We start from the raw sequence: 277,293 nt of genomic DNA on the forward strand, positions 1-277,293 counted from the left end.
CTAGATTGAGGGCAAAAGGCTGACGGTGCAAGCTCTGGAGGAGGATGCAGTCGCAAGATTTTAGAGCTCGGGTCCGACTGCAAGAGGACGTAGGGGAAGACCGCAGGTCCCTCCCTACAGGTCCCTTTTTCTCTGACACCTCCAGGCAAAGGAAAGCCCTAACCTCCGGAGACTATTCCACAGAAGGCCAACTCACACACTAAACCAGCCTACAAAATCGGACCTCAGTCCCCACGGCCACTAGAAGAACCACCCCGCGTGCGTGCGTGCGTGAGCGTGCGTTCGCACAGGCTGCTGGGATACCACCCCGCCCCTCTCGGTCTTCCAGTTTCCCGGCGTGCTTAGGGCCCGCCAAATGGGAGGGGGAGACGCAAGATGGCGGCAGCCGCGAACTCCGGCTCCAGCCTCCCGCTGTTCGACTGCCCGACTTGGTGAGTGGTGGGGCGGCCAGGGCTGAAGTGGCCTGGCCGAAGCTAGCCTGCACTGGAAGGGTGGCTCTTTTTTTTGCGGCGAGCCGAACGGCTCAGAAACCCTGGAGTGGTTGAGGGAAAACTCCGCCGCGCCGGGCCGGGCGACGTTTGGAGGAACCGGGAGCCTGGATCTCGGGCCCAGAAACTGAGGAAACCCGGGGTTGGGGACTCAGAGGCGCTCACTTAGGCAGCCCCTTGGACGATCAGTTGGTCGCTGGGGCGCTTCGCGGCCTTGGCCCCGAACTTACCGCCAACTCTTGAGTGTCTGGTGCTCTTGTGTACTGCTCTTGCTGTACGTCCCGAGCGCGCAAGAGCCAGCATCCTTCTGTCGTTGCTGCATCCGCCGTGCGGTGCTTGTCTGTCTCCCGCAGACTGGGAGCTCCCTGAAGCCAGGGGCGGTGCTGACCTATCCGCGTGTTCTCGGAGACCAGCGCGAAGCCCGGCACAAGTGGCATCAGTAGTTGTTGGAGTGAACCCTTTTCATCCCTTCGAAAGTTCTTGGGAATAAAAGAATAATTTAATTTAGTCTTTGGGTAGGGTACAAGATGAATTTCCTTGCAAGGAGACACATCGTGGTTAGAGCTTTTTTGCTGTAGTGCATCACGGTATATTGTATTACTCGTCTCTGTCTCCCGTTATGTTGGGATTCTCAAGGGCAAAGACTGATGCATCTTTGTATTCTCAGCTCCGAGGCCTGAAACAGGCACATAGTAGGAGTTCAGAAAGTATGTTTGGGATGTAACATTCCTTTCCTTGTTTCCCGGACAAATGGGCTTTTTTCCAGTTTACTGTCTTTTTTAGCAACTACCATAGAGGGGTTGGGGCAGGATTGTGAGATTACAGTGTTGCATCTTCAGTTAGATAGACAAGGATACATTTTTCATGTGCAAATGTAGGGACTCTGGCAACGTTGTACTTTCTTCAAACATCAAGTGAGCAAATCCGGGAAGCAAGTGAATGTGTGGCTGTTTTCTGGATCCTTCCGCACTTTTGTAACACTCAGTTGCTTCGGTTTACAAATTCTTTGTCTGTTTTGGTCCCGCACTGCACTGATTTCAAAATTTGGACCAGGATAGCAAACAGTTAGAAGAGAGTGTTTGAAATCACTCACCATTTCCTCAGGGCCTGGTATGTACCAGGTACAGTGTTGGATGCTTTGACATATGTGTATCCTCCTTGAGTGGTATGGCTGTAGGAGTATACAGAAAAGTTCCCTTAATCATGCTGTTGTAGAAAGACCTGTTCAAGGATAACTCTTGTATTCATTTGGTACCTGGTTTCATGGGCATGATTTTGAATTGTCCTAGTTCCCTAATTATGCACCTCTGATTTGGTCTCAGAGCTCAGGACAGTACCTTCTGTTTATCCTGTAGTGAGACTAATCTTGTTCAGCCCAAAACAACTGATTTATTCTACCTTTGTATGATATTAGGGTAGTGGCAAATCTTAAGTTCAAACTCCAGATGACCAGACTAGCACAGCTATAGTACTTGCACTCTCTATGCTGCTTTCTCTCCGAAATGAATATCCAGTATTAAAATATAGGTTTCTTTGGTGCTGCTCTAAATACAGATCCACCAAAATCTGTTTTAGAGCAGTTGAATCACTGGGGAAGTAAGTGTCAAACGTAGAAAGGAGCTGTAATAACAGTGAAACAGATGACATTTTTGCTTGAACATGAACTAAGTATAGGCTGGTAAGAGAGCTGCAATGTTGAATGGGACAATTATTGTAAGTAGCATTTATGAACTCATCCTGAAAATGCTTTTTTCACTCTTATTTTTCAGGGCAGGTAAGCCCCCACCTGGCTTACATCTGGATGTAGTCAAAGGAGACAAACTAATTGAGGTATGGAAATACATGTCTTCCCTTTTTTTCCCACCATGATAAAGATTTTTGCCAGTGACTCACTTTTCCACCCCCTCTCCTGTGCTTTGTTTTCCAGCAATGCTACTTTCGTTCATCCTGAATTTCTATTAAAAGCACATGGTGATGTAACACATTCAAAGCTCATATCACCCGCAGACATTCAGTTTTTTGTGACTTCTCTCACCTGCCAAATGAAGGGTTTTTTGTTTTTGTTTTTTTGGCGACTGGCTGGCATGGGGAACTGAACCCTTGACCTTGGTGTTATGACACCAGGCTCTAACCAACTGAGCTATCTAGCCAGCCGTAAATGAAGGGTTTTAATAGGTCGTGAAAGTATTGTCACCAGTCAGACTGGAAGCCCTCTAACTTGGTAATTTTCTGAGTACATGGAATTGTGTGGAACTCACAAGGTATGCAATAACTGAAGAAGAAAGTGAATGATACAGATTAAGTTTAACTTTTTAGTTGCTTTTATGAGATTCAGGCCCAACCCCTTTCAAAGAAGTATGGTAAACTGACACACTTGCTCAAAAAGAGAGTGGAATGCTGGCAACATTTAGTCATTCATTCAAAACATTTAGTAAGGGTCTGTGTGTGTGTGTGTGGCTGGCTGGTACAGGGATCAAACCTGGGCTTTGGTGTCATCAGCACCACACTCTGATCAACTGAGCTAACTGGCCAGCCCCATTCATCCAAAACATTTATTGAGTATTTACTATGTGTCAGTTACCGTGCTGAGCATAGGGAGTACAACAGTGAGCAAAACAAACACGGTTTCTGTCCTCAAGTCATCCAGTGGGAGAGACAGAATCACGCAAAAATTACAAAATTATAATAGAAATAAGTACTGTAAAGGAAAAGTTTAGCAGAATTCCAGATTTCATACAAGTCTGTAGAGTGAAAACCACATAGAACTTCAAGGGAACATAAGTTTTGATTAGCTATTAGATTGTATAAGTTTTTAAAACTCCTTACAGTATTATTTATTTACTAAGAATGGAGATTGAGTACAGTTTTTTTGGGTTTTTTGTGGGTTTTTTTGGTGGCTGACCCATATAGGGATCCAAACCCTTGAACACCATGCTCTAACCAACTAAGCTAACTGGCCAACCCCAAGTACAGTTGTTTTTCTTTGGTATATATAAGAAAAATATTGCAATTCCACAGTTGCCAGCTTAAAAAGCTATCTGAGATCTTCTGAAGGATGATCTGTAAATATGTTGTGACTTGAAGGATATCGTAGAGATAACCAGATATTTTGCAAAGAATTAAGGCACGAATGAGTCATAATGAATTCTGTTATTAATTCATCATGTCGTCTACCAGTCACCTAGAGCCCCTTTGTCCTGTGTTCTTCTATTGTAAATATCAAAACATTAAGATTATTCAATTAAATAATTTAGCTGAAATATCTGTAAGACCTTTTTTCACTATAGATTGTTCCACAGATACAAAATATTTGTTGCTAAATAACATGAAGCTTGAAGACATAGGAATCTACTTTGTTACTAGAGTTTAGTAAGTCTTTTGTTTGCAGCAGGAAGAAATAGACAAGGAGGCCTAGCCTTGATGGTAACACATTTCTTTGTGAAATAGTTTATATTTTCAAAGCACTCTAATTTGTCAAATACCCCTCTGATTACTGATTTCCATTAGCCAATAATGATCTCTGTCTTTCAGTGCTGTTAGGTGTGCCAAGTTGCCTGCCACACAGTTGTCAGGTTACAAAATCCTTAGATATCACCGTAAGAAATAGCCCTGAAATGTGCTTATTTTTCATGACTTAAACTTGATCAGCACTTGATACTAACCGAGCTATCTATATCCTAGCCTTGTGTCAGAGGCTTGTGATGTGTTGTGATAGCTGGGTTTAAGAAGTGCAATATTAAAACAAAAGCCATGAGTCTTTTAAGCCCAGCGTGTAAAGACACACTCTGAGTTATAACTCAAAGGCACACTGGATAGTGGTACTGGCCATAACTAGTCAAGAAGTTAGGGCTTTAGTGACAATTAAAAGACCAGTCCATTATTTCATATACTTGGACAGAAGAAATACATTATCTAAGAATTAACACATTTCCTTGATTCTAAGACATACTATTTTCTGTTAAAATTCCTTACATTTTAACATTTCTGTAATTGGTATGCCTTTAAAGGTGAATGTGTACATTTAACTTGGGGGCCCTTTCTCGTTTTTTCCCTTCAAACAAATTCCTAAATGTCTGGTACATCTTTGGCACCCAAGAATCATAGAAATTTGGCCATTGTTATATTGCAACCCAAGAACTCGTGGTCTTATATGTTCCTTGAAGCCAATCTGTGAACACCATGGCTTACAAATTTAAATTTGTGAGAACATAATCTGTGTGCATATAAACATGAATGACAGATGCAGTGAGATTTAGCCCGAATAGATATTACCTGAAGAGAACAGGATGTTGAAATTTCAGAGCTCTCTTTTAATTCTAAAGCAATGTCTTATTTTTAATCCAAGTCTTAAAATTTGGGTCAAGGCAGACATAGGAGTGACAGTTGTTAAGTCTTTGTGCTCCATAATGGTATGGGCCTGGAACGAGCTCTGCCAGCAGCAGATGGGCACTGCTGGACAGGGTTTCCCAGAGGTGACCCATATATCCAAGTTCACTTGAACCTTAAGGCTAAGCTTGAAAGAAAAAATAAGAGTGTAACCCACAGTACTTATTCATTCCTTAAAACATTCCTTGCCACATGGTGTGTCTTTTGATGTAAGTAGAAAGAAGAAAATATTTAGTATAGTGGCTAAAAAAGCTTAGACTCCAAAGTCAGACAAATCTTAATTTCTAACCCAACCCATATACTTGAGTATGCTAATTAATTTCTCTATGCCTTAGTTTTGTCTTCTTTTAAAATAGGAAGACTAGTACCTGCCCACCTCATACGGTGGTTGTGGGAATGAAATGATATAACATAAAATTCATAGCACAGTGTGTGGCACATATGTGCTCAGCAGGTGTTACTCTCATCAGTGCTAAAGGTCTGTTTGCATGAGGTGTGTTTGCAGGAGATATATTTTTTGGTTTTGAAAGGGGAACACTAAAGCATAGAGGAGAATAGTAGCTCACTGTGAGTTCAAGGACTTAGCCAGGAATGAAATACAAGCCTCTTGATCCCCAGACTGGTACTAACTCGACTGTACTTCTCTACTCAGCTTTGTAAGAAACTGAGTAAGCAATTGTTTAAGGAAAAAATAAGTGCTGTCTTTTCTTAGGAATTTTAGGAGTATAGTGTGAAATGTGAACAAGAGCTTAATAAGACCTTGTTTTTAAAGGAAAAACACAACATATCTAAATGATGGTTACTCTTCAAGTAGATTACTAGACCACTAGCAGTGGCCTAGACTGCTAAAATTGGAAGCAGTGTTAGCAATAAGTCATCTACTGTGTTTCATCTATGACAGTCCAGTTTATAACCAATCTGTGGCAAAGGCTTTATTGATCCAGGATTAAAAGAAATATAGGGACGGTGTAGTGAGTTTTTCTTAAAGCTAAATTCAGCTCAAAGAATGGTCCTTGTGGTGGATTGAATTATGTATCCCCAAAACTCACTGAAGCTTGAATTGTGTCCCCCAAGTTTTATGTATTAGAAACTTAGCCCCTCTTGTGACTGTTAACAGGGTGGGAACTCCTATTATGGTAATTGTAAGGTGGAGCCTTGAAGAGAATTGGGTTTTAGGACCGTGCAGTAATGAATGGATTAAAAATAGTGGTCAGGGATGTGGTTGTGAGAGCTATAAAAGAAGAGGAGAGTCTGTCTCTCTGCTATCTCTGCTTCCACCATCTTTTAATTTGAGATCCTTGGGTCATTGTCGCCACCACCAGATGGACTTTGGACTTCCCAGCCTCAGAAACTGTATGCAAATAAATTTCATTTTCTTATAAATTATCCAGTTCCGTGAATTTTGTTATAAGCAACAAAAATGGACTAATACAGTCCTTTATCCTTGCTGTTCCACTCATTTGCTGATAAAATGACCTTTCTTTTATAAAATAATGACAATGATGATGATGATACTAATCCATGACAATTTTTTTTTAATGTCCTTATTTGGCAAAATAAAAAGTTAAGACTTATGTCATCCCCTTCTCCCCCCACAATTTTTTTTTCTGGCAACTGTCCAGTATGGGGGTCCAGACCTGTGACCTTGTTGTTATCAGCACCACACTGTAACCAAGTGAGCTAACCAGCCAACCCTAAATTTTTTTTTTTTGTTAAATAAACTATGCTTTATTTTGTTCCTTCTTTTTTTTTTTTTTTTGGCAGCTGGCTGGTAAGGGGATTCGAGCCCCTCACCTTGGTGTTATAAGGCGGTGCTCTAACCAACCAAGTTAAGCAGCCAGCCCCTTAATAACAGTTTGCTGGTTCATGAAATCCCCTCTTCTGCTATTATACTGGGGCATTATATAGTTTTTTTCTAGCACCACAGCAGCAGCTGAAAATATTTTGGAGCTCTTCTCTTAGAATTGTTCAAGACCCATACATAGCACATTGTTTAGAATGTTAGCATTGCAAGTCAGTCACATCTAAGTTTAAATCATAGCTCTGCCACTTAATTAGCCAGGCCACCTTAGATGACTGACTTCATCTCTCTGATGCTATTCTTTTATCCTTAACAATAGAGATGATACTTGCTTCAGAGTTGTTTTGAGGATTAGATGAAACAGTGTTTTAAATGCCTAGCAATAACAGTCCTTCAATAAATGTTAATCCACAGCTCCCTCCCCCAAACCTGACAGATCTTTCCTATTTGGACATAATAAATACCCATTTAGCATTAACTGTGGATAATATGTTTTGTGGCCTAGGTGAAATGAGACAATGAAGTTGGGTTTAGAGGCTCATACAACATTGTCTATTGTAATTCCAGTTAAAGTTCCAAAATTACTTTGGAGCTATGGTAGCATGATTAGAATATAGATAGGTATTTGTACCTTATTCCTTTTCCAAACAAGTGATAATCTTTATTTGAAGGTATATTTGCTGAAAAACAGTCTTATTACTTTATAGACAAGCTTTGTGCTTCTTCTTTCCTGAATGACCTAAAATTAAGAACCAACAAAACATTAAATTTCCAGAAGACAGGTTACTGCCGCTCTTGATAGATTGTTCATCTCCTGGGGGTGGGCAGCTTACAGCTAATAGAATTAAGAATAGTTATTTTCATACTAACACTAGACAATTGAGCACTATGTTTGGGGAGGTTAATTGCCTTCCACCCCATCTTAGTAAATTATTCTGAGCTCCTTATATTGAAGAATAATGGAAACTTTTTTTCTCCTTGGCAAGGAATTTTATCTACTCAAGATCCTCTACTTATTAGATTGGAAGAGTTTTTAGTAAATCCTGTTGAAACAAGATTTAAGTAATATTTAATTTAATATTTATTTAGAAACTGATTATTGATGAGAAGAAGTATTACTTATTTGGGAGAAACCCTGACTTGTGTGACTTTACCATTGACCACCAATCTTGCTCTCGGGTCCACGCTGCACTGGTCTACCACAAACATCTGAAGAGAGTTTTCCTGATAGATCTCAACAGTAGTAAGTAACTCCCTCCATTTCACATATTCCCTTTGGGCAATGCAAAAATGTTCTTTGGGTTCTTTAGTTTGGAAAAGGTGTTTTATTGCTCATCAAGGAAAAAGTTTATGTTTGGTTTTTAAATCAACCCTTCTGTATTGCTGTGATTGTCCTATTTTCCTGCAATATCTGATGACTGACTGGAGAGAAGAGGGGTTTGGGGACCACTGTTTTGGAGGAGGCATTAAGTATATAGAGATGGTCCCTGACTTACAATGGTTCTACTTTATGATGGTGCAAAAGTGATACGCATTCAGTAGAAACCATACTTTGAATTTTGGATTTTGATCTTTCCCTGGGCTAGCAATATGCCGTAAGATACTCTTGCATGCTGGGCAGTGACAGCGAGCTGCAACCCCCAGTCAGCCGAGGATCACTCGGGTAAGCAACCAATGCTCTACAGTGTACTGTGTTGCCAGCATTTTTTGGATATTGTGTTTTTGCATCCCATCATGTCTACAAAACAACTGTCTGTCTCTTGCTTCTTGTGAGAAGAGGAACACAATTACTCTTGAGATGAAACTCAAGATAATTGCCCAGCACAAAGGCGACAAGCCAGTAATGGCCACTGTGTGTGAGTTACAACTTTTGCAGTCCACCACTTTGACCATCTTGTCCTTTAAATACATTTTCGACTTACGATATTTTCAACTTACAGTGGGATTATCAGGATATAACCCCATTGTAAGTCAAGGGACATCTGTATAGAAAACAAAAAAGTACCCAGGAACTAGGGACTGTGAGTATTCAAGTATTTATAGGACCATGATAAATCGTGGTCCAGTTTAAGCAGAAGCCATGATTAGCCCCATTAATGTAGCAGAGCAGCAACACAGGACATTTAAAAAATGTTTGTTTTGCTTAATTTAGACCACAATCCTGAGTGGCATTTTTAATAAGTTAAGAACAAATAAAAAAGCAAAACTGATGTGCTGAGAGGAGCTGACATGATAAGAGAATTGAAGATAATGTTCTTCCTTCTGAAATTCATGCTGTTCTTGGTTTCTCCACTTACATTTCTGATTTGGTTATTCCCAGCTCACGGCACTTTCCTGGGTCACATTCGGTTGGAACCTCACAAGCCTCAGCAAATTCCCATCGATTCCACGGTCTCATTTGGTGCATCTACAAGGGCATACACTCTGCGTGAGAAGCCTCAGACATTGCCATCGGCTGTGAAAGGAGATGAGAAGATGGGTGGAGAGGATGATGAACTCAAGGGTTTATTGGGCCTTCCAGAGGAGGAAACTGAGCTTGATGTAATTCCATGTCTATGTCAGTGTTTTAACTTTTGGGACCCTGGGTTTTGCAATATGTGGCTGTTCTGTTTTCATTGAAATGCTAGTGACTTAGCAGCAGGAGGTTCTCTTGAGCTCAGTAATGGGTCTTTGGCAATGTAGTGTGGCCAGCTGTGACACACCTTGGAGAGTCACATTGTGTGAATTTGGTTATATACAACCAGGGCTAATGAGGAGATTGGGTCTCCCAGCCACTAGACGCCCCTTGTTTTTTTGTGGACCTTCATTGGCCACCCATTGGCCACCCAATGGCTTAGAAGCTAAGACTGGGAGTTACATTTTTCTGTCCCTCTGACTGCTTAGAGCTATGTTGTCCAATATGGTAGCCACTAACCACATTTCAATATTTAATAGTCACATACCGTTAGTGGCTATAATATTGGATAGCACAGATAGAGAACATTTCCAACATTACAGAAAGTTCTATTGGACAGCATTGGCTTAGAGAGACTGACAGTTTCATTCATTTATGTAGCTTTTTTGGGTACTGTGTCAGCAGCCCAGAAATCTTCATAATAGAACCAGACTGCTATTGTTCTTATGAGCCTGGGTTGCCCCAAAGGCCATGAATTTTACAGAATTTAATTTTGTGGTGTAGTCCTTCATATGTCTCACCGCACTGGTGTGACTGGTCCGTTCAGATAGACCAAATGCAAACATGTCCTTAACCACCCGCATGCATTTACTATTCCTGTACACCAAGGCAGTTTCCCAGCCCTTAGGAAAAAAAGCATAATAGAAATCTTACAATTCACAAGTCATTCTGTTCTGAAGAAGTGGCCCCATAGCTAGGGATCTTGCCAGCAGTCACTCTTGCCCATTTCCCCTCCAGGCTACTTCCATGCCTCCTTGTCTTTAGTTCAGTAAGTTAAGTTTTCTCTGGGCTTTCATTCTTAAGACAGTTGAAATATCTAAAAACTGGTGGTTTCAACTGGGTAGGAATAAGTCCAATGGATTGGGAAGAGGCAGGTAGCAGTGCTAAGACCCAGTTAATCATTGAGATGGTTGATGGTGAATAGAATCAGGGCCAGATGCAGGATGGGAGGGTGACAAACATTAATGCCAAAAACTAAGTGCAGTGGCAGTATCCTTAAGAATTTTAAAAGAGGATTTCCTTCCAATTACATTTTTAATTCTCAGCATAAAGACACGATAGCCTTTCTTCAAAAAACAAAGGCTCAAATCAAGGGTGTTTGTACAGATGACCTGTTCTCTACTCAAGCCCTTCTCCTCCTTTTGAATCACTGCCCCACTAGTCAATGAGGATGTTCCACATTCTTTCAAATGAGACTTGTTAGTATTAGCAGTCTAAGGGCAATATGAATCTTCTCTAAATGCAGAAGAGAGTCTCATTTTCTGCCTTGGGAGTTCAAGGTTAGCCCCTAATACCTTCCTGCCTTTTATTTAGTAGTGTCTTCTCCATCAAATTCCCTTTGTACTGACTCTTGTTTTTCCTATGTGAACCCTGGCCTAGAACCTGACAGAGTTCAACACTGCCCACAACAAGAGGATTTCTACCCTCACCATTGAGGAGGGAAATCTGGACATTCAGAGACCAAAGAGGAAGAGGAAGAACTCACGGGTGACTTTCAGTGAGGATGATGAGATCATCAACCCAGGTGAGGAATCTTCCTGGTTTCTTCTGAGGAAGAAGCTGTGGTCTCAGAGAGTAGTGTGCACAACTGACAGGTCGGTTGTGAGGTTGCTCAACAAGGTTTAGGATAAGAGGTGCTATATTGAGGGAGATTTTTTTTTTTGTCTTTTTCATGACCGGCACTCAGCCAGTGAGTGCACTAGGTCATTTCTATATAGGATCCGAACCCGGGGCAGGAGCGTCGCCACGCTCCCAGCGCAGCACTCTACCGAGTGCACCACGGCTCGGCCCAAGGGGGAGATATTTTTGTACAATTTATTAACAGAATATTGTCAACACTCAAACATTATTCAGTTACGATGTGAAAGAAATGGCTAAAGGAAGGGCTCTGTGTAATACAGCATACAGAGCAAGGTTGTAATTCTCTTCTGATTGAAGTATGTCTTATGTCATATAAGTGTTTGTTGTCTTTACCTCAAAATGGGACATTGTCCTTTTGGGGTTCTGAGTAGGACTGATAACTCCAAGGTTGGAGAAACTTCTGCCACCATTAATAGCATTGAAGACTTGCCTCTGTAAGGAACTTATAGTTAGTTGGTTTGGAAATTTCAGCAAGATGTTTATATGGAAGTTTTTAGGGAAGGCCACTAAATTTTGGTAAATTTGTTCCATCATTTAATATTTATTTATTGGGCTCCTGTTATATCTGTGTGACCTTGGCCAAGTGACTTAGCAGACTACTCACCTCACAGGATTGATGGGAAGATTAAATGAGTTAATACATGTAAAAATACTTAAAATCAGTGCTCATTGCTCAGTAAGCCCTCCATAAATGTTAGCCATTATCACCATCCTCGCCTACCTTTCACCCATGCAACCTTTCCTATACCAGTAGAGTTAGCAAGGAGTTTGTTGGTAGGTTTTCCAGGAGCACAGACCTCCTGGAACGAGTGTATCCTTTCCTTGTAGGGCGAGAATGGGGAGAGGGTGAGTGCACCGAGCACCGCTGAGCCAGCATAGGAGAGTCCCCCAAGCAGCTTGGCCCCGTTCGTTCGTCTGCAGGCCTGAGCGCACATCAACCATTCACATCAGTGGGGCGCATCAGCCACTCACCACTCCTCTTGGGCTGCAGTCACTCTTGTGCTTCATTTAGCTCTCCTTGCAGAAAGTATGGTTAAAACCAGCTTCCATGGCAGTGAGAGACAAGGTTGAGCCACCTTTTTAGTGACCTTGTCTCCTTCCTGATGAGCCTGGATGTCTTTTCCTCTCTCTTCTGCCTTATAGAAGCCATGCATTCATTCACTGAACAAAGATTGGTAGTGAACCTAATACTGGAGTATATTCTTTAGAGGCATCCTAATATGTGAAAAGCCAGATTTAAAACAAATAAATTAGGGGCCTAATTATTCAAATTAAGCAGGGATTGTTTGTTTTCCAGAGGGATTCACAGGAGTGTTTCTTTTTAATAGTAAGCAATCTCAATGCATTTAAAATAAGATATACAACATCTATTAGGGAAACAATTCCTTCTCTATCACTATATTAAGCTAAAGGGGACATGAAGTAGTTTACTGTAGTAGTGATATACATCTGTGTCTGCCTGTTCCACATATTCAACCTTCAGCAAGAAAACTCCTGCATCGTAGGTGAGCCAGCCCAGCCAGCCCTCTGTGCCCCAGGAACACCATTTTGCACTTCTCTTAAAACTTCTGTTGTGTTGTAGCCTGTCTGCCTCTGTAACTGGGAACACCTCAAAGGTGGGACAGTATCTTGCTCTTTATTTCCATGCCTGACAATCCAGTAAATGAGGCATGAGAGAGTGACTGAAAAGCAAGTCCCTTACATGGGCTTAGTACTTTCTCCCTGCAGAGTAAATGAAGCTAGAAGCTTTATAGGGCACAATAATGCATGTGTAAGTTGTGAAAAGGGAGCTGCTGTCCCTCCCTCCCTAAACAGGGGACTACAGATCCTTTCGTAAAAGACTTGATTATATATAGTTCAAGTTATCTAAGTCAAAAGGCCAGATTAAGTTTGAAGCACGAGGTCTGAGTCCTTAAATCTGTTATTTGCTAATGAACAGGCATTAGCAATGAATGTGGTATGTGACCTCTTGACATATCATTGTGTTACCACTAAGATGAGATTGACAATGTCTACTCTTTTTCTCTCCCCTCAAAAGAGGGAAGTGTATGGAATGGGAAAGAACTTGGGGAAGCAGCACATAGTGGTTCAGAGCACAGGACTGTTTCTGGCTACTTGGACACAAGTCATAGCTCCTCCCCTCTCCGGCAGGGTCTCTTTACTCCTCCATGCCTCAATTTGTTAATGTTTATTATGGGAGTACCTACCTCAGAGTGTTGTGAGGATTTAGCACATTGCCTAGCACATAGTAAACACTTGAAGTGTTAGCTGTATTTTACGATTTTAATGTGAGTGATGATTGTTTTGTTTGCAGTGAGCCCTGTACCCTTATTCCTCCCAAACCAACTCTGCCCTCATGTCTTTTTGCAGAGGATGTGGATCCCTCAGTTGGCCGCTTCCGGAACATGGTGCAGACTGCAGTCGTCCCAGTCAAGGTAGGAAGCACACTGTGACAGTGTTTGAAATGCCATACAGTCTGGGTTTGAAAACACTGTTTTATGTGTGGGTGGGTGTTAAGTGAGTGCTTAATTTTAAACACTTCCATTTTTCATTCTGTGGAAATACTTTTACCCGATCTATGTCTAGGAAGTCCTGGAGTACCACAGAAAGGTTGCAGGTGACCAGCCAGCTTGATGTTACATGTAAATTATGTGCGATGTGAGTCTGTAAATTTTCCTTCCAGAAGGGTGCAGAGAGAGGTCCACCTTTCTTTTTCTTTGTCCTTTCCCTTCTGACTCAAAGTAAGCTGTTAGGTGAGGGAGACACATTACTGCAGTACTGCATGGCACCTGTGGCTTTTGTCATACCTTGATTTTGTGAACAGGAATGGCACAGATAGGAAGGTCAGCACAGATCTGAGTTAGGTTTAAGATCAGGTAAGTTGAGGGACCAAGAGGGAGGAAGTTATAGAGATGCTCTCTGATTGCTCAGCATGTGTTGGAGCTAACTGATAGCTAGATACTGTCCGAAAGGAAACAAACTGCCCTTGAAGTATTGAGGTTCCTGTTAACAGGGGTATTCAAAAAGTGATTGGAAGATGCTGGATAGAGATGCCAGTTTTAATTTTTTAAAAATCTTAAGAATATATAAGACTAAATTGATAAGATATGTCACAGTTCCTGCTTAGTGTTTGTTTAATCCAGAAGGGGTATAGGGGTGAGGAGGATCTTTTATGGGCTTTAGTCCGGTGTGGAAAAGGTAGAAGGTGAAATTTTTTCTGTGGGACTCCATAGTATTCATGTCATATTTCCCCTGAGCTCTTTTCTCTCCTTTTTTTGTAGTTTTGTTTTGTTCTTCCTTTGGAATATCCTGTTGTCATTAAAGTACAAAATACATTTGTGTGACCACCACCGTAAGCAAGATACAGAAGATTTCCATCACCCAAAAAGTCCCTTTGTCCCTTTGCAGCCAGTCACCTCCCACTCCAGACCCAGACAATTAGTAACTATTCTCTTTACTATACAGCTGTTTTGCTCTCAGATTAATGTTTAAAAGTTGAGCTCCTATCATGGAGATACCAACTTTTTATTTTCCCCCAAAAAGAAAAATTTGAATACCAATTACCATCTATTATCACTTCCATTTTTTCCTATAAAGGCATTTTAACATCAAAATAAGAGAGGAAGCAGTGTGCCTTAAAGAATAGTCATTTAAATTGGATAAGTTTACTTTACGTGTCAAACTACACTATGGATGCAACTCAGATTCTGTTTTGGTGAAACCTTTATTGTCGAGCAGTGTTTGGGAGCCATCATGTTGGGTAACCAATAAGGTCCCTTCAAACCCTGAGATTTCAGGACCATGAAATAGGTTGTCTGGGAAATTGAACAGGCTAGAATTTGGGGGTCTTTCACAAAGGCTCTTCTTCTAAGACTGGAATAGAAAAAGCTAACTAACCACTCTTGTGCCTCACCTCTTGTTTCCTCTCTCCATTCTCTCTCCTCTCCTCATTGCAAACCACAGAAGAAGCGGGTGGAGGGCCCTGGTTCCCTGGGCCTGGAGGAGTCAGGCAGCAGGCGCATGCAGAACTTTGCCTTCAGCGGAGGACTCTATGGGGGCCTGCCCCCCACACACAGTGAAGCAGGCTCCCAGCCGCATGGCATCCATGGGACAGCACTCATTGGTGGCTTGCCCATGCCATACCCGAACCTTGCCCCTGATGTGGACTTGACTCCTGTTGTTCCATCAGCAGTGAACATGAACCCTACACCAAACCCTGTGGTCTATAACCCTGAAGCTGTAAATGAACCGAAGAAGAAGAAATATGCAAAAGAGGCTTGGCCGGGCAAGAAGCCCACACCTTCCTTACTGATTTGATATTTTTGGTCATGGAGAAGGGTGGGATTGGGTGGGAATGGGGTGGAAGGGTAATGGGGGAGCTAATGAATTAGGGAGAAAAACTTTCCATATGTGCAGTATCGTCTTTCAGAATGTCTCCAGGGGTCCTAACCATGTGTTATTAAAACTGGGGTGGGGTTGAAATATCCTATAAAGACCTGTCTTCAGAGCAATTTCAATGTAGAGAAAGGTTTCATATATCCTTTTAAATAGACTGCCCTGGCTCTTTCCCAGGCTTTCCATTACCTCCTCCTTCCTTTCTCCTTTCTAGGGTCATTTTTATGTAAAGTCATGTATCCCAGACCCTCAGGTTGAATCCAGAGCTGCTGAGGTTACAGAAGCATCACCAGCCTGGGGGGTCTGGCAGCCTAATTTATATTTACTACCCTTGAAGTCGCAGGTAGCAAAAGGGTTGCCATGGATTGCAGATTGATCTAAAATGTTTAGAATTCTGCAGTTAAGCCAAGGTTTAAACTCAAAAATGTTTTCTTGGGTCAGTGGTTTTGAGGTCCAGTAGTTAGGCTTTTCTCTTTTGTCCTTTCTGTTGTAATGAGAACATTTTGATTTTCCTTCATCTGAGACCAGTGCCATAAACACAGGTTTATAGTTTTTAACTTACAGTGTTATTTGAACACTTCCTGTTTTTCTTGTCAAACCTGAGCACTCCACTTGCTGAAGTTTCTCATTTAATTCCAGAGTGCTGTCCTCTACTCTCTGAGGCATTAATTCTCAAGTGTATTATGGAGGCAATTTTTTAAGGATATGACCAGTTAGAGCAATTTAAGTTAAAAAGGAAATGATTTTACTTTGCAAGTAACTGATGTCTCTAAAAGGACATTTTTAGATGTTGATTTGGAAGCTCTTTACCCCCCTCGATTGAAAGCTCTTGTTCAGAGCTCCACGACTGCCCCGGCTAACAAACACAGGAGACGAAGGTAGGAAACATTGATATGAGCTTTGTACAGAGATTTGTACATTTGTGTAATAGGCCTTTTCACGCTTTATGTGTAGCTTTTTACCTGTAACCTTTATTACATTGTAAATTAAACGTAACTTTTGTCATTTGGGTGCAGTCTGTGACTCCATCCCTGGCACTGATTCGCACTGTCATCAGGGAATGTTTGTTAAAGGCATGGTTTTCAGGCTTGGGAGGCGATGCTCTGTCCCCATTTTATTACCACAAATAAAGATGCCCCCTGATGAATATGGAAATTCTAATTAGAGATTCTAGTCCCCAGACTAAAGCCTCACAAAGCTAAGTGGGTTAAGATGTGCTTGCCCTTCATCAGGAAACAACAGAAGACCTCATAAGGGGAGGCTAAGGCATTTGTACTGGGGTGGGCATGGTGTAAGCCTGGTCACCCACTCTGTTGTGAGCTACATGTACTTGAGCAATAGCTCAGTGGCACAGGAGCAAAAGGAAGCTAAAGTTGAGTAAGTTTAGGAGGGATTTAAGCAAGAGTTTGGATTGAAAGCTTGTGTTTTACTACTGGTATCTTATTCGCAGTAAATGCACGATGTGTGTGGTGAGACTTCTATATGTGGCTTTGTGGTGAAGATGCCAACCAGGTTCCAAATCCCTTGGATCGAGAGTGTGGACTTGCAGCAGGAGCAGCCTTCTAAAGAACAGAGATCTGTAATATCCCAGCTATACAGAAAGTTGACTTTTCCATAGGTTCTGCAAAAGGAAAACTGAGGCTCAGAGGCAAAGTAAACTTCCCTATGAGCCACTGTAGTGAAGACAGGATTGAAACTCTAGTCTGAATCCAGACCCTGAGCACAGGTTTATGGCTTCATGAGTTAAGGTGAAAGATAGGTTTGGCCCATGGGTGGCACGCAGAAGTGTTAAAAAAAAAAATGCCCAAACTGGACAACTTATTGGAAGTATATTAAAGGTTTGAGACCTAGTTTAGATAAAATAAATACTGGTGAGATGGATTATGCCATACATTTTTGGTTTCAGAATTTGAGCTGCAGGTGAAAGTTGCACTGGCATCTCAAAGAAGGCTCAACAAAATATCCAAACCTGCAAGAATATTTTTTTCCCTTCAAGGGCCCAGTCAACTTAGGCAGAAGCATCACTGGCTGAATTTGGTAGTTACGTGACATGAAAGAGGCGTGTATGTGGAAACCTGGCTAATTGGCACCATATTTCTGATTTATTCCAACCACGTTTTAAGTTGACTCTCTCCTGTGATCCAGCTGTAGACAATGACTGTACATAGATATGCCCCTCCTGTTCACCATCAGGATTGGCAGATGATCTGTATTGCTCACATGAGCACAATGCTGCTGAGGGACACGGCCTGTCACCATCCTGGGACACAGGCCCACTCTGGATGAGAAGCAACTGTTGGTTTCCCCAGAGTCCTGTGCGCACTAATGGGCCACCTGCTAAGGAGGGATGGTGTTATCCTCATTTCCCTCCCCAAGACAGGAGAGGGACGTGAACCCTGGAGGACACTTACAGAGTTCCCCAACTCATGATCAACAGTTTGAAAACTACTTGCCTAAAATATGCTTACTATTATGTGCAAGTCATAGAACTGCAGAGTCAAAAGAGACTCAGGAGAGCCTGTCCAGACCCCTCATTTTGCTGGTGATCAAACCATGACAGTGGAGAGTTGCTTCATTCTACTCCCATAGATTAAACATCTGTGAGGGGCATGTGGAAGTGCACTCCCCTGCTTACAAGAGGCTCACTTTCTAGAGGGAAACAGCCACACACACTAATAATGCTGTCCAGATGTTTTAATAGAGGGAAGGATAGGGTGAGGACAGCAAGCCCCTGACCAAGACCTGGGGGGGTCCAGCAGTCTCCTAGGGAGATGTCATCTGAGCAGGACAAGTAGAAATTTGCTACCTGAGGAGAGTGGACCAAGGTTATCTAGGCAGAGGGACCACTATTAGAGAGTCATGGGAGGAGAACCCACACTGTAATCCTCACTGGGGAATTTGAAAGTTCCAGCAAGGCACCAAGGGCTTTTTTTCTTTCTTTTTTTCTTTAACTTAAGAATTCAGAAAAAGATGATAAAAGACATACACATATATTTTGGAAAATCCAGAAAAACACATCACACAATCACACATAATCTCGCCCAGAGTGAGGGGAGACTTCTTGAGGAGGTTTCAGGCAGCAGTAGTGACTGGCCAGAGGCCGAAAAGACAGGCAGGTGTTCTAGTGTTCTCTCTCACAGTTAGGCAATCTAGAAATAGATTGAAATGTTGAGATAATATGGGAGAGAAAGTTCCCCATTAGCTCTGCCTGTGGGAGGGGAGGGGGACTATAAGGAGAGGATCATGGAAAGCTTCAAAGAGGGGCAACGTCTCCAAGTGGTGGAGGGGAGGGCACTCCAATCAGAGGCAACGGCAGGACAAAGATGAGGTGGAGTGGATTAGAGCTCCTGGCATGTTATTAAAGGTCATGGCAAGGCCCTTGAGTGCCTTTGGAGTTTGGATTTTCTCTGTGGCAAGCAAATGAAAAAATCTATTCCACGGAGGATCTGGATTCTGAGGCTTCCACCTCTGAACAGGGGCAGGGGTGCAGTTCCAGAATCTACCAGCAGGCGGGGCCCTGTGCCCACCCTTGGAGCTGCTATGGTAACCAGTGAGGACCCCCAGGGCTGCCAGGCAGGAGATGGGGAGAGAGGGAAAGAAAAGGATCTGTCACCCTGCCAGGCATTTTACATGTGTTGTCCCCTTCAGCTCTGAGAGGAAGTAGGTAGTGTCCCCATTTTACAGATGGGGAACACCAGGCTCAGAAAGAGTATACAGATCAAGGTCACACAAATGGCAAGTGATAAAGCAAGCATTCTGACCCAGCCCTAATGTTTTAGACCATGAACAGTGCAGGGGTCTCCTGACTCGGGCTGCTGCCCCTGCCTGTTCCTAGGGTCTGTGAGAGACTGGATTTTGGTCCCTTTCTGGTTTTTCTCCCTCTTGATTTCCTGACCCTTTTGTCCCCATCTCTGGTCCCCTCTGGGGTATGTGGGATTTCAAGTAGAATCATCCCCCAGTATCAGCAGGGGATTGGTTCCAGGGCACCCTCAGATACAAAAATCTGTGGATGCTCAAGTCCCTGTTATAAAATGGCATAGTATTTGCACCTACACACATCCTCCTGTATACTTTGAATCATCTCTAGATTACTGATGATACCTAATACAATGTAAATGCTGCGTAAATAGCTGTTGTATTTTTATCTGTATTATTTTTTATTATCGTATCATTACTTTTTGTTATTATTATTCTCAATATTTTCCATCTGCAGTTGGTTGAATCTGGGGATGAGGAACCCCTGGATACAGAGAGCTGACTGCACTGAGTCTCCACACCTAGGACAGGTTGGGCCCAGGAAGCTCTCCTCAGACACTGGCACTCATGGCCCCGGACAAGGTTACTCATGGAGTTCAGGTGAGATAGGAAAGTTGGCGCTTCCAAGAGAACCTGTGATACTCCCTCAGTCACGCTGCCCACGCCTGCCTAGGCCTCCCTGTTACTGCAGTCTGTGGACCCTGTCTCCCCTCACCTACTGCAGTTATTCTCTCTCATACTGACACTGGATCAGCTGCAGCAGCATTCAAGCTTGCCATTATTGCTCTCATCTTAAGAACAAAGCAAAAACCTCTTGATTCCTCTTGTCCACCAGCTACCTCACCTCTTTCCCATTTCTCTGCTCCACCTGCTGTCTCCAGTTCCTCTCCTCCATTCACTGCTAAATCCACGCCAGTCAGGCTTTTGCCCCAAAACTCCATCATTCTGCACTTGATCATGTTCCCTTCTCTGCTCAGAATACTCCAGAGGACCCTCATTGCCCTTCTACTGGGAGCCAGCTTCACCATGACCTGCAACTCTTGCCAAGCTCTGCACGCCCTCACCCTCCCATCGCCTCTCTGCCTCCCCTTGCTCAGTCCCCTGTAGCCACATGGGGTTTTGGCTGGTTCTTCAACCCTCAAGGCACACGCCCGCTCTGCCCCTGTGACTGGAACTCTCCTCCCCCAGACGTCAGCATGGCTCCCTCACTCCCTGCCACCAACTGGAGAAAGAAAAAAGCAAACCCTGACCTCTGGAGTTGGCCTGGCATTCAGATGGGCTGTGGCATTCTCCAGCTGAACATAAACAATTTCACAGAATATCAATAGCAGACAAAGGAACTCTGTGACCATGATAGATCATGACACAAACTGGACCACTCCATGATCATATCTGAACACTGACAAAATATGAACAGAAAGGGCCAACCATTCCTGTAGTGGGTTGACTTGAGGCCCCAAAAGATAATTCCACGCAGAACCTAGGAATGTGGTATTATTCGGAAGAAGGTTCTTTGTAGATGTCATTAAGGTATGGATCTCAAGATAAGATTGTCCTGCATTAGGGTGGGCCCTAAATCCAATGATGTGTGTGCTTATAAGAGACTAAAAAAGGAGAGGATAGAGACACAGACAGGAAAGCCATGCGAAGACAGAGGCAGAGATTGGAATGATGTCTATACAGCCAAGGAACGCCAAGGATTGCCAGCAACTAAGAGAGAGGCATGGAACAGATTTTCCCTCAGAGCTCCCAGAAGGAACCAACCCTTCCAACACCTTGATTTCAGACTTTTGGCCTCCAGAATTGTGAGAGGATAAATTTCTGTTGTTTTAAGCCGCCAAGTGCATAGTCATTTGTTATAGCAGACCTAGGAAACTAATACAATCCCCCTATCTTGGCTAATATGAGAGACTGCTGTTTCTTACTAATGCCAGCTTTATCCTTGGTCTAACTGTCCCTCCTTCTAGATAAAATTTATTAAGATACTCAGTTATAGAATTACTCCTGCTTCCTGACAGCATCCAGTCCAGAGTGCTCTTAAGCCCTCCAGATCATCTAACCCAAGCCCAAATCCTGTAAGTCCTTTCCAACACTTTCTTACTGAGTTAACCCATGGTTCCCGGTGGTGGGTGCTATCCCTATGACAACAAGTCATAAACCCAGCTTGTTCAACTGCCCCTGTGTTCCCATTGGTCTTTGCAAAGTCTTTGCCCAAAGGCCACCATCTCAATGAGGCCAACCCTCACTGCTCCACCTAAAATTGTAGTTTCCCCATCTCCCTTACCCTTGAGATGATGCAGCCTGGACTGCAGTGGTGGGACGCAGCTGTAGAGTCTAGGTGGGGAGGAAGAACACCCAGGTAGATACCGGGTCTCTGGCCTGGGTGTCCAGGTGTTCAGAGGTGTCATTCACTGAGAGGGGAACACGGGAGAGGAGCAGGTTATGGGAAAGGTGGTTTGAGGAAATTCATGCCGTAGAACATCAGGGTAGATGCGTGTACACCTGGAGCTCAAGCTCAGGCTGGAAACACAGGCTTGGAAGATAGCCACAGTGAGACTGAAGCCCTGGGGGAGGAGATCCTGAGGACTTGTACCTGGGAAACCATACAAATAGCGGGTTTCAGAGAAGGGCAGAGGGTGCCCACTTCCCCCATCCCTGCTCCTCTTTCTGCTTTCTGTGCTATCTCTAAGCCTCTGCTTGCCTCTGCAGCCCCCAGTGGCTGAGATCACGCCCTCAGATAGCAATCTCTTGTCTATCCTAAGAGCTCACTGTTGCACGCTTCCTTAGACAGCAGACAGGAGGCCTGAGCACAGATGGCTGCAATTGTAGCCACTCTGGAACCAGATCCCTACCTGGAGAGCCCTGGGCACTCAGGCCCTGTTATTCTGGGAAAGCTCAGGACTAGGGCTGAGGTGGGCATTGCTGGTGGCATATGCACAGCAGGGCTGCAGGGCAAGCCTGGCACAGGCTGACACACTCCCTTCTTGTCACAATGGCCCTAAACCCCGCCCCATTCCAATCAATAGGGGGCTCATCCCCAAAACCTTCGGGACAAGGCCAGACTCCTTACTGAAGCTTCAAAGGCCCTGCAGGACTGGCCACTCCCTGCCTCCCAGCTGAGATTTCTTTCAGTCCTTCAATGGGCTCTTCTTCATTTCCCACTCACCCTCAGCTCACTCAGCACTTCCTCTGGGCAGCCTTCCCTGGTTCCCAGGTTGTGGAAGGAAGGTCCACTTGAGTAATCCTCACGCACTGGGTCCTCCCCATGTGGGTGCTGGGAAGGCAGAGACTGTGTCTGTTATGTTTACCCCATTTCCCAGCAACCACACTGTATGCTCTAAACAGGCAGGCCAGAGATATGGACAGCATTGAACTGAGATGCATTAGGAAACTCCTCTCTTTCCTCTCCTCCCAGATGCTTTGATCCTGCCCCATTGGTATTATTCTCTGCTAGGGTTTGAATGTGTCCCCCCCAATTTCATGTGTTGGAGACTTAATCCCCATTGTAACATCATTAAGAGGTAGGGCCTTTAGGAGGTGATTAGGATTAGATAAAGTCATTGGCATGAGGCCCCCAGAATGGGGCTGGTGGCTTTATGGGAAGAGGAAGAGATACCTGAGCTGGCATGGTCTTGCCCTCTCACCATGTGGTGTCTTCTTCCATGTGTCATAACACAGTGAGAAGGCCCTTGCCAGATGTGCCTCCTCAACCTTGGACTTCCCAGCCTCCAGAACTGTAAGCAGTAAATTTCTTTTCTTTATAAATTACCCGACCTGTGGTAAGACACCCTCCCTCCCAGCTAGAAGGAGCAGCTAGAGGGTGAAGGCTGTGCCATCCACATGGTCTCAGCCCCGAACCCACTGACACAGTGGTGCCAGGAGAAGACACCACCAAACTGAAGTCCTGTTTCAATGAAACTCCCAAGCCCTTAGGGGAAGTAAGAGCAACGAAGAAATAGAGCAAAGAGTTCCTGTGGGGAGAACTCGAGAAAAGTGAGAAAGGGAACTTGACCCTTCTGCTCTGAGCAGCGTGGTGGGGCAGGGAGGAAAGTACCCAGGGTTCCCACCCTCATCAAATCCTGGTGCAGTCTCTCCCTAGTTGTAGGACTTTGGCCACAAAGCTTAACCTCTCTAGGTAGCAGTTTTCCTATCTATAAAATGAAAAGAACAAGATAACCTACATCTCAGGGTTGTTGTGAGCTTAATAAGCCAGCAAAGTACAGATCCCCTTCTCAGGGCCCCAGGCCTTCCCATTGCCTCCATGTACATGAAGATTCAAAGGCTAGAGACGGACGGGACAGAGGACATCTTATAGTGCCTTTGGGTGGTGGGACAGGGCCCTGGGGCTGGGGAAGGCTACAAAGTCCTAATGAGCAGAGGAGGAGGAACCTTTGACCTTCTACTTCAGTCCCTTTCCTTTGCAACTAGAAAAACAGACTGAGAAGTGGAAGCAGCTATTGCCCAAGTGTTATGTGGAGCCAGGTTTGGTACCACAGCTTTTGTGAACTTACCACATTTGTATTAGTCCATTTCTGTTGCTCATAACTGAATACCCAAAACTGGATACCTTATAAAGGAATGAAATTTATTTCTTACAGTTTTGGAGGCTGGGAAGCCCAAAGTCCAGGGAACACATCTGGTGAGGGCCTTCTTCTGGGTGGGGACTCTCTACAGAAACTGAGAGTGTCACTGATGAGAATGGGCTGAGCAGGAGAGAGCTAACCTCCTCACTTGCTCTCCTGTTAAAGCCACCAGAACCATGTCCATTACTCCATGAGTGGATCAAACCATTCATGAGGGCACAGTCCTCACAATCTAATCACCTCTTAAAGGCCTCACCTTTCAAATACCATAATTGGATTTCCACCCTCTTAATACTATTACAGCGGGGGGGCAAGTTTCCAATACATGAACCTTTGCGGACTTATTTTACCTACAGCAGCACTGAATGTAAGTCTTGCAGCACCCCTGGAAGCCAGGCTAAGGGAATCGTGGTGGTTTTAGACTCATGCTACACTTCTCTCTGTGTAACAGAGAAGCAAAAGGATTACTACTCAAAGCAACATCAGTGCGTTGAGAAGCCCAGAGAGTCTGTATCCCACAGAAAATGGGAACAGACTCCATTCAAAGTTAGCTTCTTTGGGGCCGGCCCGTGGCTCGCTCGGGAGAGTGCGGTGCTGATAATACCAAGGCCACGGGTCGGATCCTATATAGGGATGGCCGGTTAGCTCACTGGGTGAGTGTGGTGCTGACAACACCAAGCCCAGGGTTGAGATCCCCTTACCGGTCATCTTTAAAAAAAATTTTTAAAAAAAGCTTTTTTTTATTGTAAAGACAAGGAAATTTCACAAGAAAATTCAGTTGATTAAATCATTAGAAAAGGACACAAGGACATGGGCAGTGTTAACAAAAGTTACCTAAAATCTAGCTTAAGCAATGGAAACTAGTGACATCAGTAAAATTAACAATGTGACATTCCAAAATACAATTAGTGAAAAGCTAAGTTGGTCAAACTGGCTCATTATCCAAAGTATAACCTCTCCTTAAGCAAAAGTTACATTCTTATGATAAAATCTAAGTATAATTATCTCTAAAGTTTCTCCCAACAGACAGCTTGCCCCTAGCAAATATATTTTTTCACATCTTTTCCTTCAGCAATTCTTAAAATCTCTTAACAGTATCAGTATGACAACCACCTGTTAGCTCTAAAATCATTAAAGTATATAATCCCATACCTAAACGGTGGTTAGAGTTGATTAAACGGGCTTTTGCTCTCTGGCTCTAGGCCATTACCTCCTACTCCGAGGGCTTTTGCCCCAATATGTATTTACCTAAAAACCCTATTCTAAAAATCAAATGAGAATCAACATTATTTGATTAGAATTGATTAAATGGGCTTTTGCCCTCTATCTGTAGACTTTGGTCTCTTATCTGAGGGCTTTTGCGCTCTATGTATTTACCTAAAAACCCTATTCTAAAATCAAATGAGAATCAAGATTTCTAACCCACTACAGACTCAGTCAGTTTTTTGGTACAAGATCACAAGGAAGAGGATGTAGCTGAGACAAGCAAGAAACCCAGGGCTCCACACTCTCCAGAAAACATTCCCCTACTCCAGGGGGGTCGTCCTCACAGAATATGGAGGAGAGTGTGGGGGTGGAGGGGTGAGGACAGAACTCACATTTCAGAATCTTCCCATTGTTGTGAGGCCCCCTCCCACAAGAAATGCACCTACACGCCACTCGTGCAGAAAAGGGCAGTTTATTCACTCCAGCTGGCCAGCGTCCATCTCCCAAGGTGCAACCAAGGAGGAGCAGCCTCAGGCCTTGGTCTTGTGGGGTTTTTAAAGGCAAAAACGACATCCCACTGGCACATGGGTTTGTCCAGGTGCACAAAGCAAGCTAGGGAGCTAGGTCACAGAGGCTGAGAATGAGCCGTTCAAGCAGTCAAGCATACAAGTTTTCACTGTGTATGGTTCCTGTTCCCATGTAATAATTCACTGTTTATGGCTCCTGTTTTTATGCAATTGTTTTTTGTTTCTATGAAAAGGTCAATAATGGTTTCTCATGTAGAAGGGGGGGATAGTCTGCAGGTCAGACAGGGGGCAAAATGGAGTTACCTAGGTTAAGCAAGCAATTTTACAGAAGCAGATAGCACACGTTATGAGGGTGTAGGGAGCTCTACCATCTATTCAACAAATGCCAGGCTCTGTGGATATAAGTGAAAAGAGATCTTCTTGAGGTTGTGACACTTAAATTGAAACTAAGGATGAAAAAGGTCACTCAGGCAAGGGGACTGTGTGCATTTCAGGTAGAGGGAATGGCATATGTAAATGTCCTGTGGTGGGAAGAAGCACAATGTTGTCTAGAAGGCCCCAAATTTGTCTTTTCACAAGGTAGGAGTAGAGGCAATCTTCTTTCCCTTTTCTTCTACAAAATCACCCACACACAATGAGGAGAACAGAAACAGAAACTCCATCTTCTAGGAAGATATTTCTGACCTTACATTATAATACTGTAGAAAACATCAAATGCCCCTGATTCCAGTATCATTTTTTTTTTTTTAAGTTTTATTTTGTCGATATACATTGTGGCTGATTATTGCTCCCCATCACCAAAACCTCCCTTCCTTCTCCCTCCCCCCCTCCCCCCCAACAATGTCCTTTCTGTTTGCTTGTCGTATCAACTTCAAGTAGTTGTGGTTGTTATATCTTCTCCCCCTCCCGTTTGTGTGTGTGTGTGTGTGTGTGTGTGTGTGTGTGTGTGAATTTATATATTAATTTTTAGCTCCCACCAATAAGTGAGAACATGTGGTATTTCTCTTTCTGTGCCTGACTTGTTTCACTTAATATAATTCTCTCAAGGTCCATCCATGTTGTTGCAAATGGCAGTATTTCATTCGTTTTTATAGCTGAGTAGTATTCCATTGTGTAGATGTACCACATTTTCCATATCCACTCATCTGATGATGGACATTTGGGCTGGTTCCAACTCTTGGCTATTGTAAAGAGTGCTGTGATGAACACTGGGGAACAGGTATACCTTCAACTTGATGATTTCCATTCCTCTGGGTATATTCCCAGCAGTGGGATAGCTGGGTCGTATGGTAGATCTATCTGCAATTGTTTGAGGAACCTCCATACCATTTTCCATAGAGGCTGCACCATTTTGCAGTCCCACCAACAATGTATGAGAGTTCCTTTTTCTCCGCAACCTCGCCAGCATTTATCGTTCAGAGTCTTTTGGATTTTAGCCATCCTAACTGGGGTTAGATGGTATCTCAGTGTGGTTTTGATTTGCATTTCCCGGATGCTGAGTGATGTTGAGCATTTTTTCATATGTCTGTTGGCCATTTGTATATCTTCCTTAGAGAAATGCCTACTTAGCTCTTTTGCCCATTTTTTAATTGGGTTGCTTGTTTTCTTCTTGTAAAGTTGTTTGAGTTCCTTATATATTCTGGATATTAATCCTTTGTCAGATGTATATTTTGCAAATATTTTCTCCCACTCTGTTGGTTGTCTTTTAACTCTGTTAATTGTTTCTTTTGCTGTGCAGAAGCTTTTTATTTTGATATAATCCCATTTGTTTATTTTTCCTTTGGTTGCCCGTGCTTTTGGGGTCGTATTCATGAAGTCTGTGCCCAGTCCTATTTCCTGAAGTGTTTCTCCTATGTTTTCTTTAAGAAGTTTTATTGTTTCAGGGTGTATATTTAAATCCTTAATCCATTTTGAGTTGATTTTAGTATACGGTGAGAGGTATGGATCTAGTTTCATTCTCCAGTATCATTTATATAGTGGAATTATTAAATAATTTTATCTTTTCTATAGTTCCAGAACTTGGCTTCCTCAGGCCTGCTCTTTCTTATAGTGCTAACTGATGAAATGCCAGTGCCTGGCCCTAAAAATGAAAATCTTCCTGATTAACAATCGCTATGAAACAAGCCTCGGAAAGACTAGAAGGAGGTGTCCTTTCTTCCCTGAAGCTACAGAAACAGACTTGCTATTCTCCATCATAAAAATTAGTTGAAGAATCAGATACGATAGGAATTGCTATGGTTTGAATATTTGTCCCCTCCAAAGCTCATATGGGAGCTTAATCCTCAATGTGGCAGTGTTGAAGGGTAGGGCCTTTAAGAGGTGATTGGATAGTAAGGACTATGCTCTCATGAATGGATTAATCTATTCATGGAATAATGGATTAATGGTTTGAAGGGTTATCATGGATGTGGACTTGTGGCTTTAAAAGGATTAGTGAGTGAGCATGTTCAAATCGCTCTTGCCATTCTCATTATGTGATAACCTGTGTTGCCTCAGGACTTTGCCTAGAGTTTCCCCCACATTCACCTGAGGTGCCCCCTGGACCTTGGACTTTCTAGCATCCAAAACTGTAAGAAATAAATTTCATCTTCTTATACATTACCAAATATCAGGTATTCTGTTAAGCAACAGAAAACAGACTAATGCAGGGGTCAAAATAAGAACCTTTTTTTTTTTAATGCTGGCCTGTACAGGGATCCAAACCCTTTCCATTGGTGTTATTGACACTGCACTCTAACTAAGCTAACCAGCCAGCCCCAAAACAAGAACTTCCATAAGAGCATCAATCTTGTTTTTCTGTCCAACGTGGGAATTTGTGGGACTATTCATAAAACAGGTGATCTCTGTTAATATAAATCTGTCCTGGGAAGAATTGTTTGCATAAGAGAGTCTTGAAAGACAACTGTACTTCAGATTGTACAATGCCCTATGAAAGTAAGTTTTAAATTGCAAAAATAAGTCTGGGATGGCAATTAGTTATGTTAATCAACAATCTGAGCCATGATAATATGTTAAATTAATATTTCTTAATTGCTTCCAAGCTTTTTTCTATAGGGGGTGGGTCAACACAGATGACAATCTTTGGCAACTCTCTTCTCTCCCACATGATATATGATATCCATGAAATTAAAATAGGATGCAATAAAAAGAAGAATTTTAAAGAAGTTCTTGGAAATTAAAATTATAAAAGCAGAAAATCTTAAGTAGTAGTAGAATGATTAGAAGATGAAGCCTATGAAATCTCCTAGAAAGCAGAACAAAAGGACAAAGAGATGAAGAATTGGTCCAGAAGATCCAACATCTGACTAACAGGAGCACCCAACGGAAGAAGCAAAACAAAACAAAAAACAACCAAGGAAGTTTCAAGAAGTGAGAGGCATGAGTCCCAGATTTAAAAGATCCATAAAAGCCCAGAAGCAAGAATAAAAGACCTGCAGATGGATGAGCATGTGAAATATCAAAGCACCAGGGACACGAGCAAAGGCTCTCAACCTTCATAGACAAAGGATCTAGAATAAGAAAGGATATCTTCCCAATAGCAAAAATGTTACTTAAGACCAAAGAACTATGCTTCCAAGTTTTGGGTGAACATTGTTTCAACCTGGAACTTAATACATGCCAGACCATTGTTGAAGAATAAACAATGCTGCACATTGGGTTTAGGTTAGAAGCAGTCCAAGATAACTTTTTAATTGTGGTAAAATACACATAACATAAAATTTATCATCTTAACCATTTTAAAGTGTACAGCTCAGTAGTGTTAAGTACATTCACACTATTGCACAACCAATCTCCAGAAAATTTGCATCTCGAAAAACTGAACCTCTGTATGCATTAAACAACAACTCCCAATTTCTCCCTCCCCCCAGGCCCTGTAACCATCATTTGACTTTCTGTCTCTATGAATTTGACTGCTCCAGGTTCTTCATGTGAATGGAGTCATACATTATTTGCCTTTTTGTGACCAGCTTATTTCACTGAGCATAATGTCCTCAAGTTCCATCCATGTTGTAGCATGTGTCAGAATTTCCTTCCTTTTTAAGGCTGTATAATATTTCCTTGCATGTATAGACCACATTTTGTTTATCAGCCATCTGTCAATGGATAGTTGGGTTCTTCCACCTTTTGGCTATTGTGAACATAGGTGTACAAATTTCTCTTTGAGAGCCTACTTTCAATTCATTGGGGTATCTGCCCAGAAATGGAATTGCTGGATCATAAGGTAAGTCTATTTTTAATATTTTGAGAAAGAGAAAACTTTTTATTTAACCTCTGCTGAAGGAAACAGCTGCCCCAACTGCTGCCCTATAACCCAGAAATTACACAGGTTTCTATAATGTTTGGAGAATAAATTCTGACCCTTGTTCCCAGAACTGGGTCCACTTCCTTCCCTCTGCAGGGCTGTGGTCCCTTTCCTGAAAGAAACATCTGATAGAGTGAGCACTGAGTACAGTTTTCACCCAGTCCCAGTTAGGAAGGATAGGGGCAAAAATCTCCCTGCACGCAAACCCACTTCCCCAGGCCCAAAGCCAATGGTTTCACTTTGTGTTCTGGCTCTGCTCCTCCCCCAGGTCCCCACCTTGAGACCCGGCCTATCCCCAGGCTTAGGCAGCTCCTGCCCAACTTGCCTCAGTTGCCACCCCTACTGATCCTGGCCCCTGCAAGATATGGCTTGGGACCTCCATTCCTGGAGTGCTAGAATCCCTACATCTTCCCTACAACCCTGGGGCTGGGCTGTGGGAGCTTTTCAGTCCCTCCTCTTCTCTCCTCTCTCTTCCCTCTTCTCTGTTCCTCATCCACCCCACCCCCATCTTCCTTTTCACCTTCCTCCCACCTCAAGAGGTTGTGAAAGGTCCTTTATCTGCTTCCTGGTTCACAGGGTCAAGAAACTGGGAGGAGTTGAAGCTCACTTTTCTACCACATGGGAGCATGAGCCAGTCCTTCAAAGCTTTACACCCAGACATGACCACCTGTTTGAGGATATACATATTTGGGGTATCTTTTTCCAAAAGTGACCAGCTTTTCCCCCAGTGAAAATCTGTGAAGTGAGGGAGCATCCTTCCCAGATGATCTCCACAATTGTGTCAGGATTCTGTAGAGGATATTGACTAAGAAGTTATTAATGAGACAGAAATAAAACGCATGTATTTCACAGGACCAAAGTCCTTAGTTTAGAAGGCCAAAGCCTGTAGTTTAGAGGACCAAAGTCCTTAGTTAGGGGGCCAATGCCCAACTCTTTAGGAAAACACATAGGAATGCTAAGATTGAGAAAGACCAGAAAACTTTCAAAGGACTAAAGCCTTTGATGTAGATAAGAGAATTGAAGCAGAATAGGGATTGTTCTGGGGGTAGTAGCCCCTAGTTCACCTAAACCTAAATGACTGGAAAGTATGTAAGCTAAAATCTTCAAGGATATTCTGCTAGATTAGTCAGTGCTTGGGGGAAATTCCACATCTCACCCTAAGCTGTTTCTTTAAAATTCTTAGGAAGTTAAACACTTTGGTAATTATCTCATTGTTTTTCTTTTCTTTCATTTACATGCTGTGCAACCGCAAGGAAGTCACATAGCTTAGTTTTATGACTCCTTTTGATGGTAAATTGCTTGAACTATTTTAGGCTACACATGCTTAAATGAAGTTTGTCACATAGCCAGTTTATGTTTTCACTATGATTGATTAACCCTCTGTTTTTCTTTTGTAACTTTCTTTTCTTTATAATAAAAACTGAAGCAAAAACTGACTTGGGGCTGTGCCTGGGCTCTCCTCTCAAAGTTTTTCTTGGTGCAGTCCCTTTGGGCTTCTCATTGCTCTTAACATTTGGGCTCTGAGTAATCTTTTGTATCTCTGTCACTCTGCAAGAGGTGACAGGATTCTTGGCGGAGAGCTGTTCATATTGTCTTTGTTAATATTAAATACTCAAACCATGTTATGGAAAATCTAGGAAGCAGATGAAAGACAACAGATGGCCTTTTACACCATCATTCCCAGGAGCTGTGAGCATTTCTGTTGTCAAGATGTGAGTTTTCCTTGGCATTTGCTTTGCACTGTGGTCATTACACTGTTCAGGGTGCCACAAAGCCACTGGGCACAGGATGGATCTCACCCTCCCAGGGAGAAAGCAGCTCAGAGACAACCTCAGGGACCCATAGGGTGGGGATGTATCTGCTCTGGTGGGACATCCTGGATGCCCAGAGGTACCATCACATGAAAAACTGCATGGGAATTATGAAAGGGCACATTTCTCAATGCTACTTCATAGCAGCCATCAGGGCCCATGCCAATGAGAAAGAAGACGTCCATCCATGAGAGCCTGGGAAGCATCAGGCTGTGGGCTCACAGATGACTTCTAACCAGTATGCAAGGGCTTCCAGCCCTTCCACGGGTTCACCTATGTGTTGCAATGTCCTCACTCTCCCCCTGAGCACAGGTATCCTCTGTTTCTCCCTCACTGGTCTTGACCTTTCTGACTGCTGGAGTGTTTTCCACCACTGGGCAAAGGTGCCACGCTGGGGGACATTTAAGTAAGTAGCAGGACACTGTAACAACCACTATCCAGTGCTGCATCAATGTTAGGCCCTTTGCCCTCCTCTAAAGGAGGAAGTAACACAAGACGGAGAGGAAAGACCAGCCCCTGCCTTATAAGTTGCTGGAAAACACGAAGTCACATGGTACATATGACTTGTGAATAGTGCCAATGCAGCAGGAAAGGGTCCAGTCCCCATCCTGTCACCCTGCTCCTGGGACCCACTGCTACCTACAGCCACCCTTGGGAGGTCCTGAGTCATCCACCTTCAGACTCTGAAAACTCTGACAGAGATGGCTGAGGAAATGAGAAACTCCAGTTCTCCGTAGTCTTAGGCATCCTCCTCTCTGCTCTGGGCCTTCCTTTCCACCTTACTTTCCCCACCTCTGTGTGAACCTGGGCTTCCCTTTCTGCATCCCACTCAGTTCTTGAGGAGCCAGGGGTAAAGCCCAAGCCAGTGCTCCCAGCCTGGGGAACTGAAAAGGGCTTGGGCTGTGATGATTGCAGGCCTGGGCTGGAATTTGAGTTCCTCCATTTACATGCTGTGCAACCGCAAGGAAGACAGTTTCCCACTCAGTCTTGTTTCCTAAAACAGAAAGCAGGCTGTGGAGAGATGCAAATGAGATGCCATCTTCTCCAAGATGTGTCGGAGGCACACAAGGCCTGTGGGAAATATTAATATAATGATAGTAGATATTGAGCACTTGGTATGTGCCCATGTGCCTGTGTGACACTATCATTTTCACCAACACCCCCAGCTCCTGTCAGGCCCCATTGTCCAGAGGGGATTGAGGCTCAGGGAGGTTAAGGAACTTGCCTGAGGTCACACAGCTAAGTGACAGAGCCAGGATATGAGCCCATCTTTTTATTCTTCATCCTCTACTGCAGTTCTAGGCAAAAACTGGGCTGAGCACAAATTCGTCAGGCTTACATGGTCTGCTCAAACACATGGAAAGGGATGAAGAACTGCCATTTTCTCTGTCCTGCAGGCAAAGTCCAGCCAAGCTGGGTTAAACTCATAGCATCTTTACCTTGCATGGCCCTTCACTTTTCTGAACCTCAGTTTCCTCATCTGTGAATTGGGGATAATAACGTTTGCCTTGCTTGTTTGTAGGGAGGGTTAAGTGAGTGAATGGCTGTACAGGGCCTGCTCAGAGTAGGTGCTCAGTGAATCACACCTGCTGGTGATGCTGGAAACATAGAAATGCCCCCTCTGACCCATCACTTCTGTTTAGCAACATTCCTTCTGGGCCCAGGGCCTCTTGAATTCCTCTGTGTCCCTCCTCTCAGCTCTTGCAAATGTCCTTCTCCTTCCTTATTTTGTTGGGTCCAGGAGAGGCTCAGCAGCCTTTCATCATGACTGAAATATACCCGTAGGGGCTATAATAAGCATCCCCTTTGACCCAGAAATTCCATTTCAAGAATCTATCCCAAGTAAGTATTCATTCAGTCAGTCATCAACAGCACCAGTTTTATTGTGTGCCCTACTATGTGCAAGCCCCTGTGCAATATGCTGGAGACACACTGAGGGGCAAGGAACGAGTGTACCTTGATCTCTGCCCAGAGAGCCAACTGTCTAATTGATGAGGAGACATTACACAAATAATCACACAAATAAATATATAAATACAAATTATAATGACAAGAAAATGGTTATAATGACAAGAAAATGGTTATAATGACAAGAAAATGGTTTTAATGTACCAGGCTGTTGTCTGGTAATTTTGGTAAGCCCACTTCTGTGCCAGGAAAAATTACACTTTCTAGAAGTTGGGAAAATGCTCACAAGATAAAGGCAAGATGAAAGGGAATGTATTAGTATGTTTCTGTTGCTTATAACAGAATTCCTGAAACTTGGTAATTTACAAAGAAATGAAATTTATTTCTTACAGTTTTGGAGGTTGGGAAGTTGAAGGTCCATGGAACACATCTGGTGAGGGCCTTTCTCTTGGTGGTGACTCTCTACAGCAACACAGGGTGTCATATCACTAGAATATGGCAAAAGCAAAAGAACTAACCTTCTTACTCACTCTCCTTATAAAGCCATAAAAACCATGCCCATTACTCCATGAATGGATCCATCCATTCACAAGGGCACAGTCCTTGCAATCTAATTACCTCTTAAAGGCCCCACCTTTCAAACACCATAATCAGATTTCCCATGCTCCTCACACTGTTGTAATGGGGATCAAGCTTCAATGAGGTTTGGGGGGACATTCAATCCACAGTGGGGGGGTTTGAAATTTTCTGTTGAACATTATCACCAAGGAACTTCTCCTTGAAGGGCAGGAGTGGGCCTGATTTCAGCTGAGTCATGGGATTGGTGAATGTGTCTGTAAATGTTTATGCAAGGAAAGAAAAAACAAACAAAAATAATAGGCAACCCCCTGGCAAGGAGCACTCCCAGTACCCAGATCTTGGTTTCTAAACACCATTTTCCAATAAAAGGCATGAGGGCTCCTGGGAGAAATGGTGGCGTCTAGGGCTGGGGCAGGGAAAATACAAGACGAACCTGGAGCATCTTGTAGGGCCAGATAATAAGGAAGTGCTCAGGAAACAAAATATGGGGGCATGTCACAGGGACTCAGGACCCAATCTGAAGAAACTCCCAAAGCTGGAACAATCTGAGCAACAAAATAGTAGTAGATTATATTAGAAGATAAGTCAAAGTATAAAATAAATATACATGAGTCCATTCTGATATAAATAAATAACTGAATGAATGGATAAACAAACAAACAAACAAACAAATGAGGGAGAGGAGACAAATCTTCCCTGCAGAAGAATTCCAAATAATTGATTTAGATGCTCCCCCCTTCAGGAAGTTGAGCTTAGTTCCCCCTGAAGGTGAGCTGGACTTAGTGACTTGTTTCCAAAGAATAGAATATAAAAGGGGAAAGTAGTAACTTTACTGTGAAGAAACCTGGGAGTACCAGCTTAACCAAGCAATCAAGGTTAACACCATCAGTGATGTCATGCGGCTATGTCATGTGCTACCTGCTATGATGTCATGAGAAGGTCACTTCTGCTTTGTAGTATTATCCCCTAAGATCCCATAATCCTAGTCTGGACATCAGACAACCCCAACTGAGGGACATGCTACAAAATACCTGTCCAATACTCCTGAAGACTGTCAAGGTCATAAATGTTCACAGATAGATGGGATGACTAAATGCAGTATGGTCTCCTGGATGGGATTCTGGAACAGAAGAAAGACATTAATGGAAAAACAGATAAAATCTAAATAAAGTCTGCAGTTTAGTTATAGTAATGTACCAATGTTGTTTTCTTAGTTTGGACAAATGCACCATGGTAATATGAGGTGGTAACAAAAGAGAATCTGAAACTAGGTGACACATGGGAGATCTACTATTTTTGCAACTTTACTGTAAATAACAAATTGAAAGAAATACACAGACAGAATAAAGAAACACAGCAGGGGCTGCCCCATCAGCTAAATTGGTTAGAGCACAGCCTTCTAACCCCAAGGCCAGAGGGGAAAAAAAAAAAAAAAGGAAGAAACACAGCAAAATGTTAGTAGTAAGTATATTTGGGTGGTGGGAAAAAAATAATGCCCTCTTTTTAATTGTCAAATATTCTTTAATTAGGATTTTCCCTTTTACTTTAAACTTTTATTACCTCTGATTAGAAGTCTTCTGTTACTTTTATAGTGACAAACTAAATAAAGCATTTTGCACAATACCTATATCATCTCATTTAATCCTCACAACCAGCTAAGAAAATACTTTTCCCTCTATTTTACAGATGAGGAAACTGAGGCTCAGAAAATCAAAATGAAAGGAGCTGGAATTTGAACCTATGTTAGTCTGACTCCCGAGAGACAGAAAAATGGAAACGCCTTGTCCCCCCACCCTCTGCAGAAGTGATTGGTCTGTCTCCGAAGCAGATTTCTCTTTTAGCCTGAAGAAAACGTAAAAAAAAATTTTTTTTTATTTATTTTTTGTTTTTGAGGAAGAATTTTTAACTAGAATTGTCCAAAAGGTAAGGGCGTCCTGGAAAGGTAATCGAGTTCCCCGTCTATAGAGGTGTCCAAGTAGAGGACCATGGAGTGTCCTGAAAAGGGATTTAGGAGACCTGAAACATCTTCCTCCTCAGACCCAAAGGGCAGTGGTCTTTCTCTCCTGCGTGACCCAGAACCCCACAGAACGGGCCGTGTCTCTTCGTTGTAACTGGGAGCACCGCTGAGGGGGGCGTCTTCATCTTTAGGCCAGGCCATGAGTACATCACTGCTGGCCTAGGGAAGTGGGGACAGCTTTCATTTACTCAGAATCTTCCTCGTGTCAAATCCTGTCCGACCAACGTGAGAAAGTAGGTACTGCAACCCCATTTTAGAGATGAGGAAGCTGAGGCAAGGAACGGGAAGAGACTTACCCAAGAGCGCGGAGTGGGGCCCCGCTAGCGCCTCCACGGCGGGCCCCTCCCACCCCGTCCGGATGGGCGGGCCTTCGGCTGGGCGAGGCTTCGACTGGATGGAGCGAGACTGCCGGGTCCCGCCGGGGGGTGGGCGTGGCTGCGGCGGGGCGTGGTGGGGCGTGGCTGCGGTGGGGCGTGGCGGGGCGTGGCTTCGGCGTGGCGTGGCGGGGCTGCGCGGCTCTGCAGGCTGGCGGTCCGCAGGCCGTTCAGTCTGCGCCCGGCAAGCCGCGGGGACCATGGAGGCGGTGCCGCTTGAAGATTTCGTGCGTGCCCTGGACCCCGCTTCCCTCCCGCGCGTGCTGCGGGTCTGCTCTGGGGTTTACTTCGAGGGTGAGTGGGGGCCGGGACCCCTCCGATCCCCGGCCCCGCTGCGGCTAGACTCCGCAGCAGTGGGACCCGGGCAGAGGCCCTGCGAAGGCGTTAGAAACCCAGGGATGAACCCGTGGTAAAAATGAAAAAATAGAAGAAACCTGGGGAAACTGTCCCCGGGTTCGATCCCTGACGCGCCATTGAGCAGGTTGTGTGATTGGGGACCACTCTCAACCTCTCTGGACCTCGGCTTTGGCTTCCGTGGAGCGGGGATGTCAGACACCGCAAGGCGGTGGTGAGAAATCCGCGAGTTCAGGCAGGAAAGGCGGCTGGAACCGAGCCGAGCCGCGGTGGAACCACGGGGCTCACTGGCGGAACTCCGGTGTGCGGGCGCAGCATCAGAGCTCTCGTGATTCTTGCTGTTGCTTGATTTGTTGTTGTTGTTTGTTTGTTCGGGCGGCTGCCCGGTATGGAAACCCTTGAACTTGGTGTTATAACTCCGCCTTCTAACCAACGGAGTAACCGGCCAGTCCGCTTGATTTCTTAAGTGCCAGGTCAGTCCTCCCATCTCGGTGCCTTCCCACTCCTCCCCCCACCCACATGCCCATCTACACGGTTTTCCTTCAGTCCCTCCATTCCACCTGGGCCCTCTGCTTGAGGATGGGCAGTACTTGATCTGAACAGGCTCTTCAGTTCTCAGCTCAAATGTTCCTTCCTCCGGGAAGCCTTCTGGGCTCTTTACTACTTTAACGGCCGCTCATCTGGCCTCTGCCCACAGCCCACCTGGCTCACAGGGATGGGTACACAGCAGGGGCACAGTCACTGGTTAGTCATTGCCTGAAAGAGCAAGAGGCGAGGGGTTGACAGGCAGTGGAAGGGGTGTTGAAGTGCAGTGGGTGGGGAGGAGGAACCCTCCAAGTGGGAAGGAAGAGGTAGAGGAAAGAGAGAACTGAGAGATGTCCTGTCGGTGTGCAGTCTCCTTCCTTAGAGAGCAAAATGCATGAGTGCACTGCCCTATCCTGTTCTCTTGCTGGAGGAAAACTTGCTCTGCCACCGCAGCTTCCAGCACAGTGTTTCTGAGGTCCCACGTGGGGTCCTCGGCCAAGGCTGAGACACCTCACAGTGAGTCTTTCCGGGTCCATCTGGGAATCTGATGGATCTGGGTTCAAACTCTGACTCTACATCTGGGGGCTTCCTACAGGTACATGCCTGTGATCTGTTTGCTCTTCCTCCAGCCCAGGATCAAGCCCCTCTGTCCTCCCAGCATCCCTTGCCTGCCAGTGTCACAATACTTTAGTTTCCTCATTCTGCCTGACCCCGGATGGTGGGAAGTGGCGGAAGTTAGGGTGAGGTTGATCAGAGAACCTGACAGGGTGTGGTGTGCAGATGGGGGTGAGTGTGCCTCGAGGAGGCAGATGGCCATACCAATACGGGCAGGTGGCAGGGTAGGACACTCAGAAGTGGTTGGAGTGTGGTTAGGAGCACCAGCACTGGAGGCAAACATCCTGGGTTCCGTTCCCACTTCTGCCTCTTATTACCTAATTATCTTGGGTGACCCACACAACTTCTCCGAGGTTCAGTTTCATTGTTTAGGAAAGAGAAACTGCCCATCCTCTCAAGAGCAGTCATGGGTCTTAAATGCAATGATGCAGCCCTTCGTTCAGTGCCCAGTATGAATAGCACTGCAGCAGAAGGCCCACACCCTGTCCGACATTGTAGACGGGATTGTGTTTTATGAGCCTATGGGCATTTTCCTGGTTTTTATCAGTTTCTCAGGGCTGATGAGAAGGGCCCTGCTGGGGGTGCCCTAGGGGGTGAGGGTGGGGTCAGGTGGCCTCAAGGCCCTGCCATCTGCGTTTCCTGTCCTCTGTCAGTTGGATGGAGGGCCTGTGCACTCTTGTGTGAATGTGAGAGACCTTTATTGAGTACCTGCTATGTTCTCGACACTGCTTCAGTACTTAAAACCGGGAAACCAGCTAAGTGTATAGGTGGGTGCCCAGAACCTTGCCCACTGAGCCTTATCCTGTCAGTGTCCCTCCATCCTGTCAGTGTCCCTCCATTCTCTCCTGTGCTTCCTTTAAAAACAACTTGTCTGTGGCTGGCCCGTGGCTCACTCAGGAGAGTGTGGTGCTGATAACACCAAGGCCACGGGTTCGGATCCCTATATAGGGATGGCCGGTTAGCTCACTTGGGAGAGCGTGGTGCTGACAACACCAAGTCAAGGGTTAAGATCCCCTTACCGGTCATCTTTAAAAAACAAACAAACAAACAAAACAACTTGTCTGAAGAAGAAAGCAAGGTGTTGGTAGGGCTGGGTACCCACCCTGGCTTTGGGTGACCTTGGGAGAGCCACTGACCCTCTCTGAGCCTGATTTCATGGCTGTACAATAAAGGAGTTGGGACTCACTGGGTTATTTACTCATTCATGGATTTAACACATACTCAGAGGCCAGGCCCTGGCTTCAGTGATGCTGAGATGAGGCAGCCCTACCTGTAAGCTCAGTGTAGGAGGCATGGGGATGTGAAAAAGGTCAGAGGGGTGCACCACAGAGGGGTGTATCCAACACTGCAAGAAGGCAAAGATGGATTTATGCTGCCTGAGGACAGCTGAGTCTGTGGGCATGGGATAGGGGAAGAGAGGGAAGGACGTTTCAGGCAGCAGGAACAACGTGGGCAAAGGGGTGGCAGAGCAGAGCTTGTTGGGGAATAGGGCACAGGATGCCCAGCACTTGGTCCTCACTCAATGTGGAAACTGACTCCATGTCTCTGCAGGCTCCATCTATGAGATCTCTGGGAGTGAGTGCTGCCTCTCCACAGGGGACCTGATCAAGGTTACCCAGGTTCACCTCCAGAAGGTGATCTGCGAGGATCCCACGACGGGCCAGACCATGGAGCTCGCCCCCAACTTCCAGGGTAAGGTGGGCACCTCTGCTTCCCCACATGCCCTGGCATCCTCCGGGCATACCTGCAGGCCTTGTGAGCTTGCCGACCCCAGCACCCACTCCCACCCCTCTGGTTTGCATATGAGTTTCTCCTGTCCACCACTACCCAGCCTCAAAGCTGGGGATGTCCTCAGAGTGATCGGACAATACCCTGAGCCTGGTGTGGCCATGCCCTCTCCCTATCGGTCTCTCTGATCACATCTGCCTCTATTCTGGATCTTTGTCTCTGTGTTTGCCCACACATTCATTCACTGAACATCTGCTGACACCATGTGTGCCAATCCCTGTGTGGGGGGATGGGGCTCAGGATGGATGAGGTGAGGCATGTCCCTCTCCAGCAGGGAGCTTCTGGGATGGCAGTGAGAGGAAGACAACAGTAGAAGTAGGCACAAGCTTTAGAAAGAGCTCTAGGCTAGAGTCACCTGCCTTAGGGGTGTATAAAGTCTTCCTGGAGGAGGTCTCAGCTGAGCTAGAGGAAGGATCCCAGCTAGAGGGAGTAGCATATGCACATTTGGTGCTGAAAAAGCCCCAAGGAGCTCAATTATTGCAGGAGGTGGGTAGTGTGGTGGACCATGGGCCTCGACCCTGAAGCCTGTGGCTTGGTTACAAATCCCAGCTCTGCCAGCTGCTAGCTGTGGCCTTGGGCAAGTTCTAGGGACCACTCTGGGCCTCAGCTTCCTCCTCTGTAATGGGGGTAATTAGGCTTGATGCAAAGATTGAATGACTTGGAATGTATAAAGTAATTAGAATGGGGCCTGGGACAAAGCAGGCCCACTTTGAGGGCTCGCTCTCAAGTTCTTACTGTGATTGCCAGACGGATGGATGGACGTGTGAGGGTGTGGGTTCCAGGTAAGGGCAAGTGATGGGGGAGGTGAGCAGGAGTCCAACCACCCAAAGGTTTGTGTAGCAAACTGACACAGTTTGGTCTATATTTTGAGGACATTGAGAAGCCAGTGAGGGTTTTTTTGTTCTATTTTATATGGGGATCCGAACCCTCGACCTTGGTGTTATAACACTGTGCTCTAACCAACTGAGCTAACCAGTCATCCCCCAGTGAGGGTTTTTAATATGGAAGTGATGTGGGGTTTTTTTGTATTTTGAGGTTTTTGTTTTTCTTTTTATTTTGAAATAATTTCAAGTTTACAGAAGACTTGCTAGAACTCCTGTACATACACCCTTTATCCAGATTCACCAATTGTTAAACATTTGTTATATTTGTACTCTCTCTATATATATATATCCACACACACACACATACATATGAACGTATGTATGTGTATATGTGGATATATATACGTATTTTTTTCTAAACCATTTGAGAGCAAATTGCAGATATGATACCTCTTTGCATCTAAATATTACCCCTAAATACTGTAGTGTGTGTCTCCTAAAAACAAGGACATTCACCCACAAGACGATACTTCAGTGATCAAATTCAGGAAATTTAATTTTCATGCAATACTATTGTCTAATCCACAGTCTATATTCAAATTGAACAAAGGTTAATAATGTTCTTTGCAGCAGTTTTTCCCCTCAATCCTAGTTCACACATTATATTCAATTGTCCTATTTCTTTAGTCTCCTTCAGGATGAAACAGTTCCTCAGCCTTTCTTTGTCTCAACATTGACATTTTTGAAGAGTCCAGACCAGTACTTTTGTAGAATGTCCCTCAGTCTGTGTTTGTGCAATGTTTCCTTGATTAGATTCAGGCTGTAGGTTTTGGGCAGGAAAACCCTGCTCTCAGAGTGATGTTATGTCTGGAAGTGGGGTATTTAGACCAGTCTAGTGGCAGGAAGAGAATGGATGGGGCTGGGGTGGGTAGTTGTGGGGAGAGCAGTCAGGCAGCCAGTATTGGCAGACAGGATGTAGGGTTTGCGGTGTGGCCAGAGGTCAAATTGGCCAGTAGCTCCTGGGGCTCTTGTTTAGGAGAGAGGAACAGTGGGGTTGCCCCAGGATGGGGGCGATAGGTTTTGTTTTTTGGGGTTTTTGTGGTGGCTGGTTGGTATGGGGATCCGAACTCCTGACCTTGGTGTTACAACACTGAGCTCTAAGCAGCTGAGCTAACTGGCCAGCCTACAGTAGGTTTTGGATGTGTGGGATTGGAGCTGTGGTGAGGCATCTGGAGGAAATTGTAAGTCGGCAAAATCAGAGGCAGATAGGGGTCAGGAGGCAGGAAAATGTGCAAGTTGTTTATGTGTGTGTTGGCAATTGTGTCCCTGTTCTGTCCTCTGTGTCTCTGGGGACAGTCCCTCTGTGTCCCCACCTCTGCCTCTCATTGTCCATTCATGCACTGTCATATCCTCAGCCCTGCAGCCAAGATGTCCAGATGAAGGACCCTCCAGGACACCTGTCCTCGAGGGATGCTGGCTGGATTATATGCAGGGCCCGACCAGGGCCTGGACCCAGCAAAGGCCTGCCTTACCCTGATGCCGCACAGTGACTCTCCTGCCCTTACTGTACCCCACAGGCTACTTCTGCCGCCTCACCAGCCCTCAGAGCTATAGAACCCTGGAGGAGCTGGTTTCTGCTGCAGCTCGCAGCTCCAAGAAGCTACCCATTTGCTTCTCGTCGACCCACAGCATCACTACAGAGGCCAAGGTGGTGCCTGAGGACCAGCCCCTCATTCTTGAGGATGTGGAAATGCACCTCGGGATCCGCTGTGCCCGCTGCATACTGGACATGGAGGACCAGCAGGTCATCCTTTACCTGCCCCTGTCCCAGAAAGGGCCCTTCCGGAAATGTGAGCCCAGTACCCCTCTAACACTGCTCCAGGCCCTGCAGGACCCAGCCCTGAGGGGCCTTGCTTTCACCTGCCCCACCCTACCCTGGTGCTCGCTGATCCTGAGGCCCCAGTATGAGATCCAAGCCATCATGCACAGTGAGTTGCCTGGGCAGGTGGGTGGGAGGGAAAGAGGGGGACCCATGGGAGCTGCTCTGATGGAAGACATTCCCTCCCCCCAACCCCATCCCTGTGGATAGCCCAGGAATTCCAGATGGCTTACACAGTGTATACAATGTTGCAGAATAAAGATGGCCAAATAAGTGGGAAATTTGGTGTACCCATAAATATGTACACTCTAAGTAAAAATAATAAAATGTCCTGTAGAATCAAAAAAAAAAAAAAAAAGGAATTTGGTCTAAAAGGAGATAGGAAAATGGGATAAACCTGAGTGAGGGGCTGGCCAGTTAGCTCAGCTGGTTAGAGCATGGTGCTGAAAATAACACCAAGGTCCAGGCTTCAATCTCTGTACCAGTCAGCCACCAAAAAAATTTTTTAAAAGAGCAAGGTCCCATGTGCTTTCTAGAATTGGATGAAAGTTGGGTTCTGAACTTGCTATCACAAAGAGACATGATATTACAAAACAAAAACCTAATCATTTGCTTGCGAAAAGTATACTTTTCCTGACTTTAGGGAGAACAGGATCATTCCTAAAGGTCCTGTAGAATCAAAAAAAAAAAAAAAAAAAGGAATTTGGTCTAAAAGGAGATAGGAAAATGGGATAAACCTGAGTGAGGGGCTGGCCAGTTAGCTCAGCTGGTTAGAGCATGGTGCTGAAAATAACACCATCTGATCTGAGTCACAGAACACTGTCTAAGCTATTTCTTGGGTTTGTTTTTTTTTTTTTTTGGTTTTTTATTTGTTTGTTTGTTTTGGCTGGTGGCCGTTACAGGGATCAAACCTTGGAACTTGGTGTTATCAGCACCACACTCTAACCAACTGAGCTAACCAGCCAGCCCTCATAGGTTATTTTTTAGGACATTCATTGGTGCAGGCTGGTGGCAGCATAGAGAGCAGGGTTGGGGAAACAGAGGCAGAACCCAGCCATGTCTGGCTGGTTGGAGGCCAAGCCTGAGGAGAGGTGGAAGAATGGGTGCCCGAGGACCTTGTATAGAGCGAGTATATAGAGAGTTTGAGGCTCAGCTCCCTAGCAGTTGTCTACAGAAAAGTTAGTCAGAGTTGCTGGCAGACTACAGAGCCAAGTGGGGATTCTTTGCCCCCCCTTCTTTTTTTTTTTTAAAGATGACCGGTAAAGGGATCTCAACCCTTGACTTGGTGTTGTCAGCACCAGGTTCACCCAATGAGCTAACTGACCATCCCTATATAGGATCCGAACCCATGGCCTTGGTGTTATCAGCACCACACTCTCCCGAGTGAGCCACGGGCTGGCCCTTCTTTACCCTTTTAAAAAATGTATTTTAAAGCGTTTTTATTTTGGGAAAATTCAAATGTACATAAAATCAGGGAGTAGTGTGACAAGCCACCATGACCCAGCATCACAATGACCAACTCATGACCCATCTTGTTTCTTCTCTACCTATCCCCACTCTCCCCACCTTACCCTATTTCAAAGCAAGCCCCAGACGTCATATAATTTTTTTGGTAAAGTACAGGGATCTGAACCAGTGACCTTGGTGTTATAAGACTGCACTCTAACCAACTGAGCTAACCAGTCAACTGCCTCTCTTTTTAAAAGGACTTTTTAAATAGATCACAATACCATGATCCAAATACCAAAAAAATTAATAATAACTCCTTAATTCACCAGTGGTAGTTTCCACTTGGTATTTGAATTTCCTCTACTGTCTCATAAATTTTTTTTACAGTTTATTCAAATCAGGATCCACATAAGGTCCACAACCCTGCCACTGATTGTTTGGTTATGTCTTTTAAGTCTCTTTTAAGGGGCCGGCCCGTGGCTCACTTGGGAGAGTGCGGTGCTGAGAACACCAAGGCCCCGGGTTCGGATCCCATATACGGATGGCCGGTTCGCTCACTGGCTGAGCGTGGTGCTGACAACACCAAGTCAAGGGTTAAGATCCCCTTACTGGTCATCTTTTGAAAAAAAAAAAAAGTCTCTTTTAATCTGTAGGTTCCTCTTCCTTCTCTATTTTTCTTGTAATTTAGGTGTTGAAGAGACTAGGGTTTCTGACATTTCAGGTTTTGCTGACTGCATCCTTGCAGTGGTGTGCAACATGGTCCCCTGCCCTGTATTTACTGTTGTGTTGGGGGATGAAGACCACCTCCGGGTTCCATGACTTACTAGGAGGACTCACAGGACTCAGCATATAGTTGTATTCACGACTATGATTTAATACAGCAAAAGGATACCGAGCAAAGTCTACAAAGGGAAAAAGTGCATGGGCAGAAGGCCAGAGAAATTCAGGCACAAGCTTGCAAGAGTCCTCTCCCAGTAGAGTCACACAGGACACACTTAATTTCTTCAGCAACAAGTTGTGACAATGTGTGTGAAGTGCCATCTAACAGGGAAGCTTTTCAGAGACTCAGTACCCAGGGTTTTATTGGGGCCTGGTCATGTAGGCATGGACCAAAATTCCAGACTCCTGGAAGGAAAGCAGGAGTTTAAGCATAAACTTTATTGTTTATACGAAGAGTTTAGGCACAGCTCCCCGGCAGTTCGAGCCTGTTTTCAGGGAATGGTCGGGACCCTCCTGAAATTTGAGCTCCCAGATGCCAGCTCAGGGCTAACCTGGCCTGCAAGCCTTTCCAGGGAGAGCAGTCTCAGGCCTGCTGTGTTAACTCTTTTCTGCACATCTGTAAACTGGCACTTAGATCTAGAGGCTTGATCAGATGCAAGAGGCGTACAATTTCTCGCTGCTGTATGAGGTGTGGGGCAGAGAATTCCTCTTGGCTCTGGAGTCTGCCACCAATCCTGACTGACTAGCAACGCCAGCCTTGCCATGTGGTGTACATCCAGTCACACAACGGATGGGCCAGTTCCTGTGGTGGGGGCAGCTATTGATGATGACTGTCTAGATCCATCACTCCATTAGGAATTGCAATAGTGATATTTTAATCCAATCATTCATACTTCCTTTGTTAGCTGGGACACTACGTTAAGAGAAACTTCCCCTCATGTACACTTTGGTTACAGATAGTACAGGATATTTTGTCTGTACGTCTAGAGGTCACTAATGCTTCTATCTCTACTCAGGCTTGGCCTCTGACCAGCCAGACCTGGCCAGGTTCTGCCTGTTTCCCCAACCCTGCTCTGCATGCTGCCTCCAGCCTGCACTGAGGAACATCCTGAGAAATAACCTATACTTTGTTTACCAGTTTTTAAAATAATGAGTTGGCTCCCTAGCATCCTTCAGGGGTGACAAATGAGGGGTTTTTTGTGGGGGTTTTTTGTTCGTTTATCATTATGAACTCACATATGAAATGTTTTCGGTGTGTTTCAGTCCCCTGAAATTATTATTCTCATTGATGCTCTAATTATCTCAGCTTTGGCCAGTGGGAAACTGTTCAAGTTGGTTCCTGAATCCTTTTGACATACCTAGGTGGTTTGGATAGATGTACTTGCTTTCTGGTATAAAATGTTCCAGGCTCATCTTGAACATTTCCTCCCCAGGAACTGAAGTTACTCTTTACCAGGAAGCTCTGGACCCTTTTAGGGGAGAATGGTAGTAAGAGATTGTAGTCTGGAGAGCCAGAGGTTTTAATGGTGGGAGGGGCTTGGGAGGCTGCCCTGGATAAAGAGGCAGCTCAGGTAATCCATAAATTATTTTGAAGGAAAAACCAGAGCAGTAGAATGAAGCCCCGTGTGCCCATCTCTCAGCTTCCACCAATTATCAGCTCATCTGGCACAGAGCAAAGTTCCTGAAAATGTGACCCAGGGGAAGTCACCACCCCTCTAAGCCTCAGTGTTCTCATCTGTAAAATAGGGAGCCTTCTCTGCCATGCCTTCCAAGTGGTGGGGATCAAACACACAGTGGATGGGTTAGTTTTACTCACAGTCTTACAGAGCCATGTCTTGAGTTTATATATCAGAATGCTAATCAATGCCCAGAGAAGAAATAAGTTGTCCGAGGTCATTTGGTCAGCATTTTTCTTGATTTGGTTTTATCTGTTTAGGTAGAGAAAGGATTTGGAAAGGCAGCTGATACAATTACATGCAAAATTAAATTTCAATTTAAAAAGTGGTTGAACTGACATTAAGGACTTCCAATAATTAGATGCATTAATGACATTGTGGTTATTCTATTTTAAAATTTTTCAGTTATCCCCTATTTTAGAGGTACACACTGAAATAGACATACATGGCATGATGGGATTATTCTAATTCAGAATAATCCAGTGGAGGGGGAGTAGATAGGGGTACAGATGAGAGCAGATGGGCCACCAGTTAAATGCTGAAGCTGGGTACATGGGAATGCACAAAACTATTCTATTTTATAAATGTTTGAAAATAATGATTTTTTTAAAAAGCTTGAAGGAAAAGTGGGGGTGAGGAATTTGATTACAATAGGAAAATGCTGGTAGGAAGGAAAACAGGAAAGAGGTCAGCAAGCCTAGACCAATGCTCTTTGCCTAGGGTGGGGGGTCCACCACTGGGGTGCACCCCTGAGGTGACCTCCCCCCTCCACAGTGCGCAGGACCATTGTCAAGATCCCCTCCACCCTGGAGGTCGATGTAGAGGACGTCACCGCCTCCTCCCAGCACGTCTCCTTCATCAAACCGCTACTGCTGAGTGATGTCCTGGCCCGGGAAGGCCCCTTCCCCCTGCCTGTGGAGATCCTGGAAGTTCCGGAGGGGCCCCCCATCTTCCTCAGCCCGTGGGTGGGCTCCTTACGGAAAGGCCAGAGGCTGTGCATCCATGGCCTGGCCTCGGCACCCTGGCGGGTCCTGGCCTCGAGCAAAGGCCGGAAGATGCCCAGACACTTCCTGGTCTCCAGGGCCTACCAGGGCAAGCTGCGGCGGCGGCCGAGGGAGTTCCCCACGGCCTATGACCTCCTGGGTGCTCTCCAACCAGGCCGGCCCGTCCGGGTGGTGGTCACAAAGGACTGTGAGGGTGAGGTGGAGGAGCACCCTGAGTTTGCCTCCCTGGCTGTGGGCGACCGGTTGGAGGCATTGGGGTTTGGCCAGGCCTATGGGGCCCAAGGCAAAGACATAGATGTTTTGATATGTCAGCGGCTGAGGGAACAGGCTGAGGAGGACGAGGAGGACAGGTGTGAAGAGGAGGCAGAGGACCAAGAACAAATTCTGCTGCCCCTCTATTTCCCCGGCGGCTTCGTGGAGGAGATGAACGATGGCCGGCGCTACAGCCTGGCGGATCTCACTGCCCAGTTCTCACTGCCCTGTGAGGTCAAGGTGGTGGCCAAGGACACCAGCTACCCCGCTGACCCTCTGGCCTCCTTCCCAGGCCTGCGGCTGGAGGAGAAGATCACAGACCCCTTCTTGGTGGTGAGCCTGGATTCTGAGCCTGGGATGTGCTTCGAGATCCCTCCCCAGTGGCTAGACCTGACTGTTGTGGAGGCTGAGGGGCAGCCAGGCTGCCCAGCTGGGTCTCCCCCTGTAGCCACAGTGGAGGAGCTGACAGATGCCTTCTACTATCGCCTTCGGAAGTTATCAGCCTGTGAGATCCAAGCTCCCCCACCAAGGCCCCCAAAAAGTCAGGGCCTCAGCGAGCAGAAGAGACAGAGCAAGGAGGGAGGTGTCCAGGTACCAGTATAACCAAAGCGGCAGGGAGGGGTCACCTGCAGGGATCATTGCAGGTCCTACCACTGCTGTGTACACCGTTCAGTTCATCAGCCCACACACTTTGCACCTATTATTCAGTCCTCATGATCCTGAGGTTGGTGTGATCATCCATATCTTACGATTGAGACAATGACTCAGAGACCCTGAGACTTGCCCAGGGTCCAAGTCAGTAAGTGGGAGGCCTAAACGTGAGCAGAAACATTCTGATTCCAAGTTCGTTGTGCTTTTCCTCTCTTGGCTACCCCTGCTTGTCACTTTTCACCTAAACTGTTCCAGCAGCCTCTTCAATCCCTCCCTCACAGCTGTCAGAATGGCCTCCCAAGTCCTTCCCAGGTCACCGATGGGCCTTGGCTCCATCTTCTAAAACCTTCAACAGCTTCCCACTGCCAGGAGCATAATGCGAATCCCTTAACATGGCACAGGGGTCCTTTATAGTTGATTCCAGTCTCGCCTTCTCAGGCCCCCCTTCCACCACTCACTCTGCAGTCCATGCTTCAGCCACAGAGAAGCCCCCAAAGCTCTCTGTGTGCCAGGACTCCCGCTCAGCACCTAACATGCTGGGCCTTCTGCAAGCAGTGTTCCTCCTTTAGGCTCAGGGGCTTGGCTCGGCTCACATTTCCGCCCTGGCAGTGACAGTCCGGCTCCCTCTTCTGTACTCCCACTGCACGTTGTATGTAGCTCAGGACACGTAATTTTTAGTCCGTCATACTTGAGTCTCTTTCTCTGGCTAGAAAGAGAGTTCTGGGGGGGGCAGAGGCCTCCCCCACCCCCAGGCTGGTGAGCACCTGTGGAACTGAGCCAAATGGAATCGCAGGTGGAGGGGAAAGAGCCAGGCACGGAGTCAGAAAGACTAAGCGTACGTTCCAGTTTACTTACTCTGTAGCCGGAACAGGCCACGCCTTCTCTGAGCATCCGTTTTCTCACCCGTAAACCTGACATAATATCACTGAAAGTGCTGTTTTGTTAGCTGCTTCCTACTGGGTGCTTACTCGGTGGCATTGTAAGCATTGTCCCACCTAGCTCTCTCAACACCCCCCTGAGGTAGGCACCGATATTATCTTTTTACAGTTGAGAAAACAAGAGCCGCAGAGAGGTAAAGTGGTTTACCTGAGGTCACACAGCTAGCAAGTGGCGGGGCTGGGGTTTAAAATCGGGTCTGACTGGGCAGCCTGAGCACCTAACTACTGTGCTCTGCTGAGGATGGGAGGGGATGAGCTGTATAAAAAGTACTCTGTAAACTGTAACAAGCACATTGTTTTGGAATCTTGAGAAACTCATATTCATACCCTGTGGGTAGGTTGTAGGATGGCAGTGGAAGTTAAAAAAAAAAAAAAAGATGAATCCTGAGCGGTCTCAGGTCCGGAAGGGGCTCATATCTGTGAGCTAGGGCAGTCATTTTCTGACAGAGGCCAGACTGGGACATCTGAAATACAGACTTGTGACAATGCAGGAGAGAACACAGCACAAAGAATTGAGAGACCTCAGCCTGAGTGCTGGCTCTGATAGAGTGACTTTAGGCCCAGTCACTGCTGTTGCCCTTGAACCAGTAACTTTTCCTCTCCGGGCATCAGTATTCTCCACTGCTCATCAGAGTTGTACCGTTTGCCTTCTAAAGCATGGTGTGGTGGAACGACTTAGAGCTTAGAGGCCACAGACATGGTTCTGGGTCCAAACCTTGGCCTGGCTATAGATCTCCTGTGTGAGGTTTGATGAGGCACACTCTCTCTCCATACATAAATTGGGAAATGAAACTACTCAGAGAATCACTCGAAGATTAAATGAGCAGACATGCATATAGCACCTGGTATGTGGTAAGAGTTTAATAAAAGTCCTTCTGGGGCCCCTCTCAGCTCTGGCAGTCTGTTATAAGGCTTTCTTGAGTTGTCTCCAGTTTGCTTATTTTCCCTTCAGTAATAGATTTTTTTTTTTTTGGTAGCTGGTGGGTACTGGGATCCAAACCCTTGACTTTCCTTCAGCAACAGATTTAAAGGACATTGAGTGTACTCCTGCGTGGAGAATCCCAGGGAAACCTTGTCTCCAGGCCCCAACCATATCCTCATCTTACATCCTGACCCTTTTCTCCCTTGCCAAAGGGTATTTCATGTGCTTGTATCAAGAACACCTGGGGTTCTGGGAAGCCCTACCCTGAATAGTAGAGGGAAGCAGAGGAAGTGACATTTTTTTTTTTTTTTTGTCATTTTTGTGACCAGCCGCACCGTGCTCAGCCAGTGAGCGCACCGGCCATCCTTATATAGGATCCGAACCCGCGGCAGGAGCACTGCTGCGCTCCCAGTGCCGCACTCTCCCGAGTGTGCCACGGGGTCGGCCCGAGGAAGTGACATTTTAACTAAATTACCTTTCATGGACTCTGCTGTGCATTTCTTGGGATCTTGCTGATTTCTGTTCTTTTTCTCCCACTCAAAGTCTTCTCAAGTCTTAGAACTGCCGCATCTCCCTCAGCTGCCCAAATCCAAGGCGGAGACCTTGCCAAACGTTATCAAGGACAGCTTAAGTGTATACAGCAAGATTCCTGCCCACAAGAAGGACCTCAGGCCCACTAAGCCCAAAACATGGTATCGAGGTGAGTCCCTGTCAGCCCCTCCCTCTTGTCCTTGCGTCTCCCTTCTGCACCTCCACTCCTCTGCTGCTTCCTTCACCTCTGATGGCCCTGTCCACTGCAGATCCTTCTGTGGTCCCAGTTTGATGGACAGGCCTATGTGGGGTTGGCTCAGGTGGAAAGGTCCGCCACTTCTCTCTCCCATGGGCACCAAAACTCTGACAAAGAAAATGAATTCAATCCCCAACATGCAACCTTCCTCACAGCACACAGGACGGTGAAATGGTTGCAAACCATTCAGACAGAGCAAGTTGTAGTTTCTGGTCTAGGAAAGACCTTAGAATGTTCAGGACAACCCCTTCCCTGTATAGGTGAGGACACTGTGTCTTAAAGAGAGGAAGGAAGTTGCCTACCATCAAAGATTCTCATTGATTCAGACTGTTTTTGCAGATGAGGATGAACATGATTATGAAGAAATACTTGAAAACTTTCGGAAAACCATCTAAGTGCTGGAGGAACCACACTTCCTAACTGCTGCTTCTCAGGGAACCTGTGACACGAACCAACTCTTACAACCCTCTAAGAGACCTTGGACAAGGTCTTGCAGAAATCAAACTGCAGACAGGGAATGGCTTTGTGGGGACTGCTTTGAAATGAAATGGAATGTCCCTGCAGCAGCTTCCTTTGGGTTCTCGGTTCCCGCCACTGAGGGTTGGCTTGTTTGGGCTCAGTACCTCACACATGTCTCCTTCAGCCTCAGAGCTTTGGTATCCAGAGGAGCCAGCTGGGTTCTACTCAATCCTGCATCCCTTCCAGTTATTCTACTGTTTGGTGCAGAGGAATCAAAGAGGCCACCAACCTTAGTAATGACAGCATAGGGCTGACTGCCCCTTGGTAAAGGGGACTGTCATGCTCACATTGCACTGAGAGCCCTTTTTAATATTTGCTAACCCCCTTTGCCCTAAGCCCCTGAGAGACCAGGACTGTGTCATCTTCATCTCTGTAGCAACCAGACATAATAGATAGCATCTTCATCTCTGTAGCAACCAGACATAATAGATAGCATATGGTAAATGGGGGTTGTATGAGTGAATGTGGGATCATCACCTTCATGAGCAGAATCTTAGGGCCTTTGCCCCTGCCTTGGGTTGAATGTCCCTCCAAAACTTAATCCCCACTGTTACTGTTGAGGGTGGGAAATCCGATTATGTTAATTGAAAGGAGGGGTCTTGAAGAGGTGATTAAGTTGATGGTTGATTGGTGGTCGTGGGAATGTTTGTGAGGGCTTTAAAAGGAGAGCACATGAGCTCTCCCTCTTCTGCTCCTACATTTTCTGCCATGAGACCCCTGGGTCACTGTTTCCACCACCAAGGCCTTCACCAAATGTGTTTTCTAGACTTTGGACTTCCCAGCCTCTGAAACTGTAAGCAATAAATTTCATTTTGTTCATAAATTACTCAGTTCCAAGTATTTTGTCATAAGCAACAGAAGGAGACTAATACAAACTGCAAAAACTTGTGGTAAAACTATGGGAGCCAATTTTAAAAGAACCTTATGGAGAACTGAGGCTGTGGAAGAAAAACTGGCAGGTTTGATCTGTTCTGGAGTTTGGCTGTACTGTCCCCTCCAAAACTCATGTGGAAATTTGATCCCCATTGTGGCAGTGTTGGAAACTGATTGAGTCATGGGGGCAGATCCCTCATGAATGGATTGATGCTCTCCCTGGGGGAGGGAGGATTAATGAGTGAGTTCTTGCTCGATTAGTTCCCACAAGAGCTTGTTGTTTAATAGATCCTGGCACTTCCCCTCTCCCTTGCTTCCTCTAACCATGTGATCTACTCGTACCCACCAGCTGCCTGCCACTTTCCACCATGAGTAGAAGCAGCCTGAGGCCCGTGCCAGATGCAGCTATCCTGGAATCGTAAGCCAAATAAACCTCTTTCCTTTATAAATTACCCAGTCTCAGGTGTTTCTGTTATAGCAACACAAAACGGACTAATACAATCAGGTAGTGCTAAAATACTGTCAAAGTTGTGACTATCCAAGATTATTTCATTCTAAAACCATAGAATAAAACTGACATCTGAGTTTTTGTACAAACAATAACATATTAAGTTTTGCCTTGTGCCAGACCGTTTACAAACTATATCCAAAGCCTCAACTCTCTGAGGTAGACAATGGCCTGGTTTTACAAATTAGGAAACAGGCTGAGTGATCAAGTGCCTCAGGAGGCAGACTTATGCAGCAGTTAAGGGTGAAGCCTCGGAAAGTATGAGCCTGGGTTAGGATCCCAGCTCACCACCTAGCAGCTGTGACTCTGAGCAGGTTATTATTTTGTCTTTTTCGTGACCAGTAAGGGGATCGCAACCCTTGGCTCGTGCTCAGCCAGTGTGCGAACCGGCCATCCCTATGTAGGATCTGAACCCGCAGTGGGAGTGCCGCTGCGCTCCCAGCGCCGCACTCTCCTGAGTGCACCACGGGGTCGGCCCGAGCAGGTTATTTTAAATTAAGCTTCGGCCGAGCCCGTGGCGCACTCGGGAGAGTGCAGCGCTGGGAGCGCGGTGATGCTCCCGCTGCGGGTTCGGATCCTATATAGGAATGGCCGGTGCACTCACTGGCTGAGTGCCGGTCACGAAAAAGACAAAATAAATAAATAAATAAAAAATAAATTAAGCTTCAGTTTCTTGACATGTAAAATGAAACTAATGTTTATTTACCTCACGACTATTTTAAGGATCAAATGAGATAATCCTTGTAAAGCATTTAGCAGTGTCTGGCACATATTAAATACTCAATGATCACATAGTTGTGTCTGTCTCCAAAGCCTATACTCTTTCTACACCTCCACACTATCTCCTAGTCATGGAATTCATCCCATTGTTTAAAATATACCATGTTCGTAGACTGTGGAGACAATATACTGACTGGCTGGAAAGCCTCACTGTCCAGTGTAGTAGAGATAAGAGAACAGATACAAGCCTTTGTCCATGTAGAGACTAACTCAGCTTCTGGGGTCAGTCTAGGCATGATCAGCGAAGGCAAGACCATGGGCTGCATTTCCTGGAAATAGTGGGACTTCGGTTTGTGGGCGGATGCAGTCATGAAACTAAGCACCTTGGTCACCAGAGAGGATAGGAGACAGACAAAAAGATGATCTGAGTCTCCAGCTGAGGTGGAAGCTGAAAGAGGGTGAGATTTCCAGCTGCTGGATTCTAGGTCCTTGCACCTGGGAGCGTCCTTCCTTTGCCTGTTTACATCTTTCTGGGCTGCCTGGACCCACTGCACTTCTCAAGCATGGAGATCTCTAGGTGACTGCTGAGTGGCACCGCATCCTCATCTGTGCACCAGATCCCATGCCCTCCTCCAGAGGTCAATTTACACTGCACAAGAGGACTCTGAGGAAGACTACTGTGGAAAGAAGCAGTAAGCAAGACAAAGTTCCTCCTTGGCACAGAACCCCAAGGGGCCAGGTCTACAGACAAAATGCCAAGTTTTCATTTCCACATTTGCACTTCAATTTGGCACAAAATTGAGCAAGATGAGTAACAAGGCTACAAAGGGGAGCAGAAGAGAGGGCCATCAGTTCCCACAAAATGGGCTAAATAGGCAAATGATGCAGTGAAGAAAAAAGCAATTTCACAGCAGCAAAAGCAGGGCTTAAGAGGAAAACCTGTTTGAAAACCACAGCTGTGAATGTTTTCTTATCAGAGCAATGGGGTTTGGCAGGGAATGAATCAGAGGTAGATAAACCCTCAGGTGCTTTTGTTTTCTTTGCCCCTAGAATGAGCCACTGGACAGTGGGGAGGGTGTTGTAATAGGGCTAAGGATTCCCCCTAAGCAGTGGTCTCCCAAGAGAGCAACCACCGAGAGTAAAGAATGATCCACTGGGAAACAGAAAATAATTACATCCCTTCATATTTATTTTTAATCCTTTCCATTCCTATTTTTAATGTTTTATAATGTATGTAACATAATAATAGAGTAATATATGTAAATAATTCTAAATAAATGAATATAAACTGGGGGTACATGCTCAAAAACTTTTTTTCCCCCCGGCTGGCCAGTATGGGGATCCGAATCACAAATTTTCTATGTTTTGAAATTCTCTCAATTGTATTTTCAAAAACAAATTTATTAATCCATGTCAGCCACTAATTCTTACTGGCCTTTCCCTAGTTAAACCCAATAAAGTACTATTTCTGTCTCATTTCCCACCTGTACCTAGAGAAAGATTCTCCAAGGCTGGCTGGTTGGCTCAGTTCGTTAGAGTGCAGCCTTATAACACCAAGGTCATGGGTGATCCCAGTACTGGCCAGCCGCAAAAAAATAAATAAATAAAACAAAAGATTCTCCTGAGGGTGGGCTGAACCCATTGCTAGGCTGTGACACCAGGTGGTTTCTAAGAACTTGGGTTGTACTGCTCTTCCTGCGGTTTCAAAATGTGGCACAAGAACGCTGTACATCTGACATAGCTGGTGACCATAAATGTCCAAGATGCAAGTTCTTCACACCTGAGCAAAGCAGAAGCTGTATAAAGGCTGGAGTTTCATTCTACTCAGGAGTGGCCTGGGTGGCTCTCCTGCATGTGCTCGGCCCCCCAGGCCCCTGCAGTGCTTGGAAATGACACAACTGTGGAAATACCAAGGGGGCAGGGAATTCAGTATTACTGAACAGCTGCTCCGTGCTACTGAGAATTCTGAACCAGCAAGTCCTATGATGCCAATCTCCTATTGTGCTTTATATTTCTAGTACCCAACCAATGGGATGGAGGAAAATGTACACATATTAAAGAAGGAGGCACTCTTGCTCTCCAGGACTTAGACTGTGTCAGCAGAAATGCAAAAAGACTGGGTCAGCAAGAATTGGCAAGGCTTAACTGCAAACCACAGACTTCCTATTGAGTTGCCTAGGAGATGGGGAGGTATGAGAGGGGCTCACAGCTGGCTAAAACATATATAATACGTGCCTGTAGACAATAAAGTTGCTTTGTGTGTGGTAAGTCCCAGAACTTTGTGTCTGGTTTCTGGTTGTCCACCTCCTGAGGCGGCAGCCCCTAGTTCAAGGCGTGCCCTGAGCAACTCACAGTGCTGCACTCTCTTGGCAGGGCTACGTGTGGCCCTGCTCCCTGGGGGACTCCTGGCAGAGGCTACATGTAGTCCTGCCTCCTGAGACCCCCAGGACCAAGAGAAACATGCAGGTTTACATAGTAGGCATCCAATAAGCACACTTAATGAGTAAGTCGTTTTTAATTGTTAGGTCATCATCTGATTCTATCACAAGAAAAAAAAACCCTCCACCCAGAACCACTGCTATTGCTTTGCCCACTTAAGGGCACTAGCCCAATATCTAGAAAGAGAAGCCCACCACCCATGAAAATATCCTATCATACATTACAAATTCAAATATAAATGATTTTTTAAAACCTGTTTTTACCTACTGTTCTTGATGAAGAATGGAGATACTTGCAAATAAACACACTGGTTGACTGAGTTGCAAGCATCTGTATGATAGCTCCCCAGATGGGAACTACTCTACACGTACAGAAAATAACAGCCAGATGTTGTTCTCTGTTAGAAACTAGGGGGATGGAGCCTTCACACAGCTGCTAGATCTCATTTAGAAACACAGTTAAAGCAGATATAGAATTCTTATTTTCATGTTACATGACACTAATTTTATCTCAAAACTGGTTCTGTCACTCAAGATGTAGCTTACTTCTGGAGTTGTCAAAAACATTCAAGTTGATCAAGATACAGCCGTATGCCTTTGGAAAGTCTCATCTTGAGGTCAAATGGTAGATATTCGATTTGGTTACATGACCACACACTGCTAAAGATTCAACATTAAGGTCCATGTTATAATCCTATTAATTGCAATGCTAAATGCTTTATAGACTTTATTCAATCTTCAGAACAAACCTATGAGGAAATAATACTGTTTTCTCTTCATAAATGAGGAAACAGAGAGGCTCAGAGCTGATGTAGCATTCCCAAAATCCTAACTAAAAAGTAGGAGAGCCAGGATTCAAATCCAAGTTTCACATTATGCTGCCTCAGGTGATATGGTAAACACATCAGCTTAGAAAGAAAAATGAGAGCTTCCTTTCAAGATGGCGGTGGCTGCGGCGGTTGGCGCGGAGTAGCTGAGGTGGAAAAGGCAGCCACTGGGCCTCAGGCAGCCGGGAAACTTGTGGACCTTCCTCTTGCCATCTCTTAAGGGAGGACCGCTGCTGGTGGCCGGTCGTGGGGGGTGACCGCCACTTTGCCCTCGGCAGGAGAGGCTGCCTCAATTACAGGCAACAGCTTTGAAGTGTGAAGCAGGAAAAGAACTGTTTCTTAGCTGCAAAAGCGAGTCTCGAAACAGGGAACACGGCACCAGGGCTGCTGTGGATGCAGCCAGGATCCCGGAGGCCGGGGCTGCGCTGAAGGCAGCCAGCTGCCCTATTCAGGATTCGAGGTTTCAGGCCGGCATTAAAGAAGATTCCTGGGAGCACCCGAGCCGCGCCGCGACTGAACAGCCCGAGGCAACAGCGGCCGAGAACAGGGAAGGCGACAAACCAGAGACAGAGAGTGAGCGCCCGACCTGGCACAACCCTGTGAGTGATGCCTGGACCAGTCCTGTGGGCGGCAGACGCCCACCCGGCTCCCGCCTGCATCACCAGGCCACTCACCGCCCCGGGGCTGCCTCCATTTTCCCAGGTCCGGGCAGCTCCACCCGGCTCGGCCACCACTGAGCCCTCCCACTTGCTCGGCCTGGCGCGGGGCTTTCCAGAGCCTGCAGACCGGCCTCCCCTCCCACTCCCTCCGCGGTTCTCTGGCGGGTTGGTGGCATGGGGCGTCCCCGGCCAGTGTTGGGAGGGCAAGGAAGTATGGGCGGGCCGACTGTCACTCCACCGCACCCTGGACTCCGGCCCCCGGTAAACTTCCTGTTACTGGGAGGCAGATACCATCTCTGCGGCCACCAGTTTGGGAAAAAAAGCCTAACCAATTTCTGGTTGGGAATAGTGTGGTAGGAGAGTTCCCAGGTCCGCTTGAACCTGCCGGAGAGTTGGCTGCAGGCGGGTGCTAGACTCGGTTTATACCGGGGGGATACGAAGGTGAACAAGTCCCGAGAAAGATCTACACAGTGCTACAAAGGCACCCAGAGCGACCGGTCGTCTGTGCCTAGCAGAAACCTGGTAGACTTCCTGGGCGAGGCAGTGCCGAGCAGGGTCTTGAAGGCCCAGCTGATAGACGAGGGTTGCAGAAGACACGCCCCAGCCCAGCACAGTGCGCACAGAGTGGGGAGATGTGTGGCCAGGGAGGCGGAGACTCGACAGAAACCACACACCCTGTGGGGTCGCCACTGCACGATCCAACAGCCTGGGCCAGAGCACACGGAACAGGGAGAAGTCCTGCACAGGAAGTGAAAGCTCAGCAGCGATCACACACCCTGTGGTACGTGATCCACCAGCCCAGCAGAGTCCAAGCTGACCAGAAAGGTGGCTCCCTGGAGAAGCCCAAGACCCGAGGCAACCACACACACAAGGCACTAGAGGCCAACTGAGCAGCCACGGAGGTAGCCATACGAAATTGGCAACCACAGCAACATCCTAGTTAGTCATTAGTCTCAAACCGGTGGACTGTGAAACCCCCTGCCACAATGAATAAACATCAAAAAAAAGATACCAGAAATACAAAAAATCAAGAAAGTACACCACCAAAAGTTAATAAATCTCAAACTCTAGACCCTATAGAACAAGAAGCCCTTGAAATGACTGACAAGGAATTTCGAGTGATAATTCTAAGGAAACTGAATGAGATACAAGAAAACACAGCTAGACATCATGATGAAATGAGGAAAAGTATACAGGATCTGAAAGAGGAAATGTACAAAGAAATCAATGTCCTGAAAAAAAATGTAGCAGAACTTGCTGAACTGAAGAAGTTATTCAGCGAAATAAAAAACACAACGGAGAGTTTAACCAGCAGGCTTGTCGAAGTTGAAGAGAGAACCTCTGAACTTGAAGATGGGCTGTTTGAAATAACACAAGCAGACAAAAAGAAAGAAAAAAGAATCAAGGACATGGAAGAAAATCTGAGAGAGATATCAGACAACCTTAAGCGCTCAAATATCCGAGTCATGGGTATTCCAGAAGGGGAGGAAAATGGAGATTCCATTGAAAACATATTCAAAAAAATGGTGGCAGAAAACTTCCCAGGTATAGGAAAAGTCACAGATCTTCAGATCCAGGAAGCTCAACGATCTCCAAACGTATTCAACCCAAAAAGGCCTTCTCCAAGACATGTCATAGTCAAATTGGCAAAACTCAGAGACAAAGAGAGAATCATAAAAGCTGCAAGAGAGAAGCGTCAAATCACCTATAAGGGAGCCCCAATCAGGCTAACATCAGACTTTTCATCACAAACCCTAAAAGCTAGAAAGGAATGGGATGATATTTTCAAAATACTAAAAGACAAAGATTGCCAGCCAAGAATACTTTACCCTGCAAGGCTATCCTTCCGAAATGAAGGGCAAATAGTATATTTCTCAGACAAACAAAAACTGCAGGAGTTCACTACCACACGACCACCCTTACAAGAAATCCTCAAGGGAGTACTGGGTTTGGTTCCTGAAAAATAACTACCAATGCCATAAAAACCCAAGAAAAATCAATACCCACTAGTATAATAAAAATGGCATTCATGAAGAGAAAACAAGCAAACAAAAACGCTATCTACAACCTAAGGAACCAACAAACAAAGAAACCAAACAGTAAATCAGAAAGCAAGGAACAAAAGACACCTAAGACAACCAAACAACCAATAAAATGCTAGGAATAAATCAAAACCTTTCAATAACAACTCTTAATGTAAAAGGCTTAAATTCCCCAATCAAAAGACACAGACTGGCTGACTGGATCAAAAAGGAGGACCCAACTATATGCTGCCTACAAGAGACCCACCTCACCCATAAAGATTCACACAGACTAAGAGTGAAAGGATGGAAAAAGATTTACCATGCAAACAAAAAAGAAAAACGAGCTGGAGTAGCTATTCTTATATCTGACAACATAGACTTTAAACTAAAAACCATAAAAAGAGACAATGAGGGACACTACTTAATGATAAAAGGACTGATCCATCAAGAAGACATAACAATCATAAATATGTACGCACCCAATGTTGGAGCAGCCAGATTCATAAAACAAACTCTATTAGACCTAAAGAAGGAAATAGACACTAATACCATAATAGCAGGGGACCTGAACACCCCACTGTCAATATTAGACAGATCATCTAGGCAAAGAATCAGTAGAGAAACACAAGATCTAAACAAGACTCTAGACCAATTGGAATTGGCAGATATCTACAGAACATTCCACCCAACAACCTCAGAATATTCATTCTTCTCATCAGCACATGGATCATTCTCCAGGATAGATCACATATTAGGTCACAAATCAAATCTCAATAAATTCAAAAAAATTGGAATTATCCCATGTATCTTCTCAGACCACAATGGATTAAAACTAGAAATTAATAACAAACGAAACTCTGGAAACTATACAAACACATGGAAATTAAACAGCATTCTACTTAATGACATATGGGTCCAAGAAGAAATCAAGCGGGAAATCAAAAAATTTATTGAAACTAATGAAAACAATGATACATCATACCAAAACCTGTGGGATACTGCAAAAGCAGTATTGAGGGGGAAATTTATTGCATTAAACGCTCACTTCAGAAGAATGGAAAGATGGCAAGTGAACAACCTAACACTTCACCTTAAAGAACTAGAAAAACAAGAACAATCCAAACCTAAAGTTAGCAGACGGAAAGAAATCATTAAGATCAGAGCAGAACTAAATGAAATTGAAAACCAAAGAACAATTCAAAAGATCAACGAATCAAAAAGTTGGTTTTTTGAAAAGATAAATAAAATCGACAAACCATTAGCATGGCTAACAAAAAAAAGAAGAGAGAAGACTCAAATAACAAAAATTAGAAATGAAAAAGGCGATATTACAACTGATTCATCTGAAATACAAGGAATCATTCGAGACTACTATAAACAACTATATGCCAACAAATTTGAAAATCTGGAGGAAATGGATAAATTTCTGGACACACACAAGCTCCCAAAATTGAACCATGAAGACGTAGAAAATTTGAACAGACCAATAACAATAAAGGAGATTGAAGCTGTTATCAGAAGGCTCCCAACAAAGAAAAGCCCAGGATGATGGATTCACAGCAGAATTTTACCAAACATTCAAAGAAGAATTGACACCAACTCTTCACAAACTATTCCAAAAGATTGAAACGGACGCAAATCTCCCAAACTCATTCTATGAAGCAAACATCATCCTGATACCAAAACCAGGTAAAGATATAACCAAAAAAGAAAACTACAGAATAAAGATGCAAAAATCCTCACTAAAATACTAGCAAACAGAATACAGCAACACATACAAAAAATTATTCATCACGATCAAGTGGGATTCACCCCAGGGATGCAAGGTTGGTTCAACATACGCAAATCAATAAATGTGATACACCATATTAATAAACTCAAACACAAGGCCCATATGATCATCTCTATAGATGCTGAAAAAGCATTCGATAAAGTTCAGCACTCATTCTTGACAAAGACCCTCTATAAGTTAGGTATAGAGGGAAAGTATCTCAACATAATTAAAGCCATATATGCCAAACCCACTGCCAATATCATCCTGAATGGGGAAAAGCTGAAAGCTTTTCCTTTAAGAACAGGAACTAGACAAGGATGCCCTCTCTCAACACTCCTATTCAACATAATGTTGGAAGTACTAGCCAGAGCAATCAGAGAAGAGAAGGAAATAAAGGGCATCCAGATTGGAAAAGATGAAGTCAAACTGTCCCTGTTTGCAGATGACATGATCCTATATATCGAACAGCCTAAAACCTCTACAAAAAAACTGCTGGAATTGATAAATGATTTCAGCACAGTAGCAGGATACAAAATCAACACGCAAAAATCAGTAGCATTTCTTTTCTCCAATAGTGAACATGCAGAAGGAGAAATCAAGAAAGCCTACCCATTTACAATAGCCACCAAAAAAATAAAATACTTAGGAATTGAGTTAACCAAGGAGGTGAAAAATCTCTATAATAAGAACTACAAACCACTGCTGCGAGAAATTAGAGAGGATACAAGAAGATGGAAAGATATCCCATGCTCTTGGATTGGAAGAATCAACATAGTGAAAATGTCCATACTACCCAAAGTGATATACAAATTCAATGCAATCCCCATCAAAATTCCAAAGACATTTTTCTCAGAAATGGAAAAAACTATCCAGTCATTTATATGGAACAATAAAAGACCACACATAGCCAAAGCAATGCTGAGCAAAAAAAATAAAGCTGGAGGCATAACACTACCTGACTTTAAGCTATACTACAAAGCTATAATAACCAAAACAGTATGGTACTGGCATAAAAACAGACACACTGACCAATGGAATAGAATAGAGAATCCAGAAATCAACCCACACACTTACTGCCATCTGATCTTTGATAAAGGCACCAAGCCTATTCACTGGGGAAGGGACTGCCTCTTCAGCAAATGGTGCTGGGATAACTGGATATCCATATGCAGGAGAATGAAATTAGATCCATACCTCTCACCATATACTAAAATCAACTCAAAATAGATTAAAGAATTAAATATACACCCTGAAACAATAAAACTTCTTAAAGAAAACATAGGAGAAACACTTCAGGAAATAGGACTGGACACAGACTTCATGAACACGACCCCAAAAGCACATGCAACCAAAGGAAAAATAAACAAATGGGATCATATCAAACTAAAAAGCTTCTGCACAGCAAAAGAAACAATTAACAGAGTTAAAAGACAACCAACAGAGTGGGAGAAAATATTTGCAAAATATACATCTGACAAAGGATTAATATCCAGAATATATAAGGAACTCAAACAACTTTACAAGAAGAAAACAAGCAACCCAATTAAAAAATGGGCAAAAGAGCTAAGTAGGCATTTCTCTAAGGAAGATATACAAATGGCCAACAGACATATGAAAAAATGCTCAACATCACTCAGCATCCGGGAAATGCAAATCAAAACCACAGAGATACCACCTAACCCCAGTTAGGATGGCTAAAATCCAAAAGACTCTGAACGATAAATGCTGGCGAGGTTGCGGAGAAAAAGGAACTCTCATACATTGTTGGTGGGACTGCAAAATGGTGCAGCCTCTATGGAAAATGGTATGGAGGTTCCTCATACAACTGCAGATAGATCTACCATACGACCCAGCTATCCCACTGTTGGGAATATACCCAGAGGAATGGAAATCATCAAGTAGAAGGTATACCTGTTCCCCAATGTTCATCGCAGCACTCTTTACAATAGCCAAGAGTTGGAACCAGCCCAAATGTCCATCATCAGATGAGTGGATATGGAAAATGTGGTATATCTACACAATGGAATACTACTCAGCTATAAAAAGTAATGAAATACTGCCATTTGCAACAACATGGATGGACCTCGAGAGAATTATATTAAGTGAAACAAGGCAGGCACAGAAAGAGAAATACCACATGTTCTCACTGATTGGTGGGAGCTAAAAATTAATATATAAATTCACACACACACACACACACACACACACACACACACACACACACACACACACACGAAAACCGGGGGGGGGGGGGGAAGATATAACAACCACAACTACTTGAAGTTGATACGACAAGCAAACAGAAAGGACATTGTTGGGGGGGAGGGGGGGAGGGAGAAGGGAGGGAGGTTTTGGTGATGGGGAGCAATAATCAGCCACAATGTATATCGACAAAATAAAACTTAAAAATAAAATAAAATAAAATAAAATAAAAATAAAATAAAATAAATAAAATAAAAATTAAATAAAATAAAAATTTTTAAAAAAGAAAGAAAAATGAGAAAAGTTTCACAAGGTACTGCAATAACAGAACTGTTTTATTAAACATATGGATGAACATATTTTGTACAAAATGCAGTAACATTTCTTCTACTTTACCCCTTGAGGCCATCACTTCAGAACCTCATTTTCATATGAACATGCTTTCAGCAACAATCACGACAAGGTGAAGGAAAGTGCAATTTTGAAAGTAACACCACATAACCAAAGTGGGTTACAAAAAAAGGCAGAGGAGAGCTGGTTTCTCGGCTGTGCTCTGCCCACAGGCCCTAGTCCTGCTCACCATCTCTCAAGAGGAAACACTGTAGGAACTGAAACTTCTGAGCATTATTTAATACTGCCCAACTCTCTTGGTAGCAGCCCTGTTCCAATTCCATCTAACCTGATGTTTTAACTAACTTATTTGTAACTTCTTCAAGAAATTCCATCCTGGTTTACATCCCTGTAAATTGCCCATCTCCCTTTGAGCTTCAAAAACAAAAAAAAGGGCCGACCCCGTGGCGCACTCGGGAGAGTGCGGCGCTGGGAGGGCAGCGACGCTCCCGCCGCGGGTTCGGATCCTATATAGGAATGGCCAGTGCACTCACTGGCTGAGTGCCGGTCACAAAAAAGACAAAAAAACCCCAAAAAAACAAAAAAAAAAAACAAAAACAAAACAAAAAAAAAAGAAGAGCAGTAAGTTTCAAAACGATGTCAGTTGATACCTTTTTGAGATGAAACCTACTTCCTAGAAGTCACCTGGCCAAACATATGCACAGCTGGAGAAAACAAATTGTGAAAATAGGTCCAGCTAGAAAATATCTCAGACACCCAATTAGATCCAGTTATTCTGCATCTGTGGATTTAAAATGATCATCATCCACAGTAGAATAGATGTGTCCCTCGTTGCTAAGGAAATCCACAGCTTGCCTAGAAAGCAAAAACAAAAAACAAAAACCAACCAAACGAAACAAACAACAAACAAAACAAACAGAAAGAAAACAAAGGGGTCATTTTTTTTTTCTAGGACTGTACACTGGAGGACCAGGAGCTAAGGACCTCTCTCCTCCAGACTAAATCCCACAAGGCATGAGGTATCAGGTCAATTTTTGCTCAGAATATCCCCCACACATTATGATAGTACCATCTTTGTGAGTCCTTTTTCTATTTTTTCCACAGCTGAACAAATTCCCCTCTATTAATAAGGTTGCAGTTAGCAGCTATACTTTTTTAACCCACTTCTCATTACCAGGAAACCCTGGAGAGGTGAAATGGTACAATTCAGGAGCCCTAGCTTATGGAAACCAAATACTCACTTGATTGAGGCTACAGTCATATGTTGGAGCTGGTTCTTGAGATCCTGAAAGTTCAATCCTTCAGGTCTTGGGCAAACCTTAATCAAATTCAGCACCTGAAGATTCAAATCAGAAAGATTTTAGCAACTACTGTGAATCAGCTCCCCTTTGCAAACCTGAGTCCCTTTATAAGAAAGAAATGAGCCAAGTGCTTAGCCTTAGATAACTGTGAGGAGGTAATACAATTTAGAATTGCCTGTTTCAGATTTCTGGAGTCACTTAGGCAGAATTTACCTGGTTTTGGGCCACAGTGAGGCCATTTGCTGACATGAAGCTATTCCCACCAAAGTTCCCTGCTTCAGCCATTCCTGGATTGCTGATAGGTACTCTCCCTGCTGAGGGCTGAATTAAGAAATAAGTTCACAACATTAGAAAGTTCACCAAGTTAAACGTAGTCTTTTTTATTTCAAATAGTTTGTTAATAAGCAGCTTATAGGAAACAATTTAAGCGAAGTGTTTTTCCAATAACAACTGCTTACATTGGGAAGGACAGCTATAATCTAATGAGTATTCCACTGGAAGGTAAAATAACCTTCTGAAGCACATAATATCAAAACGATACTCCTGGCTCCTCTTCTTGTTTGTGACATGAGAAGAACCAGAGGAAAAGTAGCACTGAGAAGAAAATTACCCGGAGATCTGCTATAATGCTGTCCTTGGGGATCAATCATGCAAGCATTTATTGATTGTCAACTAGGCATGAATCACCACAGGGAGAGGAAAGGAGACATAGTCCTCATCATCCTCTCTTTCCTCATTTTTTACCACTACATTTCTTAAACTAATAGTCTACTCACTGTTCTCATTTCCTTTCTCCTTAGTCACTCCTCAGCCCACCATTTGACTCTCCCCAAGTACATATCCAACACCGTTCTCACCAAAGTCACCAATGACTTTCAACCAACTATCCAAAAGTCTCTTTCAGTCCTCATAGAACTTGACCTCTCAGAAGCAGACACTGCTGTCCACATTCCTCTTGAAATGTGTTCCTTCCTAGGCTTCTTGACACCATATTTTTCTGTTCTCCACTTACCTCCCAAACTACAGTTTCTCATATCCCTTATCAGCCTCTTCTACCTATCTCCCCAAAGGCTGGCAGTTCCCCCAGGATTTCCTCCCAGGCCTCCTCCTAGGCCACAAATCCTCATTGCCAGCCTCTACTGGTTGTCTCCACCCAGATATCTCAGGCACTTCAAAATAAAATATACTTTCCTCTCCAAACCTGCTTGCCACGCTATTGTTCCATCTCAATTACTAAACCCAAACCCAATCCTCAGTCATCTGTGAGTCTCCATTCACTCACCTTCCACTATCGGTCACCAAAGACTATTAATTTCTTCAGTGTAGCTCAAGTTGATCCTCATCACCCCTGGTCTCCTGATTGGTATTTCAGCCTCTAGTCTCTCTTCGTCCAAACAACCCTCCCCATTGCTACAAGTCACAGCCTCTTATGATCATGTCACTCCTCTGCTTAAAAGCTTTTAAATGGCTCCCTCTGCCTGTGATAATAGTATGAAACTCCTAGACATTCAAGACCCACCACAACTAGCAGTGAAAATTTGTATTTTATTCTTGACCACTCCTTCTCAACACACTTTACTCACCAGCTGCACTTCAACTTCTTGCCATCCACAAACATGCCTCTGATCTGAACATGTTGTTCCCTGTCTGGAATGCTCTTCCCCTCACCTTTATGATGAATACTCTTCTCATCCTTCAAAGTCCAACTTCAATGCCTCTGCCTTTGTAAAGCCTTCCCTGACATTCCCCAAGCCAAGTTGTCACTTCTTTCCTTCTCGGCTCTCACAGTACTTGGCCCATTCCCTATCACAGCACTCACCACACCGTTTGCGTGTCACTTTCCCATACAAGTCCCTTTATCTTTGCACAGTGCCTGGTGAAAAATACACACTGTCAATGTTTAATTTATTGAACTGAATAAATAAGAATGACAGAAGACCAAATATATTAAGCACCCACAGCAGATATAAGAGCACTGTGAAAGCTCTTTAGGAGAAATCCTGTCCAGTCAGGAGATTCTCTCATTTAGCAAATGTTCATTAAATACCTACTGTTTCGAGATAGTAAAAAACCCCAAATCAATCATGGTCCCTTGTTCTCAAGCTAGATGCCTTCACATTGCCTGCTGGTGAAACAGAAATCTTACATTTTATGATCCAGTAATGCTGAGCTGAATGCTGTTTCTTACCCAAATACCTTTGCTGAAATGACCTCACCTCCTGCTTCAGGTGGCCCCAGTTCACACATCTTTTAAGATTTGATATAGGAATCACCTCCTCCAGTGTGCCTTTTTTGTTGTCCAGGCCAGGATAAGAAATCCTTCTTTGTGGTTCCCTGGTACCCTGCACCTGCCACTTATCAACACTTTCACTGCTTAAGTGAGCTGAACTCCCACTGTGTAACACAATCTTCTTTGAGGGAAAGAATTACCTTACTTATTCTTCAATGTAATTGTCTATACTCCTGGTTTCCACTCCCTAACCACCCATTCTCACTTTAAAACCATTTTATCACATAATATTTGACACATACATACACGTGTTATGAAGTACAGTAATAAACACTTTAAACTTTCTACCTATTCCCATTCTCTTTAACCCACTTTTCCCCCTTATCCTCTACCAAAGGCTTTTGAAGATCCACCTTTCCAAATTCAACAGCAGACTTCTTTCATCATCCTACTTGACCTCAGGCAGCATTCTGCAATCTATCTCCACTCTCCTTCTTGAAATATTCTTTTCAGAATATTCTACAGAATCACATTTCCTGGCTTTCCTCCTGCCTAACTGGCAACTTCTTTGATATTCTGTGGCTATTCTGCTTCCAGACTTCTAAAGGTTAGTATGTCCCAGAGCTCATGTCTCTGACCTCTTAACTCCCTAGCTATCTCATCATCCAAGGTTTTAAATAGTTTATAAAATCACCTATATAGAGAGTTTCAAGATGGCGGCGGCTGCGGCGGCTGGCGCGGAGTAGTTGAGGTGGAAAAGGTGGCCACTGGGCCTCAGGCAGCCGGGAAACTTGTGGACCTTCCTCTCGCCATCTCTTAAGGGAGGACTGCTGCTGCTGGCCGGTCGTGGGGACTCAACGCCACTTTGCCCCCGGCAGGAGAGGCTGCCTCATTTACAGGCAACAGCTTTGAAGTGTGGAGCAGGAAAAGAACTGATTCTTAGCTGCAAAAGCGAGTCTTGAAACAGGGAACACGGCGCCAGGGCTGCTGTGGATGCAGCCAGGATCCCGGAGGCTGGGGCCACACTGAAGGCGGCCAGCTGCCCTATTCAGGATTCGAGGTTTCAGACCGGCATTAAAGAAGATTCCTGGGAGCACCCGAGCCGCGCCGCGACTGAACAGCCCGAGGCGGCAGAGCCGAGAACACGGAAGGCGACAAACCAGAGACAGAGCGAGCGCCCGACCTGGCACAGCACTGTGAGTGATCCCTGGCACAGCTCTGTTCGGGGGGTGGATGCCCACGCGGCTCCCGCCTGCACCACCAGGCCACTCACCGCCCCGGGGCTGCCTCCATTTTCCCAGGTGCGGGCAGCTCCGCCCTGCTTGGCCATCACTGAGCCCATTTGCTTGGCCTGGCGCGGGGCTTTCCGGAGCCTGTGGGCCGGCCTCCTCTCCCACTCCCTCCGCGGTTCTCTGGCGGGGCTGGGGGCGTGGGGCGTCCCGACCAGTGTTGGGAGGGCAAGGAAGTACGGGCGGCCGACTGTCACTCCACCACACCCTGGACTCCGCCCTGGTAAACTTCCTGTTACTGGGAGGCAGATACCATCTCTGCGACCACCAGTTTGGAAAAAAGCCTAACGAATTTCTGGTTGGGAATAGTGTGGGAGGAGAGTTCCCAGGTCTGCTTGAACCTGCCGGAGAGCAGGCTGCAGGCGGGCACTAGACTCGGTTTATACCGGGGGGATACGAAGGTGAACAAGTCCCGAGAAAGATCTACACAGTGCTACAAAGGCACCCAGAGCGACCGGTCGTCTGTGCCTAGCAGAAACCTGGTAGACTTCCTGGGCGAGGCGGTGCTGAGCAGGGTCTTGAAGGCCCAGCTGATAGACGAGGGGTGCAGAAGACACACCCCAGCCCAGCACAGTGTGCACAGAGGGGGGAGACGTGCGGCCAGGGAGGCGGAGACTCGACAGAAACCACACACCCGGTAGGGTTGCCACTGCACGATCTAACAGCCTGGGCCAGAGCACACGGAACGGGGAGAAGTCCTGTACAGGAAGTGAAAGCTCAACAGAGATCACACACCCTGTGGTACGTGATCCACCAGCCCAGCAGAGTCCAAGCTGACCAGAAAGGTGGATCCCCGGAGAAGCCCAAGACCCGAGGCAACCACACACACAAGACACTAGAGCCCAACTGAGCAGTCACGGCGGGAGCCATACCAAATTGGCAACCACAGCAACATCCTAGTTAGTCATTAGTCTCAAACCGGTGGACTGTGAAACCCCCTGCCACAATGAATAAACACCAAAAAAATAGACACCAGAAATACAAAAAATCAAGAAAGTACACCACCAAAAGTTAATAAATCTCATACTCTAGATCCTATAGAACAAGAAGCCCTTGAAATAACTGACAAGGAATTTCGAGTGATAATTCTAAGGAAACTGAATGAGATACAAGAAAACTCAGCTAGACATCATGATGAAATGAGGAAAAGTATACAGGATCTGAAAGAGGAAATATACAAGGAAATCAATGTCCTGAAAAAAAATGTACCAGAACTTGCTGAACTGAAGAAGTTATTCAGCGAAATAAAAAACACAACGCAGAGTTTAACCAGCAGGCTTGTCGAAGTTGAAGAGAGAACCTCTGAACTTGAAGATGGGCTGTTGGAAATAACACAAGCAGACAAAAAGAAAGAAAAAAGAATCAAGGACATGGAAGAAAATCTGAGAGAGATATCAGACAACCTCAAGCGATCAAATATCCGAGTCATGGGTATTCCAGAAGGGGAGGAAAATGGAGATTCCATTGAAAACATATTCAAAAAAATGGTGGCAGAAAACTTCCCAGGTATAGGAAAAGTCACAGATCTTCAGATCCAGGAAGCTCAACGATCTCCAAACGTATTCAACCCAGAAAGGCCTTCTCCAAGACATGTCATAATCAAATTGGCAAAACTCAGAGACAAAGAGAGAATCTTAAAAGCTGCAAGAGAGAAGCGTCAAATCACCTATAAGGGAGCCCCAATCAGGTTAACATCAGACTTTTCATCACAAACCCGAAAAGCTAGAAAGGAATGGGATGATATTTTCAAAATACTAAAAGACAAAGATTGCCAGCCAAGAATACTCTACCCTGCAAGGCTATCCTTCCGAAATGAGGGGCAAATTGTATATTTCTCAGACAAACAAAAACTGCGGGAGTTCACTACCACACGACCACCCTTACAAGAAATCCTCAAGGGAGTACTGGGTTTGGTTCCTGAAAAATAACTACCACTGCCATAAAAACCTAAGAAAAATCTAAACCCGCTAGTGCAATAAAAATGGCATTCATGAAGAGAAAACAAGCTAACATAAACACTATCTACAACCTAAGGAACCAACAAACAAAGAAACCAAACAGTAAATCAGAAAGCAAGGAACAAAAGACACCTAAGACAACCAAACAACCAATAAAATGCTAGGAATAAATCAACACCTTTCAATAACAACTCTTAATGTTAAAGGCTTAAATTCCCCAATTAAAAGACACAGACTGGCTGACTGGATCAAAAAGCAGGACCCAACTATATGCTGCCTAAAAGAGACCCACCTCACCCATAAAGATTCACACAGACTAAGAGTGAAAGGATGGAAAAAGATTTACCATGCAAACAAAAAAGAAAAACGAGCTGGAGTGGCTATTCTTATATCTGACAAAATAGACTTTAAACTAAAAACCATAAAAAGAGACAATGAGGGACACTACTTAATGATAAAAGGACTGATCCATCAAGAAGACATAACAATCATAAATATGTACGCACCCAATGATGGAGCAGCCAGATTTATAAAACAAACTCTATTAGACCTAAAGAAGGAAATAGACACTAATACCATAATAGCAGGGGACCTGAACACTCCACTGTCAATATTAGACAGATCATCTAGGCAAAGAATCAGTAGAGAAACACAAGATCTAAACAAGACTCTAGACCAATTGGAATTGGCAGATATCTACAGAACATTCCACCCAACAACCTCAGAATATTCATTCTTCTCATCAGCACATGGATCATTCTCCAGGATAGATCACATATTAGGTCACAAATCAAGTCTCAATAAATTCAAAAAAATTGGAATTATCCCATGTATCTTCTCAGACCACAATGGATTAAAACTAGAAATTAATAACAAACGAAACTCTGGAAACTATACAAACACATGGAAATTAAACAGCATTCTACTTAATGACATATGGGTCCAAGAAGAAATCAAGCGGGAAATCAAAAAGTTTATTGAAACTAATGAAAACAATGATACATCATACCAAAACCTGTGGGATACTGCAAAAGCAGTATTGAGGGGAAAATTTATTGCATTAAATGCTCACTTCAGAAGAATGGAAAGATGGCAAGTGAACAACCTAACACTCCACTTTAAAGAACTAGAAAAACAAGAACAATCCAAACCTAAAGTTAGCAGACGGAAAGAAATCATTAAGATCAGAGCAGAACTGAATGAAATTGAAAACCAAAAAACAATTCAAAAGATCAACGAATCAAAAAGTTGGTTTTTTGAAAAGATAAATAAAATAGACAAACCATTAGCATGGCTAACAAAAAAAAGAAGAGAGAAGACTCAAATAACAAAAATTAGAAATGAAAAAGGCGATATTACAACTGATTCATCTGAAATACAAGGAATCATTCGAGACTACTATAAACAACTATACGCCAACAAATTTGAAAATCTGGAGGAAATGGATAAATTTCTGGACACACACAAGCTCCAAAAACTGAACCATGAAGACGTAGAAAATTTGAACAGACCAATAACAATAAAGGAGATTGAAGCTGTTATCAGAAGGCTCCCAACAAAGAAAAGCCCAGGACCAGATGGATTCACAGCAGAATTTTACCAAACATTCAAAGAGGAATTGACACCGATTCTTTACAAACTATTCCAAAAGATTGAAACAGACGCAAATCTCCCAAACTCATTCTATGAAGCAAACATCATCCTGATACCAAAACCAGGTAAAGATATAACCAAAAAAGAAAACTACAGGCCGATATCCTTGAAGAATATAGATGGAAAAATCCTCACTAAAATACTAGCAAACAGAATACAGCAACACATACGAAAAATTATTCATCACGATCAAGTGGGATTCATCCCAGGGATGCAAGGTTGGTTCAACACACGCAAATCAATAAATGTGATACACCATATTAATAAACTCAAACACAAGGACCATATGATCATCTCTATAGATGCTGAAAAAGCATTCGATAAAGTTCAGCACTCATTCATGACAAAGACCCTCTATAAGTTAGGTATAGAGGGAAAGTATCTCAACATAATTAAAGCCATATATGCCAAACCCACTGCCAATATCATCCTGAATGGGGAAAAGCTGAAAGCTTTTCCTTTAAGAACAGGAACTAGACAAGGATGCCCACTCTCACCACTCCTATTCAACATAGTGTTGGAAGTACTAGCCAGAGCAATCAGAGAAGAGAAGGAAATAAAGGGCATCCAGATTGGAAAAGATGAAGTCAAACTGTCCCTGTTTGCAGATGACATGATCCTATATATCGAACAGCCAAAACCTCTACAAAAAAACTGTTGGAATTGATAAATGATTTCAGCACAGTAGCAGGATACAAAATCAACACACAAAAATCAGTAGCATTTCTTTTCTCCAATAGTGAACATGCAGAAGGAGAAATCAAGAAAGCCTGCCCATTTACAATAGCCACCAAAAAAATAAAATACTTAGGAATTGAGTTAACCAAGGAGGTGAAAAATCTCTATAATGAGAACTACAAACCACTGCTGAGAGAAATTAGAGAGGATACAAGAAGATGGAAAGATATTCCATGCTCTTGGATTGGAAGAATCAACATAGTGAAAATGTCCATACTACCCAAAGTGATATACAAATTCAATGCAATCCCCATCAAAATTCCAAAGACATTTTTCTCAGAAATGGAAAAAACTATTCAGACATTTATATGGAACAATAAAAGACCACGAATAGCCAAAGCAATGCTCAGCAAAAAAAATAAAGCTGGAGGCATAACACTACCTGACTTTAAGCTATACTACAAAGCTATAATAACCAAAACAGTATGGTACTGGCATAAAAACAGACACACTGACCAATGGAATAGAATAGAGAATCCAGAAATCAACCCACACACTTACTGCCATCTGATCTTTGACAAAGGCACCAAGCCTATTCACTGGGGAAGGGACTGCCTCTTCAGCAAATGGTGCTGGGATAACTGGATATCCATATGCAGGAGAATGAAACTAGACCCATACCTCTCACCGTATACTAAAATCAACTCAAAATGGATTAAGGATTTAAATATACACCCTGAGACAATAAAACTTCTTAAAGAAAACATAGGAGAAACACTTCAGGAAATAGGACTGGGCACAGACTTCATGAATATGACCCCAATAGCACAGGCAACCAAAGGAAAAATACACAAATGGGATTATATCAAACTAAAAAGCTTCTGCACAGCAAAAGAAACAATTAAAAGAGTTAAAAGACAACCAACAGAGTGGGAGAAAATATTTGCAAAATATACATCTGACAAAGGATTAATATCCAGAATATATAAGGAACTCAAACAACTTTACAAGAAGAAAACAAGCAACCCAATTAAAAAATGGGCAAAAGAGCTAAGTAGGCATTTCTCTAAGGAAGATATACAAATGGCCAACAGACATATGAAAAAATGCTCAACATCACTCAGCATCCGGGAAATGCAAATCAAAACCACACTGAGATACCATCTAACCCCAGTTAGGATGGCTAAAATCCAAAAGACTATGAACGATAAATGCTGGCGAGGCTGCGGAGAAAAAGGAACTCTCATACATTGTTGGTGGGACTGCAAAATGGTGCAGCCTCTATGGAAAATGGTATGGAGGTTCCTTAAACAATTGCAAATAGATCTACCATACGACCCAGCCATCCCACTGTTGGGAATATACCCAGAGGAATGGAAATCATCAAGTCGAAGGTATACCTGTTCCCCAATGTTCATCGCAGCACTCTTTACAATAGCCAAGAGTTGGAACCAGCCCAAATGCCCATCATCAGATGAGTGGATACGGAAAATGTGGTACATCTACACAATGGAATACTACTCAGCTATAAAAACGAATGAAATACTGCCATTTGCAACAACATGGATGGACCTTGAGAGAATTATATTAAGTGAAACAAGTCAGGCACAGAAAGAGAAATACCACATGTTCTCACTTATTGGAGGGAGCTAAAAATTAATATATAAATTCACATACACACACACACACACACACACACACACACACACAAACGGGGGGGGGGAAGAAGATATAACAACCACAATTATTTGAAGTTGATACAACAAGCAAACAGAAAGGACATTGTTGGGGGGAGGGGGAGGGAGAAGGGAGGGAGGTTTTGGTGATGGGGAGCAATAATCAGCTACAATGTATATCGACAAAATAAAATTTAAAATAAATAAATAAATAAATAAATAAAATAAATAAACAAAAAAATAAAAAAATAAAATAAAATAAAATAAAATAAAATCACCTATATAACAATGACTCCCCAAATTCTATCTCTAGTCCTGACCTCTCTCGAGTCTAGCCTTATATATCCCACTGTCCACTCCGTAGTCCACTTGGATATCTAATAGCATTTCATACTTGGTCAGTCCAAAACAGAACTCTGGATTTTACCCTCCAAAACTGTCAGCTTCATCTAGTTGCTCAAGCTCCAAACCTAGGAGTCATTTTTGAACCTACCTTTTTCTTCATATCCTGTATCTAATCACCAATAACTCCTATCAGCTCTACCTTTAAAGTATATTGGAATCCAACCACTTCTTATCCCATGTACTCCAACCATTCCCCTGAATTACTTCTGTTGCCACTCTTGGTGCCTCATAGTCTATTCTCAAAACAGCAGCCTAAGTGAGCTTTTTAAAAGGTAAATCACCCATGTCACTCCCTACTCAAAACTTTCCAAAGGTTTTGCATCAATGAGAATAAAATTGATCCTTACCATGGTCTACAATGTCCCACGTGATCTGGGCCCTTCCTCCTCACCTACAGTCCTCTACCACTCTCCTTGTCATTTGCTTCACTCCACTCTGGCCTTCTTGCTAGTCTCAGAGATCCAAGCTTGCTCCATCCTCCTGGCTTTTGTGCTTCCTATTTCCTCTGCTTGGAATGTTCTTCCCCTTATCTAAAATTGTACCATTCTTCTTTCTTCCATCATTCTTTTCTCCTATTCTGCTTTATTGCAGAGTACCTATAACTACCTAAAATTATTTATTTGTTTTCTTGTTTATTGCCTGTTCCTCCCGAGAATGTAAGTTTGAAGGCAGACACTCTATCCATCTTGCTCACTGCTGTGTTCCAAGCGCCTGGAATGACTGGCACATAGTAGGCTCAATAAATATTTTTCAAATAAAGGAATGAATGAGTTTATTTCTGTATCCCCAGGGCTTAACAAAGTGCTTGGCACTGAATAAGATGCAGTAGCATTCTTAATGGCTTATCAGTTCTCTAGTCTCTCCTTCTGTCACCAGTCCTCCACCTTGCCACCCAAATTATGTGAGGACTTGTACCCTTTGTGTGGATTCACCCCTGGGGCCCTGAAGACACGGTGGGAGCTGCTGGCCGCAAAAGCCAAATCAAAAGCCCCCGAGACCCTGATATGGGGGGCTGAGGGCCTTAGCCCCACTCCCCCCACCAAACATCTTAGAGTGTACTTATTAGACACTAGTGTTTCTATGGGGTATGTAACTTATCTGCTCAAGTCCTTCACCAAGTTTCTGCTTAGATTTTTCTAATTCATTTTTAAGAGTTCTTTTTATTAAGGATGTTAATCTTTGTGTTAAATTTGTTCCTTATGAATTGACATTCAAATTAATAAAAAACAAAATAAAACAAAAAAAACCCACAAACCTTTCGTATGGTCTTTGATGGACTTGCCAAAGTGAATTCACACAACAGAAAATATGGAAAAATTTCAATACAAACCAAGAAATACAATTTCAGGGAAAAAAATCATAGTGCATAATTTTTTATACTCAGCCAATAGGTTGGAAGGAAGGCAGCAAAGTGCTGTCTTATTTGGGTTTTTTTCTCCGAACATGGACCGACAATACTGGAGCAAAGAGCTCAGCCTATAATTACATTTATACACCTCGATATTATCTTAGGTCTCAGCCATCCAGGCCAGTGGGGTCAGAGGAGCTCATAATTCTGTGAGAAACGTGAGTTCTTTGCCTAGAACAAAATACAATGCCAAAGCTCATGGAGAAAATGTGGTGCCTTTTCTGAGGACTGAGAGATGCCTTTCTCCTGGGTCAACCTTCAAAATGTCGAGGAAATCAAAGCCATAGCACAAAAGCACTCTATGTTCTTCCCGGGAAGAGAAAAAGCTAGGAGAGTGAAGCCACTCACCTGGTTGTTAGATTTGTTCAGCATCATGTGTGCATTGACCACTTCCAGAATATGTGTGGTGAACTCATTCATATCCTCCAGTGGCATGATCTTAAAGGCTACCAGGCTCTTTTTGTTCTATTAAAGAGAAAAATGCGAATAAAGGATTAGCTTTTCAAGTCAATTTCAGATCAAAACACTGTGGCTCTTTTCTTGGTTATTTTGCCAATATTAGAAAAATGTCTACTATAAAATTTTTCAGAGGTAATCCAAATATAGTCAATAATGAGGGAAAAGAACAAAACTAGCTCAAAGATGTTCATGACTTTCCCAAGGTTATACAACCAAGCAGAGTCTAGTCTCCTGATTCTGAATCCAGTGTTCTCCCTTCTATACCTAATGGAGGCCGCAGCTGGCAACTGTAGGCAGAGTCTGTTCTTTCTGTACTATTCTGTTAGCTTTACATTAACGTAAAAATCAGTTATTTCCTTTTGAAGAAGAGAATAACAACTCCCCATTGAACATGGAGACTTAACTAAGTATTAAGTAGGCTAAACCCAGACATGAATCCCAAAATTGCTTAATGCAAATACATTTTTTTCCCCTTTTTGGCTTTTTTTTTTTTTTATTCTGCAAATACATTTTAACTGCCATTTGATTCTGATTTTACCTGAAAAGATCTCAGGTGGCCAGCCACTTTCACATATGTCTCTGGAGGAACCACAGTGTTTTCACCACTGGCATCCTAACAGATAAAATACAAACATATCACTAAGATTTTAGTGATGCTAATGAAACCCTCTTTATTTATTTATTTTATTTTATTTATTTATTTGTCTTTTTCGTGACCGGCACTCAGCCAGTGAGCGCACCGGCCATTCCTATATAGGATCCGAACCCGTGGCGGGAGCGTCGCTGCGCTCCCAGCGCCGCACTCTCACGAGTGCGCCACGGGCTTGGCCCATGAAACCCTCTTTAAAATTTCCAAATTATGTACAGAAAAAGAAGTTATAAAGTAGAAGAGCTAAGGGATACTAATATGGCATTAACTAGTTTGCCCTGACTTTTAGGACATACTTTTTTGTAAATTCAGGAATTAGAATAAAAATACTTCTAAAGGTAATTCCCAGTTCAAAAGTTGTATGTTATGCACATCATTAAAAAAAAAAACAGTTATGACACCCTCATTTACTGCTCTTAGGCACACAATATTCTGGTGGATATGCTTATTGACAAAGCAATTTTACTTTTAGGAATTTAAGGAAATAATTAAGAACATGCATTAAGATATAGATTCATCATAGCATAGTCTAGGATACTAAAAATTTTATTTTATTTTTTATTTTTTTTAAATTTTATTTTGTCGATATACATTGTGGCTGATTATTGTTGCCCATCACCAAAACCTCCCCCCCTCCTCCCTCCCCCCACCGATGTCCTCTCTGTTTGCTTGTCGTATCAACTTCAAGTAATTGTGGTTGTTATATCTTCTCCCCCCACCCGGTTGTGTGTGTGTGTGTGTGTGTGTGTGTGTGAATTTATATATTAATTTTTAGCTCCCACCAATAAGTGAGAACATGTGGTATTTCTCCTTCTGTGCCTGACTCGTTTCACTTAATATAATTCTCTCAAGGTCCATCCATGTTGTTGCAAATGGCAGTATTTCATTCGTTTTTATAGTTGAGTAGTATTCCATTGTGTAGATGTACCACATTTTCCGTATCCACTCATCTGATGATGGACATTTGGGCTGGTTCCAACTCTTGGCTATTGTAAAAAGTAGGATACTAAAAATTTTAAAACAACCCAAATAATCAACATAAAGTATGCATTTGTATAATGGGATACCCCACACTGTTGCAAAAGATAATGGTGAATTCTAGATATAGTTTTGGAAGACCAGTTGTGACACATGGAGAAAAGCTGTTTCCCCTGTGGGGGAAAATACATGCCAAAATATTAACAATGGTTAACTGGGATAATTACAAATGATTTTATATATTTCTTTTTGAGTTTCTAGAATACACACATATGATTTATAAGAAATATATATTAGCTGATTTTTAAAGTTCTTTTCTGATTATATAAAATACATGTCTTTAAAAAACTTACTACAAAATACATATTTAAAAATAAAGTATGTATTTAAAAAAAAAAACATGGGCCAGCCTATGGCTAACTTGGGAGAGAGTGGTGCTGATAACACCAACGTCATGGGTTCGGATCGCTATATAAGGATGGCCAGTTAGTTCACTTGGGAGAGCGTGGTGCTTGACAACACCAAGTCAAGGGTTAAGATCCCCTTACCAGTCACCTTTTAAAAAAAATAAAAAGTAAAAAATTAAATAAATAAATACAAATAAAAAACACTGCAAATCCCATCACATGGAGATCAACTTTTTTTGGCATTTCACTCCACCTACATATTTTACATATATTATAAATAATGTTATGATCAATATTCTTATAACTGAATCTTTGTACATGTCTTTAATTATTTCCTTAATGTATATATATTTTTTGGCAGCTGGCCGGCAAGGGGATCCAATTTCCTTAATGTAAATCCCTAGCAGTGGAGTTGCTAAGGTCCACATTTTTATGATTGATGATTTTGATACAAGCTGATTTTTGAGGAAAGTTGTATCAATTAATACTATCAGGGTAGGATGACATCCACTTCTTAGACAAACAATGACAAATTATTCAACAAATAATTATTAAGTGTCCACTAAGTGCTAGAGACATTAATCTAGCTGTTGCTCTCACCAGAACTGGATATTGTCATACTTTTTTTTTTCCTTGCCAACTTAATAAGTTAAAAATAGTATCCCAATGTTTATTAAACCTGCTTTTGTGACTGCTGCTGTCATTTGTATTTAGTCTTTTATTCATTATCTGAATAAAAGTGGGTATCTTTGTCCATTTTTTTTTAGGTGCAGTGTTCTTTTGCCTTGTAAGAGCTTTTTATTAATTAAAATTTTAAATGCTTGTAATACGTTTCAAATATTTTTTCCATTAATTTAAACAGTATTTACTCAGGGATCATTAGGTGCTGGGGATATGATGTGACCAAGACAAAAATCCTTGTTTTCACAGAATTTATGTCCTACTGTCTTCTGTCACTTGCCTCTTAACTTTGTTTATGGTATTTTGGGAAGTTTAGGTTTTAAACTTTTATGTAATCAAATCTATTAACCTTTCATTTAAGTGTTTCTGCCTTTGATGTCTTGCTTATGTATTATTATTATAATAACAGAAAACTTTAAGAAGACTAAAATAATTCAACATCTCTAAAGTCCCAAAGTAACCCCATCCTGATTCAAAAACAGCCACTTACATCTGTGTCAACCCATTGGCGGACATCCATGGGTGCAGCTGTCATGTCATCTATTTTGTAAACAATGTTAGTTGGAGCCTTCTCTGCATGTCTGATTATCCCCACAATGGTGACCTAGGTTGGGGAAAAAAAAAGTTTGGTTTTCCTAGAAACCAAAGCAACACTTACATATTTTTAAACAAAGTAAGTCTTATTTCATTTTTCATATGATTAAGTGACTCCTCCACAAATTCTTTTACATACCTGTGAAATCTCGACATTCCCAATTTTGAAAACTTCATCAACTAGAGTGGCAGAGAGCAGCTGAGATATGGTACAGGGTACAATGTGCTGGGCTCGGGCTCTCTGAAAAAGTATGAGAAAATCCAATTAAGAAAATTACCACTTATTTAATAACTACCATGTGCCAAGCACTTTAAATATACTAGAACACTGAATTTTCTTTTCTTTCTTCCTTCCTTTCTTTCTATAAAAAGATATGGATATGCCCCCAGTATGAATCTGGCCCCCACATCATGGGCAGGAGGGGGGACAATCAGCTTTGTACCTCATGAATATTCATGATAAACAAACAAACAAACAAACAAACAAAAAGATGACCAGTAAGGGGATCTTAGCCCTTGACTTGGTGTTGTCAGCACAACGCTCTCCCAAGTGAGCTACAGCCATCCCTATACAGAGATCTGAACTCTTGGCCTTGGTGTTATCAGCACCACACTCTCCCAAGTGAGCCATGGGCCGGCCCTAGAACACTGAATTTTCAAAACAAACCTCGTTATTCTTGCTTCACAGAGTTGGAAATCAAGGTCATATCTAACAAATGCCACACTTTAGAATTCAAACCAAGGTTTGTCTGACTCCAAAGCTCCTGCTGAATGGGTATGTTGTGTTGCTAAGAATTCACCAAGATGAGTAGGCCAGAATGGGGACAGGATAAGGAAGGACCTGCTGTGAGAACAGGCCTTTAGGAGGAAACCCCAGCTTTAGGGTGAAGGCAGGCTGGAGCTGGCTGTTTGGGTCACTGACAAAATGAGATGGTACTAGGAAAGGGTTTGAGAAATGGAGAGCAGAGACAGGACTGTGGAGCTGCTCTAGGTCTCACAATGAAATATAACAAAAAGTTAGAAGTGTAGCTTCCCTTAAGACAGATGTTTTGGCAATCAGATGGAGCTCCTGGGGAGCTTGGCCACCCTTAACATCTTAAAGGGAAGATATAGAATGGGGTAGACAGAAGAGTGTCTAGTGAGGACACTCAAATCATATCCTGAAGCAACCTGAGAACAGTGTAAACTCATTTGTGCCTACCACTGGCAAGGGGTGTTCTGGGTAACATAAAGATGAGTAAGATGGGATAGGATCTGCCTCTAACATACTCATAACCTATGAGAGGTACAAATGTAAACAACAAACTTGACTGTGATACACTATAGAATGAAATGTGCTATGTGGGATCTCAGAAAAAAAATTATTGGCAATTTAGAGAAGAGAGAGCATTTGGGCTGGACTTTGAAGCACAAGAATTTTGATACTGAAAAAATAGTGGGTATGGGATGGGCATTATAGGCTGAAGGCAAATATAGACTCCCAGTCTTACAGAGGAAATATGAATAAGGCAGAATAAGCACAGCAAATTAAAGATTAGAGTTCTTCCTGTCAGAAATCAGTAGGAAGTAACCCAACGCCTGTTCTACATATAAGACAGGACACACGCCACAAAAAGCAGCAGCCGAGCTTGAGGGTTAAGATTGTGGCTCTACGCTCAGGAGCAGAGTGCTTTTGATCACATTTCTCAACTCATCTGTACTTGTTTCCTCCTATGTAAAACTAGGAATGATAAAATCATTATGAAAATTAACTATGTAGTAAAGTACTTAGAATACAATCTGGCACACTGTAAGTACTCAATAAATGTTAGCAATTATTATGTTAGCTATGTTCCTCATTCTTTATATCTGCAATAGCTTTTAATAAGGATCAACCATGTTTTTCAATTTTACTTTATAGTGTTTTATAGGTGAAGTTATATATTATATTAATATTTAGAGATTTAATTTTGCAGAGGTCCCACGATCTATCTCTCACAATCTACTTATATTTTCTGTTTTACCTATCACAGCTGAGATTTTATCTTCGGCATAAGAAAACTAAGAACCAGTGTGATAAAGTGGCAAGAACATGGGATTTGAAGCCAAACAGTCCTATGCTCAAATCCCAGTTCCACAGCCCTGGATGTGCCACCATCTTTTCTGAAAGATGATGATATCTATCTGTCAAGTTGTAAACAAAACATATAATGTATACAAAGTGCTAAAACCAACCTCCACATGTCATAGTTATTCAATAAATATTATTACTCCTTTGGCAAAAAAGTTACATATGGGTAATGGTTGAGGTGTTAATAATGCCTCCAAATTCATCTCAAATCTGATATTTCTTGTTTTTCATTGAGCACATATTATATGCTAGGAACTGATCACAAGGAGTTCCTGGTTTTTTCCAGAGGTTCACAGGAAGTGTGCCAGCACAAGAATGTTTAATTTTTGAAAAACAATTATTTTCACAGCTGACTATGAACCATAGGTTACTCTGACAATACTTTATACAATCACTATTTTTATAGATAAAAAATGGTCAGTACTGGAAATTTCACACGGTTCAACCACATATAACAAATATGTACTCAACAGGAAACATTTTAGATATGGTGTTTATCTAATTTACTGAGGAAAAGACTAGATTTAAAAACAAGAAGAGCTGGGTTTAAGTCTTTAGCTTATAATCACCATCCTTCTCTGAAAAGCTGTCTTAATACACAACCCAGACTAGATATTCTGAGATTCAAATTCTAACAAGAAGAATGAAGAAAAATTGCTAAGGTTGGGGCTGGCTAGTTAGCTCAGTTGGTTAGAATGCAGCCTTATAACACTAAAGTCACGGGATCGGATCCCCCCACAGGTCAGCTGCCAAAAAAGAAAAGAAAAAAAAATTAAGCTTGGGGAGAAAAGATGAGAACCATTAATCTATCTTTTGTTTTTTCCTTCACAGCCTCAAGAAAGATGACGTTAGAGAACTGAAGTCCCCTTTGGTCTTTCCGGAAAAAGAAAACTACATTAGGGAGAAGCTGCTGCTCACCAGATTTTGCATTTGTTCAGCATCACGTGCTCACTGTCTGGTTCCAGATACTTACTAGTTATGCAAGCTTAGGCAGTCCCTTAATATACCTGAACCTCTGCTGTATGTTGGAGTAGACAATAAATACCTCACAGGATTATAAGCAATAATTCATATGAAGAACGTAAAGCAATACCGAAACGTACAGGGATTACCACTGAATATTTTCCCATCAATATACACCCGTGAATCAACAGTTTTAGGTAAAAGCTTATTCACCTGTATACCAATACAACCTGTTCCTACTGAATCTCAATACATCTGAGTGATACCTAAAAAGAAGCCAAATTAACCCTGTATTCATAAGATGAAATCAACAGCAGTTATTAAATGCAAACTCATTTCTGAAAGAGTGAATAATAAACACTTCAACAGCTTTGTGCAGATCACTTTCCTACACATTACCTTATTTATCAATTCTCAGCACCACCCCGTGATATGAGTAGCACCCATACCATTATCAGATGAGAAAAACGGAGGGCCATAGGCTTTAAGTTGCTTCACTAAAGTCACAGTGCCAGTTAAAAGGCAAAGTTGATTCTGGAGCCTACATATTCTGGCTCCAAAGCCCATGTTCTTTTCAGTAATAATATCCGGGACCATTTATTGAAAACGACTATGGGACAGGCACTTCGTAGATACTATTAAAGTCTCACAACCACCTCGTAAAGTACGTATTATTAACCGTATTTATTAGGCGCAAAGCTGACTCCCAAAAAGGATAAGTCATTTATCCAGTGACACCCTGTAAGTAAAGTGTCAAAGCAATGGCAGAGCATAGATCTACTAGACTTCAAAGACCATGCTTTTTTCACCGCGCTGCGTCGCTTCGCTATATTTAATTAAAAGACGACTTTGAATACATGAAGAATGTAAAACAGGCTGTTAATACATGTCCAGAGTGTTCCCACAAGACTGATTAGCTATACTGATAAATTTCAAAATAAAGCCAAAGAAACAGTGGGCGCAAAATTAGGGAAGATTTCATTTTAAAGACCGACAGCACTTAATTATGAGAGACACAGATACTAATCGACCATTATCGCATCAGTTCGTGTTCAACACCCTTCCTTCGCCGCATAAGTTTTTTTTCCCACAGATGAGTTAGGGGCTTCAGGACGGGATAAAACAAAACGAAATACTCTCAACCTACTGATTTCTTTTCAACCTGAGACGGTGTCGGCGATCCAAAGCCCCCCGGGGGCTGTGTGTAGCCGCCGGCGCCTCCATAAGCGGAGCTGCCATAGTTTTCGTATCCACCTGGTTTCGAACAACAACAGTATTAGTACATGAGCTGCTTTACTTTTCTTTTTTTTTTTTTAAAGATGACAGGTAAGGGGACATTAACCCTTGACTTGGTGTTGTCAGCACCATGCTCTCCCAAGTGAGCTAACCGGCCATTCCTGTATAGGGATCCGAACCCGTGGCCTTGGTGTTATCAGCACCACACTCTCCCAACTGAGCCACGGGCCGGCCCTTGAGCTGCTTTTCGAGCCTCTTAAAAGTCCGCCGGTTTCCTGGGGCTTCAGCCCTCCCAAACACTCCCCGTCTGCCTAATTCCCCACGGCGTTTCCCCGGCCCCCCAACGCCGCCACCTCCGCCTCCCGCCCCTCGCCCTCCCGCCACCGCAAGCCTCTCCGACCCGAGGCTTGCCCTTTTGCTAAGCCCTCCTGCGATTCTCCTTTTCCTCCACACCCCCGACCCCATTATTACTATTCCACATCATGGCGGCGATTCCCTCAAGAATGAGGCCCAGGATGTTCCGGTCCGGTGGGCTCGCAGACCACCTCAGAACAGTGTTGCTGCGGCAGCGCTCTATCTACTTTAATCGGGCGCCACAAACTCCTTCGCGCGAATGACGGAGCCAGTCAGCGTCCAGGACGCTTCTCGCTTCAGCCAATCAGTGCTCACGGATCATACGCTTTTTCCTGTCTTCCCTGGCCATGTTCCTGAAAACGCGCACTGCGCTCCAAGTGGGGCCGGAAGCCTCTGCGGCCATCTTTACTAAGGGCGAAATCCGCCGTTCAAGCGGAAGCAACGAGTTACAAGATGCTGATAGGGCGGTATCTCAAGAAAACAACCAATCAAAACAATACTTCAGCATTTCCACACGTGTAATCCCACCCCCATCAGGTGAGCGACGCTTACGTCACTTCCTTTTCCGGCGTCCTCCTGTTCCCGCCAAACTATGACCAATCAAGACGACGCTTTAATCTAAACCGTAGTATAAAATTCCTGCCTCGGCGCCCCGCACCGCGGTCGCAAGGCATTTGCGCACCCTGGAGACTCACAGTACTAGCCTCATAGCGCCTGGTGGGGTTGCTTGTTCTTTTCCATAAGGAGCCAAATTCTATTCGTGAATGCCATTCCCTGGTCCTGATTCTTCCCAGTGAGGCTTAAGAAACCCGCACCCTTTTACCGATGATGGCCTTTTAAAAGATCTGAGGATGGCGATCACCCTACCCCCACCTCCTCTCCGCGTCCCTCACTGTCCCCACCCCAGTCCAATACAGGCTAATACATCCACAGTGCTTCAACTATTTATAAAACGTGGCGCTCCTATAGAGAGTGGAACACGTCTGTCAGTTCCTTGCTCTAAGTAGTAGTAGACTGTTAGGTTTCTTTTATTCATTTATTTATTTAAAAGTATTTACTGATGCTCTTTTGTTACAGGCCCTGTGCTGGTCACTGGGATACAAAGGTAAATAAGATAGACATGGTCCTTGAGCTCCTGGATTGTTTTATTTTCTTTTTCTAAGACTGCAGGCATCGTCTTAAGTATTTTACATTTGCATTTAAGTGTTTTACATAACTCAGTCTTGAGGTTTGTAGGTACTATTATTGTCCCCATTTTGGAAATTGCCTTTTTTTTTTTTTTTGGCGGCTGGCTGGTAGGGGGATCCGAAACCTTGACCTTGGTGTTAAAACACCACACTCTAACCAACTGAGCTAACCGGCCAGCCCTTAATACTTTTTTGGTTTTTTGGTGGCTGGCTGGTACGGGGATTTATTGTCTCCATTTTATAGATGAGGCAATTGAGTCACATAGAGGCTAAGTGTTGGAGTCTGCATTCAAACCCAGGAAGTCTGATTCCACCAACCAGTCTAATTACTATACCTTCTAGAACATTCTAGAACTGGGTCACCAACTCAAATGACAACTGGGGTCAGGCAAGAAAACTGTAAATGTAGTGAGATGGATAACAGAGGGGAATTTTTTTAAAAAGTTTCTTCTGCGGGCCGGCCCGTGGCTCACTCGGGAGAGTGCAGTGCTGATAACACCAAGGCCCCTGGTTCGGATCCCATATAGGGATGGCCGGTTAGCTCACTGGCTGAGCGTGGTGCTGACAACACCAAGCCAAGGGTTAAGATCCCCTTACTGGTCATCTTTAAAAAAAAAAAAAATTAAAAATAAATAAATAAATAAATAAAATAAAAAAGTTTCTTCTGCAAAGTAAGAAAAACAACCACATAAACGTAATGATGAATAGCAGCTGACATAGGGAATGTGGGCCCAGTGTTACCAGGTCATCTAAGTTTTTTTTTTTTTAGCAAATGCCAGAAATGTGGGTGTTTATGTGAAATTTTCTGAATTTTAAGTGTTTATAAGAAAATTAAAAAATTTAAAAGCACTATGTAGGATAAACAAATGATACCTATGGGGCACATGTTGCTTGCGTGCCATCTCTCTTCTTTAAGAATATAAATTTTGTAATTCTGTAAGCCCCCAAATCACTGAGAAATAAACAAGATACAGCCAAAGACAAAAGCATGAGGCATACCAAGATGACATTATTATGTTAAGCCTCAGGTGATTGAAACACACATGGTCTATAACAAGTAAGAGCATATTTATGATATGTAAGATAAAATGTTTGAAATTCTACTCTGGGGAATTTAAGATGCAGGTTACTTGGGTTGATCTACCTCATTTAGGGTTCAAACAGTTATAAATTCAGCTGAGAAGATTATAACATTTAAAAAAAATTAGAAACCAAAGTGTCTTAGCTTAAAATATAAAATAATGCAAAGCATCAAAATAAGACTTTTGCACATCTTTTCAAGAGCTTGATGGTCTGATAAATTGAGTAGATGGCTAAATTCTCAAACAGTACTAAAATAATTGTCATTTACTTTGTGCATGTGTGTAGTAAATTCATTTCTCAAATTTTAGTTTTGTCAGATTGAAGTCTTCCTGTCACATGGAAAGGATTTCTGAGAAGTCTTCCATTTCCCTTTGCAGGTGGGCTGCACACATTATTCCCAGACGGAGCTGTCAGGGAAATCCACAGTGAGAGTGAGAAGAGAAATTGTCCTTTAAAGTCAATCTGGTTACACACCCTTTAGGATGGTTACTATCAAAAAAACAAAACAATGAGTGTTAGCAAGGATGTGGAGAAATTGGAACCCTTGTGCACTCCTAGTGAGAATGTAAAATGGTGCAGCCACTATAGACAACAGTAGGCTTTTATTCAAAATATTAAAAATAGAATTACCATATGATTCAGCAATTCCACTTCTGGGTATATAACCAAAAGAATTGAAAGCGGGGACTCAAACATAATTGTGCACCCATGTTCATATCAGCATTATTCACAATAGCCAAAAGATGGAAGCAACCCAAGTGTCCATCGACAGAGGAATGGATAAACAAAATGTGGTATAGACGTACAATGGAATAATATTCAGCTTTAAAAAGGATGGAAATTCTGATACATGCCACAACATGGATGAATAACATTGTGCTAAGTGAAATAAACCAGTCACAAAAGGACAAATATTGTATGACAGTACTTATATGAGGTATCTACAGTAGTCAAATTCACAGAAAGTCCAATTGTGGTTCCCAGAGGTTGGGGCAAGGGGAAAATAGGAATTAGTGTTAATGAGTATGGAGATTGAGTTTGGGAAGATGGAAAATTTCTGGAGGTGGACTGTGGTGATGGTTGCACAACAGTGTGAACATATTCAATGCTACTGAACTGTACAATTAAAATGGTTAAAGTGGTAAATTTTATGTTATGTATATTTTACCACAATTTTAAAAAAAAGTTTTCTTTTTGACAGCTGGCTGGTATGGAGAACTGAACCCTTGACTTTGGTGTTAATAGGCTGCACTCTAACCAACTAAGCTAAAAAAAAATTTTTTTCAGAGCGGGAAAAAAACCCCAACTTGGTGTTATTTTAATATGTGCCATGTGCCAGGAACGTACTTTAATTCTGCTAAGTGCTTAAAATTCATTATCCTGAGGTTTTTTGACATGCCATTTTAACCTCCAAGGTCATTTTGCCTCTACTTTGTAAATACACACATTTTAATCAGAACTGTCCCAACATTGATGAATTATCATTTAGACTTAATTCCCTGTTGAGTATTTAGTATAGTGTTACTCTAGTAGCCATGTCCAGGTTTTTTTCCCCCCATTCTTAATTTTGCTGAAATCATTTTTATGTGGATTAATTATTTCCTGTGCAAACTTTACAATGAGGATTTAACTCATCATCCAAATTTGATCCATTCCATATTTTAATTATTTTTCACATCTGCCACAGTAGTTTCATGGCTGCTAGTTATTTCTATCAAGTATAATTTTATTTAGGGTGAGTTTTTTTTTTTTTTTTTTTTTTTTAAAAGATGACCGGTAAGGGGATCTTAACCCTTGACTTGGTGTTGTCAGCACCACGCTCAGCCAGTGAGCAACCGGCCATCCGTATATGGGATCCGAACCCGGGGCCTTGGTGTTATCAGCACCGCACTCTCCCGAGTGAGCCACGGGCCGGCCCTAGGGTGAGTTTTTATAGTTTTCAATGTTATACACAGATGTGATTTTCCAATTTTTTTTTTTTTTTTTTTTTGGACCTAAGACCATTTTACTGGGTGGAGTTTTAGCCATTTTCAGTTTTATGTTGTACTGATTATTTCTACCACTAATAATCATTATGAAATGGACAATACTGATAGAATTCTTTTAATATCAGAGAAGCTTTTTATAAGTAGAGCAGAACATTCACAAGTATGTGTTTAATGCTCAATTTATTAAACTCTTACAGCTAATAAAACTTGAAATCAAATTTTTGAGTATTTAAACATTGTTTACAAGCTTAATTAAATATTATTTAAATTTTAAACTGCAATTAAAGTTTTAGTTTGGCTGATTCTTATGAATACTTAAAAATATCTTTTTTTTTTTTTTTTTGGTGGCTGGCCAGTAAGTGGATCTGAAATCTTTGACTCAAATATCTTAAAGAGCAGACAAAACCTACAAAAAACAAAGGTTTATTGTGAAGCTAATGAAGTTTAAGCTTCAGGGCCCCTCACTTGCACAGCTTCTTCCAAGGCCCTATCTTTTCCATATTTACTTCTATACCTGCTATGTGTCAAATATGTCCCCCAAAAGTTCATGTATTAGAAACTTGATCTCTTTAGCTCAGCCACACAGTTCAAGTACTGGTTCCCACAGGAAGATCCCCCATTTGGGAAGTAAGCAAAGGACAAAAAATTAGCTCCGGCCCAGGCACACCACCAGCACCTTGGGGCCTGCCAGAGGACATGAGGCATGGAGCCGGTGACTGGACCCCCTCCCACACCAGGCACACAACACCAATGCCTCTGGGCCTGCCCAGTGACCCGAGGCATTGAGCTGGGGACCAGACCCTCCTCCCACAACCAGGCACACTGTGCCAGTGCCTCGGGGCCCACCTGGGGACCCAAGGTATGGAGCCGGGGACCAGACACTCCCCACAAACAGGCACAACGCCAGCACCAAGGAGTATGCCAAAAACATCACCTCCATGTGGGTGGCCCACTACAGCCACCACAATAACCACGGCTGCCACAAAAGCAGCTAGACACCACAACCACCATGCAGATGGCCCACCAGCCACTGGAGTGCATTGACACAAGGAGAGTCACCAGCAGAGATAAAGAAAAGAAGAGGATGTCTCTCTCCACAAAGCCCATTTCAGAGTGATAGAAGAAGCATCTGCTCTATGATGATATTGGGCGACCTGATCACACCTCTCAGCATTGGACAGATCATCTAGGCAACAAATCAACAGAGTAACCATTATTCTTTCAGAAGAAGAGAAGAAGGGCCAGCCTGTGGCTCACTTGGGAGAGCGTGGTGCTGACAACACCAAGTCAAGGGTTAAGATCCCCTTACTGGTCATCTTTTAAAATAAAAAAGAAGGAGAGAAGAAATCTAGGGTAATTAGAGGGAGGAGGGGGAGGAAGGGGGAAGGGGAGATATTGAACAAGGGGCATAAAGAATAATTATGATTTGTAACAATATATAAGCTGTTAATATTGATTTGATCAACATATCTCAATGTTGAACCCCAAAAGTATGTATAGTCAATTTTGATTCAATAAAAATTTTAAAAAAGAAAAAAAAAGAAACTTGATCTCCATTGTAACAGTGTTAATAGGGGAGGAAATCCCGTTATGGTATTTGAAAGGTGGGACTTTCGAGAGATGATTGGATTGTGAGGATTGTGCCCTCATAAATGGATTAATCCCTTCAGGAACTATAAGTTATCATGAGCGTGATTCTAATGGCTTTATCAGGAGAGCAAGTGAGAAGGTTAGCTCTCTTGCTCAGCCCATTCTCGCCATGTGACACCCAGCTTTGCTATACAGAATCACCACCCAGAAGAAGGCCGTCAACAGATGTGTTCCCTGGAAGAATCACCACCCAGAAGAAGGCCGTCAACAAATGTGTTCCCTGGACCTTGGACTTTCCAGTCTCCAAACCGTAAGAAGTAAATTTAATTTCTTTATAAATTATCCAGTTTCAGGTATTCTGTTATAAACAACAGAAATGGACTAATGCAATACCTTATTATGCTTTCTTTCTTAAAGAGGGCCATGCAAATTGTTTAAGCTTCAGGCCTCATAGAATCTGGATCCTCATGCCCCATGCTTCCTTCAATCATCGCTTTCTTTATTTTGTTATCCTCTGAGGGTCTCTGTAAAATTGTTTTAATTCTTTTCTGGCTTTCAGAATTCCTATCAGATGGAAAAGAAAATGAAATGTCATCTTAGTCTGGTTGAGGTTATGGGATATGGGTCTTCAGTCATTAGTTCTTGGTCAGGATTCCAGACCAACACAGGTGGTCTAAGGGGATTGTCAGGCCACTAGGCTGAGCTTCCTTTTTGTTATGTCTGTAAGCCTTTGAAGTTCACAACTTTCTCATACGTTTTCATTTTTTGCAACCTGATGTTTCTCCTCAAGATGATTAGTCAGTGTTTTAGCCCATTTTGTGTTGCTATAACAGAATACCTGAGACTGGATAATTTATAAAGAAAAACAACATCTATTGCTTACAGTTTCTGAGGCTGGGAAGTCCAAAGTCCATCTGGTGGTGGCAACAGTGACCCAGGGGTCTCAGATTGCAAGATGGTGGAAGCAGAGAGAACAAGAGAGTGAGAGAGAGACAGACTCTCCTCTTCTTTCAAAGCCCTCAGAACCACACCCCCAACCACCATTATTAATCCATTCACTACTGCACAGTCCTACAATCTAATCACCTCTTCAAGGCTCCACCTTTCAATTACCATAATAAGGTTTCCCACCCTCTTTACAGTCACAGTAAGGGCTATGTTTCCAATACATAAAACTTGGGGGACACAATTCAAGTTTCAGTGAGTTTTGGGGGGACATAATTCAATCCACTACAGCCAGCACTCTATAAACTATTGTCCTGTTTGATATGTTGTTGAAGACTTCTGCAATTTTGAAAATGCATGTCTTCCTGTTAATACATTTTTGGTTATATTTATAGGGCTACCTGAAGGTTTCACTTCCTAGAAGAGGAGGAGTTGAGTCTGTGGAGTTAGCAGGATTCTTTAGGATGGTTGGCTAATTAGTTCTTGGAACATGCTGTTGTCCTTACCCTCTACTGGGTTATTATGTGTGAGCAACGCAGCCTGTCAGCCCTTCTTGTTCTGCCCACAGTTCTCACTTTGTCTGGGAATATTTGACCTCCCACATATCTGCTTTCCTTCCCCAGGTGGGAACAAGTACGTACATGTACTTTATAAACAGACATCTAATTAATGAAAGATGAAAAATACCCATATGTGTTAACATGACTTATTAAAGTAAAAAAGTTAAACATTTTATTAGAGTTACCATTCTTGTATATTTCAATTAACCTTTTTGTCCTCTTTTTCTATTTGGAATTTTCTGTTTGGAGTGACATCATGAATTCATGGCCTTTCATAGATTCAACTTGTGCAAATAACTATGACAATAACAATACTAAGGTAATCATCATGTTATTATTGATGCTGCAGTTGTCCCATCTTGGCCAGTGAGAGGTTGGTTCCTTTGTCCTCTCAGTGCTGCTGATGTCTTTAAAGTCTTCTGGCTTGCAGGCAACAAGAGGATGTTCCAGTCTCATCAAGCTTGATTTTTCCCATGTCTTTTTCTCCAAGACTTGGACTCAGCACCCCTCCTTTGAGTGGACACAGGAGAATTGTCAGTAAGGTAAGGTGGGGGGCTGCTGCTCTTAGGTCCCTCTTAGTAGTGACTTAGCAAGGAAAATTTATTTTTAAGGTTAGGAGTTCACATTTCTTCTTCCAATTTAACATTGCATGTTGCTATACCTTATATTTGTTACACTGACAGATAAATCATGGATGGTTTTTTTTGTATATATATCATGGAGCAAAGAATATTAGATTGGTAAATACATAGAGTCTGGGCGTGCTTCTGGATCCAAAAGGCAGTGTCAAAAAGTCCTGCTTGAGGCTGGTTGGTTAGCTCAGTTGGTTAGAGCGTGGTGTTCATAACACTAAGTCAAGGGTTCAGATCCTTGTACTGGCCAGCTGCCAGAAAAAAAAAAATGATAGTAAAAAATGTCCTGCTTTATTCACTTAATTTTCATGACAACCAAATGAGGTAAGCACTATTGTCATCCCCATTTTACAGATAGGGAAACTGAACTCCCAAGCTTTCCCACATCACAAACACATGTAGGAAATAGAAAATAATGTTTGTATGGCACACTGGATTAAACACATGAGGCTGGCGGGGACCAAAGGTGCACAGTGACCAGTAGTCCTGATTTGCCCGGGACTTTCCCAGTTTTCAAACTGAAAGTCCCATGTCCCAGGAACCTCCACCCCCAACTCCCCACCCCAATCCTTAAACCCATTCAAACTAAGATGGCTAGTTACCCTACAGAGGTGTCTGGTCAGGGGTTTCTGGCTGACCTGTGGATGAAGGTCTCATTGCTCCTGTAACCTCTGAGTGCTTCATTGGTGGGGCTGGCGACTCCATAGAGGCCGAGTCATCAGCATGAGGGCAGAGAATTAGTAGAGCAGCTGGGCTTGAACCCAGCTCTACATGACTCCTGAGTGCAATTCTTCACCATGATGCTTTGCCCTCCCTGTGGGTCCTTTATGCCCACCCCATCACCCATGTCAGCATTTTTAGACCCTCAAATACTCAGTACTTTGGTGCCATTGTCCCAAGAAACAGAGTTCCATGGAAGGGGTTTATACTCACTTTTATTAAAAAAATTTGCAATTTAAAGAGTACCCCAGAAAGAAGAAATATGCCCAGGAGGACAGATGGTAAGAGAGACACCTACAAAGGAGTGATGGTGCCCAATCTGGATGTCTTGCTAAGAATTTTGGACTTTTTCCCACAGCCATGGAGAGCCACTGAAAGTTTTGGAACAGGGGGTTACAAGATCACTTCCAGGTTTTGAGATGATATAACTGGCCGAGTAAGGGAGTATGGAGAGGCCAGGGATGCCTGAGACTAGAGGAAGGGATACCTGTTAGGAGACTGATTAATAGACCAAGGTAGCAATGATGTGAGTCTGGGGCAGTGGAAAAGAAAGGGACAGATAAGGCAGAAGTCATAGGAAAGGGGAAAGTTTCAGATGTCATTATTTTTTTTAATTCATCCAGTCAGTCTTATTTACTCCACCATACATTTATTCAATAAATATATATTTAGTTCCAAGGGTGGTGCTAACCCTGAACTGAATCTAGTTTTGAATCTGGATAACAAGGAGAAATATACAAGGAACCCAGGGGCAAAAGCAAGTTTTTTCAGTAAATATTTGGCCATGCCCAGCTTGTCAATTGTGGCCAACTTAAGAATTTCTTTCTGAGATCTTTAAGGATCAACCATCAGTAAAAGTCCAGCTTATAGAAGATGTAAATATATAAGTTGAGGCCTCCAAGGTTTCATCATTTTTCACCATATTTATTCTTTTGGATTAGTTACTGCTGCTGCAAAGGGGAAAATTCAAGTAATTATTTATGATATTTTCACTCCCCTGCTTCAGTATCTTCAGTGGCTCCTTGTGATATACAGGAAAGATCCTAAGAAAGGCATCCAAACTGGGTATCACCACAATTATAATTTTACATTTATGTGTATGAATCTGTCTAAAGCCTATTTCACTAAACTATAAACTATTTTGTTCAACATTGTATCACCAGCACCTAGTATAGTGCTTGGCATGTAGAGGCTTCTTAGTCAATAATTGTTAAATGAGCAAATAAATGAATGAATGAATGAATGCAAAGAGCAATGTGTCTTTGCTTCAGAGTGGCTGGGCTAGGTGTCAGCATTCATAGATTCTGTCCTAGCCCCATTCTTGACCTTTGTGGACTAAGCCCTCTGTGGACTTGAACCCCAGGTCAACCACAGCTGCAGCCTGGCTTCCCAGAGGCTCTGAGGTCAGGAATGGGCAAAGGTCATTAGCATCTGAGGGCCGCCCCCCAAAGGCTTTGCTACCAGGTTGTTGGTTTTATATGCACTGCTGAGGTTATAGGACTGAAAGGGCTACAACAAAAATGTGAAGAATGGTTGCCTCTTATCAGCTTTATAAAACAGGCTTTTCTCTTAAGAGTGATGGGGATTTTCTGGGAATTACAGTTGCCAAGAGTCAAATAAATGCTTTGGGCAATTTGAAGAAGAGGGGCTGTACGTAAGAAGGCAAAGTCTAAAGGATTCATATTTCTCTATCCACTTACCTCTTCCAGCAAACCAGCCCAGACAGGTCCAGCTGGTCAGGCCAAGCCCAGGAAGAAGCCACTACCATTGAGGTAACAGGCTCCTGGCAGAGTTGAATCTGAAATCCCCCATGGCTCCACTCTGAGCCCTGGCTCTGTCTTAGATGGGAGCTTCTTTTTCTAATTCACACAAAGGCCTAGAGGGGTGCCTTTTTCTACTTGCACAAAGATATCTTATGGGTTAACTGTAGTGATGCTGATGGGGCCTTCAGGGGACACTGATCAAAAAGCAGAGGTATTTAAAAGAAGCCCCACATCCAACCAAAAGCTATGGGGGAACTAGCATCCCCTCAATGGGTTTATGAGGAACCCTTCTGACCCCAAGAATGCCTTCCACTCCTCCAATTTCAAGCCAGTTGTTGCCCATTCCCTGTTCAGCCCTGGGGGAGCTGGCTGCCCTAGACTGCTCGGCTGGCCTCCTTCCCCACCAGTCTCGTGGGTTACTTTCCAAGTGTACCTCGACTAGACATGTCCTAGATACTGTCCAGCAGTTATGAATCAGGCCACAGTCTCGGGTGCAAGAAAAGTCAAACTGCTTTATTTTTGTTACATCAACAGCAATCAGTGTCTGAGGCCTCTTCCCTCTGGACTGGCAGAAAATTCAGTCTGGTGGTTATTTTGATGCCCCTTTCTCCTTAGGGTGACCCAGGGCCCTGAACAGAGATGGGGCTTTAGTCTTTAGTTATTTGTGGGCCCTGCTGATATAGGTATCGGCTAAGCCTGTATAGTTCTTGCTGCAATCTGGACCCCAGGGTCTTGGCCGGGCTGGAGCCTTGTTGGTTCCTTTGTGTAATGCTCATCTCTTCTGCTGAATGTAAGCTCCATGGGGGCAGAGGACCCCAGGACCTAGAATCCAATAGACTTCAAATATTTATTGAACCCAAGTAAATGTCCAAAGACTTCCTGATACCTCCTAGAGATAATCTGAACTCTTTTGGAACCCAGCAACTTCTGCTGCCCTGGCCGGGCCAGTATGCCCTCTTATGGATGCTTCCCTCTCCTTCTTTCACTAATCCCTCAAAGGGCTCAGAGGACAAAAGCCTAGAGATGGCTGTCTTCAAAAAGCAGTGCTTTCCACCTTTCCACATCCTACCCCAAAGGAAGGGTTCTTTGCTATTTACTTAGAACAGGGTTTAAAAATAAATAAAACAATAGATACAGGAAGCACACAAACTACCCAACCGATTATCCAGCCACAGTCTATTCAATTCTTCCTTAATACTAGTTACTAGTTCCCTAGTGTAGACCTTCACCACTTTTCATTAGGACTTCTGCTATGGTTTGAATGTTTGTCCTCTGCAAAACTCAGGTGGAAATTTGGTTGTACCTGCCAGCTGCAAAAAAAAAAAAAAAGAAAAGAAAAGAAATTTGGTTGTCATTGTGGTGGTATTGGGAGGTCGGACCTTTGGCAAGGAACTGTGGTAGGGCAATGTAAAAACTCAGAAAGTAGATATTTGCCTCTTGATGACTGAGGTTGGGTGAGTTTCCCTGAGATTACAGTTGCTGGCTGGGATCAAAATGCTCCAGGGAACTGGCAAGACAAGTGCTGCTTCTTTGAACCAGAGTTCAAAGGCTGCCTTTAGCCCTGATGGTGCATTTCCTTGCTCACACCCTGCTGGGCAAAGGAGGAAAAGCCAGAGCATGACTTGGAAGACCTGTAACAGGACTGGAAGTTCTGCTTAGGCACATGGCCACAAACTAGTTAGTTGGGAGGCCTGCAGCGTGTACAAGGTTCCTGAAGAACCCTACAGCTCCCATGAGGTGAACCCCAAGGATGAGGCTGCTCAAGTGGCTGATTTTCCTGGCCCACTGGGGAGTCGCCAGGGCGGAACCAGGTACTGCACTGGGAATGCCAGCAATGTCTGTTCTGTACTATGAACTCAGGATCGGGGCTGCTGGAAGCTGCTCACAGAAAGCTGAAAGTGCTTGTAAAAATAGCAAGGCAGGGAGCTAGGGCAGGGAGGGAGGGTGGAGAGAGTTAGTAGGCATTGGGGGTGCTTATTGAGCCTGAAGATTTTAAGTGGGGATGTCAGCTAGCCAGGGAAAGGACACTGACTTTGCTAAGAGGTCTGGGTACATTAGAGCCAGCCAAGTGGTAGAGGCAGAAGGTGGCTGGAAAGATTTATGAAATCATTCAACCAATACTGGTTAAGGGCCTTCTCTGTACCATGTATTATTCTAGAAACCAGGGATATGTCAGAGAAGAAAACAAAGTCCTAGTCCTCATGAAGCAGTCCTTCACCTGGGAAGAAACAAACCAAAACAAAAATCAAAAACACCTAAAAAAGTAAAATACATAGTATTCCAGGAGATAAGTGTTATGGAGAATAATAAAATAGAATAGGGAATGTGGGGAGGTGGGTACTTACAGAGTGTCCAGAGAAGAGCTATCTAATCTGATGATATTTGAGTGGAGCCCAACGGCAGTACGGGAGAGAGCCACTTGGAGTTCCAGGAGAACATTCCAGTAAGAGAGTACAGAAAGTACACCAGCCCTGAGGGGGACACGGGGGATGTGTGTGAGGAACAGCAGGGAAGCCGGTGTGGCTGGAGCAGAGTGGGCGAGGGGAGTGGTAGAGAGGAGGTCAGCAGGAGAGTGGAGTGGGCACTAGCGCCAGCTCACGCATAACCTTACAGTCAATTGTAAGGACTCAGGCTTTTACTCAGAGTGAAATAAGATGTCAGTGGAGGATTTTAGGCAAAGGTGTAATGCAATCTGACGTATGCATGTTTAAAAGGACCCGGGCTACTGTATTGAGAGGAGACTGTAATGGGGTAAAGTTAGGGTGTCCAACTGATCCCAGTTTGCTTGAGACTTTCCTAGTTTTAGCACTTCAAGTCTGGCACCCTGGGAATTCCCTCAGTCCTGGGCAGACTGGGATGGCTGGTCATGCTAATAAACGAGCAGCAGCAAAACCAGTGAGAAGGCTATTGGCGTCCTCTGGGGAGAGAGGACGGAGGCTGGGACCAGGGTGGTAGGCACCGGGGGGGTGTGGGGGGCGTGAGAAATGGTCTGATTCTGGAAAAGATTTGCTGACAGACGAGGAGAAACCAAGGATGATTCCAAGGTTTCAGCCTCAGGAACTAGAAGCCTGGAGCTATCATTTGCTGAGATGGGGATGACTGAGATGGGGGGAGGAAGAGCTCAGTCCTCCTAGGCTGCGGTCTGAAGCATCAATGAAGCTCCTCTGGTCAGTCCACTTTCTCCAATACACTAAGATATTCATTGCAGCATTGTTATAAGAATGAAAAATTGCTAACAACAAGAGTGGAATAGCCAAAAAATTATAGTATAACCATCTGATGGAAAAGTTTCAAGAAAATAAAACGAAATTGAAAATAAATAACATTTATTATTTATTATGTGCCAGATACTGCTAAAATTTCTGAATACGTTATTTTTATATAATACCCTTATAACAGCCTTGTGAAGTAGGGATTATCATTCCATTTTACAGACAAGGAAACCGAGCCTTAGAGGTTAAGTAACTAACCCAAGGTTACACATCTAGTAAGTGTCTGAGTCTGGACATGAACCCAGGCTGTACAACTACACTCTGTTTATAACATAATGCCATGTAAAAACAAACAAACAAACCACGAAGGAAATAGCCAAGAAGAGCAAACATTTATTTCTTGAGTACTTATGGTGTGCCAGACTTGGTACTCATTTGAAAAATGAAAGGAAAAAAATCATTTGATTTTTATAGCCCTTGTAAAGTTGGTGCTATTACCATTATATCCGTTTTGCAGATGAGGAAAACGAGACTTGGAGGGCACACAATACTTGCCCAAGGTCCCACAGCTAGGATGTGTTGGGACAGAGTCTGTGCTCATTTGCCTTATACGTCATGCCCTTCGATGAGTCCTTTAGAGACAGTGGGTTTTATAGGTACGTTTTTTCTCTTTTTTCCAAACCTGCTAGTACACATCTAGAATTTAAACTCAAAATAAATTTTAAAAGAATTCCACAGCACCTGTGATTTTTTTCAGACTGAGTATCTTCCTGACGTGCAGTGGGACTTTGAGACAGCCAATCAGACAGTAGTCATCCCTGCTTTGCACTAAACTGTGGGATTTCTACCTCCACCTTCCTTAGCCAAGCGCTTGGGTGGGGCACCAACTCACTGGCTCCTTCTCTTCCCACACACACCCTATGCCACACTCCACTTATCCCTCAGCTTCTAACTGCCCAGAAACAGACAAGTTCTTCCAGTGTGGTTTAGCATAGTAGGAAAACATTCCCCTCAAGGCCAGGCCAGAGCTAAGGGAGCAGGAGCAGCCAGGAAAGGGGAATACCAGTCCCTACATTGTGTGGCCCGAGCCTCAGATTCCTCACCTGTAAAGTGGGAATGATAATACCTACCTCCTGGAGCTGTTGTGAAGAGAGGGTAACCCAACACAAGGAGTCAGTAAATGTTGGTTTTAACAAATGAACCCATGTGTTTTGGAGGGCTTTAGTTTACAGAGGAGGAATTGCTATTGGAGTGCTTTAGGGCTCCTGCTGGGCATCAGTAGCAAAGGACTGAAACCGGGATTGAGATCACTTTGTGGTGTGGGTTATACACCGTAACAGACAAAAGTCATGGAACCGCAGGGATATAGAACTGGGAGGACCCTCAGAGAATCTTTATTCAATGCTCTCATCTTACACTTGAGGAAACAGAGGCCCAAGAGGCCGTGTGGCCCTGGGAATGGCCCTACAGCTGGCTTGTTCACCCCTGGCCAGGTGCTCCATATGTGATCACTCCTTTCATCCACACAACCATGCCTTTGCTGTGGGCATTCTTATCATTTTACAAATGAGGAAACTGAAGCTCAGCTTGGGAAATCCCTTGCTCAAGTTGCCACTGCTTGTGTGGAGGAGCCAGGATTCAAAATAAGATTTCCCAGATTCCAATTTCATGCATGTCCTTTCAAAACAACCTGCTGCCTCAAGCCAGAAAACCTAGCTCCTACCTCCGGTCCTGCCTTTGAATATCTATGTGACCTTTAGCCTCTCTTTCATTATCTATAACATAGGAATAAGAGCAGAGGAGAGATTGAATGTGATAGTTAAGTGAGATCACGCATGTACATTGTAAAGTTCTGTAAAATTTAAGGGACCATTATTTTTTTTATATCCAAGGTCACACTGCTAGCTAGTGGCAGAGTAAAGTGCCCTGTGATCATTTCCATTCTAACAGGAATCCCAGGCCTGCCACTCACTAGCTCAGTTTCCTCATCTGTAAAATGACTACAATAGTAGGACTATATTTCATGTTGTCATGAGGCTACGTGGATAAGAGTGCTTGGTACAGCATCTGGTATTCAGTAGGTGCTAAATAAATAGCAGGTGTCTTCCTGCCTGCCTCTTGTCTCCAACCATAAGCAAACTCACCTTCTGGCCATTTTAAGACCTCCTTCCATAGAAGCCTGTGGCTCCCATTTTCTTATGGATAACATGTATCATAACAGCCACCTTCTGGGGGCTCCAAGTCAACAGGCATGACAACATTGTGTCTCAGCTTTGGAGTTAGGAAGTTCTGGATTTAAGCCTCAGTTTTCCTCATCTATGAAATGGGCATGAGAATTCCCGTCTCACAGAATGGCTGTAAGGATGAAATGAGATAAAATGTAAAGGGTGGGCATCTGGCTAACATGCTTTGAGTGCTTGCTATTCTTTTTTTAAAATTATTTTTTGTTTTATTTTTATTTACTTTTCATTTTTAATTTTTTTTCCTGTAGAGTGCTCACTATTTTTTTTTTTTTTTTTTTGACCTGTACGGGGATCGCAACCCTTGACTCGGTGTCGTCCGCACCACGCTCAGCCAGTGAGCGCACCGGCCATCCCTATATAGGATCCAAACCTGCGGCCTCGGTGCTGCACTCTCCCGAATGAGCCACGGGGCCAGACCCCAGTGCTTACTATTCTAATCATCATCCGCACAGTCTTATTCCTTCACTGAATACATGTTTGCACACCTTCCACATCCCAGGCACCATGCTAGGTGCTGAGGACATGGAGATGAACAGGACAGGCTTCGTGCTCTCATGAACTGACATTGTAGACAGGGAAGATGGATAACAAGCAAGCCAACAAGACAATGTCATATGTGAGAGTGCTCTGAAGAAAATAAAACTGGCGGAGGTGACAGCTAGCAACTGGATGGGTTGGGGGAAGTGCTACTTGAGATGAGGTGGTCAGGGACGGCTTCTCTGAGGAGGTAACCTTTGGGCCAAGGCCTGAATGAGGAGGAGGAAGCAGCCATGTAATGATCTAGGGAAGACTGGACAAGGCCGTGGGGGTAGCCAGGGAAGTGGTTCTGTGAGGAGAATGAGCTATGGCTGAGGGTCGTGAGTCAGACCGAGTGGCACACGAGGCCACTGGGATCTGCATGTCCACAGTGAGGAGTCTGGGTCCCAAGTAGGTGAAGCCACCTGCCTGGAACTCTGGCTCTCTCTGCCAGACAGTGGAGAGTGGAGTGTTCCACTATCCTAGCTTTTCCTGGAAACAGGTCTTCAGAGACACATACTGGAAACACACATGTGCACACATGTCACCAGGAAGTGCCAGGGAGGTGGGAAGTAGTTTCACATCTACATGCTGACTAGAAACTGACAGCTCATACTCGAGCCTCCATCACTAGACAAGGAGTTTCTGAAGTGGAGAAATGTTCACTGAGTACTTTGAGGGCTGACATCAAAGAGGACAAATTGCTCCACATTTGTGGTTAATTGAGAAAGAGTCTACTTGAGTCTGCATGGCCTGTGGAGGAAGCAAGGGGACCACACGCCAGTGAGCAGGACAAAAGGCCTCCCACTGCATCCAACCCGGCCAGTCAGGCTCCGGCTTGGAAGCAGGTGTGACCACTCACAGTATCAGTGCAGGGGCTTGGAGAGCCCACCAATGCTGCCCACTTATGAGTTGGAAGGGGGCAGTTAGTTCCTTTACTCTAGCTTAGGGTTTTGTCCCTGTAGGAATAATTTCAAATATATTAATGATCATAACAGGTGTGAAAGGTTAAATTCCCCCCATTATAAACAAAGACTCAGTTTGGGTAAAAAATTAAAATGCAGGCATACATTGTCAACAAAAAGACACATCTAGAATAAGATGGCACTGGTTTTACCCCCTTAACAATCACATCTCTCTGGGAAAGGATCTGGAGTCAGAGGACCTCCACCATTTACTATGTGATCTCAGGAATGTTGACCTCTGAACCCTAGTTTCCTTATCTCTCAAATGGAGATAATGATCCCAATATCTCCCAGGGCTGTGGTGAAGATGTCTGTAGAGTGCATGTGGGAGGAATAGTGATTTGCTTATTCAGTCATTTACACCTTAGTGTGAACAAGTTTCAGATCTTTTCCTGAGACCAGGTTTGGATCAGGACAAGGGCAAAAGCTCAAGAGCATCTGGGAGGAAAAACCAAGGAGCGAGGGCAAAGGGCCAGTCTTTACCTGTGTGCCTGTTCTGGAGCCACACTGAATGTCCTGTCGCTTGGGTGGGGCCTTGGCTATCCAACTCTAAAATCAACAGAAGTCCAGTCTCCCAGGCCCAGGCTCCATTTCCTGGCTCTGAGTGACACAGAAAGTGGAGGAGGAAGTGACAGCAATGATGAAGGGTGAGGAAATCCGAGGCCTCACCCCTGTCTTAGAAACACAGGAGTTAGGGCAGAGGCGAAACTTTTCAGTAAGCAGTCACTGAAACTGGTCATTGCCAGGCTCTGTGCTGGGCACACGTGATAAATCCACCCCATCTCACCTTTTTCTTTGGATCTTGGCATTTCAGTCTCCCTTGGTTCGGAGATGAGTCCAGGTTTCAGTCAATCACTTCAGCAGACAGGACCACTCCCAGCTGCTTGAGCTGCCACCCTGAATCCAGAATCCCTAACAAGTGTACCCACCCAAGAAACTCAGCCCAATCTGAAATTATGTTCCTTCTCTGGTCTAGTACTCTTAGGCTCATTTCTACATGTATTCTCCACGATTTTGTTGGTATTAATTAACAATCCAACTCATTTGGTGTGTAAGCCTTCTCCCCCAAGGTCAGATAGTTGTACGTATCATATTTCCCTGGAGCATGATAGGAGCTGGTTCTAGTTATGGCTCAGAGAAGTAACTTCACTTGCCCAAGGTCATGCAGCTCATAAGTGGCTCCAGAGCTCAAGCACTTAACCTTTACACTATTCTGCCTTGAGAATCACAGCCAGGTCCCTCATGCTGCTGCCTTGGATGCTGAGGTGGGAAGATGGAAAGGGTCTTGCCAGAGGTCACAGGTCAGGATGGAGCTGAACCTATCCTCTGCTCTGCCCAGAGCCTCCCTGGGCAAACCCAGCCTGCAGGTGCCCAGGGGAGACTTCCTTCCACCTGTGCAACACCCCCTCCCCCAGGCCGGGGTTCTCCAGGACTCTTCCCCATCCGGGCTCAGGAAGGGACCAGCACTGAGGGAGGGTCTCTTTTCCCCTGCAGGGAAGTTCTGGCACATCTCTGACCTGCACCTTGACCCCGACTACAAGGTATCCAAAGACCCCCTCCAGGTGTGCCCATCAGCTGGCTCCCAGCCAGTACCCAGTGCAGGCCCCTGGGGGGACTACCTCTGCGACTCTCCCTGGGTCCTCATCAACTCCTCCATCTATGCCATGAAGGAGATCGAGCCGGAGCCAGACTTCATTCTCTGGACAGGGTGAGAGCAGTCACTACAGCAGCTACCCTGGGCCTGGCATTTGCTGTGCACCACACACCAGCTGGCAATTTACCGACACTGTCTCCTTTAATCTTCACATCAGCCCCATTTTAGAGATGAGGAACCTGAAGCTCAACGGAGTTATACAACTTACCCAAGGGTCCCTGGGTCTGGCTGATCCCAAGGTCTCTGCTCTCAACCTCTGGGTCTCCAGGCCTCAGCAGAACACAGCTCTCTCTGAGGCTGGGGACATTGTTGTGGCATATCTGGGTACCTGGAGCATCCCTGGGTTTTAAGCTAGGGGATGGACACTGGAGCCACTCCCTTGGGGTTTAGGGACTCCAAGCCCAAGAGATCCAAATGCAAGGCGGGAAGAAGGTTCCAGGGCCGAAAGTGGTCCACCATTGGGGCCAAGTGTCCTGGTCAGCTGCTGGCCACCCCAGGTTGCCCAGTGGCCCTAGGGAGTTCTCACTGATCTGAGCACTGCTCTGCAGGAGGATAGCTTGAGGGGTGACTCTGCTCAGTCACAGAGACTCAATTTCTGCTTCTCATCCAAGGATGCTTCTCTAAGTCCTTCCTCTTTCCTGGGAACTTGCCTTCCTCATCCCTCAAGGTTCCCCCATTCCCTCACTCAGTAGGTCAACCTGTCATGTGCTCAGCTCTAGGGTAGACACTGGGGAGCAGAGATGATGGAGACTCAGACCTGTCTTCCAGGAGGTCACAGTCCTGTGGGCAATGCAGACAAGCCCCTTGACTGTTATCTCCCAATGAGGAGAGAGGGTCACCTGGGAGCATATGGGAGCTTCACAGAGCACCTGACCCATCTGGCAGGATGGGGGAGGACCTCCTGCAGGAAGTGGTGAGCCAGGGGAGCTGGTGAGGAAGCTGGCAGGAGCTCTGACTTCATGCTTCCTCTGCCAGCCTCAATGGACACTTTTATAAGGCAGGATGAACCCCACAAGGTCCCCAGCTATCCCTCACTGTGACATGGGAGTGACCAGGAATAACCCTCAAATGGACCCTATAGTTGGCAAGGGAGGGGCAACGCTGCACACTCAAGAAATGTGACAGTGTCCGGGAGGGGCCTGGACAGCCCTGGCTTCCTTGGGCTCAGGAATCTATCTAAGAAGGTGAACTTTAGTCCATTGCCTTGGAAACTTGCTCCCTCAAGGGACTTGCTTGAGAAGCCTCTGATTTCTGTGAGGAGGGGACCACTGGAGAAATGTGTAACATTCTGAGAAAGACATGATATCTCTGGGAAAGATGACCTTTGGGAAATTCATGATCTTTTAACAGATGCATGGTTTTCCTGGGAGATCCCTGAGACCTTGCAGAGGTGTATGGCATTGGACAAGACGACCTCTACAACCCTTTATAATTCTTCAATTATGAAGAAACTTGACTTCTCTGAGACAGCTGCAGTCTCTTGGAGGATGACCTATAAAAATTGGATGTGTTTTCTATCAGACAGAATTAGATCATCCAAACTAGAAACAAAATGGTATTTTGTTCCAATGTCTTTGGGTTCCTGGTCTGTCCCCAAGGAGTTTTCAAGGCTAAACAGCACCTCTTGCTGCCCTGATGGGAGTATCAGAGACAGAACAGGATGTAATGGGTGTGAGCACAGACTCCGGGGCCAGGCTGACTGGGTTCAACTCTTGGCCTCACCACTTTCTAGTCCAATATACTTAGGAACAATACCCAATCTTTCTGTGTCTTGGCTTCTTTATCTGTCAAGTTGGCCTAATAATAGAACCTATGTTGCAGGATTATTAAGAGAAACAAATTACTTGATGTGGCTACAACACACAGAAAGTACCTGGCACGAAGTAAATTGGTTGTGAGCTTCTAGTAGCGGTACCATATCAATGCTATTAAGCTGATTAACATCCCAGGGTGAGGACCCAGCAGCAGCTGCCTGGCTCAGTCTGGTCCAGCAGAGGCCTCAGGATTTATATCACCTGGACTTCTACCCCCTGCCCCCCTAAACCACACCAGCCACCACTCTCCCGCCCCTGCTCCCTCACTTTGCTGAGCATTTCTAAGGTAGATCCAGGAATTTAGGTCAGTTGAGTGGGGGACAAAGTGGCCCTGGGGCAGGTCCTGAACCTGAACTCTACACTCTAAAGCCAGCTCCAAACTCCTCAGAACTCCTGGGGAAAGGAGAATTCAGAGATGGCTTCTCGACCCTGAGCTCTCTGGGGGCTCACAGATGGGACTGGAACTCCAGAGCTTCTGTCTCTAAATAATAATATTAATTACAACCTAGCTATTACATTATGTATAAATATAAATATACACACACATGCACATAATTTCCCCCCTTGATTGAAGGCTCTTCAATATGCTATGAGTAGGTAACTTATTATCCCTATTTTACAAATGAGCTTATAGAGGCTCAGAGAAGTTAAACAACCAGCCCAGGGACCCACAGCAGGTAAATGGCAGAGCTCAGGTGTGAACTCTGTCCTGTCTGACCTCTTCAGCTTGGCCATTCCCCTTCAAGTGGACATCTGAGGCCAGTTCTACAGCTTGCTTCTCACTGCAGCGCCGTCCTTTCCTTTTCTTGTGCCCTTCCTGAGTTGTCCATCTGACTGACTCAGTGGTGTTTTGCAGTGATGACACGCCTCATGTGCCCGATGAGAGGCTGGGAGAGGCAGCTGTGCTGGAAATAGTGGAACGCCTGACGAAGCTCATCAGAGAGGTCTTTCCAGGTAAGACTGTGCCATCGGTCCCCCCCACAGTGTCCCCTGAACCCTAGGCAGTGCCTGGCACAGTGAGCTAACAACAGTAGCAAGATCTACAGTCAGACCTTCATCCAGGAACAAGGATGGCTGTTGGCCAGGTCCCATGCCAGGTGCTTCACAATAATCATTTCTTACCTTCCCAACCACCCCACAAGGAACATGCAGGCTCCCTGGCCTGTGGATACACACAGAATCCTATTAAAGGAAATTCCTGATGTTTCACTGCCTTCTGTTCCCACTTGTTTAACACCAGACTCACACAAACCCTTCTCAAGTGTTGTCCTTGGCTAAGTCTCACCACAACCCTGAGTACTGCTCTGGCCCTGGAGTTGGCATCACTGCTCTCAAACGGTCATGGCTGCCAGCCTCTGGGAGATGCTGATTTCCAGCCAAGGTGCCATTTCTTGGTGCTTCCAAGGCCTTCAGAGCTTGAAAGAGCAGGCAGGGGCTGGGAGAGAGTGAAGCAGCTGTCCTGTGGGACACAACAGGGAGAATAGGGTCTGTGTGCCCCATCTAATGGCCCTTGAAAATGTTTTTATTTTAGGGCCGCCCCGTGGCTCACTCAGGAGAGTGTGGTGCTGATAACACTAAGGCCGCGGGTTCGGATCCTACATAGGGATGGCCGGTTAGCTCACTGGCTGAGCGTGGTGCTGACAACACCAAGTCAAGGGTTAAGATCCCCTTACCAGTCATCTTTAAAAAAAAAATGTATTTATTTTATTTTATTTTTTTATTTTGTCAATATACAATGTGGTTGATTATTGTGGCCCATTACCAAAACCTCCCTCCATCCTCCCCCCTCCGCCAACAACCTCATATTTGTTTGCTTGTCATATTAACTTAAAGGAATTGTAATTGTTGTGTCTTCTTCCCTCCCCCCCACCCAGTTTATTTGTGTATTTATTTATTTATTTTTAGCTCCCACAAATAAGTGAGAACATGTGATCGCTCTCTTTCTGTGCCCGACTTGTTCCACTTAATATAATTCTCTCTAGGTCCATCCATCTAGGATGAGGACCATCTAGGTACTCAATAAAATACTAGCTAACAGAATACAGCAACACATACAGAAAATTATACACCATGATCAAGTGGGATTCATGTTGGTTCAACATACACAAATCAATAAATGTGATACACCATATTAATAAAATCAAACACAAGGACCACATGATCATCTCTATAGATGCTGAAAATGCATTTGATAAAATTCAACACTCATTCATGATAAAGATTCTACAAGTTAGGTATAGATGGAAAGTATCTCAACATAATTAAAGCCATATATGATAAACCCACTGCCAATATCATCCTGAATGGGGAAAAGCTGAAAGCTTTTCCTTTAAGAACAGGAACTAGACAAGGATGCCCACTCTCACCACTCCTATTCAACATAGTGTTGGAAGTACTAGCCAGAGCAATCAAAGAAGAGAAGGAAAAAAGAGCATCCAGATTGGAAAAGATGAAGTCAAACTGTCCCTGTTTGCAGATGACATGATCTTATATATCAAACAGCCTAAAGCCTCTACAAAAAAACTCTTGGAGTTGATAAATGATTTCAGCAAAGTAGCAGGATACAAAATGAACACACAAAAATCAGTAGCATTTCTATTCTCCAATAGTGAACATGCAGAAAGAGAAATCAAGAAAGCTTGCCCATTTACAATAGCCACCAAAGAAATAAAATACTTAGGAATTGAGTTAACCAAGGATGTAAAAAATCACTATAATGAGAACTACAAACTGCTGCTGAGAGAAATTAAATAGGACACAAGAAGATGGAAAGATATCCCGTGCTCTTGGATTGGAAGAACCAACATTGTGCAAATGTCCATACTACCCAACGTGATATACAAATTCAATGCAATCCCATCCAAATTCCAATGACATTTTTCTCAGAAATGGAAAAAACTATCCAGACATTTACATGGAATAACAAAAGACCATGCATAGCCAGAGCAATTCTGAGCAAAAAAAATAAAGTTGGAAGCATAACACTACCTCACTTTAAACTATACTACAAAGCTATAATAACCAAAACAGCATGGTACTGGCATAAAAACAGACACACTGATCAATGGAATAGAGAATCCAGAAATCAACCCACACACCTACAGCCATCAGATCTTTGACAAAGGCACCAAGCCTATACAATAGGGAAGAGACTGCCTCTTCAGCAAATGGTGCTGGGATAACTGGATATCCACATGCAGGAGAATGAAACTAGACCCATACCTCTCACCATATACTAAAATCAACTCAAAATAGATTAAAGAATTAAATATACACCCTGAAACAATAAAAGTTCTTAAAGAAAACATAGGAGAAACACTTCAGGAAGTAGGAGTGGGCACAGACTTCATGAATATGACCCCCAAAGCATGGGCAACCAAAGGAAAAATACATAAATGGGATTATATCAAACTAAAAAGCTTCTGTACAGCAAAGGAAACAATTGGCAGAGTTAAAAGATAACCAACAGAGTGGGAGAAAATATTTGCAAAATATACATCTGACAAAGGATTAATATCCAGAATATACAAGGAACTCAAACAACTTTACAACAAAAAAACAAGTAACCCAATTAAAAAATGGGCAAAAGAGCTAAATAGGCATTTCTCAAAGGAAGATATTAAATGGCCAACAGACACATGAAAAAATGCTCAACATCACTCGGCATTCAGGAAATGCAAATCAAAACTACACTGAGATACCATCTCACCCCAGTTAGAATGGCTAATATCCAAAGACTGTGAATGATAAATGCTGGCAAGGTTGTGCAGAAAAAGGAACTCTTATACATTGTTGGTGGACTGCAAAATTGTGCAGCCTGTATGGAAAATGGTATGGTGGTTCCTCAAACAATTGAAGATAGATCTACCATATGACCCACCTATCCCACTGCTGGAAATATACCCAGAGGAATGCAAATCATCACATTGAAGGGATACTTGTACTCCAATGTTTATTGCAGCACTATGTACAATAGCTAAGAGTTGAAACCAGCCCAAATGTCCATCATCAGATGAGTGGATATGGAAAATGTGGTGTATTTACACAATGGAATACTACTCTGCTATAAAAAAGAATGAAATACTGCCATTTGCAAAATGTTTTTAAGTGGGCTGTGCCAAACATAAGGTCCTGGGGGCTGAACTGGCCTGGCAGGCTGCCAGCTGGGGACCTGTGACAGCAGCCCACTAGCCCCCACCCCTGCAACTCCTTTGGATTCTGGTACAGCTGCTCCCTCTAATGGTCTTAGTGATGGGTCTCCAGGACCCAGATATGAAATAATGAAAATAAAAATAAGTAATAGCAGCAGCAACAAATACATATATCAAGTGCTAAGTGTCAGGCACTGCTCTAAGAATTTTACATGCCTTAGCTCATTCATGGTCACCATAACCTAGAGAGGTCATATTATCATCTTAATTTTACTGATAAGGAATGTGAGCCTTAGGATCAAGTAAACTGGTTAAGGTCAGGTTGCAAGGGTAGGGACCCAAATCCTAGTTTGAGCACTGCTCTTACCCACCATTCCCACTGCCTTCTTCCCTCACTGTAAATCAATTTATGCAAAGAGATGCCTGGATGCTTCCAGCTTATCTAACTCAACCCAGTCCAACCAGACACGCTTGGGCTCCTTCATCTTCCAGGAGGCCACTACTTAGGGTCAAACCAGGACATTCCCCCCACACCAACAACAGGTATTATGACTCCCAATGGATAGATAAGGAACCTATGGCTCAGAGCTAGCCTATTCCTAGGGAGGGATTCAAACTCAGATCCAACTTTGAGACTCTTTCCTGGGCTCCACAAGGGGCTTCTGGAATAAAAGTGAAATAATGGATAAGAGAATGTTTTATTGACTATGACTTAACATACAAATGTAAATTATAAGATTTTGCAGTTTATACTACACTTGCACATTTATTGAATTTCCTAAAGATGCTATTAACTATAAGAAAAACCATTATTTTATGTACCACTAAGCAAAAAATGCTACCAATTAAAAATGAAAAAAAGAACAAAAGAAGAAAATAACAAAAAAGAAAAAAAATGCTGCCAATTAAAGTGAGACACAGCGTGCTTTCTCATGGCCACAACAGTAAGACGCACCTCAATTTTAGAGAAGTTAAAATGAGCACAAACTGGAAGAGATGAAATGAGGTATTAACTTATGTGAGAATTATAACAACACAGGTCAAACCGAACACTTCCCTTTTTATAGATAATTAAGCTGAAGTACAGAGAGGTCAAGAGGAGAAAGGGACTGAAACTCAAGATTTGGGGTTCCACCTGTGATACCCACCAGAGTTGCCGTGAACACTGGTCCCTGCCTCTCTAGCACAGCCCAAGTAGTTGAGAATGGAGGCATACGAGGCATACGAATCCAGGTTCCACCTGTAGTTCTAGCTGGGCAATCTCATTGAGACTGTTTTCTCTCTGTGAAAAAAAAAGGAAAATAATGGTATCTGCCCATAGGGTTGTTATGAAGATTAAACAAGGTAATAATCCATGCAACTCACTTAGTCAATCAGCAGATAGTTATTGAGCATCTACTATGGGTGATACACCATTCTAGGGGTTGGGAACATGGCAGTGAACAAGATACCAGGTGTACCTCATGAAGCTTATGCTTGTTAAGGAGCCTGGCACACAGAAGAAGTAAAAGAATGGGAGCGATTCCCTCCCTTCTCATCTGCCCTTGGAATTCCAGGGATTTGTGTTTTTTTCTTAAATGGATTCTGAATGGCTGTTGGCATTTACTTTAGAGAGGTGAGGGTTTTTTCCAGGCAGTTATAGTGATGCATTCAACCACCTCCTTCTTTGGTAGAGTTCTCGGCATTTACAGATCTTGTAGGCTATATAGGACAAAGGCTTTGATAGAGTTATTTCCCATCCAGGAACTGGAGGCTCCAGCCTCTCTCACTGGCTCAAGGTCACTCCCTGAGATGGGCCAAGTTCATATAAGGACAAATGAGAGGAATTTTTGTTCATTGTCAAATAGGTATTGAGCAACTTACTATGTGCCAAACACAGAGAATATAACAACAGCAGGAATTGAGGCTGTTCATGAGGAGGAAATGAACCTGATGGGCTCCCCTGCACTTCCTGGTCTCATTCACAGGCCAGTTCCTCAGGGAGGCCTCCCCTGATTCCCACTCCCACCCTCTGTCATTACTCCCAAAGCAAGTGGCCCTTCCCTTTTTGTTTCAGCTCACACCTCTGACTACCTGTCAGCTCTACTGTACTGCAAGGCCTCTGGGACTGGCTGCCTGGTTACCAGCTCTCTGCATTGATTGGCACATAGTAGGTGCTCAACAAAATATTTGTTGGCTGCATAAATGAGTGAAGCTCCTAAGGCCTCCTGGAGTGAACCAGATCCCTTCTCTGACAATAGGATGGATTTAGAGTTGACAAGAACAGGAAACATTAACTTACTAAGTGGCTGATAATGATCTGAATTATTTAGATCTAGCTTTCCCCTTCTCAGCATCTGATGCTTCCTTTCTGACCAGGAAACTTTCTGCTGGGAATGGAGTTAGGGTCTGGGACCACAGAACTCACTGTTCTTCCTTCCCAAGTCTGAGCAAAGTTCAGCCAGATTTGATCAAATGTGGTTTTCCGCATATCTTTGTATTTCCTTCATCTGTGCTATCGCTCTTCCTCCTTATCTTGGCCAACTGAAAATGACTAACTCCACCCACTGCTTTTGCATATATATTTTTATATTTCTCCTTTTCCTCCCAGATACTAAAGTCTATGCTGCTTTGGGAAATCATGACTTTCACCCCAAAAACCAGCTTCCAGCAGGGAGCAACAATATCTACAATCAGGTGGCAGAACTGTGGAGACCCTGGCTTAGTAACGAATCCATCGCTCTCTTCAAAGAAGGTACTAGCACCATTTGCTACTATAGGGAGCACATACTGCATGTCAGGGTCTGATCTCATTTTGTCTTCACAACAACTCCTTGAAATAGGTACTGATTGTATCCCCATTTTAGATTACGAGACTGAGGCTTGAAGATACCAAGTCACTTGGCCAAGGTGACACAGCTTAGAAAAGGCAGACTTGGGAGCAGAATCCAGGACTGACTCAAAAGCCCATGCTCTTAACCCCACAGCACTAACGAGAATCAAAAGTCAGTATCTGCTCAGTTGGTTAGAGTACAGTGTTATAACACCAAGGTCAAGGGTTTGGATTTCCTTACCCACTGGCTGCAAAAAAAGAAAAAAGAGTCAATATCTATTTAGCATTTACTGTGTGGCAGGCACTATCTCAGCACAGTGCTAGACTCTTCACAACAACCCTAGGAAGGAGCAGTTCAAGCAGAGTGTGAACGTTGCTTCTACTGACATTGTGGGCTGGATAATTTGTTGTGGAGGACTGTCCTGTGCATTGCAGGATGTTTAGCAGCATCCCTGGCCTCTACACACCAGATGCCAGTAACACCCACAGTTGTGACAACCAAAAATGCCTCCAAACATTGCCATATGTTCCCTGGGGGGCAAAATTACCTGGTTGAGAACCACTGGTCCCGAGACACAGGCAGCCCAAGGTGACCCTGACCTTACTTTCTTCCTTTTCCTGGTCTCTTGCTGCTGGAACTACCCACTGGTCAAACCCAACCATAAGCCTGCGGCATAGAAGCCTGCTGACTTAATCCTCATAGGTCAGCTCCTGAGTGGAGAAGGGTTGAGAGCGGATCTGGATGGGCAAACACATATCACTGTTACTCCCATTATACAGATGAGGAAACTGAGGCATAAAGAGGTGAAGTGACTTCCCCAAGTTGCACAGCTCATGAGTGAGAAAGCCAGGATTTGAACCCAGGCAGCCTGGCTCCAGAGCCTTTGGCCTGACCTATAGATGCCCTTGTATGGGAAAGATGGGAAGTGAGGCTGCAAGGGGGGAAGAGAGGCAGAGTGAGGTGCGGGGTGCAGAAGCATGTCTGGCCAGAGGCGGGGACCCCTTCAGATTCTCCCTGGCTATGATATCCTAGGTGCCTTCTATTCTGAGCCTCTGCCAGGCCCCGGCAGGACTGGGCGAATTGTGGTCCTCAACACCAATCTATACTACAGCAACAATGAGCAGACAGCCTGTATGGCTGACCCCGGCCAGCAGTTCCAGTGGCTGGAAGATGTGCTGACCAATGCGTCCCGAGCTGGGGAAATGGTAAGGGCTCCTGCTTCCTCCTCTTCTCCCCTGGGTTACTTCCTGAGCAAGTCTCCCACTTGGTACAGGCTCACCCACCCACCCCGAGATGCCCACATTGCAGTGTCCTTCATCAGCCTGGCACCAGATGGGGGCTTCTTCCATCCTCACAGCAGCCCTGTGAGCTGGGATTCTGGGGCCCATTGCAGATGAGAACCCTGGGGCTCACAAGGAGCAATGTTGGTCCCAAGTCACACAATAAGTGATGGACCCGAGACTAAACTCCGGTCATCAGATTCTAAGTCCAGTGCTCTTCCATAGCTGCCACACACCACAGCTGCAGCCCCTCCTGTGCACTAGATCTCCAGGCTATGCCCTATCCTTGGGCTGTGTCCATCTAGTCTGCTGGGATTGCAGCTTCTCAAGGAGTGGCCCATTGTCCCATCAGTGTCCCCTGAGTCCCTGCACAGGCCAGACATCCGAGGAAGATCTTATGACTGGTGCTGTGAGTACTCACTATGCCAATATCAGGCCCATTGCTTTGTGCCTTATGTAGATTACCTCATTTAACTCTCAAAACTCTATCAGTTAGGTGCTATTCCAGATGAGAAAACAAGCTCAGAGACGTGACATGTAGCTGGTATCCAAGCTGCAGTTTGACTTCAAAGCTCATGCTCTTAACCCTGCTCCCTTTCTACCTCCTGCAGTGGTGGCCAAGTGCCCAGGTATTGTTAGCTGAATGACTCAAGGAATATAATACATGAGCTCACATTACCACATAGCACATGCTACACAACCATGCAAAAATGGTTTTGCTACAGTGCCCAAGCTCTCCAAGAGAAGACTAGTTTTTGAAGGATCAGGAAGGCTTCATGGAGGAGGTGCTCTTTGAGCTAGGTTTTGAAGTATGGGTAGGATTTATAGAAAACAAGAAGGGTACTGCAAGTGGCAGGCATAGGATGGGCAAAGGCGCAGAGGTGGGAAGGCATGTGGTACCCTCACTGCTGGGTATGGAGGTGCAGGCAGGCCTGCCCCTGCCTGACGGAGTGGGGGAGAACTTCAGGGAGGAGACACATTTGAGCCTGTCTACCTGCCGCTGGGGAGACGGGCAGGTTTTGAGAGGTAGAGTGAGGGGCTGGAGCAGGCACCTCTGAGCCCCTCCTGGGCACCCCTTCCTTGTAGGTGTACATTATTGGCCATCTGCCCCCGGGGTTCTTTGAGAAGACACGGAACAAGGCATGGTTCCGGGAGAGCTTCAACGAGGAGTACCTGAGGGTGGTCCGGCAGCACCATGGAGTCCTAGCAGGGCAGTTCTTTGGGCACCACCACACTGACAGCTTTCGGATGTTCTATGATGATGCAGGTACTCAACCTGGGTGCAACTGCCTGCCTGCTGCCCTCCTGCTCTCACCAGCCTCTCTCAGATCCTGCTGTCTCTCTCCTGACAGGTGTCCCCATAAGTGTCATGTTCCTCACACCTGGGGTCACCCCATGGAAAACCACGTTACCTGGAGTGATCAATGGGGCCAACAATCCAGGCATCCGGGTGTTCGAATACGACCGAGCCACACTGAGCCTGCAGGTCAGGAGCCCTGGGTCTGCTGGGGCCACAGGAGGAGGGTGGGAGGGACCTAACCCTATCACTGCCTTCCCTAACTCTCAGCTAATCCACCCAATACTAACCACTGAGCCTCAGGAAGAGCAAGCTACTTCCACCCTTCTCAAGTTCAGGTTCAGAACCCTAGAGCCACCTGCCACCAAGTCAGGTCAATTCTTCTTTCCCAAATCCCCCTTTTCCCTGGATCATTGTCACAGATTCCTACCTGGTCTCCTTGCCTCCCACCCTGCCCTGGTATGGCCCATCTGCTACATGCTACAGAAAGGATTAACCTTCCTAAAGCACTGCTTTCATTTTGTCTCTCTCCTGCTCAAAAACCTTCAATGGCTCCCCAGTGCCCTCTAGATAAAGTTGTATCTCCTTGGTCTGCTATTTGAGGCTTCTCATAGTCTGATCTCAAGCCTATTGCCCACCTCTTCCCATACACCAAGCAGGCTCCAGCCACTAACTCACTGAGCAATCCCTCATCTCCTAGGATGTGCCTGTGATTGTTGAAATGACAGAGAAATATTATTCTTTCATTTATTTAACAAAATGTATTAAGCATCTGCCACGTGTCAGGCCCTGTTCTAAGCTCAGGAGATACATAAGTGAACAAAACAAAGTCACTGCTCTCCTGGACGTGACATTTTTATAGGAGAGAGACAATAAGCAAATAAGTAAAATTAAGTATGGCACAGAGAGAAGAGCTCAGGAGAAAAACAAAACAGTGAGGATGCAGGGTAATGATGGTTATGGGATGTGTGTATGTGCTGTGTTAGGTGGGACAGGGAAAGTGTCACAGTAAGGTGACATTTGAGTTCTGAGTAATTGAGGGAGTGAGCCGTGTGGGTATCAGGGGAAGGCAGGGGGAACAGAAAGTCAAAGGCTCTGGGGTGGGAATGTACTTGGGGAGAGAGTGGGAGAGCAAGGGGGCCAGGGTGGCCACGGTGGAAGGCACAGGGAAGAGTGGGAGGGAAGAGGTCATATCATGTAGGCCATGACAAAGACTCTGGATTTGGAGGGTTTGGGGCAGAAGCAGGAAATATTGTGACTCATAAGTTTACAAAATCACCATGTCTCCTGTACAGAGAACAGGCTGGAGGGGCAAGCGAAAAACGGGGGAGCAGTCGGGAGGTGACTACAGGAACCAGCTGAGAGATGACGGTTGCTTGGGCCAGGGTAGGAGTGGTGGGGTGGTGAGAAATGTCTGAGCTTGGATGTATTTTTGTTGTTGTTAATTTGTTTTTGGCTGGCCGGTATGAGTGCCAGATCCGAACCCCTGACCTTGGTGTTATCAGTACCATGCTCTCCCAAGTGAGCTAACCAGCAGCCTGCTTGGATGTATTTTGAAGGCAGAGCAGCCAGGATTTGCTGGAGGACTGTATGTGGGGTGTGAGACAAAGAGAGGAGTCAAGGAGGAGTTCAAGGCTTTTGGCTTGAGCAACTGAAAGGATGACTGCAGGATGATCATGTTTTGGAGGGACAATCAGAGGTCTGGTTTTGGACCTGTTAACTTTGGAATGGCTAAATTGCATACAAGTGAAATTGGTGAGGCAGGAAGTGAGAGCTCCAGGAAGATATGGGTATAGAGATTTAATCTAGAACTTGAGAGGGACATTTAAAGCCAGGGACTGGATGAGATAACGTAGGTCCTTGATTTTAGGGAGTAAATGTAGATCCAGAAGAGTTCTGAGAATTTTTTTTTTGTTTTGGTGGCTGGCCAGTATGGGAATCTGAACCCTTGACCTTGGTGTTATAATACCAAGATCTAACCCACTGAGCTAACTTGCCAGTCCTGGACGATTTTTAAGCATGTGGCCCATTGTCCACATGAGCACTCAGAGGGTCTTAGGAAGAACTGCATGCTGAGGAAACCCCGTCCCATAACATGCGCTACATCCTTCTCAGGGAGAGAGTCAGACCTGGGTTTGAATCCTGGCTCCACCACTCATAAGCTTTTTGAGCTTTCTGACCTCTCTGTGCCTCAGCTGCATCATCTGTAAAAGGGTAGTAATGGTACCTCACAGGGTTTGAGGGGGTACTAAATGGAATAATGTAATGGTCTGGCACATGATTGTCATCCATACATGACAGCTCTTCTCTCCCTATCTCTAATGACCTGAAGCAAGTCCATAAATTCAACTGTAAAGTGTTGGACCAATAAACCCCTTAGATTGTAGTCATGAAAATGCACCTGGCTCCTGGGGGTGCTGCAGTTCTATAACCTCTTTCAGTCAGGCACTCCGCTCATGGTTAATCCCACTCCTTTAAATTTGCTTTTTATCCATTCTGGAAATATTTCCTGAGCATCTTCTATGTGCCCAGGAGCTTTGTGGGACAGAAAACGCACAGGCCTTGGGTTAACAAGCTGGGTTCCTGCCTCTGCCACTGAACACCTATATGACCCTGGCCAAGTGAATTAGCCTCTTTAGGCCTCAGTTTCCTCATCTGTAAAATAGGGATAATATGCGCAGTTACCTCATCAGATTCAATAAGAGGATATCTGCCAAGGATACCTGGTAGGTGGTTCAATGCTCAATAACTAACAGCAGTAAGGATCTGGGGGCAAATGCAAGGAGCAGAATTGGGGGTGGAACCGAACAGCTGCTCACGGACGCCCGCCCCGCGCCCCCTCTCCAGGATGTGGTGACCTACTTCACGAACCTGAGCCAAGCAAACGAGCAGGGGGCGCCGCGCTGGGAGCTGGAGTACCGGCTGACCGAGGCCTACGGGGTGCCAGACGCGGGCGTCCTCTCCATGCACGAGGCGCTGGGCCGCATCGCTGGGGACCAGGGCGCACTGCAGCGCTACTACGCCTACAACTCGGTCAGCTACGAGGCAGCGGCCTGCGGCGAGGCCTGCCGAGCCGAGCACGTGTGCGCCATGCGCCAGGTGGCCTTCCCCGCCTACGCCGCCTGCCTGCGCGCCCCCGGCGCCGCGCCCGCGCCCCGCCGCGCGCTCCTGTTGCAGGCGCTGCTGGGCCTGTGCGCGCTGCTCGCGCTCTGACCCCGGGCGCAGCCCGCCGCCCGCCTGCTGGGAAAATGAAGCAGCGTCACGCCCTGGAAAGCGGGACTTTTCCTCCCCCACTCCCGTGTCCACGGAGAGGGAGCTAGGATGGGACAGCGGGATCAGGATATGCAGCCCCAAAGATCTCTCCAGAAGCACATTTCTTTCAAGTTTCATGTTTTATCCACAAAAACAAAGTTCACGACGCATCTTATTCTGTGCGTTATTCCTTTTAATCTGTAAATGATGTTTAAAGTTACGCACGTGCCGTTATTGAATGCCCTTCCTTCCCCCCACTCGGATCGTCGGAGTGAAATTAGCCCCCAGGAATAGGCGCCTTGTTGATCCCGTGCTCTTGGTGTTGCAAAGTCCCGCACTTAAGGATCAGAATGTGCCTCTGTCGTTTCGTTGTTTCGTTTTGCAATCATGTACATGTGAGGGCCGTGCAGTAGTACCTGGGCTCTGTCTTCGGGCCATTATCGCCTTCTTGGGCCTCCAGGCGCCTCAAATGTAAAACTAGGCAATTAGAAGCCTGCTTCGGCCCTACCGGTGCACGGGGCCCTGGGGGCTCTGCTGCGCTGCGACGGGGGAATCCCTAGGTTGGCGGCAGGCCAAAGCCGGGGTCGGCGTTGGGGCCGCGGAAGGGCGGGGGTTGGGGAACCCGGGCGTCCGCGGGCCTCGCCCCTCCCCGGACAGGGCGGGACGGGGAAGTCCCGCCCAGCAGGCCGGGGCCGCCCCGAGGGCGGCGCTCTTCTCTTCCTGCGGCTGCGGCCCCGGGCCCCGAGGACGGGCCCGAGCCGCGAGAAGGAGGGGGTAGAGGCAGGCGGGACATGCCCTGGTCGCCCCGCGCCACCCTCCTTCGGGACCTGGTCCTGGGCGTCTTGGGCACCGCCGCCTTCCTGCTCGACCTGGGCACCGACCTGTGGGCCGCCGGCCAGTATGTGCTCAGCGGCCGCTACCTGTGGGCCGTGCTGGTGCTGGCGCTGTTGGGCCTCGCCTCGGTCGCGCTGCAGCTCTTCAGCTGGGTCTGGCTGAGCGCCGACCCCGCCGACCTGCACGCGCCCCAGCCCTCCGGCCGCTGCCTGGCGCTGCTGCATCTTCTGCAGCTGGGCTACCTGTACAGGTGAGCGCCCCGCCCTCGGGGAGAGGGAGGGGGAGAGGAGGCTGGCGGCCGCGCCAGACGCCTGACAGGGGAAATGGATCGGAGGAGAGGACCGGGACCCAAAGCCTCTTGGGCAACTCACCTACAGGCGAGCGTCCAGCCTTTTAAGGAAAGAGAACTGCCACCGACAGCCCTCAGAGCCTCTCCACCCCTACTCTTCCTGGCACAGGTGAAGAAACTGAGGCCCAGGGAAGAAAGAGAGGCGCTTGGGATTTGGAGCCAGACTTCTCTGGGATCCATTTCTGTCTTTGCCACTTGTGACCTCATTTCTGCGTTTCTCTGAACTTCAATTTCCCCCTCTATAAAAAAAGAGGTGAGATAGCGCCTAGAGATCATCTAGAGACGGGTCTGGCAGGCAGGCCTGTTGTGAGGAGTGAGAAACTGCCTAGCACAGTGCTTGAACTCTCTTGTTAATGACAGGGACGGGAGGAGTCAGTTCAACATCACCTGTTCCTTTTAGCCATAAGCAGGGTCTTGGGCAAGTCACTGAACTCTCCAGGTCTCAGTTTACTCATGGTTCCTGTAGGGATGGTAGTAATGCCTACTTCTCTTTTGCAAAGATTAAATGAAATGACACCTGTAAGTTGCCCTGGCACAGACTAAGCATTCAACAAATGTCAGCTAGCTTCATGGATTGCCTGGGCCACCCTGGGAGTTTCAGCAGCCCCGACCCCAGAGCAGTGCTTGTTCCCTCACAACGGGCACCTCTCACCCTTTCCTAGGTGTATTCTACTCCCTGAAGTTTTGTTTCCCACCCCCAGACTGAGCAAGAGGGTGGAGATGGGGTTTGACTATTCATGTCCCTGGAGCCAGCCAGGGCTGGGCACAGGATGGATCTCGGAAAATATGTGTGGATTCATAGTGCTCCTCTTCAGAACTGGCAGAGTCCTGTATAGATGCGGAAATTGAAACCCACGGGTCAGTCATGGGATCAAGTCAGAACATGGTGTGGTCTGGGTTGGGATGGGGTGGCTGGAACCAGGATCTGCTCTTGAATCCATTTTTACAAATTCTCTCCAGATCTTGCCTTGACCAAGCTGTGTGGAGTCTCCAGGAGTGGAGCAGAGGAGCTTTGAATGTTGCAGTTTTGCCCAAGGGACTGTACAAACAGCACTAAATCCCTGGGTGGACATGAAGGGGCGTGGTGATAACAGTGCTGGCAGGCCCTGATGAGCCCTGCTTCCATGACTGCCTCACACATCTTCCTGTCTCCTATCTGTGCTGAGCTTGAGTCAGACAAACTGTACTGAGCTTCAGTTTTTAAAACAGTGTCTCTGTTCTTGTGACTGCCTGTACCAGGGCATTGGGGGACCAGAGGCAGAGGGAGAGCCCAGCCTGGCCCTGCCTGCTCCTTAGTGTATTATCCACTCTGTCCAGGAGAAGTGTATTAGTCCATTTTCTTACAGTCTTGGAGGCTAGGAAGTCCAAAGTCCAGGGAACACATCTGGTGAGGGTCTTCTGGGTGGTGACTCTCTACAGCAACTCAGGATATCACATGGTGAGAGAATAGCCTGAGCAAGAGAGCTGACCGCCTCACTCTCCTTCCTTATAAAGCCATCAGGACCACACCCATGATAACTCATTACTTCTTGAATGGATTAATCCATTCACGAGGGCACAGTCCTCACAATCCAATCACCCCTGAAAGGCTCCACCTTTCAAATACCATAATGGGATTTCCCACCCTCTTAACACTGTTACAATGGAGTTCAAGTTTCAGATACATGAACTATTGGGGGACACATCTGACCCATAGCAGGAAGTGACAGTAGACCTCTAATTAATTAATTTGCAAAGAGAAAATGGGCTCACCTCCCAATAGCCAACTGTGATCAGTTCTAGGTGGGGGACCTTGGCGCATCCTCCACTCCTGACTCACGCCAATGGATCGCCCTGGCCTGTCTGTCCAATGTCTGGATTCTCACTCTGCCCCAATCTCTATCCCACCACTCATGCCAGGCTCTTGCCTTTCTCCCTGGACCATAACAGCAGCCTCCAAAATGGGCTCCCTGCTTCCGGTCTAACCCTTCCAAGCCTTCCTCCTCTCCATGGCCAGGGTGCTCTTTCTAAAGCAGAATCTGACCCCATCTTGCCTGTGCTTAGAAGCTTTCAATGGCTCTCCTTGCCCACAGGATCCTAAGAGATTCTTAGGCCTACTAACAATGGAGAACTACTGCTTTAGGCAACTTTATAGCATGCCTTTCGAATTTGAAGTTTTGGGACCAAAACTGATTCCACAGCTTATTCACTTTTTGATCCTGTTTCCCCCTTTGTAAAATGGGGCTCTTGTGAGGAATAAACAGGACAAGGTTTGTGATGAGCCTGGGAGAGTGCCTGGCCAGTAGGTGTAGAAGTTATATTTATCCATTATAAAGATGAGGAAACAAGTTCAATGAGGCTGAGTCACTTGCCCAAGGCCCCGTAGTGTGTAGTGACAAGCTAGGATTGAACCTGTCAGCATCCACACTAACCCAGCCCTTTGGGCACCTGTATGTGCTGCCTAGGTGTGTGCAGGGGCTGCAGCAGGGGCTGCTGGTGTGGCAGCAGGAGGCGCCCTCCGAGTTTGACTTGGCCTACGCTGACTTCCTCTCGCTAGACATCAGCATGCTGCGGCTCTTTGAGACCTTCTTGGAGACAACACCGCAGCTCACACTGCTGCTGGCCATCATTCTCCAGAGCGGCCGGGCTGAATACTTCCAGTGTGAGTGACGGGCCAGTGGCTGGTCCCCCTCCGATGGCTTGGGAAAGTGTCCCTCCGATGTCAGATGCTTTCACTCTTTTATAAAGGCTGCTTCGAAAATAGAACATGCTTTAGTCAGGCAGATCTGGGTTCAAATCTGGAGTCACTCTCTAGCTGTATGAGTTTGGACAAATGACTCAACCTGAGTATCAATATGTTCTCAGCTGAAAAACGGACGTCATAAATGCTCCTACCTCTTAGGATTGATTAAAGGATTAAGTGAGGTGGTGCATAGAAAGTCCAGTGCCCGGTGCATAATAAAACTTAATTGTAATTTGTACTATTTTGAAGATAGGAGAGTTAAAGTGTGTAGGATGCCTGATACATGATAAGCAACTTGTTAGTCAATAAACAATTTATCAGGCACTTTTACATACCCAGATTTTTATTGAGCATCTCTTCTGTGCCTGTCACTATGCTGGGGACACAGCAGTGAACAAGATGAACACAGCCCCTGTCCTGCCAGGATGACAGACTGTAAAACAAGTACAGTACAGTGTGTTGAGTGATCAGAAAAGGGCAGAGGCTGGCAGGTCCCCATAAACCACAGGAGTTTGTACAATGAGGAGCTTCAGAAGGGTTTTGCCCGTAAAAGGGAAGTGACTTGCCCAAGGTCACAGGCCCAGCCAGTGGCCCCTTTTTGCCTCTGATTTAGGGTGGAGGGCATCCCCTTTGCCTGCATAACTCAAGGCCCCCCGCTATAAATGCCATGGCCTCCTGAAGAACCTAGTCACTCCCTGTATGACCTGAGGGAGTCTCCTCTCTGGTTTCAATTTCCATGACTGCGTAAGGTGGGAGTTGGACTCAATCTCCAAGGGCCCTTTCAGCTTGCTAGTTTGAATGCAATATTAATTGAAAACATGGTAATAGCGGCCGTCACGATTGAGTGCCTATTAGCCAAGCACTGTGGAAAATGCTTTATAGTCTTCATTGCTCATGTCCACAGCAGCCCTATAGGTTAGTGCTATATTTATCTCCATTTTAAACAAGAGAAAAGTGGTACAGAAAGGTGAACGGACTTGCCTTGGGCCGCTCAGCCGTGGAACTAGGAGATAAAACTGCAAGGCAGAAGTGAGTGGGGTGTTACAGGGACATCTCACACAGTAGAGTGGGTAGGGGATATTCAGGCTGGGACTTGGATGATGAGGAGGACTAGATCCTGGGAAATGAGGCATGTTCTCCTGGCTGACCTAACAGCCTGGGCAAAACTTGTCAAGGCTGGAGAATTCAGCATGCTGGGAAAACTGGGAGAACGTCAGCCCTGCTGAGGCCTAGAGAGTGGGGCAGTTAGAAAGGGTGATGGCCTCAGATCTGATTCCAGATTGGGGGTGTGTTCTGGGAGCATGATAGATTCATCTGTTGAATGAATGTGGTGGTAGGGGTGGGGGAGGAGGCATTCTAGAGACATTCCAGTGCTGCTTCCATCCCGCCTTGGAGGGCCTGGTGCTTCTAATCCAGGGTGGGCAACCAAAAGATTGGATACAACCCCCACTGTAAACCTTCAGATCTTGGAAAATCCTGGTCTGAGCATGGAGGGGGAGAGTGGAGTGAAGAGACATTCTGTCCAATGCAGCAGGGACATACATCCCTCTTGGCCCTGAGGGCAGCTTCAGCCAGAGGCCTGTTGCCATCCCGTGGGATTTCCTGCCTCCCTTTCTGAGACTGAGAAAGGGGCAACTGGGAGTGCTGATTTTCAGACCCAGGAAAGGCTTGGCTGTTGCAGGAAAGGAAGGGTTATGGGGTCCTAGAAGGTGCGCAGGGTACAGCCAAGGCCCAGGGGTGCCAAATGCTGGGTCCTTGAAAAATATCACCACAATAGCACCTGAACAGTAAACCATAGTGGTGAAGGGCAGACTCCATATTGAATGCCAGCTCTGCTTTTGGTTGTGTGAACTCACCAGCTACAACAAGTGGGATGAAGGGTCAACACCAAATGGGGGTTTCTAATACCTACATCAATGTTGCTGTGAGGGCCCCCATGGTACCTGTGATCCCTGGGGGGTGCCAGGCAGGCTACCCACAGGGCTTACCTGTTTCCTCTCATTCATTGTAGGGGTTGGTGTCTGCACGTCCTTTGTGGGCATCTCATGGGCACTTCTGGACTACCACCGGGCCCTACGCACCTGCCTCCCCTCTAAGCCCCTCCCGGGCCTGGCCTCCTCTGCAGTCTACTTCCTGTGGAACCTGCTGCTGCTGTGGCCCCGTGTCCTGGCTGTGGCCCTGTTCTCAGCCCTCTTCCCCTACTACGTGGCCCTACACTTCCTGGGCCTGTGGCTGGTGTTGCTGCTCTGGGTCTGGCTTCAGGGCACAGACTTTATGCCAGACCCCAGCTCTGAGTGGCTGTATCGTGCGACGGTGGCTACCATCCTCTATTTCTCCTGGTTCAATGTGGCTGAGGGCCACACCCGAGGCCGGGCCACCATCCACCTAGCATTCCTCCTGAGTGACAGTGTTCTCCTAGTGGCCACCGGGGTGACACATAGCACTTGGCTGCCCAATGGGATCCCATTACAGATATGGCTGTCGGTGGGAGGCATCTGCTTCCTTTTGGGTCTGGCTTTGCGGCTTGTCTACTACCGCTGGCTACACCCTAGCCGCCACAGGGAGCCTGACCAGGTGGACGGGGCCCGGAGTTTCCTTTCCCCGGAGGGGTGTCAGCTGCCGCAGAACAGGCGTGTGGTCCAGTTGGCTCAGAACTTTTACCCCAAGGCTAGGGATGAGGCTGTTTTGCCAGGGAAGGGAAAGGTGAATGGGATCCTTTGAGGCAGGGTCAGACTTAGCCAGGGGACAGATGGACCTTTAGTCAATTGTCCCTCAAAGGCAGAAGATAAGCTAATTATGCTGCTATGGGCCTTGATTCACTCAACAAGAGATGGAAGCCTGACCTGGGCCAGGCACTGGAGACCAGAGTTGAGTAAAACAGAGGTGTGCCTTCAAGGAGTTCACAGTGTGAACAAGATGAGAAAGGCTGGGCCCTGGAGGGTCAAGGGCCCCAATTAGGTACAAGACATTTTGGGAGGAAAGAAGAAACCCTCCTTTTTTCTTTCCTCCCAACCAGTATAGCTGGTGCCCCAAAGTTTCCTATTGCTGGTATTTTTACCTCCCTGGCCACCTCTAAAACAATTGGTGGAGGTGCTGTCCCACCCCTTGGCTCCCCTATATCTTGGGCTAGAAGGACCCCAGGACCTCCAGGGGGTGTTCTCTAGAATTCTTCCTCCCCTGCCCCACCCCATTCATTCAACAAATGTTTACTGAGAGCATTTTATGTGCCAGGAACATCATTCTATCCTTGGAACCTGGAACAAGGTCAGCTGCCACCTAGCTTCATCCCCTACCTGCTCCAACCAATCCTGGGTAGGATTTCAAATGCTGGAAGCCAGGGGTGCCTAATTTTGGTGACCCCTGTCAGCCCTTCCAGGGATTTAGTGCAGCTGGCCTAGCCTCTGCTCCTGCTCCCCAGCGGCTGTCTTTCAACTAAGTGCCTTGTGAACATGTGGTCTGGGCCATGTGCAGCCTGTTGAGTATTTTTTTTATTCTTTAGTCAGTATACCTCCTACCTCAGAGTCAATGTAAGAGGAAGTGAATATGGGTGCATATTTGTCTCTGCAAGTGAGGGATATGGTTGTTGTGTTTGTTTAACAGTATTATTAGGTTAATAAAACCTCATGAAATCCTCCAACCTAGTCTGTGTCATTAAATGAAATCTACAGAGTTCAAAGCCTCCTTTGTCAGGGACACAAAATCCACCTCTCAAAATTCACAAAGGCGCCTAGAACAGAGAAAAAGAGGGTTGGCTTACATGGGATTACTCAACCTTCTTTTCCAAGTTTCAGAAGCTGTTCGGCCAGCGTGGGGTTGATCGTTCAGCTGGACATCAGAACCCGGATCTGGGCTGACTCTTGTGCATTCTCTTAAACACCAGCTCTGTTGCTGGGCCTGGTGGGAACAGCCACAAACAACTTTACTCCTAGGAAGTGAACAAGAGCCCAGGTGAAGAGAGGTCTTTTTACTGGGAGCTCAGAGAGGTTGAGTGGTAAGGTGGCTTATGGGATGCAGACATGGGTGATAGTGCTGCAGAGGTGGAAACTTGCTGCTCTGGAAGTTCTGTTTGAAATAGAGCTCCCTACATCCTCATAATGTATGCTATCTGCTTCTGTACAATTGCTTTCTTATCCTAAGTAACTCCATTTTACCCCTTGTCGGACCTGCAGAGTACACCCCCCCTTCTGCATGAGAAACCATTGACCTCATAGAAACAAAAGCCGTTGCATAGAAACAGGAGCCATACACAGTAAACTATTACATGGGAACAGGAATCATACATAGTGAACTATTACATGGGAACATACACAATGAGAAGTTGTGTGCTTGATTGCTCTAACGGCTCATTCTTGGCTCCTGTGACCTAGCTCCCTAGCTTGCTTTGTGCACCTGGACAAACCCATGTGCCAATAGGATGTAGTTTTTTGCAGAAGTCCAGCTTCAGCGAGGGGTGGGTACCCGAAAAGGGATGGAGAAGGTCAGCAAAAATAACAAACACAGACAGAGACCTCAATGCATCAATATGCACGTTCTCTCTCTGCGGGCTGTCAGCGTGTTGCAGCTGGAGCCCAGTAGATCATGAGACAATGTCTTTTATTTGGATTTTTCTCTGCAGGGGGGTTTTGGGTACTATTTTTATTGTATCAGCAAGCTTAAATCAATAGTCCAAAAAGCAGGGAGGAAACTTTTTTAGAGGTCAGCCAGTCCTTTCCTTTTGTCAGCATGTCTCAGGTGATCAACTCGTGCTTCTTTTTCCTGGAATCAGGTTATCAGATCAGAACCATCCCTTCATTGTCTTGAAGTTATCTTGTGACCTTTCTCTGTTAGCAAGCTGTGGCTAATATCCACCCTATTAACAGGGTGGCAGCTATTTTGGTTACAAAGTGTTAGATAACCTATATCTATTCTTAAATGTAAATACAACTTTGCTAAAAGGAAAAATGTTAACATTTAAATTCTAATGGGGGTCTAATGATTTTATGTTCTAATGGAATGAACCTACTGTTCATATGGAAAAAGAACAGTGGATATTTGAGCAGCATTATCATGCACATTTTAAGGATATGCATTGGCTGTGGCCCTGTAATCTTGATCTAAATGTCAAAGTGTCATTGTGCACAGCACCATCCCTCACAAAACCAGTTGCACTCTCTTATTTTTCTAAGATCTAATTTTGCAGGTTTAATAATTTTACAGCATATATTTTAATCCCAACACCTGATTCTTAATGATTTATTTAAAACTGGACACCACCAAGTAAAGGGAATTCTACGGTTTCATTCCCATATACTTAATTTATCCCAATCATATAATTTCCCATTAATACCAACCATTCTCTTGCCATTAATATAATCTCAAGTAAATGATGTTTGCCAACTTACATCATATTTTGGACGTCCCCTAGGGGGATACCAAATTTTTCCTTTCCCCATTTTGTATCCCATATGTCCATTTACCCAGATGGTCGGGAGAGGATGAAAATTTCCTTTTTGAAATAACTTTGCGTGTTTAGGCTGCAGCTCATATTTAGTCATGAGCAGTGCTTTTGGAACATATGTTGGTGTGGTCAATTTATCATAAGGGGATAATTTTAAATTGTCCAATTTACTAGGATCCTCTGTGGGAATGTTTAGTTCAATGACCACAAAATCATTTGTGTTATTTTTATAATCATTTGGGAATTCAGAGAACTGCCACGCTAACCAAAATATCAAAAGAGAAAGCAAAAGCAGTACCATGAAGCCGAGGCAGTAGCCCTTACGGTTGTAGCAAGTGCTTGTAGCTGTGGCCTTGCCAACAGCTCTCCCTCCAGCGGCCTTGCCAACTCGGAGAGGGCAGCCCAAGCTGATTCTTTTAGGATCCTGCCATGGCGTGGACCGCACTATCTCTCCCTTTTTTATTTTGTAATTTGAGAGCGAGGAGTTCTCATTGTGTTGTCTTTATTGCAGATCCGAGGTATCTGATGAGGACTGGAAAACAAACAACAACAATAATAATAACTATAATTATGAACACACCAGCTGAATGTATCAAAGACCAAAAGGAAGTACTCATAAAAGCAGAATGAAGGGACTGGAATATCCCATTGGCACATCTTCAGGGACTATAGATTGTAAATGGGCATGAGAAAAGTCGGATATCTTTTGATATAAATTTGTTAAATCTACTCCTAGAGTAGAATGATTCCAAATTCCTTTTATATGCATCTGAATCTGTTGCCATGAAGCATGAGAATCATTATAAGGAAGGGGGGTAACACAAATCCATTTATAATTATGGTGACAAGCAGTTGTAAGTTGAACCTTAATGTTTTGTATCTCTTGTCCTAAAAAGAAAACTGCTTCTTCTAATACATTAATCCTATCTACTAATTGTCTATCTATCTTTTCTTGTTGAAAAAGAGCTGTGGAGACATTTAAAGAGAAATTATTAATATGTTCAGCTGTATGAACTTGTTGTACCAAAGCAGCAGTAGAAGCGGCGATAGACCCTATAAAAGTGATTAAAGCAAAATTCCTAAAATTAAAGCTGCAATAAAACGTTTAGGAAGAGACAAAGCATATTCTAACTTTTGCAAAGCGGCAAATCCTGGAGTTTTTGCCTTTAAAAACCCCACAAGACCAAGGCCCAAGACCACTCTTCCTTGGTTGCTCCTCAGAAGACGGTTGCTGGCCAGCTGGAGTGAATAAACTGCCCTTGTCTGCACGAGTGGCATGTAAGTGCATTTCTTGCAGGAGGGTGCCTCACAACATTTTGGAGGCCCCAGTGAGATTGTTTCTCCTTGAGTATATCCCTCCCTGCACTTATCTCCTAGAAGATAGAGAAGCTGTTCCTCTTCTTCTCCCTGGAGGTAGATGGGGCACTTTTCTCTCTCCCCAGGTAGGTGAGATCTCAGTAAGGGATGGTGCACCAATGGTTGGACTTAGTGGGATGCAGGACACAGCATTAACTCCCCTAGTCCTTGGGCTCCTGAGACGTCGCTGGGCCCATTGGTAATTTGGATTTGGATTTGGGACTTGCAAGTTAATAGGAACTGTGTTTCCACGTTTCTTGTTCATCTTTGTTGTTGTGATTGTTGTGTCTGTGGATATCTTAGAGTAATTTTGGACGTGGCCACTTGTCTGTCTTTTGTGTGTTGCCAGTTGTGTGTTTTTGTGTGTCATTAACTGTGGTCTTATATAACAAATGGGACAAAATTCCTCCAAACTGGTCTGTGGGACAACCCCCTTACATACAGTTTTCTTTTCTTTTCTTTTTTTTTTAAAGATGACCGGTAAGGGGATCTTAACCCTTGACTTGGTGTTGTCAGCACCGCGCTCACCCAGTGAGCCAACCGGCCATCCCTATATAGGATCTGAACCCGTGGCCCTGGTGTTATCAGCACCGCACTCTCCTGAGTGAGCCACAGGCCGGCCCTTACATACAGTTTTCGATTGATATAATCTCTGACAAGCCGTCATGACTAAAAAGTTGCCATAAAAAAATGTCCCAAGGTGAATGGAAATAGAACACCATCTGTGCTTTTAACTAAGCCTTCTCTTCCAGCTTCTCCAAAGAAGAGTGCCTCCCCCACAGTGCCTCCCATACTCTCTGATGCCTCTGAAGACACAAGGTAGCTTCAAAAATTGAAAATAAGCTAAGAGTATTTCCTTTAATAATTTATTCTGCCTTCACTGGAGAAGATTTAAAAATCTAGGTAAGGTTGATGATAAGTTAAACAGCAGTAGTTCATAACAGCCATGATTTAATCTCTGAATATAGGGTAACCAAGGAAAAGAATTTGAAAAACTGTTGTAGGACTGCTAGATGAGTCCCAGAATGTCAACCTCACTTTTTATTTATTGGCTTTTGTTACTTTATGTCATGCTGACCTTATTGTTAAACACAGGTTTGTTTGCATTCTTTGCACTCATGGAGAAAATGGGGAAAACATTACTTTTAAGTTGGTTGAAAGCATTAACTGACAAAACACCTCAGAAAAAATGTGAATTAGGCAGCTAAGAAAGCATACTCTGTTTATTACTTTAAAAAAATAATATACAGCCTTATTAACTCCACAGTGTAACAGTTGTCAGAGTCAACATTTAGGTAGATATAAAATATTTAAATGGTAGTGTAAATAGTTTTAAGGGCATACACATAGCTCTTTCCTAAAGAACTGCTCTGGCAACTTTATTAACCAATTGACCAGAACTATGGGTTTATTTCTGGACTTTCTTTGCCTGTTTCCCATACTCGGAGCAGCACTGCATATCAGTCCTCTCCCTGTCGTTCCTCCAACACCCCCCCTCACTCCAACAGGCTCCCTTGCCTCCTGGAGCTCCTCAAGACCAGGCTCCCTTCATGGTTTACAACTGGAAAAATCAAAATCCTTCTTTCTCAGAAAAACCTCAGGGCCTCATCTCCCTCCTGGAGACTATTTTCTTTACCCACCAGCCTACATGGGATGATTGTCAGCAGCTCCTGCAGACTCTCTTCACGTCAGAAGAATGCAAGTGGATCCAGAAGGAGGCCCTGAAAACTGTTACCGGTTATGATGGCTGACCCTCTGATGACCCTGTTCACCTCAAATGCATGTTCCCCTCTAACAGACCCAGCTGGGACCCAAACATGGACCAAGGTAAGGGGGCTCTCAACCTGTATCACTACTTTCCTTAGGGGACTCCGCACAGCAGCCTGGAAGCCCACTAACCTATCAAAAGTAAGTGAAACTATTCAGGGACCAAACGAAACCCCCACTGCTTTCCTGGAATGCCTTATGGAGGCTTACAGGACCTACACTCCTGTGGACCCTGAGACCCCAGAAAACTGGCGGGCAATAAATATTGCCCTTGTCACCCTGTCAGCCCCAGACATTAGGAGAAAGCTTCGAAGACAGGAAGGATTTAAAGGAAAATTGTTATCTGAGCTGGTTGAAATTGCCCAGAGGGTCTTTAATGACAGAGACAGTCCAAAAGAGAAACAAACCAAAAAGCCAGATGTTAAAGATGCCTTCTTTAGCCTCCTGCTGGCCGAAGTAAGCCAACCTCTCTTTGCCTTTGAATGGACTGACCCTGGGGGAGGATACTCTGGACAATTAACTTGAACTCACCTCCCCCATGGATTTAAAAATTCCCCACCTTATTTGATGAAGCCCTTCAGCCCGTTTGTTGCCAAGATGTGAGGCATTGCCAAGGGGCTGCTCACCCGAGCCCTGGGACCATGGAAGAGGCCTATCACTTACCTCTCTCTCCAAGAGGTTGAACAGTGTAGCCACAGGATGGTCAACCTGTCTCCAAGCCATAACAGCAACTGCTTTACTGGTAAAAGAGACCAACAAGACATATGCTTAGTGGCCCCCCACTCTGTACAGACTCTCTTACAAAGTGTACCTGAACATTGGCTCACCAACTCCTGCTTCACCCAGTATCAGACTTTACTTCTAGATCAGCCCCTAAAAACCACAGCTCTAAATCTGGCTACCCTCCTCCTGGATGACAACCCAACTGAGCCTGTCCATGACTGCCTCGAAACAATCGAGACTCTCCAAGGCCTCCGGCCAGACCTGACTGATATGCCCTGGTAGGAGCCTAATGAAATGCTGTTCACTGATGGAAGCAGTTTCATCTCCAATGGAATCAGGTATGCTGGGACAGCCATAGTAACTTTAGATTGGGTCATTTGGGCTCAAGCCTTAAGCCAAAGGACATCTGCTCAAAAGGCTGAACTCATAGCCCTAACACAGGCATTAAACCATGGAAAAGATAAAACTGTTAACATACACACTGACAACAGCTATGTTTTTGCCACTGCCCATGTTCATGGGGACTTATACAAATAGAGAGGACTATTAACATCAGAAAATAAATAAATAAATAATAAAGCAAAAATACTAGCCCTCCTTAAGGCCATATAGTATCCATAAAGAGTGGCCATCATACATAGTCCGGGGCACCAAAAAGACACCTTGTTTGAGACCCAAGGCAATGCTGCTACAGATTTGACTGCCAAAGAGGCCACATTAAAACCAATGAGGCCATTTGACTTTTTAATAGTCGTTCCAGCACCTCAATTGCTGCTGACTCCCCATTATACTAAAAAAATAGTACAAAATTCTAAGATCTTAAAAGCCTCCAACAATGTCATGAATTTGAAAATTCTGCCAGATCACAGGATTTATTTGCCAAAGGCTCTAGGCAGATTGCTGATTAAACAGATACATCAAGGAACACACCTTGGATCCACAAAATTAACTGAACTTTTAAAAATATTATTACATCCAAGATCTTAGCAAAATAACAAAAGTCATTGTTACCAGATATGAAATTTGTTCACAAGTAAATCCAGGGCTAAAATCAAGGCTGCCCATTGGAACCAGAATGCAAGGAACTAACCCTGGCAAACACTGGGAAATTGACTTCACTGAGGTAAAACCTGGTCAATATGAGTACTGCTACCTTTTGGTGTTCATAGACACTTTTTCCAGATGGGTAGAAGCCCTTCCTACCAAAACTGAAACCGCACAAATAACACTAAAAAAATTGTTACAAGAAATTGTCCCCAGATTTGGCCTACCTGTAATCTTGGGGTCTGACAATGGCCAGCTTTCACAGTCCAAATTTCCCAATTATTAGCTAAAACATTAAAAATAAATTGGAATTTATATTATATTTATAGGCCACAAAGTTCAGGACAGGTAGAACGAATGAATCGGACTTTAAAAGAAACACTTACCAAATTAAAACTAGAGACTGGCGAGAACTGGGTGAGCCTCTTTCCCTTTGCCCTCATAGGGCTAAATGCACCCCCTACATACAAGGAATCACACCCTCTCTGTTGCCCCACCTCAGAGATGATAAACTTGCTGAAATGTCTAACCATAACCTTCTTCAGTCTCTTCAGGCCCTCCAACAGGTACTACGCCAGATTCACCCCTTGGTCAGAGAGGCCTACCCACCAACAAGAGCAATTGGTCAATTCTGCAAAAAGGCCTCCTGGAATTTAAGAGGGGTTACATTGAATCTATTGATCAATTTGGGAAAAATTAACATCTTAACAATATTGTCTTCTAGTCCATGAACATGAAATGTCTATGCATTTATTTAGATTGTCCTTAATTTCTATTAGCAGTATTTTGTAGTTTTCAACATAGTCTTGCATGCTTTTGTTAAATTGTTCCTAAACATTTTATTCTCTTCAATGCTATTGTAAATGAAATTGTTAAATTCATTTTCAGACTGTTCATTGCTAGTGTATAGAAGTACAATTGCTTTTTTCATTTTAATCTCAGGTCCTCAAACTTGTCAAACATGTTTAGTTCTAGTAGCTTTTTTATGGATTCCTCAGTATTTTCTACACACGGGGCCATACCATCTATGGATAAAGACAGTTTTTCTTGTTCCTTTCCAATCCGGACCTCCTTCTTTGTCATGAGGAGACTGGCTAGCATACAATGCTGGCCCCATACAATGCTGCATAAAAATGGCAAGAATGGGCATGCTTGCCTTTTTCCTCAGTTTATGGGAAAAGCACCTAGTTTTTCACCATTAAATATGACATTAGCTGTGGGCTTTTTGTAAATGCACTTTATTAGATTAAGAAAGGTGCTTTCTATTTCTAGTTTATTAAAAGTTTTTCCAATTAAATAACAATTTAAAAATGTAAAATGCTTTGATAAAAAAATTTACACCAAGTGGTCAATCTGACAATGTTGTAAAAAGTTAATTTTTTCCTCTTTGCTGTGGTCATTGTGTCCTACACAGAGGCTGGACCTATCTGAATGTGCAGCAGTAGCTGCACCCATATATAATACACACAATCAGACTAACATGGTGGATTATATATGGCTCTAGGGAAACCTTGCTGTTTCTATACCAACCATTTGGGTATTATTAGAGAAAGCCTTGCATTAGTCAAAAAACACATTTAAAAAAAAAGTAATATAGTAATAATAAAAATTGGCTTAAAAATCTTTTTCCTGGTCACCTTGGTTAACAAACAATCAGTCAAACTCTTTGTTTTACATACTAAATACAACAAATTAAGTACCGATGAATCAATGGTTTGATTCCTTCCTAAAGAAGAGTTAAAAATGAAATAGAGCTCCCTACACCCTCATAATGTATGCTATCTGCTTCTGTACAATTGCTTGCTTAACCTAAAAACTCCATCTTACCCCGTCTGACCTGCAGACTACCCCCTGCTTCTGCATAAGAAACCGCTGACCTTCTGGTAGAAACAAAAGCCGTTGCATAGAAACAGGAGCCATACACCATAAACTATTACATGGGAACAGGAACCATACACAGTGACCTATTACATGGGAACATACACAATGAAAAGTTGTATGCATGTTTGCTCTAATGGCTCATTCTCGGCCTCTGTGACCTAGCTCCCTAGCTTGTTTTGTGCACCCACCCGGACAAACCCATGTGCCAACAGGATGTAGTTTTTGCCTTTAAAAACCCCACAAGACCAAGGCCCAAGTCCACTCTTCCTTGGTTGCTCTCGGGAGATGGTCGCTTGCCAGCTGGAGTGAATAAACTGCCCTTTTCTGCATGAGTGGCGTGTAAGCGCATTTCTTGTGGGAGGGGGTCTCACAACAGTTGTTTGGAGAAACAGCAGGAACAGGGTGCTGGAGACAGAGAAGAAAAGGTTCTAGTCACCACTGTGATGAGATCCAGGATAGTCCCAGTTTTGTTACTCATTCATTCTCACGGAGGAAAAAAACCAGGTTATGTAAAGCATTTAGTATATCAGTGTTAAGTGCTCAAAGAAAAATAAAGCAGGGAAGGAGATAGGGAGGGTGTGTGTGTTTGTGTTGGGGGTGGGAGTTACAACTCTATATAGAATGGCCAGGGAAGTCCTCCCTGAGAAACTGATAAGCCCTAAAAAAAGGTGAGGGAGAGAGCTGGACAGATGAGGGGAGGAATGTGGCAAACCTGGTAGTTCCACTGGATGAAGGACAGCTTGTAGCATCTCTATTGGCCTGGAGCTACGGATGACCCAGAGATAAGGCTGAGGGCAGGGAGAGGCTCTGGGAAGATGATGCTGGTGATTTTTACACACGTGGAGTATTACAGACAGAAAGGATCTTGCAGATCATCCAGTCTAGTGATTTCCAGACTTTTGAATTTCCTGGACTGGTATATTGGCCAACATGGTTACCCACTTAATTTTTACAAAAAAGGGCATTAAAAACTACCACCATCTATTATCTTCATCATCTCATAAAGAATATAATAATCTCAGAATAAAGGACCATTCTTTTAATACATTTAAACAGACACAAAACTGAAATCATCATTTTTTCTCAATTCATAGGGTATATCAAGGGTTGAGACCTAGAGAGGGTAGGCTCGGCTCTTATAAATCCCTGAGTTTAGTGCCCAACTGCCTTGGGTTGAATGTCTCCCCAAAACTTAATCTCCACTGGAACTGGTGAGGGTGGGAAACCCTATTATGGTAATTGAAAGGTGGGGCCTTGAAGAGGTGATTAGATTGTAGGACCATGCAGTAGTGAGTGGATTAATAATAGTGGTCATGGGCATGGTTAGGAGGGCTTTAAAAAGAGTGAATAAGGAGGTTAATCTGTCTGCTACGCCATTTTCTCAAGGTGATACTGTGCCATCACTGAAGTTGCCACCAAAGAAAGCCTTCCCCAGATGTGTTCCCTGGACTTTGGACTTCCTAGCCTCTGAAACCATAAGCAATATTTTTTTTCTTTATAAAACACCCAGTTTTAGGTATTTTATTATAAGCAACAGAAACAGACTAAAACACCAACCTAGCCTTGACATAGGTCTTAAGGGTTTCACCAAAACAAATATTTCCAAGTTTTCCACCACACTTCTTCCTGTCATGTGTAAAGAAGACTAGGCTCAGGGGAGATGCCATATGCCCAAATAGAAGTCCCAGTGTTTTAGGCAACTGTCCATTTTTCTCCTGAGAAAACCCAAAAAGATGTTTCTATTTTTGGCTAAGCTTTCATCTATACTCTAGGAATAAAATTGTCAAATGATGGTTATATGTATGCAATTAAATTCAAACAGTGTGTATAGTGTATAACCTAAAAAGCTGTGGAATTAGCAGTGGATTCATTTGTGTGTACTTTTAAAGTTTACAGAATAAAGAATTTTAAAAAGATTACAATGACATTACTTGCAATTAGAAATTTCCTTTGAAGATTCCCATCAAGAATTTTTTTAAACACCAAGAAACTTGTTTTTGAAAAACAGAAAAAGTCCTGAATTGCTAATTTTTTACCAGCTGCCAAAAGATTTTTAAGAGAAATGTGCACGTTATATTAATGTATATATATGTTGGGGTAGATACATGTTTATCTACTCCTTGGTCTTGGAAATCAATAAAATACCTTAACATTTGTACTTATAATTAAGGATACAGCAACTAATAGGTTTGCTTCAACTACAGCATCCAAAATCTGCTCCTAATGATGAAAAGGTTTAATAACAAGAATACAAGGCAAACTTCTTTTCTGGGGGAATTTGGGAAAAAACAGATTTTATAGTCTGACACGTATGGTACTTGTGAGAGGCGAACGTGATAACCACTACACTACGGAAACTGCCTGACACGTATGGTACTTGGAAGCTAGAACTGAATCCTAATTTCCCTCATTGGAATAAAAGACAAAAAGGTTTCTTGATTGTTTCTAGACCAGTGGGGAACAGTTAGGCCCAAATCTGCAGAAATGAAGTGAGAAAAAGTAGTTGATGTGACATGAAATCAGGCCAAATCAAGCAAGATTTGATATCAGCTTGTCAGTTTTATTGCAGTTTGTGGTTTAAGCCCAGCACAGCAAGGTATTCATTTCTCTCTTCAATAATTAAATTTCAAAACATTTGACAGCAAATGAAATTTTTTATCATTCCAGTTCTAAACTTTAAATATATTTTAGAAACAATTAAGAAATAAATGCTCCCTTGCAAATTATCTAAAAATATTTCTTTTATTTTCCAATGTATATTTATTTATACCAAATGGTTAGATTTTTGTTTTTACTCTTTTGATGAAATGAATGACTCAAGTTATTGAAAACATAGAATCATTCTAATGAACTCTTCAGAATCTTATGAGGTCCTAATTAGGACCCTACATAGCTGGGCAACTGGGCTGGTACTATTCAGAAAAGACACAGGAGCAAACCATATAGAAAATAAAACCTTTATTTTTTTTCAAGTTTATAAGATAGTTCCCATTACATATAACATTATGGTCAAGGATTCTACAGCCACGAATGCCCGCAGTCATATAAATATATCCAATCCAAGCAATGACTTTTCCTACTAAAAGAGGCATCTGAAGTCCAGAGGGAGAGTCGTGCTTTGAAGTAGAAGTCGTCCTTAATGGGATGGCTCCCGTCAGTGCATTAGGAGCTAGCCAAGGAGATTTGCTTGCTAGAGCTGTCCAACTCAGAGGAGAGGAAGGGACAGATGGCTTGCTGATCGAGGCTGGGACAGAACTAGATGCTCTTCTGTAGTTTAAGATATTTTAGAATCTCAAAAAATTCATATTTGGCTTCTATAGTGTGAATATCTGCGGAGTTCTAACTTTTGGATGAAAAAGGAAACCAACTGAGTGGTAGGAAATAGAAGCATGCTTAAGAGGGGGCCTAACTGCCCCCTTGTGGAGGGGTGAGGAGTGAGTGAGAGGAAGCCCCCAAGCTCACCACTCCTTGGCCCAGAGTATAACTCTCCCAGGTAGAGGGAGACATGGCTCTGCCCCTGTTCTCCTCTCTCCTGTGGTTCAGTGGCACTGACACCCATTCAAGGTAGTGAACATCTAGAAGCTCCATATGCTGCAGCTGGAGTGTGCCAATCAGATTCTACATGGAGCTTTAAAGCTGAGTTTGTATAAACTGTGAACAAGCTGTGGCACAAGTCTCTTTGGACACTAAATATGCCCTCCCCCCCCCAAACTTGTAGAGCAGAAAACAAGAACACCCCAAATCAAATAAAAGCCTAAATAGGCATCTAAATCTGGAGGAGGCATCTATTCTCCTGGACACCACAGCTGCCCAAGGCACACTGGACAGGGTGATGCTAAGGCACAGTCAGTTTTACATTCGAAAGTCAAGCCACCTCCAAAACTCAGGACACACCTGACAACTCCAGATCCACTACTAGAGATAGTCTTCACCACGAAATGTACAGACCCATCTTATGAAATCCACAGTGCCCACCTGGGGAAGGACTCATCATTTGGCTTATTTCAGGGGGACTTTTTCTATTAAATAGGGCTTACAACTTGATGAATGAACCCACAGTATCCTTTGACCCTCAGCTTCCAGCAGCTCTTAATGCTGCCCACTTATTTTTCTTTCCAGATGTTTGTGCCAGGGATAAGAATTCTTTGTTCCCTGGTCAATTCATTTCAGAAAGATGGGCCAAGAAGCTCCTGTTTTCTGTCTGCCCTCTAAATAAGGGTGGCAGTGACCAGAAAAGAGCAGAAGATGCTCTGCTCAGAGAGCCTCCTCAACTCTCTTGGCCAAGTTCAAGTTCCTTTTGGAAAGAGCTAAGATAGGCAGTCAGGGCAAGAGGAAAAAGGCAATTGAAAGGAATCCAAGTCATATTTTAAGGATAAAGAGCTCCCAAAGGGTGGGGAGAGAGAAGTGTTTGTGCTGTGTGCATGATATAGCCATACAAGCCTGAGCACAGCACCAACAGGGTGGCCTTTGTCCAGAGCAAGAAACCAATAGGGTTTGAGGCCTCAAAGTACAACCATCCTAGAGCTTTCTAAGATCAACCATCAAGCAAGGCAGAGCAGCATCTGGGCTACTATGCTGAATACAGACCAAGAGAAGGTCTGCCGACTACATTTCACTCCTCCCATCCCACAAGGAAACAAGACAAAAGAGGCAGTTAAGTAATGGAGCACTGACTTCAGCCCCTCTCCAAAAGCGTATTCCCTAATTGTGAGTCATGCAGCACTTTTGCAATCAGTTCTGAAGGAATGTGTATATCAGCCTTTCTCTGTTGCTATCTGGCATTGGAAGGATTCTTGCCTCTTTGTGCTGCAACAGCTCTGGAAATGGGTATGCAGAATCTCTGGGGACAAGAAATTATAGCTGGAGTAGGTCCTACTGAGGACCAAGACTGAGGTGCTTATATAATCATCTTTCTCTGTGCAGCCTGGGAGAGGATAAACTTCCTCAGCTCTAGGGAAGTTTATCCTGCCTCAGCAGATGCCCAAGTTGGTCTTGGAGGGATAAGGCAGTCAACAAACACAGCTGGGCTGAAAGGTTGGGGCCAGTGCATGGGGACCCACCAATCTTCCCAGAGGTCAAGCTGAGAGATGTTCCTGCATTTGGCCCAAGATTAAATTTTCAGGAACGAACTGGAGGATCCAGCATCCTCATTTAAATCAGCAAAGTCTTTCTGGCCTTCTGGTTTCCCATTTTAGAATGGGATATGAGAAGAGGGGTGTTCCAAGGGAAACTGGGTTTTGATTACAGCAATCTTCTTTTCAGTTTCAGGCAGAGATCTAAGTAACTATATGCCCAGGATACCCTTTCATATGGCTTAAGAGCTTCCACAAAGGAAGTCCAATACATTGGTAGTTTTGGCCAAAATGTAGTTATAAGCCTGTTCTTAGACTTGATTTGACTTCTTAGGTCCAATATCCAGGGACTGGCCAGAGCTGCATGGAGGTGGATGGGAGGTGCAGAGGGCAGGAAAAAGGCAAGAGTCTAGTACTTGATGACTAAGAAGGGAGAGACTGCAGGGGTGAGCATCTAATGGGGAAAGGGTGCATCTTTGCAGGAAGAATAGGTAGATTCTTCCTGTCTCAAGAGCCAAAGAAGATGAAATTCCTAAGAAGCCTTCGTCCCTTCTCTCCAGTTTGGAGGCTAAGCCTCCTGGGACACAGTCCTTGAATATGAGTCAAACTGAAGGGTTAGAATTTATAGTATAAGAGAAAGAGTTTCTAGGGTTGTGCCATTTGGTTAAAGAGGAAGCGTGACTGGAAAGGGGACTAAGGCGTCTATGATGGAAAATGCCAAAGACAAAAGTTAATCAGTGTCCAGTGCCCCACAGCTCAGCAAACTAGGAGATGGAAGAACGGGAAAGGAACCATCCTAGAGAGCAGACCACTGGAGCAGCTAAAGAGGTGCTACTGTCTCAAAGAGGTATTTTAGATATTTCAATTATTATTTTCAAGGAAACTTTATACGCCCTTTTCTTGCTAGAAAAAGAAAGGGGGGAAAACCTGCTTCAAAGACCAGACCCTTACCTATAAAAATAATATACATATTCACTGGAAATGAGTTCTACAGCTAACGAGATTCTAAAGACTGCAAGAAATGTTATTATAAAGTCTGCGCATTTTTCCTATCACCTCAAGTTAATAGCAGTTCTCGATCTGGTCATGGACTAAGCGTGTAACTCTGCTCGAGGAATTTCCTTTTCTTTTTCTTCATTTTTTGAAACAAAACACAGAAGAATTAAAAGTACTGTAGCTGCAGTAAGTCTACTGTTCTCTCTATCCAACTGTCTCCTTCTTCTGTACGAGGATGAACATGAGGCTATGGCTCACTCTTAGCAAAAACCGCAGCTGTTGGTTCTGATTGTGTTCTTGCCAGTATTCCATGGAGAAAACGAAAGAGAGAGAGACCCACAGAGACAGAGAGTCCCCAGCTGGTTCCGGTCTCTAGCTCCCTTCTGGAGGGAAAAGGAGCAAACGGGGAAGCTCCTCATTCCAGTTCTTAGAGAAAATCAAGCTCCAAAGCTTGGTGGAGGGATACTAGGTCTCCATGGTTTGTGATCCTCCAGAAGGGCATGTTGTGCTGGAAGAGAAGGGGTATAGCTGGTTAATCTAACTTCTTTTGGGAACTTATATGTACCCATACCCCTTCTTCCACAGATCTTTCCCCAAGGTACTTGGTGACCCTATCCACCCCTGCCCACATCATAGGGCTGTCATAAGGATCAAATAAGTTGCACGTATAAGGACTTTGTGCATTATAGGGCACTTTACAAATGTGAGGGATTTTTATTAGGTTTCAGTGGTAACTGTGCTTTTATGGGAGATATACCTGTTCTAGCTATTATACAGGGTCTTCAGGGGCAAATAAAATGGCCCAGGTAAAAAGATCAGTATTACTAAAAGATTACATTGTCTTACAGATGGTCAACTTCCTTAAATTTCAGAGATACAAGACCCAGATCTTGGTTTTTTGACAGATTTTTATTTTTCATGGCTGGCTGGTATGGGGATCCGAACCCTTGACTCTGGTGTTACACCACCACACTCTAACCAACTGAGCTAACCAGCCAGCTCACAAGACCCAGATCTTGACCATGTCTAAGATGCAGAATATATAGATCTGCAAAATAATAATAAAGCCATTATATTATGTGGTCAGAATCATTTCCAGAATACTGTATGGTGTTCTGGAAGCCACATTTTAAAGGAGCGCTTTGATAAACCCAAGTGTTGGAAACCATGTTCTATGAAGCTGAAGATTAGCTCTACTGATAATCTTGTTCAAACTTGTTCCAAGTTACTCAGAATACTGAGGTCCTAGGATACAGTTCTTTTGCCATGTGGCCTAGTTTTTTCCCAAGCCAGCTGCTCACACATACTATTTACAGGGCTATTAATATACAGAAGAGGAAGTGGACTTGTTATATTATGCTCAGGAGCACTACACTAGGACTAGTATGTAAAAGTTAGAGAAATTTTTATTCAGTGCAAGGAGGAACACCCTAACGATCTGGATGACCCCGCAGTGGAACAGGCTACCTGGGAATCAGTGTCTATTCAAGCAAGGACTAGAGTCTTCTGTCAGAGAGGCTCAGAAAGATCCCTCATAGGGTGGAGGTTGAACTGGATAAAGCATTTTCCAATGAGCATATTCTATGGTAGATGATTATAGACATCAGCTGAGAGACACCAACTCTGTTAATGACTTGAGTTGTTCTTTCTCTCCCCCACTCTCTTCTTGACATTGAGAAGCACTGATGCCTACACCCAATAATGTCTTCCCCAAAGAGGGCAACAAGAAGCACTTTAGAATCAAAGCTTGAATGATAACGAACGTGAAAAAACAAAGGTCTTTGAATTGCTACATAAAGTGGCAAATGAAAACATAATGAGGTAATAATGCTAACTCATTACCAACCTCATAGTCCATTAATAGTTGCTAAGGTTTCTATGTTAACTGGGTGAAGAAAATCAGGGCAGTTAGTCTTAGTTGGCAACCCATTGCCCCCAAGTGTAAGAAATACTGTTGCTGGAAGAAAATAAACTGGGGCAGGAAGGGAAAGAACTTTATTCTTTAGATCCATTTAGCAGATAAGGAAACTCAAAGAGGATAAGTAAACTGTCCAAAATCACACAGCTAATAAACAGATGGGATATGAACCTGTTTGATTTTAGATTCCATAGCCAAGACTCATCTACTATTTCTTATATTAAGGGATGACCTGAAGTTGGGACCTGTATAATGATGAGGTTAACATCAAAACAATCTTTTCAGGGTTCAAAAGCAGGAAGAACTTTCCCTACAGAAACAACTCCAATTGACTGTACTGTTGTTTTTTGAGAGTCTGAAGCCTGAACAAAGTAAGAATGTCGCCTTTTTGCAGTCAGGTCTGATGCTCTTGAGAAGGCACTGCCTTCTAAGATGAAGATGGAAGATGGGGGGTCCAGCTCGGGTTTAATAATGGGGGTCCCTGTAGCAGGGTTCAAAGATTTTAAGATTTTTGAGTGGCAGGGAAGAGGGGAAGGGAGGGCTTAACAACTTATAGGGGAAAACTCCATTTGGGGAAAAAAATGACCCTCTTTTTCTTTAAAGAAAAATGGGAGAGGAAGAGAAGGAAGGGAAAACACTGTAAGTGCACAATAGAATGCTAAGATTTCATAATTTTACCATTTTTCTAATTGCTCAATGCACAACTACATAGACTATTTTCTTCACCATGGTTACCTGTTTGGCTGCAATTTCTTCATCTCGTCCATCTCCAATCACTACATATGTGACTTTCTTTCCAAACCTTGACACAATTCTCTCAAAGCAGCTCTCCTTACCTGATGAGAAAAAGAAATTTCCTATTAGGATATTCTTCTCTATCTTTTTTTCAATATTAAAGAAAAGGGTGCTAGAGACCCAGTAGGTCCACTGCCCAAAGAATGTGAAATTGTACCATTAAAACAATGATGGTGACGACAACAACAACTTACTATAATCTTCACATTGGCAGTGAAGTCCCAAAGATCTTAGTGTGAGGGGATTTGTGTAAACGGAAGGCTAAGGGGCCCCGGCGGTGTGAGAGCTGTGACCACTGCCTTCCTCTTCCCCATCTCTTGTACTTTACAGCTTACAAAGCACTTTTCAATTTATTCCTTCATTTAATTCTCAAAATAATCCAGCCAGATGGATACCATTCCCTATTTTACAGATGACAATGGAACTCACAGGTTTATCGGCTTGCAGCAGACCACAGACAAGCTAGTAGTAAGAATTTGGACTTTGGGCCTGGACTCCAAATCCAGGCTCTGGCTATTGTGTCATAATGAATGAACGATTTCTGAGGGGAAAAGTTTTAGGGTAGGATAGAGAAGTGAAAACATAAGGCCCTGTTTTCTTGTTAGAAATAAGTTAACAGACAAAAAGCTGTCTCCCTCCAATTCCTTATTTTCCAGAAACAGACACCTGCTCTAAAGTATATATATCTAAAAGTGGAATTGCTTGATCACAGGGTCATGCACATCTCCAACTTTATTAGACATAAACAAAAACAGACTGTTCTCCAAGAAAGGTTATAGCCATTTTCAGTCCCATCTGCAGAGTAAGAGTCTCCATTACCTTAACAAAGCTTGGCACTGTCAGATTAAAATTTCTATCTGATGAGTGGGAAATACATCACATTTTAATTTTTATTTCCTTAATTGGTGAAGTTAAGGAATTTTTCCTATGTTTACTGACAGTTTGGTTTTCTTTTTCTGCAAACTGGCTGTTTCAAGGTTTTTGCCTATTTTTTCTATAGGCAAAATTGTTTGTTGCTTATTTTCACAGTTCTTTATAGATTCTGTAAATTAATTGTCAATTAAATGTGTTGCAAATATTTTCTCCTAGTCTGTGGCTTGTCTTATCAATTTATGTTATCTTTCATTGTAGGTAAAATTAAAAACTTAATGCAATCAAAATTATCTTTTTATTCTTTAAAATAACTTTTGGCTCTTTTAAAAAAGAGATCCTTCCCTACCTTAAGGTCATACAGATACTCTTCTATATTTTCTCCCAAAAATTAAAAATTTGCTTTTCATGTTAAGTTTTTAATATACCTGGAATGTTTTATTTTTTCTTTTGGCAGCTGGCTGGTATGGGGATCTAAACCCTTGACTTTGGTGTTATCAACACTGCACTCTAACCAACTGAGCCACACCTGGAATTTATTTTTGCATGTTGGATAAAGAAGGAAAACAATTATTTTTTCCCCCACATGGATAACCCGATTATCATAAGGACAGAAGATTCTGTCACTGTTGTATTCCTAGTGCCTTGGCAGTGCCTGGCACACAGCAGGCGCCATTATCACCTTTCCTCATCTAGTGGATCATTAACATCTGCATACACGTTTAATATAATTTCTCTTATGTTCAAAAATCCTCTTGAGCTCACATACTCCTTCAGCTAATACCTCATTTCTTGTTATTTAAACAAACCTCTCTAAAGAGTTGTCATGTAGTTGCCTTCTCCAACTCCTTTCTTCCCATTCTCTCTTAAACCCATTCTAATTAGTGTTTCATCACCATCACTCCACTCAAACTGCATGTCAAAGTCCTTAATGACCTTCATGTTGCTAAAAACAACCTTCAATTCTCAGGTCTCATCTGACCCATCAACAACATCTGATAAGAGCTGATCACCCTTCCCTCCTTTGTCTTCAAGACACCATTCTCCTTTTCCCCCTCCCTCAGAGGCTAATCCTTCTGATGCTTTTGCTGATTCTTCCTCATGATCCAAACATTTAAATATTAAAGGGCCCCAGGACTTGGTTCTTAGACTTCTATTCTCTATCTGCACTCACTTCTATGATCTCATCTAGTCTTAAATAAACATACGTACATGAAAACTCTCAATTTTGTATAATTAGTCAGTATTCCTCCCTTGATTTCCAGAATGCGACTGCCTACTTGATGTCTTCACTTGGATGTCTAATAATTATTTCAAATTCAACATGCCAAACTAAACACCTAATCTTTCTTCCACAGTCTTCATCTTAGTGAATGGCATCTTCATACTTTCAGTTGCTTAGGCTCAAATCCTTGTAATCACCTTTAACTTCATTTTCTTTCAAACCCTGTATCCAAACTATCAGCAAATTCTGTCAGCTCTGCCTTCCTACTATAATCCTGTACTGCAGCTGGTTACTTCTCAACCTCCACCACTACCACCCGGTCCAGGCCACCCATGATCTCAGGCTGGATTATTACAATAATCTCCTAACTTGTCTCCCAGCTATCCTTCTCAAGACCTACACAGCAGTAAGACTGACGCTTTTAAAGTGTAAGTCAGATCATGTTACTCTTCTCACAACTTTATAACATTTCATTCTATAAGGCCCTAAAACATCTCCCTACCTTCTCCTTTGATCTCTCTCTCTGACCTTATTTCCTACTATTCTTTCTCCCTTGCTCTTCCTTGACCATACCACCAACCTTTTCCACTTTCTGTTTCTTCTTCTTGCCAGTTTCTTCCACAGATATATAATGGCTCACTCCCTCACCTCCTTTAGGTCTTTGCTCAAAAGATACCTGTTCATTGAGGTCTTACCTAACTGCTATTAAAACGTAATCCTACCTTCTCTACCTGATTTTTATCCACAGCACTCATTACCATTAAACATACTTTGTTTCACTTACTTATTTGTTTATTGATTGTCTCCTCCCACTAGGGACAGGGATTTTTGTATGTTTTGTTCACTGCTGTATCCCTAGTACCTAGAATAATGCCTAGCACATAAAAGTGAATCATCAAATATTTGTTGAATAAACGAAAAAAGAAAGAAAGAAAGTATCACTAGAACTTGGTGGGCTTATTTATAACCTCCATAGATCCTGGGATATAAAAAAAAAAAAAATTAAATCTGTTTTTTACAAAGAAAGTTAATTGACAGGCATGTAGTAGATTAAAAAATAAATAACCACACTTATCTTTAAACAAGCTGGTTTTGTGTAAACCTAATGCCAATTATTAATTCATTCATTTAGCAAATATTTATTGAGCACCTACTATTTCATATACTCAGTATTAAATACATTTAAAAAAAAAAAAAAAAAGATGACCGGTAAGAGGATCTCAACCCTTGACTTGGTATTGTTAGCATGACACTCTTCCAAGTGAGCCACAAACCAGCCCTTAAATACATTTTCAGGGGTTAAAAAGTACCTTTGTACACACAGTCTCATTTGATTTTCCCAAGTTCCCTGGTAGATTCTCATTTTACACAAGAAAACTGAGGCTCAAGAGATAAGATAATTTGCCTACAGTAAGGGTTAGTAAATGCCGGAGCAAGCACTTTGAATCCTAGTCCTTGGTTTTTCTTTTCTTTTTTCTTTTTTAAAAATTGTGGTAAAATATGAATAACATAAAATTTACTAATTTAACCTTTAAGACACTTTTTTTTTTTTTTTTTCTAAAAATGACTGGTAAGAGGATCTTAACCCTTGACTTGGTGTTGTCAGCACCACACTCTCCCGAGTGAGCCACAGGCCAGCCCCTAAGACACTTTTAATTGTGGTAAAAAAAAACACATAACAAAATTTACCATGTTAATCATGTTTTAAATGCACAATTCAGTAGTGGTTAAGTATCACACTGTTGTGCAACAGCTCTCCAGAACTTTATGATCTTGCAAAACTGAAATTCTATCCCTGTTGAACAACTCCCTATTTCCTCCCTCCCCTGGTTCCTGGAAACCACCATTCTACTTTCTGTTTCTATGAATTTGATTACTCTAAGTATCTCATGTAAGTGGAATTAGACAGTATTTGTCTTTTTCTGACCATCTTATTTCACTTGGTATAATGTCTTCATCATTTGTTCATGTTGTAGCATGTGACAGGATTTCCTTCCCTTTTAAGGCTAATATTTTATTGTGTGTATATATATATATATATCACGTTTTGTTTATCCAGTCATCCACTGATGGGAATCTGGGTTGCTTCTACCTCTTGGCTACTGTGAATAATGCTATGAGCATGGGTGTGCAAATATCTCTCTGAAACCGTGCTTTTGGATATTTGCATGTATCTCAAGAATCTGAGACTCAATTCTTTTTGATATTTACCCAAAAGTTGGATTACTATATCATATGGTAGGTCTACTTTATTTTTTTGAGGAACCATCATACTGTTTTCCATAGCAGTTCCACAGTGCACAAAGGTTCCAATTTCTCCACATCTTCACTAACAATTGCTATTTTGTTTTTGATAGTAGCCATTCTAATTGGTCTAAAATATTTTAACCATTTTTAAGTATGTAGTTGTCCTTGATTTTTAATCTACTGCTTTTCTATCATCCTCCATACTCTCTGTAAAAAAAGAAAAAGAGAAACCTGAAATGAGGCAAAAATAGATTTCTAACCTAGAATAATGTTCTTCCAAATATTATGAAAGAAAAGAGCATGATTATGTAACTTACTAGCTATAAGGCCTTGAGTAAGCTGTATAACTGCTAAGCCTCAACTGCCTCATCAGAAATATCAGAGGGCTATTGTTAGGATTATAGATCTTACTCAGATACATAAAGTGTTAACAGAGGGGCTGGCAAATAACAGGTGCATCATGAGTAGGAAGTCTTACTGTAAGGCCAGTGATAAGAAACAGAATAGAAACCATACCAATTTTGGTAGCACTATAGATGTTTTCAATAGGAAATATTTCTCCTAGTCCATATAGGAGAACCTTGGCCAGGGCTGGAACGAGCTGGGTGGTAGTGATCAGAACATTCACACAATTCTTTCTAGAAGAGAATAAGAATTAAAAAAAAAAAAAAAAAAAAAAAGTGAAACTAAACCAACCTTAGAGTAAGAATTCAAATGGGCTAACTCTTTAGGATCTAACTATTAAAGATTAAACTCAAAGGGTCTGGTATGATATTGTTCAGTGCCAATGTTCAGTTATTACTCTTATTACTTCAGATTTATTTATTTTCTATATTAAAATACAGAGATCCTACTCTTTTTGTCTCTCAGTGGACACAGAGCAGCAACTTATTCTTGCCTTTTCCCCCTTCTGACCATTCTAGCTCACTGCAACACCTTAGCAAATACCCGCAATCCATGTCATTAATATCATACTTTAGAAAACAAATAAACAAACAACAAAGAGCTCTCAGTTACTGTACTATTTTGTCTGAATGCAATTCAGGCCATAAATGAGATATGATTTAAGTCCTCTGTGCTATTCATACAATAGCAACAAAGATTATAGAATACACATTAATTTCACATGCCCTTTACTTTCACCAGATATCCACCCCTTGGTGTCAGTTTTACTGTTTATTCTACTAGATTATGGATCTGGAATTCCAGCTTTGAGGGAGAGAGCAATAGGGTATTGGTACAGATATGGCTGCACTTATTCCTAGTCTAAGCTTCAGGATGAAATCTCCTTAATCTTCTTACTGCACCCATTTTCTTTTGAATCTTGCCTTCTTCAGTGGGTTTGGGTACATTCTTGGAGCTTCATGTATTTAAGAATATTTGTGATATGGTACTACATGGATTCTTTGATGTCACCGAGCCCAACTTCTGGGCTGGAGATTATTGTTTACTAGGTTTTAATTTTGTGAGCAAAAAGTAAGGAAAAAGAAAAAAGGTTTCATAAATAAATATTCTCTTAGAACTCTAAGATGTGCTGCTAATATAAATAGAACTTGCCTCCCACCTAACCTAAATACTTCCCTGTATCATTTAAATTCTTTTCACCCCTATCCCAAACCCTGTTTTAGGGAATGACCTATCCTGAACCGGGGTAGGAAAGAGTGTATCTCTGAGAAGATAAGACCTAAAAGAATCATTTCCATACCTGGACTGGATGAGAAGTAAGGACTTTAATGCAGTTCCTAACCAGGAATCTGTTAAAACTTCTATTTCTGCTCTTAATCTCTGCAGTGCTTCCTTTCTCTGAGGACTGAGGAGGCCTTTGGAAATAAAAGCAGACACATTTATCATTTGATGACATATACTTGCTGATACTGAGAAAGCAATATCTAAACTCAATTTAGAATAGTGAGTCACTGAAATAGTTTACTGAGCTGATACATTTCTCTTCTTTGAATAGTGCTACTCAAAATGCCATTTTGACATTTTTCATCAGAATGTTTTGCTACAGGGGCAAAAAAAATCAGCTGATAGAAACACTACGATTAGATTCTGGTGCAAGCTCCTTCTTTCATCATGATCCAGTAACGTAACTGGCAGACTGGCAGACTTTGAGTAGCACTGCTTTAGAACATGGACATCAAGAACCAAAGAGCAAAAAAATGAATGTTATAGCTGGAAGAGTCCTCAGCATTTCTAATCTCTTCCTAAAGAAACCAAAGTCCAAGGAGAAAAGAGCCTGCTAAGATTACATAGCAAGTTTCTGGTCTCAGGAAGACTTTCCACTACCATACACAAGTCCCATGGTGACTGCACTTCTACTTGTGCCAGAACACATCAACCTGAGATTCCAGGTTGAACCGACCAACTCTCTGTAGTGTACTTACTTCTGAAACAACTGCAGCTGATAAGGGACTAAAACACTGCCTAAAACTAGACAATTAAGCACAAAACAAAACAGAACTCATACAATGGGAGCATGTTGTCGGACACTTGAGATACAGTATTCAGACAATAAATTTTGCTCTGAATTTTCTGTAGTGAAGGTTAAAAAAAAATCCTGTATTCTATTAGCAATATTCTATAAAAGCAGAAGGCATTTCTGTGAGGAGGAGAACTGTGAGTATAATTTGTTTTCTGACTGGTGGTTTCACAATGCAAGCCTAGAATCAGATGACTCTTTTAACATTTTGGATAAAATAAAACAACAAAACCAATACCTATATGTCATATACTTAACTAATATATGATGTGGAATTTTTGTTAATTCATATTATACAAACAGGTGGATATTACTTTTAATCTGTACCCCAAACTAGGTTGATGGGATTCTCACAGAGGGTTGCATTACTAGCAGGAAACCAGGTCCAGGCACTGGGCAGGGAAAGGATCAGAGACTTAAGTTGTATATTAAAACTATCCAAAGAAAGGCTAATTGTTTGTGAGAGAGGAAAAGTAAAAAGACTTGGGAGCTGATAAAATAAAAAGTACTGAGACTGAATCATGAGAAATAATAAAAAATGGGAAACTGAAAAAAGTAAATTCAACTTCCAAAATCTAGAAGCCCATAAATTTTATCTGGTATTAGAGGGCTATAAAGGAATGAACCAAATTAATCTTTAAAGCCCTGTTTCTACTTTCTGCACCATATTGTAAGGCAGCATGGTATAATACAAGGGTTCTTGACCTGGAATAATATACCTGTAAGGCAGTCTATGTAATCCTTAAAACTTTTTACAACATTTTGAGTGTACGTACATCTTTAAGGGTTATGGTTCACAGTTTTAAATATTTTCTCATAAGGGCAATTCACTAAAAAAGAACTGCATGAATGTAAAGTGCACTTGGATCCCAACCACAGTACGATCACCAACTTGCTACGTGACTGTGGGTAACCTTCCCCAGCTACCCTTACCATGGACATAAATTTTCTCAACTGCAAAATGAGGGATTTAGATTAGATCTCTAATGTGTCTTCTAATTTGAACAATCTATGATTAATTCTAAGCAACAGAATATTAAGCATAGTGGCATCTGATACTTGAAATATTTTGGGGCAGAAAGAATTTCTAAAGTCCTTCAAATCGCAACACACCGATACTGCCAACCTATAATCCTGGACCTAGTTTTTTATCAACTACAAACTTAGTAACCAATTCCACTTGACTAGTCCTGATGGTTATATAAACCACCCCCCCAAAATGTGGCACCCTATTAACTAGTATTAACAGTAGATGTGACAAGAATAAAACACATGTCATTAAACATAATCTATGGAACACAGTTCCTTTTAAAAGGCATTTGTCTAAAGAGAAGAGAACATTCCAAAGTTATACTAAGAAAAGTCCATTAGAAATGCAGAGATTCTTCCCCAAAGAGTTTCAATCAAACCTCCATGTTTTTAAATTATGAGTTAACATGTTACTATGGCATAAATTCATGAGCAGTACCAGGAGGATCTAAGGAATTCCTGGAAAGGAAAGCAGGAAATCGGAAAGAAACAGAGAATTAGACTGGTTGTAGGCCACACTTACCACCCACATTGCTTTTATGCTTATCATAGATTTCTCTCACTTTTCGGTAGCGAAAAGCCAGTTTCCTCATCCAGTCCACACCTCCTTGCACACCTACAGAGGAACCATGGCTGCCACTGCCTCCTGAGCCACTGAAACCATCTGTTGAGAAACTGTAGTTGCTGCAAAGAGAAATAATAATGAAAATTAAAATCTATACAGCATGGGGTTTTTGGTTGAGTGCCCCCTGGGATTCTCTGTCCTGTTCCTGGTACTTGATAAACAAAGCTAATGGCTTTAAGAATTTTCTCCCTTAATTGCTATGTCAGAGTCTATCTTTCACTTGTCCTCTATCTCACCCCATCACTTCTATCAAAGAAAGGACTGAGAGGGAAGGAGAGGTAATTCAAGCACCAGCATCTCCCAGACGCTGGATTGGGATAGAGCATCTTTTTCATTAATGACAGAGAATAGCATGCAGTGAAAAAAAGTGAAATATAAAATTTAGTGTGCATACACACATACACACATTGATTGCAAGCATGTAAAAAGGAGGAACTTGTGAAAAAATAATGGAAGGAAATAATCCAAAATGCTAATAAGGGTAAAATAATGGCAGATGTTTTTCTTCAGTGATCTGTTGGCTAGTTTATTAAGTTCATGGGTCAATGTAGTGGCTTCACAATATGTCCATGAATTCTTTGAGACTCCTCTCTTCTAATTCTGCTCCCCCTGGCTATGGGATAAACTTAGAATAAGCTTCCCCATGGAAAGGCACGTGTAATAAGAAATAAGACCTCCTATCATCAGCCACATGTGAGAGATTGGAAGCAGGTCTTCTAGCTCCAGGCAAGCCTTCAGGTTATTATAGCTCCAGCCAACACTTTGATTTCAATCCCAGAGACTGTGATTAAGAACTATCTAGTGAAGCCACTTTCAAGTTCCTGACCTACAGAAACTGTGAGATGATAAATGTTTAATAATTTTAAGCTACTGTTTTGGGGTAATTTGTTATACAGCAATAGATACCTAATACAGTTATACAAACTAGGAAGGATTAATACTTGATAAGTAAAAATTTTAAAATAACAGAGAATTAAAGACAATCTGATTCAATCAAAAGTCAAAATAGAGTTCAATATGTTAAGTGTGAGATTCTATATTTAAGAAAATAAAGCTGCCAAGACATAGATGGGTAATTACTGGTTAGCCACATGTATAAAAGAAACAAAACAAAACAAAACAAAACAAAACAAAAGAAAACACTGGCATTCAGAATCATAAACTGCTGCAGACCATGCTTTTTCCTAAAAAGATCAATAAAGTCTCAAAAGAATGGTGTGCTCCATGCCTACTCAATGCACAATATGCAAAACTGAATGCTGCTCCTAAAAGTGAAACCTTTCAATCTTCTCTGCACTATATGATTAGGTCCTTACTAGGGTGATATGTACAGTTCTGCTCTGTATTTGAGAATTCACAAATGTAACACTTAATTTTAGGGTAGTCACAGGGAAGAATATTTTACCTATGAAAAGCGATAAACATTAAAACAAACTAACATGAAAAGATGTGACAGTCTTTTTTCCTTTAAGTCTTTAAATATAAACTAGATAAATTTTTGGATCATTCTTAGCTAAAGCTACTGGGCCAAAAGACAGTAACCAAGAGATGAATGAAGAGACTGAGCAAGCATTTTGCCACTGAGACTTCTTTGGTTTAGTTTAAGTACAGTACAACTTTTTTTTTTTTTTGGTCTTTTTCGTGACCACTACTCAGCCAGTGAGTGCACTGGCCATTCCTATATAGGATCCGAACCTGCGGCGGGAGTGTCGCCGCGCTCCCAGCGCCGCACTCTCCTGAGTGCGCCACGGGCTCGGCCCTACAGTACAACTTTTAAGACTGTCTTCCCTAAGATTATTCCTGACACCATCAGACCCCCATGGTTAGTTTCCCTGGTGAAACTCCTGATGCTTATTTCCATCTAAAACTACCCAGTCTGGAAGCACATTTTCTCCCGACTGACAATCTGGCCAAAGAGAAACTAGTATGTCCTTTACTTTGAATGCTTCTTCCTTATTCCATCATTGCTACCCATTCTTTAAGGTCCTGCTCAAATGCTACTCCACTGAGAAGGCCTCTCCATTGATGGGACCACCTACTCCCTACTCCCATCAAAATTACTTTCTTTTCTGTGTTCCATCACATTTTCTATTGTCACCTTATCACTCTTTTTTTTTTGGAGGCTGGCCAGTACAGAGAACCTTCTTACTCTGTATGTCATGGTTAACTATGATTTTTCCTGTCTCCTCTAATAGATTATGAGCTCTTTTAGAGCTATATAAGGGTACTTCAAAAAGCTCATGGAAAGATTTATATTATATTTCAATTCTATTTTTCCATGAATTTTCTGAAGTACCCTCACGTTTTTTTTTTCAAAAGATAACCCATAGGGGGATCTTAACCCTTGACTTGGTGTTGTCAGCACCACACTCTCCCAAGTGAGCCATGGGCCGGCCCCCCCTCACATGTTATTTATCTTTGTTTTCCTCTGAAACTAGACAGTATCTTGCACATAATAGGTGTTTGGATAGTCAAGACATCCTTTATCACCTCAAGTCTTGGCCATTGTCATCAGAAGCCACATCTTCCACATGTACCTGGTCACACTCCTGTTAAAAGACAAAACACATGATTTTAGTCCAGTGAGTAGAAGTATTATTACCACCATGACATACTGTGAAAAGACCACATACAATGGCAGGATGATGAAATAACTTATGGCCTCTCTTATGTGTGAAAGATCACTCTCACTCCACTTGCTTCCAACTTCTTTTAAGGCCCAAATCACATCCCCCAGACTTCATGCACTCTTCCTTATAACTATCCCATTGCTCAGTCTGCTCTTATCTCAATGGTTCATTTCTCCAACAGCTCATGGGGATAACACAAACTCCCTTACACTGTCAGGTGTGTCTATGCCCTACACTAGACTGTAAGTCCTATTACACCGTAGCCTTTTTGGGCAGGATCCACATCTTATATCTCCTTTGTATCCATCTAGTCTAGTCAAGTGCCCTTATGTAGCATATTCCCCCAAAATTTTTATAGACAAAACAGATGATGATAGAGTGTGGTATCAAAACTGAGCATAAATAAAATAGAAATTTATAAATTCAAATTCAGGAGTTAGAAGAGGTCATCCAAGTCAATCTCCTCATGTTCTAAAAGTGAGGTGAAATGAGTTTCTCAAGGTCATACAACTAGTGAGTGGCATCCAAGGTTCTTTCCATCAAGCCCATGCGACTACTGACACAAAATGCATCCCACTGCCTAACTCTGACAGATGCACTCCTCTGACACCACCTTGGCACCTGCACTGGAATCCTCTGGGGAAGTTTTTAAAAATGCATATTCTTGGGTTCATCTCAGTCCTACTTCAATCAGAATTTCTGGAAGTAAAGTCCTAGGATCTCCATTTTTAAAGAAGATCCCCAGTTGATTCTTATGCCCCTGAAGTTGAGAACCACTGACCTGAGGGCAGGAACACATTCAGGTCAAATTCTTCACAGAACTTTCAGTCCTGAGTGGGGACTATGTCTAGAAAATCATTACAAATAACAATTTGGCAATAATTATTGGCATAAAGTAGGTTTTCAATAAATGTTTGCTGAATAAAAACTATGATATCCTAATTTATCAACATGAAAAGTTGAGGGAAGATTAAGGCATTATGGAGTTTAGACAAAATTACTGGAGTTTACAGCCCTGTTAATTTGTTGGAGAATTGTCTCTTGAGTAGAACTAGATTGTATTTAAAAAGAAACAAGATTATATTGTGTTTGTAAAGTGCTATCTTATTTTACTTTAAAATTTTCACCATTTTTAAAAACTAGGTAATACAAATACTACAAAGTTCAAAATTCAAAAAGACTTCAAGTGAAAAATCTGCTCTCCCCCACCTATGTGTTCCAGCAACCCATTCCCCTCCCCAGATATAACAACTGTTAATAGATTCTTATGTAGGAGGTCCAGAATAGGAACATAACTTTCCCAATTTGAGACTCACACTCTGGTCTTCTGACTCCCGGTCCTGTGCTCTTTCCAATATACCATGTTTACCTCAAAGGTTAACTCAAATGTCAAAGCCAAAAAGTTTCACTATGAAGTTCTTAGTGTTTCCTGGTTTTCCCGGCACCTAACTATAAAATGATTCTGTACATCAATGTTAACCTATACCTGGACAATAAACATGTATAAAATATAATGGGTTAGAGCAACCATTATAAACTTAACAGATCAAGAGACTATCTTTTAAGAAGGTAAAATTGAAGAACAATCAAAATATAGCTGAGAGTACAAATAACCATACCCACTTTAAAACAAAAATAAAATCTTTGACCTAATAAAACTGAGGGCGAGAACCAAGACTGGAGTGACCTAATCATGGCACTATTTCTCCAAGACTATGTATGCCTAAGTGACCAGTTGACCTCTTCACACCCACTCTGTCTAACTGCATATTTTCTAAATCCAATAAGCACAGGCTCTAACTAGGTAATGAACAAAACATCTCACTGAAGCACAGAAGCGATTTAAAATGCTTACCTCTAAGTCATTGAAAAACAGATGTGTATCAGCCACTTCAAAAATCATTTCTTCCATTGTTAAACCTGAGCCAATCACTACTGTTGGGTCCTGAAAGACAAGAAGAGGAAAATTTGCTTGACGTGGTACTCACAGGACTGGTTCTGATCTTCAAATACTTCAAAATTATTTCGGGTCAAGACTAAAACAACAGTTTTTCAAACTGTTATTGATGCAATTTCATATACAAGAATCTGGGATTGTGCAATAGAGTGGATATAAACAGTTAGAAATGTCAGGACTTTAGTTTCTAGAAACTAGTAGTTTAGTATTTATGTTAAAAATCAACTCATTGCTCTAGAGTCAAAAATCATATTCATTATACCCCTTTGGTGCTCTCTTCTCACTTAAAAAGCATCTACACAACTTTTGGAAATTCCCTGACACACACACACCCCGCCACACACACACCCCGCCACCCCCCGCCACCCACCCACCCACCCACCCACCCGAAGTCACTATCTCAACAACTAGGAAGTGAGTAAAGAAAGGCTGAATGAAGGGTTGTCTGGCGGGTGTGTGTGTGTGTGTGTGTGTGTGTGTGTGTGTGTGTGTGTGTGTGTGTGTGTGTGTGTGTGTGTGTGTGTGTGTGTGTGTGTGTGTGTGTGTGTGTGTGTGTGTGTGTGTGTGTGTGTGTGTGTGTGTGTGTGTGTGTGTGTCAGGGAATTACTGAAGCATCTACGCAACTTTTGGAAATTCCCTGACACACACACACACACACACGGAATTACTGAAGCATCTACACAACTTTTGGAAATTCACACACACACACACACACACGGAATTACTGAAGCATCTACGCAACTTTTGGAAATTCCCTGACACACACACACACACACGGAATTACTGAAGCATCTACGCAACTTTTGGAAATTCCCTGACACACACACACACACACGGAATTACTGAAGCATCTACGCAACTTTTGGAAATTCCCTGACACACACACACACACACGGAATTACTGAAGCATCTACACAACTTTTGGAAATTCACACACACACACACACACACGGAATTACTGAAGCATCTACGCAACTTTTGGAAATTCCCTGACACACACACACACACACGGAATTACTGAAGCATCTACACAACTTTTGGAAATTCACACACACACACACACACAGGGAATTACTGAAGCATCTACACAACTTTTGGAAATTCACACACACACACACACACACACACACACACACACACACACACCTGCCAGAAGTCACTATCTCAACAACTAGGAAGTGAGTAAAGAAAGGCTGAATGAAAGGTTGTAATCTATTTTAGAAAGATAGTTACCGATATATGAGGGTACTTCAAAGTTCATGGAAAGATCTGTATTATCTTTTAATTCTGTTTTTCCACGATCTTTCTAAAGTACCCTCATACTTTATTTGTATATACATGGCATACATTTCATTTAGCTAAATGAAATGCTCAGTTGGGGCTGTTAAACATGATTCAAGGGATAAGAGATCAGTTTTGGGGATATATAATCCTGAGACTCTGCTCCGTTTTGAGCCTTATTCCTACATTTTAATCTTTACAAAATGCCAATCTCAAATGACTCAGCTTTCAGGACTGGTCCTAGGTCTAGTTTCTAGCTCCACCATCAACTCTGCCTGACCACATATCCTGCCTGGTGCAAGCCATCCAAGTTTTGTATAGAACGTGAAAAGCCAACAGGGTAAGATGGAGGTAGCAGAGAAAATGATTTCAGTTACTTGCCTATACAGTCAGAAAAGCAACAGTTACAACAAAGAAAGACTCAAATTACCTTTCCATACTTCTGGGCATAGGATCCAGTAAGAAGGGAGTGGAAGATGATGATGGTTTCATCCAAGTCCCACAGAAATACCCGCTGAGGAAAGAAAATTAAAAAATAGTAAGTATCTTTTCCAATTACAATGGAATGAAACTAGAAATCAATAACAGAAGGAAAAGTGAAAAACTCACAAATATGTGAAAATTAAATAACATGTTGGTTTTTTTTTGGCAGCTGGCTGGTACAGGGATCTTGGTGTTATCAACACAATGAAATATCACAATCTTGAACAACCAATGGGTCAAAGAAGAAATCACAAGTGAAATTAGAAAATACCTTGAGATGAATGAAAACAAAAACACAACAAAGTAAAAACTTATGGGATAAAGTAAAAGCAGAACTAAGAGGGAAATTTATAGCTATATATGCACACATTAAAAAAGAGGAAAGATCTCAAATCTATAATTTAATTCTATACCTTAAGGAACTAGAAAAATAAGAGCAAACTAAACCTAAAGCCAGCAGAAGGAAGGACATAATAAAGGTTAGAGCAGAGATAAATAAAATAGAGAATTAAAAAAAAAAAAAAAGAAAGAAAAATCAATGAAACCAAGAGTTGATTCTTTGAAAATATCTACAAAATTGACAACTTTTAGCTAGACTTACTATGAAAGAAAAAAAGAGAAGACTCAAATTACTAAAATCAGAAATAAAAATGGAGACATTACTACCTATTTTAACAGAAATAAAAAGGATTATAAGAGAATACTATAAATGGTTCTGTGTCATCAAATTAGATAACCCAGATGAAATGGTCAAATTCTGAGAAATACACAACAGAAAGTACCAAAACTGGCTCAAGAAGCAATAAAAAATCTGATGAGACCTATAAATAGTAAGATTGAATCAGTAATTTAAAACATCCCAACAAAGAAAAGCCCGAGACCAGATGGATTCACTGGTGAATTCTACCAAATATTTATAGAAGAATTAACACCAATCCTTCTTAAACTCTTTCAAAAAACTGAAGAGGGGGGAACTTTGTAACTCATGCAATGGGACCAGCGTTAACGTGATACCAAAGTCAGACTAAGACACTACAAGAAAACTATAGACCAATGGCCCTTATGAAAAGTGATCAAAAATCACCAACAAAATAGGAGCAAACCAAATTCAGCACCATTTTAAAAGAATTATACATCATGACCAAGTGGGTTAGTTCCTGGAATGTAAGAACGGTTCATTCAACATACAAAAATAAATGTATTACATCACATTAATAGAACAGAAGAGAAAAAAAAAACACATGATAATCTCAATTGATGCAGAAAATGAATTTGATAAAATTCAACACCCTTTCATGATAAAAACACTCAATAAACTAGGAACAGAAAGGAATATCCTCAACATGATAAAGGCCATAGATGAAAAACACTTAGCTAATACCACACTTAGTGGTAAAAGTCTGAAAGTATTACCCCTGAGATCAGGAATAAGATAAGGATGTCTGTTTTTGCTACTTCTATTCAACATAGTACTTGAAGGTCTAGCCAGAGCAATTTGGCATGAGAGAGAAAAAAGGCATCCAAATTAGAAAGGCAGAAGTAAAATTATCTCCATTTGCAGATGACATGATCTTATATGTAAAAAACCCTGAAGAACCCATAAAAAATTGTCAGAGCTAATAAATAAATTCAGAAATCAGCTTTGTTTCTTGCACACTTGTAATGAACAGCCTGAAAAAGAAATTAAATAATAATACCATTTATAATGGCATCAAAAAGAATAAAATACTTAGGAATGAATTTAACCAAGGAGGCAAAAGACTTGCATGCTGAAAACTATAAAATATTGCTGACAGAAATTTAAAAAGACATACCTGAGCAAATGGAAAGACATCCATGTTCATGGACTGGAAGACTTAATACTGTTAAAATGACAATACTACCCAAATCTATCTACAGATTAATGAAATCCCTATCAAAATCCCAAAAAGTAATTTTTTAAGAAATAGAAAAACTCATCCTAAAATTCATATGGAATCTCAAGGAACGACCAAATAGCCAAAACAATCTTGAAAAAAAGGAAAGTTGGTGGATTCACACTTCCTGATTTCAAAACTTACTACAAAGCTACAGCAAATCAAAACAGTGTGGTACTAGCATAAGGACAGACATATAGACCAATGAAATAGAATCGAGTCTAAAAATAAACCCTCACAAATATGATTGATTAATTTTCAATAAGGATGCCAAAACTTGAATGGGGAAAGGAAAGTCCTTCAACAAATGGTGCTGGGAAAGTTGGATATCTATATGCAAAAGAATGAAGTTATACCGTTACTTTACACTGTATACAAAATTAACTCAAAATGGATCAAAGACCTAAATTTATGAGCTAAACAATAAAAATCTCAGAAGAAAATAAAAATTTTCATAATCTTGTATTCTTAAGTGTTACACAAAAAGCACAGCAATAAAAGAAAAAAAATCAAACTTCATAAAAATTAAAATCTTTTGTGCTTCACAGGACACTATGAAGAGAGTGAAAAAGACAACCCTCAGAATGGGAGAAAAATATTTGCAAATCATGTATCTGATAAGGGATTAATAATCTAGAATATATAAAGAACTCCTACAAACTCAACAGCAAAACCAAACAATTGAATTCAAAAATGGGCAAAGAATTTGAAGAGCATTTCTCCGAGGAAAATATACAAATGACCATTAAGCACAATGGAAAGATGCTCAACATCATTAGTCATTAGGGAAATGCAAATCAAAACCATGATGACGATGAGATATCACTTCACATCCACTGGGATGGCTACTATAAAAAAAGTGGGAAGTGTTGGTGAGGATGTGAACAAATCAGAACCTTTGTGCATTGCTGATGGGACTGTAAAATAGTACAGCCACCATGGCAAACAGTTTGGTGTTTACTCAAAAAGTTGAACACAGAATTACCATATAATCCAGCAATTCCTCTCCTATGTATATACCCAAAAAAACTGAAAAGAGGGATTCAAACACATAGTTGTACACTAGTGTTCACAGTAGCATTAATCACAACTGCCAAAAGCTGAAAACCCCAAGTGTCCACCAACAGATGAATGGATAAACAAAAAATGTAGTTTATACATATAATGGAATATTATTCAGTCATAAGAAGAAATAAAACTCTGATACATGCTACAACATGGACGAACCTTGCAAACATTATGCTGAGTGAAATAAGTCTGACACAAAAGGACAAATATTGTATGATTCCACTTATATGAGGTATCTAGAAGAGGCAAATTCACAGGCAGAAAGTAGAACAGAGGTTACCACAGGATAGAAAGAGGGGAAAATGGGGAATTATTGTGTTATTTTGTTTGGGATCATGAAAAAGCTCCAGAAATATATACTGCTGATGGTTACACAACATCATGAATGTATTTAATGACACTAAATTATATACTTAAAAGTGATTAAAACGGTAAATTTTTGTTATGTATATTTTACCACAATTAAGAAAAATGAGTGAGTTCTCAATTTTTCCCAAGAAATATATCAGAAGGGTAGTTTATCTTTCTTTCTTCTTCCCCCTCACCCCAAACCCCTGGAACAAAGAGGAAGAGAAGCTCTGAATGCAGCCTCAATCTACCTATGTATTTTAAAATCACCTATCAATGGACTCGTTTTTAAATATATCTTTTCCCCTTATTAAATAATGACATTATAGAAAAACTGAAAACAGAAACCAAAAGGATAATATCAAAACTCCACTATTATTAGCATTTTGCATGTCTTTCTAGTCTTTTTAATAATGAAGTCAAATGTATATCCATAATAAATTCCTAACAGTACTTACGACACAGAATAAAACAGTGCCAATCTCAGTAACAGGTTACCAGATCTGTTTGTGTGTCTCACAGAAACCTTAAAGCACTCTAGTCCTCTCATTTTCCTTTTAGATTTCTAAATGGGGATGAGTATGACATCACTTGTGATTCCCTTGCTTTCTGAATATGATGCAGTTCTTTCAGTTCTCCTCTAGAATATAGAGGATAATTTGTTCTTTCCATTAAAAAATTACCTGGCTACTGGGGGGAGGGGAGAGAGGGAGGGGAGAAAGGGGAACAGGCAAAGGGACATGAAAATCAACTACAATGTATATTGAGAAGTTAAAATAAAAAATTTTTTAAAAAATCTTTTGTTTCTTGATAGAGGTTGGAATTATACAGGTGTATGCATTCATCAAATGTATATTTTTAATTTGTGCGTTTTCTTGTCTGTAAATTTTAATCTCAAAATTAAAAAAAACTGTAAACAAATAATAAACTTGATGTTTATGCTGAAAAAAAGAAAAAAAAGAAAAAATTACCTGGCTACCTAAATTCAGCCCAGCTTTTTCCATGTTTTTGGTGAAAAGCATCTCAAAGAGATATGATAAGTTATGGACATGCAGAAATGTGTATTTACATTTTTCTTTTCACTTAACCAATTCAGTTTCCTTTGCTCAGGAATTAAAAGGCACACAACACAGAACCAAATTATCTTTGTGAGTTTCAGACATATGTTTGATAAACTTAAGAAATGAGAAAAAACAAAGTAGGCAACTCAAGTGAGTTTCTTCCCATACTTCCAATTCACTGTCCTGGGAAGAACTGCTATCAGCTTTCCTCTTGCCCCGGTTCTTGCCAGTCATGTTTTTCCTGGACTGATCATCAGCATCTTTACTTGGTGTAGTCTGGGACAAAGACGGGCTTGTAGAAGGGTCTCCTGGAAAAGACACACATTGTCAGTAGTCACAGGATGTAAGAACCAGGGCAGGAAGAAGGTCAGCAGATTCTCTGCCCTTGCAAATCATAATGCAGGGACAAAGGTTGGAAAACTAAACTTTATATAAGCAATTTTGGATTAGTTTCAGGCATTGAGCATCAACAGCAGTTAAAATCACAAAAATTGTTATAACCAGACTTTATATGCTTGCCTCCTGATGGAAGAACACATCTATGAAGTTGTTTTGCCAAAAAAAATTGAACCTGAATCTGGTCAAGCTTCTAGATTGGAGTTTCTCAACTTGGCACAACTGATATCTTGGGCCAGATGATTTTTGCTGTGGGGGAATGTCTTGCTCATTGTAGGATGTTTAGTTACACAGCATCTGTAGTCTCTATTCAGTAGATGCCAGTAGCACCCCCCACCCAGTGTGACAACAAAAATGTTTCCACACATTGCCAAAGGTCCCTGGGGGACAAAATCACCTCTGGCTGAAACCACTGCTCTAGATCCATTTGCTAATTTACAATAAAATACAGAAGGCAGCAAGATATGTTAAACTACTCTGTAATGATGTAATTGGCAAAATTCAGACTGGAAAACAATATGGGATAATTTCCTCAAGAAATAAATTACAAAGGGGAAGAGATGGGGGCATTTATAGGTTAAAAGAGACATAAAACACAAAATACATACCACCAATCACAGTATACGGACCTTATTTGGATCCTAGTCATCTTCCCCCCGCTCCCATTTTTCTATTTACAGTCATATGCTACTTAATGTTTGGTCAATGACGAACCACGTATATAATAGTGGTCCCATAAGCAGGTGTGTAACAGGCTATACCATCTGGGTTTATTTAAATACACTCTATGATGTTCACACAACAACAAAATCATCTAATGACACATTTCTCAGAACATATCTCTGTTGTTAAGTGACACATGACTATATTTATTTATTTTTAATTGACAAATAAAAATTGTTTTGAAATATGTATACACTGTGAAATGGCCTGGATCCTAATATAAACAAAATGTAAAGAGCAAAACAAAACACATAACATTTATGAGAAAACTGGAAATATGAATACCTTGTGATATTAAGGAATTATTGGTGAATTTTTTTAGATGGAATAATGGCACTGTGGTTATGTCAGCGAGTACTTATCTTTTAGAGAACAATGCCTGGAATTTGGGGAGAGAACTGGAAGAAGTACAGGTTGAGCATCCCTAATCTGAAAATCCAAATCCCAAATGCTCCAAATTCTGAAGCTTTTTGAGTGTCAACATAACAACACTCAAAATAAATGTTCACTGTAGCATTTCGGATTCCAGATTTTTGGATTAGGGACGCTCATGCTCATGCAGTAGGTATTCTGCAAATTTTGCAAACTCTAAAAAAATGTGAAATGCTTCTGGTCCCAAGCATTTCAGTGAAGGGATACTCAACCTGAACAGCTACAACAGGATTCCGTACGAGTTGTTAATTGTTTACGATGGATGATGGATGTGTTAGTGTTCATTAATCTATTCTGACAACTTTTGTCTATGTTTGAAATTCTCCATTATTCAAAAATTAAAATTATTATGAACAAAGATATTTACAGAAATGAATTAAAAACTAAGGCACCAATGCTTGTAATTATTTCAAAGTTACATAAGTTTGAAGCAGCGACCATCTGCATGCCCATCTACTGACTAGATTGATAAGCTCAAGATGAGCAGAAAATTGTTTAGTTGATGTAGAACACTGTTTTTAAACATGCATCAATGCTAATGACAAACAGTGCTTTAATTAAGTTACATGATGTGACAGCCAACCACCAAATTTTCATTAAATGTAGAGATAAATAAAAAGTATATGTATATGTTTATTGAATGTGTGTATAAAGTTTTTATGTCAAAGGTTTTTAACCTGGACATCATGGATCAATTCTTTTCAGAGCTGTAAACCTCTTAAGTATTATGTATTTCTTTGGGGGATGGGGGGAGAAGGACCACAGCTTTCATCAGAATCTCAAAGGGATCCAAGACACAGAAAAAACTATGTTCTGAGGCCCCAGCAGCAGTATAAAATATGCACAGACTAAAACTGGGGTACTCCAACTTTTCAAAATATGCTGGAATTCTGACAAGCATGTTAAAGCTACAGGGAGGGCAGGGTAGGAGTCAGGCATACAGTCTTTTCATTCTTGGTACTTTTCTGTTTCCAGCATAAGGTATACATTCAGCGCATCAGTGACTCACCATAGCCAACTTCCAATATTAAATATTCTTCACCAGAGAGAGAAAGCCAACTGTATGGTAACGGTGACTTAGACCAGAACAAAATTATCTTTATCATCACCTAAAAACACCTGTTGGATAAAGTGCCCTTAAGTCGAAGTTTTTAGAGCTATAGTACTTACCAGAGGAAAGTCTCTGTGCTGCAGGCGCAGGTACCATGACACTAGGCTTATCTGTCTGGTATGTGGTTGCTGCTAATGTGGTACTCTCGGCATCACTGTTAGTCTGACCTGTGACTCCAAAGCTAGAGCTGGGGTAGCAGGCCTGGTACTGGTTCTGTCCAAGAATAGTATAGGTGGGATAGTCCTACAGGCCAAAGGGAATAAGGGAGGAAAACAAGACTCTTAAAAAGAGCATACATTAATTTCAACACGTTTGACTTCTCATTTATCTATTTAGCAGTCGCCCAACTAAATCAATGATTTTCAAAGTGCATTGTGTGGAAACCTATGAGTCAAGAGGAAATGGTTCAGGAGCTACTATTGGGATGAGTACTCTCATACACATAAACACAATGTCCTTTTATACTCTAACAGCTTTCTCTCCAACCCCAATTTTATGTGCTGAATTTCTGCATAAATTTCTGCATAGAATTTTTGAAGAGAAGATTCTACTCTTTAAGAAGTTTACAAACCACTGCACTATATGGTAGTTCTCCTAAGGACAGATGAACTTTAAAAATGTATATATCCTGTATTAAAGTTTCCCACTTTAAAAATTACTTATCTTTTTTAAAAAATCAAGTCTTTTTAAAAAATGAAGTGTTCTTAAAATATTGTGAGTAAACTTTTGGTGGTTTCACAGGCACATATATAGTAAAATGTATCCAATTGTATAACTTAAATCTGTGCAGTTTATTGTGTGTCAATTACAGCTAAATAAAGCTGTAAAAGAAAAACTGGGTATGACACACAGCTTGAATACACACCTTTAAAAAATTCCATTGACACTAACGTTAGTGACAAATAGGAAGAAGTTAAATGACCAGACCAATTATTTATGAACACTCACTGAGCATCTACCATAAGCCAAATATAATTCATAGAGTGTGTGTGTTTGTGTGTATTTGTACATAGGCAGAAGGGAGTATTAAAGAAAAAGTCACATTAGCAGAACTCGAGGGAATTAAAAATCTAGCAATAAAGAAGACAGACAAAAAATTCCCAACAAATTGGTATAAATTATATGTCAAATGAGTGAAGTATAGAGAAGACAATTATCACTTGTAGACTGTGGTGATGAGAGAGCTTTCTGAGATTAACAGGTAGAGTAGGAGAACATGAACAGGTCCATTAAGGGGCCCCAGATGTTGAGTCTGGTTGAAAAAAGGGATGTCTGTAGGCTTGAATTACTGGTTAAGCAATATGACTTGGATTCTTTAGGCAATGGTGTATAGTATGGGGGGCAGAAAACGGGTACTCTCAAATTCAAACGAACAAACAAAAACATGAAAAGATTCTGAGCAGGTGACTGACATGATAAAAAATGGTATTTAGACTGGTTACAGCATGATGTTATAACATCAAGGTCAAGGGTTTGGATCCCTGAACAGATAGATGCTCCCCACCCCCCCAAAAATTGGCATTTAGAGAACATTAATCAGATGGTATTTTAGAGAATGGAGAAGCACAGGGGAAAAAACTGGGGATGAAATGAGCAATTAACCATGACAATCAGGATTAAAGGCAGGAAAACTAAAACATGTGAAATGACAGCAACAATGAAAACGAAGGAAAGAATTTGAAAAATGGTAGGACTAGGGAAGAATGTGGGAAAAAAACGGAAGATGACTGGTCTGGTTTTAGGCCTAGTTTTATTAAGAAACAATGGTGTCACTTACAAGAATTGAGAAGTCATAGGGAAAACTGGTTTTACTTTTGGAGGACAAAGAGAGAAGGAAAGCGGAAATGAAAGTCTGGTTTTAGATATGCTGAATTTAGGGAAATAGCAGGACATTAAAGAAAAAATATCTGTCAATCAGCTAGAAGCTTGAAAATATCATGAGGTCAGGATTTAAATCTTCCTTTTAGAGGTAATAAATGGACATCACAAGTGTGGTTTTCTGTGGATGAAGTAATTAATGTGAAAAAACTAAATAGAGACTGTCCATGTTAGAAGACAGGATAAAAAAGAAGAGCTACGAAAGAGAAAGAGACAGTCCATAGAGGAGTGCCAGGTACATAGGTAGAATTCAATAAATATTTGTGGACTAAAATGACAAAAACAAAGAGCAAGAAAAAACACACAAATACAAGAACAGTGAAACATAAAAAACGAACCAGAATAGTAACGCTAACTGCAGCCAGAGAAAAAGATACATAGGGACAGTAGTGATAATATTAACTGTTGCAGAGAAAACAATGAATAAAAACAAACAATAAAAACAAAAAACTCAAACACTAAAGATGTTACCTTCTAAACATAAACAGTTAATACAACAGTGATCAAGACCAAACCACAAATAATACACAAAGGAATGAGTGCTTTAAAGTGGAGGTAATATTTATTCATTCCACAAATATTTATCAAGTGCCTTTGATGCGAGTGCCAGATATTTTTCTAGGCTCTGGGAATATATAAGTGAACAAGACAGAAAAATAAATCCCTACCTTTGTGGAGCTTACATTCTTGTGGGGGCAGGGTAGGAGACAGAAATAAATATGGAGCAGATATAACCATGTTCTAGAGAGGCTTAGTAGAAGAACAAGAGAAACTGGATGGCAACCTGAGAAGCCATCCAGGGTCCTATATCTGAGGGCATCCAGAAAAAGGAATCCACAGCCCCTACTATTCCTGGATGCTTCTTAGATGGGCAAACTGACCATGGAAAGAAGAGAGGAAGAGCAAGCTAGATGAACCATATCAAACAGGATGAACAAAAGCAGTACCACACCTGGTTTGAGATGCTGGCAACTGCTGCTGTTGGAATATTGGCAATTGTAGATGAAGTGGATATCAGGCTGGCATTTGTGCTTGAAGCTATAGAATTAAGAACATTAAAATATATTAAAGATATTATATAAAAGACTGGAAGAAATTGAAAATATATTGTCTTAAGTGAACAGATTATACAAGCAGATAAAGAACATTGGTAAAAGAAACAAATACTCATTTTGCTTTATTGCACACCATACCTCAATTTAGACTTGATTAGAAAGAAAACAGTTCAAATATCTTTCTGTTTCAACTTGAGTCTTCATCTCTTCCTACTAAAGTCCTAGAAGGATACATATACAATTCATGGCTCATACTAATGAAAACAGAACTAAACCAAATCACTAACGTCTATCTTCTCCAGAAGCTGAAAAATAACTCACAATGTGACCCACTGTAAATCAGTAGAGCTTTGGTAAATCCTACACCGTGATATTGTTTAATGTCACTTACCCTAAATTATGTCTTTCCCGATACAACATAATTACTTTAAGAAACAGAGCTCATCCTCCAAATTCTAAAGTGCTTGGAAATGCTTCATTGGCTCTTCTCAAATAATGGATTACTAATGTAGATCAAAAAACACCATGATCTGGCATTTACAGACTTTATCAATGAGCCTGGAAAAACTCAGAAAATATTAAATATTATTCTGGTCAGGTAAAAATATACCTTGTAAGCTACATGGGCTGCCTGAATTAAGACAAGGAATTTAGATTAAGTTTTACATCCTTTTATCACAGATTCCAACCAGGGTTTTAATCAAAACCTCAGTGACTAGTATTTAACATAGTGACTAGTATTTACCACAGTGACTTTTTTCAGGTGGACAATGTAACTGATATTATGAGGTACTGGTCTTGAACTCCTCTCCCTCACTTAGCATAAACACACTTAGACCTGGTTCCTACTGCAGTCACATACACCATAAGGGTTCTCCATTAGGTAGACATGACTGACTGACTGACTACCTATCCCACTAGCAATGAAGTCCTCCAGAGGGAGAGTTAAGAAAGCCTCCATTAAAACAGGGCAAAACAAATGAAGCAGAAACTTAAGTGCACTGGTCAAAATCAGAGAGAGTTTTCATCCCTTTCCCCAAGGGTACACTGCTTAGAAGACAGTCTAGAAGAGATTAAGGTCAGTTACAGCTACTGCTGCAACTCCAGCTTTCTGATGAAGAACCTGAGACAAAGAAGATTTAAAGTAACTTGGCCACAGTCGTGGAGCTAGTAGTAGATAACTGGATCTCCCAATTCGTGATCCAGTGCTTGGATTTCCTGACTATCCAGGGTGATTTTCTTTTCTATAATACACTTTGCTTGTACCAGGGGAACTAGAAGACTCTTAAGGGGGTTCTTTCTTAAACACAACAACTAAATTTAATAGATTTTATAACCTCACAGATAATATTTTCCTCCCATTAACAGTCACCTTCTTTTCTACTGCAGCTTAACCCATTCTTTTTCCTCAGAGGAAGTACCAAAAAATGACAATACATGGGGTAGAGATGACTTTTATAAGTAGTTTTAATCATTACTGTGAGAAAATAATTTTGACTAGTTTCCACATTCTATTACCAATACAATATCCCAGGCAGGCCTGTAATAAAACAGACAATATAGGTGATTTAAGGTGGGAAAGAAAATGAAGAATTTATTTAATGTGTTAAATTTATCTCCCCTTGCAAAGTCCATTTCTAGTTCAATTTTCCTTTGGTCCTGGTTCTGATATATACTCCTCCTTTTCTCCTATTGATCTTTAATTCTGTTCGACTTTCTCAATAACTTATTAATGGTTGAAGGTATAACTCATTCATATCTGATCTCTATACACATGGCGGAAAATGTACTCTGGCTTGATAAGGTGGTTTTGGAAATTTAACAGTTTTCAGACCATTTACTGAATTGGGCTGGAGGTAAACAGGTAAATCTTATAATCAATTGGTCATGTACTCTATTATCCCTGCTAGGAAATCTAATGACTTGATTAGCTAATTGATAACTGAGTTTTTAACATGTACCATACTAAAAATCACAAATTTTTCTCAGCAATAGTGGCTTCTAAATATAGGCGATCTTGGCCTGATGACCTAGAAAGTTCATAGGGCTCATTAACACTTTCTCCAATTCAACCAAATCTTTTTATTTTATTTTTTTTAAAGATGACTGTAAGGGGATCTTAACCCCTGACTTGGTGTTGTCAGCACCACGCTCTCCCAAGTGAGCTAACCGGCCATCCGTGGCCTTGGTGTTATCAGCACCACACTCTCCCAAGTGAGCCACAGGCCGGCCCCTAACCAAATCATTTTTAACATGTCATTTATTCATTCAGCAAACCAGTAAGTATATCAGGGTCTGCTGTGTGCATAGAAACTGTTCCAGCCACTGAGGGACAGAACAGTAAACAAGACAAAGTTCCTGTCTCCATGGAGTTTAAATTCTATTGTGGGAAGTAGTCAATAATTAAATAATTTTTTTAGGCTCTTGTAAGCATCACTAAACCCAAGCTAAGCTCACCTAAAAATGTATATAAGCACTACATGCATTATCCCACATACAACTATGAAAAGCCAGGCATTTCAAAAAAAAATGTACGGATCATCCTGCATACATATATATGTTATATGTATATGTGTTATATGTTGTTATATGTACATATATGTATATATGTTATATGTTGGTCTCAACAAAAATAATATTCAACTGCAGGTTTAAAAAACAAAAGCAGCGGGCCGAGCCCGTGGCGCACTCGGTAGAGTGCTGCGCTGGGAGCGCAGCAACGCTCCCGCCGCGGGTTCAGATCCTATATAAGAATGACCAGTGCACTCACTGGCTGAGTGCTGGTCACGAAAAAACGACAAAAAAAAAAAGCAGCAGCAGCAGTGAAATATGCAACAAAAAGTATAAATTTAGAGAATCAAATAAAACTCAAGTGGTAGCTCCTATTCTTATATATCTAAAGGCTGTTAGTTGTCTAAATGCCAATGGACAACTGTTTTGGGACAGTCCTCACTCCTGTTTTGACAATGGAGCTGTGAAATCATTGAAAAGACAAAGCCTCTGAGAACCGTGCTCCACTAGAGGTCCACCTAATACAGTCAACACACAGATGTAGCTTTGATCAGAAGACCATGGCTACAGAATGCTGAGTAGCACAGTTGAACTAAGAGACATTGCCCCAACTTAGAAGGTTCAAAGGGTTAATGGCACATAGAAGTTTGTACAAGATTTAGTTTCTAACCACCTCTCTAATTTTGTATCATGTCACTCCACCCCCCTTACTCACACTGGCTTTCTTTGAGTTGCTCAAAACAAGACAAGCTCTTTATAATTCAAAGACTTTTGCAACATTGTTCTCTCAGGCTGAATTGCTCTCCCTGCCCCTCTTGTCCTCACAACATAATGGCTCCTCCTTAGCATATCTCACTTTCTCAGAAAGGCTCTCTTTGACCTTTCTATCAAAACTAAGTGCTTTCCTGTTTTCCCAGTCATAGCAATACATTTTTTTTTCTTCCACAGCTCTTTTTAAAATCTGTTATTTATTTACTTGCTTGTTTTCTGTCTCCCCAACTAGTCTGTAAGCTCCAGGAAGGCAGAATATTGCTATCTTATCATGTCCGGCATCTAGCAAAGGACATGACATACAGTAGGTGATGCTCAATAAATACTTGTGGGATTCATGTATATTAGTCTTCGCATGCACTAGGTGTGAAGGCAAAATCATTCTTTTCTGCGAGAGGCTGAGTTTGGTGGGTTCCTCAAACTTACTCTCAGTATGTGACCAAAGTACCTGAAAAACTCATCAAATTCCTGATAAGTTCTAGATCCTGGGATCTAGTAGAAACTGCATATTTTCTTTAAAACTGATTGGCTAATTGGGTCATTCATTCATTCAATCATTTATTTGCCAAATAATTGAGTGCCTATGATGTGCACATACTGTTACATGTGCTTGGATTATTACATCAATGCACAAAACAAAGAAACCTCCCCTCAAGGAGCTTAGTAAATCAAAGTAATATAAATCTGATCAGAAGCTTCCAGTCAAGATGGGAGAATAGACGGTCCCCAGCATTACTGTCTCCCACAAATCAACCAATTTACAACTATAAAAAAGCAATGACAGCCAAGCTAGGGCTGCTAGAGCTCAGGGGAAGAGGAGGGGAGACCTATGGAGTGCATGAAGGCAGGAGAAGCCATGATGAGAGAAAGAAAAAACTGTTCCGACCCTTTTTGCCCCAGCTGCTTCCAGGCTGGAACTGCTAAGCACATGGAGCAGGAGCTGGCAAAAGCCGCAGCTGTGCCCTTCAGATGAAGTTGCTTGGAGGCGGCAGGGGAGAAGAGGGCCTTGGTGGTCCCCAAGACAGCAAGACCACTAAAAGGGTTCCCGTGGACCCACATAGGAGCGAGGAGCCACAACGACTGAAAAAAAGCAGCCACTCAGAGGCCAGTGAGTCATCGTGAGGGACCAGAGAATGGCCCATCCCTTGAGAAGTGTTTGGAGCACAGGAGGTGGGGGAGACGGGCCCACCAGGGGAAAACTGGGGCACAGCAAGGTCAGCTGATCTGCCCCCCAATGAGCATAGGAGCATTCAGAGGAGACTGGTCAGGAATACAGAATTCCATGGGGTGCAGTTTGATGAAAAGACTCAGGCCCAGACCAGAATTTCTATACAACTCAAGTGTACTGGATCTCACGAGAGCTGGAAGTACCTATAAAGTCAACCATTAAAACCTGAGCTGCACAAAAAGCCTTCCCTAAGGAACCAGCAGTAAATCAGCAACTTAACTCAACCACAGAGCTCAAGTACTGATCCCCACAGGAAGTTCCCCCGTTTTAGAAAAAAGCAAAGGACAACAAATTAGTTCCAGCACAGAGTTTAAGTGGTGGGAACAGCAAATAATCCAACACAGAACTGAAAGAAAAAACAAAGTATCCACAACCAGAGACAAAGTTTGATAGTAACTAGTAAAGGTCTCATTTCACCAAAGAACACCTAAAACACCCAGAAGGACTGGAAGTCCTCTGGGCGACCAAGCCAGAAAGCGGGGAGAGCCAGGGGCCTCAGCCATGCCCTCCGACATCCACAACCAGTACTGAGGGTGGGTGCCCCAGGGCCTTGGCAACACCCCCCCCAACATGCACAGGCAGCCCAGCGACAACCACTGAACCACTGCAGGAAGTGCCCCAGGTTCCCAAGCTGGGGTGGTGGGGGACGAGGGCTTTTACCACACCCCTGTGACATCTGCACCCAGCCTGGTAATGACCAAGCCACCGCTGGAAGCCCTCTGGTCTCCTCATGTGGGAATGAGGAGGGTTCCACAGGCCTCAATGCCATCCCTTCTCCTTCGTCCCTTTTCCATCCCATTTCCTTCCCCTCTCCCCTCACCCCTCCCTCTCAACTGCTCCGCAACAACATCCTAGAATGTAAAAAAATAATATTAATTAAAAAAATTTTAAATTTAAAAATAAAAAAAGAAATCTCCTCATCAAAGGTTTTCATTATTGGAATGGAGATTTACAGATGAGCAAGGGATGAAGTCTAGAATGATCTATGTGGTAATGGATTAGAGCTGGAGAAATCACTAAGAGCTCATGTTTTACTTAACATAGATACAGACTGTTACATATAGAAATATTAATAGATATGTGCATTTATATGGATTAGTATACACATGTTTCTTTGCTCTGTCAGCTGAGAGAACTTAAAAGAAGTGACATCTGACACCCCACTAGCAATGAGTATCCCTTGCACCCAGATCTTTTTTCTAACACCATTCTCTCCAATGCAAAGAACCAGGACTCCATGGAAAAATGGCTGATTATAGGACTTGGACAGGTAACATACATGACGAGCCTGGAGCATTTTGTAGTGCCAGGAAGTAAGGAAGTGCTGAAAAAAACAAAAACAAAAAATGGGAGTATGTCAAAAGGCACAGGAGCCAACTGAAAGAGTTCCCAGTAGCCACAGTGGAAGAAATGAAACAAAATAATTAAAATAGTACTGGATTATAACCCAAAGTATAAAATAAATACCTTTGAGTCCATAAACAAATGACTGAATAAATTAATAAATGGAGAAGAGACACATCTCCTGTGCAGAATTCTAAATAAAGTATGTAGACATTCCACCCGAAACGAGGGGCAACATAAGTACTTTTTTTTTTTTTAATTATCAATGTACAATGTAGTTGATTTTCGTGTTCCTTTACCAATTCCTCTTCCTCCCCACCATCAACATCATAAGAGCCGGCCTAACTTCTTAAGCGTGGGTGCACACAATGACTTCTATCTAAAGAACAGATTATGGAAAGGGAGGAAAAAGAGTAACTTTACAGTGGAGAAACCTGACAAATACTACTTCAGCCAGGTGATCAAGGTCAACATCAACAGTCATAAATCATGTTGACAGTATGTACACTTGACATGATGTGATGGAAAAGGCACCTTACCTCTATGACTTTCCTCCTAAAAACCCATAACCCTAGTCTAATCATGAGAAAAACATCAGATGAATTCCAGTAGAAGGGCATCTTACAATATACCTGACCAGTACTCCTCAAAATTGTCAAGGTCACCAAAAAACTGCAGAGTCTAGAGGAGCATAAGGAGACATGACAACTAAATGTAATGTGGTATTCTGGATAGTATCCTGAAACAAAAAGGACATCAGGTAAAAACTAAGAAAATCTAAATAAACTATGAACTTAGTTAATAATGATGTACTAATATTGGTTCATTAACTGCAACAAAGGTAGCACACTAACATAAAACGTTAATAACAGGGGAAACTGTGCAGGGTGGGGGAGATATATGGGAACTCTGTACTATCTGCTCAATTTTTCTGTAAATCTAATCTAAAACTATTCTGAAAAATAATAAAAACAAAAATCTCCTGGTCAACGATTATTGTGTTACCAACGATATTAGAGCCCCCAAATAACTTATTAAAAGTTAAGATTGAGTTAAAATTAATTTTGAAATTTCCGAAATTCATTTTGCCACTTGAATACTATTTAATCAATTAAACCATCTCAACTGAAGAAAATGACCAAAGATAGGGCCATAGTCACCAAACACTCAAGGAAAAGACTGATACAAAGAAGTCAAATATACTTATTCAAAGGATTTTCGTGAGTACACAAGGGTAGTCCTTTCTGGTACCATCGAGATGTAAACTAAAGAAAAGATTTTGATTAGAGTTAATCAAGCCAGAGCAGAACTTGTTTTTTGAGATAATTTCTCTTACTTCCCAAGGGAAGATGGCTGTTGTCAATTGCAGAATGGGGGTAGGATAAGTGGATACTGCTGTTTTGAGTGCTTAAAAAAAAAAAAAATCAATACATTGCACCTTGTTTTTATTCTGTGGAATGACTGGGTAGTTATCTGGGGGAAAGAAGCAGCCTCAGTTAGCTAACATTCATTATCTATGCTAAAGGAAAAGGAAAGTGAGAGTGATATTTGATGGTGAAGAATCCAGGTAATTCAAATCCACCAATAATACCCATATTTCATTTTAGACAATTGTTTTTCCTCTAATTTTTTCTTCAGAATAGCAAAAATTGATAACTTGATAGTTAACTTTTGCCTTAATTTCTACCCCGTGACAAAATGATAATGAACAATAAAATGGGCCAATAGGCTAATTGGAAAAAAGGGAAGAAAAATGAATTTGGATATTTGTTAGTATAGGTCCTTAAACATGGAAGAGTTGATATTAATACCATGACTTTAATACTGAGAATCATAAATACTGCACTCATGCTCTGGGGTCAGAATGTCAGCTTATATACTGACTTAATCATTTACTAACTTTATAACTCTGGATGTTACTTAGCTTTTCTGTGCCTCAGGTTCCCCATCTGTAAAATGGGGTTATTAGTACTTCTCTCATTGGATAGTTGTGAAAACACGAGTAACACCTATTCATTGCTTATAACAATGCCAAGAGCGTAATTACTGTCAGCAATTATCCTTATTAGCAAAATGGAGGAAACAAATATCATGTTAACTGATCCAAAGAAAAAAATGTTCTAATAGATAACAAGTAAGGACAGTGGTTTAGTGAACTTTAAGGGATATTTTTAAGACCCTTTTAAAGTGATGGGTCCTAACAGACCCCAACGAGGTGCTTCCTCTTGATTTTTACATGGAGAGAGAAGTAAACACAGCTATCAGTTCCTCAAATTCAAGATACAACTACAGAGGAGTACTCGTTCTATACCTTGGTAGAGGATTATTAATATAAAAGAAGAGAACCCTTACTCTTCTTTCACAACCGAGATGTAGTCATCAGGGATATACCTGTTTAGGAGAGACTTAACTACTAGACTTGCATGTGGCTGGACCCAAAAGGCCTATCAACTTAGAGAAACATTTTATAAAAATGAAAGGGGGTGGTGGAGAAGATGGGCTAAGTCACACATTCAAGCTTTTCCCTTCTGGTTTGTTTCCATTTTAGAAAAAAAGAAAGAGGAGGGGACAAAGAGAGAAGGGAAAATAAGTTTAAAAAGGGGAGACTTAGTAAATAATAGGAGACAAAGTAGCTTACAGCTCTTAGGAACACAGTGACCAGTTCTGTTCCCACTGGACCAAGCAGAAGTTCTCAATCACTTAAATGAAAAGTTAAAACTGAAAATCAAAATCTTTTGTTTAATCTAATCTACATCAAAAACTTTTTTCATCACCAAAGTTCATATCTTAATACTTCAGACAGATTTTTGCTGTCTTATACTCATCCCTCTAGTACCCATTTTATAAGGAATAAATTAAAAAGCTGGGAGAAATCAGAAGAAGGCAGATGAGAAGCCAGGTACATGGGCACTAATTCCCAGTCTGAAGCAATGACAAACTACCTGCACTGGGTTTGAAAGGATAAGCAATTAGGGGCTGGCCCGTGGCTCACTCAGGAGAGTGTGGTGCTGATAACACCAAGGCCACAGGTTCGGATCCCATATAGGGATGGCTGGTTGGCTCACTGATTGAGCATGGTGCTGACAACACCAGCCAAGAGTTAAGATCCCCTTACTAGTCATCTTAAAAAAAAAAAAAAAAGAAAGAAAGAAAAGAAAGGATAAGCAATTAATTCCATAGTGCCTTTTGAGTTTTTTGTCTTCTTTCCTAATAGTACTGTCACAATTTTAACCTTTTAGAGGAAGAACTTGGGAAGGCAAAGATGTTTAGAGTTTAAGCATTAATGCTATACTTTTCATGTCAAAAAATAGAAACAAGAATAAACTTTTTGAGCAAGAGAAATGCTCTCACCAAGAAGTAAACTGGGGATCAGGCAGAACTACAGACACAGGCTATCTTAAACTTCCAGGGTCAGAGATTTCATGGACTCCCCTTCCTTAAACCCCAACGTGGAGTTCAGATTAAGAGCCTCTGCCTTTTAGGCTTAGGTCTCCTGTTTTCGGATTTCATTCAGTTCAGCAAACTGAATGTTGAGTGCCTACTGGGCACCAGGAACACAGAATTTATGACGGGGGTCTGCCCCAAGGAATTCAAAGCTTAGTTTGTTTTAAAACTTGGACAAGAACTTCCGGTCAAGATTGTGGAATAGACGGTCCCTAATGTGACTCTCTCCCACAAATCAACCGATTTACAACTATAAAAATATAACATCAAGTGCATACGGAACAGGGAGACGTCCAGCGGGGGAGGCAGAAGCTCCGCGGAGACCACATGCTCTGAGGAGCTGCCGTCGCACAATCCAGCAGATAGGCTTCTCTGCCGCCGCCCGGCTCCATTACCAGCCCGGCCCAGTGCGCACGGAGTGGGAAGACGTCCAGCAGAGGAGGTGGAGGCTCCACAGAAAACACACACCCTGTGGGGCTGCCACTGCATGATCCAACAGGTAGGCTTTACCACAGGCACCCAGCTCCATTCCCAGCCCGGCCTAGTGCGCACAGAGCAGGGTGACGTCTGGCAGGGGAGGCAGGAACTCCATGGGGACCACACCGCCGACGCGGGATCCAGCAGCCCAGCCCAATGCACACGGAGCGGGGAGACGTCCAGCGGGGGAGGCAGAAGCTCCGCAGAGACCACACCACCACCACGCAACCCAGCAGCCTGGCCCAGGGCAGACGGAGCAGAGAGACGTCCAGCAGGGGAGGCGGAAACTCCATAGTGACCACATACCCTGTGGGGGGGCTGCCGCCGTGTGATCCAGCAGCAGATAGGCTTCACCGCTGCCACCCGACTCCATCCCAAGCACGGCCCAGCGTGCACGGAGCAGGGAGACATCCAGCAGGGGAAGGGGAAGCTCTGCAGAGACCACACGCTCTGCGGTGCCTCTGTGTATCCCAGCAGCCCAACCAGGTCCAAGCTGACCGGAGGGGTGGCTCCCTGGAGAGGCCCAAGACCCGAGGCAACCACACACGCAAGGCACTAGTGACCAACTGAGCAGTCACTGAGGTAGCCATACCAAATTGGCAACCCCAGCAACATCTTAGTCAGACAACAGTGTCAAACCTGTGGACTATGAAACCCCCTGCCACAATGAATAAACATCAAAGAAGAGATACCAGAAATACGAAAAATCAAGAAAGTACACCACCAAAGGGTAATAACTCTCAAGCTCTAGATCCTATAGGACAAGAAGCCCTTGAAATGACTCACAAGGAATTTCGAGTGATAATTCTAAGGAAACTGAATGAGATACAAGAAAACTCAGCTAGACAACATGACGAAACAAGGAAAAGTATACAGGACCTGAAAGAAGAAATGTACAAGGAAATCAATGCCCTGAAAAAAAATGTAGCAGAACTTGCCAAACTGAAGAATTTATTCAGCGAAATAAAAAACACAACGGAGAATTTAACCAGCAGGCTTGCGGAAGTTGAAGAGAGAACCTCGGAACTTGAAGATGGGCTGTTTGAAATAACACAGGCAGACATAAAAAAAAGAAAAAAGAAGGGGCCGGCCCGTGGCTCACTCGGGAGAGTGCAGTGCTGATAACACCAAGGCCCCGGGTTCGGATCCCATATAGGGATGGCCAGTTCGCTCACTGGCTGAGCGTGGTGCTGACAACACCAAGTCAAGGGTTAAGATCCCCTTACTGGTCATCTTTTAAAAAAAAAAAAAGAAAAAAGAATCAAAGGCATTGAAGAAAATCTGGGAGAGATATCAGACAACCTTAAGCGCTCAAATACCCGAGTCATGGGTGGGTATTCCAGAAGGGAAGGAAAAAGGAGATTGCATTGAAAACATATTCAACAAAATAGTGGCAGGAAACTTCCCAGGTATAGGAAATATCACAGATCTTCAGATCCAGGAAGCTCAACAATCTCCAAACGTATTCAACCCAAAAAGGTCTTCTCCAAGACATGTTATAGTCAAATTGGCAAAACTCAAAGACAAAGAGAGAATCTTAAAAGCTGCAAGAGAGAAGCATCAAATCACCTATAAGGGAGCCCCAATCAGACTAACATCAGACTTTTCATCACAAACCCTAAAAGCCAGAAAGGAATGGGATGATATATTCAAAATACTAAAAAACAGAGATTGCCAGCCAAGAAACTCTACCCTGCAAGGCTATCCTTCCGAAATGAAGGGCAAATAGTGTATTTCTCAGACAAACAAAACCTGCGGGAGTTCACCACCACACAACCACCCTTCAAGAAATTCTCAAGGGAGTACTGGATTTGGCTCCTGAAAAATAACTACCACTGCCATAAAAACCCAAGAAAAATCAAAACCTACTAGTATAATAAAAATGGCATTCATGAAGAGAAAACAAACAAAAATGCTACCTACAACCCAAGGAACCAACAAATACAGAAAACAAACAGTAAATCAGAAAGAAAGGAACAAAAGACACCTAAGACAACCAAACAATAATCAATAAAATGCTAAGAATAAATCAACACTTTTCAATAACAACTCTTAATGTAAAAGACTTAAATTCCCCAATCAAAAGACACAGACTGGCTGACTGGGTTAAAAAGGAGGAACCAACTATATGCTGCCTTCAAGAGACCCACCTCATCCATAATAAGAGTGAAAGGATGGAAAAAGATTTACCATGCAAACAGAAAAGAAAAACGAGCTGGAGTAGCTATTCTTATATCTGACAAAATAGATTTTAAACTAAAAACCATAAAAAGAGACAATGAGGGACACTACATAATGATAAAAGGATTGATCCATCAAGAAGACATAACAATCATAAATATATACTCACCCAATGTTGGAGCAGCCAGATTTATAAAACAAACTCTATTAGACCTAAAGAAGGAAATAGACACTAATACCATAATAGCAGGGGACCTGAACACCCCACTGTCAATATTGGACAGATCATCTAGGCAAAGAATCAGCAGAGAAACACAAGATCTAAACAATACTCTAGACCAATTGGACTTGGCAGATATCTACAGAACATTCCATCCAACAACCTCAGAATATTCATTCTTCTCATCAGCACGTGGATCATTCTCCAGGATAGATCCCATATTAGGTCACAAATCAAGTCTCAACAAATTCAAAAAAATTGGAATTATCCCATGTATTTTCTCAGACCACAATGGATTAAAATTAGAAATCAATAACAAATGAAATTCTGGAAACTATACAAACACATGGAAATTAAACAGCATTCTACTTAATGACATATTGGGTTCAAGAAGAAATCAAGCAGGAAATCAAAAAATTTATTGAAACTAATGAAAATAATGATACATCACACCAAAACCTGTGGGATACTGCAAAAGCAGTACTAAGGGGGAAATTTATTGCATTAAATGCTCACCTCAGAAGAATGGAAAGATGGCTAGTGAACAACCTAACACTTCACCTTAAAGAACTAGAAAAACAAGAACAATCCAAACCTAAAGTTAGCAGACGGAAAGAAATCATTAAGATCAGAGCAGAACTGAATGAAATTGAAACCCAAAAAACAATACAAAAGATCAATGAATCAAAAAGTTGGTTTTTTGAAAAGATAAATAAAATAGACAAACCATTAGCATGGCTAACAAAAAAAAAAAGAGAGAAGATTCAAATAACAAAAATTAGAAATAAAAAAGGTGACATTACAACTGATTCACCTGAAATACAAGGAATCATTCGAGACTACTATAAACAACTATACGCCAACAAATTTGAAAATCTGGAGGAAATTGATAAATTTCTGGACACACACAAGCTCCCAAAACTGAGCCATGAAGACACAGAAAATCTGAACAGACCAATAACAATAAAGGAGATTGAAGCTGTAACCAGAAGACTCCCAACAAAGGAAAGCCCAGGACCAGACATATTCACAGCAGAATTTTACCAAACATTCAAAGAGGAATTGACAATGATTCTTTACAAACTATTCCAAAAGATTGAAACAGACGCAAATCTCCCAAACTCATTCTATGAAGCAAACATCATCCTGATACCAAAACCAGATAAAGATATAACCAAAAAAGAAAACTACAGGCCGATATCCTTGATGAATATAGATGCCAAAATCCTCACTAAAAAACTAGCAAACAGAATACAGCAACACATACGTAAAATTATTCACCACGATCAAGTGGGACTCAACCCAGGGATGCAAGGTTGGTTCAACATACGCAAATCAATAAATGTGATACACCATATTAATAAAATCAAACACCAGGACCATATGATCATCTATAGATGCTGAAAAAGCATTTGATAAAATTCAACATTCATTCATGATAAAGACCCTCTATAAGTTAGGTACAGATAGAAAGTATCTCAACATAATTAAAGCCATATATGATAAACCTACTGCCAATATCATCCTGAATGGGGAAAAGCTGAAAGCTCTTCCTTTAAGAACAGGAACTAGACAAGGATGCCCACTCTCACCACTCCTATTCAACATAGTGTTGGAAGTACTAGCCAGAGCAATCAGAGAAGAGAAGGAAATAAAGGGCATCCAGATTGGAAAAGATGAAGTCAAACTGTCCCTGTTTGCTGATGACATGATCCTATATATCGAACAGCCTAAAGCCTCTGCAAAAAAACTCTTGGAGTTGATAAATGATTTCAGCACAGTAGCAGGATACAAAATGAACACACAAAAATCAGTAGCATTTCTATTCTCCAATAGTGAACATGCAGAAAGAGAAATCAAGAAAGCTTGCCCATTTACAATAGCCACCAAAAAAATAAAATACTTAGGAATTGAGTTAACCAAGGATGTGAAAAATCACTATAATGAGAACTACAAACCACTGCTGAGAGAAATTAGAGAGGATACAAGAAGATGGAAAGATATCCGATGCTCTTGGATTAGAAGAATCAACATAGTGAAAATGTCCATACTAGCCAAAGTGACATACAAATTCAATTCAATCCCCATCAAAATCCCAATGACATTTTTCTCAGAAATGGAAAGAACTATCCAGACATTTATATGGAATAACAAAAGACCATGCATAGCCAAAGCAACGCTGAGCAAAAAAAATAAAGCTGGAGGCATAACACTACCTGACATTAAACTATACTACAACGCTATAATAACCAAAACAGCATGGTACTGGCATAAAAACAGACACACTGATCAATGGAATAGAATAGAGAATCCAGAAATCAGCCCACACACCTACAGCCATCTGATCTTTGACAAAGGCACCAAGCCTATACACTGGGGAAGAGACTGCCTCTTTAGCAAATGGTGCTCGGAGAACTGGATATCAATATGCAGGAGAATGAAACTAGACCCATACCTTTCACCATACACTAAAGTCAACTCAAAATGGATTAAAGAATTAAATATACACCCTGAAACAATAAAACTTCTTAAAGAAAACATAGGAGAAACACTTCAGGAAGTAGGACTGGACACAGACTTCATGAATATGGCCCCAAAACCACGGGCAACCAGAGGAAAAATAAACAAATGGGATTATATCAAACTAAAGAGCTTCTGCACAGCAAAAGAAACAATTAACAGAGTTAAAAGACAACCAACAGAGTGGGAGAAAATATTTGCAAAATATACATCTGACAAAGGATTAATATCCAGAATATACAAGGAACTCAAACAACTTTACAAGAAAAAAACAAGCAACCCAATTAAAAAATGGGCAAAAGAGCTAAGTAGGCATTTCTCTAAGGAAGATATTAAATGGCCAAGAGACATATGAAAAAAATGCTCAACATCACTCAGCATTCGGGAAATGCAAATCAAAACCACACTGAGATACCATCTCACCCCAGTTATGATGGCTAAAATCCAAAAGACTCTGAATGATAAATGCTGGCGAGGTTGCGGAGGAAAAGGAACTCTCATACATTGTTGGTGGGACTGTAAAATGGTGCAGCCTCTATGGAAAATGGTATGGAGGTTCCTCAAACAATTGCAGATAGATCTACCATATGACCCAGCTATTCCACTGCTGGGAATATACCCAGAGGAATGGAAATCATCAAGTCAAAGGTATAACTGTTCCCCAATGTTCATTGCAGCACTCTTTACAATAGCCAAGAGTTGGAACCAGCCCAAATGTCCATCATCAGATGAGTGGATACAGAAAATGTGGTATATCTACACAATGGAATACTACTTGGCTATAAAAAGAATGAAATACTACCTTTGCAACGACATGGATGGACCTAGAGAGAATTATATTAAGTGAAATAAGTCAGGCACAGAAAGAGAAATACCACATGTTCTCACTTATTGGTGGGAGCTAAAAGTAAATAAATAAATTCACACACACACACACACACACACAAAAAAAAAAAAAAAAAAAAAAACCGGGGGTGGGGTGGGGTGGAGGAAGACATAACAATTACAATTCCTTGAAGTTGATACAACAAGCGAACAGAAAGGACATTGTTGGGGGGGAGGGGGGAGAGGGAGGAGGGAAGGAGGTTTCGGTAATGGGCCACAATAATCAACCACATTGTATATTGACAAAATAAAATTAAAGAAAAAAAAAAGAAAAAAGAAAAGAAAAGAAAGAAGTAAATTGGAGCTGGCCAGTTAGCTCAGTTGGTTAGAGTACGGTGCTGATAACACCAAGGTCCAGGGTTCGATCCCTGTACCAGCCAACTGCCAAAAAAAAAAAGCAATAGTAGTAAATGGGGTGTAGATGTGACAAAGCCACAGCAGAAAAGCAGCACATATCTCACATACCACTGGGACAATTCACATAAAAGAAGTCAGCAAAATTCTAACCCATGAAGTCTTCTGCTCATTCACAGGACAAAATGCTACTGACAACAGACTAGAGCAAAATTAGAGAGGTTTTCTGGATACCGACACTCAAAAGGGAAGGCTTCAACTCTATTAAGCAGTTCACAATCAAAGGCTAAACTACTTATTTATAAACCAAAACTCCTCAGCTCTGGTTTGCCTAATATAAAAAGCATGCACAAATGCCAAGTATCACTCCTTTCTATTTTAGAAGACAGAATTCCTGTATTACCCAATTTGTTTGGAGATACAGGTAGATTAAAAACAAAAAACAATAATAATAATAATTTAAAAACACACACAGAACCATGCCTATTTACCTTGAATGGGATAAGAATAATGTGCTGAGCTTGACTGGCTTGTGGTTAACCCTGTAGTGCAGGTAAGAACACTGTGTTGACTTGGAGATGGAGTCTGAATTAAACCACTTTCAGGTTTCATACCTGGCCACAATGCACCTGAATCAGATAAATTGGACCAATTACAAACAATACACTGGGACTGAGGAGCATGTTTATGCTTTCAAATATCAGCCAGTAGGTTTAAAATCTAAATCTTAAAACAAAAATCAATTTCCTTGTAAGAAAAAATTATTGATTCTCCCACTTGTAATATACCACAAGCAAATACACTTTACACAATTAGGGAATGGGGCCACAGAAACAAAAATCTTGCCAAAAACCCCAATAGTGATATGTATATAATTTCATTTCAACGGTTGGGGGAAATTGACCAGGGTTCAGAAAAAGAGCTACTGACACCCAACTAGAATATCTGTCACAGTGTCTGATGTTCATGTATAGTGCTACATCATTCATCCAACTTGTCAAGGTGGGAGACATTCCACATAAATTTAAAATACCCTTAACCCATTAAATAAGCAACAGTTTTTTCTAAAATATATTAAATACTTCTCTGCCTTCTTAAGCTGATTATTTTGTTACCTTTGTTTCTTCTGATTAGGAAAAACATACCTGTTTATTTTTATAAATTAAAAACGTTACAGATATATGTAACTTAGAAAAATAAAGTCATATAATCCCATCATCCACACAACCACTATTAAAAGTTGGCAGAGGAGTCAACCAATTTCTTCTACACATTTACTAATCTTATCCTTCTTTTTAATACAAATAGGATCATGTTATACTTACTATTTATAATTTGTTTCTCCATATAATACCTCTGAGAGACATCTTTCTGTGTCAGAACATATAAATCTATCTCATATTGTAGACATTCATGGCTGTTCACTTTTATTTTAATCAAAATGCTCCTGAGTGGAAATCTTTCTAAAATATATTTATATCCTTTCCTATCCTCTTAGCAGAGAAAAAACAGTGAACATACTTTTAGATTTTCTCAAAATTATTGTTAAAAAGATCCACACTGTGTTGTGCTATATATACTACAGACACCTATAGAGACTACTGTGATGTGTGAAGACATTTGCTTAGTACTAAACAGAACTCAATTACAGTCCTATGAATTTTAGGTTCCTATATCACTTGGTTTTTTCTTTGTGATCTGTCACTTCTTGACAATCTGGCTACACCTCCCTTTTAATTTTGCAATAAATTAAGAAACCATAAAAAAAGCTTTGCTTCTGTTTGAGAGCCTAAGGATATCCTTTATGAGCAAAATACTCCTGAGTGTATAGTTTGGTGATAATTTTGCCTATGTAAAAGCCTATTCTTGTAAAAACTTAATACCTGGTTTTCAACTGTGTGAAATAGCCACAGTTACTGAATCAGTGTAGTTGAAGCTGATCATTAGGTCTAATAATTCTCATCAATCAAACACATTCCATGTATGAAATCAACACTAAGGTTAGCCATGGCTTCAAATACAAGATTAACTAACTTCATTTATTCCTAATCTGATAGAGAATTTATAGTCATTCAAAATATACAATAAAAAATATCATACTTTGACCACGAGGGCCTCTGCTTTACCAGGGCACTGAGATACTTCAGTGCAACTCAGATTTGTCAAATTGGTTGGTAAGTAAATTTAAGAACATAAAGGGAGATGTGAAAAATCTTAAAAGGTTGACAAATTGGACATAGTAATTGTTTTGCCCCTAAAAGAAAATGTCATATCTTTTCTCATCTATTAATCACATGAAATACTTATTTGAGGAGAGAGAGGAATATTAACATCTCCTGCATGAATCAGAGAGTTGCTCCCCTACCCCCGGGCTTAGTTCACGATCATTTAAATATGTCTTGTCCAGGTTAGCCAGAGCTAAGGTCCTTGCTATATTTGATTTTCAACAATAAAAATATTTGAGAATGTTATTTTTTAAACATTTACAATATGAAATGTGAATAACAGTGCTATGTTTCTTGGTGGTTATATACACATTTTTTGATAAACAAATTGTCGTTTCATCACAATAACTTCCGATTTATTAGAATTAACGTGACCTCTTTTTCCAAATAGATTTTGACCCTGAAGTGTTAGATTTGTAAGCACATCCATTATTACACTGTACTAAAAAATACCTTATTAATAATAATAGTATCAACTGAGAAGTTTTGCTTGTGTTATTATTTAGTTGTTTTTTTAAAGTTTCAAACTGTAACGTGTCTATAAACTGGTCCCTTTTCTAAAGTCAAAAATTAGGACACAAATGTTCAAAATAAACAGGAGAAGAGCTAGTTTGAATGTCTTCAGAAACACAAAGTAGATTTTAATATATAATTATTTTATGAGGAATAGAGGAATAAAAAACAATATAGACACTGCCTCCAGCATCACTGTAGCCCTACTCTTCAGGAATGTGCTACAGGTTAAACACGTGCCCCAAAGGTTTATGTACTAGAAACTTAATCCACACTATAACAGTGTTAAAGGTGGGAAATCCTATTACAGTAATTGAAAGTTGGGGCCTTTAAAAGGTGATTAGATTGTGAGGACGGTAGCCTCATGAATAGATTAATCCATTGATGGCTTAATGGGTGGTCACGGCTGTGGTTAGGATGGCTTATTAGGAGAACTAGTGAGAAGCTAGCTCTTTCTTGCTCAGCCATTTGCCACATGATATCCTGTGTCACTGTAGAGAGTCATCACCAAGATCAAGGCCCTCACCAGATGTGTTCCCTGGACTTTGGACTTCTCAGCATCCAAAACTGTAAGAAATAAATTATATTTCTTTATAAATTACCCAGTTTCAGCTATTCTGTTATAAGCAACAGGAAACAGACTAAAACAACATGAATTCCAGATAACAGGTAGCACAACCAAATGATTTCTCTGTTTGCCCATAGCAAACAAGGAATCCAAACCTTGGTACCCTGGCTTGTAGTCCACTGCTCTATGCCTACAACTACAAAGCTTCTCAGGTACTTTTAAGCACCAAAAGCCTCCTATGGAGCAACTGTCAGCCTAACAATGGGAAAGGAAGTACGTCCTTGAGTGCCATCCTCCTACTGCCCCACAGTGGGGTCTTATCACAAACTCTACCAGTTTCTTAGAAAAAATACTTCACTATTGGTTAGTCACTAACCAAACTAATCTGATCAGTTCAGTTTATAGTAACACATATCACAGTAGTAGATCTTTACAGATTAGTTTGGTTAGGAATCAAAGTACTCACCAATGCCAGAAAAAAAGCACATGAAAGAATATCTTGGTTTGTTGATTCACTTGGATGAACTGTTATAAATACTATGTAATTTAATGAGTTCTTTTCCTGATTATAAAAGATGTACACTATAGAAAATTAGGAAAATATATAAAGTGTAAAGAAAAAAAATCACATAGTCTCATTACACAGAAAAAAAAATACAGACAGTTCTCACTTTTATATTTGAATGTGTTAACTGAAACCTGTGCTTATTGGAACTGTGTCCTTGCTTTGCAGAGCTGCATGGTAACTGACATCAAACTTAGTGCCTATACTGTTAAAATCCACATTATTTTCTTCCTATTCTCTATGCACATATTTTAAAAAATAGTAAGTTGTTATTATATTGTGTTTCAGTTTTATATACTGCTTTTTTCAATTAATAATACACTGCTTACTAAAAAACTTAAATATTTAAGAATATGATTTATAATGGCTACACAGTTTTCCATTCTATGGATGCACTGCAATTGAACACATACCTAACTATTCAATATGTAGGTTGTTTCCAGTGTTTTGCTTATTATAAATAATGCTGAATGCTGCAATGAATATCTTGGTTAGTAAATTTTTGTGGGTATCTCTAATTAGTTTCATAGGATAAATTCCCAGAGGTGAAATTACTGAGAGAAATGAAATGAACATCCTTAAGGCTCTTAATACATATCACCAAATCCTCCATCTCACATTTAAGTTCTTTATAAAGAAATCAGAACAGTGGCAGCTAAAGACATATTTTATGAACCCCTAAAAATAACGAGTACCCTTTTCCTCACAGATACTCCTTCAGTGATCACACATCACTTCAGATCTTTAGAAGTTAAACCTCTAATCCTCTTTCTCCCATCCCATCCCATTTCTACACAGCTCTGGAAAGAATATGACCAGTATTTCTTTACTTTTAAAGATTACTCATAATATAGCCTTCCTAAGTTTCTTCTAGTCTTTTTCCTTCAAGAGGAGGAAGCTTTTTAATTTCAAATACAACTCTAAGACCAACTTTTTCATACAGACCTAAATTTATGAGCACCTCCAGAATTCAAGAGACCTGGGTCAAATTCTAATCCCAGGCATTTACTAATTTTATGACTTCAGGCTAGTGATTTAACTAAGCCTCAGCTTCCTCATCTATAAAAAGGGATAATGCTACTACTTACCTCTCAGGAGTATTCTGAGGATTAAACAAGACTAATATAAAGTGTGAAGAATTTATTCCAAGCATATTGCTTGGTATACTAAGCACTCAATAAATATATTATAATGAGATTTTCCGAAGCCCTATTTACATCTGAAATAAAATAAAAGACTAGCTAATTTGAAAATATGTAGTACTAAGATAACAAAATGTACCAAAATATTGGTTTCAAAAGAAAGAAACCAATATGAAATATGAAATATGGAAGAAATCAATATAAAAACTTTTCTCATATTTAAGTGAACACATAACCAAAAAAGCCATGTGTTAAAACACACAAGAAAATGCCTTTTAAAAATACAGTTGCTTTAAAAAATATCACAAACATCTCTTATAATTTCCCTAGTAAATTGAGAAAACAAACATATTTATTATTCACATTACCCAACCTAATTTCTCTCTCCAGTAAGTCTGTATGAACATTACTTAAAGTCAAATTAAGCTAACGATCATCTCTTTCTCTCTCAAGTATTCATAGAATAATTTATGAAACACAAGTCTCACCTGCCCCCAAATATATATTAAGGGAGGTTGTTCTTACCAATATTTCTTCACATATAAACACTATTCTTCCAAGTTTTCAACAGAGATCTATTTACAGAATTTTCTTTCTTTCTCAATACAAGGGAAATGCAGTGATCATAATAATATCACACCATAATATCTAGAATCTATTTGTACATGGCATTATGTTAAGTATTGCAAAAATTAAGTTCAGAGATATAATAGGAATTTTATTTAATATTAAACAGCAGGAATGATCATCTGTTCAACAATGTTATAAAGGACTTGGGCTTGCAAATAATAAATTCAAATCAAATTTAATAATAGATTCAAATCAAAAAAACAATGTGCAAATATTTACTTTACAACTGTTAGCCCATTGTTAGACAGCTGTTGGAAAATTAGCTTTAATATGCACAAAAAGAAATAAACACAAACATATTCACAGTGGGTTCTCCTTTCAAAAGGACTATTCAGTCTTGGCTGGTAAATATATGTCAAATATAAGATTTTAGTATACTGGCAGTACTGACAGGCATGGAGGCATGGATGTACAAATAAGGAAACAAGAGAATTTCTGATCCCCTTCTCTCATGAAGTTATCAACTACCACTATTATTAAATATAATCTCCAGTTTTTGTTTCTAGCAGTTATCAGGAGCCAAAGAATGCTAAAAGTAAGAAAGCTGTCACTATCATAGAAGACTAGCTACTAGTAGAAGTAGGAATGTAGAAACCAAAAGCAGGCAACACTAATACCTCCAGAATCTGTGTGGCAATCTGTTTGGAAAGTTTTTCTAATACCTAAAGTCTACAGAGATATAATTTTATTAACATATTGCATATTTTTAAATAATACAGTATTCTCTCAATTTTCTGACAACATTCTAGGAAAACAGGGAAGGGGCAATAAAGCACACTGCATATATTTATCAATTTACACATGTGTAGAAAAATTAACACAGATTTAAGTACACAAAGTACCACAAACTGACTTCTGGTAAATCATTCTAATATATAGTTCATGTCCAAGGTACCTAAAATCAATGAAAATAACTCCCTATGCACATGATAAGGTTATAGAAAATTGGGGATTTCCCCCATTCTAAGATGACTTCTCAGTTCAGCCAAGAAGTCAGTTTGATCAGTTTCAGATGGGGGTTGAGGGAGGGAAGAGAGGGAGAAACTGGCAAAACAACAACAACAAAAACACACACACACACACAATAAACAATAAGACATATTTTATCTAGATATTTAGACCACCTAGTTTTAGCAAGAAATTGTCCACCTAAAAATATATTTATTATGCTTACCTAACCACGGAACCATGTTATATATAAAGTACGTCAAATCAACAGTAATTCCTCAAAGAGCTTTCCAAGCACTTAAAGATTCCAAGCTTCAGAATCAAGACTCAACAGCTTACTTTTGGTGGATAAACAAATGAGTATTGAAAAACTATAATTTTTATATTACATGAATCAAAAATACTGTTGAAAAGTTGCATACCCAACTTCTACCATACATGTAAATGAGTAAGTGCTCTGTAAAGAATGACACATCTTTTAGCTTCCTGATTAGCTATGCTTGCTTTTGGAGGAAAGATGGAAGTTTCTAGGGAATAAAATCAACATTCTTAGAAACTGTTTACAATAGAATGACTTACCAAAAGGAGGTAGTCCGTATGTTTGGGTTGCCTGAGGATAGACAGCATAGGGTTGAGACTGCTGTAGTGTCTGGTACTGAGTCTGCCCAGGGTAAGCAGTTTCCGAAACAGGAACTGAGAGGATATGTGCATAAGGTCTAGAAAAAGTCACAAAAACAAAAATTTTCATGTGTGATATATTTTAGTAATGAAAAATAAGTAAAATAGATAATACCACTAACGGCAACAAGGAAAATAACCCTCCACATAAAATGGCTCTTATGGTCAGAAAGTAGAACCCTTTTTTCCTTTTCAGGTTCTATTATCTACCTAAGAAATAATTTTATGAAAAATTTAATAGTTTCAAACATACTCCCAAGTTCCAATTACTACTCTATAAACATTTGTGGTGTGCTATATTCAAAGCACTACATGAGATACAAGGATTGATTAAACTTGTTTATGCCTTGTCTACATATAGAATAAAACCTAAAAATAACAGAAAATTAGATAGAACAGAATTGGCAATCGGCTCTCATTCTCTACCCAGCCCCGTGGGCCAAAGTAAAGTTTTGAAAGGGAAAGTGGGACTTGGAAAAGAGGGTAAGGCTAGTAGAGAAAATGCAAGAAACCACATCAGAAAACAGAGGGTACGGATGAGCCCCATTATCCTCAAATCAAGTCTACCAACAGGAGCCAGATAACTAATAAAATCCAAGAAGTTCCAGACAGGACTCAGTCTCTCCACTGACATTTAAGTCAGAACATACTGCCACTAGTTGATGCCAACCACATTAGGGCTAGCTAGGGATTTTAATGCAGAGGTGAAACGCCTGGGACTTTACACTGGCTAGCTGACCTGGTCGTTTCATCCACTCTATTGCACTACACATTTTTAGATACTAGCTATTTTAATTGGTGAATTATGCTGTACTTATAATGCAAGAAAGTGCTATATGAACAATATAAGTAATAACAACAATATGTGGGGAGTTTATTAGAAAGCAAAAAGTTTTTTTTCAGCTTTGAGTGAAGAGGAAAATAAAGGAAGGCTATAAAGAAATGATATATTAGTTAAGCAGATATGTGCAGAAATGAGACAGAAAGGGTGTTCTAGAACAAGTGAATAGCCCAGGCAGAAGTACAGAGGAAGGAAAACAAGGGCTTCAGCCTACAAAAAGCATAAATCATATTAAGAGAAGTATATTAACAGAAGGGAAGTAGTGAGAGAGAGAAAGAAAGACCTGAATGCCAGGCTAACACAGTTCAGATAAATCTGAAACAATTGGGAGTCACTGAACTTGTTGAGCAAAGAGTGACAAGATCAGAGCTATTCTTTAATAAAGATTAATTTACCATTGCTTGGTAAAATGGACTAGAAGGAGGAGGAACTGGAAATGGAAGTCCAATTAAAAAATGATTATAAATCGATGGTTCAGATAAAGTGCTAAAGTGGTCTGAACTAACATAGAAGTCATAGCTAATAAGGTGTCCTGAATGTAGCAGGTATGCAAATACTTTTGAATAAATGGAATTTGGAATATGCAACATATTCACCTCTCAGAAGATTCTAAGAGACTGAATTTGAAAATGTCTACTCTTCTTAGCCAGATCTGAGTCCAGGAAATAGTTCAGGTTACAGCTGTTACTCACGTCAAATGGGAATAACTTAAAATCATAGTGACCTCAAATGGATTCACCTCCAGATACGTCAAAGATCATAACATCCTTTTTCATGTACTGATTTTACAGTTCCAAGCTCAAATATGTTTCCATATTTAGTATTTAATTTCTTCATAATGATCCCAGAGAATAGGTTCAGTCATTTCATGAAAGAAGAAAACCACATGAAAATGACTGGTCACCATCAGTGTTAATACCACACACCACTAGTTTTAATAACAGATTAAAATTTAGATAACTGAATTGACTTTTTAATTATTTCATTTTTTAGCTAATGCAAAATTCACACAGTACAAACGAATGTAACAAAGAAAAAAAATGCATTTCCTTTTCATAACAGCCCCATAGACATCTTTCACGTCTGTTACTAATTTCTTTATGTTTCTTGCACCAATAAGCACCTAAGAATATATCCTGGTTTAACAGGCACACTTGTATTTGTCTATGTATGTACGGGTCTACTCTTTATTAGCACGCAATTGGTAGCCTGGTATACACACTGTTTTGAACCTACCCATCCTGAAGATGAGTAATCTGATTGATCTTAAATGCAGATTTTATCCCATGAAGACCCAAAACATTACCTCTTAGTGACTTCAACCAATCAAACCTGTCTAACTTCAAGTCCAGTTCTACTCTGAGGACATTACTCAAACAAGAAACTAAACAGATTAGGTTGAGAAGTCCCTATCTAGAGTCGACGTTTTTTATTGACCTGTCTGTTACGGTAGAGGAAGGAGAGAATGATCAGAGGTCAATCAGTGATATGTTTTGATCACTAAAACTATTTTACATTTTCAGTGCCTACTCATTTACAGTTAGCTCCTGTGTAACTGTGATCTATTTCAGGAAACCATCTACTTTTTAAAACAATGCTACATAAACTATATTTAGAGAGAATAAAAAATTGGAGTAAGCATAGAGAGAACAAGGGAGGTGAAAATAAGCTAAATATCAAATTAAATTTTGCAATGAACCTAGAGAAAAAACATATATGTTAGACATAATTATTCAACTTACTTTGCAGAATACATTTGTGAGGTATAATCATTGGATGAGCGAGGGATGTAATCGGTGCATGTCATAACTGAAAGATAATACCAGGTAAAAAAGTTAGAACATTTCAAAAATAAAATGGGAAAATTGCATATCTCACCATACAGTCTTTCAAATTAAAATAACAAAGCTTAGCTATCCAAAAGTTAGAAAGAGTATATAGTAGAAAACACCTCACTTTTATGTTTACAGACCTGTTTATAGACTTTCAGAGATAGTAAAAGAGGGGAGAATGTAGGGGATATGAAAGCTTTTTACTGACTGATCTCTATCTTCACCCATCACAGATCTAAAACCATAGATGAAGCAGCCTCCTAAGCTCTCAGCTGTATAAATAGGCAACTTTAAAAAGCAAGATCCATACCTAAGAACCACATTATGCTTCTTCAGCTTATTCATTCTCTGGGTGCTCACTCTATTCTGAGTAATAGGCCATGAAAATTACTTATAGGAAGACAAACTTGGGGGAAGCACCCATTCTTATTAGTAAACCATTGCTACTGCTGTGTATAATCAGCAGCAAAACAGATACAAGTATGCTTTTATACTACTATTTTTTCCTCTTTGTAGTGAATACTTTAAGTCTAGCAAAGCAGAATCAGACCTGAGTAACTGATGTGATGCTCTGACAAACCATCAAGTAAAGGGACTTCCAGCTAGTATCCTCTTGACCCCCATGATTTCATCTGAATACTGTGAATAGGAACTGAATAGAACTGAAGGTGAACCATCTAACTTTACATCTACCTAGGTTCCCTAAAAGAGAGCCTGACCCAAAATGGGAACACTGGTCAAGAGTCAATGAGGGGCCAATTCATGCCCAAGAGTAAGACAAAGCAACACCTGTGAGTTTATCATAGAAGATCTTGTCCAATGCCATTGTTCAAGGTCTTTAAAAATAATTATTGGAAACTTGAAGATCACATTCATTTACAATCATTTTGACAAAAATGAAGGAGATCTCAACTCAATCTAAAGTTCTTACCATCTATCACATAAAATGTAAGGTAAATTCACTCAAATTCTGCATGACGATTCCTTCTCTGCTGACAGGTACTTTAAAAAACCCAAACCCTTATCCCCCTCCAATTTAATTCTGGAGGAGATCAACAAAACATCCTGAAAGACTTATGCCAATATTTACTTCTCAAGAGAATGAACCAGCCTTAATGTTGGCAGTATACAGAAACCTTGAAAAGATTATAAAAAGTCAAGACATACTCTGCTATTATTCAACAGGAGGTCAAGTAAGTATGCTGGCTTAGACTAGAGCAGCAATAGTGGGGATGAGGCAAAGACCTTGAAACACACTGAAAAATAAAAAATAAATTTTTATATATTCTGAAGGTAAAATTAATATGACATTCTGATAGATTTGGATATGGGGAAAGAGAAAAAGAGGGGAATATACGATGATTTCTAGGTTTTCAGTTTGAGCAACTGAAGGGATAGTAATACCACTTCCTAAAATGGACAAGTTTGGGAAAAGAACAGATTTAATGGGGGCTAAAGAAATTAAAACCCCTTTTTCAGAGATTTTAAGTATGACTTTGCTTTCAGACCTCAAGTATAGATGTCAAATAGGCAGCTGTATCACAAATGAAACCAGGGGAGAACTCAAACTGGAAATACAAATTTGGAATTCATCAACAATGTATAAGATATTTAAAGTAATGCAGTGGATGGGAGGATCAAGAGAAAAGATGGCAGCCTAGAACCAAGCCCTGAGGCCCACAAACATTCAGAGTTCTGGTAGAAGAAGGGCCATCATAGAAGAAATGTGGGAGGAAGACTGGTGAGAGAATATGAGGAGAGAGAAATGTCTATTAGAATTGGTAACATGAAAGTAACTGATGACCTTGACAAGAGCAGTTTCATTGGAAGAGTGAAAACAGCTAAATTTGCAAGGGCTGAAGAATGAATGAGAGGTGAAAAAGCAAGTGAGGGCAATTCTTTTCTGATGTGTCACAGAACAAAGAGAAAATCTATAACTAGTGGGAGATGTGGAGCCAAAGGGGGGGCCTTTGTTTGTGTTTTAAGATGGTAGATACCGAAATATGTCTCTTTACTGACAAGAAGGATTAAGAAGAGAAGAATGTGATGATGCAAGAGTAGTAGCAGGATAACTACAATACCAAAGTCCTTAGGGAAAGTGAGAGAGGACAGGATTTGGAGCACAAACAAAATGCCTTACATTTGACAGGAACAAGAATACTATTTCCAATCTGACAAGAAGGAAGCACAAACACATGGGTACAAAAACAGGTAGGCTTGAAGATGTGGTGTTAGCGGGATGATACGGGAGTTTCCTGTCCAATAGCTTTTATTTGAGAAGTCATCATCAATTAAGAGTAAGGAAAGGTAAGTATTGGTATTTTGAGAGGAGAGGAGGTGGTATGAAATATTAAAAGGCAAAAACTCATCAGGGAAATGTTGTAGGATGTCCAAGCATGCTGAGTGCTCACTTGAGGTCCTGTGATTATGACTAAGGTTTAACTAGTCAGTGAGTTATATAATTTTACCCAACAAGGATTAACTATTTGTATGTACTTATGGAAAAGGTGGAGAGTTGGGTTAAATTAGGATTGGGGTTTAGCAAGGAGTACAAGAGGCAAAATTACTGAAGATATTTGTAAGAGAGTAACTATAATAAAAGACCAGAGAATCTATGCTGAGTAAGAAGGAAAATGAAGATAAGAGGGATGTAATGCATACTGGGTAAGTCATCTACATGAATGTTAAAATCACCAAAAGTGCTAAGAGTCTGGATAGAAAAGAAAACAGAGAGGATCTACTTTTAAAAGAATGAAATGACTGGGATTTCAGTCTAAGGTGAAAAGGAAAGACAGGAGAAGGTATAGACACAGACTTCAAAGCAATTAAAGTTTTTGAAGGAAAATAGAAAAAGGAATGATTTCGAGGGAGCAAGAAGTCTCAACTTACTTCCTAGCCCTGAAATATGTAAAGTATAAGATTTTAGGGAACAGGCCTTTTTCTTGGGGATGAGTGGGACATTCAAAAAATTAGAAGAGACACTTCATTGATTAGAGCAGTTTCTAATAGTATAGACAGCTTCCCATATGTATGACAATCACCTAGCTATCTTCTTGAAAATACAGATTCCCCATCCACATCAGGTCTACTGAATGATAATCTTTGAAGGTGAGGCTAGAATTCTACATTACAAACAGGCATTCCACGATTGCTATGTGTGCTAAAAGTTTGAGAACCATTGGAATATAATCACCTTTAAGGAAATGATATACAGAACTCAAGACATACCTTTTTGTTGTTGATATTATTTTTTTAATACATGGGAAGTATATAAGGTTAAGGATAACTGTCTTAAGAGAAGAAATATTTCCATAACAAGTATCTTTTTTTTTTTAAAGTATCTTACACAAATTTATTCTTTTAAAGTGTGTTGTAAAATATGGAAAAGCACAGCTACTTAATTTCAGGGAGGACTATTTTCCCTGCAGAGGCAATTTGGGGAAGTGGGTATGCTAGAAAAAGCCTATGTCTACACAAGAAAAAACAGAACACTCACAAATTTTTTGTCTAATACATGAATATAACAATTCTACAGGAGAGTTAGGGTTGGTTCTTGGGCTCTCAAGGATTGTTTTTCTTTTTTGGACTAGATTGAGAGGTGGGACCACTTGATTTAATTAGAACAGCAGAAAAATATCAAGTCCAACACAGTCAGGTGTTGGCCCGTAAACTTTTCTTTCTTTCTCTCTTTTTTTTTTTAAAGATGACCGGTAAGGGGATCTTAACCCTTGACTTGGTGTTGTCAGCACCATGCTCACCCAGTGAGCTAACTGGCCATCCCTATATGGGATCCGAACCCGTGGCCTTGGTGTTACCAGCACCACACTCTCCCGAGTGAGCCACAGGCCGGACCCAGCCCATAGACTTTTGATTTTGAGTAAGGCACTATTACCTTTAGAACAACCAACCTCAAAACAAAAATAAAATCACTGGGTAAGCGGATTCCATGTGATTTTTCTTCAGCTGATATGTTAATAAAGCTTAAAGGAGAACATAGGATGAATACACACACAAGGACAGGAAAACCTTCTGGACACCTGAGACAAAGCAATCAGTGAAAACCAATTATACAAGCATCACCTGTTTATAGGAATGCCTCTTCCATTATGCATAGAATATGGTACTTACTTTCCTCCGACATGGTAAGGTTTGAAGCAAGGCTTGATGTTTCAGGTTTCTGATCACTGACATCTGGGTTGCTTCCTTGACTGGGAGAATCAAAATGAATACATTAGCCCCTGACTGATTTGCTGCACTGCTAGAAGTGATGAGATCAAACTCATTTCCTCCTAGGTTATACAAGAGTAAGAGGCAAGGTAAATATTCATGATATAATTATTCTTGGTTTTTAGCAACTACTTGAAAAAAGCTAGGACCAGGGCTAGGACGCTCAGCATTCTACTATTCTTTCTCATATCACAGGACCCCTTTAGTTTTTATATAACTCAAAAACTCCAGCTAAGTCAAAGGCAAGTCAGATTTTTCTCTAATACCATATGTTAAAAGAAAAAGTGCACAACACCTGAAACACTTCTCTGTCATTTTTTAAAAATATATATATATTATATATTTATGGGGTATAATGTGATGTTTTGATATATGTTCATACTGTGGAATGACTAAATCAAGCCAATTAACAAATCTATCACCTCACATACTTATTTTTTTGTGGTGAAAACATTTAAAATCTACTCTTTTAGCAATTTTGAAATATACAGTGCATTATTATTTATTATAGCCACCATGCTGTGCAATAGTGCTCTGTCAATGATTCTAAAGTACCACAGGGAAGAAGGGAGATACCTGATTTCAGACAGTGGTTCTCAACTGGCTACAAACCATAACCACTTGAGAAGTTTTTTCAAATTACACATGCTTGTTTCCAAGCAGGGGTTCTGAACCCTTAAAATGACTTAATCCACTGTATTTCTCTTCTCCCCTAATTAAAAAAAAAAAAAAAAGTATTTTATTTTTTATTGTACCCAGGACTGAGCAACATCTTTTTTTTTATTTTTTTAACTTATAAGGACAAATTGCAAAATGTAAATGTAAACTGGGAGGACAAGTCATTACGTTAAATACTTTAATGCAGGGAAGACTCCACTAAAATGCTGCAATGGAAATTATTCTAACTTTAGTCCCTCCCAATGTTTTCCCTTTTCCTTCTATTTTACTTCCAACTCTCCAGTTATTCCCTACAGTACAGCACAGTGGTTAAGAGAGCAAATTCTAGTGCCAGACAGTTTGAGTTCAGATGCTACTCTGCCAATAACTAGCTCTACGATGTAGGGCACATCACTGCATTTCTCCATGCCCCAGTTTCTTTATCTGTCAATGAGGATAAAAATAGAACCTACGTCATAGGGTTGCTATGAGGATTAATGAGTTAACACATAAAAAGTACTCAAAGCAAAGACACAGTAAGCACAATATAACTGTAACTGTTATTATATTACAAATTATTCCCAGCCCAGGCATCCTTCCCACATTCATGCTCCCTAGAAAGAAATCTGCTTTGCTCTTTCATACTCCAGGGAAAGGTGGAGGACACTGTCCCAGAGGCTAGCCTTATCTGTAAAGATAAAGCTAACTAATCAAAGGTAAGAGTAGTTTCTATAAAGCAAAAAATGTAAGAGAAATGTTATTTAAATAAAAAATACACAGCATCAAAGTTCTTAAAGCTCTCATATCATTTCTGAAATTGACCTCTAATATTCAAGCATAATAAAGGGTTTATTTTCCTGGTATATTTTGAATCTTCAAATAATTTTTTCTCAGATGTAATTAATTTTCAAAGCTAAATTCACAGATAAAGTTTATTTTTACCTTTTCACTCAAATGCTAACTATCTTTGGAATAGGACCTAATGTACTAACCAAGATGTGAGCATGGGAATTGAAGGGTAAGGGTAAAAAATCACATGGAGTAGTTATACCACTGTTTCTCAAACTGGCCAATTCATTATGATTACCTGAATGGTTGATAAAAATGCAGACTTCTGGGCGCTGTCTTATACCTACTTAAACAGAATTTCCAGGGGGAAAAGCATAAAACTGGACCAGAATTTCACATTGTTTACTGTAATGACTAGTTTGTCTTCTATGTGTACCTCGATAAGTCTGGGGTTCACTGTTAGACCCAGTGTTGAAGACTATTTCTAGATACTGTATCTTAGAAGCTGGTGATATTTGTGTGGTCTAGTATACACGAGACCAGTCCCTAAAATTTGATAGCCCAAGAATCTTATGTTATAGCAAAATCTCCTACATATTTAACATATCCAACTGAGCGCTAGAGATTAAATAGAAGCAACAGTGCCAGGATAATTAACTCCAGCACTTTCTTAAATATTTAAAATTATCTCTGATAATTTTTTAATGATATACTGTCTCAAAATATAATTATTTTTAGTTATATAAACATAAATTTTGCTTAACAATGCATGTACCATGAAACAAAAGTTCTAAAATAAAATTTTTTTAAAAAAGAGCAAAAACACCCAAACTCCATAAAGTGAGCATCATAAAAACCTCCTCTTCTCATTCAACAGAACTCTTGTCCATTATGAACACAATCAACAGATGAATGAACAAATCAAATGAGGTCTAGATTATAACGGAATATTATTCAGCCTGAAAAAGGAAGGAAATTCTGATGCATGCTACAAATGGATTAAACTTGAAGACATCATGCTCAGTCACAAAAAGACAAATATTTTATAATTCCATTTATATGAGATACTCAGAGTAGTCAAAGTCATAGAGACAGAAAGTGGAATGATGGTTGCCAGGAGCTGGAAGAGAGTGGAATGGGGAGTTATTGTTTAAGGAGTATGGAGTTTGTTTGGGAAGATGAAAACAGTTCTAGGGATGGACGGTGGTGACTGTTGCACACTTAATGCCACTGAACCATACAGGTAAAAATGGTTAAGATGGTAAATTTTATGTATGTATTATCATAATAAAAAAATTGCTGAAGGAAAGAAAAGAGATAAGTGCAGGAAAAGACAAAGGTGATAGGTTCTATAGTGTAACTGGAGGAGTCAGCCCTTAGATAAGAGCAGAGGAATTACAGAGGAAACGGAAGCAGAATCTGCAGAGAAGCAGATAAGTGGGTGAATTTGGTGATATGCAAGGTGCACCTATCTAATCATTTCTACTTTTCTCTTTGAATTAGTGAGCAAAATCCACAGCTTGAGCGAATGGGAGTAGCAGAGGGGGGAAGGAAAGAGAGAGGGCAGGAGGCAAGGAGGGAGGAAAGGAAGGAAATTAAGATGATTTTAGACACTGGAAATTCGGACACAATAGGAAGGGTGTTTAAGTGCCTGTTTCAAATGTAATCATGAATAGAAACTGAGACCAGTCATAATAATTTTGTGTTTTTCTCTTACAATGTTCAAGTGATTGGGAATAAGTATGAAACAAGTGGATAGTTGGGATCAATCAACGTTGTAGTTTTGTTATGCAAGTATGAAACATGGAAAAAGGGGAGGAAGTTAAGAATGTTTGTAAGGGACTGATTACAGCAGTACATCTTATAATTTAAGCAGTGTAAGGAAGAAATTGAAGTTCTTTTTGAGGGAAGGGTCAGCGGTTGATAGTAAAGATATGATAAATTGTTTAACTTGACGTGTAGTACATCATAAGGCTAGCATAGTAGTTCTAGAATAAATAAGGGGAATGATAATGTGTGGTGGTAAAAGAATAGGATTCTTGAAATAGATGTGCTAGATAGAGGTGATGCAGTTACTGGCTCATACGGTTGGTAGACAAACAAGAGGTAAGAACTGTGGAAAACTGAAAACCATGGTGTTGTGAAAGCCAGGGCATGAGATGCAAAGAAATTGTCTCTTTTCTATAGGAGGAGTGGAGCTAATGACTAAGCCATCCCATAACCATTTGGTATGCCAAATCCCTTGGATTTCCCTTTTTATGTCTTATGCTTCCTATTTTGTATACTGTACATTTGACTTAAGAGTACAGTATTTTCATCTTTACCACCAAGTCTCCCCTACGTTGTACAGTGCCTCATATATAACATAAGTTCAATACCTAGAGGTGAATAAATAATGAATGCAAAAGAAAAAAGTCAGCATGTGTGTTTTGGGGAAAAACTATTTCTGGGGGAAATTTTAATCTTTCCCTCTAAAGTTAATCCAAATAATTTCAAAATGTAAAGGCTGATGGTAAGAACCAAAAAGAGGGCAGTCAACCCAAAGCATGCCCATACATCAATCAACATGTGAAAAAATTATAAGTAGAGTAAAAATAAATTCAAATTTACATACCTTAAAGTTTGCTCTCCTGATTCCTGCATCTTGGCTTTTTTAATCTGCAAAAATAAATATAAAAAGGTACAATGTAGTAATCTGTTTTTGAAATCATCTAGCTGCTCAAATAACAGGCTAATATTAACTAATATATTACAGGTTAACTGTTTCATTTTGTTTTGCTTAGAATTAATTAACTAATCCTTGTTATATTTTAGAATTAGAGATAGACTTCTTTGTTTTTCACATGAAGCTCTTCTTCTTAATGAAAAAAATGTTCTACAGACTCAAAGTAAAATGTTTACCAGGATTTTTACTCAAAGTAGAATGTTTACCAGGATAAACTACCCAAATTTTAATACAAACTAGTTGGTTTTATATTATAATTGACACATTATACTTAATCAAACAGGAAGTATGGCAATCTGGATATCATCTATTCATTATTTAACAGAAATATCTTTATACTTAAATTGCTTAAGTGCCAAAAATTAATATAAATTCTTATCAGCTTACCAGTAATTTAAAAAATACTCTTCACACTATCTTGCTTTTTTCCATAATTCACCATCTGGGGTGAAGGCATTTCCATTGAAACAGTTTAAGAATCCACAAATGGAAGATCAGTGATTAACACTACTAATGGATTTCCCGGTTTCACATTACATCTGATTTTAGAGCTCTCTGATTAAAATAATTGGTTACATGGGGCTGGCCATTTAGCTCAGTTGGTTACAGTGCAGTGTTATGAAGGTGAAGGGTTCGAATCCCTATTCCACTCAGCCACCATAAAAATAAATAAATAATAATAGTGGTTACAGTAGAAACATGCTTAGTATGCTTAGCCATTTAAATTATGAATATTTAAAAGTATTTCAAGCTTAAAAAATAAGGCAGAAACTCTGCTAGATAATTTGAAACAAAACATATCAGAAACAGATTTAACAGGATTAAATTTAACATTTAAGACAAGGTAAATAATAAATGCAATGCCCATAAAATTTCTCATGGGCATCTATTCCTCATGAGAAGACACAACCACAAAATAAATAAAACCAAACACTCCTGATTCTTTGCTTATGGCATGTCACATGTGCTATATTCAATTCTGCTTTAATTTTCATAGGTACCAAAAAAGGTAAAAAAAAAAAAAAAAAAAAAAAAAGCTTCTAAATTTGAAAACAAAATTACAGAAGCATTTGATGCAAAAACAAAACCTTGAGGTGGGTAAATCCTTACTAAGCATATTAAATCCAAAAGCCATAAAGGAAAATATAGAAAGATACGATTATACAAAAATTAAAAATTTCTATATGACAAATACCATAAACCAACCAGAAGGTTGAGAGATCCCAGGATAGCAGGCAGACTGTGGCAAAAAATTCTAACCTTATTACAAATGTATGACATAATCTTACTGAAAGGGAAAACGATTTGACCTAAGAAACATTGGAAAAGTGTTTTGACTAGAAGGTGTAAGGCTAACGACAAGAAAAATAAATCTATTTAGTTTATATGCCTGCCATAATTTCACAAGTGACAAAATATAGGCACTTGATACAAAATGTTCTGTCCTTCCTACATGAAGATGACAGTATTTATATAAGGTCAGATAATAATGTACTTTTCAAACAGTAGGGATGAATTTATTCTCAGTTCATCCAAAGACCTTCTTTGGTATCAAAGAAATGTATTTATGAACTGATTGAGTAACCAAAACAGCCTATAGTCTGCAAACAGTAATCCTTACAAAGAAAATATGAGCCTTCGGAAACCTAATTTATCATAGTTTTTATTTTATTAGAGTTATGGAGTAACAAATTTACCTAATCAACTCAAAAAAAAAAAAAAAAAGAGGTATGCTCCTTCACTTTTTATTTATTACAGTTCCAACCTAGTATGAAGAATAAGTAGTCTTAAACAGAAATGAAGAAAATGTTCCTAAAGTCACATCTACCAAACAGAAAAGTCTGGGGGAGGAAAATGTGTTACCAGATAATTTTTTTATCTCACAAGGCCCACTGTTTGCCTTGATTTGGGCACTTATGTCCCCCTCTAAGTCAGGGACAGGAAGCATGTGCTTGTTATTGGACACTGGAGGCAGGTAAACTAACTCAAAGAATACAGACAGATTTCACAAGTACAGGTTCAAGCAATTCCTGTTTTTCACAGGAATAGCAAAGATTGAATAGCAACTGGATCAACATTTTACAGAGTAATACAGTTTCTGCAATAATGAATACTAAAAACTCTACACAGCAAGGTAAGTAAACAAGATTCCAAACAACCCGTGTATAGGGAACAAACTTAGTTAATAAAATCAGTACAGATTATACAAGCAACTGGTATGCATGGGATTAGGGCCATATCCACTTAGCAATATTCGTGAGAAGTATACTGTTAGCACAATCTTCAAATACAGAAGGTAAACTACTTCTGTATCTTACGGAATACAATGAGAAATAAATGCTGACAGGCTGCCAGCAGGTGGGAAAGCAATAGGCTGAAAAAGCTCTCTCTCCGTGTCAGGATTAAAAGTAATCACTATCTCTCTTTGCATGTGACATAGTCTTATATACAGAAATCTTAGGTAATCCATTAAAAAAATTAGAACTGACAAGCAAATTCAGCAAGATAGCAAGATAAAAGACAAACATACACAAATCAATTACATTTCTATAAATGTGCACTGAACAATCCAAAAATGAAATTAAGAAAACAATTCCATTTACAATAGTACCAAAAGAAATAAAACACTTAGGAATAAATTTAATGAAAGTGTAAAACCTAATAAATTTAACAAAAGTGAAAAACTACAATACATGTTGAAAGAAATTACAGAAGAACTAAATAAATGGAAAGATACCCCACATTCATGAATCAGAAGAATTAATCTTGTAAAGATGGCAATACACCCCAAAATGACCTACAGAGTCAACCCAATTCCTATCAAAAGCCCAGCTGGCTTCTTTGGAGAAATTAACAAATTGATCCTAAATTTCATATGAAAATGAAAGGGATCCACAATAGCCAAAATAATCTTGAAAAAGAAGAACAAAGTTGGGGGACTCACATTTCTCAATTTTAAAACTTACTACAATGCTACAGTAATCAAGACTGTGTGGTACTGGCAGGAATATGAATATATGGGTCAATGGCATAGAATTGAGAGTCCAGAAATAGGCCTCTACAGTTACGGTCAATTGATTTTCAACAAGGTTAACAGATTTACAGTCGAATGACTTTCAACAAGGGTGCCAAGACAATTCAATAAGTAAAGAATAGTCTTTTCAACAAATGGTGTTGGGACATGCAAAAAATGAAGTTGAACATGAGGTTAGCATTTATGTTGCATTGTGAATGATGACCTGAATAAAATCTTTAGGTAGAGCAAGCAAGTAGTAGAGAAACAAGAGCAGGGATAATTCAGTAAGAAGAGTCAAGAAAACATGATGGGATTAAAATAACTTCAATAATAATGCCCATCAGTAACATTTTTCCCCATATACAGGTAAACAGTAGGGTTAAAAATCTTGGCTTTGGGCGGGGTGGGGAAGAAGAGACAACAATCACAACAATTCCTTGAACTTGTTAAGACAAATTAACAGATATGATGTTGATGGGGAGGAGGGGGAGTAGGGAGGGGAGAAGAGGAATTGGTAAAGGGACACAAAAAATCAACTACATTGTATTGATAAATTAAAATTTTAAAAAATTTAAAAAAATTTTTTGTAAATCTTGGCTTTATCATCAACTTGGGATAGCACTACTCTCTCCAATTATATTTTAGATCTCTAGTACAGCCTGTGAAAAGCTGTTTTTCTCCTCAAAGTGTGACATTTACTCTTCCTATTCTATTTTTTAAGTGTTCTGTGTTTTCTTAGATTCTGTATTTATCTATTTGGCATCCATTAATCATAGGGCCAAAAGTAAAAGCCAAAGTTGTTTACATCTCTCCTGTGATCCAGAGCTCATACTCTAAACCATCTCCTTTATCTAACTCTCACACACCAAGTACCTGTTTCTACTGCCTTAAATCACCAAGGACCAGGTACCAGACAACTAGGGACAGCCCCTAGGCCACAAAGGCCACTAGAATTATTAAAACTGGCCAGTCCTAAACTGTTTACCCTGCCTTGCCTTATCTTTCCTGTGCAAACCCCAATAAAATCTGTGGTCCATCCCTTCCCCTTGCTTCTTTCCATCTCCTGACCGACACTGGTGCTTCCTTCCTCCTGTGGCCCCGTGCAGCACGCTGCTGTGCCTCTGGTTTCTAGGGGAACTATGAGTAACATTAAACTTTTCTTCCAATGGCATTGACCTCTCCACGTTGTTACTCGGTCACCTTTATAAGTTAAGACCCAGGCACAGATCAATAAGAAAATGATGTCCCATGACAATAACAATTTATAGTCAGCAGAAAATTTGGTTTTAAAGTGCATCAATTTCTTACCTTCTCCTGAAGTAACAATCAAGTTTTGCACAACATGTTATAGAAGCTGAACAGAACAACAAGGAAATGAAGCAGAGCAGAAGAGATGACTCGTCTCTCTCACGTCAGCCTCATAATTCTCATTACTAACAACAATACCTATTTCAACAGTATGTCAATACTTACATAAGTCTTCTGAAAACATGACTTACTACATTGAAAATGTGTCTTACTACATTAAAAACTCAATGACATAATTTTCTTTGGTACATTTAGTGTCTATAATTCAGCTATTTATTCCAATAGTGTATATCCTGTATACTACTCAGAATGACTTTTAACCCTACCATTTCCCTGATTAATAATGTCCCACCAGGGACAGGGGATCACATTTCAAATGTTTCAAAAGGTCTTTTTATCAGCTGTTTATGTCTTCCTAGTTTTATACTTACAAGTAAGAGGGCTTAAAAGAACAATGGCAAAGTAATCATCGGTATGTATTTCTCAACATAAAGAAAAATATTAAAATTATACTAAAGAACTTAATTATTTAAATGGAAGCCATTCTCCTTCCTTTTGTGATGAAAAGTATAGAACATGAAAAACTTATCCCATTATCTGCTTTCAAAATTCAAATATTTCTAGGTTGGCTTTTCATAAAGAAAAGTGAACATGTAACACTTTGTATCTTCTCTTAATATGAAATCCAAGAGGCCCACCCAAGATAGGAAATTGAATCAGTATTTATCTAACTTCAGAAAAAGAAACTCAAGACAAAAAGAAAAAGCCCTTTAACATAAAAGTTATCTTAAAAGAATGACACTATTGCTTTACTTTTTTAAGTGTTAAGGGCCAAAAAACAAAAACAAGCCATGGCAAGGCAATAAATCTATGTCACTTGGGGACATTTGAATTATTTATTTATTACATTAAATATTTAAAAGAAATTAAGAATTCGATCTAGTCTCCAGGTCTTATCTAGTTTTTTTTTTTTTTTTTTTTAAGAATTAGCTAGTGGTCAAATTATACTTTCCTCACTACCAGTATTTTTTTTTTTTTTAATTAAGTCAATTAGGGAAATTTGAAGAAAAATAAAATTAAATTTTCTGGCAGAAATGCTGACATACTGTCTGACCAGTAAATAGATGTCCTCTTTTATTCCCTAAAAACTGTAACACTAGCCACTAGTTGGTTTTTTTTTTAAATGACATTCCCAATATAATATTCACTTTGTAATGCTACTTTTCTAAACAGACTTCTTAGAATTAAGTCAGCAAAATATGAATTTAAGGACATATAACATTGTTTTCTTAGAAGAAAATTATTAAGGAGTCTTTTCTTTATTTTTATCTCTAATTTGGAATCTGTAAGTATAATTGAATAATATTTAAAATCTCTTAAGATTAGCTTTTCTACAATCAACTTTAAATTGTTAAAGGAAATACTTACTGGTTGCTCTGGTAAATCTTCTTCTTCCATGAGGACTGATATTTCTTTATTATCCTTATGTGACTGGATTGAAAATCTGTCTTCACAGTCTGTTCGAAAAGGGGGGGATTCAAAGCTTTATATACCTGAAGTATTATCATTGAGGCCATCAGAGAATGATTTTTTAATAATTTTCTACCTCAAGCTTTCTACGTGAGTTCCAATCTCAAAATCTCAAACTTGCACATGGCTTTTCAAAATTCACATGTTGCACCAAGAGGCGTACACAGTGATTTTTATAATACCTTGCAAAAGCCAACACGCGGAACCACTTCTGCTGGTTACTATCATGCCTAATTGCATTAAACATTTTACAATGACAGCCATGTGCAGATAATAAAACAATTTTTTTAAGGATTAGAGTTACATTTAAAATGATAGAGACTGACCTAGCAAGTCAGTAAGTTATGATAACATCTAATCTGCTTTAATGTGGAACATTTACATAATACACAGAATCACTTTAAATAGGACAAACTGGATTATCAAATACAATCAAACCAACTATCTGTCTATATGTAATCAATTTAAAGGAGAAAATTCTTCTGGATCTTAATAATGAAAATAAGTAAAGCGAAACCTTGAATTTCAGAATTAAGGAAAAATAATCATGTAAAGCTAGGGCCCAATTTAATTCTGAAATAATAAGCTTCCACTAAATATACTGCCTAGCTATTTAAGCAAAAATTTTACCTTCTCAGCCCCTGCTCTTGTCCTGATTCTCAAACAAGAAAAAAGAAAAATAGGATTCTAAGCCCTACATTTAATGGTAAGACCACCTTACTGTGTGCCCTGACAAGAGACAGACAGAAATTAGAAAATAAATATATTATAAATATGAAATACTCCATTTACATTTAACAAAAATGAGAATAGCACTTCTCCCAAATAGATGCGATTACTTACTTTTAATTAGTCACACGTTTCTACTTCTACCATCCACTGTACCCAACTTAACATACAAGTACAAAGCTAAAGTACAGAATTTTATTGCAGAAGAAATAAAAATAGATAAATAACATGAAAGGGAAAACAAAACTTCAGTTGTGCCAGTATACCACCACTCTACTTCTACTACTGTCTTCGTGCAGTACAACACACTTTTAGAGCCACACTCCAGAATGAGAAAAGGAGAGAAAACACGTGTAAGGGATACAATTAAATGTAAAACTGTCCACCTCTGACACAGCTTTATTCCCTGCCCTGATCTAGAATATCAAAAGAAAAAAAAGCTTAAAGGTCAGAAGCACTTGATGCTCAGTGCACTCACATGTAGCTCATACAGAGCTTCAAAAGCAAAGTTCTCCTACTACATGACATAGATAACTAGTGCTGCAGAATTAGAGTGCAATAAGTAAAGCTCACAGGAGCTATCTTCCCTGAACTTGTTTTGCTCAACTCAGAAGAGCGTAATCAACGTGACATGAAACTGATTCACAACTGTGAAAGATGAAACATTTTTTATTTTACCAGTTTGTATCTATCTTAGTTTTAGACTGAAATGTCTTTTCTTTATGGGATTTTAGTACTGTCTAAACGTATGTTATGTTTATATATGATTTTATCCCTTAAGAAAGAGCAAAATAGGACCCAATCACTAGAAAAAGGTAATGCCTTTAATACCTCATTTGTTAAATTTTTGTATGACAAGCTCTCATCTATGCAAGAAGTGATAATATTCCAAATTTTCCTTAATTGAGGACCATGACTATAAAACCTGCAATCTCTAATTAGCATATTCTTGACAAGGGAAAGGAGGAGATTTTCACCCACCACCCCCATGAAGGAAGAGGTATAAAATCCACTTGGGTAAGAGAGAATTGTAAAAAAGGATCCTCAATAACATGTGCTTTAATTTTGCTTTTAAACATAAAAACTAATTTATTTTAAAATCTGAACAACATTAAAAGAGAATGTAAGATTTTTTACTGGGTTTTAAAAAGAAACACTACTCTGAACAGTGGGGAAATAAATTTTCAAGCCACCCAAGACCAAATTTTAAAATCTTGAATTTTATTAGAAATATGGTAATATTACATTACTCTTATAATAGAAAGAGAAGAATTTATTTTTCTTGAGATAAGTTCTTATGGTTATGTTGCAAGAAAACCTTCTTGAAGGGAAAAATTGGAAGACATTCCTTTCTACCTCTTCCATTTCTTCTCTGAAAATAAGCACCCTTTGTTGTTTCCATCTTAAAATTACGTTTATTTTCTCAGCTTTTCAATTTAGGGGAATAAAAAGAGAATAGATAATTTTTTTTTTCTGGCGGCTGGCAGTACAGGGATCTGAACTTGCGACCTTGGTGTTATAAAGCTGCACTATAACCAACTGAGCTAACCAGCTAACCCAATTTCTATATTTAGAAGAAAAGAACTTTAAAAATCAGGCTTGATATCTCAAAGTCACTGGTCAGTGACCACCAATAATTCTGATCATTTTTAAACCAAAAAAGCAAGACTACAAGGAAATAATATGATTTATTACAGAATCTTCTGGTATTCTACTGGAAACGTGATATGTGGGAAGTCTGCAAACACATATTCTGGTACATTTGTGTATAAAATGTATTTTAAAAAAAAATATGTAATTCTATCATAACATGCAACTACTTTCCATCAATACAATATTCTTTCTTCTAATAATTTGTACCTAAAAGACCTGAAATATAAGAACATAACATAAAAATGCAAATATTCATCACATTCCCAGCATTCACAAGTGTGCTAAAACTTTTTATATTAAGATCTCACACCATTTTCTGCAAGTGGCACATTTAATACAATCAGAAGTCAAATTTATTAGCAATGGAGATGAACGTGTTATATAACATAGACACAACGTTCCAGTACTTAAGTACAGAATTACAATAAAAACAGTATTTTCATTTCTGTGTTCAATGTTTCATTTTTTTTACCATTGCTATAACCTGACATTACATCCATGAGACTCATCTTCTAAAATATCAAACAATATAACTGTTATGACATAAAGTGGAAAGTGGACTTTTAATATAATTAAAATGAATATAATTAAAAATCAAACAGCTGATGAAATTACAAAATATGCTGAGTTACTCTTTTAAGTACCCTTAGGGTATTTGAATAGTAATGTCTTTTTACAATTTTCTAATTTCAATTCTTATTACTGGTTTCTAAATACACTTCTTTTATCACCTTTTTTGGAGATAGAGCTTATCAGTATCCATATGCCTTCACAGACAGAATTCTGGGAAAATTTTAAACTGAGAACAGAAACAGTATTTTTTAAGACTTCACATTTCCCTACCTGTAAATGCTGACAATGAAAAGTAGAAAGTTTGGTTTGATTCAAAAAATTCAACCAATTTTAAACACTACTGTGACTTCATATGCTCAAAAATAAAGCAGAATCTTTTTGTAATATGGCAGCCATTAATTTTTATTTTTACTCTTTAGAAGTTAGAAGGGAAATAATTAGTAACAAATATTTTATTTCAGGCTAGCCGGTTAGCTCAGTTGGCTAGAGTGCTGCCTTGTAACACCAAGCTCAAGGATTCAGATAACTACCAGACAGCTGCCAAGAGCAAAAAAAAAAAAAAAAAAAAAAAAAACTATTTCAAAATTCGAATTAGATTCCTACCTCATAATTTCTGTTTCATACCAAGTTCAATACACCAATTACTCTGTAATTGCAAATGGCCACAACTTTAGGAAGGGAAATTAATACATGCATATAATACATATATATATAAAAGTACAGAATAAAAACCAAATTCCTTTCAATGAAAACAAAGTAGTGCTCGCTTCAGCAGCACATATACTAAAATTGGAACGATACAGAGAAGATTAGAATGGCCCCTGCGCAAGGAAAACAAAGTATATTTTCACTGAATGTGTGAAGGAAAAAAGAAAAAGAAAACAAAGTATATGTCACTCTTAATTACAACTTCAAGAGAAGTGTTTAAACAGAGCAAAACAGTCTGATTATTGGTCCTAGAAGTGGAACTTGTATGTCTAAGTGTGCACAAGACAAATTTGGGGTTAACTGAATATCTTTGATACAGTCCTAGAAAACATGTAGTACATAAATTTGATCACTGGCTATACTGCATTTTAGAAGTTTATTTACTATCCCTACCCAAGCCTTATATATATTTTTAAAGCACACCAAAGAAAAGACTACAGAAATTTCCCCACGTAAAACTAACAGCATCCTTCCCAAAACTTAAAACAACATAGAAATAATAGTTATAAACAATAGCGGCCTGAAGAAGTATCAAAAAAGAGGTGTATTTTTATTGAAATTTTTATTAATGTGTGGATTGCTTTAGCACTTAAAAGAAGTAGGTCAATTAGCAAATGTTTACCAAGGCATCCTCAAACAATACTTATTATATAACTTGAAGAATGAAAACAAAAAGCAAATACCCCCTTCTAATGGCTTTAAGATGATTGCTTCAAGTATTGTTATTCAACAATTATTGATTTATTGTAGAGGGGGGGATGTATTAATGACTTCAGAGACAAATGTCCTGATACCCAAAGCACAACCTAAATCCTAAATATATCAGTTCAAAATAAATTGTAATTTATAAACAAGGCCTTATAAGACAAAGTCAGAAACAGTGTCAGGAAAATAGTTTCAAAACATAAGAAAATATTTCTGTGGTCTCTTACAAAACAGTGCTTATTACCAGTGTTAAGTGGGATGATACAAAGTAGAAAAATGGATTTCATATCAGTAGAACATATACATTAGTTTTCAAATAAGACGTAAACAAAGGTGTACTCCAATACCTACAAATTTCTTGCTGAAAATTAGTCAAAAAATAACAATATCTCATGGGAGAGGAGAATACAGAGGTAATTAAGGAAGACCTGCCCTACGCCAGTCTTTAAAACCAATTATACTGGCTGAGGGTAAGAGAACTATCATTTAGTGAGTATATATAATACACCAAGTATTTTTACATTCACTGACTCACCAAATCCTATTGCAACAACTATCCTAAGACACAGGTGGTATCATCCTCATATTATAGCGAAGTTAACTGGAATTCAGAGATTTAAACAATTTGTCAAAGAATAACAACATCGTTGGCTGCACAACATTGTGAATGTACTTAATGCTGTAAATTGTATGCTTAAAAATGGTAAAAATAGTTAATTTTATGTTATGCATATTTTACCACAATAAAAAAAGTACAAAAACTCATAAGAGACTAGAAATGCCAAAACAATGATCAAATTAAAAGTATAAAAACTCATAGGAGACTAGAAATATCAAAACAATGAACAAATCTGAAGTACTTAAAATACGGACTAAATGAAGAAAATTTAGTATTTAAGAAATATTTTCAGAAAAACTGAATATCAATGTGGAGAAAAACAGGTCCATATCATATGCTATAATTATAACTATAAAAAGAACTAAGCATTAAAAAAATTTTGGCAAAAACAGAACAGCATATTTATCTCATCTGTGGAAAAGAGATAAATTTATGGGCAACAGAAGAAAGCATAAGCAACAAATCAACAGCACCAATTATGTAAAATAAACTTTCATGCAATGAAAAAACAAATCTAAAATTTAAAGGATACAACAAATGGAAGTAATATCTGCAATAATTATGATAGATAAACCTTAATGTCTACCACATAAACCAAACCAATTCAACATTTACCTATCATTTATTATTATGTAGCAAACAATGACTAACACAACCTGTCAAAGGATACAAAACAGGCAGTTTAACTAACCAGGAAGATCAAATCAGCACTTGAGAAAAAAGACTCTCACTAACTGAAGAAAAATAAATTGTAATATTTTAAAGATACCACTTCCTACCTATTAAACTACCAAAAGTAAATCTAAACAACAAAACCTAAAGTTATCTCTGCTTTAGGAAAATAAGACATAGTCAGAGGCACAGCTCTAAAATCACATGTATCCTCAGACTGTTCCCTGAATAGAATATAAAAGGTCATAATACTGGCCATGGCCTAACCTGAATAATTTTTTTCAGGTATTTTCCCAAGAATTACATACAGGGGAAAAAAGCTAATTCTACTTTTTTAAAATAGTGTAAATTTGCTGTTCTCAGAAATGAAAAATTAGAAACAACCAACATGTGAAGAATGATTTAACTAAGCTGTAATTCATTTTTTTGTCTTGTTTTGTTTTGTCTTGTTTTTTCTTGGGTTTTTTTTTTTTGTGTGTGTGTGTTTTAACTAAGCTATAATTCTATAATTGAATATTCCATATTAAAATGAAAACTGTAACTATTTCAATATGAGCTTATTTAAAATGTGAAAAAAAGCATGTAATTTTTATATTATAGTTTAACAATAGCTTACATATGAGATAGAATCAAAAGCAGATACAAAGTTATATATTTAAAGATTTGTACAGTAAAATGCTTAAGTATATATTTTTAAAATGCTTCTACAAAAATGTTCAAGACATTAAGCTAAAACTGAACATAAATTCTGCATTCTAACCCCACCCTTTTTCTTCAGGAAAAAATTTCAACTTTGAGGGAAAAGCAATTTAAATTGTAGCAATCCTCCCTTACCCTCAAAATCTTTAAAAAGTTCATGACAACAGTACAGGCAGAAAGATCCATTTGATTTTCTTGCTCTGTTATCTCTTTCATAGGAAGTCAAGTTACTCAGATACTGTACACAAATCCAGGGTTGGTTCATTTTATGGTTCTGAGCAAAAGCATTAAACTTCCAGTAGTTAAAGAATTTGCTATTAGAAGAGACTTCACATTTGGTTTCACCCTTCCGGGCAGAAATTATTCTCTTGCTAATGCAAGAAAATATATAGCATAAGATGTTACAAGGGATATAGAGTATTACAGATCTTTGGAAGTAATCCTTATTTTTAGGGTTGAGGAAATTAAACCAAAGAGGGGAAGACATTGCCCTAACAAACCTCTAAGTAACAGAACTAGTGGTAGAACAAGACTTGGAACTCTTGTCTGAAGCTTTTTTTCCCTATGTGCAGAATTGAGCACACAATCCTTTTATAATTCCATTCCTAATATTATTACCTCAGGCTACTTTCTTTCGTTTCTTTCTTTCTTTCTTTTCTTTCTTTCCTCTCTCTCTCTCTCTCTCTTTCTCTCTCTCTCTTTGGCAGTTAGCCTCTACGGGGATCTGAACCCTTGATCTTTTTTGTCATTAAATCTCTAACTATCCTATGGTACATTACTTTGATCTTATAGCATAACAGCACCTTCTCAAAGTATTAAAATGTTTTAAATTTATAAACTCAAAATTTATTTTTCAGTGTATGGACTGGCACTTTAAGGACCTCCTAAAACTCTGAAAATGAAATTCTCTTTTATGCTATTTATTAATTTCCTGTACAGCCTAGCAAAAATAACTTATTTGATTTCTCTTTACAACCATAAGTCTTTAATTTACAATGTACAGACTTTGATTTACTGTTAATGAAGCAAGTAATTTTAACTATAAGGTATATGAAAATAAATTTTTACCATTTCTAGACAGATAAACATAATTTCAGAAAAACAAAATATCTTCCCATCTACTAAAACCTCAATTAGTGAAAGAGTTCCCTGCTTCATTATTCATTCTTCACAACTATTTCTCTGACCTCTACTTATGGTTTGCAAATCCAACAGTTAACAATTCTGTTTAAAGTACTCATTTTTCCTTGGTCCTAGGATTCCTGAGAAATCCTGATCCTAAATTTCACAATGACAGAGACTACTTTATTCTTAGTATCTGATAGCAAATAGCAGGAATTCAATAAATATTTGTTTAATCAAGCACCATTTCCAGTCTCTTGATTCCTCTAAATTTTTACTTAAAGCTAGTTCATTAAGAACCATCTATATATTTAGAGGCACAAAAAACTCAAATCTTCACTTTTCCCATGTCATTAGAGATGCCTAAATCACAATTTTAACTCTTTACCAAGTTTTTAAACTGATTCAAGGAACATCTTTTTTTTTTTTTTTTTTTAAAGATGACTGGTAAGGGGATCTCAACCCTTGGCTTGGTGTTGTCAGCACCATGCTCGGATAGTGAGCCAACCGGCCATCCCTATATAGGATCCGAACCCGTGGCCTCGGTGTTATCAGCACTGCACTCTCCCAAGTGAGCCAAGGGCTGGCCAAGGAACATCATTTTGAAACCTGTGTTACCTGAAAAGTTCCCTTCAAATATAAACAAAGAATGAAACGGATGTAATTAAGGATTCTGAGATGACATTATCCTGGATTATCTGGGTAGGTCCTAAATGCCATCACAAGTTTCCTTAAAAAGAGAAAAGCAGATAGAAATTAACACACACACAGGGGAGAAGGCAATGTGAAGATGGAGGAAGAGATTAGAGTGATGTGGCCAAAGAATATCAGCAGCCATCAGAAGCGGAAGAGACAAGGAACGAATTCCCCCATGGCCTCTGGAGAGAGTTTGGCCCCACTAACACCCTGATTTCAGATTTCTGGCCTCCAGAATTGTGAGATAATAAATTTCTGTTGTTTTAACCCTCCAACTTTGGGGTAATCCATTATGCAGCCACAGGAAACTAATATGAATAGCAAAGAAGTTTTTCCTGTTTGTTTTTGCTATTACCTCTCTGCTTGGGCTTGTTGGCCATCTCCTGGCCACTGAATGAAATACACAAGCTGAAAACAAAGGTGGGAAACGAAGAAAAGTACGTAAATAAGAGAACATGACTGCACACACAGCTGAAAAAATGCTTCCAAACATTAGAAATAATAGGGTGAACATAAAACACTTAAATTTTTTCCACATAATTGGAAAGTTTGCCTCTGTAATAGAACTGTCGCATAACTCCAAAGTTAGCAGTCCCAGGTATTTACTTCATGGAGCTCGAGAAGATTTACAGATTTTTCCAATGCCTTGAGAAAAAAATCAAGTGCGAGTATTTGTAAGACAACACTTAAAATCAGCATACAATCACTGTGCTCTGTCTGATGAGTTCTGCTTAGGAAAAAAATTTACTGCTAGAGTTAAACCTGAAAGATACACAAGTCCTCCTTTCTAGTTGATTTTAACTAACGATTTTAGGCAAACTATGCCTCAAGACTAAAGCTCATTGTTTTTCTATCTTGGTCGAAGTTCACATTTTGCATTTCTCCCATGTAGTCATTTTGTTGTATCCAGAGAATAAATAGCATGCTTCTCCCTAAAGGCATTTACTAAAACAATTGATTTTTAATTTTGTAACATTGTGTTAAGCATTGTATCAAGAACATTGATAAACACGTTGTAAGATGGTACTGGATAATCAGAAATTTTTGTCACTAGAAAAATATGACTTTTCAAATTCAACAAATAACTTTTTTTGCATGTATTTCTTTATGGGGGGGTCATCTATCTTTTCTGTACGTTTTGAAAAGAGCCCTAAAATCCTCTCTAAACATAAAATATTCATAGAATATTTTGAGCCATAAGAAAAACACTGAAATAGAATCCAGGGTAGAATATGCCAGTTATTAAAGACATATTATGAAAGAAATCATAACTACTTCTGGCTGCTGTGTGTCAAAAAGTCAGTGTTGAATAAACCATTTAACTAAACACTAAAATATATAGATCAAACAAAATGAAAATATAAAGGCTTAACTAGTTTAACAATAAAAGTTATTCCTTTTTTTTTTTTTTTTTTGGCAGCTGGCCAGTATAGAAATCCAAACCCTTAACCTCAGTGTTACAACACTGTGCTCTATCTAACAAACTGAGCTGACCAGCCAGCCCTAAAGGCTATTAATTCTAACTTCAAGCAACAAAGTAAATGAGAAGGGTAAAATTTAGAAACTTAGCCACTTTCTTGATAAAGACTCTGAAACAATTTTGCCAGAGGCTTTCTGTACTACTTTCTGGATGGCCTAAATGAAAGGACCCAATCTACAGAGGCAAACAGTCCCAAACTTTGGAATCTCCTCTGAATGCAACTCAAAAAGGATGATACACAAATTAAACTCACTCAACCAAAAGAACAGTACATGACTATAAAGCATTTTGGGATACCGAACTAAAAAAAAAAAATTCGTGCAAAGAATAGAACCAAGACTAGTAACAGTATCTTATAGATTAGTTATAACATATTACAGCCAGAAATAAAAATTAAAATAAAATTATACTAAATGCACGTGGTATCCTGGATTGGATTCTTTCAGAGAAAAATAGTAGCGGAAAAAGTAGTGAAATTTGAATAAAGTCTGTAGTCTAGCGAACAGTAATGAAATAGTAATGTACCAATGTTGGTTTCTTAGTTTTGACGAAGGAACCATGGTTAAGTAAGATGTTAACAAGACATCTTGTTAATAAGAACCCTCTGTACTATCTCTGAATTAGATTTCTGGAAATCTAAAATTATTCCAAAATAAAAAGTTTATTTTAAAATAGCAGAAATACCAGCTAGCCACCAAAATAAATAAATAAATAAATAAAATAAAATAAAATTTGAGATACCACTACACACTTACCAGAATGGCTAAAATAAACAAAAGAAAACCGACCAAGTGCTGGCAAGGATGGGGAGCAACGAGAATTCTGTACAAATTAGAGCAATGTACAACCAGAAACTGTACACTGTGGGTGGGAATGCAAAATGGTACAGTATATCATTACAAAAAATAGTTTAGCAGTTTCTTATAAAGTTAAACGTATACTTAACATACAACCCAGCAATCCCACTCTCAAGTATCTACCTAAGTGAAATGAAAACTTATGTTCACGTAAAAACCTGTATGTGAATGTGCACAGTGGCTCTTTATATATACATGCTAAAGACTGGAAACAACTCATATGCCCTTCAAACTGGTGAACAGATAGATAAACTGTAGTACGTCCATGTGATGAAATAATACACAGCAATTCACAGAACAATTTGGATTGTTCACAACACAATTGAGAACAATCTCAAATGTGTTATGCTAAGTGAAAGAAGCCACCCTGAGAAGCCCATATTTTAATATTCCATTTATATGACAGTCTTTATATGACATTACTGCAGGGACAGAAAACAGAACAGTCATTGCCAGCTGTAGGGGAGGGCGGGAAGGGGTTGGTTACAGAGGCACAAGGGAACTTTTCTGGGATTATGGAACTATTCTATATCTTGATTATAGTCACAGTTACACAATTGTATGCATTTATAAAACTCACAGAAGTGTACACTTAAAAGAAGAATTTACTGTATGTAAATGATACCTCAAATACTATAATAGAATATTTAGATTTTTAGAAAGAAAATCATGTATAAGGTTGAATAAAATTCTATGACTTACACAAACAAATAAATAAAATTATAAACAAAGTTGGACCAACAGTTTATTTATGAGTACAGAGATTTGAAATGTAGGCTGTATTACCTGATATCATCATAAGAGTTTTCCATTAGATAGATGACTTAAATAAGGTCAAATTGTATAAATTCTTATTTTTTAAATTTTAAATGTGACTACCTTCAAACAGATACCCTTACCCAAACTAAACTGGAGTGGCAGAAGAATTTTACCCCTATCTTAAACCACTAAAGGCAGACCTATACAACATAATTATTCAGATGTAATTACACCAAAAATAGAAGCTGATATTCATTTAAAAGAGAAAAAAAGAGAGGTTGGCCAGATAGCTCAGTTGGTTCAAATGAGGTGCTGAGAACACCAAGGTCCAGGGTTCATTCCCTGTACTAGCCAGCTGCGAGAGAGAGAAAGAGAGAGAGAGAGAATGTATTTAAAATAGCTTATTTAAAGTCTTTATCTAGTAAATCCAATGTCTGGGCTCCCTTGGGGACAATTTCTATTTTACTGCTTTTTTTCCTGTACGTGGGCCATACTTTATTGTTTATTTGCATGTCTTGTAATATTCTGTTGAAAACTAGACATTTTAAGTAATGTAATGTGACAGCTTTTGGAAATTAGATTCTCCTCCTACTCAGTCTTTGTTGTTGTTATTGTTTATTGTTTATTTCTTTAAATGACTTTTCTGAACTAATTATGTAAAGTTTGGGTTCTTTGCCATATGTGGCCACTAAAGTTTCTGCTCTGTTAGTTAGTGGTCAGCTAATGACTGGACAGAGATTTCCTTAGATGTCTCAAACCAGTAAGTCTCCCAGTCTGTACTGATGCGCTCTGCACATGTGTTAGGGACACCCTTAACACTCAGCCAGGTACTTTACAACTCTGTCTTAGGCTTCACTTCCCGCTTGTACTGAGCCTCAAGATCAACCAGAACAACTTCTTACATTCCCAGAAATCTATCAGAGCTTTACAAATTCCTCTATGGACATCTCACTCCCAAGCTTTTCCTTTTAAGCTTTTTGGTTAGCCTGTTGTTTGCTCCAACTATTATTCAGGCAACCACCAGACAGGTAAAATAATGACAATTCTCTAGGAAAGGGGCTTTAAAGGAGTTCCAAACTCATTCTGCCCCTTCCAGTGGCTGGTTTTCACCACGTTTGGAGACTGTTGGTTTTCAAGACTACTGTCGAGCTGGATTGAAGGGTATGGGAAAAGGGCATGTTAACATGCCATAAAGTTTGCTGGTTTTGCCCAGATTCGGCCATTTTCCTTGAACAAATAGTCCCAGATTGCTGCAAGCCTGTGATTAATTTCCAGAATTCTGAAAAAATTAATTCTGACAATTTTTGCCACTGCTGTCACTGCTTTTACGGGGAAGAAAATTTTCAGATGTTCTTACTCTGCCATTTTTCCTGACATTCTTTGCACTGAATTTTGAGACTCCTTCAGCTCAATGTTTATACTTACTAATATGTTATTCTGCTATTCAGTCCACTTTTTATTTTTAAAATTTCAATATTTACATTTTTCTCATTTGCCTTTTTATTTCCTCTAAAATTACTAATAATGCTTATTATTTAAAATCTCCTTCAGTTTATACTAATCACTATTTCCTTTACTGTTGATTGCATTTGGTACCTCTTTCATAGTATTAATTTTCCTCAAATGACTGATAAATCTGGGTTTCTAGTTCATATTTATAGTTGAGAGTTTCAACTAAACAGTTTTTCCTCGGAGTGGATGAGAATCATTGTTCATCTATCTGTTGGTGTATGCAGGTTGTAGACAAATACATCCACTTCTAGTGACTGTGGAAGAGGAGTGAAATATGCAATTAGGCAGTGTCTGCAGGTAATTTGCTTTCTGGATATGAATCCCAGTCTCTTCTGAACATCACATAAATTATTTGGGATATAGCTAGTTTCTATGCCAGGACTCTCACTTTAGAGAGTGGCTATCATAGCTTTTACCCAGGGAGAAACACTGCAATTATCTACTCTACTTTTTGTTTCCTCTGCTTTTGTTGTAGAGGTCTATGGTTACTTCAGGCTATGCTTGCTCCTCTCTCTAGCCTGAAAATTCATTCATTCTTTTATAGAATATTTATTTCATGTCTACTATGTGTCAGGCACTTGTCTAGATACTGAGAATTCGGTGAAGAACAGTCCACAGTCTCAAGGAACTTTTTTTATTCTAATGGAGAAATAAACAAATACATTAGGTAATATAATTTCACAAAGTGAAAAATACTATGGAAAATAAAACAAAGTAAAGAACAGAGAGTGACTACAGGGGAGCTATTTCATATGGGGTGATCATTTCTGAGATGGTAATTTATCAGCAGAGATCTGAATAATGAAAAGGAGAGAGCTATAAGATGTGAAGGAGAACTTTTCAGGAGGGAGCAAGTGTAAAGAAACTGAAAGGGTAACAATCTTGGCATATTTGAGAAAAGGCAAAAAGACCAGTGTTAGCAAGCGAGTGGGTGGTAAGAAAGGAGGCCTGAGAAGCAGAGTAGGGCCAGATCACACACAGCTTGTAACACAGGAGTTTAGGAAGGCAGTGGGTGCTTCAAGCAAGACAATGACATGATTTGATTTAGATACATTAAATGCTCTGTGGAGAACAGACTGTAAGAAAATAATGACCTCCCCAGGCAGATTGTTCAATGTGTTTAAAAGCATGTCTCTGGGTTTTATCCAGGGGACAAACACCAGATGCTCAAAATCCAGGACAAGGGCCAGGAAACTGATGAATGCTCTTGGCACCCTTCCTATCTTTATATTTGTTTACTAGGAGTCTAGTACATTTCTGAAACTTCTACATATACTTTCTTTCTTTTTTTTTTTTTGGCAGCTGGCTGGTAAGGGGATTCAAACCCTTGACCTTGGTGTTATCACACTGTGCTCTAACCAATCTACATATCCTTTCAATTATGACTTCTTCTACTAGTTTCTCTGCAATCCAATCTCACTGTTTCCTGTCTTTCAGAAATCCATTAAAGTCTCATCAGCTGAAGGCAACCTTTCTTCATTTACTACCTTTTAAAAAACATCTAACTTACCTACTAACACATCCACTCAGAATCCTTTGTACTCAGAACCCTACTGAAGTAGACACAAATAACCAGCAGGCCTACACTCATCTGACCTCCCTTAAGGTTCCCTTTACAATGATCCTAAGAGACAGCCTTTTTTGCTCTCACAACTTAGGCAACAGCACAAATCACATATCGGTCAACCAAAAAACTGCAACCACCTATAACTTCCCTGATGGACTTTCTGCAGACATATAAAAACCATCACCATGCTGGTCAACTCCTTCCATAAATATATAGCCCAGACAACCAACTGTGGTAAAGTTGGTGAATTCTTCTGGCTACTTTAACTGGGAGGTATGACTGACTAACATATCATGGTATATTGTCAGCTGTAGGAATATTTATAGTAACTTTACACTTAACAGAATACTATCAGAACTTACTGAGAAGGTTTTTTAAAAAAATATATTTAGGCCGTACCAAGTTAATAGGAGAAATATTTGATCAGGAATAGATTGTCTAAAAATTGTTTTTATAATTTCTAACATTACTTCTTAGAAAATCATCCTTTGAAATTGTCTATAAAACAATCGTCAATAAAAATCAACACAAACTTTTCCATACAAGCTTCCAATAAAACAGGGAGATGTGTTACATAGGAAAAATTCCAAAACCACAGTAAAAAGTATTGAGAAAGAACGGGTTAATCTGAATTAGCTGTGTCAAGGTGAGCTTAATAGTAGTCAAACAGTTCTTTTAATACATTCCTTCCAACACTGCTTAGACCTCTCTTCCATTTTTAGTAACTTGTCAGTCAGAGCATAAGAATTTCTCTAATGTTTGGAGATCCAGACTCCACAGAACTCAAAGACTCCAAAACTTTGTCTTCATCCTTCTTTAATCTGCGAATTTAACATTTCTAAGAGAATCACATTCTTTTCTGTAGGTGCTGTGGTCTGACACATGGTATTATACTCCAACACACATATTCTATAAATGTATTGCTTCTGGTTATATAGAAAAAACGTGTACCCTGTTTCATCCATTTTCTAGCATCCTATATAATTCTATATATCTCATCTACCTATCAATCCTATATACCAAACAGCTCTCCACTATTTGGATAATATTTACTATACTAACAGAATTTTTACTTATTTATTTCTTTGGTCAAGGAATTTTTTACTAGAATTTGTTCAATATTCATTACATTAAGACCCCTTACATTCGGATCCCCTACTGATTGATCAAACACCAAAAAAATTTTTTTAATAAAAATTTTTTTTAAAAAAGACCTCTTAGAAAAATATTGTAGAATAATGCATAAAACGTTCTTTCAAAATATTCTGGGTTCGGATCCCTGTAATGGCCAGCCACCAAAAAAAAAAAAAAGAATATTCCTTTGTAAATGGTCAATTTTTTATTAGATTTATTTTTTCTTAATTGACATATAATAATTGTATATATCTATGGGTACAATGCTGAAATTTATGTCTTTAGCTGTCAGAAGAACGATAAAATCTAGGTTTAGTTCTTTTATTAATGTTTTATTTCTCCAAACTTATTTACTCCTTCAAACATCCATCAGACAAAAAAGCCATCACCCATAATTTCAGTGCTGTTATTTCAGCCCAGAGAGTGAAGAATAGTGAAACAAGTTTTTTAACAGTCATTATTTTATCCTTTTCACCATAGTTCATCTCTGTAAGAAGCAGGTTTGGCAAGCAAGCATAAGGTATGTTTGGAGTATAAATTCTGGAACCGGACTATTTAGGTTCAAATACCAGCACTAATGAATGAACAGTGTGGGATCTCAGACAAATTATTTAACTTTCCTAGGTCTTAGTTACTTCATCTGTAAAACGTGAATAATAATAGTGCCTTTCTCATAAGCTTGTCATAAGGACTAAATGAGTTAATATCTATAAAGCTCTAAAAATAGTGCCTGGTACATACTAAGTGTGATATAAGTGTTTGTTAAAGAAAAATAAATATCTTAGACATAAGATAAACAGAAAAGAAATTTGGTCTTGAGTGAAAGTCAATTCATTAACCAGTGCCTTAGTTTTTCCAAATGGCAAAATAGTAAAACTATTAAGGGTAAAGGTCCAAATAACAAGATTCCTATCAGAGACTAAACAAGTTGGGCCTGTAGCCCTGATAATCTTTGTCATTTGGCTTTGATTGCAAAACTCTACCCAAGAATTTTCTCTACAAGTCCTCAAGAAAAGATGTTTTCATGCTCCTGGGCAATACATGTACATAACATTGAATACGCACAGCCTTGTAACACCAAGGTCAAGGGTTCCCCAAACCAACGAGCCACCAAAAAAGAACCCCCAAAAACAAAAAAACACAACACTGAATGTCAATCACATGCTGTTACTCAGCAAACATACGGAACTCATCACAGTCACAAATACTCTCAGAAGATCTAACTGTGAGTTGATACTATTAATAGCTAACATTTATGGAATGGCTCAGGCACTGTTCTAAGTACTTTTAATATATTAACTAGTTTAATCCTTTTGGTAAGTCTATAAGATAGGTATTATTTATTACTATAACCATTTCACAGATGAGAAAACTAAGGCATAGAAACTAACCTGACCAAGGCTATATACCTATTAAGTTACCAACCTGGGATTCAGCCCAGACAGGCTGGCTTCAAAGCCTGAACTCTCAAACGACAGCTATGTGCCTCATAATGGAACATCACAGACAGGACTGATGATTTTTAAAAGCATCAAGTTAAAAATGTACGACATACCATGCTACAATCACTAATAGCCAGAATTTATAAGTCAGGTAATGAGAAAATGCTAAAAAGAAGGTGAATTTTCTTCTTTACTCTTTCTCATTCTCATTCTTCTCCCAGGCTTCCCAAGTGACTATGCACTAATACAACTGAAGAGCTTTAAATAGTGCCTGGCACATAGTAAGTGCTCATTAAGTGTTAAGAGGTGGTAGTGGTAAAAATAGTAGAATAGCCCTGCTGACCCTGTCTTACTCTAATCGCTAGGATAGGCTAGGAACTGTTGATTTCTCTACCATCTTTTACCTTCAGTGATTATGGGAAATGAACTGGGACAATAAATAAATGCAGTCCACTGTCACAAATGCTAATGACTCCTCAATGCTGCTACTTTCACCTGACCATATACACATGAGCAAACTATTTCATTCCTCAGTGCTCTTTTCTTGGTTTACAAAGACCTGGACTGGAGCCAGAAAAAAGTAGAATAAAGCAGCTTTGTAACCTTTTGACTAGTTGCCCAGGACAGAGGCAAAGTTTGTGAAAAACAACTGAATGAACCTAAACTTAGATTGTTAGGTGGAAATTAGCAAAAGATTCCAACGATAGCATCTCTGCATATAACCGAACATTTTCAACCTCATGATTCTAGATTACTGCAGTTTTTAAAATCATGTGCCTAAACACGGTAAAGAACAAAGATGATAGTAACGGTAATCAGGGCAGTAGGGCCTCCATCTCTCAACTGTTCCTCACAATTATTTTGGTTAAAAGCTTTACAGAATCAAGGTACACTTTAGAGGAAAAAATTAAAACTAGCAAAGCCAAACATTTTCAATTTCAAAAAGACAATATTGGAAAAAAATCTATCAGTCACTAGAATTTTTCAAACTGCAGGTACACTGCATTAGGAGGTTATCATATCAACTTAGTGAATAGAGACCGACAGTTTGTTTTAAATGAAATATAATAAAACAAAATAGAATAGAAAACATAATAATGCACCACCGGTCATGATCAAAAAGTTCAAAAGTCACTTTACCAGAAATAAAATACTGGCCAGTCAAAAAAGGAAGAAAATATCCACATCACTACATATGAAACAACAGAGTTTTGGTGGTTCTCTAAATTACACTTTTACAAAGGCAAGCCTCTGAGAGAGAACAGAAAAGGAAAAGGAAACCACCTGAGTAAGAATCAATAGTTCAACAGTTACTCCAAAAAAAAATTTTTTTTTCACAGAATGTGTGGTACCAACACTAAATAAATATAGGAGATACAAAGAAATGAGATAAAGATTTTCAGCTCATCTAGCTACTATATGCCTTACCAAATAAGAGAGATGGTCTATTCTCTTTGCAAAAGCTCTAGTTCTCAATCTCAGGAGCACTTATTCACCAATGTTACCTAATCACTACTTCCTAACCCGGAGCAAAGTAAGACCTGGTGAAAAGGAAAAGCAGATTTTAAAAATTCTACCTTTATTTTAAATTATCATTACAAATGTTTCCTAAATTTGACATCTTTAAACTTAAGAGAGAAAAATTCAGTGAACTAATAACACACTGATTACTAAGGCATTTTTAATAAGACACTTGTACTATTTTTTATCCTAAAATGTTCTCTAAAGCCTGAAACATTCCAAGAAAAAAAGTGATACACATATTTCAGATTATGTTGTTGGTAAAGAGAGATTATCATATTACTATTAATTTAGTTCATTATCAAATAATGAACATCATTGTGCTAAATTAAATTTTCCTCTTCCTTTGAAAGGGAGGAGGAGCACGACAGGTGGAGCTGACCTAAATCTTTTCCAAGTACTATGGAAACCGAAGAATAAAGGTCAATTCCAACTGAAAACTAATCATTCTAATTTATTCCCATAGTAACGGTGCTGAAAGCAACAAATACCAATTTCCCTAAATTCAGTAATTACTAAATTATTAAATTTCAGGTGAAAGAAAACTACTGAAATTTTAAAAGACAAACTGACTATCAAATCCACATGGAGAATTGCTTTGAACCAAAAATTAAATGCTTAAGTAAAAGTAAAGAACATTCTAAATACCAACAAGTACATCACCATAGCAAACCTTATTCTTTTCAGCTTCATAACCATACTTTTTCCACCAAGGGGGAAAAAAAAAATCAAGACAAGAGCTGTTATGGTCCACACTATCAATTTGCCCAAAGCCAGCTCTAATAACAAGACGAGTACTCAGATGGGAGATCACTTGGGATTGCTGGGGGCTGTAGGCTTAAAAAAATAAAATAAATCTACTATGAAAGTGTACTTAATTAATACATCTAAACTAATAAGAGGAGTAAACATTTAATAATTAAAATAGGTACTATTCCTAATCAAGTGTCATTTCTTACCAGACATAATTATACTTTTTCTGTTAACCAGGTTCTATGATTCTCAACTGTTTACAAAATATTCAGAATAACTTATTATCTGAGAACAACACTTTTATATCAAAGTGCACCCCAACTAATATAAAATCATCTCCTTTCCCCAGATAGCAATTAAAATTTTTTATTTGGGAATAATAAAGACACAAAATAATATTAATATGATTAATAATATTCTAAATAATTATTCACATTTTCAAATTTAAAAAGGAGCTGATTTATGAAAGTGCCCCTCTTTCTAAAGTAAAAATGAAAACACTAATTTAAATATGTTACACTAAAATGGTAGCCCTAATGTAATGGATGTATTTAGTTTCATACAAATTTCCTAATTTGGAAATGAAACCAGAGGTAAGTCAGAAATCTCAGTTTTAGTCTTCTATTTTTTTTGGAGGCTGGCAGGTACAGGGATCCAAACCCTTGCCTTTGGTCCTTGGTGTTAACATCACCATCTCTAACCAACTGAGCTAACCTGCTAGTCTTCTGTTTTATGTTTCAAACTTGTTAAATTCATATGGGCAATATTAAATTCATATGCATTTTAAGACTATTACATAAGTCTATTTAATACTCTGCAGATCAAAAAAAGGCAAAAAATTAACTTTAAGGGGACATTTTTTAAAAAGACTAACTTTGCTCTAAATAACTCCAAAGTAATTAACTTTCATAAGATAATTTTTCTAAAACGGGGAGGAATTTGATCCTGCTTTACTTTCTTAATACTCATATATGGTTTTTGCCAACTGAGAAACATAGGTTGTAAAGGGTTTGCAATTTGCCTGAAGCCAGCACTAACAAAAAGACTAAAACCCTCCTCTAAGGTTCCCAACCAAAAGTAGTACTTTTTTCTGTTTCAAAGAAATCGAATCTTTAACCTTAACCTGTAAAGAAGGAAATCACAAGTAGCACCTTTGTACAAAAAGGTCATGAACTCTGGAGCCAGAAAGCCTAAGTTCAAATTCAGCTCTCCCATTAACTACTTGTGTTACTTTGGGCTAGTTTTGTAACTTCTGTGCCTTGGTTTCCTTATATGTAAAACGGGGATAGTAAGAATAGTACTTACTTCATAGGGTTGTAAGGATTAAAGAGTTAATACACGTAAACCACTTAGAATAATTCCTGATATACAGTAAATGCTACATAAAGTTTGCTTTTATTTTCATTGTTTAACCACTACAGATTTTTACAGTTCAGTTGTGAAAAAGCTTCCCAAATGAAAATTATTTAATTGTCCCTACAATAAAGAACATGATTTTATATTCATTAAGCTGTGATACAGATTAATGCAAGAAGCTTAAGCCAAAGAAATAATGAGAAATCACTCTGTTTTCCAAACAATAGAAAGTCTTAAAATCCAGTTTAAAAATTATATGGGCTGGCCTGTGGCTCACTCGGGAGAGTGTGGTACTTGATAACACCAAGGCCGCGGGTTCGGATCCCATATAGGGATGGCTGGTTAGCTCAACAGATGAGCACGGTGCTGACAACACCAAGTCAAGGGTTAAGATCCCCTTACCGGTCATCTTTAGAAAAAAAATAATAAATAAATAAATAAATAAAAATTATATGCCATTGTCACTGGTAAGAAGTGACACTTCCATAGGATTAAAGTTTATTTTAATTCTAATCATGTTAAGTCTTATGTTCAATTCAGAAATGTACAAATAAGATCAAATTCAGAATTTTTTTTTTTTTTTTTTGTCTTTCTGTGACCGGCGGCACCACGCTCAGCAAGTGAGCACACTGGCCATCCTTATATAGGATCCGAACCTGTGGCGGGAGCACTGCTGCACTCCCAGCGCCGCACTCTCCCGAGTGCGCCACGGGGTCGGCCCCAAATTCAGAATTTAAGTGTAAATGTCAACCCTGTACAATGTCACCTAGTTCACATGAGCAGCCTAAATATGTATTATTGTAACTGTACACAGTAGGTGCCCAAATGACATTTGCTGAAAAAAATGTATTACAATGATTATTGCTAACTATTTTCTAGGGGGGAAAAAGACACAAATCTAACTGGTACAAACATTAACAAAGCTAATAAGTTAAAGTGCATCCAACACAATCTGTGGTAAGATCACTTAAGATATTAAGCACAGACTGTGTTGGGCTGATCTGTTAACTTATTTACAATAAGTCATACTATTTAAACTATACATTTCCTTTTCTGATTTAATATAACATTGCATATTTAAAAGGGGGCCACAGTAAAGACAAATTTTATGAAGCCCATATTTTAAATGTCTGTTTTTAAATTTACTATAAATAACAAAGAATATATCTTAATTATTTCTACATTTAGTTATTAGCTACTCTGGGACCTAGGTTGATGGAAGCAAAAATATCAAGATGATTATGTGTTCCATTATTTGATATGTTCTCTGACAATAAAGCATACCACTATCAATAGGGTACGTTATAGGTTAAGCTATACAGTCTATACAAAAAGATGTACTTGTATTTTTAAGTTAATCAGAAGACAGAAAGCCCACCTACTTTCAACTTTATTATAAATACAACAATTCAGGCCTTTGGTATAAACCAATTAGATAAATGTATGGAAAGAATAAACTATTCCTAATATTTGTTGTTGTTGTTGGTGGTGGTGGTGGCTGTACAGTAAAGGGATGCAAACCCTTGACCTTGGTGTATTCTCAGTATTTTTAAATATACAGTTCTATTTTTAACTATTCTTCCTCCATTTAAATAATACATGAGCTAAAATATCCTGTTGTTATATGCAGAATGCAAAAATCGTTTACACAAACAACAACAAAAAAAGTTCTATGAGCCTTTTATTTGTAATCAAAACAAAGAGAATGAAGCCATGAAGCAGCTTAGGCAGATCAAGGAAACCAAGATACTGTAAGGTACAAATGGTTAAGGATATGCTGGAAGTGTATTTTGTTTCTTAAACTTTTAAAACTGCATCTTGCTTAAAACACATCATAGGGTTCAAGAACAAAAAGTAAAACATGTAAAACAGATAAAATGCCAAAAAAAAAAAAAAAACCAACAAAAAATAAACCAAAACAAAATAAGAAAACCCAGTAGACATAAAACTAATATGTAGAAATGTATTTCAAATTGAGACCCCAGAGTTATAAACTAAGACTGCCAAACTAAAGTAGACAGTTCTATAGAAAAACTACAGTGATTCTGAAGTTTAAAAATAAACACACACTAAGCTGTCTCTAGAGATTCTGCGGGGTGGGGAGGTGGCAGGTAGGTAAGGAGGGCCGGCTTTTCAGTCATCATAAAGTCTACACAAAGTTCTGTACGAAGACCAGCAGCATAACATAATTGCTTCAATATGAACACAGGATGCTCATTTCATTTAAGGAATTCTATGCACAATTTACATCATAATAGGTCAAAGTCCTCTTAGAAGAAAAAAGAGAAAAACTTCTCTTTTTCAACTCTTCTTCTGCACAAAACAGTTTCTTAACTCTAGTCCCTCTTTCAAGGCAGAATAACTTCAGCCTCAGATTTAAAAATTGGTTTTAGATTTTTTTATACTAATAGTCTCATTCCTATAACATAAGTGTGTCAAAATGACCCACTAAATAGTACATATGTGCTCTCCAGCCTACAGCTTTGATGGAACTAAAACCCACTACTCTGAGCGCATGTGCAGGATTTCTTTATTTAAAAAAAAAAAAATGACCTTGGAAAACTCATCCATTTTTAAAAAAAATTTCATCAAAAACATACTGTTTGACATCATTAATTCTTTAAGCCCTGATTTCCTTATGTGTAAAATAAAGGGGTAGGTTTGAACTCTACGATTCCCTCCAGCTGTGAACTGTAGAATTCCATATAAGTTTAGAGATTTAGACATGCACAAGAAATACAAAGTTCAGAAATGAAAAAGGCTGAAAGAGGGCTCTGCATCAACCCAAACATGGGTCTGTCTACGGAGTTCCCACGGCTTAGAAAAAAAAGTCCACAAACCTGGAGGTAAGGAAGAAGCTCAAGTCAGCCATACTCATTGGCGTTACTTTTTAAAGATGGGAAATGATGAAGCCTGTTTGAACAGAAGGTAGAGTTTCCAATGTAGACGCTAGGGAGAACCTAAGAAACTTTCAAAGGGGCTTCCCTCAGCAGTTAGATAAATCCTGAAGGCCAACGAGAAGGGTCCTTCTCTGTGGCTTCTAGGACTAACATGGCCAAGCTCCAAAATCACTTGCTAAAAATAGCTGAAGGGAGCAGCCCAATTTTGGAATAAGCCAATGTCTATGCTACACTCTCATATATACATGAGGGGTCTTCAAAAAGTTCATGAAAAGATTCATATTATCTTTTAATTCTATTATGCCACAAACTCTCTGAAGTGCCCTCATATATTATATAATGGAGGAGACTTTTCTGTAATTCATTAGCCAAAAGAGATGCAGATGCTAAAAACTGTATTTGTTCTGTTCACATGTAAGTACTAAATTTTAGAGCACAATTTGTATGATTACAGAAAATTATCACACAAAAAACTCTGTACAACTGCCAGACATACACGATAAACACCGAGAAGGGGAGGAAGTATCCAACCCTGTCCTCAAAATATACCTCGCATCACAAAATTTGGGAAATGGGACACTACCCATTATTAAATCCAATCCCTTCATGTTATAGATAACTTAAAGCCTTCGGAGAAATTTAATTAAGATGCCTTAAGTCTCAAAACGAGAAAAAAATGGTTTTAAGACTAAGGTGGAAACAGTAAAGAAAAAACAAAAGTTAGAAGAATATTCTAAGAAGCAAAGTACTGTAATGTCTAGCTTATGAAGAAACAAAAAGAAAAACAGGAAACTTGCTAATAGAGTAAAAATGAAAAAACAATGTATAAGAGGTAAGGATAGGAATACATATCTGTATACTGAGTTCAACTAAAGAAAATTACTTGGAAATTACTATAGTGAACTCTTGAGCAAAAAAACGTTTCAATAACACACCAGCATTTTTGACAATGAGCTTATAAATCTAGGGCTAATAATCTCCCAAGGAAACTCTGTCCTCTGTCATAGCAACTGTCCTACAGATAAAGCCCATGCAGAAAACAGAGCTGACCGTCCCGCAACATCCGCATTTTTGCCTCAGCAAAATGTGCATATCCATTCTCTTGGGATAGAGAAGACAAAACTGACAGTACGTCCCCATGACCTGTCAATTAACAAGATCACACAAGCCCAACCGCTAGCAGTACCGTGTGCCCGCCACCTGTTAGGTGCTCGAGAGAGCCCCAAAACTGAGCTCCAGCAAAGAACTGGGAACGCCTTTGTTGTTCCCTAACTACGGAAGCTACCAGGTTCAGTCTAACCCAGCGCCTTAAGACAAAACTTCCCCCAGGCTGGGGAAGTCTTCCCAGATTGAGGTTTTGGCAAAACCCTTCTCTAGTAAAGGAAAGGCAGAACCCCAGGCAAAGCACTAGTGTCACCTACGAGTCCGGGGAGGGAAGAAGGGTCAAAGGTGAGGAAAGTTGGGGGACGAAGAGCTAAGACCCTAGACAGAGGCTCAGTTTCGCAGTGGAGAAGGGTGAGCACAATAAGATGGGCCGTCCCGCTGGGTGAAAAGAACGGTAAGGTCCGGATCAGGGGGTGGGAAAGAGAGGTGCTAAAATGAGACAGTAGGAGCAAAACGGAGGGGCAGTGGCTGAGGGAAGGCTGAGGCGAAAAGCAAGAATCCAGGATTAAAAGGGGGGCTGATGAGGCTGAGGAAAAACAGCGAAGCGAGAGGTAAGCGGAGGCAAGAAAGGCTAAGATGAGGTGACAGAGGCGAGGCCAGCTTGAGGGAAAAGGCTGAGATGAAAGAAGCTCCGCAGGGACAAGGGATAGGCGAAGAGACCCCCCACCCACAAAGACCGAGGTAGAACTCTTGACCCGTCCCCCTACAGGCTGTACTCAACCGGCCGCGCTCAGACTCTGTCGGCGGCGGGGACTCACCCAAAGGCTGCAGAAGCCCCACAGTAGGGCATGGGGTCCAGTTCAGACCCACAGTAGAACCAAGCGAGTGCAGGAAACCGCGGCGTTAGCGTGACCCGGATGCGCATCCCTAGAAACCGGAAGTTAGCCGCCAGGGTCACCTCACAATCCACAACTAGTTCCACCAGAAGCCTCCGGGCGCATGTGTCGGGCCTCAAGGGGCGGGGAAGCTCCTAGACCCCGCCCACCCGACGGCCCGGCGAGTCACGCCCCTGGCCACGCCCCTCTCGGCGCCGCTGAGTCGTGCAGAGTGCTGATGAGCTGACACCTGCTGAGCTACTGAGCCACAAGCACCTCCGATGAAGTGTACTATAGCGCTCATTTTTCAAGATCTTTTAAAATGCGTGTAATCTCTGCCTCCCTAAAGGGAACGTGAAGAGAAATGCTGGATGCTTTTGGTAGATTTAGAGACACTGTAGGAGGAAGAAACGGTGGGAAGTTTTGGAAGACACTTGGGAGGCTACCCCAAGGTGGTCTTTTGAGGGGTTAGGGGGGTAGCTGGCCAGTACGAGGGATCCGAACCCTTGACCTTGGGTTTATGACACCGAGCTCTAACCAACTGAACTAACCGGCCAGCTCCAAAGTTACCTTTTTATACCCAAATTTAGTTTATTCCTCATATTATATTCAGCTTACAATTAACTTCATTTCGTACACATTGTTTACAGAAACGAAATTTTTAAATGTTTCATTAATTTTAAATTACAATCCCAGTATGGGCAATGAGCAAGTGAATATTTTATAATGAGAAAAGAAATCACAAATTACATTTTTTTGAAAAATTAGCTCACACATACCACAAAATCCAGGGAGAAAGCATACTATTTTTATTAACTGCTTGATACACCTCTAAAATATTTTTTCGTACATTTTTTGGCTGTATGTTCTTTGATCACCTTTTCCTATGACAATAGGTTAATAAGTGACATCATTTACTAAAATCCTTAACTTTTCTCCCTCACACCCCACATCTAAATCATTAGCAAGATCTGTAGGATCTGCCTTCAAAATGTGTCCAGAATCTGACCACGTACTTTCTCTGTTGGTATAAGCCACAGTCAGTCTGTGACTGTAAGTGCCCTAATTATACCACTGCCCATCCCTCCCTCTAATCTGTTAACAAAGTAGCAGCGGGTGCCTGTTAAAACCTTAGGTAGATCATGTCCCTCCTCCAATGGATTCCTATCTCAGAGTGAAAACCAAAATCCTTGCATTTGCCTACAAGACCCCCAAGTTCTGACATCTCCCAGTACAACTCCAACCTCATCTCCTGCTCCCTCTGTCATCTTCCCACTTAAGGCACACTGGCCTCTGCTGTTCCTCAAACCTGTAGGTAGACTCAGGGCCTTTGGGCTTGCTGATCCCTTTGCTTGGAATGTTCTTCCCCCAGATACATTCATTCACCCTGATAACTCCTTTACATCTTTATTCAAACATCACCTTCTCGATGAGAACTTCCTTAATGCTATACTTAAAATTGGAATACCTCCATCCTCCTTGTGCTTTCTACTACAATTCCCCACTTTATTTTTGTGTAATAATATTTATCCCATCCAACAAGTTCCCTGTAAATTTGATTTAATGTCTCTCCCCATTGCCCCACCAAAATGTAAGCTCCCTTTGGGCATGGATGTTTGTTTGTTTTGTTTATGGGTGTATTCCAGCACCAGAACAGAGCCTGGCAAATTGCAGCCACCCAATAAATGTTTATTGGATTAAAGGATAAATTGCTTATTTACCTTGGGATAAATTAATTGCTGATTTTACTTTGCTTTTGCAGACCTGAGAATTCAAACTGAGCCACCAACTCCACCAGGGGGAGCCGATGAGTAACCAATGTGAAATCCCCAGAAATGTTGACTCCTAAAGCATGCATACACTCATAATTCTAAAACAGAGCTACAGGGAAGCACACAAATTCTTCCCCAGAACAGAGAGTGCTGTACGTCACTAGCAATAAAAACCTCCAGTGTCTTTACGGTCCATTAAGAATAAAGTCCAACCTCGTTACTATGGTCTACAAGGCCCTTCTTGGACTGCCCTTCCTAACTCTGAAATGGCATGCCCATTCTCTTTCCCTTCACATGCTGAGCTCTAGCCACTCTGTCCTTCCTGTTTTTTTTTTACAAGTCAAGTTTTCTTGCCTCAGGGCCTAAGCATGTACTGTTTCTTCTGTCTCTTCCCAATAATGGTTCCTTCTGCTAGTTTGAGTTAAATTTCATTTCTGAAGGCCTCCAATGGCCTCCTATCTCCTGTCTAAAGTAGCTTCTTCAACCCCTTCCCATAACTGATATTTTCTTCATGTTCCTATCACTATTTGAAATTATCTTGTTTTCTTATTTATTGTCTGTCACTAGAAAGTGAGCTCCACAGAGGTCTATATCTCTCTTGTTCACTGCTGAATTCTCAGCACTAGGAGAGTGATTTGCCTATGTTGAATGCTCAATAAACAAAACAAGTAATTACTAATGTTTATCGCTACTAATGTTTATTTACAGCTTTACTGTATGTCATTGACTGTATACAGTAAATACATAAGAGCTCGCATTTCTCTTTTAATCCTCCCAACAAACTTGGAAAATATTATGGTTATCCCTGTTTTACAGATGAGAAAACTAAGGGAGGAAGAAATTAAGCAATTTGCTTGAGGATACACAACTGGCAAGAAACAAACCTAGGACTAGAATCCAGGTCCATATAACTTTAGAGTCCGTGATTTTAACTACTGGGCCATTTTTCTCTCACACTACCAGAAGAATTCCAGGTAGCCAAGGACGAATTCATTTACTTACAAGTTTCTCTTCTCTGATTTCATGCGTTTTTGCCTGCTTCTACAGTCAGCAAAGAGTGGAAATGTTTGATGGGTTTTCTTTTCCTGCCCTACTACACTACTTCTAGGTACAAATCTCAAGAAATACGACATAAATATGGTGAAGATTTGTTCAAGCTGGGTTTGTAAGTACTCAGATAATTGTTATATTATTTTCTATTCTATTCTGTATATTTGAAACATGAGGGGTCTTCAAAAAGTTCATGGAAGGATTTGTATTATCTTTCAATTCTATTTTTCCATGAACTTTTTGAAGTACTCTTGTATCTCATTCAAAATTTAACACAAAAGAAAGGTTATTAATATAGTCCAAAAATATTACAGCCTAGTCTTTCTAAACAAAAGCTAAAATGTAAATCAAAACACAAAACTAATTACACTAAAATGATTTAAAAATAAGGCTTCTAATTTATATATTTCTACTTAAAAACACAAAATGGATATAACTGTTTTGTAATAGTTATCAATTTAAACCCTCCTGACTGACATGTCTGAAGTACAATAGTCTGGATTTTATTTCTGTTGATGTTTTCTATTGCACTTAAGGCAATTTCTTATATACTTCACAGTTGAGCCACTAAAAGCAATCTATAATTGGTAGGATTGTAAAATGTTGCAACTGCTATGGGAAACAGTATGGTGGTTCCTCAAAAAAATTAAAAATAGAACTACCCAATATGATCCAATAATCTCCTTCTGGGTATATATCCACAAGAATTGAAAGCAAAGTCTCAAGAAGATATTTGCACATCCACGTTCACAGCAGCACTATTCAGAATAACCAAGAGGAACCAAAGTGTCCATCAATGGATGAATGGATAAACAAAATGTGGTATATACATATAGCGGAATACTATACAACCTTAAAAAGGAAGCAAATTCTTTTTTTTTTTTTTTTAAAAGATGACCGGTAAGGGGATCTTAACCCTTGACTTGGTGTTGTCAGCACCACGCTCAGCCAGTGAGCGAACCGGCCATCCGTATATGGGATCCGAACCCGGGGCCTTGGTGTTATCAGCACCGCACTCTCCCGAGTGAGCCACGGGCCGGCCCAAAAGGAAGCAAATTCTGACATAAGCTACAACATGGATGAACCTTGAGGACATTATGCTAAGTGAAATAAGCCATTCACAAAAAGACATAACAAACTATCCCAAAACTCAGTGGCTTAAAACAACCACTGTATTATATCACACATGTTTTGAGTCAGTAATTTGGGCAGGGCTCAGCTAGGTGATTCCTCTGTTCCACATGGCATCAACCAGACTTAGTTGGTAGTATTACAGCTGGCAGCTAGGCTAGTCTGGAAGGTCCCACACAGTCTTATTCATGTGCCTGGTATTGAAAGGGGATGGCTGAAAGGCTGGACTCAGTGGGCCTCCTCTCCGTGTAGTCTCAGATCCTTGCAGTCTCAGATTCTTGCCATGTGGTCTTTCCATCAGGGCAACTGAACTTCTTACACGGCAGCTTAGGACTCCACAGAGACAGGCTGTGGAAGCTGTGAAAGCATTATTTTATTTTATTTTTTATTTATTTGTTTTTTGGTGGCTGGTTTATATGGGGATCCAAACCCTTGACCTTGGTGTTCCAACACCACACTCTCTAACCAATTGAGCTAACCAGCCGGCCCGTGCCATTCTGTTAAAGCTTGCCTGGAAACTGGCACAGCATCACTTCATCATAGTATATTTGTCAAAACAGTCACAGAGTTCACATAGATTCAAAGGAGGTGACATAGACTCCATCTTGTGATGGGAGAAATTCAAAGAATTTGTGGCCATCTTTAGTATTTTCTTTGCACTCTGTCTCTGCCCCAGGGCTATTGTCGGAGTAAATTAGACTTAGTGCCACGACTGTAATCTGTCTGATGGTCACAAAAAAGAGCTCCTAAGGAAACATTCACTTTCATGTGTATCTACGTATTTATTTAGCAACTATGCAGTAATATTCTAGGCTCTGAAGACAGAGTGAAAAACAAATCAGACAAAAACCCCTGCCCTCATGGAACTCACATTCTAATCAATCTATAAACAGAAATGTGTGTGGAATGTGTTCAGATGGGGCTCCCCATCCTTTCCCACTTCACTCTAGTGAGCCTTCCTATCCTGCAGAGGTAGGAAGGTTAAAAATTGGATTTCTCAGGATCTCTTGTAGATAGGGTTCTGAATGAGAACTAGATATTTTCAAACAGAAGCATGTGGGTAAGATTTGCAATGTAGAAATGAGGAGGAAGCCATTTTCCTGCACTTTGGCTATTTCTGCTGACCAAAACGATCATTGTTGGAGACATGGGATTCTTCTGCGGGAGGATTTCAGTTTCTAGTCTACCTCCATGAGTTTCGTAAGGCCGTTGAAGTAACAGCGGTTGTGAAGGCAATAGTTAACCAATCTTAGCTGTCTGATCTCTGAATCTTAGTTGTAGAGTTCTTGAAATCAGTTATTCCAGAGTTGACCTCCCGATTTCACTCCTCCAGTTTTCCAATGATTTTGTAATCATCCAATTTCCTTAATTGCTTTCTGCTTAAAACATCTAGAATGACTTACGTATCCTGCGCTGAAACCTTACTGAGAAGGTATGATGTTGAAACTGAAATACTCAGAAGGTATGATAGTAAAACTGAAGTACTAGCTCCGCCTTCTAAGTAGACTTCCATATTTACCTGATAGTTACATTAGAATCATTTAAATGGGAAACTGAGCATCTTATGTTTTTGCCTTTAACTCATCCCAGACAGTCCACAACAGCTCTACAGCTTTCCAGGGACTGGGTAGACATCACCAGCTCCCTGACGGAGAGAACACCAAGAGCAGAATGCCAAGTGTTGTAGCAGCAAGTCCCAGGAAACAGGGGAACTTGGGAAGCAGCAATCCCAGTGCAAAGCTGCAGTGATGGGTCCCAGGGCACCATATTGCCTCCTCAGAGGTAAGACAGCTGGGTCCCTCCCCGGCTCCACAGTAATGTGCTTTTCAGCTATGAAATGAGATTAAGAATATTGTATTTTCCTGATTCAAGGAGCTTTGTAAACTACACAAATCTAAGATGCTACATATTTTCTAGACAAGTGGTTCCCAAAGTGTTGTCTGGGGGCCCCCTGGAGATCTCCAAGACAATCAGGGAGTAAATGAAATCAAAACCACTTTTAAAATAATACTAACTCATTATTTGCCTTTTTCACTCTCATTTTCTCAAAAATGTAGTAGAGTTTTCCAGAAACCATGTGATGATATCATTGCTGGTAGCTAACAGAATATGTGCTGGTATATTCTCATATTTTAAAAATTCCTGTTTTAATTTCTAAAAGAGCAATTATAAACAGCTAGAACCCATAAAACAAAAGCTCTTTGGGGTCCCCTATAATTTTTAAGAGTGTTAAGGGAACCTGAGATCAAAATATTTGAGAACTGCTTAACTAGGTCATTGTGTATATGTGTTCTTGTACTGTCTGTAATGGCCCCCACTTAGACCCCCACTTAGACCGTTTCTGGATGCCTGATTCCCACACGTGGTCATACCCTTGCCATATCCCACACCCTTCTACTAGGATGCCTTTCTATTTTGATTAACACACTTGAGAGAGTATCTTCTTGCACAGATGTCCAGTAACAGCTGTCTTGGCACAGCCTTGGGAATCCACATAACTGTGAACTGTCTTCATGGACAATACTAGGCACACAGACCAGCCCTTCACCTTCCTGGTTCTGGATTATCCTTTCTCGTTGGACTCTGGGATACCTGGTTTCTTCCCCTGCCTTCACCCTGTTGAGCACTAGTCTGACCCACTTTGGCCTCCTGTTCCTACTCTTGGTTCCTCTCCTGTACATGTGGCCCCCTGCTGTGGGGATCAATTGTCAGCTGCCTACTAAGTTAAGTCATCCCCACCCTTATCCCTGTCCAACTCCAGAGCATGAGCTGGGTCAAAGTGAGGTCACTTGAAGGTTTCCTGCCAAATAGATAATGGATTAATATTTGCTTTTAATTATGACTATCAGGGCAGTCCAGTTAGCTCAGTTGGTTAGAGCGTGGTGCTGATAACTCCAAGGTCTATGGTTCAATCCCTGTACTGGCCAACTGCCAAAAAAAAAAAAAAAAAAAAACTAAAATAATTATGGATACACTTTCCCCCAAGAATGGCATTATGTGTCTCAAAAAAAAAAAAGAAAAAGCCCTTTTCTCATAGAGTTGGATGAGGATGAAACATGTAAAATGCTTAGAATTATGCCAAATACCAACATATATAAATGCGTAAAATCAGAAAAGAGTGGAGATGTAGAAGCTATGCTATGAATCTTTCCTGGGTGCAAAGATATAGAAAAAAACTATAATAAACCTTAAAGTCCTGATCATTATCAGGAAACTTGAGAAGACGAGACACTATTAATCTAAGTACTTTAGAGAATGACACTGAATTATCCCTCCCCCTTTGTTTAGAAAGATAAGGAAGAAAGTTAGTGAATTTTTACATAAGATAAATCTAAATGAATCTAAATCATGTCATCATAAAAATAGACTAAGTCTTTCAATTAAAAAGATAAAGAGCTTTGCTATATATTAAAATGCTTATTTTAATAATTCCAGGTATTATTTACTTCTAACCCTGAGGCTATTAGTTTTTATTATAGGAAACTACATTTTTAAAAGAATATTTGTTGAAGAAAACAGTCGTTATTCATTTAAAGCTGTAAACTATGTTTGTTATAGAGGGTTAATTTTACTCCAACATGGTGATAAATTAACCCACTGACCATGACCTCACTTATCTAATTAAGTTGGCCAGTATAAAATTCTTGGCAGATTCTCTTAAACTTGGGAATACATCAAAAATCATTCCTTCATGTGAAAAAAAGTTATAAGAAAAAATACATATATAAGAAGTCTTCAAAAAGTTCATGGAAAGATTTAAAGTATCTTTTAATTCCATTTTTTCCATGAACTTTTGAAGTACCCTTGTGTAAGACTTGAACAAATTAACTTATAAAAAATTTTTTGGCATTTATTTTTACTTTTCTTATTAGAACAAATTAACCTCAAAAAACTATGCAAAGGGCTGGCTGGTTAGCACAGTTGGTTAGAGCAAACTGTTGTAATACCAGGGTCAATTGTTCAGATCCCTATACTGGCCAGCTACACCCCCCACCCCACCCCTCAAAAAATTCGGAGAATGAAATTCTGACACATGCTACATAATGGATGAAAATTTAAAACATTTTGCTAAGGGCCGGCCCATGGCTCACTCGGGAGAGTGTGGTGCTGACAACACCAAGTCAAGGGTTAAGATCCCCTTACTGGTCATCTTTTTAAAAAATAAATAAATAAATAAATAAATAAAACATTTTGCTAAGTGAGCTACAAATACAAAAGGACAAATACATATGATTCTACTTATATGAATAGGCAAATTCATAGAGGTTAGTAGGAAATGGGGGAAAGGAGTAATGAGAATTTTTGCTTATTGGTACAGAGTTTCAGTTTGGGATGATGAAAAAGTTCTGTGAATGGGACAGTGGTAGGACCATACAAAATTGTAAATGTACTTAATGCCACTGGTTTTGTACACTTTAAAATAGTTAAAATGGTGGGCCAAGCCCGTGGCGCACTCGGGAAAGTGCGGCGCTGGGAGTGCAGCGACGCTCCCGCCGCGGGTTCGGATCCTATACAGGAATGGCCGGTGCACTCACTGGCTGAGTGCCGGTCACGAAAAAGACAAAAAAAAAAAAAAAAAAAAAAAAAAAGTTAAAATGGTAAGTTTTATGTTACATATATTTTACCACAATAAAAAAAAAACTACACACACACACAAAAAAGCAATTCAAAGGAAACTGTAAAATTTTCTGTAAGACAACTTAGCCTAGACTCTTCAAAATGTTGATGTCATGAAAAATCCACAAACATAGGGGAATTGCTCTAAATTAAAAGAGAATAAAGAGACTCAACAAATAAATGCAATGAGTGAACTTTAATTCAATCCCGATTTGAAAAAAAAATCTATAAAATACTGCTGTAGATTGGATGCTTCCCTAACTTCATTGAAGCTTAATCCCCACTTTAACTGTTGAGGGTGGGAAATCCTACTATGGTAATTGAAAGGTGGGGCCTTAAAGAGGTGTTTAGATTGTAGGACCATGCCTTAGTGAATGGATGAAAAATGATGGTCATGGGTGTGGTTTGGAAGGCTTCAAAAGGAGAGTGAATGAAGAAGTTAGTCTCTCTCTGCTCCACCATTTTTTGCCATATGAGACCCCTGCATTGCTGTAAAACCACCACCAAAGAATGCCATCACCATAAGTGTTCCCTGGACTTTGGACTTTGCAGCCTCTGAAACTGTGATAATTTTTTTTTTCTTTATAAACTATCCAGTTCCAAGGGTTTTGTTATAAGCAACAGAAACAGACTAATACAAATACTTTCTAGTATTGGTTGAGGAAATTTGAACCTTAACTAGCTATTGCAAGATTTATGAACTTTCTTAGGTGTGGTAATGGTATTGCAATTATGTAGGAGAGTGTCATTATCCTCAGGAGATACATGCTGAAGTATTTAAGGCATAAAAGGCCATGATATCTACAGCTTTCAAACAGTTCACCAAATAAAAATATGCAAAGAGAGACAAAGTAAATGTAGCAAAATGTTAGCAATTGTCAAATTTAGATGGAGGGTATATAAGGGTTCATTGTTTTATTCTTTCAACTATTCTGCATGCTTGAGAATATTCACAAAGATTCAGAATCTTGATATTTCATCACAGAGAGAACAGTGTTTCCAGAGACACCTGCTGTTTGTGCCCACCCAGCATACATGCCCCTATTCTGGTGACAGAACCTTCATTCTCCTTCAGGGGACTTCTCTCTCCAGTGTACGCACACTTACTGTAAATTTCAATCAAGATGCCTTCTCCTTCCTTGGATAAGAGGGTAGGTGCATAACCAAGTCAGGTCAAGCGAACACCCTGTTGTAAGAATTTAATTTTAGGTAGATTAACACAAGGCCCCTCTGACAGTGCCTGGAAAGGCTGCTCATCACTTCCTATTGCCTAGGTCCCTGGAGCTACCCTGTGTGCTTGACCTTCAGTTTTTCCTTCAGTGAGCTATCCCATATCTTTCCAATAAAATATTTTTGTTGGGTTTTTTGTTTTGTTTTTAATTTATTTGGTTTTTTTTGGCAGTTGGCCTGTTACAGGGATCCGAACCCTTGACTTTGGTGTTGCCAGCACCATGTTCTCCCAAGTGAGCTAACATTGTTATTAAGACCAGAATTGGGCACTGATGATTTTAATCAATGAACCATAGCCGATCCCATATTTTGTCTATAAAAGACATAGAAAAACAACATAGAGAAAATTCCTAGCATCAAAAATCTATTGCTTTTATGTGACAGTTCAATAACTTGCAGGCAAGGGACAAATTACAACTGTGAAATGAGCTGTGAACCATAAAAAACAATAAAAATCGTTCAGAGTTTGCACAAATGAAAGGTGAGAGAGGCATTAAATTTACTCCCTCCCTGGAACGCAGTCCCACTTCCCTACCAAAGTAGGTGATGGGAGGGAAAGTAAGCAGAAAGTAGAAAAAGCTTTTCTAACTCCCCTAAGTAGGAATCTTACAATAATATGGCTGCCATTTACTGAGTTCCCACGCTCTGGGCCACGGTGTTAATCCTTCGTTTGCATCACTTCACTGAATTCTCCCAAGGGCACATTATCCATTAGTTGGCTATATATACTCAGATTACCTCCACTTTACAGAAAACTGGGGCTCAGGGTTGTTAAATCACTAAATCGAAGTCCCAGAAGCAGGAGGGGCAGGATCCAAGCACAGGCGTGGGGCTCCAGCAATGGGACGGAGCACCACGAGCGCTAGGAGTTGGGGACTCTGGCTGCCTGGTCCAGCACCACCTCAGCGTCCCTGAGGCCTAAGCCCCTTCCCCTCAGATTCCTGAGCCAATCCGGAGAGAGGCCAATGGATATTGAGATTCTGCTTCTCTCCACCCACACTGGACCCAAGAGCTTCATTTGCAGACTCCTTTCAGCACTTAACTGATGTCTCCCAAGGGTCCTGTGAGTCACCTCCACTGTCTGCAAGAACTGGGTCTGGGCGCGCCACATTTTATGTCCCACCTTTCCAACTTATGGAACTTTTTGACCCCCCTCTTCTCCATGTTGGCATTACCCAGAAGAACTAGATTCTTCCCACTCCCATTCTCCTTAACTTAATAAAGCCTAATGGATAAATCAAGCAAGGGCTTAGGAGACAGACCTAGGTTCAAGTTCCTGCTTCACCACTGCCTGTGTGTGTAAGATTCTTCATATTCAGACTCCTTAACCTAGAAATAGGAATAATAACCATACCTTTTTAGTAGGGTTGCTGTGAAGATAAAATGCAGTGACCTATAGAAAGCATCCAGGGCAATGTCTGCACCTTGAAAGCACTCAGTAAACAATAGTTATTCTCATCACTTTCCTTGCTATCCCCATGTTACAGTCTGTCCAGTCCAGCTCTCAACCCCAGTCTTCTGGTTTGGGGCCTAGACCTCCTGCCTTCTCTTGTCAATATTTTTTTTCTCTGTAAAAGCAAATCCCAGCTGGGGGAGGACTCCCAGCTCACTGGTGAGTCTTCTTCAATTATACAGATCTCCTAGAACCAAGAATTTGGCATGCCTGACTTTTTCATTTATTAAACTAATTTCCAGGTGGGTTTTTGCTGCAATGCCTGCCAGTTCTCATCTAGAGCCTGAATGTAGGTGGTAGGCCCCTGAGAGAACCAATAAAGAGTGAGAGCATGTGGGGTGGGGCTGGAGCCTGGGCTGTCAAGTTAGCTGGACCTGACCAGGCACTCATTGGCTGTGAGGCATGGGCACACTCTTTCACACCTCTGGTTGTTTTGGGGTTTTTTTGTGGCTGGCCAGTACAGGGATCCGAACCCTTGACCTTGGTGTTATAACACTGCTTCATATTTCTGAATCTCACTTTCCTCAGCTGTAAAATGGAGAATCTGATTCTTAACTTGCAGGGATGTAGTAAGAATTCCATGATATAGTGGCTGGAAAGCCCGTGTGCCTGGCACAGAGGAGGCATAGATGTCAGTTTCTTTCCCTCTAGCAGCCCCATCACCATCTTAAAATACTGCCAACAGCCTCCTAAAAGAGAGGTCCCATCTCTAAGGAAATAGCAAGGCTCCTTCTCTCCTTTCCCCTTCTACTTCCTCCCTAGTCATTCCCTTCTTCATTTCTCTGAACCTTAGTCATTCTGAAGTTGGAGGTGGGAAATAGGAAGACACAGGCAGAGAAGCTGTCCCCAGGGACTCTCAATCATCCCCAAACTGGCCCCACTCAGATGCTATTTGGTCAGGAGCCAGACCTGCTGTTTGGAAAAACACATCCCTTCTGGGCACCACCACCTAAGGGAAAACTCTGCAAGCCTTCAAAAACAGTAGTAAAGATGATTAAAGAGTTAGAGAATAGGGTCTGCCAGGAAAACTACAGAACCCAGACTGTTTAGGTTAAGGAAGTGAAGACCGGAGAGGAAGGGTGGGCTGCTGAGAATAGCATTCAAAAAGGCAGAGCCAAATAAGACTGGTAAGTATACACAATAGATTGGGAGGGAGAGTGGCAGGGCTTTAGAAGGAAGGGCCTTGGTGAGTCCATTGAGGCAGAGGCCTAAATTAGGTGGCCCTCCCTAAGGAAAAAGAAGCAGAATTATAAGCACAAAATTACTAGGGCCCTTCCTGGGCTTTAGAAGAAGTTTGTGCAGGTGAGGGTGAAAGAAAGTGAGCCGAGATGCCGGGTACCGTTCAAGCTTTATTAAAGAAAGAAATCTGCTGGGCTGTGCTCAAAGTAGCAGGCAGCCCAGGGCTGCCCTGAAAAGGGGACAACACCAGGCGTGGAGGTGGTAGAGCTTATATAGTGCACCAAGGGCTGGCTGATACCATCAAGGAGGGCCATTATGCTAATGTGGATCGGGGTAGAAAACTGCATCCTTGAGGAAGCAAAAGGGGTTTCTGTTTAAGTCAGGAGGCTTCTCATAAATGGAAGGGCAACAGGAGGGGGTGTGTGGTGCCATTTTGTACTTGGGCTTGTCTAAAGTGGTGCTGGTTATGTTGCAGATCTATTAGAGGGGTCCTGAAGTTTAAGCTCTGCTGACTTCACAGTACATTTACCTCTAACCAAGGGTGTGACAGATAAGCTGGTAACATAGGTTTGGGAAATGTTCTCAGAGCTTGATTGTTTTCTAATCCTGCCTGGAAACTCCTTCTCTCCCTTCTTCCTTTCACGAATGCCTTCTTAGCCTGCAAAATGCAGTGCAAGCCTGCCCCCTCTCAGAAATCTTACTAGACATGGCCCTTCCCCACCACAGGGGTTTCATGCCTCACTTCATGAGTGCAACTACAGCACACTGTTCTTATTTGTGTACACCACTCCACTTGTGTATTAGTTATCTATTGCTGTGTAACAAATTTCTCCAAAATGTAGTGGCTTCAAACAATACACATTTGCTATCTCACAGCTTTTGTGGATCAGACATCTAGACACGGCTTAGCTGAGTCCTTGGTTAGCTAAGGCTCAATGGGAAAAGATCTGCTTCCTAGCTCACATGATGTTGGCAGGATTCAGTTCCTCACAGGCTGTCGGACTGAGGACTCAGTTCCTCAAGAGCTGCTGGCTGGAGGCCTCTTCGGGTTCCTTGCCTTGTAGGCCTCCCCATCAAGCAAACGTGGCAGCTGGCCTCATCAGAGCAAGCAAATGAGAGGGCCAGAGAGTGTGTTAGCAAAATGGAAGTCACAGTCCTTTGGAACCTAATCACGGAAGTGACTTCCTGTCATTTGTGTCATATTCTTTCATTCCTTAGAAGCAACTTGCTAGGTCCAGGCCATACAATTATGCAAGGAAGTGAATACCAGGAGGCAGGGATCACTGAGAACCTTGTTAGAAGCTGCCTGCCACAACTATCACTCTTTCTAGTCATTGTCTGTTGCCTTGTCTATGTCTGCCATTCCATTATGAGCTGCTTGAAGACAGGGACCACATTTTACTCACCTCAGTGCTCCTCAGTGCCTAGCGCAGGCCTCTTGTGCTTGTTAAGTGAATGAATGATGAATAAATGAATGACTGGTTATTGTGGGTAGCAGAAATAGAACCAAAGGCAAATGTATCATTTTATGTAAAAGAGAGTGCTGTTTATTATCTTTTGACCCAGCTATTTCATTGCTAGAAAATTAAAGAAATAATCAGGAATGTGATTTCAAGGATATATTCAGAAGTTTACTTACAAGGATGTTCATTATGGCATTGTTTTTATAATATAGCAAACTGCCCCCTCAAAAACAAAAACCTAAAACAACTAACCTGTAAACTACCTGAATTTCCAATGATAAAGGATTGATTAACTGCATTATACGACAGACAAACAGTGGATATGCTGGTCATTAAAATGAAAAAATGCTAAACAATATTAAATGACAGGGAAAGATGCTTATAATACTGTACATTATTTTTTAAAAGGTTACAAAGCAGTATACAGATTTCATATTTTTACAAAGTAAATATACACATAGACAAAAAAATCTGGAAGGATGGAATCAGTTTTGAATGGACATCAAATTCAGATAAGCTTGTTTTAAGTTACTTAAACAGAGTGTTTCTGTTTTATTTTGTTTTTTCACATAACAGGATGTCTGGAGGTAGGCAGCTTCTGGCCCTAGTTCTCTCTGGCTCAGCATCACCACAGTTCTTTTGGCTTTGCCCTCACGCTTGCCACCCCATGGTCATAAGATGGCTGTCCCCAGATCCAGGCATCTCACTCACACTCAAAGCAGGAAGAGCAGGGTCAGGGATTCTCCAGTCATGGCTGACTCTTTACCAGGAAAGCAAAAGCTTTCTTTCTCAGAAGTTCCCCCACTAGACTTCCCTAACTCTCTCATTGGCTGAGTCACGTGGACACTCTCAACTATAAGGAAGGTTAGGGAGACTAGAAACAGGAATTTCATGATTGGCTTAGAAAATCATGTTTTATGCCTTGGGGCTGGTCACACTACCACCCAAACAAGGTTGGAGGTCTGTTATTGAAGAAGAAGGGGGAAAGGACATTAAGAAAGCAACTAGCTTTTGCCCCCTTTAGACAGGACCCAGTGCTCCCCACCGTGTCACAGTCACCTAACTCCTTTTATATCCAGATTGCTTTATTCAGTTAATCGCCAGCCTAGCCCCTGAAGACATTTGACCTTTCAACACATGGATATAAGGCTCAATGTTAGAAAGTATGAAAAGATTGCTAATTGTCCTCCATTATCCATTATTTCCTTCTTTCTTCTAGTATATAAAATAACCCTGGCCCCAAGATGTAGCACAGTATATGGCTGCCTACCTTGAGATCACATTTCCCTGCCTCCTTTGAGGCTAGCTGGGTGTGACCATGTAGCTAAGTACTCACCAAGGGAAAGCGAATAGAATGGATATGAGCATCGCTTCTTCTACATTATTAAAAGGAAATTCTTAGCCATCTTCTCCCACTTTTCCCCCTTTTCCCACAGGCTGGGAGGTAGATGTAGTGGCGGAGAGCTTGGTTCAGCAACATCCTAGGAGTCAGCAGAGCAACAAGATAGAAGGAAACTGTGTCTCTCAGTGACTGGCTGGAGCAAAGCCACTTACCCCTGGACTCACCCTGAGCCACCCATACACTTAAAGAGATAAAACAACAAACAAACAAGGAAAAATAAAAAACAAAAAATCCTGTTAAACAAGAGATTTTTAATGATATATATCCTGGCTGGCTAGTTAGCTCCACGGGTTAGAGAGTGGTGTCATAACACCAAAGTCAAGGGTTTAGATCCCCATACTGGCCAGACACACACACGTGAAAAAAAAAAAAAAAGTATCCTGTATTTTGGGGTCTCTTTATTAAAGCAGCTTATTCTGTTCCTTAACTAGTAGAAGGGGGAAAAACTGCATTATGCCAACAGATTGTTGTTAATCGTTAAAAAGGGGGTTGGGAGCTAAGATGAGAAAAAGAGGAGTCAAATAAAAGGAAATTGGAGAAGATGTTTTTTTTTTTTTTTTGTCTTTTTCGTGACCGGTACTCAGCCAGTGAGTGCACCGGCCATTCCTATATAGGATCCGAACCCGCAGCGAGAGCGGCGCTGTGCTCCCAGCGCCGCACTCTCCCGAGTGCGCCACGAGCTCGGCCCGGAGAAGATGTTTTTGTAAGGGCCTGCATTATTGGGAGAGGCAACTGTTAATAGGCAGGGCATTGATAGAGCTTAGTCAGAAGCCCAGCTGGGCTCTGCTTTGGTCTGGAGTGGAGTTAATATGGTTGACACTGAAGCAAAATACAAAGACCTAGGTGAAGCTAAACCATTGCAGCCAATGTATGGTAAGAAAGTCCATGGTTCAAGAATGGTCTGTGTCACTGTAAATTAAGTGGGAGGACCATTACACAGGGTCTTTATATTGCAAACAACAGAAAGCAACTCTGGCTCACTAAAACAAAAGAAAACGAAAAAGCAATTTTCTAGAACGACACTGGGGTGAACAAAGAATCTAAGGGAGATCGCAACAGACAAGGCTGAGGAAAGGACAAGATCCAGATAAGTTTTCAAATCCCACACTTGCAGAAACTTCTGGTTTTCTCTAGGGCAGTTTTTAGTAACAGAATAAACTGAAGGGGTTATTAAAACATAGAATGCTGGTGTATACCCCCAGAGTTTCTGATTCAGTAGGTGTGGGGAGGGGCCCAGGACTCTGCATTTCTAACAAGTTCCCAGATTCAGTTGCTGCTGGTCCAGAGACCACCTTATGAGAAGTGTTGCTCTAGGGGAAACACAATCAAATGACTCAGCTTGTACTGCCTTCCGTTCCTGAGTGTCTCTACTCTTGGTGCTAATGTCCTAAGAAAGTCTAGTTAACCCACGATTGAGTCACTCCTGTGGTCAGAGAGGTGGGGTCCTGTGATTGGCAGCCCTGTGAGTATCACATGGGGCAGGGGTGCGGGGGAAGTTCTCCAAAGGAAGGAATGCTGAACACGCAAAATTAGAAGATGTCCTCAAAGCTCTAGGTAGACAAGCTGAGCTCACAACTCTTTCCAACCAGAGCAACTTCTCCTCTCAGGGCTGAAAGTTCCAGAAGAGAGAATTGGGGGTAAAGGGGGAGAAGGCGGACTCCTGCAGACCATTATCTCTATTCAAACCTCATTCTACGCCTCTTTTCCTGCCCAAGAGTGGAGACAGCTGCCCCCTAAAGGCCAGGGGTCAATTGCACAGCTGCTTTGGTGACCACAGAAGTGCTGAGTAGACTGTAGTCTCTGCATTGGGGCTCATTTTGACCAGCTAGGCCACTGCCCAGGACAAAGTGTCATCATGCATGTCGTAGCTTTTCTCAACTTCAGAGAGTTTGACAGTAACAGATAGTTCCTAAAAAGCCTAAACATCGCATTTTTGCGTCATATTTTTATGCTCCTGTAAGGGAGGAAAAACTTCCTTCTATCCTCTTAGGTTCTGTGTCCGGCCTAAGAATTAAACCGACACATGACAAAATAACAGGAGGAAAACATACAAATTTATTTAATATTTTTACATGTACAAGAGAATCTTCAGAAGGAAAATGAAGACCCGAAGAAGCCATTAGGCCCAAAAGCTTATATACCTTTTTACACAAAGAATGATAAATTATAGGGATGTGACAAGGCAAAGAGGCTTAGGCTAGAGGCAGTATCATGTGGGACAATGACTAGGAAATATATGGGGGAACTAATGGAAGATAAGGGTTATTTTAGTAGGTTTGTTTGTACAGGTCCATTTTGGTGTCAAATCACAATCTCTAGTAGATAAGAATGTTCTTCTCTTCCTGGGACCCAGAGGGCACCTTTCTCAGGGGGGAAATTTTATGAGATGCTTTTAGATAGAAAGGCGGAGGGGTCTGAGAGCACTTCCTGCATCTGCTTTTTCTCAAGTACCTTCAGCTCAAAATAATTAATATGCCAAAGCAGTATATTTTAGGATGGCATCCCTGAATGCCTTCATTCACAATGAATTTTCTCCTTCAGAAGATTTGTAGAGAAAAACAAAGTTAACCTAAGTAAACAAGCCTATAGGTGTGTAACACTGTCTTGTTATACATCAGATTTTCTTTAAAATGAGGTCCACTTGAGCTTATAAACTAATACGATGATTTAACACATCATGAAGTGTATCAAAACCATGATGTTAGGGCCGAACCCATGGCTAACTTGGGAGAGTGCGGCGCTGGGAGCGCCGAGGCCGCAGGGTCAGATCCTACATAGGGATGGCTGGTGCGGACAACACCAAGCCAAGGGTTACGATCCCCTTACTGGTCACAACAGTAAAAAAAACCAAACAAACAAACAAAAAAAACCCCATGATGTTAATATTTACACAGCAATCAATGCAATACGCTATATTAATAGAATAAAGGGCAAAAACAACACAATTATCTCAATAGACATAAAAAACATTTTACAAAATCAAACACCCTTTCGTGGTAAAAATACCTAGCAAATTATAGATGTAAGAACCCAAATGCCCCAAGGGATCACACCCTGATCACATAAGTCCTTCTCGGCCACACCCCATCATGGCACTGGTTGCCCTCTAAGTAGGGATTGTATTTTAAGCCAATCATCCTTCCCTAAAAGCCCTATATATGTGTGTGTGTGCCACCTAATAAACGAGCTCTCTCTGGTGGGTTGTCAACTGGTGTCGACTCGTCCTTTCATTTGGTGCCGAAACCCGGGACGGAGCTTCTCTTGAGCGGTGACACTTTTCGGATCGCAGCGGCAACACCTTCCAAGTCGCCCCTCAGGGCTCCCTCGAGCTGTAACACTTTTCGAATCGCAGCGGCAGCACTTTCCAAGTCGCCCCTCGGGAACTCCGTCCCGCCAGTCCCGGCCTCCCTTCCACCGCTCACCACTGACGGTCCACCCTCGTCCATTGTTTTCGGTGCTGGCTCCTTCCACTCACCACCGGCTCATCATTAGGTAAGCCCCCTTTCCTAAAGGGCACCGGCCCCTTTTCAGGCTACCACAGGGAGTCTAGATCGTCCGGTAGCCCCTAATGCCCATACCCACCTCACCACGGTCTTCACGACCACCATAAATTCCCAAACTATAACAGGTTCCAAAGCCCCGGTAAACTTTTACTTTCATTTTTGGAGGTTAAAAGCCCCATTCTGTTCTCTGCTTCACCCTCCTGTCCACCACTCTCTTCTCTCCACTTCCCGGGTCCGGGACCCGACCAGAAAATCCTGGCGCTAGGTTCCTTCAGGCACCGGGCTTTTGCCATAGAGAAGTGGAGGTCTGAGTGACGACCCACACCTCCCTTCTCTCCTCCTGGTTCATACCTGAACCTGCCCGGGACTGACGTGACCTACTGGGGACGCCCTCTAGGATCCCGCCTTTCCCAACCTGCCGAAGGATGGATCTGTCTTATCACTAACCTCTGTCCGATTTCTGTCTAAATTCCCATTAAGAGACCAGAATGGGCTCTTCCTCCTCCTCCCTAGGGGACTCTCCACTTTAATGCCTTCTGAAAAACCTCACCAACCTTTCCCTCAGGCCGGATATTGAGCTGTACACAAGATTGGCCTTATTATCCTTTAGATAATCAAAACACATGGCCCCCTGAGGGCACACTAGATCCTAACATCCTACCAGACCTCTTTAACTACTGCCAGCGCCTAGAAAAATGGAAAGAGATTCCCTACATCAAGGCTTTTCGCTTCTTGGCTCAGAACCCCGCCCTCTGCTCCTCCTGTACTCCCTCTCAAGTCCTTTTAGCCTGTAAACCCTCTTCACAGTCACACCTCGATTCTTCCACCTTCGACCCTGCTGATGAACCCCCACCCTACCGACCTCCGCCTCCCCCAGTGCCTCCGGCGTCCGCTCCTCCTCCCCCATCATCCGCGTCACCTTCTGCACCTCCTGTGCCATCCACTCCCCCGTCTTTACCCTCACCTACTCCTGACCCACTAAGCCCCCCTTTCACCCATTCCCGAGGACCTCCCCCCGCCCCTTTAACAATCGCCCCTGGTAGGTAGCTGGGGCTGAAGGAGTAGTTAGGGTCCATGTTCCCTTTTCCCTAGCTGACCTTACAGACTGACCCTACCACCTACATTAAAGAATTCCAATGGATCCTGCAGCCTACAGCCTCACATATCATGACATCTTCATGCTCCTAGCCAATACCCTCCTCCCCGAGGAACGCCGCAGGGTCTGGGAGTCAGCCCAAACCCATGCCACTGACACCCATCGTACCAATCCGAATCACCCGCCAGGCCCCCAAGCAGTCCCAGAACAGGAACCTAATTGGGATTATAACACAGCCCAGGGAATCCAAGCTCGAGACCGTTTTGCCTCTTGCTTAATAACTGGCCTCAAAAAATCGGCTCGCAAGGTCATCAATTTCCAAAAAATTCAAGAAATTGTCCAAAAAAAGGAGGAAACTGCCTCCGCGTTCCTCAATAGATTAACTCAGGCCTTTCAACAATACACTAACTTAGACCCCAACTCAGAAGACGGCCGGCATGTCCTTATGACCTATTTCCTGGCCCAATCCTACCCCGACATTAAAACTAAACTTAAAAAATTAGAGCAGGGTCCTGCAACCCCTCAGACCGAAATCCTGTCAGTGGCCTTCAAGGTTTTTCATAATCGGGAGGAGGAAAAGGAACGTCGAAAACAAAAGGCCGACCACGCCAACTTCCAGATGTTGGCCCAGCTTATCAAACCCCCTGGGCGCCCTCCCACAGCCTCCATCTCTAAGCCTCCCCCTGGGGCCTGCTTTAAATGTGGGAGGGAAGGACATTGGGCCAAGGCTTGCCCCACCCCCAGGCCACCCACCACTCCTTGTCCAAAGTGCAAAAAGAAGGGACATTGGGGATCTGATTGCCCCCTTGCCCGAAGGGGTGAGGGACCAACTGCCCCACAGTCCCCCGAACCGTGGACACCACCTATGGTGGGCCTCGCTGAGGAGGACTGAAGGAGCCTTGGGCCCTTCCCGACCATCTCTATAACAAAGCAGGAGCCCAGGGTATCCATGGTTGTGGACGGCCACCCAATATCTTTTCTCCTGGACACTGGAGGCACCTTTTCGGTCTTAAGGGAATATAAAGGCCCCACCACCTCCAGCAGCTCTCCTATAGTCGGGGTAGGAGGTAAACAAATCTTTCCCCAAAAAACCCCTCTTTTAACCTGCTGCCTTCAAGGCACTCAATCCATTTTCTCCCATTCCTTTCTTGTCATGCCACAATGCCCCGTCCCCTTGTTGGGTCGGGACATTCTATCACGGCTTCAAGTCTCCATTACTTTGCCCCTGTCCTCTTCCTCTTCCCCCATTTCTTTCCTCCTAGCGCTAGTTCAAGCCCAAGGTCCTACTAATTCCACCCCTCCAAAGAAGTCCTTACCCATGCTAACGCACCCTGTTAACCCCACAGTTTGGGACACTGCCAGCCCGCTCTGGCCCAGTGTTCCCCTGTACACATAAAATTAAAAGACCCCTCCAAATATATTTGTCAGGCTCAGTATCCATTAACCACAACAGCCCTCCTCGGGTTAAGCCCCATCACTCAGGACCTATTAAAAAAGGGGTATCTCGGTCCCACTCGCTCCCCTTTCAATACTCCCATACTCGCTGTAAAAAACCTAATGGCGCCTTTCTATAATATGAGTAAGGGTCCTCCTGAAGAACCTTTGCTCTCCTCACCTCAGTGCCCTTTTCTCAAGCTTCGGCAGGCCCTTCTAACAGCCCCTGCACTTCATCTCCCTGATCTAACTAAACCCTTTTTCCTCTATGTTCATGAAAATATGGGACAAGCTCTGGGCGTCCTAGGACAGAATTATGGCCCCTCCTTTGCCCCCGTAGCATACCTATCAAAACAATTAGACCCCACTGTACAAGGCTGGGCACCCTGTCTAAGAGCCCTGGCAGCGGGGCAGTTACTGCATAAGGAGGCATCCAAATTAACATTTGGGGCACCTCTCACCATTCTCTCACCACATCACCTTAAAGACCTCCTTACCTATAAGGCTCTCCAATCCCTCCCACCTTCCAGAATCCTAACCCTCCTCTCCTCGTTTCTGGAAAATCCTGCCCTATCCTTCACTACCTGCCCACCCCTAAATCCGGCCACCCTACTGCCTATACCAGATTCCCCCAACACCCCTTTGCACGGCTGCGTAGAAAGCCTTCAGAATTTCATACCGTACCGCTCTTCCATCACTTAGGGGCCCCTGTCTCACGCTGATCTTGCATGGTTCACGGATGGGTCCTCATTCAAGGAAGGAAACACTCATTACGCAGGTTATGCCATAGTCTCCCTTGATTCGGTTATAGAGGCCCAACCTTTACCCAAGGGTACTACCAACCAGCAGGCTGAACTTATCACTGCCACGCGAGCCTGCGTTCTAGCTGAAGGAAGAACTCTTAACTTATACACTGACACCAAATATGTCTTTCGTATACTTCTCTCTCATGCCGCCATATGGAAAGAACGCGGTCTGCTTAACACCAAGGGTAACACAATCACCAACTCAGCTTTAATCTCCACATTAATTGAGGCATCCCATTTACCTTGTAAATTAGGAGTCATTCATTGCAGAGCCCACCAGAGGGACGATTCCCCAATCACTCGCGGGAATTGTAAGGCTGACCTCGCCGCACACACTGCGGCACAGCACCCACAGACACAAAACCAACTTCCCATTCTTCCATATGGATCCCAAGGTTCACAGACACCCTCTCAGCCCCAACCGCCTAATGATGATAAGTCCTCTCTCTTTCGCTTACTCCATGACCTGTTTCACTCTAGCCCCCAAGCTTTATCCCAGTTTTTACAAGCCTTCTCAGTCACCCCATCTGACAAAGCCCTCTTGCAAAAAATTTCCTCCTCATGCACAGTCTGCCAGCGTACCAATTCTAACACCCCTCTCAAACGTGGGCCATACCCCTCCCACCAGGCCAGAGGTCTCACACCCACAGCCGACTGGCAAGTCGATTTTACACACATGCCTTCCGTCCGGCGCCTCAAATACCTCTTGGTGTTTGTTGATACCTTTTCAGGATGGATAGAGGCATTCCCATCATCCAATAAAAAGGCCTCCACCGTAGCCCAGACTCTCCTTTCCCAAATCATCCCACGATTTGGGATGCCCACTTCCATTCAATCTGACAATGGACCTGAATTTACCGCCCAGATAGTACAGAAACTCTCCCAGTCACTCTCTCTCCCCTGGCACTTACATTGCCCTTACCGACCTCAGGCATCTGGAAAGGAGAGAGAACCAACAGAACCTTAAAGGGCATACTAACTAAATTGTCTCTGGAATTACACCTTGATTGAGTCCGTCTTCTACCTCTCGCTCTACTCAAGACCAGAGCTCTCCCAAAAAAGCCCTCCAATCTTTCCCCTTTTGAAGTCATGTATGGTAGGCCCCTCCTACCCCCGGGGATCACAGCGACTGAAGGACCCATACCACCCACCATGGCCTTACCCTTGCTCTCCCACCTTCGCCGTCACTTTCCAAAAATAACCTTTCACTCAGCCCAGGCCAATTAGTATTCTACACTTCCCTGGAACCCAAAACCCCCCTAATCCCTAAGTGGGAAGGCCCATGTCCTGTCATCCTTTGCACTCCAACTGCTGCTAAACTTGCCCTGCCAGGTAATCATGTTACTCCATGGATTCATATTTCCAGGCTGAAGCCTTACACTCAGGATCTGCAAAAGAACTTAACACACCATTCTTTTAAGTGTATCCCTCATCCTACCGACCTTTTCAAACTCCGCCTATCCCGGCCCTCAGCCTTACCCCCAATCCTGGAGACATGAACCTTCTCCTTGGCCTTCTCCTGTTCTTTTCATTTCACCCAGGGAGCTTTCAGGCCCCTCTGCTAGCTCCCCAGGGTCACCCATTTACACCTGGCAACGATCATTTCTGAAACACTCATCTTTCTCTCTCTCTCCCGGAAATTGTTTTCTCTCATGCGACCGCTCCTGGTGGCCGTCCCCTTAAACGCTTCCCTTATAACCACACCGTCGCCCCACCAGGCTCTTTCTTCTGCTGCAATGGAACCCTCTCTACCTCCATCCTGCCTAATCTTACTGCCCCATGCCTTCTTGTCACCATCGTCCCTCAACTCACTCTGTACACCAGTTCAGAACTGTTCCATCTTCTTCATCCCCCCTCAAGGCAAAAAAAGGGCCACCTTCCTCCCGATCATGGTCGGTATTTCCCTAACAACATCAGCGGTCGGAGCCGGCCTGTCGGGAGGAGACTTAGGACACAGCTTATGGGCGGTCGAAGACATAAATGCTAAACTTGAAGGGGCTCTGACCTCCACTGCCGAATCTCTTTCCTCTCTACAGAGACAAATTACCTCTTTAGCTCAGGTCACCCTCCAAAACCGCAGAGCACTAGACCTCCTCACTGCAGAAAAAGGAGGTACTTGCATCTTCCTTGGGGAAGAATGCTGTTATTATATCAATGAATCCGGTCTAGTAGAAACAAACATCATTAAACTCACCGACTTAGCTTCCAGCCTACGAACCACATCCAGTTCAAACCTTTTTCTTCTTTTATCTTAAACCCTATCCTAACTTGGATTTGGCCCATTTTGGGACCTCTAATCATTATCCTCATAACCTGCCTTTTCTTGCCCTGTATCATTAGGTTTCTTCAAACCCAAGTGGGAAAAATCTCTAATCAGGCCTTTAACCAGCTTTTGCTTAGAAACTACCAGCTTCTAGGTACCGATGAACCCCCCACCTCATCTCGTGAGTGCCTCAGCCGATGCTGAAGAGACACCACCTTACAGAGGAAAAGCATTCCTACACGCCCTTGCCACTGATGCCTGGCTGCTCCCTCCAGTCTCCAACTACGAACAATGGAACCAGTGCATATTCGACTTGTGGCTTCAAGGAACGTTTATGGACATTTCCCCTTTTGAAATTACTTGTTTCTCCACCCTCCTTTGGGGTTTCATAATGGGTATTTATGTACCTTCCTCCCTTTGCCCCCCCCCCACAACGCCCCAGTTCAGCAGGAAGTAGCTAGATGACTTCAACGTCCCCTTTCCTAAAACAAGAAAAAGGGAGGAATGTAAGAACTCAAATGCCCCAAGGGATCACACCCTGATCACATAAGTCCTTCTCGGCCACACCCCATCATGGCACTGGTTGCCCTCTAAGTAGGGATTGTATTTTAAGCCAATCAGCCTTCCCTAAAAGCCCTATATATATGTGTGTGTGTGCCACCTAATAAACGAGCTCTCTCCGGTGGATCGTCAACTGGTGTCGACTCGCCCTTTCAATAGGTAGTAAGGAACTTTCTCAGCCTCATAGAGGACATCTACAAAAACCACCCAGCTAACATCATACTTACTAACGAAAGACTGAATGCTTTCCCCAAAGATCAGTCGTGGCTATGGAGGGGGAAATAAAAAGTATGGGATAATGGGTATGGGGGTTTCTTTTTGGGGTGGTAAAAATGTTATGAAATTAGATCATGGTGATGGTTGCATAACCTTGTGAATGTGTATACTAAAAACCACTGAAATGCACACTTCACTTATTTATTTTGGCAGCTGGCCAGTATGGGGATCCAAACCCATGAGCTTGGTGCACTCTAATGAACTGCACACTTTAAAAGGATGTATTATAGGACATGTGAATTATATTTCAAATAAAACTTATTTAAATATATATATTTATTTACTTAGGGGCACTTGTGACTCTGTGTAGCTGGAAGGAAAAAAAAAATTCTGTAACCCTAGAAGCTTGCTTGGGACAGCAGGAGAATTATTTGTTATTCTGTTCTTCTTGGCTTGTGAAAATTGGTGGGAAAGGGAGACCAGCCTAAGAATTTAATTTTGTTAAAGAAAAAAACTGTCATTTTCAAGTATCTGCCCCATCTTTGTGATGCTAAAGAACTAAGTTCGTGCACTTGGTCCTTTGTTTAGAAAGGCACTTTAATGAGTGTTCTGTGGGTCAGCATCAGCATGAAGTTTAGCCTAGGGTCTGGTACACAGAAGAAAATATTTTGCATTAGAGAGTAAGAGAAGTTTTGGAGTTGAAAGGACGAGTCAACACCAGTTGACGATCCACCAGAGAGAGAGCTCGTTTATTAGGCGGCACACACGCATATATATAGGGCTTTTAGGGAAGGCTGATTGGCTTAAAATACAATCCCTACTTAGCATACCGCATGGGGCTTGCGGTGAGCTGATTGGTGTGTGATTCGCGCCGGTGGGAAGGAGAGTAGAAGGGCAACCAGCGCCATGATGGGGTGTGGCCGAAAAGGACTTCTGTGATCAGGGTGTGATCCCTTGGGGCATTTGGGTTCTTACAGGAGTAGACTGCTGGAAACTCCAATGGAGCTAGAAAGAGGCTGGAGAAGATGGTGACAGGCTGATTCCCAAGCAGGTATATGATCAGAAAGAAATTCCTCTTGGAAGTAACAGCCCGTGGAATTTTAAGACAATGACATCTTATACATAATTTTTAGGACAGTAACATCTTATATATAATTTTAAGTTGGTGCAAATACTGTGCTTAACTCCCCCCTCCCTTTCCCAAAAACTTCAGTAGAATGTGCTAAGTGTTAGGGATACTTGGAGGAATAAAGGTTATCTGGAAAGTGCCCAGAAGGGGCTTGTTTCTCACAGTTAAACTTCTCACTGTGAGAAACAAGCCGTACCTTGGGCTGGAGACTAGGAGGTGGAGGCAGGGTGCAATTGGGGGATGAATGTCACCTCATTTCTACCCCCATCCCTTGCTAAAATCACAGGAATTAGGGGGAGAAAACTAAAGAGCAAGTTAAGGATGGTTTTACCCTGCACAGGCCAGCTGCCAAAAAAAATAAAATAAAAGATGGTTTTGGCTACTTGTAATAAAAAAACCCAATTCAAAATTACTTAACCAATAAAGCAATGTTGTTATTTAACATAACAAGAAGTCCTAAATTAGATTGGCTCTAGAGCTGGTTCATTCAGCAACTCAAGGTCCCAAGGGTGTTTGTTTGTTTGTTTGTTTTTAAATTTATTAAGGGGTAGGGAACTCAAGTTCTTTGCTTCTTGCTGCTCTGCTATCCTTAGCTAATAGGCTTACTGTTACTGTCAGGGCACCTTAGACCTTGCCATCTTGTTTGCATATTAAAGTGAACCTGTGTAGTTGCAAATGTCAGAAACCCAATCTATACCAGTTTAAGGAAAGTAGCCCAGAGGGACTTCGTCTGAATCCAGGAAAGCATCAGAACTCTCTTTCTTTCCATTTTTCAGACTTACTTGATTCTATTTGGTTTCACTCTCAGACAGGCAGAAAGAGAGACACTTCTTTTCTTCTAATGCTTATGTAACACATATCATGAATGGACTCTAATTAACTCACAGGCCCATCCCTGGACCAATCACTGGGGCCAAAGGAATGTAAGACCTTGGATTGGCCAGTCTTGGGTCTTTTGCTCATTCCTGGAACTCAGGCTTAGGACCACCCAAACCACAGAGACTGAGCTGAATTTGGGGGAGGAGGGATGATTTCTCATAGGAAGATGGACCAAGCAACGAAAATGTGTCTGTCACACCCCAGAAGGCTGTAGAATGTGAAGACACCAGGGTTCCAGTGCAGATGGATGCTTCAATGGACACCATCTGGGAAACCAAAAGGAAAGAGTAAACGGAATTAGAATTTTTAGAGGGCCAACTCTGTGCTTTCCTAAGATAACAGAGCTAGAAATGGGAAGAACCTGGATTTCAATGCATGCCTTTTTAGTTCAAAATTTATGCAGTTAGCACTAGGGGGACTGATCAAAGACAGAGGGGCCAAGACAGAGAGGAATTGTGCTATTGTGACAATGAAGGGCTGGCCGGTTAGCTCAGTTGGTTAGAGCACAGTGCTGATAACATCAAGGTCGAGGGCTCAATCCCAGTACTAGCCAGCAGCCAAAAACAAAAAACAAACAAACAAAAAACACACTAATATTGTGATAGTGAAAGATGTCCAGGAGGCACCACGGAGGGGCACTTAGACCATCCTGGGAGTATGAGTCAGGGAAGCCTTCCTGGAGGAGGAGATATTTAAACCGAGGCTTAAAGGACTGCAGGAATTTGTCAAAGGGGTAAAGGAGAAAAGCAAGAAAAGAAGTTGGCTGTGTAAGCAGGGGGTGTCATGAAGGCCAGAGTTTCAGCTTTGATCTGTCAGACTGCATGGAGTGGGGGCTTCCTTGTCCTGCCCAGCTCCTGCCTCCTCCCAGGAGCGGCCCCATGTCATTGCATCACCACAAGCCATCGTTTTTCTCACACGCACAGTTATTCACAGGGGGAGTTTCCAAAAACATTATCATAGTGGTTGGGACAGTGGCCTGGGTTCTGCCAGCCCACTCTCTGTGTGATTATTAGCCACTCACTTCCCCCTTTGGGATAGAGTTATCTTCTCTGTAACATTATAGTGAGCAAGTTGACTGTAGTGATGGTTGCACATATCTGTGACTATACTAGAAACCATGTAACTGTATACTTTAAACAGGTGAATTGCATGGTATGTGACTAATTCAATAAAACTGTTTAAAAAAAAAAAAACTGTGGGGCCGGCCCGTGGCTCACTCGGGAGAGTGCGGTGCTGATAACACCAAGGCCCCGGGTTCGGATCCCATATACGGATGGCCGGTTAGCTCACTGGCTGAGCGTGGTGCTGACAACACCAAGTCAAGGGTTAAGATCCCCTTACCGGTCATCTTTAAAAAAAATAAAAATAAAAAAATAAAATAAAAAAAAAAAAAAAAAAAACTGTAGTGGGGCCGAGCCCGTGGCGCACTTGGTAGAGTGCTGCACTGGCAGTGCGGCGACGCTCCCGCCGCGGGTTCGGATCCTATATAGGACTGACCGGTGCACTCACTGGCTGAGTGCCGGTCACGAAAAAACGACAAAAAAAAAAAAACTGTAGTGGACTAGGTGATGGGGAAGTGTGGCCTAAGGGCTGTAGGGCTGTTGCAATCAAAGCTTTGCTACTTTGTAGCCAGGTGACCTTGGGCATAGTTGCTTTACTTTATCTCTTTTAACCTCATTTTCCTCATTGTAAGAGGAGAATTATAATCCTTACCTTGCAAAGTTGTTTAGGTGATTAAGGGACATGTGCAGTCTGAGGTTGGGATGCTTGTTAGCATTCTGGCTCTATAACTGACAATCTCTGTGCCTCCGGCCGGCCTCGTGGCTCACTCAGGAGAGTGTGGCGCTAGTAGCGCCAAGGCTGTGGGTTCGGATCCTATATAGGGGTGGCCGGTGTGCTCACTGGCTGAGTGTGGTGCAGACAACACCGTGCAGAGGGTTGCGATCCCCTTACCTGTCAAAAACAAAACAATCTCTGTGCCTCTACTTCCTCATCTGTTAAATGGAGATAATAGTACCTTCTTCATAGGGTTGTTGATACCTATAAGATTGAGTTGATACTATAAAGTTCTTAGAACTAGCTTAGCACATGGTTCAATAGTTCAATAAATACTTGCTAGTTTGTTATATCTATTTCATATCCTGGATTCTATTTGGGATTTCCTCGACAAGGTGTAACTACCCACCCAAACCTAGTACTAAACTTGCTCTTACCCAGGACTGAGGATCGCCCACCCCTGAGCCCTACACAATTTTGGGGGTGGTCTGCCAGCCCATGTTCCTCTTCTCTGAAAATACCTTTTGCACAGAGTGAGCTCCAGCATCTCCTCACCATAGCTTAATGGATCCCTCATCCAAGCTTCGCCAGTCAATTTCTCTCCCAGGCACCTGGAATCAGGACTCTGGGATGTGTTAGCAGGTGGTGCTGATGTTGGAGGTAGGGTCTGGGGGGCCCAATAGCCGGCCTCAACCCACCCAGTCCTCTTACCAGGTTCTTAACTCCGCCACAGGAAAGAATTCAAGAGCAGAGTCACAGTAGAAAGTGAGAACAAGCTTAATATAATAGATAAGAAATACAAATTCCACAGAGAGAGTGCAGCATAGCTCCAGAGACTGAGCAGGGCTCAAGTTTAACACAAAAGTAAGTTCAGTAAAGACATCAAGACTAACACAAAAGCAAGAAAACATACTTGAAGCTCAGTACAAAGTGCAGGCTGGCTGTAGTGGATTGAGTTATGTCCCCCCAAAACTCCCTGAAGCTTGAATTGTGTCCCCCAAGTTTTATGTGTTAGGAACTTAGCCCCCACTGTGACTGTTAAGAGGATGGGAGATCCTATTATGGCAATCAAGAGGTGGAGCCCTAAAGAGGTGATTGCATCGTAGGACCCTGCAGCAGTGAATGGATTATAAATGATGGTCAAGGGCGTGGTTCTGAGGACTTTAAAAGAAGAAGAGTCTGTCTTTCTCTCTCTCTGCTTCCACCATCTTGCAATGTGAGACCCCTGGGTCACTGTTGCCACCACCAAATGGACTTTGAATTTCCTAGCCTCAGAAACGGTAAGCAGTAAATTTTGTTTTTCTTCATAAATCACCCAGTCTCAGGAATTCTGTTACAGCAACACAAAAAGGACTAATACACTGGCTCAAGAGAATGCGCAGCCGCTTACAGAAAGTAAGTTTGATACAAAGCAAAGTACACACACCTCAGCCACCTCCAGGAAAGTGAGCAACAACCCTGCCTTTGGTTGGGATTCAGCTTTTATAGTTTCCATATCTAATGAATATTCAATTAAGGGGGTGGCTTCCAGTTTTGTGACATTTCATCCTGCCCATGCTCAGTTGGTCTCTTCCTGGAGCATGTTCATTGGTCAGATCCTATCACATGCACCAGGCCTATTCAAGAATATTCTGTGCTCTTCATTGAGCATGCCCAGCCACTAGATTTGAATAAGCCAGCCCCTCGTGGCCTCATTTTCCCCTCGTTGGTGCTGAAAATAGGACTAACTGGCAACAGTGACTTTCCTCCAGAGGACAGCTCAGAGGAAGGGGCTTGAGACCTCGGGGAGTGGCTGGAAACCCAGAGGCGTGCCCTGATCCCGAGCCCAGGGAAACTGAGCACATCCTGTGTCAGTGTGGAGCTGGGATCTGACATAGCTCCAGGCTGGGGCAGCCATTGTGTGCCATATGAATGCAGGTGCTGAGAAGCCAGAGAGAGAACCGTGAAACAGGCTCACAGAGGATGACAAGAAGCATCCATAGCCTCAGAGGGAGGAGGAGTTCTGCCTTAAATCCTGGTTCATTTCCATTCATTCAACAAATTTACAGGTAATAAGTAAATGAAAGGGATAATATCAGGGAATGATGACCACTATAAAGAAAAAAAAACCAGAGTGAGGGGATAGAGACAGATGGGGATGGGTGAGAGAGCAGCTGTTTTAGCTTGGGGGGGTCAGGGATGGACTAAGGAGGAGATTAGAGCTGGGAGATGAGAACTCCAAGGACAGAGAAGGGCAAAGGTTGAGTCCCTGGGGCAGGAAGGAGATTGTATGTTCAGGGAACAAGAAAACCTCCCGGCTGGAGTGAGTCAGCCAGGGGAGAGTAGTTGGGCAAGAGCCAGGTCATCACAGGGCTTGGTAAGGAATTTGGATATTTTTCAGGGTATAACAGGAAATCATTGAAAGGCTTTGTGCAGGGAAGCAACACAGTCTTATTACATTTTTAAAAGACGCTCTGGCTGCTGTGTAAAGAATGGAGGGGGTTGGGGAGGGTAGCAGAGAGAATGTTGCAATAATAGTCAAAGTGAGAGATGGTGGAGGTGGGAGTTGGAGTCTGGATCTATTTTGAAGGTTCCAGTTCCTAGTTCTAGTTCCTCATAAGACCTATATACTTCCTGTCCCTGAGTTCATTCAAATTCCCACTTTTTGCTCCCCAGAAATGTCCTTCTTGCTTAGGCTGAAAGTGTAAGGCTAGTGTGTAAGAAGGATTCTGTTATTTGCAACAGAACCACCCTGACTAGACACCTTGGCTCCTCAGGCTGTTCCAATCCAACACTATCTAGGACATGACCTGGTTTCATTGTCCCTGTGTTAAGCAGTGTTTTCTCATGTGAGGAATATGCACAGGAATTAACAACCTCCCGAGGGAAACTTTTCTTCCCAAGAATTTTCAAAGGAAGCAGTCAAAGCAGATTTATTTTATGATATGGAAAAAATGCTTATGAGATATATATATGCCTCCTCCAGTTATGTTTACATCAGATAAGAGGTAAAGATAATAGGAATAGGTGCTAAAATGTATAGCTTATTATGTGCCAGGCCTTGCCCTAAAAGCTTTGTATATATTAACTCATTTAAGTCTCAAGGCAACCCAATGAGGTAGGCTATCATTGTTTGTATATTGCAGATGAGTTAACTGAGGCACAGAAAGGTTCAGTAAGTGTCTATGATGACAAAACTAAAAAATGATAGATGTGTGAGTCAACCCAGGCATTTGGGCTCCGTGCTCTTATCCAGTGTGGCACTAATGGCATTTTGGGTGGGAGGATTCTTTGTTGTACAGGACAGTTCATCTCACATGTTGTGAGTGGTTTAGTATCCCCAGTTTTTCAAACATTAACTCAGTATAGTCCTCTCCATAGCACTATGAGTTAGGAGTTGTTGTTCTTATCCCCATTTTACCGAAGAGAAAACTGAGATCCAGGAAAATAGCTTGCCCTGACTTTTTCAGCTCATAAGGGGAGATTCAGTGTTTGAATCCAAGCAGCCTGGCTCCAGGTACTATGGTTTTAACCATTCTGCTATCCTGCCTCACTAAGGGTTAAAGGAATAGATGAAGGAGTGGGGTGCCCTGGCCAGAAATCACCTTTAAGCAGAGTTCAGAAGACCTTTCAGAGTGGGCCCAGGAGCTCAAAGGAGACACTCTAGGCTGGAAAGGCAAAGACTGGTAGGAACCAGTGACCCACTGCTTATGCAGAACTGGCCAGCTTTATGATAAAGGGGGGAGAGGGATGTGGTTAGAAAAAGTCTAACCTATAAAGGACACAGCCCAGTTGGAGAACTGGGTGTAAGGAAAATGGAGTAGTTAGGTCAGGCCCCCTCACCTCAGGTCCAGTTAGGGGTGGTACAGCACATTCTTTGTAGACAAGCTGTGTGAGGGTGGAGTTAGTGCGCATGCACACCCATGTATTTTTAGCTTATTGCTATTTTGTGTGTTTCTTCAGAGTGTGCAAAGCAGCAGCTCTGAACTGCTGGTCTTCAGAGCTCCAGTCTAGAAATAAAGCCTATTATTTCTTCACCTACAGCTCCAAGGACCTTTTTCCTGTTACCTAGCTCGTAGACCTGTGTGTGAAGCGTTCATGAATGGCTCGAAGGGTCTGTGAGACCTAGCTCTAGCTCTACACTGGGAGTCAGGAATCCACAGCAGAGCAAAGCTAAAGGAATGTTCAGACGCTGGACTGCTGCATGGTGCTTTGTCTTCTCCCATTTATTTTTCTTCTCTTCCTACAGCTGTTCCTTTCCTTAAAAGTATGAATCTGCCTGGGACATGCTGGGCACTCTTTTGCCTGTACTCTGCACCTTCATACTCCTAGATATGCTCACACATGGCTAATGGCAAGCCTAATTGGCATCATTTGGGAACAAAGCCATTGGTAGCCAATACTAAGAGTCAAATCTTCTGACACTATAATCCCACTCCAAAAGTAATTCAACAAAATCCAAAGGTCAGAGGCCTGGAAATATTGATGGCTGCCCTCCCTGACCTTGTACCTTTTAGCTAACCACACATCACAGGCTGCAGCGTCCAGAAAGCAAAACTGTGAAAATCAGGAGTGGACCATTGCCCAGGACACCACCTGACTTTGAATTCAACCTTCTCTTCTTCAACTGAAGTTCAGCTGCTGTGCCATGGCCCAGGCCTATAATGCTGTCTTCCATTTTCTGCTCCATTTCAGGCCTTTGAACTTTTGGGGGATTTTGACTCCGACTCTCTGCTCTGGTTCTTATTCCCACCCACATCAGGAGAAACACCCCATCCAAACTTGGGTCTTTAGGACCTGTGTCTTGGTCAACAATCACTTGTTTGCAAGTAAGAGAAACACACTCAAACTAGTAAAAGGGAAGAATTTATTATGAGAATCTGGGGGATGTCACAGAACCCAGGCAATAATTGCAGCCATGTAACAGGATGTTGACATGGGGCCTTTCCCTGCCTCTGTTTCCACAGAGATGTCATTACATAAATATCATACACCAAAGTGGATGTGAGACCACTTTCTATATAGAAGTTACAAATGAAAGTGTAAAACCAGTTTTACCACTGTTGAACTCATCACCAAAATCAGAGAAATTAAAAGGGGGTCAGAATGTGGAAAGGGGAGAGGATTTGATGAAGCAACATCCTTGGAGAGAGCTATTGTTTATACTGTTATTCCCATCATTGCACCACCCCAGGATGGGATGGGGGAGAGGTAAGGGGAGACAGCAAAGGAAGGTGGCAAATGAACATGCAACCCCCAAATATCCCATTTTATCATATCAATTATTTTGATGTCAAGGCAACTGAGAAATAGCAGATACAGGAAAGGCTCTATACCCTCCCATTTTCTACCTAAAAGCATAAATTTCCTATGAAAAAGAAGCCCTCCCTATTCCAGAAAGAAGAAAACGTTCTTAAAACCAGAAACCAGGAGTTGATGCCAAGATGAACCTGTACAAATAAACCTTTACTAAAGTAACCCTTATCTTCCATTAGTTTCCCCCATATATTTCCTAGTCACTTTACCACAATTAGCTGCCCCAGCCCAAACCCCTTTTTCCTTGTCTTGTCATGTCTTCACAATTTATCACTCTTTGTTAAAATGGTATATAAGCCCCTGGATCTAACAATTTCTTTGAGGTTTTCACTTCTTTCTATGAAGCCCCCTGTGTCATGTAAAAATATTAACATGAAATCAAATTTGTATGCTTTTCTCCTGTTAATCTGTATTTTGTCAGCTTAATCCACAGGCCCTGGGCACAGAATGTAAGAGGGTAGAGGAAAAGTCTTTCCCCCTCTACACATACATTATTTCAAGCCCAGGGAAATAGTCAATGATGAGGTACCTCTCCACACTGTGGCCTGGGGGCTGACTTCTGCCTAAGAAATCCCGAAAATGAGAAATGATGCTTTGGCAACATTTATCAAGTGCTTTCCATGTACTAGACACTGTTCTATGTATTTACACATATTAACTCATTTAATACTCTTAATAACTCTGTGTGGCAAGTGCTATATATTGAAGCCTGATGTTTTCACTCATCAACAGATTGTGAATATTTTCCAACATCAAAAAATATTCTTCTGGGCCAGCCCATGGCTCACTTGGGAGAGTGTGGTGCTGATAACACCAAGGCCACGGGTTCGGATCCCTGTATAGGGTTGGCCAGTTAGATCACTTGGGAGAGCGTGGTGCTGATAACACCAAGTCAAGGGTTAAGATCCCCTTACCAGTCATCTTTAAAAAAAAAAAAATCTTCTGCATATGGACTTAATGGCTACAGTCTTACTTTGCAAAGCTGCAAAACTTCATGATTAAGTACATAGGTTCCGTAGTCAGCCTGCCTGTTTTCTAACCCATTTATACCAATTACATATGGTATGGGACCATTTTAATAAAGGAAATGAATACATGTAACCCAAAGGTTGGCAGCCTGGATGACCCACAAATCTCCTGCCCATTAGGGTTACCCTTTATTCTATTAATATTTCTTGAATACCTAGCATATGCCAGAAACTGGGGATACAACAATGAATGAGATAGATGTATTCCCTGCCTTCATGGAGTTAATATTCTAATAAGGGAGACAGACAGTAACAAGTAAAAACACCAAAAAAAAAAAAAAAAAACCCACACACATGCACAGAAAAGAATGCAAGTGATAAATCCAGTGAAGGAAAAAAGCAAGGTGTTGCTGAGGTGGAGAAAACAGTAACTCTTAGAAAGTTTAAAAAAAAAAAAAAAAATGGCTTGAGCCCCCAGCCCCTGGAGAATGGAAAACTGAGTCCCAATATTTCCAAGGATGTGGTTGGTGATGGAGAGCAGTGAATCTTTGGCTTCTGATCTAGTCTAGCTCCAATTTTCTTCTCTTGGCTTATTAACTCCCTGTCATACACTAGATTCCTGGGACGAGCGAGCAAGACATTGAGAATCAGGTAGTACTGCCTGGTTCTGCACTTAGGCCCAGTACTAACCACTTTTTTCAGCCAGATCCCTCGCTACCATTCCTCCCCACCAGAGTGGACCTCCTGGGTTAATGGTGGACTAAATCCTCCCTGAGCTGGCCATGCTCTCTTGTCTAGAATTGTCATCAGAGTATGTGGCAAAATAGGATGGGAGTTCAGAATCCTGGCTCTGACACTCATTAGCCGTGTAATTGGGGCAAATGACTTAACTTTCTCTATGTCCCAGTTTTTCTGTCTGTAAGATGGGTTATTAATATTCCTAACCTCATAGAGTTAATAAATATAAAGGATTTACAGCAGTGCCTGGCATATTACTAAATGTTACCAATCATTATTATTAAGCACTTTTCCATGGCAGGCCCTATGATAGTTGTCTTCTGCACTATACAACTCATTTAACCTTCGCAAGGCCAGTCGAGGCAAGGTAAGTGTTATTATCCCATTTGCAGGTGGGGACATTGAGGCTCAGAGTGGTCAAGCCACTTTATTGCTCAAGTTTCCACAATCAGGAAGTAGTTGGTCCAGGATTTAAACATAGGAGGGTTTAAAAATGCGGATCCCCTGCTCTTTCCTCCGCATTACACTGTCTCCCCCTGGCATGGAGTTTAGCACCTCCTACCGCAGCTTCTCTCGGTTTCAGCTTAATTCATTCTCCTTCCAAGACATGTTTTGCCAACCAAGTCCTTGCAGGTCTTTGCAGACCCATGAAGCTGCTCCGTTTCAAGGGTAGGGCCCTTAAGATCCCTCCCCTCTCATTGTACAGAGTCTTACCATCTTCAACAGTTTTCTAGAGGAATTAGTTTCTCCTTTGAATTGTAAAGTCATGATAAAATGCATGTTCAAAGGGACATAGAAACTGATCTGAAGTTTTATCAAAAGTTTATCTCAAGCTATTAAATTGTCATCACTTTGGGGCACTTCCGCATTCCAGAGCCACAAGTGCCAAAGCTAAGGGAACTAAACAAGATACATAGAAATGGATGTCTCAGAAAAGAGAAGTAGCAGCAGTTGACAGGAAGAACAACATCCTCAATTTTCAAGATATTTACAAAATAAGTGTATTTTTTTTCTTTCTAAGTTCCCTCTTCAAAGAAGTTAGCCCTCCCCAGTTCTAATAAACTTTTACTTAGTAGCACACGTTGTCCACCTTTGCTGTTAAAGGGACAAAAACTACGTCAGAGATGAAGCACCTTTTGTATTAGTAAAAACTAAAAATAATTATGTCAGTCAGTGCTGACAAAGATATGACAAAATCAGTATGTACATAATTTGCTGGTGACATGGTAACTGGCACAACCCTTTTAAAAGCAATTTATCAAAGTTCCTCTCCTGGAAATGTATCCTCATTGAATCACATTAAAGAGGAAACAAAGTAGTAAAAGCTTGGAAATGACCTATAAGTCAAAAGTGTCCTAAGTGCTTACTTTGTGGAAGGTCCTGTGTTATAGACACCACACAAATGATCTCATTTAATCTTCAGAACAATTCTAGGAGGTATATGCTATTACACCTCTCATTACCAAATGGGAAAACTGAGGCCTCAGGAAATATGTAATTTGCCCATATCTCAACAGAGTTAAAGCTGGGATTTGAAACCAAGCAGTCTGCTCCATCACTGCATTGCCTTCACCCAGCCTCTGTCTTCAGTGACCAGCTGCTCCCAGTGCAGTGTCCTGTTCCCAGACCTGGCCCCCAGCATGATGCTGGTAGCTTGATCTCATAATACGATTATGAAAAGTTGTGGGGTAAGGAGGGTTTAAATAGCTGAGGATGAAGATATGAAGATACATAATTCTTCCTTCTACAGTGGTGTATGGAGAAGGGGTAGTGGACAGCCATTTCTCAAGCCTGAAGAGTGTACTTAGGTACTGTAGATGGGTCATCTCATTAAAGCCAGCAAACTCCAAGGCATGGGATCATTAGCCACTTTGACAGGAGTGGAAACTGATACTCAGAGAGGGGAAGTGGTACATAAGTAAGTGACCACAGTCCCAGAATCCTAGCCCAGTGTATCTGATTCTAGAGCCCACACTCCTTCCCCAGGCTGACTCTTTGACAAAGACTCAGAATATGGTAACTGGAGTTGACCCAGGCATGGGGAAGGTTTGGCTGGTGGAAGTGGGGAGGATGTTTGGCCGCAGGGCCTAGGGGCACTGACCCAGTTTCAGAGGCACTTCCTAGATCAGAAGTCAGACAGTCCCAGGTTTGGGATCCAAGGAAAAGTAGGGAGCTTGGTGTGGCCTTAGCAGATGCTTAACTGATGCAGCTAAGAGGCAGGTAGTACGTAAATCTGAAGCCATGTTCAGGTGCAACTGAAGAACTAAGTAAGGAAACTGAGGCAGAATCTCAGTCAAGGACCAAGCCAACATAGCAGAGGGGAACAGAAGCACCCTCCAGCACTTTGTGGCCTTTGGCTATGACCCCAGATGCTGTGAAACATGGAAAGAACTTGAGTTTTGATGTCTGTCATAAACATAGGCTCCTTTGATCAGCATAAAATCATTTCCCTTTGGCTTGTAAAAATGGCACCAATTTTTCACCTCTCTCTGTATCCACACTCTTTGTCCTAAAACTTTGCAGTGTTCCATCACTCTGATGCTGGACTTAGTCATGTGAATTGCTTTGGCCAATGGGATATTAGCAAATGCCATGCAAACTGTGGCTTAAAAAGCATTTATATGGTAGGGTTTGCCCTGTCTCATGCCTTTGGCATCAGCCATGAGAACACGCCAGACTATTCTATCAGAGATCAGAGCCAAAGGCCCTACTCTTCCAAGCTGAGGTCGGACTAGATCAACCAACAGCCAGCCAAGCTCCAGACATGTGAGCAAGTCCAACCCAGATCAGCAGAGCTGCCTAGCTGATCACCAGATGTATGGGTAATAAATGCTTATTATTGCATGCTTCTGAAACATGTGATTATTTGCTATGTGCCATTATTATGGAGATATATAACTGATATAACACCCCACTCCCCAAACAATGTATTAATTTCCTTTGTAAGCTTGATTGAAAAGTAACTCCAGATGACCCATTCCATTAAAGTAGCATATCCTTCTTCTCATCCTGGAGGACTGAGCCATGATGAAAGCTGGTCCCATCAGATACCCTCTCCTGAGAATCTGAATTTTGAGACTGTGGCCAGGATAAGAGATCTTGTTGGAAATCCTTCATCATGATGGTAGCAGCAGCACTCTGGTGAAAATGTGTCTACAACCTGATCCTAGGCCTTCCAGCTCTCCTTTGGCTCCTGCCTATCCCCAAACTTGCTTCTACAGCTGCCCACAAATTCTTTGATCCCCACCCACATCCTTCTAATAAATTCTCTTCTGCAGAAAATAGGCAGAGGTGATGTCTGCTGTTTGCAACCAACACCCTAACTCCTACTTCACCATATAGACCCTAATTCAAGTTCCAGGCCTGTTACCTAGCAGCTAATAATCATCCAGGGAATTAATGGGTAGATGACCTCCCAAGAGGTTCTTTGGTCCTGGTACCACTGAAGAACCACAGGGCAATAGAGTCAGGGGCTCTGAGGCCAACTTTCATTTTGCTCTGAAAAGAGGCAGACATCTCTTCTCCCTGCTTCTAGGCAGCTAAAGTCTGGCCAGGTAACCCATGATTAATTCACAGAATGCTCCCACCTGAGTCTTTGAATCTTGAGGAACACTGGGACAACTGGAGCAGTCACAGTGGGAGTAGTGACAGCAGCATTGCCAGTAGCATTGTCCTCACCAGCCAGTTCCTGCAATGAGGTCTTAGCTATGTTAGCTACCCACTGTCCTGTCTTCTAAGCCTGGTTCACCTGCTTTCCATTCAGTTCTGGGGTCTACTCATTATTCTTTTATTCTATTATCTCTAGATAACTTTCATCCCCTAGTCAGTTTCAGTTGCATGCATTCCAAAATTCAGACTGGAATATTAAGGATGACCTCCATTTTACAGAGTAGGAAACCATATTGGGTTGTAATTTATTACTAGCCTATACCTCTTACAGAGTAGATTTTGAGCTCTTTGAGGGCAGAGACTATGTTCGATTCATCTCTATGTCACCATCTCCCAGACTAGAGTTTGGCAGCAGCAAGAACCCTGTGTGTGTTTTGGAATGTAGGAAGGAAAGAGGAGAGGAAGGAAGAGAGTCAGGGAGTGAGGGAGGAAGGAAGGAGGGAAAGAAAAAGAGAGACGTAAATAGAAGAAAAGGAAAAGGAGAGCTTCTCCCCACCCCTCCAAGGTCAGGAAAACTATCAGCCTATTCAGATCCATTTCCAAAGGCTTCAGGAAACAGGTAATGTTTCTAGAGCAGCATGCCCAGAAATGACACAATTCTAAACTTTCTCCCATCTCAGAGGACAGCTGGGTGAAAAGAAAAGTCAGGTTTTGGAGTCAAATCAGCTGATCATATGACCTGGGAACAAGCCTCAGTGTCCTGATCTGAAAATGAGTGTGTGCATCCATGTCTTCAAGTAACATTTAGTGTCTACAAAGCAAGGTGCTGAGAATTTAATGGTGAACAGACATGGGCAAAGCCCTTGCTCCCCTGTGAGTTTACAGATCAGTAGTGGTTAATTCTGGGGAGAACAGGTATTAAGCAAATGAGTACACAAATGAAAAATTATAATTGTGTTAGCACTACATAGATGAAATACACAGTCTATAATGTCCATAATGGAACACAACAAGAGTGTATAATGGGGGAATTTGATCCAGTCCAGGAAGTTGAGGAAGGCTCTGTGAAATGACCATCTGGAATATAAGGGATGAGTTGAAGGTAATCTAGCAAACCGTACTGGCAGGTGACACAGAATATGCAAGGGCTAAATGAGAAATAACATGGCAAGTTTGAGAAAAAGAAAAAGGTAGAAGGCCAACAGAAACTATATGGAAAGAAGCCTAGAGAAATGTACAGGGAGCAGACCCTGCAGAGCCTTAAACACCATGGGAAGAGTTTTGGTCTCCCTCCAAAGTGCAATGGGAAGACAGTGAAGTGTTCTGAGTGGGCAAGTTACATGATCAGATCTGCATTTGGGGAAGATAATTCTGGCAATGATATGGAGAATAAAGAGGAAGTGGGTCAGAATGGAAGTGGGTCAGCTAGATGGAAAACATAGGAGTTCAGGCAAGAAGAGTTAGCAGTTTGGACAGAGTGGTGGTTTGGAATGGAGGGTCAATAGACTGAGGGATGTAGATGGATATAAGATCAAGGGGGTAAAAAGGACAAGACTTGGTCAAGGATCAGATTGGGAGAAGGAAGAGGACATTTAGACATTAAGGATCATTGTCCAAAATTTTGGCTCCCATAACTAGAGAGATGCTGGCACCATTTACTGAGTTAGAGCTGGTTTGGGGGAGAAGGGTACAGACATCTTTAACTTGGAGGGCTGTTGAAATAGTCACATGGAGATATCAAGTAGATATTTGAAATAACTGGTCTGGATTCAGAGAGGTCTTAGATGTGTGATCATGGGTGATGATTATGTCTGGGACTCAATGAACTTGCGTGGGGAGAGAGTATAGAGTGAGGACAGAAGAGGTCTAGAGCTAAAACTTGAGAAACCCAGTATTTAAAGTCAGGTCAATGAGGATGAGTCTGCAAAAGATACAAAGGAGTAGCCAGAGGGGAAGGAAGGAAAGCAGACATAAGAGACATTTAGTGCCTTGGCCACCCAGCACCCACCACCACCCCCACTGTAGGCAGAATAATGGCTCCCCAAAGATGTCCATGCTCTAGTAACTGAACTCTGTGAATATATTACCTTACAAAGTAAAAGGAACTTTGTAGATGTGATTAAGTCAAGGATCCTGAGATGGGGAGATTATCCTAGATTATCCTGTAGGCCCAATGTAATCACAAGGGTCCTCATAAGAGGAAAGAAGGAGGGTCAGAGACAGAGAAAGAGATGTAACAACAGAAACAGAGGTTGGAGTGATGTGCATGAGCCAAGGGATGTGGGTAGCCTCTAGAAGTTAGAAAAAGAGAAGGAAATTTTCTTCCTTAGAGCCTCCAGAAGGAACACAACTCTGCCCACATCTTGATTCTAGCCCCATAAGACCAATTTTGGACTTTTGACCTGCAGAACTATAAGAGAATAAATTTGTGTTGTTTAAAGCCACTAAGTTTGTGGTAATTTATTACAGCAGCAATAGGAAATATACCTCCTTTTCTTCTGACAAGAGTATCCCAATTTTGCTTTGGGGAAACCCCCCCCCCACAAGCCTATGCACTCCAATGAAGCTAACTCCAACCTGGGGCTGCAAAGGTAGAGCAAGTAACTCAGCCTAAGCCAGTCTTCCCATCTCACCTCCCAGCCACACTGATCAGTCATGATTGGGTGTATGATCTAAGCCAGCCCAATCAGAGCAAATATCAGGATTTGTGCTAAGGCTACTGGGAAAAAGAGCCTCACTCATCTTTGCTGGATGTGAATGAGGAAGAATGTAGCCCTGGGAGCCACTGGCATCCATCTTGCAACCATGGGAGAGAGGCTGTGTGAGAATGGAGTAGACATGGGATAGCACATCAGAGAGACGGAAAAAGAGAACCGAGATTGTAACACAGGGGTGATATTCATCTGGTATACACTGGAATGACTGATGGCTGTTGAAATATGTCCATTGGTAAGTAAATGCTACCCAGACCTCCCTGGAAGTAGAAGTGATTCCCTCACTGCCTCCTGGCCACCCTTCTTCTGGAAGCCCTGGACTTTCCCATCATCCAGTAACTAAAAAGTTAATGCCAGCACCAGCAGGAGGCTTCCAGGATAATCCCTCTGGTATATGTTCTGATGGGTCAGTGCTAGTTCAATGCCAGTTGCTAAACACTGTATTTTGAATGTTACTCCTATGCCAATACTATCATCTGTACCCTCTATTCAACTGGGTCCAAACCTCTCCCCCTGGGCTATTATTGAGTTACTTGAAACAATACATTCCTTTTGCTGTTGTTGTTAAGCCAATGTAAGTCAAGATTTCTGTCACTTGCTAATCAAAGGAGACCCCAGGAACACCAGAAAAGTGTGAGGTCACAGAAGTCAAGGGATGAGAGGGTTTTAAGAAGGAGGGAATGGCCAACAGAGTCATATGCTGCTGAGAGGTCAAGTAAGAAGACTGAAACCATGTAAATATGTAAACCATATGAGACTATTGCAGATGCTCAATAAAACGTAGCTCCTTCCCTTATGTCTCCCATAGCCCCATCCAACAACATTAATGTATCAGTTAGGATGACATTTAGCTGCATATAACAGAAAAGCCAGAATAACAGTGCCTTAAACAAGAGAGAATTTTTTTCTCTGTCTCACGTAAAAGTGATCTAGAGATAGGTAGTAGAGGGCAGGAATTGTACTCCAACATTATCATGGGTTCTTCCACCATCATAGAACATAGCTTTTATCTTCAAGGCCACTTCAAGGCCCGATATGACTGCCGTCTCCAGGCCAAATTCCAGACGAGAAGAAAAAAGGGGGGAAAGCAAAAGGAGCCCACTTAGCTGAGTTAACTCCCTCGAGGCAGCACTTCCAGATGACCTATCAACTCTTTCACTTTGTAAGAGGACAGAATATGCCACCCCAAAATATGCCACTTTGGTATAAGGATTATTTTGAGCTGCAGGCAATTAAGAAGAGACAGATACAAGAATATTATCTTCCCTCCCCCATTTGCCAAAAAGCAGGACATAAATTTACAAAAGCAGA

At 41.4% G+C, this 277,293-nt stretch overlaps 6 protein-coding genes, 1 non-coding gene and 1 pseudogene across 14 annotated transcripts; 6 read left to right on the plus strand and 2 right to left on the minus strand.

Moving 5' to 3' along the window:
* Positions 1–363: 363 nt before the first annotated feature.
* Positions 364–15,318, plus strand: PPP1R8 (protein phosphatase 1 regulatory subunit 8). The gene is made up of 7 exons (XM_063106231.1): positions 364–431; positions 2,258–2,318; positions 7,765–7,918; positions 8,996–9,216; positions 10,730–10,874; positions 13,361–13,425; positions 14,954–15,318. Exons 1-7 carry the CDS (start codon positions 376–378, stop codon positions 15,305–15,307), a joined length of 1,056 nt encoding a protein of 351 aa, XP_062962301.1. The 5' UTR covers positions 364–375; the 3' UTR covers positions 15,308–15,318.
* On the plus strand, positions 4,134–4,299 carry LOC134385399 (small Cajal body-specific RNA 1). The gene has a single exon (XR_010024374.1). It is a non-coding gene; the product is annotated as a small Cajal body-specific RNA 1 (non-coding RNA).
* A 21,331-nt stretch (positions 15,319–36,649) lies between the features above and the next one.
* THEMIS2 (thymocyte selection associated family member 2) lies at positions 36,650–51,286 on the plus strand. Of its 3 annotated transcripts, XM_063106487.1 has the most exons (7): positions 36,650–36,743; positions 39,495–39,635; positions 42,133–42,543; positions 47,054–47,208; positions 47,596–48,126; positions 50,590–50,746; positions 51,173–51,286. In XM_063106487.1, exons 1-7 carry the CDS (start codon positions 36,650–36,652, stop codon positions 51,226–51,228), a joined length of 1,545 nt encoding a protein of 514 aa, XP_062962557.1. In that variant the 3' UTR covers positions 51,229–51,286. The 3 variants fall into 3 exon arrangements, with proteins under 3 accessions (XP_062962557.1, XP_062962556.1, XP_062962558.1); XM_063106486.1 differs by having other exon boundaries at positions 47,054–48,126; XM_063106488.1 differs by lacking the exon at positions 47,054–47,208 and having other exon boundaries at positions 42,133–42,452; positions 47,551–48,126.
* A 12,408-nt stretch (positions 51,287–63,694) lies between these two features.
* On the minus strand, positions 63,695–85,093 carry RPA2 (replication protein A2). Of its 2 annotated transcripts, XM_063105557.1 has the most exons (9): positions 84,875–85,093; positions 84,315–84,421; positions 80,234–80,335; positions 79,991–80,104; positions 77,324–77,398; positions 76,675–76,791; positions 65,243–65,350; positions 64,970–65,064; positions 63,695–64,583 (listed from the first exon to the last, which is right to left on the minus strand). In XM_063105557.1, the coding sequence occupies exons 1-9, from the start codon at positions 84,885–84,887 to the stop codon at positions 64,499–64,501; spliced, it is 816 nt and encodes a 271-aa protein (XP_062961627.1). In that variant the 5' UTR covers positions 84,888–85,093; the 3' UTR covers positions 63,695–64,498. The 2 variants fall into 2 exon arrangements, with proteins under 2 accessions (XP_062961627.1, XP_062961628.1); XM_063105558.1 differs by lacking the exon at positions 65,243–65,350.
* Positions 85,094–96,975: 11,882 nt separating this feature from the next.
* Positions 96,976–118,383, plus strand: SMPDL3B (sphingomyelin phosphodiesterase acid like 3B). The gene is made up of 8 exons (XM_063105730.1): positions 96,976–97,036; positions 103,656–103,869; positions 106,486–106,583; positions 112,371–112,514; positions 113,626–113,798; positions 114,960–115,140; positions 115,226–115,359; positions 118,018–118,383. The coding sequence occupies exons 1-8, from the start codon at positions 96,976–96,978 to the stop codon at positions 118,381–118,383; spliced, it is 1,371 nt and encodes a 456-aa protein (XP_062961800.1).
* Positions 118,384–119,119: 736 nt separating this feature from the next.
* XKR8 (XK related 8) lies at positions 119,120–125,964 on the plus strand. Its single transcript, XM_063105942.1, has 3 exons — positions 119,120–119,506; positions 122,050–122,246; positions 124,339–125,964. Exons 1-3 carry the CDS (start codon positions 119,214–119,216, stop codon positions 125,046–125,048), a joined length of 1,200 nt encoding a protein of 399 aa, XP_062962012.1. The 5' UTR covers positions 119,120–119,213; the 3' UTR covers positions 125,049–125,964.
* An 8,771-nt stretch (positions 125,965–134,735) lies between these two features.
* EYA3 (EYA transcriptional coactivator and phosphatase 3) lies at positions 134,736–233,726 on the minus strand. 5 transcript variants are annotated; one of them, XM_063104434.1, is made up of 18 exons: positions 233,642–233,726; positions 208,161–208,249; positions 202,298–202,341; positions 198,139–198,218; positions 193,921–193,987; positions 191,239–191,375; positions 184,560–184,697; positions 168,031–168,116; positions 165,260–165,443; positions 162,707–162,846; positions 158,093–158,176; positions 156,280–156,369; positions 154,285–154,343; positions 151,693–151,853; positions 149,364–149,478; positions 148,175–148,296; positions 143,257–143,357; positions 134,736–134,940 (listed from the first exon to the last, which is right to left on the minus strand). In XM_063104434.1, exons 2-18 carry the CDS (start codon positions 208,188–208,190, stop codon positions 134,764–134,766), a joined length of 1,815 nt encoding a protein of 604 aa, XP_062960504.1. In that variant the 5' UTR covers positions 208,191–208,249; positions 233,642–233,726; the 3' UTR covers positions 134,736–134,763. The 5 variants fall into 5 exon arrangements, with proteins under 5 accessions (XP_062960504.1, XP_062960506.1, XP_062960508.1 ...); XM_063104435.1 differs by lacking the exon at positions 134,736–134,940 and adding an exon at positions 137,477–141,111; XM_063104436.1 differs by lacking the exon at positions 184,560–184,697.
* On the plus strand, positions 211,977–212,077 carry LOC134385325 (U6 spliceosomal RNA; annotated as a pseudogene).
* Positions 233,727–277,293: the final 43,567 nt, after the last annotated feature.

Source organism: Cynocephalus volans, chromosome 8 (assembly GCF_027409185.1).
Source record: "Cynocephalus volans isolate mCynVol1 chromosome 8, mCynVol1.pri, whole genome shotgun sequence".
Lineage (NCBI taxonomy): Eukaryota > Metazoa > Chordata > Mammalia > Dermoptera > Cynocephalidae > Cynocephalus > Cynocephalus volans.

Excerpts from the sequence above, each read along its gene's own strand:
- THEMIS2 (XM_063106486.1), top strand. The coding sequence starts at position 36,650 with ATGGAGGCGGTGCCGCTTGAAGATTTCGTGCGTGCCCTGGACCCCGCT. Across the intron at positions 42,544-47,053 it reads GATCCAAGCCATCATGCACA|TGCGCAGGACCATTGTCAAG; the intron begins GTGAGTTGCCTG and ends CCCCCTCCACAG. Across the intron at positions 50,747-51,172 it reads GCCCAAAACATGGTATCGAG|ATGAGGATGAACATGATTAT; the intron begins GTGAGTCCCTGT and ends CTGTTTTTGCAG.
- SMPDL3B (XM_063105730.1), top strand. The coding sequence starts at position 96,976 with ATGAGGCTGCTCAAGTGGCTGATTTTCCTGGCCCACTGGGGAGTCGCC. Across the intron at positions 113,799-114,959 it reads CGTCCCGAGCTGGGGAAATG|GTGTACATTATTGGCCATCT; the intron begins GTAAGGGCTCCT and ends CCTTCCTTGTAG. Across the intron at positions 115,360-118,017 it reads GAGCCACACTGAGCCTGCAG|GATGTGGTGACCTACTTCAC; the intron begins GTCAGGAGCCCT and ends CCCCCTCTCCAG.
- XKR8 (XM_063105942.1), top strand. The coding sequence starts at position 119,214 with ATGCCCTGGTCGCCCCGCGCCACCCTCCTTCGGGACCTGGTCCTGGGC. Across the intron at positions 119,507-122,049 it reads CAGCTGGGCTACCTGTACAG|GTGTGTGCAGGGGCTGCAGC; the intron begins GTGAGCGCCCCG and ends TGTGCTGCCTAG. Across the intron at positions 122,247-124,338 it reads CCGGGCTGAATACTTCCAGT|GGGTTGGTGTCTGCACGTCC; the intron begins GTGAGTGACGGG and ends CATTCATTGTAG.
- PPP1R8 (XM_063106231.1), top strand. The coding sequence starts at position 376 with ATGGCGGCAGCCGCGAACTCCGGCTCCAGCCTCCCGCTGTTCGACTGC. Across the intron at positions 7,919-8,995 it reads CCTGATAGATCTCAACAGTA|CTCACGGCACTTTCCTGGGT; the intron begins GTAAGTAACTCC and ends GGTTATTCCCAG. Across the intron at positions 10,875-13,360 it reads TGATGAGATCATCAACCCAG|AGGATGTGGATCCCTCAGTT; the intron begins GTGAGGAATCTT and ends GTCTTTTTGCAG.
- EYA3 (XM_063104434.1), bottom strand. The coding sequence starts at position 208,190 with ATGGAAGAAGAAGATTTACCAGAGCAACCA. Across the intron at positions 184,698-191,238 it reads ATACGGACTACCTCCTTTTG|GTGCATTGTGGCCAGGTATG; the intron begins GTAAGTCATTCT and ends TATCTGATTCAG. Across the intron at positions 154,344-156,279 it reads TGTTTTTCAATGACTTAGAG|GAGTGTGACCAGGTACATGT; the intron begins GTAAGCATTTTA and ends GTCTTTTAACAG.
- RPA2 (XM_063105557.1), bottom strand. Across the intron at positions 80,105-80,233 it reads GGAATGTCGAGATTTCACAG|GTCACCATTGTGGGGATAAT; the intron begins GTATGTAAAAGA and ends TCCCCAACCTAG. Across the intron at positions 76,792-77,323 it reads GCCACCTGAGATCTTTTCAG|AACAAAAAGAGCCTGGTAGC; the intron begins GTAAAATCAGAA and ends TCTCTTTAATAG.